Source organism: Bubalus bubalis, chromosome 4, assembly GCF_019923935.1.
Source record: "Bubalus bubalis isolate 160015118507 breed Murrah chromosome 4, NDDB_SH_1, whole genome shotgun sequence".
In the NCBI taxonomy this organism is placed as follows: Eukaryota; Metazoa; Chordata; class Mammalia; order Artiodactyla; family Bovidae; genus Bubalus; species Bubalus bubalis.
Window position 1 is genome coordinate 98,104,366 of NC_059160.1, and position 288,358 is coordinate 98,392,723.

At 41.0% G+C, this 288,358-nt stretch overlaps 1 protein-coding gene and 5 long non-coding RNA genes across 13 annotated transcripts; 4 read left to right on the forward strand and 2 right to left on the reverse strand.

Annotated features, from left to right (window-relative positions):
- Window positions 1–6,188: 6,188 nt before the first annotated feature.
- LOC102398527 lies at window positions 6,189–72,388 on the reverse strand. Of its 4 annotated transcripts, XR_006550649.1 has the most exons (6): window positions 71,707–72,388; window positions 68,769–68,818; window positions 38,596–38,751; window positions 12,601–12,971; window positions 11,027–11,189; window positions 6,189–6,245 (listed from the first exon to the last, which is right to left on the reverse strand). It is a non-coding gene; the product is annotated as an uncharacterized LOC102398527 (long non-coding RNA). The 4 variants fall into 4 exon arrangements; XR_006550650.1 differs by lacking the exon at window positions 38,596–38,751; XR_328286.3 differs by lacking the exons at window positions 6,189–6,245; window positions 11,027–11,189; window positions 12,601–12,971; window positions 38,596–38,751 and adding an exon at window positions 61,702–63,987 and having other exon boundaries at window positions 71,923–72,388.
- Window positions 72,389–72,549: 161 nt separating this feature from the next.
- On the forward strand, window positions 72,550–75,262 carry BTG1 (BTG anti-proliferation factor 1). The gene is made up of 2 exons (XM_006066820.3): window positions 72,550–73,007; window positions 73,954–75,262. The coding sequence occupies exons 1-2, from the start codon at window positions 72,860–72,862 to the stop codon at window positions 74,319–74,321; spliced, it is 516 nt and encodes a 171-aa protein (XP_006066882.1). The 5' UTR covers window positions 72,550–72,859; the 3' UTR covers window positions 74,322–75,262.
- A 27,397-nt stretch (window positions 75,263–102,659) lies between these two features.
- Window positions 102,660–138,366, forward strand: LOC102399387. Of its 5 annotated transcripts, none has more exons than XR_006550648.2 (4): window positions 102,660–103,382; window positions 104,186–104,291; window positions 123,259–134,463; window positions 136,365–138,366. It is a non-coding gene; the product is annotated as an uncharacterized LOC102399387 (long non-coding RNA). The 5 variants fall into 5 exon arrangements; XR_006550647.2 differs by lacking the exons at window positions 102,660–103,382; window positions 104,186–104,291 and adding exons at window positions 106,252–108,904; window positions 109,700–109,786; XR_006550646.2 differs by lacking the exons at window positions 102,660–103,382; window positions 104,186–104,291 and adding exons at window positions 106,252–108,689; window positions 108,800–109,786.
- A 3,834-nt stretch (window positions 138,367–142,200) lies between these two features.
- On the forward strand, window positions 142,201–160,843 carry LOC112584629. Its single transcript, XR_003108954.3, has 2 exons — window positions 142,201–146,335; window positions 160,500–160,843. It is a non-coding gene; the product is annotated as an uncharacterized LOC112584629 (long non-coding RNA).
- On the reverse strand, window positions 154,047–155,943 carry LOC112584628. The gene is made up of 3 exons (XR_006550651.2): window positions 155,857–155,943; window positions 155,206–155,353; window positions 154,047–154,170 (listed from the first exon to the last, which is right to left on the reverse strand). It is a non-coding gene; the product is annotated as an uncharacterized LOC112584628 (long non-coding RNA).
- A 15,798-nt stretch (window positions 160,844–176,641) lies between the features above and the next one.
- LOC112584630 lies at window positions 176,642–222,992 on the forward strand. Its single transcript, XR_006550652.2, has 2 exons — window positions 176,642–180,061; window positions 222,758–222,992. It is a non-coding gene; the product is annotated as an uncharacterized LOC112584630 (long non-coding RNA).
- The last annotated feature ends 65,366 nt before the right edge of the window (window positions 222,993–288,358 follow it).

Sequence of the window (288,358 nt, forward strand, 5' to 3'; positions counted from 1 at the left end):
GTGACAAATAGATTCAAGGGATTAGACTGATAGACACAGTGCCTGAAGAACTATGGACAGAGGTTCATGACATTGTACAGGAGGCAGTGATCAAGACCATCCTCATGGAAAAGAAATGCAAAAAGGCAAAATGGTTGTCTGATGAGGCCTTACAAATAGCTGTGAAAAGAAGAGAAGGAAAAAGTAAAGGAAAAAAGGAAAGATATACCCATCTGAATGCAGAGTTCCAAAAATAGGAAGGAGAGATAAGAAAGCCTTCCTCAGTGATTAGTGCAAAGAAATAGAGGAAAACAATTGAATGGGAAAGACTAGAGACCTCTTCAAGAAAATTAGAAATACCAAGGGAACATCTCATGCAAAGACGGACACAATAAAGGGCAGAAATGGTATGGACCTAACAGAAGCAGAAGATATTAAGAAGAGGTGGCAAGGATACACAGAAGAACTATACAAAAAAGATCTTCATGACCCAGATAATCATGATGGTGTGATCACTCACCTAGAGCCGGACATCCTGGAATGTGAAGTCAAGTGAGCCTTAGGAAGCATCACTATGAACAAAGCTAGTGGAGGTGATGGAATTCAGTTGAGCTATTTCAAATCCTAAAAGATGATGCTGTGAAAGTGCTGCACTCAATATGTTAGCAAATTTGGAAAACTCAGCAGTGGCCACAGGACTGGAAAAGGTCAGTTTTCATTCTAATCCCAAGGAAAGGCAATGCCAAAGAATGTTCAAACTACTGCACAGTTGCACTCATCTCACATGCTAGTAAAGTAATGCTCAAAATTCTCCAAGCCAGACTTCAACAGTACGTGAACCATGAACTTTCAGTGTGAACCATGTACTTTCAGTGTGAACCATGTTCACACTGGATTTAGAAAAGGCAGAGGAACCAGAGATCAAATTTCCAACATCTACTGGATCATCGAAAAAGCAAGAGAGTTCAAGAGAAACATCTGCTTTTGCTTTACTGACTACACCAAAGCCTTTGACTGTGTGGACCACAACTGACTGTGGTAAATTCTTAAAAAGATGGGATGCAGAAATCTGTATGCAGGTCAAGAAGCAACAATTAGAACTGGACATGGAACAACAGACTGGTTCCAAATCAGGAAAGGAGTATGTCAAGGCTTATATCATCACCCTGGTTATTTAACTTACATGAAGAGTACATCACGTGAAATGCCAGGCTGGATGACGCATAAGCTGGAATCAAGATTGCCAGGAGAAATATCAATAACCTCAGATATGCAGATGACCCCACCCTTATGGCAGAAAATGAAGAACTAAAGAGCCTCTTGATAAAAGTGAAAGAGGAGAGTGAGAAAGCTTGCTTAAAACTCAACTTTCAGAAAGCTAAGATCATGGCATCCAGTCCCATCACTTCATGGTAAATAGATGGGGAAACAATGAAAACAGTGACAGACTTTATTTTCTTGGGCTCCAAAATCACTGCAGATGGTGACTGCAGCCATGAAATTAAAAGACGCTTGCTCCTTGGAAGAATAGCTATGACCAACCTAGACAGCATATTAAAAAGCAGAGACATTACTTTACTAACAAAGGTCTGTCTAGTCAAAGCTATGGTTTTTCCAGTAGTCATGTATGGATGTGAGAGTTGGACTATAAAGAAATGGAGTGCCAAAGAATTGATGCTTTTGAAGTGTGGTGTTGGAGACTATTGAGAATCCCTTGGACGGCAAGGAGATCCAGCCAGTCCATGCTAAAGGAAATCAGTCCTGAATATTCATTGGAAGGACTGATGCTGAAGCGGAAACTCCAATACTTTGGCCACCTGATGTGAAGAACTAACTCATTGGAAAAGACCCTGATGCTGGGAAAGATTGAAGGCGGGAGGAGAATGGGATGACAGAGGATGAGATGGTTAGATGGCATCATTGATGTGATGGACATGAGTTTGAGTAGGCTCCAGGAGTTGGTGATGTACAGGGAAGCCTGGCTTGCTGTAGTTCTTGGGGTTGCAAAAAGTCAGACACGACTGAGCAACTGAAGTGAACTGATCCATGCTAGACATCAATTAATTTAGTTATTATTGTTGCTAATATTTTAAAACTATTATTCTAAGGAATTTAAAATTATTATTAAGATACTTAAATCATTATCATCAGTACAGCTTAATGATAGAGTACGGATTCTAGTTGCTTGAGTGGAAATCCTCGTTCTGCTGGACTAGCTATGTGACTTGAGCAGTTACTCATTCTTTCCTTATTATTCTTACCTGAGAAATGGGGATAATGGTGCCTACTTCATAATGTTGTGAGGGTTATAACAATATACATGTAGCCTCCATATGATAAGCACGGTCTGTGTGAGCTCGTACTACTAATACAAGTATTACTACCATTACTACTGTTACTCTTTACTATAATATTAATAGTAATGCTACTGCTGCTGCTGCTGCTAAGTCGCTTCAGTCGTGTCCGACTCTGTGCGACCCCATAGATGGCAGCCCACCAGGCTCCGCCATCCCTGGGATTCTCCAGGCAAGAACACTGGAGTGGGTTGTCATAATAGCTGCTTTCAAAACACAAACTTGATTCAGCTTGGTGCAGGCCGGATCTAATTCTTTTTCTTTTTTTGGTTGAACTGAGTCTTTGTTGCTATGTGCGGGCCATCTCTAGCTGCAGCAAGCTGTTGCTATTCACTAGTTGGGACTAGTTGCGATATGCAGGCTTCTCATTGCAGTAACTTCTCTTGTTGCAGAGCACAGGCTCTAGACACACGGGCTTCAACAGTTGCAGCACCTAGGCTCAGTAGTTGTGGTGCATGGGTTCAGTTGCTCCACAGCATATGGAATCTTCCCAGACCAGGGATTGAACTCATGTCCCCTGTACTAGCAGACAGATTCTCAACCACTGGACCACTAGGTCCAGGCCAAAGTTAATTCTTAAATGCTAATTAGTCTTTTTTTTTTGAATAAAGCAATTACTTATTTTTAATTGAAAGATAATTGCTTTACAATAGTGTGTTGGTTTCTGCCATACATCAACATGAATCAGCCATAGGTATACATATGTTTCCTCCATCTTGAAACTCCCTCCCATCTCTTATCCCATCCCACCCCTCTAGGTTGTCACAGAGCCCCAGTCTGAGTTCCTTGAGTCACACACCAAATCCCCACTGGGTATCTATTTTACATATAGCACTGTTTATGTTTCTATCTATTCTCTCCATTCATGCCCCCTCCTCCTTCCTCCCCACCGTGTGCACAAGTCTGTTCTCTATGTCCGCGTCTCCATTGCTGCCCTGCAAGTAGGTTCATTAGTACCATCTTTCTAAATTTTATATATATGCATTAATTATGATATTTGTTTTTCTCTTTCTTAATTACTTCACTCTATATAATTGGCTCTAGATTCATCCACCTTATTAGAACTGACTCAAATATGTTCCTTTTTATGGCTGAGTAATATGCCATTGTGTTTATGTACCCCAGCTTCTTTATCCATTCATCTGTCGGTGGACATCTAGGTTGCTTCCATGTTCTAGCTATTGTAAATAGTGTTTCAATGAACATTGGGGTACATGTGTCCTTTTCAATTATGTTTTCCTCAGGGTTTATACCCACTAGTGGGATTTGGGTCATGTGGTAGTTTTATTCCTAGTTTTTTGAGGAATATCAGTACTCTCTTCTATCAGTATGTATGTCATCCATCAATAAATTGGCTGCATCAATTTACATCCCCATCAACAGTGCAGGGGTTTCCCTTTTCTCCATGCTCTTTCCAGCATTTATTATTGGTAGATTTTTTGATGACGGCCATTTTGACCAGTGTGAGGTGATATCTCATTGCAGTTTTGATTTTCATTTCTCTAATAATGAATGACGTTGAGCATCTTTTCATTTGTTTATTAGCCTTCTGTATGTCTTCTTTGGAGAAATGTCTGTTTAGGTCTTCATACCACTTTTTGATTGGGTTATTTGTTTTTCTGGTATTGAATTGCATGAGCTGCTTGTATATTTTGGAAAGTAATCCTTTATCAGTTGTTTCATTTGCTATTATTTTCTCCCACTCTGAGGGTTTTAAATGTAATATATTCTTAAGCAAGCAATATTTGTTAAATTATGTTTCTTGACATTCAGTTTCTGGGCTTATGTGCAAGAGAGCTCTCAGAGTTACATCTGAGTGTAGCTCAAATTCCAAGAGCAGCAGAGGTGGGAGAAGATTTGAGCCAGCAAGTACATTTATCCCAAATTGGGACCTGAACACTCCCTGGATTGTAACTCATCTCTTAATCTGCCTGAGTTCTCCCAAGTTGGCCCTGTTGGGAGTTGCCTTCTGGCTCTGACATGCTTCCTGAGACTTGGCAAAGAGAGAGCCATCCTTGCCAGTCACTCTGACCATGTGCATTTCACAGCCTCTGTTTTTACTGAATCCCAGGGCAGGAATGGAACAAGAAGAGGCAGTTCCATCAGAGAGCGGACAGGAGAGGCACCCAGCTCAGCTAGGATAGTGTCCTGGGTTGGACCTCCAGTCCTCAAATTATCATCTCTTTAATCTTGAGTGAGTCCCCTAACCTCTCTGAGACTCAGTTTCCTAATCTGTAAACCTGTTTGATTTGATATGTACCTCATGGGATTATTACAAAAATTTCATGAGTTCGTTGAGCTATTTGAAAACCTGTTGCAAGATGTCTGGCCCTCAATAAACATCAGTTGAAGCTGAATCCTAAATCTAAGCCCTTTGATAACCAGCCTCCAGGAAACTTTTCTTTTGCTCTCTGAAAGCACCTCTAGAAGAGGAACCTGCTCCATTGCCCACAAACATGCTCTCATCTGCCAGGGTGGATTTGAATCCATACACACTTGCATTTTTCATCCTATTCAATCCCTTCTCCAAAGAGACCTACCCACTTCATACTCCTCCTCTGCTACCTACCAGCAATCTGCCTTCTAAATTTCCAGCTTCTTCTAGCCCTGCTGTGCACATGTATATTTTCAGCCAAGATCTCTGCCCTTCCTCATCCTGCCCCCATCCTCACAGGTCTTCTAATTATTCCTTTCATGCTTCTTCCCTATAGTATAACCTCATTCTACTGTAAACTCCATTATGTAGGTACCATGGGGAATGTCAAAGTCAAAGTCCCCACTGCTGCCTACTGCAGCTGTCTAAGTTCTTTTCACTCTTTTCAATCCCTGATCTCATAATTCCAGTCTTGGCACATGACTACATCTCTCTTTCTGCTGTGCAATATAGGATTATCTCTGTGTAATTTTCCACAAACACAATTCAGCTTTGTTCCAATAGAGAGAAAAACTTATTTTTTCTTACCCATAGAACTCCCTTGACACCGTAATAAAGTGCTTCTAACCATGAATGTTTCTGTTAAAAAGTTGGCAGTAAGAAATAGTTGGTTTATCATTAAATCTATGAGAAGTTAGTGTGCAGGTGAAAGATGATGCACAAACAGTTTCTTGCCATTCCTAGGACTCCTTCGCTAGGATTTAGAATAAGAATGGACTTTTTCCTAAGATGAAAGCCCATTCATCTTTTTTTCTTTTAGCTCAGGAAATAATGGCTTCCTTTAGCTAGATAAATAACTTTAAAGAGAAACAAGAAGGGATGTATATACCTTAGTGTCATTAAATGGCATGAGGGTGTCATTACTTAGGACAGAATTTAATGTTGAATAATGATTTAATCCACCTCTTAAACAGTGTTAGACAATTCTGAAGTTCCCCAAAACTGAAATTACAATCTCTGAGGGCCTGAGATGGTCCCTTCATGGAGTTACTAACAATAAGGCTTGGTTTGGCATGCAGCTCTTCAGGTGTGTCTTATTCTTTCATTTCAACTTTTCTTACGGAGTCATCTGTCTGATTCTCTTTTCTCACATGTGAAGACACCTATATTGTTTGTTAACACATACTGAAAGTGGTGTTTTGCGTCATGAGGAAATGAATCTAATACATAATGTTGACCCCACTGTAAATACTAGCTTGCGAAGGATTACCTTAGTTGCTGTTGTCCAGCCATTCAGTCGTGTCCAACTCTTTGCAACCCCACGAACTTCAACATGCCAAGCTTCCCTGTCCTTCACTGTCTCCTGGAGTTTGCTCAAACTCATGTCCCTTGGGTCAGTGATGCCATCTAGCCATCTCATCCTCTGTTGCCCCTTCTCCTCTTGCTTTCAATCTTTCCCAGCATCACGGTCCTTTCCAATGAGTTGGCTCTTCGCATCAGGTGGCCAAAGTATTGGAGCTTCAGCATCAGCATCAGTCCTATGAAAAGGATCATCTGTAGCACCATAAATGCAGAAAATTATGCCAAGCCTAGACTTGGCATCCAACATAACTGATCTCTCCATACTCCAGGATCACTGCTGATACTGTCCTTAAACATCAAGGGTCATGTCACTGTGTCATTTTAGAATCGTTTATGAGTATCAGCAGTGGAAAGTCCCAGCATCTCATCCACAGCCTTTCCTAAGCACTTGCTGACCTCCCTTTACCATTCCAGTTTCCTCTTCCTACCACCTCTGACTTGGAATGTGGTGTCCCAGCCCAACTAAAATATTCATGGTGCTGTAAACACACCAAGTCCTTTGGTTTCCATGCCTTTTCATCACATTCCAATCATGGAATGTACCCCCATGATTATACACCCACAACCAGCCACCACCTTTTGATCAGTACTTGACTATCCTTCAATTAAAGAAAAGCCTCTACCTTTAAAAGAAGTCATCTCTAAGTCATGGCAATGAGCAGCCCATGCACCTCGACTAGAAAGTAACCCCTGCTTGCTGCAACTAGAGAGAAGCCCATGAAGCAATGAAGACCCAGCACAGCCAAAAACAAACAAATAAATAAAACAAAAAAAAAAGAAAAAGGCACCTCTTCTCTAAACCCTGTTTTGAGTCTTCCGTCCTTGAATAGATTATGTCCTTCCCTTCCCTCTCTGCTTTGTGCTACTCTAATCCTTAAGAGCTGTGTCTGGACCTCAGCATGTTGCACACTGAACTGGTATCATTAGTTTGAGTCATAGGCTGTGCTTATTCATCACTGTCTCGCCAGTGAAAGACTAATGAGCACCGAGTAGTCAATCAAAAACTATTTGATAAATTAATGGTCTGCATTTTTGTCATCAAAGCTAACAAACTAGGAACGTTTTTAGAAAACTGGAACTGGAGATATGTGACATAAAAAACAGCAAATGAATGAGAGCAGATGCTCCAAGGGTAACCAATTTCTTATCTGTTAAAGGAGAGCCATGAATTGATTATTCATTTTCACTAAGAATTATATTTAGGTTTTTTGACTGTTAGATTCAAAATAATGTTAATATTTAGTTCAATTTCAAGAATACTATATGTTAAAGATATCTCAATAAAGTTGTTAAAAAACTTTTAAACTTCAGCAACAAAACTATAATCCATTGGAAGCTTATCAGTGTATTGAGAAGATCCCCTGGAGAAGGGAATGGCCACACTCTCCAGTATTCTTGCCTGGAAAACTCCATGGACAGAGGAACCTGGAGGGCTACAGTCCAAGGGGCCACAGAAAGATATGACTGAACACACACACACACACTTATCACAGCCTATATGGGACTGGACTATAAACTTGAATAAGAAGAACCAAAAGCTTAGAGTTGGCCAACAAAAAGAAAAAAGAAAAAGTTTGAAGCAAATTATTTCAAGGTAGATAGACCTGTTGTTTACTAGTTATTATTGACTTTTAATTAAGTGTGGAGCCATGTGCTTTCATATATTGGAGATATTGTGATATTATATCTAAGAGCTTACACTCTGGAGTCATCCTGCCTGGGTTCAAAATGTAACCCAGCCACTTTTCATAAATTTTAAATCTTAGCTAAGATAATCAACCATCCATGTCTCAATTTTCCTCATCAGCAAAATGGAGCTGATAATAGTACTTCATAGAGTTAGTGTGAGGATTAAATTAGGAAATCCACCTAAAGAATTCAGCAAGCAGTCAATTTTCAGTAGTTATCAGCTGTTATTATCATTTGCCTACTTAAAAGAAGCAAGAAGAGTTTACTTAAACAAAGGAAGAAGGAGAAGGGCTCAATGTGTTAGAATACAAGAGAGCGAGCACAGCTGAAACAGGGATTCTCAGAACCTGCTTCAAAGTTTAGTCCTTAAAGAAGGCTTGGGAGGAAAGGACTAGAATTCTTTTAGAATTCCAGAATGTATAGAACAGTCTTATGGACTCTGTGGGAGAGGTAGAGGGTGGGAAGATTTGGGAGAATGGCATTGAAACATGTAAAATATCATGTATGAAACGAGTTGCCAGTCCAGGTCCAATGCACGATACTGGATGCTTGGGGCTGGTGCACTGGGACGACCCAGAGGGATGGTATGGCGAGGGAGGAGGGAGGAGGGTTCAGGATGGGGAACACATGTATACCTGTGGCGGATTCATTTTGACATTTGGCAAAACTAATACAATTATGTATACCTGTGGCGGATTCATTTTGATATTTGGCAAAAGTAATACAATTATGTAAAGTTTAAAAATAAAATTAAATTAAAAAAAAAAAAAAAAAGAATTCCAGAATGACTTGGCTAATTGCCCTCATATGGTAGGAGAGGAACCACAGTGAACAGCTGTACGTTGAATGCAGAATGGTAGCCTAACCCTGCATTAGCTTCAGAGTTAGTCCTTCCTACTTGGATGCTTTCCTTTTGCTCTGCAGAAATGGGGAAAATGGGGGTGGTTTCCAGAGGTGGGGGGTGAAGGGGGGTAAAATGGGTGACGGAAACCAAAAGGTACAAACTTCAGTTATAAAATAAGTCCTGGGGATGTGCTGTACAGCCTGGTAACTGTAGTTGCTAATTCTGTATAGTATATTTGAAAGTTGGTAAGAGAGTGGATCTTAAAAGTTCTTATTACAAGAAGAAAAAAAAAAAGTAACTATGTGTGGTGATGGATGTTTATTAGACATATTGTGGGATCATTTGCAGTATATACAAATGTCAAATTATTATATTGTATACCTGAACCTAATATAATGTTATGTCAATTACATTTCAGTTTTAAAATTTGGAGGATAAGAATGAGAAAGGAAGTATATTTCTAACATTGTGTTAGTCACTCAGTCATGTCTGACTCTTTGCAACCCCATGGACTGTAGTCCACCAACCTCCTCTGTTCATGGAATTCTCCAGACAAGAATACTGGATTGGGTTGCCATATCCTTCTCCAGGATTTCTAATGTTTGCAACCACAAATTATTTGTTGCAGATATCATCTAAGTGGAATTTTCCCTAAATATGAGCAAATTTAGGAGTCCTAGACACATTTCCATTTCCAAAGTGGAAGGTCTTTTCTTTCTTTCTTTAAAAATAGCAGGTCCTTGAGGATTTACTATACTTTTCTCTCTTCTTTTGCATATGTTTGATGATTTTTAAAAGTCAGTGTCAAATGTAAATAGCACCACAACAGAATTTTTTTTATTACAAAAAGCCTTCTGCTTTTGAACTTTGCTTATAGTCAGATGGACTAGATGGAATTTGATTTTCCTTATGTAAATAAAATCTTCCCTTCTGTTTTTCTGCTTGGTCTTTTCATTCTGATGTTACATTGAAAGTTCCTTCTTGCACTTAGGTCAGTTTTCCTTTATCTAGTTGATGCTTGTCTCTCTCCCCCCCCCCCCTTTTTTTTTTTAATTTTCGTTGTTGTTGCTTCTACTCCTGAGAAAATGGGACCTCTAGGGTGCATTTTGGAACCCTCTCCCATCGGAGCTGACTCTGGAGAGCCCTCCCCACCATGGAAGACAAGTTCCAGAGGTCCTGAGGCTAGCGGTGTGGGACGGGTGACTTCTCACTCTATTCTCCAGGGCACCTTAAGAATAGTCTCAGGGCTTCCCTGGTGGCTCAGTTGATAAAGAATCCGCCTGCAATGTGGGAGACCTGGGTTTGATCCCTGGGTGGAGAAGGTCCTCTGGAGAAGGGAAAGGCTACCCTCTCCAGTATTCTGGCCTAGAGAATTTTATGGACTGTAGAGTCCATGGGGTTGCAAAGAGTCAGACATGATTGAGCAACTTTCACTCACTTAAGAATAGTCTCAAGGTCTCTCTCCATGCAGAACAAAGGTAAAAATTGAACCCCTACTAAAGAGTTGATGGCAGATCCAAAAATAAGGCCTAGTGGCAAACAGCAAACAGAGAGGTCATGGCATGGGCTTCCCCTTAGTTGCAGTGTTCTTCCTTTGGGCTCTAAGCCTCCTGTGCGAGCATGCTAAGTTGCTTTAGTTGGGTCTGACTCTGTGACCCTATGGACTGTAGCCTGCTAGGCTCCTCTGTCCATGGGATTTTCCAAGAAAGAATACTGGAGTGGGTTGCCATGCCATGCTCCAGGGGATCTTCCCAACCCAGGGATTGAACCCACATCTCTTATGTCTCCTGCATTGGCAGATGGGTTCTTTACCACTACTGCCACTTGGGAAGCCCTCAAAGCCTAATAGTTTGGTCTAAATGGTAAAGAACCTGCCTGCAATGCAGGTGACCTGGGTTCAATCGCTGAGTCAGAAAAATCCCCTGGAGAAAGGAATGGCAATCCATTCCAGTATTCTTGCCTAAAGAATTCCATGGACAGAGGAGCCTGGCAGGCTGCAGTCCATGGGGTAGCAAAGAGTCAAACAGGACTGAGTGACTAACACTTTGTGGAAACTTTAGCTGAGGCATGTGGAATCTAGTTCCCTGATCAGGGATCAAACCCAGGCTCCCTGCAAAGGGAGCTCAGATCGTAGTCACTGGACTGCCAGGGAAGTCCCATCACAATCTTACATGTCCAAAGTTATACTCCTGATTTTCCACCCTACAGAGCTATTTCTCCTCCAATTTTTCCATTTCAACAAATGGCAGCTCCTTCTTTCAAATGCTCAAGGCAAAAACATGCAGATATCCTTGGCTCCTCTCTTACTTTCTTACCACATCTAAATTCTCAGAAAATCCTGTTACTGTGCTAAATATATGTAGAATCTGAGCACTCCTCATTGGCTTCACCTCTCACACCTTGATCCAAGGGAAAATGACTTACCATTTAGTTTAGGTAATATCTGATGGTACATTGGAATATCTCAGAAATTTAACACCAAAGATGCTTGTTTTGCACTCCTGATCAATGGGCATGTCACTGGAGTGATTCTGGGATCCAGCCTCCTTCACTGTTGTGACTCTGACCTTCAATACTGGCATCAAAGCTGCAGAGGCAAAAGAGCATGGAGGTTCTGTGGGTCAGGCCTGGGAGTGGTGTACATCACTATTATTCACATTTCATTAGTCCTAGGGAGGGTCATCCTTAACTGCAAGGGAGGTTGGGAAAACTACAGAAGAGAAAACAATTTGGTAAATAGGTAGGCAATCTCTTTGATTTTCAATCTAGACTTATAATTAACAAACCTTTTGTAATTAGGTTTCCTGTTTTTACTTCTGTGTTTCTACAGGTTTTTCTCAATATATCAACCTAATGATCCTTTTAAACTTAACTCAGATTGTGTCCATCCTTTGTTCAAAGCCTTCCAATGGCTTTCCTCCTTTCCTGTTTATTCCAAAATGCTTATCAAGGTTTATATGATCTACCCTCTACCAACTTCCTTGATTCACTTCTTACCACTCTCCGTCCTCTTCACTGCCTTACAACCACACTGGCTGCCGTACTAACTCTCTAATATGCAGGCACTTTCACATTTCCTCTTCCCTTCGCCTAGAACACTTGTCCCCCTTAGATATTCTCAGGGTCCCTCTCTTACTGCCTTCAGATCTATGTTCAAACTCCAGTTTATTAAACAGCCCTTGTTGAATGACCTATCCAAGAAGATCCTCTTAACCATCCTTTCTCTCTACTCCCTTTTATATCTCACTTAACTCATTGTATATTTGCCTCTAGGCTTACTGTCTCTCTTCCAAGATTCAAATGTCTTGGGAATTCCCTGGTGGCCCGATGGTTGGACTCCAAGCTTTCACTGTGGAGGGCATGGGTTTGATCCCTGACGGGAACTGAGATTCTGCAAGCTTTGAAGGATGGCCAAAAATGAGTAAATAAATTAAATTCATGATTTTTTTTTAAAGCCACTAAGCTTAAAAAAAAAAAAAAAGTCTTCTCTTATGAGAGAAGAAACTTTGTTTCATCCCCAGCTCCTTGGTAGTAAGAATAAAGCATGGAGTAGGGGCTTAACAAATATTTTTCTAATTACTGAAAAGGTGAATGAATGAGTGAGCAGATGAACTGTTTAGCACATCACCTGGCAAAAGGTAATCAAAAAATGGTACCGTTGCTGTGATAAACAAGTTTTTCTCTTAGATTGGAAAGAATGTTGATTTTTTCCCCCTATTTTATTCATATTTTGTTTTCATGATTAAAAAAAACTGCAGATACAGTCTAAATTCTTCCTTAAGCCCTCATCATCTGTAACATGCTCTCTCTATTCTTTCAACTTTTCATCTTTATACACTTCTACTTCAATGCCTGATGTGTTCTATACCTACAGAATGAGGTGAGAGGGATCCAGATAAAGAAGAAGAGAGTAAATTTCCCGTTCAACATGCTGCTGCAAGTAAAAAATTTTTAAAAAAGTTAAATGATCACATTTTTAAACGTATATATTTATTTACTTTTGACTGTGCTGGGTCTTCCTTGCTCCGCATAGGCTAAGTTAAATGACCACATCTTTAAAAGTATACATTTATTTCCTTTTGACTGTGTTGGGTCTTCATTGCTCTAGTTGTGGAGAGCAGGGGCCCCTCTACAATGTGGAGCATGGGCCTCTCATTGTGACGGCTTCTCTTGTTGTAGACAGCAGGCTCTAGGGTCACAGGCTTCAGCTGTTGTGGCGCAGAGATTCGTCAGTCATCACTCCTAGGCCCCAGAGCATGCAGGCTTCTGTGGTTGCCGCTCCCAGGTTTAGAGGTTGTGGCACAGGCTTCGTTGCTTCACGGTTTGTCCACTGCACCAGCAGGGAAGTACTAAATGACCACATCTTATGCTAAAAAGGGATAATATAAAAATCGCAGCCAAATATCATTTCTGCTTCATTAAGAGAATTGAAAAATAATTTGTATCTATATTCAAGGCCTCATTTTCTCAAACTAAAGCAACAACCATCTCTATGACTGGAAATAAGGTGAAACAAATATGACTTTTTCTTTTACTTTATGAGAAAAAAAAAAAAAAAAACCTCCCAAAGCATTTCCAAAATTTCTCAGACTTTCATTAAGCAAAGTATTCCACCTGATATAGTTTGTAGATGAGGGGATAAAAATATCACATCCTGAGAATAGTCTAACCAGGGGTCAAAGGTAAATCGAGAATAGAATTTATAAACTGTAAAACAGATACTAAAATATGACTTTCAATTAGCTCAGAAATGAGCTCTAACACTCTTTAACTATATCTTCAGAAGTGACTCCTTTTGTTCTTCCAGTAATTGAGATGTCAAAGGGTAATTCGAGGCTACTCAGAAAGATTGTGTCTGATTTTGTTAAAAATTCTAAGCTAATTACTGGTACATAATGAAAATTACTAGATTGCCCTGAATTCTTGACAGGTAAAAACATTCTTAAGAAATTGTGGTAAATAAGACTTCTAATATTCATTTCATAACTTTCTTCAGAAACATTAAAATCTGTTCAGATTAGTGAAGCTTTATTCTTTTTGTGTGTGAGATGTCAGTGGGGGTGAAGGAGGCAGTTGAGAAACCTGCAAAGTCCACTGTTATATTAGTGAATATATGTTTTCCGGTAGGATAGGAATAACACTGATTTTCAAAACACTTTGAATATGCTACTTCCAGGGTCAAGTACTTTCAAAGGAAGAGACTATTTGTTTGGAAATGACAATAACCTTCTTAGATCCCTGTGGACCAGATGTTCAGTTGCTCCATCAACCGTTTTCCAGCAATGACAATAGGAACCACTCACCCACTCTCAGTGGTCCCTACCAACTCCTCCAACTAAATGATGGTCAAGTCTCGGCTAAGAAATGAGTCTAGGTCACAACCAGGTTGAATTTGCAGAGCACTGTGTTAAGAGACTTGGATTACTGTGATATTGAATGGTTTGCCTTGGAAACAACAGAGATCATTCTGTCGTTTTCGAGATTGCATCCAAGTACTGCATTTCGGACTCTTTTGTTGACCATGATGGCTACTCCATTTCTTCTGAGGGATTCCTGCCCGCAGTAGTAGATATAATGGTCATTTGAGTTACATTCACCCATTCCAGTCCATTTCAGTTCCCTGATTCCTAGTTGTTGACATTCACTCTTGCCATCTCGTTTGACCACTTCCAATTTGCCTTGATTCATGGACCTGACATTCCAGATTCCTATGCAATATTGCTCTTTACAGCATTGGACCTTGCTTCTATCACCAGTCACATCCACAGCTGGGTATTGTTTTTGCTTTGGCTCCATCCCTTCATTCTTTCTAGAGTTATTTCTCCACTAATCTCCAGTAGCATATTGGGCACCTACTGACCTGGGGAGTTCCTCTTTCAGTATCCTATCATTTTGTCTTTTCATACTGTTCATGGGGTTCTCAAGGCAACAATACTGAAGTGGTTTGCCATTCCCTTCTCCAGTGACATTCTGTCAGATCTCTCCACCATGACCTGCCCATCTCGGGTTGCCCCACGGGCATGGCTTAGTTTCATTGAGTTAGACAAGGCTGTGGTCCTAGTGTGATTAGATTGACTAGTTTCCTGTGAGTATGGTTTCAGTGTGTCTGCCCTCTGATGCCCTCTTGCAACATCTACCATCTTACTTGGGTTTGTCTTACCCTGGACGTGGGGTACCTCTTCACAGCTGATCCAGCAAAGTGCAGCCATTGCTCCTTACCTTGGATGAGGGGTATCTCCTTACCGCCACCCTTCCTGACCTTCAACATGGGATAGCTCGTCTAGGCCCTCCTGCGCCCGTGCAGCCACCGCTCCTTGGACGTGGGGTAGCCCCTCCTGGCCGCTGCCCCTGGCCTCAAGCGTGGAGACTGGGTAGCTCCTCCCTGCCGCAGCCCCTGACTTTGGACGTGCGGTAACTCCTCTTGGCAGCCGCCCTTCGGTCATGGGGTCCTCCCAGCTTCTGCCCCTGACCTCAGACATGGGGTAGCTCCTCTTGGCTGCGCTTAGTGTGCTTGGTTGCAGCCACCCGCGCTTAGTGCCCGGTCGCAGCTGCAAATCTGTATGCAGGTCAGGAAGCAACAGTTAGAACTGGACATGGAACAACAGACTGGAACAGACTGGTTCCAAATAGGAAAAGGAGTACGTCAAGGCTGTATATTGTCACCCTGCTTATTTAACTTATATGCAGAGTACATCATGAGAAACGCTGGGCTGGAAGAAACACAAGCTGGAATCAAGATTGCCGGGAGAAATATCAATAACCTCAGGTATGCAGATGACACCACCCTTATGGCAGAAAGTGAAGAGGAACTCAAAAGCCTCTTGATGAAAGTGAAAGTGGAGAGTGAAAAAGTTGGCTTAAAGCTCAACATTCAGAAAACAAAGATCATGGCATCTGGTCCCATCACTTCATGGGAAATAGATGGAGAAACAGTGGAAACAGTGGCAGACTTTATTTTTGGGGGCTCCAAAATCACTGCAGATGGTGACTGCAGCCATGAAATTAAAAGACACTTACTCCTTGGAAGGAAAGTTATGACCAACCTAGATAGCATTTTCAAAAGCAGAGACATTACTTTGCCAACAAAGGTCCGTCTAGTCAAGGCTATGGTTTTTCCTGTGGTCATGTATGGATGTGAGAGTTGGACTGTGAAGAAAGCTGAGCGCCGAAGAATTGATGCTTTTGAACTGTGGTACTGGAGAAGACTTTTGAGAATCCCTTGGACTGCAAGGAGATCCAACCAGTCCATTCTGAAGGACATCAGCCCTGGGTGTTCTTTGGAGGGAATGATGCTAAAGCTGAAACTCCAGTACTTTGGCCACCTCATGCGAAGAGTTGACTCATTGGAAAAGACTCTGATGCTGGGAGGGATTGGGGGCAGGAGGAGAAGGGGATGACAGAGGATGAGATGGCTGGATGGCATCACTGACTCGATGGATGTGAGTCTGAGTGAACTCCGGGAGTTGGTGATGGACAGGGAGGCCTGGCGTGCTGCGATTCATGGGGTCGCAAAGAGTCTGACACGACTGAGCTACTGAACTGAACTGTGTTAAGAGAGTCAAGGGGCACTTCCCCGATAGTCCAGTGGCTAAGACTCAGTGCTTCCAAGGCAGGGGCCCCATTTCAATCCTTGGTCAGGTAACCAGATCCCATATGATGCAACTAAGAGTTCACATGCTGCAATTAAAGATCCCTAATGCCACAACTAAGACTTGGCAAAGCCAAATAAATAATAATTAAAAAAAAAAAAGGAGTCAAGAGAGGGCAAGAACCGATATGGAAGGAGGTTAAAATCATAATCATCTAAAAGGAATTCTGAGCATGAAGTGAGTAAAAGGTCCATTCCAGAGAGTGATTGATAAGTTAGAAACAAAAGTCTAAAGCTGGAACTGTGGGCACAAGTGGGAGAGCAAACTTGGCTGGAAGGGCTGGTTGATTTAGAGCTCCTGGAGGCAGAGGAGATAAAGGGCAGCCCTTCACTTGCCTGGGCATGACCAAGAAATGAGAAGAGGGAGGAAGGGAAGGAGGAAACATGAGGGGAGTGGTCAGGAGCATGCAGTGAACACAAGAATTTGCTGGATGTTCTCCTCCAAGTGTGGCTTTATGAATCACTTGCCTGAGAATCCCCTGGGAAGCGTGTTTCAAACACATATTACCAGGCCCGACCCCAGACTTCCTGAATCCGAACAATGGAAGAGGAGCCTAGGAATTTAGACTTTTAACCATCTCCCCAGGTATTGTAGGCACACTTACATTTATATGCTAAATTCTTTACCTGCATTGTTTTGCTTAATCTTTCAAAAGTTTTTGTGAAACCAGTACTGTTATTATTCTCCCCTCCCTAAACAGGAAACTGACTCTGAGAAAGTGGCCCAAGGCAGAAAGTTTATTGGAAGGCAAAGCCAGAATGCAAACTCATTCATCCTGATTCCAGATTCTGTCATTTTTAATCAAGCTAAACCAGGGGTCCTCAAACTTTTTCTGTAAAACGGTCAGGTAATAAACATTTTAGGGGTAGTCGCCTAAATGGTCTCCATTGCAACGGCTCAACTCTGCTGAAGACAGCAGGTAAGGACATGGGTGTGGCTGAGCGTCCGATAAAACAACAAAATCAAGTGGTAGACTTGATGACACTCTGAACTCAGAATTGCTTTTCAAAGTGTTCAGAACAGCAGCGTCTTGGAAGCTTGTTAGAAATGTAGAATCTCAGTCTGCTCCAGACTTACTGAATCAGAATCTCCTTTTCACAAGGTCCCCAGGGATTTTTATGCACATTATAGCATGAGAGCCCTGCTGCAGGACATTTCTGAAGAGCTTCCCTCAAAGCTCTGCTCTTGGCATTTGATGTCCATCCTTCCTGGCATGTGAACTCAATTTCTGATAGTGAGTATGCCAGTCACCTCCCAAAAAATTTTAAATAAATAAAAATATTTAGTCAAGGGGCTTCCCTATAATGGCTCAGTGATAAAGAATCTACCGCCAATGCAGGAGACACTAGTTCAATCCCTGGTCCAAGAAGATCTCACATGGCCACAGAGCAACTAAGCCGTTGTACCACAACTGCTGAGCCTGTAGTCCTGAGCCCATGCTTCACAAGAGAAGTCACCTCAACGAGGAACCTGCGCACTGCAAGGAAGAGTAGCCCCTTCTTGCCACAACTAGAGAAAAGCCCGAGAAGCAACAAAGACCCAGCACAGCCAAAAATAGATACATACATAAAATTATTTTTTAAAAATCTTTTATCAGGAAAAAAAAACTTTCAACTAAACTCTATCAATTACTCTTCCTAGTCTCTTTTTGCCTTTATTCTTTCCAGGACATACAGAGGCAGTATTCATCTCCTGAAAATGAGGAAAGAGTGGGAATCAGGTTATTATTTAACTTTTTATTTGATATCTACTTAAAGTTTCAAGGCCAGTATAAGTGACGCCTCTCTGGCCCAGATTAATTAGTTTTTACATTTTGGCATAATTTGCTTCATTATAGTATCTCCGTCTAGGTAGAAAGAAGATGATGAAGAGAGAGATAATTTTTTCTTTCTCAAAACTGTTTGAGTAGATTGCAGAAATCATATCCCTTCACCCCTACATACTTTGGTATGGACTTCTTAAGAATAAGATAATTCTATTACATAGCTACACTTTAGCGATCAAAATCAGGGAATTTAATATTAATACACTACTATATATTATCTAATCCACAAAGCCTACTCACATTTTGTCATTTGTCCTATCCAGGGTCATACATTGTATTTAGTTTTCATGTCTCTTTAATCTGGAAGACCTCCTTAGTTTTTATTGTGTTTCTTGACCTTGATATTTTTTGAGGGTACATTTTAGTTTCTTGGCTTCCATAATAGCTCAGTTGGTAAAGAATCCACCTGCAATGCAGGAGACTTCAGTTCAATTCCTGGATTGGGAAGATCTGCTGGAAAAGGGATAGGCTACCCATTCCAGTATTTTGGGGCTTCCCTTGTGGCTCAGCTGGTAAAGAATCTGCCTGCAGTGTGGAAGAACTGGGTTCCATCCCTGGGTTGGATGCCCTGGAGAAGGGAAAGGCTACTCACTCCAGTATTCTGGCCTGGAGAAATCCATGGACTGTATAGTCCATGGGGTCACAAAGAGTTGGACACAACTGAGTGACTTTCACTTTCACTTTTAGTTATTTAGTGGAATGTCCTTCAGTGTGGGTTTGTCTGATGATTTCTTAGTTAAATTCAGGTTGTACATTTTGAGAGGAATATCACCCAAGCACCATTGTGTTTTTCTTGATGCGTCATGTCACTTCATCCTAATTTTGGTGATACTAGCTTTGGTCACTCAGCTAAGTTGGTGTCTGCCAGATTTATTTACTATAGAGTTACTATTTTTTCCTTTGTAATTAATAAATAATTTGAAAGTATATAAATATCCCATTCTTCATCAAATCTTTACCACTATTTACAGCATTTATTGATGATTTTCTAACTCTAATAATCTCAGGTCTGTCGCACCGCAGCAAAGATTTGAAACAGCGGGCCAGTGTTACAGCTCTGTTGCAGCTCAGAGTTTTATTCCACAAACAAAGGATAGTACACCCTCGAGGCGTGAGGGCTGGCTGACCCCAAAGGAGAAGCCCCAGTTCGGCTTGGCTTCCTCTTTTTATACGGTTTTGTCTCCTCTCCCCTAAGCCTGTCCTATGCAAATTGAGCTAGCTAGGAAAGGGGCATGTTTGTTCCACCTAAGGTTCTCACTCCAGTCCATGGATTTTCTTTTGTTCCATTTTCACAGGCTTTTTCCTTTCTTTGTCTTTTAGCCATTGCCATTTTGGACTCCTTTTTCCTGTTCTAACTACCTAAACTACCGTTCCTTCCATATGTACTAGCTGGCATTCTACTGTAAGGTAGAGCTGTTTCTTCTCTCCCATTTATCTATTCATCTATTAATGTATATCATTATAGACTCATGGATTCTCGGAGATAATATTTGCATCAGTCAAGTTGATCTCAATGCACACAGAAGTTTGAGAACCACTTTTGAATGAAGAAAATAATTTCCAGAGAGGTTAATTAGATTACCCAAGATCAGAGTATTAGTGGAAGACTAAAACTCTCTCTCCAAACCTAGTGTTTTATTCTTATTTTCCTCTTATTACTCCAAGTCTGAAGGGTGAACAACTACTGGATCATCTAAAGGTGAATCACTTGAAAAACCTGTTAAAATGTTGCTTCCAGGGATTCTGATCCAATACATCTTGCACAAGGCCTTCCAATTTGTACCAAAAAAAGAACTTAGTATTTTCTATCTATCCACTTCAGTGCTTTTTAGAAGGAAAATATAAACAATGATAATATGTCTTTGATTCTAAGATAACATACATTTTAAGAAGCATCATCAATTTAATAATGAATCAGTGCCACATTGAATGCAAACTTTAAATGTACACATTATATACATTAAGGTTTCAGAAAGATTAAAATATGAAAAATACTCATTTTAAGCTCGTAGAGGGCTTTCCTGGTGGCTCAGTTGTAAAAAAAAATTCACCTGCAATGTGGGAGACCTGGGTTCAATCCTGGGTTGGGAAGATCCCCTGGAGAAGAGAAAGGCTACCCACTCCAGTATTCTGGCCTGGAGGAAAATTCCATGAACTGTATAGTCCATGGATTCACAAAGAGTCAGATACAACTGAGTGACTTTCACTTTTTCACTTTAAGCTTGTGGTAATAAGCATATAAAAGATCTTTGAGAACTATACATAAAATAATTAGGTGACTATTCTGCTTCATAGCACTTATATTAGTGCAATTTTTTTTAATTACATTATGTCATAATGACTCCCCTCAGTGATAGACAGCCAGTTCTGTAAGGTCAGTCTCAGTATTTAGTTAGTACTTATTTTAGTCAATATGAGTCAGGTTGGTTTGTTACCACAATGGTCATGGGTGTAAAGCTGGATTTCTCAACCATTCACGATGCTGCTGTTGTTTAGTCACTAGGTTATGGCTGACTCTTTTGTGACCACATGAACTGTAATCTGCCAGGCTCCCCTGTCCATGGGGTTTCCCAGGCAAGAATACTGGAGTGGTTGCCATTTCCTTCTCCAGGGTATCTTCCCTACTCAAGGATCAAACTCATGTCTCCTGGATTGGCAAGCAGATTCTTTACCACTAAGCTACCTGGCAAGCTCTCTTGTGACGTTAGGAACTAGAAAATTCTTTGTTGTAGGGGACTGTCCTGTGCATTTTAGGATGTTGAGCAGCATTCCTGACTATGGCCAGGAATGTCTCCCATATTCCATACCACCACCCACACAAGTAGAGCAGATCAAAAATGTTTCCAGACAGAATGACCCTGGAGGGAAAAATTACCCTTGCTTTGAGAACCAATTGTATTGAGTTGAATTAGTGATCTCTCAAACCGTAATTTCACCAGGAAGTGACCTGTAAATGTGATCTTACTTGGAAAAAAGAGTCTTTACAGATGTAGGTAAGGATCACAAGATAAGATAATCCTGGATTTAAGTGGGTCCTAAATTCAGTGACTGTTGTCCTTCTAAGAGAGAGACAGGTGAGTCACAGGAACTTAGATCGAGCGATACTAATAACACAGGCAGAAACATGTAAACCACCACAAAGTAAGGAACGCCTTCAGCTGCTAGAAGCAGGAAGAGACAAGAAAGAATTCTCCTTTCATGGCTTTATTTTGGGCTTCTGGCCCCTAGAATTGTGAGAGAATAAGTTTTTGGTTTTAAGTCACTACGTGTCCGGTTATTTGTTATTGCAGCCCTAAGAAACTAACACACCAATTGTCTCAGGTGAAAAGAAACTTCAGTTTATATTGTATGTATATTTATTTAGATATAACTGTTATTTAATCACAGATGATAGGAATATAATTTGAACTGGCAGCAAAATGTATTCATGGGAAGAATACTGAGCTATTTGAAGTAATCAAAGGCTGATTGGTCAAACTTTGCAAAAGTTAGGGATTGATTAAAGCTTTAGAAAAAATCAGAAATAGGTGTTTATACACTGCCCACTCTTTTTCTTCATCCCCATCTATTGTTTTCTCTCTTCTCTCCTTCTCTGTGCACAATGGCATGCTCTACAGCAGAGGACGGTCCCCAACCTGTTTGGCACCAGAGACCAGTTTCATAGAAGACGATTTTTCCATAGACCCAGGTCGGGTGGAGTAGGGCAGGAGTAGGTGGGATGTGGTTTCAGGATGATTCTTATAAGAAGCCCACAACCTAGACCACTCACACGTGCAGTTCATAGTGAGGTTCACACTCCTATGAGAATCTAAGGTCACTGCCGATCTGACAGACAGCAAAGCTCAGGTGGTGATGCAAGTGATGGGGAGCAGCTGGAAATGCAGATGATGCTTTGCTCACTCACCTGCCACTCACCTCCTGCTATGCGGCTTGATTTCTAACAGACCATAGACCATGGCTGAGGGGTTGGCAACCTCTGCCTTATAGTACAGGAACCAAGCCATCTATGGCCCCCAAGGTTTATACCTGGAGGGTCCCACAGCCAATGAGAGTCTGACTTCTCTGCCCTCAACCCAGTCTTTTTGATTCTGGAATGAGAAAACATTTTGATCCTACCTTGCTTGCTCAGATGCTTATACTGAAAACAGTCAACTACTGCACAGGCAGGGCATGGTTGTGTAAAAACTTTGTATTCCTTATACACCCAAATGGATGAGATTAGAAGGCCAGTAGTTTCCAGAAGAAAAAAATAAAATAAAATTCTGGGCATCCAAGCCTACAAATATCTACCATAGTACATAAATCTATATGGTTAACTTAAAAGTATAATTTTCTTATTGACACAGTTTTTGGAAAGCATGGTGTCAACTTAATGTTTCTTCCTACTCTAAACTTAGTCATTTGACCAGTTGTTTAGATAGGCATGGTGGTAGCAAAAAAAAAAAAAAAAAAGTCTTGGAAAACGTAAATAGAAGTACCCAATGACTTTTACTGTCATCAGTCAGTCAGTCAGTTCAGTCAGCCAGTCAGTTCAGTCGCTCAGTCGTGTCCAACTCTTTGTGACCCCATGAATCGCAGCACGCCAGGCCTCCCTGTCCATCACCATCTCCGGGAGTTCACCCAGACTCACGTCCATCGAGTCAGTGACACCAGCCAGCCATCTCATCCTCTCTCATCCCCTTCTCATCCTGCCCCCAATCCCTCCCAGCATCACAGTCTTTTCCAATGAGTCAACTCTTCGCATGAGGTAGCCAAAGTACTGGAGTTTCAGCTTTAGCATCATTCCTTCCAAAGAAATCCCAGGGCTGATCTCCTTCAGAATGGACTGGTTGGATCTCCTTGCAGTCCAAGGGACTCTCAAGAGTCTTCTCCAACACCACAGTTCAAAAGCATCAATTCTTCAGCACTCAGCCTTCTTCACAGTCCAACTCTCACATCCATACATGACCACTGGAAAAACCATAGCCTTGACTAGACGGACCTTTGTTGGCAAAGTAATGTCTCTGCTTTTGAATATGCTATCTAGGTTGGTCATAACTTTCCTTCCAAGGAGTAAGCGTCTTTTAATTTCATGGCTGCAGTCACCATCTGCAGTGATTTTGGAGCCCCCCAAAAATAAAGTCTGACACTGTTTTCACTGTTTCCCCATCTATTTCCCATGAAGTGATGGGACCGGATGCCATGATCTTCATTTTCTGAATATTGAGCTTTAAGCCAACTTTTTCCCTCTCCACTTTCACTTTCATCAAGAGGCTTTTGAGTTCCTCTTCACTTTCTGCCATAAGGGTGGTGTCATCTGCATATCTGAGGTTATTGAGATTTCTCCCGGCAATCTTGATTCCAGCTTGTGTTTCTTCCAGTCCAGCGTTTCTCATGATGTACTCTGCATATAAGTTAAATAAGCAGGGTGACAATATACAGCCTTGACATACTCCTTTTCCTATTTGGAACCAGACTGTTGTTCCATGTCCAGTTCTAACTGTTGCTTCCTGATCTGCATACAAATTTCTCAAGAGGCAGATCAGGTGATCTGGTATTCCCATCTAAGTGGGAAAATAATTGAATCTTCAACAAAATCCTGGGTATGGAAATCCCACAACATTTAGGGGTAAATGCCTCAGCTTTGGGATCCAAATAAAGCCTGTAATGAATCATTCAAATGTCCTCTAAAAAGATCTATTTCCAACTTGATTAGAAATGATGAAGCATGCTGTCATCGTTTATTGAATGAGATAAAAAATAAAGTAGGGTAAATTTTTTAATTCTCCTCTATTTTCTTCTCTGTTTTTTATTAATCCATTACATCCATTAAAGGCTCTGAATGTCATGCCTCATCCATTTTAGTACATCAAATCCTTTCCCAACCTGTGCTGACAACACAGGTCTCTTGTCTCAGTGCCCTATTGGATTACAGAGATTACTGATACATATCCTGGGGTCTGTCTGTTTAGAGATTTAAAATGCACCATCCTAAAATAGAAGTGATGGCCTCAACACATGGATTTTAGCACCTCGTTTGGACAGTGGAAGTGAGACTATAATTGGTAAATCTTACAAGCACTTTTTGCCTAAAGGAATATTTTCCATGTAGTGGACTATGACTAAGAATCTTTTCCAAGCCATAGGAGCCAGTGGATACTCTGAGATTAAAGGAGCAAAGGGAAATGTTTTAAAAATATGCTATTTGCATGTTTTCACAATTGACTTCTCTATTGCATAAGTAGTCCTTTGGTCAATATTTAGTTGTTGTTTAGTCTCTAAGTCATATTCAACCCTTTTGCAACCTCATGAACTCCACTCCACCTCAGGCTCCACAGTCCACGGGATTTTCCAGGCAAGAATACTGGAGTGCGTTGCCATTTCCTTCTCCAGGGCATCTTCTGACACAGGGATTGAACCTGCATCTCCTGCATTGGCAGGTGGATTCTTTACCCCTGAGCCACCAGGGAGGCCCTGTTAATACAGTGATGGATTGAAGACACACTCCTGACTCACAGAGTGGTGAATGCTGTGAGGCCCAGGTCAGGTATACCCTTTCAGACCCAGGGACCCATTCTTTCAGTTGCTAAGAATGCTGGCTGCTGACTTTAAAGGGCCCTGCATTGCCCCAGGTTACATACTCTTCTGAATGCAGTCTGCAGCCTGGATTCATCCTGGATGGTGGGGCACAAAGCCTCCACTGCCAGATTGCTCAGTGGTAAAGAATCTGCCTGCAATGCTAGAGACCTGGGTTCGATCCCAGGGTCAGGAAGATCCCCTGGAGAAGGAAATGGCAGCCCATTCCAGGATTCTTGCCTGGGAAATCCCATGGACAGAAAAGCCCAGAGAGCTACAGTCCATGGAGTCATGGAGTTGGGGATGACTGAATGACTTAGCACGCAGGCACGCATGTCTTGCCTCTACTTGGGACAACTCTGACGGGCCATCCTGGCACTAGAGCTTCTCGGGTGGAGGATGGATAGAGGCCCCAATGGCACCTGCGTCACAGGTCAGAGTCTCCCCCTGCCCCATCCTGTTGCTCACGAACCCACAGGTGGTGTTCCCACAGCACTCCCCAGGTTACCACGGGGTATGTACATCACTGCCTCAGACTCCTTGAGTACCCCAACCAAAGACAGAGGATTATATTGAAAATATTGGACCCAGAAGCAGTGGATCTGAAACAGCTGAGAAAATTATTCTGGCAAGAAGGTACATTCAAAGAGAGCTCTACACTAACTCTCTAGCTACTTCCCAGCAACCAAATGAATGAACACTTGAAATTTTGCACAATCTCTGGTTCTCTCAAAGGAAAATAAATTGAAAAGGAAAGAGGAAAGGGAGATAAGCAGGAAAGGAGACAAGTTGTTGTTGTTCAGTCACTCAGTTGTATTGGACTCTGTGACCCCATGGACTGCAGCACGCCAGGCGTCCCTGTCCTTCACCATCTCCCGGAGCTTGCTCAAACTCATGTCCATTGAGTCACTGATGCCATCCAACCATCCTCTGTTGTCTCCTTCTCCTCCTGCCTTCAATCTTTCCCAGCATCAGGGTCTTTTCTAATGAGTCAGGTCTTCACGTCAGGTGGCCAAAGTATTGGAGTTTCAGCTTCAGCATCAGTCTTTCCAATGAATACTCAGGACTGAATACTCAGAATTTAATCTCCTTGCAGTCCAAGGGACTCTCAAGCTCAGATCATGAACTCCTTATTGCAAGGAGGCAAGGGGGAAGAAGAAAAATGTGAGCTGAATAAACAAAGTCTGCTTTGCAGTTTTACACTTTTAAGAATTCTTTTTAAGTAATTGCACTAGTTATTTTTAGAGTATAGTTACCAGTCATTGGATACCAATTATAGACTTACTACTTTACATGTGCTATTTCTAAACCTAAAAAAAAAAAAAAAATACTGCAAGGGAGATAATATTATCAGAGAACTTAAGTGATTTACCCAAGGCACAGAGCTAGACAAAAGACAAAACAAGAATTTAAAATAAGCTTTAGCACTAAATCCTGCTGTCTTTTCTTTAAGTAAGGTGCTGCCTCTCTTCTCAGTGAGGAACTCAGACCCACACCAGGAACAAAGTTTGGCTTTCTTTTGACAGATAACTACTGTAATACTTGGGACTCTTTTCCCAGCAAGGGACAGAGACTCAATTCAAACTAGCTTAGACGATAATTTATTATGAATGAGGATACTGAGATGTTTCATGGAATCTAAGAAAAGATATTACTTGATCTCAGAGAAAAACTGCAACCACGGACAACAAAACTTTAAGAATTCACTTTCTCTTTGCCACATGTGGAAAACATTATAGCCAACATCTTTGGAACTTTACAGCTCTGAGTAGAAAGACCAGCTTATTTTCTTTGTCCCAAGGGGAAAAAAATATCCCACTTCATTAGCCAACCCCAAACCAGTCACCTCTGACCTGGGATCAGAATTACAATGTAATATGTTTGTCTTTACTATACCCTGTGGATAGAAGCAGTAAGAAGAGAGTAAAGATTCTAGAAAAAGGGAAAGGGGGCAAGGAAGCTAATAAATATCACCATATAGATTCATTATATCTCCGAAACATATCACTGTACAATTTCTCAATTCAGTGAAAGAGGGGAGGCAGGTTTAGCTTGGAAAGCAGCTCTAAGATTATAACCTTATTGTGACACAGAGAGAGAGAGAGAGAGAGAGAGAGTGCGCGTGCGCGCACGTGCAACCCAAAGGAAAAGGATGGAAAAGATAAAGCAGGAAGTAAAGTCTGGTTCATTGGGGAAGCTAAAACTTGCCTCACTTAAGCCGGAAATTAATTTCTTCTTGATGACGATGACTGAAGGAGATTCAAAGAGTAGGTGATGAAAAAGCTTAAGATACATATTTCTGATGGTATTGTGCATGAAATTCTAAGAGAAATTAAGAAGCGAGCTTATGCCTCCCTTGGAAGTGAGTTAATAATCAGATATATACTTTATTAACATAGGCTTCAAACCATTTCCACTCCAGCCTGGCCCAAGGGGGTTCCCCAGAGGAGGAGGGTTTCTCTCCAGGCCCAGCTGCGGACTGAGTCGCACACCCACCTTCACAGTGCGCAAGAGAACAAAAGGGCCTTTCATTCCATCCTCCCTAGAAGGACTCGAGGTGGAAAATGGCTATTTGTTCCCTCTGCGACATATATGTCTGATAATATGCACGGGCATGCATACTGACTGCCTGCATTATGTATGAATCAGACCCCACTCCTGTTCAGCAACAGCTGGAGAGATTTTTCTCCTCCAGATACCCAGCTGCAGTATAGCCCCTCCCCCCCACACGTGCCTGCGCCACACACACCCTATACATGGGCACTGGGGACAATTGCCCTAATTTACCAGAACCTAAGGACCACTAGAGCCAGCGCATTGTGTTTTTGAGCTGCTTTCCTTTTATTAAAATGTGTTTTTCTTCCATAGTGACTGCTGCCATTTTATTAATGGAACAAAGACTCTGGCCAAACAAGCACCCTAGTAATCACCTCAATTCATTCTCACAACCAAAGGCTTCTAAAAAACAGTTTTTTTTTTTCAAGCTATTGGTTGGATGATCCCCCTGGGGAAATGCTTGCCACTTTTAAAGATGTTTTGAGCCAAGAGAAACTAGGATAAAGGCACTATTGGGTAGTTTTTCTTGTTGCTGTGTCTTTGTTTTCACAATCCATTATCACCAAGTTCCTGAACTCTTTTTACTGAAAACAAGATGTTGTTTAAAAAAAAAAAAGAATTATACCACTTACCCAGGCCTAAGTTGAAGCACCATCTAAATGATATTGTTTTTAGGATGAAAGCTGCAAAACCACTGTAAAAAACAGTGGTCTCCCAAAAATTCAAATTATCTGGCCATTTGCAAAATATTTTAATGAAATTAATATTAAAATATTTTGGGGTTAGAAGATCTGAGTAAATTGCTTGAATTTTGCAATTCCTGCTGGATGTGTGCCATCTTACAAAATAGTTTGTATGTCAAAGAAAGAAACATTATATGTTAGAAAATGTTATGGAGAGTGATGTAAGTTTGTTTCACTCTATTTAACAGAAGGGAATGTGTTTGTGGGCTTATAAACAACCTAATCTACGGGCTGAAAATATCCTGCCAAAACTGACCCCTGGCCATCTTCTCTCCCCAAGAAAGCCTCCTAGAGTAAGCTCCTTGTAAAATGTTTCCCAAATAGACCAGACTTTATACAGTGGCCTCCTGAAGATTCAAAGGAAAACATAATAATCCTTGATAAACTTGGCTGCCTAGTTGAAAAAGCTATATGAAGAGTCTAATCACCGTTTTCTTGCTGGAATGTCCTCTATAGCAGAGGTCAATCATCCATCCACTTTCTCCATCAGACAGCTCGAAAAAATAAGAACATAAAGGTAATCTCCTCTATCTCACCAGATTTCTGAGGTCAAAGCATTTATGCAGTGAGGTCTTTCAGTGCCATTAACCGTGAAAATAGCCAATATCAAAATAATTCTGAATTTCAAAACCAATTTGAGTTTTAATCTGAGTATTCAGGCTATTCACCCTTGATATTGATGCATCCAGCCATTGGTTCACCTTAAATTGGTCAAATTGATGAGGTCAGTGACATTCGATAAGAGACTGCAATGTACTGTCTCCATTGTTTGTATGACTGTTTTGCTTTTCTCATTCTTCCCTCAGTACAGAGCTTTGAGATGGTGGATTGGGAATATATTAGAAACTTTGGAGGCTTCTGGCTGTTTGGGCTCTGGGCCTTCCTCCCTTTCAGCAGCGGTGTGAAGGTTGTGGAGAAGGTGAGCCTCTTGGAGAGGGAAATGGGGACAGAGGGTTATTTAATGTTGGCGGCAACATGGAATAGCGCTCATCAACATGGTGTTGACCAGACCATCCTTGGAATTAAAAAAGACATGAGTTTTAATGTTTAACTTCACTCATAACAGATTTTTCTCTGAGCCTCATTTCTTTTCTTTTTTTTCCCCTGCTGCAATGGGTCTTCATTATAGCACATGGGTTCTTTGTTATCCAGTAGTTTCCCAGTGGCATGTGGGGTCTCAGTTCCCTGACCAAGGATCAAACCCAAGTCCTCAACGTTGGAAGGTGGGCTCTAAACCACTGGGCCACTGGGGAAGTCCTTGCACCGTGTTTCTAAAACAGAGATAATATCTTCCTTTTTAAGTATTAAATCTGATCTTGGAAGGGAAGTGCCTAGCATGGTGCTTGGCACGGAGTAAACGCTCAATAAATCAAAGTTACTCTCTCCACTGCTGTTCAGCTGTCTGCTGCCACCATCTAGAACTCCAGCCTATTTGTCTAGGGCCCTGTAAATCACCACTTTTATATATCGTCTATTTTAATTCTTACAGGAATCAAAAGAAACAATTATTATATCACCATATTAGAAATTAAGATGCTGAAACTTAAATAATTTGCCAAACTTGAGTCCAGACGTTTCTCTCCAGAGTCAGGATTCTTTGGTACTGTAAAAATTTTACATGATAGATTTCACCATTTCTCCTTGCCATTATAACCCTTTCCTTCCATGTTTTCTAATATTGGATGTATAATGCTTTTGAATACAAATGGATAAAAGGCTACAATTCATTGTATATATTGTAAAAAGGTCTCCCTGGATAACTATGCAAGGGACCAGTTAAATTCATTTACTAGTCTATTGAGGCCAACTTCTCTATTCTCAAGCTCAAAACACATTGTATTCTAAGCCCATGCTTTGAAGAAATCTAGTAATAAAGAGTTGTCTGTGGGAGGTCTGTTCCTTGTTTCCGAATTATCATTAAGTGGACATATGGTAAGTTGAATTCAGACCAACATTTCTGAACCTATTCAATTTCTTTAAGTGAATTAAAGGGTAACATCAGTTTGTAAGCATTTTCAGAACTATTCCACTGAAATTAGGTTTTACTGATCCCAGTTCTTCTCATGATATGAATTAAGAGTTGAGTATAAAAGAAAATGGATCTTTTCAAAAAGATAGCCAAATGAAACATGCCAGGTATAGGATTTGGGATTATGTATGTTGCTGCTAAATTAAATGCTTTCAATGCTGAGCTGTCATTAAAAATTACAGCTTTAGCATTGCTTTTCCAGCATTTGCAAATCATGAAGATGACTTATGGAAAACAATTTTCTTCAGTGGCTGGGCTCTCCAGCTGCCTGTAATTTGATTATAAATTTCAAATATACTTTGTGTGGCAGAGGGTATATGCTGAGAAAGGAGTGTTAGTGGGGAAGGAGGCAGGGACTATAGTCCTTCCTGAGTAACTGAGTAACAGAAGTGAGCATTAGATATTTACATTTAGCATTTCAAAGCCTATAGATCAAGGGCGAATTTTCACCATCTTGATAACATTAGTCTCAGTAAATACTATTCCCTTTGTGCCCCAGAGGAAAAGATCAAATTACCCCAAGAAACTTATACAGTTGAGAGATTTTAGTAATTTTCCCATCCTATTTTCTTTCTCTCCCTCTTTCTCTCTCTCTCTCATAGACAACATAAATTGCTCTTACGGAAAGTTATAATGTGATGAAATTAGATTACTCTTCAATAAGAAATGATTATTCAAACCTTTTGGAGACATGTCATTCTAGTGTACACAATAGTAGATCTCCTTTGTGTTTTTGGAGAATGAGAAAGGGCTTCTGAAAGAGACATGGAGTTCCAGCCTTTAATAGGCTTTGAAAAATACCAGACTTGAGGGTAGTAAGTTGACGCCATTAGGAAAATTCAATAATATTCTTATTTTCCTATTATCATAGAGGCATCTGCTGCTTGGGGGGAAATAATGAGATAAAGGTTTCTTTCCTACACATCAGTGCCATTCAGAGATCTCATGGAAACCTGTTTCTGCAGCAAAGAAAGTGTAATTCTGCAAGTCAAGAGCAGACCGTGTCCTATGTGACCAGACACACTGACTCCTGCTTGCCTAATATTTAAGGGGAAAGTTGACACTTGGCTTAAGGGGAAAGTGTCAACTTGGCTCTCTGACACAAATTCTGACCTGACAAAGCAATATAATCTTCTCAAATAAGGTCAAAATAGCTAGAAAAACTCAGCTATTTACTATTGAGCTGATTTTCAGAGCCAAAGAGCCTGTTTGTTTTAAAACAACATACTCCCATCAACCTTGCCTTAAAAAATCAATAAACTTGGAGAATGTCTGAGATTTTTTTTTTCCAAATTATGAACATTCTTTTGCTTTTATTCTCTAATTTGTATAGCACAATAAATATAAGTGTAAATGCATCTCTTTTCAAAATAGAGTCTCAACCCAACCAGAATTCACTGTTTTCAATTATGATTTCCAATGGATCTCTTTTCTGGGGATCAGGTTTTAGAAAGCAGAATAAATTAATGGCAGATACTAGTCAAATTTTTGTGTTCCTTCAGGACCCAGTTTCTGCAAACTCCTCTTGGTAAAAAAATTAAAGTTCACTACAGTAAAGGGAACATATCAGTAAAAATCCCTGCTCAGGGCATTTCATTAATATGTTTGGAATTGTAAGAGAGAGGGGATTTTCTCTTCAAACTCCAGCCTCACATACCTTGGAGCTGATGAATTCTGCACATCCCTGGGATTTGCAGGAGGTTACAGAACAAGATTACGCACCCTGGTGATATATTTACTGCAAGGACAACCCGGGCACAGCTGCAGCTTGAAACCAGAAATGTGTGGAAAGAGTCTAACCGTGAAATACTTAAGGCTATTATTTCTTCAGAGCATCATCCCGTACCCAGGAAATGAAGCCGATCAATTCTGCTTTTCTTTTTCATTGTTGTTGTTAGTTTAATGCAATTTAGTCTGAGAGGATGAAAACTGGTACCTGACTTTATTATTTACTTATGTAAAATCAGGGCCGAGGAAAAGTCGGGTTCAGTTGATAGAGATGATATGTAATTAACTGATTTGCAAAGAATGAGAAGAAGGCAAAGCTCTCCGTTTGTGGTGCAAGAATGGATGGTTTGCCTCTCCTTTCAGGATTAAATTGCAAATATCATTTAATGTTGAAAGGCTTTTTGGAAATAATATCACACTGAATTTCTCAAGTGGACTCCCCAGACTTTATTTCCCGGTTCCTAAATAATTATGCTGAGGGCTCCACAGATAGAGCAGCTAACAAAGACAGACAATGCCCTCATGGAATCCATAACCATGCAAGGAAAAGAGACTTGAGAAGGAGAAGAAGGACATAGATAATAATAGAGTTACAAGCCTTGATAAAGCTAGAAAGACTAAGTACTCCAAGAGAGTGCATTACAAGCCTTGCATATTCGTGTTAATTTGTCTGCTTTCTCTTATCAGTCTATAAGATTCTTGACCAAAACAATGTGTTATTTAAAATAATTGCTTAAAAACTTCTATTTGTTAACAATCTGTTCCTAGAGCCTTGCACTGTGCATGGCACACGGCAGACACTTAGTAAACTTGGTTAGTTGTGTTTGTTGAGGAAAAGGAAATGGCAACCCACTCCAGTACTCTTGCCTAGAAAATCCCATGGATGGAGGAGCCTGGTGGGCTACAGTCCATGGGGTCGCAAAGAGTTGGACACGACTGAGCAACTTCATGGATGGAGCATTACTCATGGAATCCTTACAGAAATCCCAGGAACTAAATTTCAGGGATTGAAAGTGAAAGTGTTAGTTGCTCAGTCGTGTCTGAGTCTTTGAGATCCATTGAGCCTGCCAGGCTCCTCTGTCCATAGAATTCTCCAGGCAAGAATACTGGAGTGGGCTGCCATGCCCTCCTCCAAGGGATCTTCCAGACCTAGGGAATGAGTCTGGGTCTCCTGCCTTGAAGGCAGATTCTTTATCATCTGAGCCACCAGGGAAGCCCTTTTCAGGTATTAATGATCTCATTTTGTTGTTGTTTAGTTCCTCAGTTGTGCGGGACTCTTTGTGAACCCATGGACTGTAGCCCATCAGGCTCCTCTGTCCATGGGATTTCCTAGGCAAGTATACTGGAGTGGGTTGCCATTTCCTTCTCCAGGGGATCTTCCTGACTCAAGGATCGAACCCATGTCACCTGCAGGCAGATTCTTTACCACTGAGCCACCCTAGGAAGCTGGCCTCATTTTACTGATAAGAAAACAAAGGAAAAATCAAATGATTTGCTCAAACCATCTCAGCTAATAAAACAGAATGAAAACAGGTCTTTGAATTCTGAAATCAGTGTTCTTTCACTACACAACACTGCCTCCAGAAAAAACTATATAAGATAAAGAATGGAAATAATACTAAGACTATATATATATATATATATATATATGTGTGTTTGCATGTTCATGAAAGGGGGAAGAAAAAGGGGAGGGAGAAACTTCAGAGTTATACATGAATTAAAATGAACTCAATTCATCTTCACATAAAAATACTATGGGAGAAAAGCCAAAAACTTTTCTGAGAATTTTGTATCTCCAGCAACCTATATTTAAACAGTTGTAATTCTTTTTAAAGAGCCCTTCTATTCAAACTTTTCAAAGAGAAGATTTGCCTTTTAGTGGGAAATCTCTTTTCCATCATAGAGTTAAAATAAAACTTCACAAGTTTGGTTATTTGTTGTTAATTTTAGCAGACTTTTTCCCCCCAAACTACTAAACTTAGTATATAAAAGAAAAAAAAAAAGTGCAGACTACAATATATTTGAGGCCAGACTGGAAATGCCCATAGGAGGTGTCTTAGTCAACTTGGGCTTGCCATGACCAAGTACCAGAGACTTGGTAGCTTAAAAAACAGAAATTTATTTCTCACAGTTCTAGAGACTGGTGAGTCCAAGCTCAAGGTGTCGGCTGGTGGGAGTTCTTTTCTTGGTTTGCAAAGCTGCCTCTCTTGCTGTGTCATTATGTTGCAGAGAGTTGTCTTTCTCTTCTTCATCTAAAGCCACTAATCTTATCATTCAGTTCAGTTCAGTCGTTCAGTCGTGTCCGACTCTTTGCAACCCCATGAATCGCAGCATGCCAGGCCTCCCTGTCCATCACCAACTCCCGGAGTTCACTCAGACTCACGTCCATCGAGTCAGTGATGCCATCCAGCCATCTCATCCTCTGTCATCCCCTTCTCCTCCTGCCCCCAATCCCTCCCAGCATCAGAGTCTTTTCCAATGAGTCAACTCTTCACATGAGGTGGCCAAAGTATTGGAGTTTCAGCTTTAGCATCATTCCTTCCAAAGAAATCCCAGGGCTGATCTCCTTCAGAATGGACTGGCTGGATCTCCTTGCAGTCCAAGGGACTCTCAAGAGTATTCTTATTTGAAACATCTTCTTCTTAATAATCTTATCATTAGGGCCTTACACTCGTGATCTACTCTAACTCCAATTACCTCCCAAAGGCCATCGTTCAGTTGCTCAGTCCTGTCTGACTCTTTGTGACCTCATGGACTGCAGCATGCCAGGCTTCCCCATCTTTCACCATCTCCTGGAGTTTGCTCAAACTCATGTCCACTGAGTCGATGATGCCATCCTCTGTCACCCCCTTCTCCTCCGCCCTCTTTGCATCTGGTGCCCAAAGTATTGGAGCTTCAGCTTCAGCATCAGTCCTTCCAATGAATAGTCAAGGTTGATTTCCTTTAGGATGGACTGGTTTGATCTCCTTGCTGTCCAAGGGACTCCTAAGAGTCTTCTCCAGCACCACAGTTCAAAGTCATCAGTTCTCCGGCGCTCAGCCTTTTTTACTGTCCAGCGCTCACATCCATATATGAGTCCTGGAAACACCATAGCTTTGACTAGACAGACCTTTGTAGTTGCCTCCCAGGACTGCTGTTGCCAGAGCCTCTATCCTCCCTGTAGGACACTGCTGACGCATGCTCTGCCTCAACACTTAAAGGCAGGTCGGGCTCAGTCTCTTGTGGGGGTCACTGCTCCTTTCCCTGGGTCCTGGTGTGCGCAAGGTTTTGTTTGTGCCCTCCAAGCATCTCTGATGGATATAAGGTTTGATTTTAAACGCAATTGCGCCCCTCCTACCATCTTGTTGTGGCTTCTCCTTTGCCCTTGGTCGTGGGGTCTTTTTTTTTGGTGGGTTCCAACATTCTCCTGTTGATGGTTGTTCAATAGCTAGTTGCAATTTGGGTGTTCTCACAGGAGAAGATTAGCACACATGCTCCTACTCTGTCATCTCCTATCCCAGTTTTGCCTACAAAGGTCCCCAAATCCACATTTCCAAATATTATCCCATTGGGACTTAGCTCTTCAAGATAGGAATTGGAAGTCGGCCACAGAGGAGGGCAGGGGAGGCAGAGGGGAGACAGAAACATTCAGTTCATAATAGGAGGTATAACTAAAAGAAATAAAACCAGTTCTATTTTACAAACACCCACACATACATACTAGACTTTGTCATACTCCACACCTTTGACAAGAAAAGTCAGGGATGAGATTATGCCTAATCTTGAGGAACTATATCTGAATAATTGAAATAAACAATCCACAATGGAAGACCAAAGAAAGCTAAACTGGAATGAATCATGTATTTAACATTATTTTTAAAGAAATCAGAAATATTCAGACATAAATAAGTCAGCGGGAAAGTCAAACACTGATATAACTGGCCCAGAAGAGCCTTTTGAATTTAACTTGAGTATCTTGGAGCTATAAGAACTGAAACATCTTTATTTTAAAAGGGTACAGTATTCATCAGAGAAGGCGATGGCACCCCACTCCAGTAGTCTTGCCTGGAAAATCCCATGGACGGAGGACCTGGTGGGCTGCAGTCCATGGGGGTCACTAAGAGTTGGACACGACTGAATGACTTCACTTTCACTTTCACTTTTGACTTTTCACTTTTATGCACTGGAGAAGGAAATGGCAACCCACTCCAGTGTTCTTGCCTGGAAAATCCCAGGGACGGGGGAGCCTGGTGGGCTGCCATCTATGGGGTCGCACAGAGTTGGACACGACTGAAGCGACTTAACAGCAGCAACACAGTATTCATAGAAATAGATAAGGTTTGAAATTTAAAACTACTCTCTCGACTATTAACAAAGTGGAAAAAAATGAGCATGTTTTACATTTTGCTGTCTTCTACCTAATTAGCAAAATCCAAACAAAAAGGGACTTCCCTGGTGGTCCAGTGGTTAAGAATCTGCCTGCCAATGCAGGGGACTCGGGTTCAACCCCTGAACTGGGAAGATTCATCATGCAGCAGGGCAACTAACCCCATGTGCCACAATTACTGAAGCCTGGGGCCCCTCGGGCTCATGCTCTGCAACAAGAGAAGCCCCGCAATGAGAAGCCCGTGCGCCACAACCAGAGGGTCATCCCATCCACCACAACCAGAGAAAGCCCGCACGTAGCAACAAAGACCCAGCACAGACCCAAACAGTAACAATAACCACAGGAAGCATATACTGTAACGCTGCTTTATTTTAGGCCTTCTAAACAAAGGTTGATGACCAATATAACCACCAGATAATCAAAAACTTGTCTTGGTTAATTGTGATACTAAGGATAAAACTTGCACATAATGTGTATTTATTTTGATTTGTGTCCTGCCTGCTTTCAACTAGACTTTGTGATAGTAAAAATAAATAAATAAATAAATCACTATATTTGTCAACACATATTGGATTGCACGATCCCGAAAACCCCAACCCCAATGCGTTAAGCATAAAAGGGAATTTATTGGCCCACATAGTTGAAGTCTTGAGGTAGAACCCACATCTAACACAAGAATTCAAAGAGGTCAACTGGCCTTGGTCTGCCTATCTTCATATCTCAGATCTGCTTTCCTTTGGGCTGGCCCCATTCTCAGGCATTCTACTGAGGAATAAGATGGGGGTCAGAAGCTCTGGTTTTTTCATCCCATCCTGTTGGCCATTCTACTGGAAAATCAACACCTCCTTTACAGCGATGCCCATAAAAACATTTGAATGCCCTCTGATGGGCCTGATTTGTGTCATGTCATGGCTTCATTCTTGATCCAATTACTGAGGCCAGGGCAATAGAGCACAGTGAATGGCCTGGCCTGGGTTATGTTTCCACCCTCGGCTCTAAAAAAACCAGAATGAATTCCCTCTAAGCCACAAGGACTGAGATTGGGATAAAGACAATAAGCAAGAAGCATTGAGATTCCATTATCACAAAAGAGGGAAATATTCTTAATGTAGTTGAACACTATGGATGTCTACCACAACCCAAGTACAATAAAACTGAATCATTGACAACACTAGAAAGCAGAAGTCATGTATAAATGAGGTGGTAGTCTTGAGAATAAGGGGAAGCAGGGGAGATGGTAATGTCATAGAAATATGGATTGAGAAAATCCGGAATGATCACATATAAAACTTTGCTCTGAGTTTCTTAGAAGCCAAGGCAGAGTGACATTCAATGGAAAGAAAACACCTCATCTAAACAAAGGAAGTTCCCAGCTTGCTGGATGATATAGATACTTTTCTGGCTCTGAATTCTCAAAAGAACTTGTCTCCAAGACCTTTAAATAAGACTGAGCAACATAATGAGGTCCTATTTTTTTTTTTAAAGCAAGTTTTTAAAAAGAGCTGGTACACATTCTGCTCAGTGAAAGCCAAGGACATAGCATTACACAGTGGCTCTGGAAAGTCAATTATTCAAAAGGCTGTAGTGACTCTGTCCAAGTATGTAACCTAATGAAGGACTCAAAGGTAGAAAACCGGCAATGAAATCCTAGCCCTGCACTTATTACCAGAGCCACCATAGCTTAGTCCCTCTCATTCCCTGAGCTTATGCTTTTTAAGTGTAAAGAAGTGGTAATAATACCAATACTTGCTTTGTGTGAGAATTAAATTAATATATAAAAGTACTTTTAACTCTCTAATGTATGTGCAAATAGGTAACATATTTTCATCAAACGATACTCTAGGATCATCTAGATAAAGGATAAAGTCAGATCAGATTATACATACTTTATAATTAATTGCATAAAATGTTCAACCAATGAGTCATTAAATAGTAAAAGGTTATTTTAAGTTTTCATTGCAGCTCTAATAAAAAACCTTTTTTTACTCCTCCATATTTATTATTATTTTATTATTTCCCATGTTTCAAATAAGTGCGATGTCATCCACCAAAAAAACACTTGTTTGAGGACATTATTACCAATGTGATCCCTACCACCTCCATTACTTCTACCAATTGCTACAATTTATTGAGCATTTACTATGGGTGAGGCAGGAAATGAAATGCTTCATATACATTTCAAACACAATCCCTGAACTAGGAGTGACAAGGGTGAATTTTATAATGCCCCTCAAGAGCAGTAAAACATTAGACTAATTACTTATCTCTGGTCCTGCTTTTCTCTAGGCTTGGATCAATATTGATTGTACATCTTAGAAGTTTCCTTCCAGACTTCAGTATTCTATTACTTTGTTAAGGTCAATTTCATGGTACAAATTCTCACATTCATGTCTTTTTTTTTTTTTTTTTGCTATAAAGTGAGGCATATGGGATCTTAGTTCCCCAGCTAGGGATCAAACCTGAGCCCTGTGTAATGAAAGTGCAGTGTCTTAAACACTGGACTGCAAGGGAAGACCCTGTGTTACATTATAAGTGCTTTTACCTCAATTATGAATGTATACTTTTCTTAGAATGTTCTCTTTGGTAGTATATCAAAAGCAGCACCATCATTTTTCTTCAACGAACCTGATGGGATATTCTTCCCGAAGAGTGAAGGGCATATTTACCACAATTTGTGGAATTTTGTGGAATGTTTTCCCTGAAAGAAAATAGCAAGGAGGCAATGAGTTTGCATTATTGCCTTAAATTTGAGTGGACATTCTATTTCAAGAAAAAAAACTTATTTTTTTGCCTTTATTTAAAAATTTGAGATATAATTGGCATAACATGATTTCTTAAACCCCCCTAGCAGTTCAGCGGCTTTCATCAGTTAAGATCACAGTTATCAGTAGTATACCAAAATGGTACCTATCAATGGTTTCTTAGTTTTGGTTACACATTATAGTCACTGAGGAATTTTTAAAAAATATGAATGCCTGAATCCCACCACAGAGATTCTGCTGATATTGGTCCAGGGGGCATATTGGATATCGGGATTATTTTTGCCAGCGCTTTTCCAGATGATTTGAATGTAGAGTCAAGACTGAAATTGACTGGCCCATCTGGTGTTATCTGTGAGGCAGGGCATCACATACTTAAAGAAGATGTGCCAATCTGGAAGAGGTGGGGGGATGCTCTGTTGGAAAAAAATCAGCAGGATCAACCAGTTGAGCCTCATCCAATACTTACATGCTATGCAAAACAGGCAGTATAGAAAACATTTGCTTTTTAAGAAGGATTTTTTACTTATGTGTGTTACTTGGGAAGCTCATTGACTGAGTGGAGAAGAAACGTGATGTCATTTTGTCAGTGGGAACCTGTGTCCTTTTTCTTTTTTTCAACTGGTTTTTAATTGTCAAAATCCAGAGGTTAAGAAGCTGCCTTCCAATACAAGGGACACTGGTCTGATCCCTGGTCAGGGAACTAAGGTTCCACGTGTCACAGGGCAGCTAAGCTTGAGCATAACTCGTGAGCCCTATGGGCTCTGGAGCCTCTGTGTTGTAACCAAGACCTGGTGCAGTCAAATAAACAGATAAATATGTATTTTTCAAAAGACTTAAAAAAAAAATGCCAGAGGGGGCACCTGGGTAGGGTGATTTTTGTTTACCACATTTTCCTGACCCTCTAACCCTTATTGGGCATCAAATTTCTTTTTCTAATTCCAAGGTTTTTTGGACATGGTATATAATAACTTTGTATCCTGCAAGCTCTATTTTAATTGACAGAACCAATAGACACAAGAAATCATAACCAAAATAAGAAACTAACTCAAGTAATCCCTTGGGGATTGCTTTGCTTTCTTAAATACAATCCAACACATGGTCCTGCTCAGGCATGTTTGGGAAATTACGCCCATTATGTCTTTTTGTTTGCTTTTAAAACCTGCTTCTTTCATTTCTTGCAAATTTTTCTGTCCAAAGCTAAATTGATTCTGCACAGCAAAGATAAACTCCAATCCAGAAACTGGAAAGAAAATGTTTATGTGGTTGAGGTGCACATTTATAGAATTCCTGATTGGGTGGTGAGACCCAGAAGATGAGCAGTCCAGCTTCTGGTGGATACAATAGCCCTTTTTCATTTCATTGACATGAGAAGTTTTCATCTCCACCATGAAGCTTGTCAGGTCTGGTCTACGGATGGCTGATATTTTTGATCTTTCTTATATCTGCTTGTGACTTCTTAGACGAAATTTTGAGGTTACATGTATAAATAATATGGAAGGAAGTGAATGCTTGAGGTTAATGTTCACAGGAAAAACCAGGGAGGGGACTTTTTGCTAAAGGTTTTTTTTGAAAAGCTGCTCTACTTTCTACAGACTGAGGTAGTAACCCCAAGATAAGGGGTTTTCACAAAATTTTTGTCTGTTTTTATAATGAACACAAAACTATATCCCATAATCTGAAGCTGAAATATTCAAATTAGTCACAGTGTTATACAAATTTTTTGTCTTTCCATTTTACAATATGATTAGAGAAAACTAAGATGTTTCAAAGAGCAAAAGCAAAATAAATAAATAAATGTCCTCCATTTAGGGGTTAAAAAAAAAAGGCCACTAATAATAAATCATATACTCACCGACTACTTGAAGATTTCAGAGTTTTTATTTTCTTGTATTGATTTTCCTATTGGTAAGAGTCCTTAATAATTTTCTCATGTCTCAGCCTTTATCACTATTAAATAATCTGTTAGATGTTTGTGTGTGTGTGTGTATGTGGTGTGTGGGACTAACATAGTGATGTAGGTTGATTGTACTTCAAAAAGCAAATACACAGATTTGTAGAAAAAGAGATCAGAGGACCTTCCCTGGTGGTCCAGTGCTTAAGTTGCTGAACTTCCTTTTCAGGAGACAAACGTTCAATCCCTGGTCGGGAACTAACATCCTGCATGCTACACAGTGTGGCCAGAAAACAGAAAAAAATTAAAATTTTTATAAAAATGTAAAAAAAAACCCAAGAGATCAGACTTATGGTTACCAGAGATGAGGGTGGGCGAGAAAAAGCTCGAAAAAGGCACACATCTCCAATTACAAAATAAATAAGGATGTAATGTACAACATGATTAATAGAATTAGTACCTCTGTGTATTATGTATGAAAGTCGTTAAGAGAGTAAATCCTGAGTTCTCATCACAAACAGAATGTTTTTTTTTTCTTTTGTATGTATCTATATGAGATGATGGATGTTCACTAAATTTTAGTGGTAATCATTTTGTACTGTATGTAAGTCAAATCATTACGTTGTACATCTTAAATTTATACACTGCTGTATGCCAATTACTTCTCAAAAAAACTGGAAGAAAAAAAAGTTTGGGCTGTAAATAATAGAAACCAATTTTTGGTTAGTTTAAGCAAAAAATTAAACTTCATTGTAGAGTAACTGGGATTATTTCATGGTACCTAAGAGCTAAGATACGTCAGTGTTTTAGGGTGCTTTTATAATGGTCTCAATGATCCCTGACTTCTGGTATTTACACTGTGTATTATCTCCTCCCCATGAGTGTAGACTGGAAATTGTGACTTCTAATGTCACTTCTAAGATCAAGTTATAAAATTCTGTAGCTTCCATCTTGTTCTTACTCTTTCCACTCTGATGAAGGCAGATGCTGTGATGTGAGCTGCCCTCTGAAAAGCTTATATAGCAAGGAGTTGACGATAGCCTCTACCCACAATTTAGAGGAGCTCAGATTCTTGATGTAACAGTCTGCGAGGAACTGAATCCTGCCAACAACCATGTGAAAGCTTGGAAAATATCCTTTCCGAGGTGAGAATTCAGAGGAAGCCACAGCCGTGGTCAGCACCCTGACTGTAACCTTGTGAGAGACCCTGAGATGGAGGGTCCAATTAAGCCGTGTCTAGATTCCTGACCCACCAAAATTGTGGGGTAATACATGCTGTTGTTTTAAGTCACTTCGTTTTGAGATAACGTGTTACATGACAATAGGTAATACAGTCAGCAACAGAATGCAGGAACACTGGGGGAATCTATATTTCTTTCTGCTCCCTGATTCTCTTTTCTTCTGGTTGTCTGTCTCACTGAGCTCTCGTTACCAAACCACTTTGCTTGCTCCTCAGTGCAAAATATACCAATAGTTCCCGCATTTACCTGCTCTCTGTTTCTGTCATATGGAAAAAAATCAATGTCTTTTTAGGCACATTTTCAAAACTATCATGGCAGGAATCAGACTGGCTGATCTAGGCTCAGAAGCCCATCTCTGAACCCATCATCTCTCTCAGGAGGGAAACATACAAGGAAGAGATTGTGATTGATCTTGCTTGGATCAAGTGTACTAATGCAGCTGTGTTTATAGTAGGTATGAAGACTGGAAAAGGTAGATTTGTAATTTGCTTCACAATTTTGCTCACTTTGGCTTATTGTTTAAATAATTTGAATTGTTAATATGTGTTCTATTTGAATGAATAATCTAATAGGCACCATTACTCTAAAAAGTAAATATAGGGGGGAAAAAAAGACCTTTAAAACATTTCCCACCTAGAAAATGCATCACATAAAACTTGGCATTTGTGCAAGGTACATGTCAAGAAGTAGAAAGTAATAGATACTGACATGCTTGATTATTCAGGAAGGATATGGTTTGACATTTATGCCAACTGAAGGTTCTTACTCCCATTGTATCACAGGCTCCTTTGGGCCTCCACTCTCTGCCTATTGTCCTACATGTGTAGAAAAACTGATAAAATTCCAGCAAAGTGGGGGTGGGGGGTGGGGGTGGATGTACGATGAGTTGTTAAACCAGGATGGTGAGCACTTACCAAGCTATAGTGTTTCTCCAGTTACAGTTGTATAATTGTGACACACGAAAAGATCCCTTCAGAACTGCCAGTACATAAAAGAGCAGAACACTGACTATGATCAAACAGTGTAGACAAAACAAAGTGGCTTTGCCGCTCTCTCAGTGGGATCCAAATGAAACAAATGATGTAAGGTTGTATTATATGTTTATTTATTTTTTCTTTTTTGGAGGGGACACCCAGATGGTTATATTTTGACCATCATACTTGCTTTGTGTATCAATACACCCATGGCGGATTTATGTTGATGTATGGCAAAACCAATACTATATTGTAAAGTAATTAGCCTCCAATTAAAATAAATAAATTTATATTTAAGAAAGTGTTTTATAAAAACTAGCTCTGAAATCAGAGAAAATAAGCATATTTTTTTCTGCACTTTTGGTGCACTAGGAGTATCAGTGAGAGGTTTCCAAAAAAAAAAAAGCATCCTGTTGGAAATGGATAACCTCCATTCCATTTCCAACCATCTTTTTGGATATGGAAATTATATAACCTCCATCCGAGGTTATATAATCATGCGTGCATGATGCTAAAGGGCAGTTAGTCTGTACATGGGCTGCCCTTGGAATCAGAGGTAGGAATGGTGGGGTGATGAGCACACAGCATCCATATACAACACAGCGGACATCTGGGGCACCTGGGCTGTAGAACCACTTGGGTGCAAGTCCTGCTTTTGCCAAGTACTAGACTTCAGGCACATAGTTTATATTCTGTGCCTTGGTTTCTTCATCTTTGAAGTCGGGAAAATTTTCAAAGTACCTACCTTTACACTCTTGTTGTTAAGATGAGATAAGATAATTGATACAGAGAGTCTGGCACAATGCCTAATAAACACCAAGCACTCAAATGTTAGCTAATGTTATTACTTACTTTTGATGATATCAGTTATTTAAACTCCCTCAACCCTAATGTCCTCATTTGTCAAATAGGGAACTGATTGTAGCAATGGCACATACAAAGTTATGTGTGTGACTCAGCATATGATATTATGTACACATTTCATATGTTTTCTTAATGCTCTGAAAGTGAGATGGGAAACTGAGCCGAGAGTTGCTTTGCAATGATCTAGGCTCACAGCTGCAGTCAACATGGTGGTCAATTAGTTCTCATGACAAAGGACCACAAACTAGACGGCTTGAAACAACAGAAATGTATTCTTGCTCAATTTTGGAGGCCAGGAGTCCAAAGTCAAGGTTAGGTTATAGCAGGGCCATGTTCCTTCTGGAGGCCTTTGGGGAGAATCCTTCCTTGATTCTTCCAGCTTCTGGTGGTTTCTGATGTTCTTTGGTCTCTGGCTGAGTAACTCCAGTCTCTGTCCCTGTCTCCACATAGCCATTTTCTCTGTATGTTGTAGTGATGGTGTAGTTGCTAAATCATGTCTGACTCTTGTGACCCTATGGATTGTCAATTGCCAGGCTCCTCTGTCCCTACAATTTCCCAGGCAAGAATACTGGAGTGGGTTGCTATTTCCTTCTGGGGATCTTCCCAACCCTGGGATTGAACCCACATCTCCTGCATTGCAGGCAGATTCTTTACCGCTGAGCCACCAGGGATGCCCTCTTCCCTGTGTCCTGTCTCCAACCTCCAATCTGTCCACTAGTCTCTTATAAAAACACTAGTCATTGGATTTAGACTCCACCCCAAATCGAGTATGGGCTTCCCTGGCGGCTCAGAGGTTAAAGCGTCTGCCTGCAATGTGGGAGACCTGGGTTCGATCCCTGGGTTGGGAAGATCCACTGGAGAAGGAAATGGCAACCCACTCCAGTATTCTTGCCTGGAGAATCCCATGGATGGAGGAGCCTGGTAGGCTACAGTCCACAGGGTCGCAAAGAGTCAGGCATGACATCGAGTATAGTTTCATCTGGAGATTCTAAACTGATTACATCTGTTAAGACTTTATTTTAAAATAAAGTCACATTCTGAGGTTCTGGGTGGAAATTAATTTGGGGGAGGGCACTATAGTATCTAGCTCACTCAGTTCAGTTCAGTTCAGTCGCTCAGTTGTGTCTGACTCTTTGCAACCGCATGAATTGCAGCACGCCAGGCCTCCCTGTCTATCACGAACTCCTGGGGTTCAATCATTTCCAGACACTTCTGACTCTTTGCCATTTATCTTACTTTTACTTCAACCCATTTACTGAACACACATTTGGGGAGTACCTACTGTGTGTCAGACCCAGGGACACAAAGGTAGTTCCTTAAAAGAGTTCGTGATATTTTGAGAAAGATGCACACTAAACAAGTCTATAGTGACAGAGAGAGAAAAGTGGTGTTTCATCTCCAAGTGGTTAGAGAGAGCTTCCTGAAGGAAGTGGAACCTGCAGCTGTCATAGTTCTTTGCTCATCTATACTCGAAGTACACATGCCAGATGAAGGTATGTGAGAGGAGAGAAGAAAAATGGACTTGATCAGACAGGCCGCACTTTCCCTCTGGATAATACAAAACTAGCCAACAACTAGTACCCAACCAACTTACGTCACATAGAATCGCATCCAAAATTCCAGGCAAATGAATATCAATGAATAGCAAATTAGAACGCTGCATGGTGACATTTAATTTAAAATAGAGCATTGATGTTGACTCTTTTAAGCATGAGAAATACATATTTATTTAAAAAGGGGAAAGTATACTGCAAAATGTATCTATTTCTGATTATTACTTCACTGGGACAGAATGTCACTGATTTCTGAGTTATTTAATTGATTACAGATTGCCATAATACACAGAAATATTTAAGCTCTCTTTATGGTTATGTTTCTTTTCTTTTTTTTATAAATATAATTTCATAAATATGATAGTTTAAAATACGCCCCTGCAGCTAAGTGGTAACTTAGATGTTAACTTGTCATTGCACCTCAATTTTGTGAGAATAACTTTGGAGGTGCAAGAACACTTATTTTCAGTGCTTGGGAGGTGACAAATGTGTTATCTCTAGACTTTGTGAAGCTCACCCCCACTTCCCTCACGCCACCTAGATTCTTAGTGAGTGTAGGTGTTATGTTTTTTATGATAGAGGATGTGTTCTCAGACAAAATCGCATGTGCAACGTGTGTCACAAGGATTCTATTATATTTCTACAATGACTACTTCATAGCTGCCTTAGGCTATGGCACTCCCAATCTAAGCTTTGGAGCCATACTGAAGATGCTCTTTGCTTTGGTATCTACTAAGAGGCAATGGCACCCCACTCCAGTACTCTTGCCTGGAAAATCCCATGGACGGAGGAGCCTGGAAGGCTGCAGTCCATGGAGTCGTTAAGAGTCCGGTACGACTGAGCGACTTTACTTTCACTTTTCACTTTCATGCATTGGAGAAGGAAATGGCAACCCACTCCAGTGTTCTTGCCTGGAGAATCCCAGGGACGGAGGAGCCTGGTGGGCTGCCGTCTATGGGGTAGCACAGAGTCAGACACGACTGAAGTGACTTAGCAGCAAGAGTAACTTTTTAATTAATTAATTTATTTGGCTTTGCTGGGTCTTCGTTGCTATGCACAGGCTTTCACTAGTTGCAGCACACGGGGCGTACTGGTCGTTGCGGTGCAAGGGCTTCTCATTGAGGCGGTTCCTCTCGCCGAGGAGCACAGGCTCTAGGCGCGTGGGCTTCAGTACCTGCAGCACGAGGGCTCAGTAGTTGTGGTATGTGGGCTCCAGGGTTTGCAGACTTTAGTAGTTGCAGCACATAGGCTCAGTAGTTACGGCTCACGGGCTCTAGAGTGAGGGCTCAGTAATTGTGGCTCATGGGCTTAGCTGCTACATGGCATGTGGCATCTTCCTGGACCAGGGATTGAACCCGTGTCCCTGCTTTGGCAGGTGGATTCTTATCCACTGCGTCACCAGGGAAGTTCTAAACAGTAATTTTTTAATCTGAGGTAGTTAAACAGAGAGGACAGACATTGAATGAAATTGTGAAGTATGTAAAATTTTTCATCATCTTCTTGCTTTCCTTTGCTCTACACTCAGTATCTGAATAGGCGAATAGAACACCAAGATTTTCAAAGACGGTTAATAAGCCTTGAATATACTTAAAGTTGCAATTAACCTTTTGTTTTAAGAATTAGAAAAATGGTAAGGAACCAATATGGCTGCCATGAAAAATAAATGCAACAACGGCATCTTATTGCTTCCAAGAGCAAGCAGAGTTTTTCACAAGTGTCCTTCAAGGACGATTTTTACCTATCCAACCTTTAGTCATAGCCATCTTTGCTGCTGCTGCTGCTGCTAAGTCGCTTCAGTCGTGTCCAACTCTGTGCGACCCCATAGACGGCGGCCCACCAGGCTTCCCCGTCCCTGGGATTCTCCAGGCAAGAACACTGGAGTGGGTTGCCATTTCCTTCTCCAATGCATGAAAGGGAAAAGTGAAAGTCAAGTCGCTCAGTCGTGTCCGACTCTTCACTACCCCATGGTCTACAGCCTACCAGGCTCCTCCGTCCATGGGATTTTCCAGGCAAGAGTACTGGAGTGGGGTGCCATTGCCTTCTCCAATAGCCATCTTTACTATTTCTTTAAAATATGATAGAAGATATGGACTTCTTATCAAAATAATGCATATATACAATTTTAAAATATTTTCAGTGGATTTTTAATAGATCCCCATCTCCCTGCCCCAGGGATTAAGCCCATTCTCCTACCACTTTTAGACTCAAACACTACAGGGGATTGGGGCTGGGGTGGCAGTAATATTAATACTTCTTCTCTCCCAGTTCAGACTAGCTTCTGAATATCTTCTTCCAAGTTGTCACTGCAGACAGACCCACTGATCCTTCTTATTTTAGAGGTCTGTCTGTCAATCCTATGGAAAAGCACTGTGTGGAAATAATAGCAGGAGGATTCCAAAAACAATAATAGGGCAGTTAAAAAGCTTAGCCCTTAAAAGGCCCTCACTCCTTGCTGAGAGGGTTATAGGAACGCTGCTCCCTGATTTTTTATCTTTCAAGATGGATCTCTTCTGATGAACTTTTTGGTTGAATTCTTTCTCCTTCATCCTAGGAAAAACTCAAGAGTGTTTTGAAAGTAATCCTGGGAGAAGATTTATCTCAAGTAGATACTTGGCATCCCTGAGCTCCTATGGGCTGGGTGACCACTACTTAATGGCTCTGGGGACTTTTTCAGAGCACAGATTCTTTGATTTTTTCCCTAAGGAACAGATAAGTGTCATGAAAGTGAAAGTCACTCAATCATGTCAGACTCTTTGCGACCCCATGGACTATACAGTCCATGGAATTCTCTACGCCAAAACACTGGAGTAGGTAGCCTTTCTCTTCTCCAGGGTATCTTCCCAACCCAGGGATCAAACCCAGGGATCAAATCCAGGTATCCCGCATTGAAGGCAGATTCGTTACCAGCTGAGCCACAAGGGAAGCCCAAGACTACTGGAGTGGGTAGCTTATCCCTTTGCCAGCGGATCTTCCTGACCCAGGAATCGAACTGTGGTCTCCTGCATTGCAGGCGGATTCTTTACCAACTGAACTATCAGGGAAGCCCATGAATTCCTTATAAAAGAAAGCCAATGGTTTTTAAGAACCTTGTAAGTCCCCTGGAGTAGGAAATGGAAACCCACTCTAGCATTCTTGCCTGGAAACTTCCATGGACAAAGGAGCCTGGTGGGCTGCAGATCATGAGGCTACAAAGAATAGAACATGACTGAGTGCGCACATGTGTGAGCACACACACACACACACACACACATGAGGGCACTGGAAAGAGAAATATCTTTAAGGAAAGAATTCATTCAGTCAAAACACAACTTAATGCTCATGTTGCAGCCTGGAAATAAAAAGAAAACTACCCTTAAGGAGCTCACAATCAAAAGTTTCATTGTTTTCCTATCTTTTTTAAAGAGCACCTTATTTTAAATAATATTTTATCATCTCATTGTTATTTATATATTTTCATTTTTTGGCCATGCTGCATGGCATGTGGGATCTTAGTTCCCTGGAATCGAACCTGCACCCACTACATCAAAGCACAGAATCTTAACCACTGAACCACCAGGGGAGTCCACGTTTTCTTTCCTGTTTTACATTCTTCACCCACTCAACTTCATTGTGTTTCGACCTGAGTATTTCTTCAGCTTTATTGGATTATTTTGAGCTCAAAAGAAGATGCTTCCCACTCTAAATTTCCTACCTTTTTAAGTAAAAATCACTGTTTAGATTCTTTTCCTTCATAACTCCCCTATCTCTGGTTGCCTGATTTAGGGATAAAAAAACACAGGACACACAGTTCAATTGGAATTTTAGATAAATAGCAAGCAATTTTTTAGTATGAATGAGCCCCAAATGTTGTATGGGACATACTTATACTAAAAAAAAAAAAAATGATGTTTATCCGATTCTGACTTACCTGGACACCTTGTATTTTACTTAGCAACCTTACCCTTACCCCAGCCCACCTCTACAGAATAAGTTGGCATTCAAGTTTAGTGACATCGACACACTTAGAGCATCTTCTTTATTCTGTAATCCTGATCACAAAGGAACATGGTGAACTCCCTAGAAAACCGAACACCCCCTGCCAGACTGCACTAACTCACTCCCCTCTGACACAGGCCCTCTCTGCTGAATGGGACACTTAAGCCACTGTAACCCCACATAATACTGTTAGCGACTGGAGGACATATTATTTCTTCCCTTTATCTCCCAGATGTGACTTTTAAACTTCATTTTTCTATAAAACAAATCCTGTGGGTCTAGTTCGCCTATCACCTATCCTCATTCGTCTTTTACATTTTGAAAGGAAACTAAATGAGGATAATGTTGGTCATTACCAAGCACAGATCTTCAGAGTCGCTGTGCGACAACGATGCAGGAAAGACTCAAGTCTGTAAGTAAATTCAAGCTACATTTTAATCTTCTCTAAAAAGACAAGAAGAAATTATTGGGCAGAACAACGGATTTGAATGTCATTTCTATTGTTTCACCTGCTCACTTACAATCTGGTAAAGATTTAGAAGGTTTCAAATACAGCCTGAGCTCCTCTCTGACAGAGCTGGCTGTTTTGAGCACAACAGATACCATAGTTATCGCACAGAGAGGTGAACACCAAGTATGTAATTTATTTAATGCAGCACTTTTACAGGTAGAGTACCATGCCAACAGATATGATTTTTTTATTTGAAACCTAACCGTAATTGAAATATGTGGTCACTAATATCTGCAATCAGCCGTTTCTACGGTAGTTTAATATGCAGCTGCTTTGAAATGTGCTTGCAGATTAGCAAAATGTCAGAGCCCACTTTCAAAGAAAGCTGTCTTCTGGGACATCATTTATTCTTGCTCATAACTTTAATACGATTACCTCCCACTGTAGCAAACCAATTTTTTATAACATTCTAAAGAGATGTTATGCACAGAAGAGCCTGGGATATTTCCAGTTAGGATGGCCATCTCTGAGACAGGTAATAGAGACTGAAAAATGCCACGACACCCATATCCTGGGTCCTTGTTAGATTAATTAAACAAGGAGGCCATTAGATGAGGTGGTTCTAACACCTTAAAAGCCTACATGAACAAACCAAAACCTAAGGCTATACATGCCTCATGATTAAGAAATAGAAACCTCAGGACAACCAATCACAAACAGCCAGCTAGGATTGTCCCAAATCATGCTTAAGCTGTAATCAAAGAACTTCCTTGCTTTGCTCTTTCCTTTTCTCTATGTCTTTCCCTGGCTCCTATAGTTGGAGTACTTCTAACCACTTTCGGTTTGTTGCTGCCTGGTTTTAATAGATTTTTGATCAAATAAACTCACCATTTGTAATATGCCTAAGTTATTCTTCTAACACCATACAGAAGTCGTTTATGGACCTGGCATTTGGATGCTCTGAGAAATGGGGTGTAGGTCCAGATAATTATTCCCCAAGAGTAGAGTCTAAAATAAGAGGGCTGTTTGTACCACTGGTATGTAAACCTCACTTCTTAGGGAAACGTACAAGGGCTCTATAGTTCTGAAATCTGCATGTGACTTTTTAGGGGTTAAGGAAAAGTTCAGAGAATTTGCAAACAGCTTAAAACTTGCAAATAAGGCTGTTCAAACCCATGAGTAAATCAGAATGCACAGGCTCTTAGGGCAGTCAAAGAGAGTTTTAAGGCCTGAGACTTGAGGCATTAAGGACCTTGCCTTGTAACCTGATTAAGAAATACCCCTGCCTGCCTATCTTATCTGTTTCTCAGGAAAAGTCACAATGCCTTTAGCTATTTCTGATTTAGGCCTGGCTGGGTGTGGATCTGTACTATTTTGATTATATATCTGCTGGTTCTGATGATCTCATTACTTTGTTAATTAAATTTTTAGCTTATTTTAATCTCTCTTTAACAGTTCACTTTTAACCATGGGGAAGAGGAAGTAGCTCCTCAGAGAATAGTGTCTGCCCCAAAGGTGGTTCTGCAGCCTTCCTTCCTGTGCTTCAAATTATAGCCTCCTGTCAGGTCTGCTAGAGAACCCCAAAGGCCCAGGTTAAACATCTTCATTCAGGGGATTTCCCTGGTGGTCCAGTGGTTAAGAAACCACACTTCCACTGCAGGGGATACAGGTGTGATCCCTGGTAGGGGAACTAAGATCCTGCATGCTGTGAAAAATAATTATCCAGAGACTTCCTGGTGGTCCACTGGGTTAAAAATCTAATTCCCATTGCAAGGGATGAGGGTTCAATCCCTTGTTGGGGAAACTAAGAACCCACAGGTCGCTGGGCACCTAAGGCTGGGTGCCACAGCTGGAGAGCCTGGGCGCTGCAATGCAAGATCCCACATGCCCCAACGAATACTTTGCTTAGTCCTGCTAAGACCCAACACAGCCAATAAATGAGTAAAATAAGTAAATATTTTTTAAAAATTCATCCAGGTAATTTAGGAAGACCACAAATTACACTTCTGGGGAGAAGTGCAAATAGCCCTAAAACTCTCAAAATTGCCAGAATGAAATGCCCCAGAGGCTGTACATGGACCAAAAGCAAGGCCTCCAGCAAGTATCATTGTCCCTACTGTTCTCTTGCTACTTATTCCACTCTCCCTCACCATTCGATTTTGTTTGGGAATTATGTGTTCATATCCTCTGCCCATTTCGTGGATGTACACTGCATGTGTTAAATTGGCTTTTCTGTGTGATTTATCATTTGTGATACAGTGCTAGCTCCCTGATTGATCTCTTCAGGCCAAAGACAGACTCCGAAAGGACTCTTTTCAGGTGCGCTTATCTACTAGCACCTATTCTTGCCACTTTATGTGATGCTAAGGCTATGGTTTTTTCAGTGCTCATGTATGGATGTGAGAGTTGGACTGTGAAGAAAGCTGAGCACCGAAGAATTGATGCTTTTGAACTGTGGTGTTGGAGAAGACTCTTGAGAGTCCCTTGGACTGCAAGGAGATCTAACCAGTCCATTCTGAAGGAGATCAGCCCTGGGATTTCTTTGGAAGGAATGATACTAAAGCTGAAACTCCAGTACTTTGGCCACCTCATGTGAAGAGTTGACTCATTGGAAAAGACTCTGAGAGCTGGGAGGGATTGGGGGCGGGAGGAGAAGGGGACGGCAGAGGATGAGATGGCTGGATGGCATCACTGACTCGATGGACGTGAGTCTGAGTGAGCTCCGGGAGTTGGTGATGGACAGGGAGGCCTGGCGTGCTGCGATTCATGGGGTGGCAAAGAGTCGGACACAACTGAGTGACTGAACTGAACTGAACTGAATGCAGAATATATTCCCCTGGACACTGGCTCTTTTAGATGAATAGGAAAAAAAATGTCAGCTCTTTGTTCATTCTGTCTAGGCCAACACATTAAGAATATCAACTGTGTTAAAGCTTAAAAAATATTTTTGCTTTGTTGTCATTAGTCCTTCCGTTTGTTCCTTGTGGGGTTTGGCGGCTAGAGGTTTTAAAGTTTCATGCAGTCAAATCTATGCTTCTCATTAGAGTGTATTTCCACATCAAGAGTTTCTTGCAGTTCCTGCTTTGAAAACCATTATGAATATAAATCTTAAAATATATAATTAATAAAAGACAGTTTAAATATTATAACTATATATTATATGTACGTGATTGTATATATACATAATTATATAGCTATAATAGCCCAAACCAGCACAGTGCTTCCTAGCGTTTAGCAGTATGACAATGGACTAACAGAGTCAGGAACTTGCTTGTCTGATCTCTAACCACATGCCGCCTATTGTGTGTTCTTGATGTTCTATAGGAAACTCTTAAGAACCTTCCTATTCTCTCCTTTTTTCTCAAAAAAGTCAGTCCTAAAGAAGTAGAATAGAGCAAAGTAGGTATGGGCTTCAGGGCAGGACTGTGGGGGCTGGGGAGCTGGAGTGCTCCAGAGGTACTGTCAGGGCACAGGTGGAAAGGGGACTTCCCAGTCTGTCCAGTGGTAAAGACTCTGCCCTTCCAATGCAGGGGTTGTGGCTTCAATCCCTGGTCTGGGAACTAAGATTAATATCATTAATCTTTTTAATATTCATCAATCTGATAGGTATTAAATGCAACTTGTTTTGTTTTGCATTTTCCTGACTACTAGTAAGATTGACTATCTTCTACTTTATTAACTATCCATTTTCCTTGTTATTTAATAAATATCTGTTCCTGTATTTTGGCTATTTTTCTCTTGTTGTTTTTTGTCAACCTGTAAGAGTTCATTGTGCAGAGATATTAATTTATCACACTTTAATTTTTACTATATATTTAATATTAATAATTTCTTGGGGTAAAACTCCCTGGTGGTCCTGTGGTTAGGGCTCCGTGCTCCCACCTCTGGGCACACTGGGTCAAGCCCTTGTTGGGAAACTAAGATCACGAGTGCCCTGTGGCATGGCCGAAAGATAAATTAACTTTTAAAAATCTCTTGTTTTTCGCATGTCACCAAAGATCTGCTGGAGAAGTGATAGGCTACCCACTCCAGTATTCTTGGGCTTCCCTTGTGGCTCTGTTGGTAAAGAATCCACCTACAATGTGGGAGACCTCGGTCCGATCCCTGGTTTGGGAAAATACCCTGAAGAAGGGAAAGTCTACCCACTCTAGTATTCTGGCCTGGAGAATTCCATGTACTGTATAGTCCATGGGGTCGCAAAGAGTTGGACACAACTGAGTGACTTTCACTTTCTTTATAGATGCTTATCTTCCAGCCTTAAGAAAAATGTCCCACCCATCCCTACTCTTGTGGATCTATCTGCACATTTTAAAACTTTTCTTCTACTGGATTTTATTTCAGTGATGTAGTTCAAGTGGATTTTATTTTGTATATAATATAGCAGTGTAACTTGCAACTGGAAACCCATTATTCAGGACTATATAAAATAAATCAATCTCCACCTTTCCGCAGTGTTTGATGTTAACCTTAGACTTTTTCCTATGCACATATAATCCTTTGATATGTGTATGTGTTTACATGTACACACATACATACACAAATACTACACGTTTACCATGATGTTTTTGTTTTATTCTTCTTCAGTTTGCCTTCTTTGCTTAAAATGCTGAGAAGGAACTCCAGTGTATGGCTCCACCTCATTCTTTTAAAAGGCATTCTTTTAAAAGCATGCTGTCTTAAGAATTGACAAACCTGACTCATTAAGCCATAGCCAATTAACTGTTCCCAGATGAAGAAGTCCCCACGGTAACATTTTCAGCTGCCCCAGCTTTCTAGGTCCTGATCTGAATTGCTGTTGTTTAGTCTCGAAGTTGTGTTCGACTCTTTTGAAACCCCATGGACTGTAGGCCACCAGGTTCCTCTGTCCATGGGATTTCCCAGGTGAGAATACTGGAGTGGGTTGCAATTTCCTTCTCCAGGGGATCGTCCCGACCCAGAAATCAAACCCACATCTCTTGCATTGCAGGCCGATTCTTTACCACTGAGCCACCAGGGATGCCTGCTCTGAATGGTGAGCCCAAATCTCTACAGGGTTCTTTACTTAATTCCCCAAGGAGGGAATCACAGTACCTGCCTCTACAAAAAAGGACAGCCTTCTACTGGGTCACCTTCCATCAGTCAGCTCCACAGTCTCTCAACATTCTGTGCTTGGTGGCTTTCTTAATGAGTTCCAGGTCTGACTCCTCCCTGCATGAAAAAGGAGAATTTAAAGTACCGCTGTTCTACTGCTGACCTTTTTTGGTGCTTTTTAATCTATGGGAGGTTTGGGGATAGATATAGTTAAAAATAACTGAAGACTCCTGCAATATTTATTGATCTCTCATCAATCTTTGATTCCATAGACAGGTACCACTTAGCCAAGCCATATGATTTTGATATTGATTCAAGGTTTTTAATCTTCCCTCAGAGCTTTTACTGCCACAGAATTGCAAGTAGGGTTCATTCATTCCTCAAATATGTATTGATGCCACCGTTTACCAAGCCCTGTGTTAAGTACTGTGTATATACTGGTGAGCAGAATCATCACAATGCTGGGTAGTTATGGATTGCTTTGAACAAATTCTAATCCCAAATGTGATTAAAAACGTACTTTGTCCTCAACTCTCCTTTGAAGCATCTATTTAAATATTTGATGCAGATTTAGCCTCCCTTATGTCTTCCTGCCACAAGAAACAAGAAGCTCAGCATCTTTTCCTATTGAAAAGAGAAGGTATTTAATGCTGTAGGCACCACCACGGCACCTTCCAAATGATTTTTGTCTGAATAGTTTAGCGTCTTTTTAACAGAACTAATATTGTTGATATTGTTGATATGGGTCAAAGATCATTTGGTGTTCTAAAAATATTTATTGAGTCCTTATTATATGTTAGACACACTATTCCAGGATCTAGACCCAGAGGCTATTTTTTTTTTTTCTGCCATGGACTCCTTTAGCTTAAATATATGAACTCCTTCTCAGAACAATATTTTTATAAATTCGTAAGTTAAAATACATTCTGCTGCAAAGAAAACCAATTGCCCTATACCTTGGTTAACAATGTTAACTCATTTATTTAAGCCCTGATATTGTCTTTAAATTAAAAAAACTATTAATTTTAATGGGAAATTTTATTGTGTATTACATCTTACATCTTAACCTAAGACATTCAAATAATTTTCAAAGATTTAAATATATATGGGATATTTATACAGATATATATCCTATATAACCAGACATGCAAATGTAATAAAACTTTGTATAAGCAGTAACAACTAATTTGAAAGTAAGCTAACAAATAATCCAATGAAGGCTTATTGTACTCATCCAAAGAAGGAGTGAAGACTGGATAATGGATGCTGTATGTACAGGGAAAGATGAGGGCGTTTGACATTAGAAATCTCATTATTCTTTGTATATTATTTTCTTCATAGACTTTTCAATCTTCTGGAGGTTCATTGTTACTGAGGTCAAATTTTGCTTAAAATAAGCTTAACATTTTATCTCTACAGCAAAAATAAAAAATTAAAACACATGCACACAACAAACCAAAGGGTTGTGAGAAATGAAGATGCTATGTCTTCATCTCTTGCTCGGTTGTCATCATTCCATTGCTAAGCTGTGTCCAACTCGGTGACCCCATGGACTGCAGCACGTCAGGCTCCTATGTCCTCTACTATCTCCTGGAGTTTGCTCAAGTTCATGTCCATTCACAGGCAAAGCAAACATGTTTGTGTTCATCAGAACAGGGCAATTTGTTCTGATATAAATTTGTTTCCCAAGATACTCTGACTACAGAAACCTCTTTTGAGTGAATTGATGAGTGTGTCTTTGCCTGCAATCATAATATTGACACAATTTCTCATACTGTGTATATTTCGTGTGTTTTGGGTAAAATTTTCTTTATATGGGGCATAAAATGAAGTTTGCCAAAAGACTTTTTTGTGAGTTATATTGCTGAAAAGTCATTAACTGAACATTCATTTGGTGAGATACATCTTTTATTAGCCATTGGCATATGGTTCTATAGACAAAACTTGAGGGTCCATGGATTCAGCTAGGGGTTAAAAAGAAAAACTGAACAAAACAGACACAAATACTTGCCTCTAAGGATCTCATATTCCTCACAATCTACACAGATGATGATTCTGTTCACAAGGTCAATTTGTTCAGCTCATAGGAGGTGCAATTTGTTCCTTTTTTATAGTCCCAAGTCCCAAGTCCCAACACAGTCCTCCTCAAAATCAAAGTCCCAAGGAAGTACAATTATTCTGTTAAAGGTTTGTTTACTTAGATGTTTACCATAGCCTCCAAAATCTTCCATCCTGATCATGTCTTTGATGCTACTTGATCTAGATTAAGGATAGGCAAAGTATTGCCCCAGGGCTAAACCCATTACCTCCTGTGTTTTGCAAACAAAGTTTCATGGGATCACAGCCAAGCTCATATAGTTGATGGCTGCCTGTACACTACACTAGCAAGAGTTGAATACATGTGACAAAGATCCTCTAGCCCACAAAGTCAAAATGTATATTCTGACTCTATTTTAAAAAGTTTGCCCATCTGACCTAAATTTCTAGAGTTGCAAGTGTTATTGAATATTTGAGCAGATCTAAAGAAGCTTCTTTAAAGATGGTTCTAAAGAAGCGTCTGCCTACAATGCAGGAGACCTGGGTTCAATTCCTGGGTTGGGAAGATTCCCTGGAGAAGGAAAGGGCAACCCACTCCAGTATTCTTGCCTGGAAAATTCCATGGACAGAGGAGCCTGGTAGGCTACAGTCCATGGGGTTGCAAAGAGTCAGACACAACTGAGCGACTTCACTGACTCACTAAGAAGCTTCTTAAGAGAAGCAGCCTTGGTTACAGATTTTCCTATAGCTCTCCTATAGGAAACAGATTTTCCTATAGCTTTCCTATAGTTCTATAAGAAATAAAACTTCTTAAGAATGAATTGTCACTTTCTAATTTTCTAATACCAGAATTCTCATTGCTCTGGTGCTTAATGGGTATAATAATACACTTAGAACTCTTGGGTGACTTCTTCCTTATTCTTTTGGATAAGATTAACATCTTATATGCACCGTAAATGCAATTTACAAGGTGCCTCCGGTTCTAGCCTCACATACTTTGGTCTGTTTCTTCTCACTCCCCTTGTTAGGACCACATGATCCTGCTTTGGGCAAACCTGTGTCCTCTTTGTAAATTTGTTTCCTTAGTCTAGAGAGCAATTTTCACGCGCCCCCCCCCCCTCCCCCCCCCCCCCCCCCCCCACCGCCCAAGGTCTTATGTGGGTTAATTCCTACTCATTTTCAGATTTCTGACTTTTTGTTGCTGTGGGAAAGATTTTTCTGATTGTTTTTTCTGTCCCATCTCTCTAAAAGTTAGACTTTCAGAGCACCTGTATGGCTCAGCAGTAATAAATCCACCTGCAATGCAAGAGGTACAGTTTTGATCCCTGGGTTGGGAAGATTCCCTGGAGAAGGAAATGGCAACCCACTCCAGTATTCTTGCCTGCAGAATCCCATGGACAGAGTTGCCTGTGGTGGTCACAAAAAGAGTTGGACAGGACTTAGTGCCTAAAAACAACAACAAATTTCTCTTTTACAGTAATTTTCAGAATCTGCTATAAAAATGTCACACACTATTTAATTTCTGTCTTCCTATCAGATTCCATAATGTGTGGGACCAGTCTGTTCTGTTTGTGGCCAGATCTTCAATGCTTAGCTAGTACCTTATTAGTTAATCAAATTTATGAAATGAACTTATGAACACCACAGAACACTCATATATCAGATATTTAACAGTGAACTTATTCTCAGCTCTTGCTAGGAGGGTCAAAGTAAGAATGTACCACCTAAATGTTTTCCTGAATTTCTTATAAAATTATGTAAAATTGTTCCATATTATAAATTGATAAATGTATCAGAATTTAATGCTAATATAGTTTGGAGGGAATAGTGTCTTTTTTTTAAGTTAGCAAAAGAACAATATAGTTTGTTGTGTTTATCTTTCTCCTGGACACCAAGAAGTTCAAAAGTAAATTTATTTCTTATTTACAAGAATGTTCTCCAAACCCAGATTCCTGGTAAAAATTCTTTCTTCTTTCTTTACATGTTGTGTTAGGCTTTTATTTACTTAAAAAATCTGTTAGATATTTGCTTCATGTCAAGTTGCCTCAATTTTGAGTAATTATAACTTGATCCTGTTTAAGACTCATAACTTTTCTCATTAGAGCAAGTCCAGATCTGAAAAACTGCTAAGAATGAAAGCTACAACTGGTGGTTCTGAGTGTCATGAATTAAATTATAAGACTGCCTTCAATGTGGGAAAGAAGGGTTGGGGAGGGATGGTGTCCTTGAAGTCACTTTCTTTTTTAAAGCAGCAAAATAAACTGGAGTCAGTTATCCACTCCTCATGGAATTCGAACAACTTAGTACTGATTAGTACACTGCGGAAGCAATTCAGCAAAAACTCAGAGCTTCTTGAGCCATAAATGTGGGACACAGCCTTGCCTCTGTGTATCTAGTTTGAAACTAGGACCTGCTGGGTCACTTCTTGCTTCCATGATAGGCTGGTTTTCAAATTACTTCTCTTGCCTCCTTAAATACAGCCAGGGGATGGGGGTGGATGGGAGAGGAGGTGACTTAAAAGAGCTCATCCCTTTAGGAGGTGGGGGAACTTAATCACAAGTCTGCACTTGCTTCAGATGATTAAACAATGAGTGTTTATGAAATCAAGAAAAATATTTCCCCCCCAGAGTTTTCTTTTCAAAGAGTTCTCTGTGCGTTCTGGCTAATTTAAAAAGAGCCCTATAGGGTGCTTATTTTTTTTACACATATATTGCCAGAGTAGTTCCTGTTTTGGTTTAAATGTGTTCCTTCTTTTTAGTCAGATGAAAGAGAACTTTCTTTAAAAAGAACTTGTCTGCTGATCCTGTTAGAATGAGCCTAAATAAAGCTTCTGTTAAGAGTTTAACTGTTGAGCTAAGTCCTCTCAGCTAAATTATCTGGCAATTTTCATTCTTAGTTGGGCTATGTAACTGGAGTGCCTTTATTATCCTCTTTCCTACCTGCAATGTCTGCCTCCCCTGAGGACTCCTCTGAAGTAAATATCTTGAGGAAAGGGCTTTTCTTTCAATTCATTTGGCTTATTCTGCGTGGAGTGTGATGTTGGGGTGTGGGTGTGGGGAATATGCCAGGCACCTTAAGTGAGTAAGTCATTAATTCTGCAGCAGGCAATGACCTAAGAGAGGAGTGGTTCAGTCTACCCATGAAAAAATGACATACTGAAGGCTTTAGAGGTGGTAGACAAATGTCTAAAGGGGAAGGGGCATGGAGAGAGGATGTAGAAGCCCCCAGAGTTGGCCCCCATCAGCCTCCCACCGGGGTCCCCCGTCCCTGGGATTCTCCAGGCAAGAACACTGGAGTGGGTTGCCATTTCCTTCTCCAACACATGAAAGTGAAAAGTGAAAGTGAAGTCACTCAGTCGTGTCTGACTCTTAGCGGCCCCATGGACTGCAGCCTACCAGGCTCCTCCATCCATGGATTTTCCAGGCAAGAGTACTGGAGTGGGGTGCCATTGTCTTCTCCGCCCATCAGCCTAGGAGGCAACTATAACAAGAAGCTTTCTTAACGTAGCATTTCATTCAAGAGGAAATTCTGGTATGATACAACTGGAAAAATAAATTAAATAAGCAAGCAAACAGAGAAACAACACACTGAATGTGGATGAAACTCAAAACTTTATGCTAAGTGGAAGAAGTGTGATACAAGTCTGAAACAGAGGGCAAGAGGACAGGGCATAACCATTAAAAGAAAGACACCCCTGTTAAGGATGCAACATAAACTGGTTAGAACCTGCTAGGTACAAGATGGCAGAAGATTCGACTTCCTGTGGACCTTGAGCCTCATTATATGCTCATTGTAATATACCAGCATGCTGAATGACACACCCACAGGCACCATGACAGTTCCAAGGCCAACCATGAAAAGCCAAAAAGTGGCCAAATTCTTTGAAATCACTGCTCCTTGTTCAAAATAGCTGGGATAATCCTGCCATTTGTTAGCCTATAAAATTACCCAGCCCATAAAAATTAACCACCCCGTATGTGGTGGCCACTCTTGCCTTCTGAAACTCCAATACTTTGGCCACCTGATACAAAGAACTGACTCATTGAAAAAGACCCTGATGCTGGGGAAGATTGAAGGCAAGAGGAGAAGGCGACAGAGGATGAGATGGCTGGATAGCATCACCAACTTGATGGACATGAGTTTGAGCAAGACTCAGAAGTTGGTGATGGACAGGGAAGCCTAACATGCTGCAGTCCGTGGGGTCGCAAAGAGTCAGACATGACTGAGTGAATGAACTGACTTGCCTTCTGAGGAGATTCCCAGGTGGTACTAGTGGTAAAGAACCCACCTGTCAATGCAGGAGACATGAGATGCGGTTTTGATCCCTGGGTCAGGAAGATGCCCTGGAGAAGGAAATGGCAACCCACTCCAGTATTCTTGTCTGCAGAATCCCATGGAGAGAGGAGCCTGGTGGGCTATAGTCCATGGGATCACAAAGAGTTGGACACGACTGAATGACTTGCCTTCTGAGATGGACCACATTCTGCCTATGGAATGTGTATCTCTCTAAATAAATCCCTATGGTTTGCTTTTGAATTCTTTCCCAAGGGAAGCCAAGGAACCTCACTTGGTGGCCTGTCCCAGGGCCTCACCTGAGACCTGGGACATGACCATCCTCTCTGTGTTCTATTCTCCTGCAACAAGGCCGTGGATTCTATGATTTCCATACATAAAATGTCCAGAATGAGCAAATCTATAGACAGAAAGTAGGTTATTGGTTTCCTGGGACTGGGAGGGCCAAGGTTAAGATTGAGATTTTGTTGAGGGAGATGAAAATGTTCTGAAACTGATTACGGTGATGGATGCACAAGTTGATACGTTATCTCAAAATTATTGAAAGGTACACTTGAAACGGATGAATTTTATTTTATGTAAAATATATCTCAATAAAGCTCTTTTTCCGAAAGGTGAGATCATCCATTCAAGGGGACTAAGGATAGAATTTTCAAGGATAAAGATAAAAGTGCTCATTTTAACTCTCACAGCTCCCACCATCTAAAGACTGTACAGAGAGGTTTGTTTCTACAGGGAGATCCATTCCTGAGTGTTGTATCTCTTACTACGGTTTCAATGTTTGAAATCTACTTATGCAATAAAGAGTAAGGTCAGACATTATAAACAACAGGGAGACGGACCATTTCTTGAGTTTGACGGTGGTCACCACAAACTTCAAATCAGTTTTCAGAAGATGAGAATGTTTCCTATATTTTGTTGAAAATGATGGAAAGACTTAAAGAGACCTCTATTAAAACACATGCAAATATAGAATGTTTTCAGCACATGCAGTAATGCTAATAATGGACCCTTTGCTTTCGCATGTGACTAAATCAAACTGTATTATAAATATTATCTAGGCTGAAGATTGGTTTTGCTTCATTTATAAGAATTTACTAGCCAAGTGGATGAGAACATAAGATAATAGGAAGTTTCTTACTTTATTCCCTTTAGAAAATATAATGCAATTTGACATGCTAATCATAGCCTCCCCATTCCTTTTTTTTCTTTAGAGGACTTCTCTATAGCTAGAACATAGTCTTTTTCAGAAATTTGTATCTAACTTGCTATGCCTTATAGATGAATACATCCTAAATTGCATTTTCCAATGGGATTTCAACCCTTGAATTCCTGCTAAAGTATATCCAAATGCGTGATGATGGTTTTCACAATCACGTTGGATATCTATATGTAGGGCTTCATATTTATTTATCACACTTACTTTTGCAACTTGGATGCTCCTTTGTTTTAGCTGGACATTTAGAAAGGGATGAGGCGACATTACTTAATGCATGTAAACCTTAATTTACTTTGAGATTTTATCTATTTATTTATTTTGGCCACACAGAGTGGCATGTAGGGTCTGCATGTGGGCCAGGCCAGGGGTCAAACCCATACTCCCTGCAGTGGAAGCCTGGAGTCTTAACCACCGGACCTCCAGGGAAGTCCCTACTTATTTTAAATTTAAGTTCCTTAAAAAGGACAAGTTGCTGCTTTTCCTAAAAGTGAAAATAAAGGCATGGACTATACCAACATTTGATGAGATGATTATCTTATCAACCTTCCTGAGTATTAGCTTCTCTTTTGAGAATAATATAAGGACATCACTGTACACTCTCACTTGCCTATTGTTTCAGAAGCTGAAAAAAATGCATTTTACCCAGACTGCAGAACCTCAGAAAAGCAAATAACCACTCACTTAGAACATATTTGACACTTAAAAGGCAGCTTTTACATATTAAATTAGTATGCTACTTTTTTTCTTTTAAGGGACAAGATTTCTATTTGACATAGTATATGCCTGGCTATGAAGTTTGTTTGCTGGTTTTATTTACTTATCTTTAGTGAGAAGAGAGATTTTATTTATTTACTTAGTTTTGGGCTGACCTGGGTCTCCACTGTTGCATGTGGGATTTCTCTAGTTGCAGTTATCGGAGGCTACTTTTTGTCCCAGTATGCAGGCTTCTCAATGCTATAGCTTCTTTTCTTGTGGGGCACAGATTCTAGGCATACGGGCTTCAGCAGCTGTGATTGCACAGGGGCTCAGTTGCTCCAAGGCATGCGGAAACTTCCCGGACCAGGGATCAAATCCATGTCCCTTGCATTGGCAGATGGATTCCTTTATTCACTGTGCCACCTGGGAAGTAAGTCCTATTTGCTGAATTTAAATTGTAGAAATGTTGCCATTACTTTTTAAAGCAGTTGTCCTGGAACATTAGCGCTAAACTGTTGAACCCCACCCCTCGAGTTTCTCTATTAGTAGGTCTAGAGCCCAAAGTTTGCATTTCTATCAGCTTCCTGGGGTGATGTTGAGATGGCTAGCCTGGGTTCACACTTTGAAACCTGGCTGCCCTATGGGTTTGGCAGGAAAGGGAGGTCTGTGTCTTCCATATTCAGAAAGTTATAACTACTATAGTTAGGCCAGGGCCATAACTTATAAGAACTTTGTATGATTCCTTAAGGCTTTCAATCTTCCAAAGTTGATTCTTATCATCTGTTTCCCCACACTGTTGTTAAACTGTAAAACTGAAGTAGACTGTTGGTGCTGGGAAGATGCAGATAAACATCCAATAAGCTTGAACAGTGGGGAATTGCCCCAGGAGACAGAGTAGATGGTGGCAGCTTTAAAAAGAAAAAAAAGTAAGTGAAATCATAGGGTCTGCTAAAAGGAAGGATGAGAAGCAGCAGCATGTTACACCCTCAGTCGTGTCTGACTCTTTGCAACTCTATTGACTGTAGCCCGCCAGGCTCCTCTGTCCATGGGATTCTCCAGGCAAGAATACTGGAGTGGGTTGCCATGCCCTCCTCCAGGGGATCTCCCCCACCCAGGGATGGAACCCCTGTCTCTAGCATCTCCTGCATTGCAGGAGGATTCTTTACCACTGAGCCACCAGGGAAGCTGGCGAGAAGAAGAGATAGACACAAAAGCAACCCTTCTTGCTGCTCTCCAGCTCTTTCACCAAAGCCCTCAAAGCTCACTGGACTCCACTTAATTGTTGGAGGACTGTGGGGCCGACCCACTTCCTCGTTCCTTCTGCCAATTTAAGTCAAAGGAGAAGCGAGATGCTAAAATAGTCTAAAATAGAAGGTATTTTTTTTTCTGCTTTCTCTTATCTGCCCCTAGGGATAGTTTTCATTCCAGTGAACTTATTTTATTTGGCAGATTAATGTTTTAATATGTCCTTTGATTCATTTTTCAGGGAGCCTTTTAAGAAATATAGCTGTATTTTCCAGGATATGTCAGCCATGAGAACTCTCCTAAGCGGCCTTGAGTTTTTTTTTTCCTTTCTACTATCTCTACTAACTTCCAAAATGTTTTATACCTTTATAAGATTTTATTTCTCATGATCCCTTTAGAAAAGGTGGTATCAGGAATTTGCCTCCAAGTTTTGTAGTGTAGACTTGAGGGTTTAAATCTGGTTGTTAAGACCTTGAGTAAATTACTTATTTTCTTTAGGACTGAAACCTCACATGTTAAATGCAGACAATTATACTTACCTGGTGGTGTTTCTGGGAGAATTAAATGGGATGCCTCTAAAATACTTAGTACACGGGAATTCTCTGCTGGTACACTGGTTAGGACTATATGGTCTTACTGCTGAGGGCCCAGGTTCATTCCCTGGTTGGAGAATTAAAATCCCACAAGTAGAGTGTCACGGCCAAAAATAAATAGATACATAAATAAATAAAAAGTAAAAATAAAATGGGCTTCCCAGGTGGCGCTAATGGTAAAGAACCCGCCTGCCAATGCAAAAGATGTAAGAGATGCAGGTTCGATCCCTGGATGGGGAAGATCCCCTGGAAAAGGGCATGGCAACCTACTTTAGTATTCTTGCCTATAAAATTCTATGGACAGAGGAGCTTGGCAGGCTTCAGTCCATAGGGTCACAAATAGTCAGACATGACTGAATTGATTTTGCAAATGCAAAAAATTAAATAAAATACCTAGTACAGTGTCTGGTTCACCTTCAATGATGTTAATTTGTATGATCTTTGTTTTGTTCAGTCGCTCATCATGTCAACTCTTTGAGACCTCATGAATCACAGCATGCCAGGCCTCCCTGTCCATCACCAACTCCCGGAGTTCACTGAAACTTACGTCCATCCAGTTGGTGAAGCCATCCAGCCATCTCATCCTCTGTCGTCCCCTTCTCCTCCTGCCCCCAATCCCTCCCAGCATCAGAGTCTTTTCCAATGAGTCAACTTTTCGTATGAGGTGGCCAAAGTACTGGAGTTTCAGCTTTAGCATCATTCCTTCCAAAGAACACCCAGGGCTGATCTCCTTCAGAATGGACTGGTTGGATCTCCCTGCAGTCCAAGGGACTCGCAAGAGTCTTCTCCAACACCACACTTCAAAAGCATCAATTCTTCGGCACTCAGCCTTCTTCACAGTTCAACTCTCACATCCATATGTGACCAGAGGAAAAACCATAGCCTTGACTAGACAGACCTTTGTTGGCAAAGTAATGGCTCTGCTTTTGAATATGCTATTTAGGTTGGTCATAACTTTCCTTCCAAGGAGTAAGCAGCTTTTAATTTCATGGCTGCAGTCACCATTTGCAGTGATTTTGGAGCCCCCCAAAATAGAGTCTGACACTGTTTCCACTGTTTCCTCATCTATTTCCCATGAAGTGATGGGACCAGATGCCATGATCTTCGTTTTCTGAATGTTGAGCTTTAAGCCAACTTTTTCACTCTCCACTTTCACTTTCATCAAGAGGCTTTTGAGTTCCTCTTCACTTTCTGCCATAAGGGTGGTGTCATCTGCATATCTGAGGTTATTGAGATTTCTCCCGGCAATCTTGATTCCAGCTTGTGCTTCTTCCAGCCCAGCATTTCTCATGATGTACTCTGCATGTAAGTTAAATAAGCAGGGTGACAATATATAGCCTTGACATACTTCTTTTCCTATTTGGAACCAGTCTGTTGTTCCATGTCCAGTTCTAACTGTTGCTTCCTGACCACATATAGGTTTCTCAAGAGGTAGGTCAGGTGGTCTGGGATTCCCATCTCTTGAATAATTTTCCACAGTTTATTGTGATCCACAGAGTCAAAGGCTTTGGCATAGTCAATAAAGCAGAAATAGATGTTTTTCTGGAACTCTCTTACTTTTTTGATGATCTAGCGAGTGTTGGCAACTTGATCTCTGGTTCCTCTGCCTTTTCTAAAACCAGCTTGAACATGTGGAAGTTCATGGTTCACGTACTGCTGAAGCCTGGCTTGGAGAATTTTTGAGCATTACTTTTACTACTTGGAGAATTTTTGAGCATTACTTTTACTAGCGTGTGAGATGAGTGCAATTGTGCGGTTGTTTGAGCATTCTTTGGCATTGCCTTTCTTTGGGATTGGAATGAAAACTGACCTTTTCCAGTCCTGTAGCCACTGCTGAGTTTTCCAAATTGTTACTGCTACTCAGAAGCAACTCTTTAATTCTTTTTCCCAATTGCTTTAACAAGAACAGTTTTGCCCCAAATCTATACTTGTCACTGTCGGATTTCTAGTTCTGTTATGTTTCTTGATCTAAACCTAGTACAAGGGTCTTAGTTTGTGCCCTTGAATTCATATCTAAGCAAAGCAAAGCAGGTTGGCAGGTGGGGAGGCTCCTAAAAGTGGTCTGCTTCCCATGGATAATCAAGAAAAGAATAAACAAAAGGCATTAAGTCTCTAGTTGAATCGATGAAAGCTAAATTATTTAAAGATTTAAATAAGAATTAGAGACAAAGATATAAGTCACTTCAAATGACCCCAATTTAATTCATCATCCTTGAAAAGTGAAAGTGAAGTTGCTCAGTCGTGTCCGACTCTTTGTGACTCCATGGACACCAGGCTCCTCTGTCTATGGGATTTTCCACGCAAGAGTACTGGAGTGGGTTGCCATTTCCTTCTCCAGGGAACTTCCAGACCCAGGGATCAAACCTAGGTCTCCCACATTGTAGACAGACGCTTTACTGTCTGAGCCACCAGGGAAGTCTTTTTGATGAGCATCGTCCTTAGGACTTTCCAAAAAATAAATCTGATCATTTCACTTCCCTGCCCAAAACACTCACTCTCCCCTCACTGCCAGGTAACTATGGCCCTATTTACTCACCAGTTTTTTCAGCAATATTTATCTTCCTCATAGTGGTTTAAGTCTTTAAAATACTTCCAGATCAGGTCCCCTCTTTTTCTTCCTTCCAGAGACCTAACTATGGGCCAACTTCACTGACCAGAGATCACTTAGCAGAGATCACTCACTTTGGGGACTGGCTTCCTTATCTCCTTCTGTCCCCATACACACCCCAAAATAAATACCCTGTCTCTATTTGCTATTAACAGTCTGTAAAGAACTCTCCTGCTTGAACCAGCTGTGAGTTTTCTAAAGCCAGCACCAAGGACACCTAGGACTCTGGAAGTAAATTCATGACAGAGGACACAATAGATAATACTTTAGTGAATGCCTTCAGCAACAAGGAGACTCATCCAGCTCAGCAAAAGGGAGTCTCTGGGCCTAAAGGTGCCTTTGGAGAGGGAGGGGCCAGATAAGGAGTAAAACCTTTGCTGAGAGGGGATTAAAGGAAGGGGACATGAAAGGGTGGTGGGGGAGGCCTACTGGACAACCTTGTGAACTGTAATACAGCCATTAAAAAAAAAAAATCTGGGACTTTCCTAGCAATAATGCAGGAAGCCAGGATCACAGGGATGAAGTGGAAGCCCGGAGCTTAGGAAGGACTCCTTGTGAACAACTTCAGGAGAGAAGGGTAATGTGAGAGACTGGCAGATGACAGCCCTGTGTAATCTGATATATAAAAATACTAAAATGTGTCTACATAACACGTGGAGAAATAAGATAAGAAACCTTAAATGGGAGCGATGTGGAGACTTCCACAGTGTTTCTTAAGCAGCATATCCAAGTGACTTTGGTCTCCATTTCATTTGCTTTGGAAATGCAGCCTATCCTAAAACAACATTTATCTAAAACACTATGAAGTAATCTAACACTCATGGGAGCCAGAAAGACAGTGCCACAGAGGTGAGTTACTTATCTTCTCAAATATTGACTGTCCGATTTTAAGCAAGACAACTTGCTCTGTGTGATCTTTCAGCTGACAAACTGCAAGTCACGTTGTTTTTTGCTATTGTTTGTTTTTTTGTGGGTTTTGTGTGTGTGTGTGTGTGTGTGTGTTTGCAAGTCATGGTTTTGATGGACTCATTTGTATTTAGATGTCTATTTAACATCAGTCAACAGCATTTACTATGTCTTGGCCTGTTTCTTAGGCATTCGCAATAGTGAATGACAGAAGATGCCTGCCCTGTGAGAATTTACAGACCAGAAAGGAAAAGGGATTAGTAAACACAGTAAATCTAGTATGTCTGATCAGTACCAGGGTGAGGGCAAGGGGAAGCAGAATACTGTAGATACTTACACAAGTCCAGAGAGTCAGGGAAGTCTTCTTGGACGATAAGCAGATATTAGCTAGGGAAAAAAAAAAAAAGGGAGGGGATATTCCAGGCAGTAGGAATAGCATATCCAATGAATAGCATAAAAGCCTAATTTAGTGCTCTCTTATTCATAGATTAATAGTTTTGATGAGTTCCCAAAGGCTGAAATGCAAAAGGTGACATTTAGTAACTTAAAATTTTTTCACTTAAAAAGACCATGCTTTATTTTCTGATATGGATACCTTTCTTACTTTGGGGGTGTTAAAACATCATCTTTGCCCCAAAATGATAGTGACAGCAGATGATAATGTAATTCTTTAAATAACGTCTTTGGCAAAATAAGATTTTCAAACTTGTGTTGATTCCTAAATTTTACTAGTCTATGAAATAGAGAAAGAAGTTCATTCTCTCACCCTATATAAATTTTTCTTTTTTTTATCTCTCCCTTTCTTGGTTAACACAATTACTCAAAAAGTCTACAGGGTGCTGTGATTTGTTAGTTCAGAGCAAACTGTTCAGGTAACAATTGAACTAAGGGATGGGAATATAATCCAGCCCTTTGAGGACTCTAGTTGCTTGATAGTTTCCTCTATAGAAAGTACCTTCTGAACTCTTAAGCACTCCAAAGATCTGACATTCGTCACTCGCAGATTTATTTTGAAACCCAGGTTTCTGGATTGTTTTGACATATTCCTTAAGGTGTTTTTTTTTTTTTTTTTAATAGTGCTTTGAAAATTTTATAGGTTTTAGAAATTAATTTGATAATTATATATATCACAGGCAATTTAATATACCTATATATCTATCTATCTAAGGACTTCCCTGGTGGCTCAGACAGTGAAGAATCTGTCTGCAATGTGGGAGACCCAGGTTCGATCCCTGGGTGGGGAAGAGCTCCTAGAGAAGGGAGTGGCAATCCACTCCAGTATTCTTGCCTAGAGAATTACATGGATAGAAGCTACAGGCTATGGGGTCGCAAAGAGTCAGATGCGACTGAGTGACATTTTCAGAAGGCAGGAGGAGAAAGAACAATTCTCACTCCTTGCCCCACTCTCCCTGTTTTCTATGTATGTGGCTTCCCTGGTGACTCAGATAGTAAAGAATCCACCTGCAAAGTGGGAGACCTGGGTTTGATCCCTGGGTTGGGAAGATCCCCTGGAGGAGCACATAGCAACCCACTCCAGTATTCTTGCCTGGGAAATCCCAAGGACCGAAGAGCCTGCCAGTCCATGGGGTCAAAAACAGTCAGACCCCACTGAGCGACTAAACAACAAAGTTATTCCACTTAGTCCTCTTAACAACCTTTACATTTTTTGGAGATTACGATGCAGAGAAGTTAAATAACTTGCCTAAGGACACAGAATGAAGAGTTGGGTTTCTAAGTAGTTGGGAGTACCCTATAGTTTAGCATATTAACAAGATGAGAAAGTGCCTTTACAAATTCAAGATGTCAAGAAATACCTCCTAGTTTCTTGGATGGGAACAGCTTCACCAAATTTCTGGGAAAATATTACTAAACATATATATGTCCAGATTTGAAAACCATTAGCTATTAACATTGTCCACTATCTAAAGCTTGCATTTAGGACCAATATTTACCTCCTTTTTTCCCTCCTGAGTACTCCCTAGATCACCCTAGTGTAAAAGAGTAATTTCTTAAATCCATTTCTCTCTTAAAGGAATGATTTAAAGTGGGAAACACACACATACAATAGAAAACAGTGGGAGGAAAACCCCTTCTAGAATATGTGAGTTCAACTTTCTGTTAACTCTATTCTACTGATTTTAAGAAGCATTTAGAAAGCGTCCAGCTGCTGTCTGGGAAGGCAGTTAATAGTGGCCATTTCATAGTGTATGCAAATGTTAAATCACTATGTAGTACACTTGAAACTAGCATAATATTGTACCTCAAATACATTTCAATGAAAGAAAAAAAAAAAGCAGTGGAGCTGGGAGACAGGAATGAATTTGGATCCTAACATTTTGTTAATTTCATTTTTTCTATTTTGTAGATGAGTCAGTTTAAGCTCAAAATTTTTGAAGAAGAAAAATTCACCTGATTTCTAATCTAATGCTCGAATGACTGATGGTGTACGGGAAATGAACAGAGCAGATGAGTAAGGGTGGTGGGGGGTTAGAAGGATATCAGAAAATCTAAATCTAGGGCTATGGTAATTTTAAGGATTTACTTGTTTTCCTATCTCCATTTTGAGTAATGCAAGAGGTTTCACATCCCTAGGGAAGTAATTACCATGACATTTACTTTTAAGCACAGTTCTATCTGCAGAATCCTAGAAAGAAACGAATGTATCTATTTACCATTATTTTTGATGCACTGATGCATTTATTCAAAGAAAACACTTTCATGTCAACGCTTTTAAATAATTCAGTCTTACTTATCTTTTAAAGTATTTATTTCACATGTAACTACCTATAATTATTGTGTATAAATGAAAAAATAACCTAAAAGCTCAGTTTAACATATTTCATTCAAACAACAAATATTTTTCTCCTATTGCTCTATGGTGAATTGTACTTTTCCCTTCATTTCTATACCCTTTGGCTCAGCAGTGTTTTGCAATATTGATGACCAGCTAAGCTCAGGATATTTATTTCCATCTGGTAGAGTTCAACTTCTGCCTCTTGTTTGCTTTCTCCATCTGCCCAGCTCACCATCTTTTTTTTTTTTTTTCTTTTCCCCTCCTCTTTAATGGAGTTCGGGTTAACCCTCTCGCAGGCCTAATCGTTTTAGCAGGCTCATGCCTTCGTATTCCCGCGGCTCCCCCGACCCCCCAGTTTGGCAAGTAGGACTTCAAGTAACCTTAAATGTCTGCCCTAGTACTCTCACAACCTTCAAATTTTATCTTTATTTTCTTGTTTTATAAAGAACAGCAAAAGGCGAAGGCTGAGACAGTTACTTACTTTAGAAAAAGAAACAACCTTCGGTTTTGTGCGTAAACGGTGTAAAATGCATTATATAGATTTTTTTCTGTTTATAGATTAAACGTTACGGTTACCATACTTATCTTCAGTAACAGGCTTTCTTATCAGTTTTAAGATGGGTTCAGTAAGGACTCCATTCTTCTCTCCTTTTGACTCTTGATGTCACTGAACAGCAACCATAAAAGGCTTACTAACCCTCGAGAGCCGGTTCGCTCCACTTTTCTCCACACTCCCTGTATCCTCAGCACTGGTACCCGCACCCCGCTGCTCATCCTGCCCGTGGAGCCAGCCACGTAGACTAGGCGTCGGGGACAGGATGTAAACACCGAGTACAGTCAGCGGGCCACTGCCATGCAGACGTATCCGTGCCGCTGGCGCGGGTGTACACAGCCTAAGCCGGGCTGCTTTTATCTGCACAGCATTAAGCCTCCTCGCAGGCTAGCCCGGGCAGAGTACTCTTGCAGAGGATGCGCTGGCGCGGTGCCTGGAGTTGCTGGAGCGGGAAGGAGGAGCTAGGGCTGGGGGGGCGGGGCTTTCACACGCGCACCCCTAGTTTCCTCCTTCCCCCGCCACTTGCTCCCCCTTCTCCTGCTGCCACTCCGGGGTTTATTTGTTTACAAGCGGATTACGTCAGCTCCTCCCTCTCTTCCCAGTCTATGGACCCGCCCCCTGGCTCCTTTTTCCCGCCCCCTCCGACTCCGAATCTGCTTGCGTCACAATGGTGCGATCTCTGGATTGGCTAGACTCGGCCGTCACGCTCCAGCTACGCCACTTCCTTTCCGTGGCTCTATAAAAAGTGCTGCACCACCCCTTTCTCTCTTAGCCCGTCGGAGCTGGAAATGCAACTGCTGGGAGCTTCGGAGGCTGCGGAGCTGGAGGCGGAGGCGGCTGGGGAGGTCTGAGCGATGTGACCAGGCCGCCGTCGCTCGTCTCTTCCACTTTCCTGCCGCCTCCTGTGTCGAAAATAACTTTTTACTATAAAGAAAGGAGAAAAAAAAGTAGCCGTACGCCGCTCACGCCCTCTCTCCCTCTCAGCCCTCTGACTTGTGAGGGAGCCCGGGGTGGCCGCTCCTCCGTCGGGGCCGCGCCGCCGAGCCCCGGCCGCCCCGGGCCGCCCCCGCCCGCCGCCCCCATGCATCCCTTCTACAGTCGGGCCGCCACCATGATAGGCGAGATCGCCGCCGCCGTGTCCTTCATCTCTAAGTTCCTCCGCACCAAGGGGCTCACGAGCGAGCGACAACTGCAGACCTTCAGCCAGAGCCTGCAGGAGCTGCTGGCAGGTGAGCGGGCCGTGGTGGCAGGAGGGCGAGGGACGCCGCGGGGGGAGGGACGCGGCCGCACTTGCCGGGGCCGGGCCGTCGGGGCCGCGGGAGTGTCCGTAGCGCCCCGGGCGACCGCGCTCGAGTCCGGCCGCGGGATGGTGACTGGCGCGCAGAGCGGCCGCTAACGGCGGGTCCCGGGGAGGGTTTGGGGATTAGGTCGAGGGCGCTCCCTGTCCCCCCACGGTTGGCCAACGGAGGGGAGAAGAAAACTGACGCACAACAAAGAAACTAAAGCCGACCGAGGCGGGAGCTGCGGTCCTCGGACGTTCCGCGGATTTCGGGGGACAAAGGACCCACGGGGCTGGGGTGGGTTCGACGCTCCCTCCCCCGACTCCGATACAACAGTTGCGGGCTCGGCTGTCGGGCCCGGGGGTAAAACGGCGCGGCTGCCCCGAAGCCCGCTCGGGACGGACGTGCGGTCTCCCCGCGCCTCCTAACCCTGCCCATTAATCATCGGATTTGTCACTGGCACAATTACAGCCCTGCCCAGAGCGTGGTTTAGGGTGGCTTGTTTTCCTTCCCTTCGGGGTTAACACTCCGGCGGCGCTTCTCCTCCAAAGTCATAAACCCCATTGTGTGCGGCCAGGGTTGGGTGGAGAAAGTAAACAGGTTCCCGCCTGGCCGCCGGTGCCGTCCGGCTGGCGCAGGCTGCGCGCCTGATTCCCGTTTTGGCGGCTCAGCCGGTTGGTTCCCGGAGATTGTTTTGTCCCGTGCAACTGTTATTTCTAAAACCCTGCCCTGCTCGTTTTCCATCCACGCACATCCGCGAATGCGATGCTGGGCTTTTAAAAAAAAAAGTTGATATTCGGCATTTTCACTCAAAGGAGCCAACGGAAGGAGGAGACTAAGGCGGGAGCCGGCAGTAACGGCGTCTAAGCATTGTTTTCTCTCTTTTCTTCTGTAGAACATTATAAACATCACTGGTTCCCAGAGAAGCCCTGCAAGGGATCAGGTTACCGTTGTATTCGCATCAACCATAAAATGGATCCTCTGATTGGACAGGCAGCGCAGCGGATTGGACTGAGCAGTCAGGAGCTGTTCAGGCTTCTCCCAAGTGAACTCACGCTCTGGGTTGACCCGTACGAAGTGTCCTACAGAATTGGCGAGGATGGCTCCATCTGTGTGCTGTACGAAGCCTCGCCAGCAGGAGGTAGCACCCAAAACAGCACCAACGTGCAAATGGTAGACAGCAGAATCAGCTGTAAGGAGGAACTTCTCTTGGGCAGAACAAGCCCTTCGAAAAACTACAATATGATGACTGTATCAGGTTAAGATATAGTCTATGGATGGATCATCTTATAATGGATGGATAAATTTGATTTTTGCTTTGGGTGGGCTCCCCTTGGGGATGGATTATGGAATTTAAACCATGTCACAGCTGTGAAGATCTGGCACAAGATAGAGTGGTAAAAAAAAATTTTTTTAAGTGACAGTGCCATAGTTTGGACAGTACCTTTCAATGATTTTAATAGCCTGTGAGTCCAAGTAAATGATCATCTTATTTGCTAGGAGTGAAGTCCTAGGATGGTTTCAGTTTCTCCCAGACATGATACCTAAATTTTTACGTCAGTCCCTTTAATGCAAATTTGTATTTCTTTGCAGTAGAACTTGCAGAGAAAATTTGCACTATTACACTTAAAAGTTGTTATCCTTTTTGGCAGCTCAATAGGAAAGCTCAACATTTTAAACATGGTAATACTGGAAATTTTATGACAAGACTTTTACCTAGCACTTAAATATGTATAAATGTATATAAGACAAACGAGTAAGCATGACCTGGGGAAATGGTCAGACCTTGTATTGTGTTTTTGGCCTTGAAAGTAGCAAGTGACCAGAATCTGCCTTGGCAACAGGCTTTAAAAAAAAAAAAAAGACCCTTAAAGACACTGTCTCAACTGTGGTGTTAGCACCAGCCAGCTCTCTGTACATTTGCTAGCTTGTAGTTTTCTAAGACTGAGTAAACTTCTTATTTTTAGAAAGTGGAGGTCTGGTTTGTAACTCTCCTTGTACTTAATTGGGTAAAAGTCTTTTCCACAAACCACCATCTATTTTGTGAACTTTGTTAGTCATCTTTTATTTGGTAAATTATGAACTGGTGTAAATTTGTACAGTTCATGTATATTGATTGTGGCAAAGTTGTACAGATTTCTATATTTTGGATGAGAAATTTTTCTTCTCTCTATAATAAATTGTTTCTTATCTTGGCATTTTAATCAATCTCTTGTCATGATTATAGAGGTTCAGCTAAAAGAAATACATTTCTCAAAAGACTCAGGTTCTGTAAGCCATGTGAATGTCAGTTGCACACTGGTCAAGCTGAAAAACATTTGTTAAGGAGTAAAGATGATTTTTGTATACAAATTTAGGTGTTAGAGGGGTAACATACTTTTTCTAAGAAAAGTTCTAAAGTTGAAACATTGGACACAGTCCCAAGCTAATGGCATGAAATGAGGATGAGACAAAGGTAACATCAACCAAAAAGAGTTACTCAAAGGATTACATTTCACTGCTTCCCTGTTGAAGTGAAGAGAGAAACGTTCCATTCTGGCCCACCTTTGAAAAAGTTATTTTGCCCCATGGATTCCTTGTTCATTTAGAAAATCCTGGGGCAGGTGACCCATAGTCTTAAAAGACCAGACTAATCACTGCAGAGATTGGTTGCTTTTTTGCCTTTCGTCAGCTGCAAGATTTACATAAAAAATCACTTAAGCTGGAATTCAACAAAAGGTATGTTTGAATTTTTATTCTCAAGTTGAAATGCTGAGTTCTTGATGCATCATTTTCAGACTTCAGATAAATACAAAGAACCTAAATGAAACAAATGAACACTTCTTGCTGGAGTGTAGATTGCCCCACTAACCCGTATGATAAAGCTCTTTCATAATTCTTTGGCTGTAGGAAGAATAACATGGTTTTTCAGTACAAGTTGAAAATGAAAAATTTCTTGAGTTGTTCTCTACGCACGTATGTAACTGTCTTTTGGGTGGTATTCATGTAAACATGTTCAAACTGGAAATAACACAGTCTAGGTTATTTGGAAATCAGTAGTCCGAAGTAAGTTTGGAGTTTCATTTCTCCCTGTACATTCTGATTTTTGTAGAGACAAAGGAATACCCGGCTAAACAAGCAGGTATTTAGAATACAAAGGATGTTTGTGTACTTTTACCAGCAGGCTGTCCTTGAGAGTTTGAATTAAAACCATAACACATGGACTACCCTTGCCACTTATTAATGGTGTTATTTTTCAGTCTGTTTTTCGGAATCCTATCCACACCCCCTCTAGTTTTTCAAACAAATTTACAATAAAATAGCTGGTAGTATGGTTTTTACACAGATCTTAACCCAGTGCTGACTGCTACTGTTTACCAACTACATTTCATCTGGTAACTCATTTGAAGTTGTGTGTGCCTGTGTTCAGAAGCTAGTAACTGGTAAAGCTTTGCATACTGGGATCTGGGGCGAAGGATAACTTTCGAGCAGTTTAGGGGGATATATTTTAGTACCTAAAACTTCTGTCAAGGCTTTTCTCAGATGGGGGGTCATTCTTGAAGATACTGACATCAGACTTTTTAGTACTTTAAAGAAATTTGATGCAAGGAGAACTTAAAACAATTCAGGTGATGCCTGGCATATAAGGAACTGGTAAAATTTCCTCTTTAAAAGGCTTGCAAAGACCTAGCATCCAGCTGTTTCCTGTGACTTGAACCTTGACATTCCCTGGACAATGGTCTCCAGTTTAGTAACTATTGAATACATCTTTTTCATTGCTTCTGAGATTGTTCTACCAAGCCATTTTGATAAAGGTTTGAGTCTCTTGTATGCACACGTGTGTGTCAGGCCTATACACATAGACATTTGTAACAGTGTGTTGTGTACTTTTTAAAAAAACTTTGTGATAGAATTTAAAGGGCATTTTACACTGCTTGAGTTAAGAGTTTCTTAGGGATCCTTTCTTAAAAGGATCTGCTTTTTTTCTCTTTAACTGCGTTCAATATTGTTAGTTGCCACTGGCCCCAAGATTCATATTTATTAGCACTAAGTTTAGAAATAATTACTTTGAATTTTAACACGTAGTATTTAAATCGCTTTCTTTTCTTCAAATGTAAATACTGTCTTGCTCTATAATGCAAGAATGAAGAAGGCTTAAAGTTGATTGTATGGACAGAGTTAGCCTGTTTCCTGCAGGATAATGGGGCTGTTTGCTTTACCCCTGCAATCGGGAGTAACAGTCACATGTTAATCACTCTTAATTTCCAATATTTTTGTAATGATAGACTGGGTAGGCCACTAGAAAATTGCTTTCTGGTACAATTGCACAAATGATTTCTCTCACATTGTAGGCAGACACTTTACCCTCTGAACCACCAGGGAAGTCCTTAAGTCACTATAACTCAAATTGCAAGTAATGTTGTTTTGTATAGGTGTTACACATCACAGGATTGGCCTTCAAATTAAAAAGAAGCAGTATGCCTGACTCTTCTTGAGTTTCATGACCAAAGGTTTCAAACTCCCTTTAATCTTAGAAACAAATATATCTACTATTGACATTTTCTTTGGCGATTTTTAACATATCTGATACTGTCCTTCCTCTTTGTAGAAGAGAAATAAGATAACTGCAACAGTCTTCTTCAGTATATTGAAGTTTAAAGATACTGCCTCTCCCCTTTGCATTCTTATTTCAGGCTATATGATAAGAGGCTATTGATAAACTTTGTGGGGAGATTTTGTCCATAGTTAATATATATATACATATATATATATATACTTCAAAAAGTGTATTTTGGATTGTCTGAAATGCTGAATTTTGTACTTATCTGAAGGTATGCAAATAATTGAGTCTCGTCTCTCAGTCTCTGCAATCAAACTTTTGCATATGACTGCTGCCAAAAGTATAGCAATGGTTTATTTTTCATGTTTGGAAACGTAAGTTTGAAAAAAATCTTTTGTGGTGAAATGGTTAGTAGTTTGTGCTACTAACCAAATCCAAACCAAGCTGCTTCACGGAGTCCTTAGGTCATTCACATGAATACAAAGGGGCCAGAGGAATTCATAGGTTGAATTACTTTTTGTTATTTCTATAAATCTTTGTTTTCTTCTGAAAGTGAAGGAAAGTCATTAAGCAAGATGTTAAGTTTGGTAATTTTGAGATGCTCCTGAGCAAGTAAGCCTTAGATTGTATTAATAGTGAGGGTTGACACCATTTCCTCAACAGGCAATTTGTGGAGTATAGTTGCCAGTTATTTTGACTGCTATCGACTTGATGTACCAGTTTTTTTTGGCATTGATCAGTGTGTCAAACAGGAGTGGAAAAATGGTAAGGCTTCTGTCACAGGATACTCAGTTTTCTTTTTTTTTTTTCCCTTAATGCTTTGTCATCTCATAGTTGAAGAATCTTACAGGGAACATTTGGAAGTTCAACTTTTGACTTTTATATGAGTCTTAATGTTAATTTGTCATTTTAGTGTGGACAATGCAGTGATCTTTTAGGAATTCTGTAATTATAGATTATTAATATTGAGAGAAGAACTGATTCACGTCCAGGGTTGGATAAAAAGGGAAAGAATGGAGAAAATGAAAAGTAGGAAACTTAGCTGAAATGGAGGAATTGAAAAGTTTAATAGTAAAAATGAATTTGCTGTGGTCATAGGTGTTCATCAAGAGAGGTTTGTGCACCTTGGTCTTTGGCAGAGACTGGGAAATACTAGTGTAGGGATTCTGTAATTCATGAATTGAGGACAAAGTCTACATTGAGTTTGTGAACAAGCAGGTCAAAGTGGTAGTGAGGTTTATGGCCCATATTAGGTGGAGACTGAGCTTGGGGTAAGAGTGATGAGAAGCATAAATAAAGCACATTCCTACAGGCATTTTTAAAGAAGTTCAAATATAGCGCTCAATGCCTTTGTCTCAGTGTTTTATAAAGGGAGAAGATTTAAGCTGTCTACTAGACTTTGATGATGATAGCCTCGTTCCTGGTACCTTTAAGTTGTGAAGGCGTTTGTGACTGCATTCCTGATGATAGAAGGATAATTGAGTGTAGGCCAGACACTATCATCATAACAGGGGCCACACAACGGAGAAAAACTGTCATTAACTGCATTCCTGTGTTTGGAGAATATTACATCAAACACTAATTATTTCAAACTGTACATTGATAAAGACATGTTTGCTCATGGGTATGCTTTAGTAATTAGATAGGTCATCCCCAAAGTTATGTCATTCTTTTAAAATATTGTTGCTTGTGTTTTCATGTGTGTATGCAAAAGCACATGCTACATTTTATAAATGCATGTATATTGGGGATATACTAAAATTTTATTGATGGGGTGCATGAACAAAATATTGAAACTTTCTCTAGATTATCACTAAAGTAGATGAGTGTTTTTTCTTTCGAGAGTAAGTTGATTATTATGTTCTTTAAGTGATGATATTGTCTTAAAAGAAAAAGCTGTTGTAGCAATCCAGAGAAAGTTGTTTAATTTTCGTTAATCTGCTTGAGTACTTAGTTGTAAAATTAAGACATCTTTTAACACCCAACAGGTACCCCAAATTAAGTGCTAATACCAATTCAAAGTCCATGTGCTCCTATATATTAAATTATGTATTGATATGTTTTAGAATTCACATTTTATGTTCTTAGAAATTTTCTTTTTAAATGTTAGGGTTCTTGTAACATTTCATTTATTTGCATGGTTATAAAAGAACGGGCTTCATGTAGTAGTAGGTCAGTGCTTATTTAGTTTTTGCAGTTATGATTTAGCCAGAAATCTTGTTTCTTTTCCCTCTTGTTCTGAGCAATCCCTAAATTTTTAGGAAAGAAAAATGACTAACCAATTGGACTTTATTTGAGAAGATTCTATATATGGGCATAAACCTAAAATGGTCATATGTAACAGTTATGCTATAAGTTAGACTGAGTGCATTTTTCAGTCTTGATTTATGGCAGTTTGTCCAGTCAAGTCAATAGACTAAATGGAGTTGTATTTTCTGTAAGTTGCACTTGTAAGCCTTCAGGTTACCAATGTACATTTTTATTTGACCACCCAACAACTGGGTGAGATTGATAGGTAGGTAGATCAGTATTTTTAATCTTTGTTTTATGGATAGAAAACTTGAGGTTTAGGGAGTTAAATTTGCACCAAAGGTAAATAGCTAGTAAATGGTTAATTCATAATTTGAACTCATGCCTCACTGAACCCAGAATCCAAGTTGTTAACTCTTAGTATATTATGATATAGATTGATTTACCTTGTTTTGACATTGTTAGAACATGCATGCCTTAACTTCTCATGGCTAACTAGTCATCTTTGGTCATTTTCAGCCTTGAAATCATAATCTTTTTACCCTCTATGCTCAGGAAGCATAAAACTGTCTTAAACTAGGCTTCTTTCTTTGGGAGGCAGTTAGAATTTAGTATAAAGAATACTTGTCTTGGACTTCCCTGGTGGCTTAGATGGTAAAGAATCCACCTACAGTCTGGGAGACCTGGGTTCAATCCCTGGGTTGGGAAGAGGAGGGCATAGCAACCCACTCCAGTATTCTTGCCTGGAGAATCCCCATGGACCAGAGGAGCCTGGGGTTGCAGAGAGTCAGACACAATTGACCAACCAAGCACAGCACGCCGTCTTGGACTTCAGAGAATGAATAGGAATCCAGGGTGTACGGTTCACACCTTGTGGTTTGGGACAAATTGCTTAGTCTCTCTGGGCCTATTCACTTCATCTGTGAAACTGGAGATAAAAACCAGTCTGTTGTTAAGGTCAAACACCTAGGAAAACTCCAAGCACCGAATAGCTGGATTCCTAGAAGTGGGATGGACACTCTATATCATGGGAGCAGATGAACTATGGTGGGATGGATGCTCTATATCATGGAAGCAGATGAAGTATGGAAGATGGTTTTCTTGCTTTCTTGAAAATTAGATGGTGCCACCTGACAGTGCTTGGAGTTTCTTGAAAGTCTTGCTTTTCCAATAGCTGTGAGAAATATGCTTGTGTTTTTGAAATAATATAGGAAGGAAAATGAGCTGTCCCCCTGCTCCCCTCCGTCTTTTAAAGGTGAAGATACAGATAACCTAGGACTTGCATATTTATTTTACAGACTTTCCCTTAACATTGCAGTTTTCAGAGCTATATTCTCAGTAAAGTTGGGGGGGAAGACATTTTTCAGATCTTTTATTTATATTGAAGACACTTTAAGTTGGGACAGGGAGTGAAATTATCAATTACCTCTATCTGTGTATAGTGTATAGCAGTGGAACCTACACGGCGCACATTTGCATCCATTATCTTGTTTAATCCTTACAGCTCTTTGCTATATAAAGTAAGTTGACTTTTCTCAGGGTTTGCAGTCCTTTGAGCCATATGTATTTGGCTGTGTTTTTGCAAGAGATTTTCAAACAGCTCAGTGGTTCTCAATCTCCTTAATCTAGAGTGGTTTGAGTACCTCCTTTACTGCAAAGAAAAGCCGTCTTTTTAAATAAGTTATCAGTTTGGGTTTGAGTTTCTCCTTGTGATGTAACCTGATGCAACATTTGCTTGAATCACTAACAATATAATTGATATTTTTCTAGTCAGCCATTGGTGACTCAATGACCATGAGTTCTTTCTGGTTTAAACTCAAGTCCCTTTTTCTGTGAAGGTGTCTTCACTGAGCTAGATAGTGTAACACTGCATAGCTCTATAAAGGAGGCACACTGAGCCAGCAGAGCTTCTTGCTATTGTGCAATAGTATGTATTGGAAACTATTGGAAATATATATATATATATATATAGGAAACAAAAGGCTTCAAGAGACTTAGAGGCAAAATGCCTTAAACCCTTTCAGAAGTCTTGCATCTTAAAGTCCCTGTGTGGTTCAGACCTTGCTCGGAGTTGTGTGTAGCTTTGTAAATTAGTTATTGTGTCCCCGTCATGTTTAAGGTTGCGAGGTAAGAGTATGAGCTGGAAACTAACTGAAACAAGGTTTGGGTGGCTAGTGTTATCAGCGAGTCATGAGTTATCCCATGAGACAGCAGTTACGGTTGTGGAGTTAGAGATGGGGTACTTGTGTAATATTGAAATAATAGATGTCTGCTGTCTTCTACTTCCCAGATTCTTGTATTTCCTCATTTCCCTGACCTTTTAAGTCTGCTGGGATCCTTTCTAGTGGTTAACGAATGATCAGTGTTTTGTCTTGTATCTGTTACATTTAATGAACAAATACTGAGCCCTTCTATGTGCTAAGTACTGTGCTATAAGTACTGAGGATACAAAAATAGTCACTGTCTCTGCTCTCAAGGGGCTTGGAGTCTAGTGGCAGAGAGAGAGTTACCTAACAAACGTAAAAATTGGACCTGAGAGATACTCAGGGAAGGAACATGGTGGAGTGGTGTCCTGAGAGACCTGACTACTGTAGAAAGCCTTCCCAGAGAAAGGGCTACTTGAGCTGAGACTGAAGGATGAGTAGGGGTTTTCAGTGAAGAAGGCAGGGAAGAGTTAAGTGTGTGGTTGCGTTCCCAGGTGGTTCAGTTCAGTTCAGTCGTTCAGTTGTGTCCAGCTCTTTGCGACCTCGTGGACTGCAGCACGCCGGGCCTCCCTATACATCACCAACTCCCGGAGTTTACTCAGATTCATATTCATTGAGTTGGTGATACCATCCAACCATCTCATCCTTTGTCATCCCCTTCTCCTCCCACCTTCAATCTTTCCCAGCATCAGGGGCTTTTCAAATGAGTCAGTTCTTCGCATTAGGGGGCCAAAGTATTGGAGTTTCAGCTTCAGCATCAGTCCTTCCAATGAATATTCAGGATTGATTTCCTTTAGGATGGACTGGTTAGATTTCCTTGCAGTCTAAGTGACTCGCAAGAGTTTTCTCCCAACCACAGTTCAAAAGCATCAATTCTTCAGTGCTCAGCTTTCTTTATAGTCCAACTCTCACATCCATACATGACCACTGGAAAAACCATAGCTTTGACTAGACGGACTTTTATTGGCAAAGTAATGTCTCTGCTTTTTAATATGTTGTCTAATCATAACTTTGCTTCCAAGGAGTAAGTGTCTTTCAATTTTGTGGCTGCAGTCACCATCTGCAATGATTTTGGAGCCCCCCAAAATAAAGTTTGTCACTGTTTCCATTGTTTCCCCATCTATTTGCCATGAAGTGATGGGACCAGATGCCATAATCTTCATTTTCTGAATGTTGAGCTTTAAGCCAACTTGTTCATTCTTTCACTTTCATCAAGAGGCTCTTTAGTTCTTCTTTGCTTTCTGCCATAAGGGTGGTATCATCTGTGTATCTGAGGTTATTGATATTTCTCCTGGCAATCTTGATTCCAGCTTGTGCTTCTTCCAGCCCAGCATTTCTCATGATGTACTCTGCATAGAAGTTAAATAAGCAGGGTGACAATATACAGCCTTGATGTGCTCCTTTCCCGATTTGGAACCAGTCTGTTGTTCCATGTCCAGTTCTAACTATTGCTCTTGACCTGTATACAGATTTCTCAAGAGGCAGGACAGGTGGTCTGGTATTCCCAACTCTTTCAGAATTTTCCACAGTTTATTGTGATCAACACAGTCAAAGGCTTTGGCTTAATCAATAAAGCAGAAATAGATGTTTTTCTGGAACTTGCTTTTTTGATGATCCAACGGATGTTGGCAATTTGATCTCTGGTTCCTGTGCCTTTTCTAAATCCAGCTTGAACATCTGGAAGTTCACGGTTCACGTACTTTACCAGGTGGTACTAGTGGTAAAGAACCCGCCTCCCAATGTGGGACACCCAAGAGATACAGGTTCAATCCCTGGATCACGAAGATTCCCTGGAGGAGGAAATAGCAACCCCCGCCAGTATTCTTGCTGGGAGAATCCCATGGACAGAGGAGCCTGGTGGGCTACACAGTCCGTAGGGTCTCACAGAGTCAGACACGACTGAAAGCAACTTGGCACAGGTATACGGAGGAAGACCAGTGTGTCTGGAGAGGAGAGGAAATGAGGAATGAGGCCATATCATGTGGGGTTTCTAGGTAGAGGAGTAACCATGTAATTTGATCAATAAGTTTATCAACCAGACTGTGACTCTTTAGAATACAACAGGGTGCTGTTAATAATTAAACCCAGACTATGAGCATCGGCCAGAACATGCTCACTTTTATGAGCCATGTTGATAGCATCTCTTTGAATAAGGGCTGGGCAACCAATAGTGCCTCTATTTCCTGGTGAACAGGTCAGAGAACTAGAACGCCTTATCCAGTCCAAAAGGAACTCAAATAGAATTCAAAGGAGTGTTTTTCAGAACAGCTAGATTTATGATTTGCTTTAGTACGGACATAAGTGACTTTCATGTTATAAACATTTAGCATGGAAAGTTGGGTTTTCACGTGAGGTATTCCGTGGTATATGATTCAAACATTTCTCGAGTATTTTCCACATTTTTTTGTCGTTGTTGTTATTACAGCACTTGTCATTTGCAATGAGTGTTTATTTAAATGAATTTTTTTTTTAAGTTTCATTCTGGGTTAACATTTTGAGTATAAGTGAACCACTTAAATTTTTTTCTTTTAAATTGCTGTAAAAACTTTATATACAGTTAAATGCGTCAAGTCCAGTGACTTTTGCACACCCATGTGATCCACACTCAGATCCAGAGATGTAACATCTCTTACCCCAGAATACTCCCTTTTGAGGCACTTGGAATTTGATTAAGAAATAAGGTTGTGGAGCCAGGCCTCAAATTAGAAATGAGTTGTTTTCTCTCTCCTTTTATAGTGTTATTTTTGCTTCCTAAACATGCGGTAGTGGTTTCTTTAAACATGAAGGAAATTGTCCCCAGAAGAAACCGTTGCCTTTCAACTAGTTATGATTTAGTGGTTACTAATATGGTTCATCCCTGCCCAATTGGCTATGGCTTTTTAGTCTTTTAAAGTGAGTAGTAACATTTGAGTCATATCTCTATCAGTGGCTCAGAAACTTACTAAGGGTTGCTAGTGTTTATTATTACACTGAAATTTTAGAATCTTGAGCAACAGAAAAAGATTGTGATAATGCCAAATTTACATAATATTCTCCCCTGGTCCCCACCTTTTTTGTTTAGCCCAATGATGTCAGTCTGTAGTAGACTGCAGATAAGGAGAGGAGACAAGCCGATGTTAAACCTGTATGTAGAGCTGAATCCTAGCCTTGAGTACTTCCATCTCAATGTTCTCAGCGCCAGTTGCCAAGGAGCAGTTAGAATATCAACCTGAGTTATAGCACAATTAGTTGTGAAATTGATTGAACTCAAGAGCTGTATGTCACTGTCTTTAAAGATTCTTAAATGTGGAGATGGAAAGACTTGTTCTGAAGAGACTGTTAATGAGTTTGGGATCTATGGAGGGATGGGGAAAGGGGGTAATTCATCAGTGATTGAAAAGGGAGTTTTTACTCCCTCTTTTCCCGTAGCTTTAATGTTCTAATTTGTAGCCTGATCTGGAACCAGACCTTTTTTCTCTTCAACTGTACTGGGTCTTCGTTGCATCCCGTGGGCTCTGTAGTTTGCGGTACACAGGCTCTCTAGTTGGGGCACGTGGGTTCTTAGTTCCCTGACCAGGGATTGAACCCACATCCCCTGCATTGCAAGGCAGATTCTTAACCATTGGACTACAAGGGAAGTCCCTGGAAGCAGATCTTGAATTAACTATTTTTATTTTTCCTGAGGAAGATAATGTGTTTTCTTGGCAAGCCCTCTGCTGCCAAAGTAGTGCTCTGTTGTGATGGTGATGGTGGTTAGTGGCTTAGACATTTCTTTCTCAGGGCAGTACCACCTAATATTTCAGTATTAGTTGGACTTTCCCCCCAGCCTGTACTGTATTTTAAACAGAGTGAGTTTAGATGTGTGGAAGGTTAAAGCCATATTTGGTTAAGATGAGGCTTGTCAATAACACTTCCAGTTGGAGAGGCTGCTACTCTGATCACATATTACTAGCAGCTTCATTCCTCATTTTCAAAAACTTTTGTGCATTAAGCACAGGAAAATTGAATACAGCATTTCCATTGTATGTACATTGAGGAATTTTCCTTCCTTCTTACTGCAGTCCTCTTACTGGCAAGCCTTCTGGTAGCACCAGACAGCTTTAGACTTCCTGCTCTGCTTCTCTGCTTCCATAAAAATCAGACCTGAAGCTTCGGGCACTTCCTGTAGACTTCCTGAGTGCCAGGACTGGGCACCTATGTGTGTCCCTTCACTGACTCCTCATCACGGGCCTGTAAGATAGACAAATTGTTACTGTCGTCATCTCTGAGTCTGGTGGTGTAGCAGTGTTATAAAACTCGCCCAGGTTCACAGAGCTGTGGGACAATTTGAGGCTGGAATCCAGGTTTGTTGGAGGTCAAGCACCCTGGAGAAGGAATTGGCAACCCACTGTAATATTCTTGCCTGGAAAATTCCATGGACAGAGGAGCCTGGTGGGCTGCAGTTCATGGGGTTGCGAAGAGTTGGACACAACTGAGAATGCATGCACCGGCTCCTAACTGATGTCACATCCCAGTGTCTTGCTGTCTGAGCCCATGGTATTGTAATGGTTTGTATTCATGTCTGATTTTCCCATTAGATGGAAAATCTAAAGGTCAGGAAACTCAGCCAGAGCTTTAGAAGAGGCTACAATTGGTTAATGTGCTGATTCATAAGTATTTATTGAGCACCTACTCTGTGCTCAGCCTTGTTCTAGGCACTTGGAATTACAGCAGCGAACCAAAGCAAAATCGTACCCTTAGAACCGCAGGGAAGGAGGCCAGTAAAATGTATGGTATCTCAGACTGCTGGTGCTTAGGAACAGGGCTGCTGTGTTGGTATGCGGATATTGCTCTGTGGGGGCCCAGCAGAAAAGGGTGTGATCTAGGGAAGGGGTGCTTGGGGAGAGAGGGGGCAAATTGCTATTTTAAGTAATGTAGTCAGGAAAGGCCTTACTGATAAGGTGACATTTGAGCAGAAACTTGAAGGAGACCAGAGAAACACCCTAGGAGATATCTGGGAAAAGAACATTCCATTTAAATAATTGAATGAATTCCCAAATCCCTCTAGGCTCATTTCTCCCCAAATACATAATTGTAATTTGGCATTCTTGGACTCCGCTCTAAAGTCAACTCACCTGGTTTATGGCAGTGTTTTCCTGATCACTTGTTACTGAGTTTTCTGGTTGGTGTATGCCCCAGGAATCAGCACAACTTTGATTACTGGAAAACTCAGCTGGATTTTTTTTTTCCCCTTCTCTCCATCTTAGAATTGCAAATCATAATAAACAGGCTGATAAGAAGACTTGAACTTTTTACAAAAAGGGTCTGGTTTCTTTAAACTCTGTATCTACAATAAATATGAAATGGGAACTGATGCTCGGTATGATTCAGCAAGGTGCTCAATATTTTGTTAGGATGTTTAGCTAGGCAAGCTAACACACAAGCCCTGAAAACACAAAGGTTTTTCTTGCTGAAATTTGGTTAACTGGAAAATTCAGTTATCCAAAATGCCTAGTTGTTACAGAATGTGAGATTACAGAGACTTGTTATCATTTAGAGCCCCAGGTCTTTCATATACGAGATGTGATAAAAGCAAGGCTAACATTACCTTCATCATACAATCACTTAAAAATCATGGAATACTTACTCTTTAAGATACTGGAGCAGAATCTGGTCTATTCTTGAGTTACGGAAAGTCCCTGGTGTTAAGATATGAAAATGGACGTTTCTTTGGTTCCACTTGCCTTACCAAAGATGAATGAAATGTACTTTCTCAAATATGTTCCCCATGAATTTTACCCCATCCTTGATCCCAGCCCAAGAAGTAATATATTCTTTCAGTTTGAAACTTGCTGTATCCATCCAGTCTAGGTCGTCTTCCTTTTGCTGTATAAAAATTGGAGTGCTTTAGGCATTGTTTTGAGTCCAGATAAATACAAGATAATTCTGGCCATTTGACTAAATATGGTGGGGTGGAATTGTGGGGAAAGGGGAAGAGAAGGAATTTAAAAAGGGAAGTACACTTTGAAAAGCAATGGCGATCTTATGTAGGATTTCATGCAGAACTTTAGAAACTTTTTATCCAAAGCATTGTGTTAAGTGCTAAGTCATTTCAGTTGTGTCCAACTCTTTGCGACCCTATAGACTGTTGCCCGCCAGCCTCTCCCTTGTCCATGGGGTTCTCCAGGCAAGAATACTGGAGTGGGTTGCTGTGCCTTCCTTCGAGGGATCTTTCCTACCCAGGGGTCAAAACCCATGTCTCTTAAGTCTCCTACATAGGCAGGTTCTTTACAGGTTCTTTACCATTAGTACCACCTGGGAAGCCCTGTCCAAAGCAAATATTTACCAAAAGTGCCATGACACCTTTTTGGGGGTCAAATAAGTAGACTCCCCCAGACTTGTTGTTCTTGCAAATGCTAACTTGTCTTGTACTATCTAATTATCTGAGTTCTGTGTATTGGCCTGATGATGACAGGCACACAACCAAAGTTCCCTAATATTGCATTTGGGGACAGAAGTAAAATAGCCATGTTATCTGAAACGTGGTATGTATACAGGCAGTGATTAGAGCCTGTGAATCTGGTAATAATAATTGTTGCAATAATCTATGACTTCTCTCCTGAAAGATTTCCCAGATTCATCTGTGCGGATTAACATTCATTCTCTTATCAAGATGCTGGCTCTGAGTCTCTGGCTATGAAAGGTGTGTCTTTGCCCTTCTGTTTCCATGAGAAAAACCCTGCCTTCATTTCTTAATGAGCGTTCCCTTGTTTTTCTTCCTTCCACCTACTCACGCTGAACTTGTCAATTTAGACAGGAAGACACACTACTGTGTAGAATAAAATAAAAACATTTAAAACTGTGGTTGAACAAACTTATTTTTAACCTTTTGGTATAACACTATGTGTTAGGCAGTAACTAAAGTTCTGATAAAGCTAACTGAGATGGAGTTCTTTAGTTGAGTCTTTCATAGTTAAAAGGCTTTAGGGTGTTGTTAGAGTAAAACTATATTTCAGTATCTTGAGTATAACTCTCTGACCTAGTGTATTTTTTTGTGAAAACTCTCATTTCACTAGAAATTTATTTTGGGGGAATAAAACCCAGCATGGTTGTGTGAGTGGGTGTGTTACATATGTTTGCTGGAGGTTTGAGGTGGGTAGAGAGTAAGCATTGGAAAGAGAGGGTAAAATTCAAGAAATAGTACAAAAGGAACATTTCTGCATCTTTTGGGTGTCACATGTGTATGACTATGTATGGTCTTAAATCAATGCAGGGAAAGAAATGTGCTGATAAGCTTCAATTTTTTTTTTAATAGGGTTTATACTGATGCCTGGCTACTGATTTTGATAAAAGCAAGTAGCAGAGAAAGAAAAATATTTCTTTTACCCCAGTCTATCGTCACACCAGGAAAGTATGCCCCAGGGTCAATACCACTTAAAACCTTATCCTGTTTGATTGAGACTGGAGCGCCTGACAAAGTGTATGAACCAGGAGGATAGAACTCTCATGAGCTTTTCAAACCACCAACCTTTAGGAAGTGCCTACTATAGCAGGGACTCTCCTTCTTAGAATTGAGTTTTCCATGTTGGAAACAACTTGGCAAACTCAAAAGGTCCTAGTCAGTGTTGGTGGTGAAAGACCAAAAGCTATAGCGTTAAAGAGGACAGACTAGCAAGTGGAACCTCCCATTACAGAAAGAAGAGGTGAAGTTAGAGCTGCCCTTTTATCCTTAGACCTGGATGAAATGTCCATCTATGAACTCAACTCCCAAGATAGTAACGTGGGAATCTGATTATAAGATGGGCTGCTCCAATTTCAAGGACAGAAGGCTGCTGTGCCCATGCAAGCCTCTGATTCTGTGGGCTTGGGTTTTTGTTTGTTTGTTTGTTTGTTTTTGGCATTAGTTTGGCCACTAACCTCAAGTTTTGCTATTAGGATTTTCAAATTTAAAATGCCAATGATAGGTCTCAACCCTCTTCTGCTTTTCTAGGCCCTGGCAAAGAGCAGTCACAGACCACATGTTCCCATGATCATTTCAGGGTTATGTGTAATTTTGGATACACTCCCTTCTCTTCTGGGAGAAACATATTAGAACATAGGAGGGAAGAGTAATGGTGTTGTAAGTAGCCTATCTCTGTATGTAAAATACCTAACCCTCCATACACCACGGTACCTACTATAACCTTGATGCCACCCAGGGTCACCTGGGAGCTCAAGAGCTGGATCGATCAGACCTCCATTCTTCTGGTGTGATAAAGTCCAGTGTCATTCTCAAAAGTTTTCTCACATTCCTAGGCAGCACATCCTCTCCTCTGAACTCTCCCCTAGAACCCTACCTCTGCTGGATGAGGTCAACTGGGTTAGCATTGTAGTAGCCTGCATGGACTGTGCCACCGAGCCCTGGAGCTTGGCCTTATCTGCATTTTGGGATCTTCTCTCATAGAAGTAGAAGCATCTCTTTGTGCATCCGGCTTTAGCAAAGGAACAAGAAGATGGAGGAGACTGACATTGCAGCAGCCAAGACACTGTGAATTCTTAGGATTTTTTTTTTTTTTAATGCTTTGGTCACTTCTGGATCCCAAGCCCTGCTGCTAGTGCCAAAGGACAAGGCACATTTCATCCTCACCGGGTTCTTGGCCTGGACAATGGAGTTGAGAATACATCCAACCATTTAACTCTGAAATTCAACCTCTGAAAGTAGATTTGGGGCTTTCTTCTATCCAGGTTTGGCAAAAAAACATTTTTGGCAATCAAACCTGACCTGATGTGAAGAAGCAGCCTTCTTCTTTCTGTGTCTGTCCACACATGATGCTGCAGGAATGTTCACACAGTTGAGTTCCAGTCCCCAGGAAAGGCATTCATACCATGTGATACATGATCCGTATAGACTCTCCAACATCTGAAAAGTGCTGAATTGCAGAAACTCAAGTGGCCCTTAGGTGTGGAATAGAGTTCTCCAACTCAGAAGGTATTGTTGTTGTTGTTTATCACTCGGTCGTGTCCAACTCTTTGCGATCCCTTGGACTGCAGCCCACCAGGCTCCTCTGTCCATGCAATTTCCCAGGCAAGAATTCTGGAGTGCGTTGCTATTTCTTTCTCTAGGGGATCTTCCTGACCCAGGGATCGAACCTATGTCTTCTGCACTGGTAGGTGGATTCTTTACCTCTGAGCCCACCAGGGAAGCCCTCAGAGGGTATTAGGGGATAGCTAATAGCTGTGAATGGAGAAGGAAATGGCAACCCATTCCAGTACTCTTGCCTGGAGAATCCCATGGAGGGAGGAGCCTGGTAGGCTAAAGTCCATGGGGTCGTGAAGAGTCGGACACGACTGAGCGACTTCACTTTCACTTTTCACCTTCATGCATTGGAGAAGGAAATGGCAACCCACTCCAGTGTTCTTGCCTGGAGAATCCCAGGGACGGGGGAGCCTGGTGGGCTGCCGTCTATGGCATCACACAGAGTCGGACACGACTGAAGCGACTTAGCAGCAGTAGCAGTAGCAATAGCTGTGAGGGGGTTAGAGGATGATCATTTAGTGTTGGCCACTTTTCCCATCACACTGTGCTCTTGAATGACAGTGGGAGGCTATGTCTAGGTCAAAGAATAGCTACAAAATTTTGTTTTAGGAAGTACCTGCAAGCTTGCAGTTTATACACTGGCTTATTTTTGAATAAATTTTTAAAATATTATTGAATTTTTAAATTTTATTTTATATTATTTAATAATAATATTAATATATATTATCATTAGTATTATATAATATTAATAAATTATTAATATTTATTAAATATATAATATTAAATAATATTAATGATGAAATAATATTAATGATAAAATTTAAAATTTTATTTTAAATTTTTAAATATTGAATTTTTATTTTCGATTTATTTTTAATTGGGTATAATTGCTTTACAATGTTGTGTTAGTTTCTGCCATTGAACAACATTAGTCAGCTATAAGTGTGTGTGTGTATATATATATATATATATAAGTATAACCTATAAGCCTCTTGAGCCTCTATCCCGCCCCTCTAGGTCATCACAGAGCACCGAGCTGAGCTCCCTATATTATGCAGCAGCTCCCCACTAGCTATCCCATTAGCTGGCTATTTTACACGTGGTAGTGTATATACGTCAGTGCTCCTCAGTGTTGAATTTGCTTGTGATTTTCTTGGGGGTGGCTTCTCAGCGCTCTCTAACTCCATTTTTTTTCATGAGGAAAAATAGCATTTTCTCTTTTGCCTCCATTTCTCTCTCTCTAGCACTTAAATGCCCTTTCTTCCTGATCACAGGGAACCAGAGAGCTGATTACTGGTGATGCTGCAGAGCCTTTCTCCGACAGTGGTGATTAGTGGCCAAAAGGTGCTAAATGTGAAACTAATTCAGAAAAGCTCTCAGCACAGTTTCTCCGGAGGCAGGTGCTAAGGACTTCTCAACAGGGACAAATTAGTGGGGGAAACGGAAAAATGAACATTGCATGATGTAAACCTTTGGCTATAAATATAAGCTGATTGCGGGAGAGAGTGGCGTTTTGTTTGATGTTTTCTCTGTGGTATAGTCTGTTGCCTGAGATAGCTAAAATTCTTTTCCTTGCACATAAACTTAGGAGCTTGAGTATGAGGAAGAATAAAGGGAGCTAAGGTAGAAGAGCTTGATTGATTGAAATAAAAAATTAAGCACTTTTTGTCCCACGGTGATAAGATAATCAAAATATCCTTCCATTGTGAGAAATGTTGGTGTTTAGTGAAAAACGAAAGGAAAAACAGGCAGAGAGTCGTGGATTAATTTTGCCTGTTGAAACCTGTTTCCCAAACTTCCTGAATGGAGACTGTTTTCTGAACATGCATTCTACCAAATATTTCAAGGTGTTAAAAGTATTTTTGTTTTTGTTGTGTTTTGTTACGATTTTGGAATCTCAGATTCTAAGATCTGAATTTCTATGTTTTCTTCATCAAAAGCAAAACAAAAAATGTAAATGAGCAAGATAAATCATAGTAAGTGGAAAGGAGATGTAAACAGCAATGAGAACTTAAAATTTTAATAATGTTTTACGTTTACTTTGTAAACTCAGCCACAAGTCTTTTCATGCCGACAGCTGTTTTAGAGGCCAAAGAAATAAATTTGTCTTGAGCACAGTTGCTATGACTTTTCCATAGAATCCATATTTTTTCTCTTTAATTGTCATGGCTTTCTGAGTTCTGAATGGCATACAGCTCCCCCACTTCCCTAGATTATATTGTCTCAAGACAAATAGAGAATTTGTTGCAAATTAAAGCACTCACAATTGGTGTTAAGGAAAAGGAGAAAATCACCAGAGCTCACTCCTTTTCCTGTAACAGAAGAGCACAGGTAACCATGTTTTTGTTGGCCTTCTCTAAGGGTGCGCACAGACCATGGAATCAACTTGAAAATAAATCAGCATTACCCACTCCCCCAGCCCCCACCCAAAGTGATCAGGGCTGCATTTATATTCGGTCCTCAGGTATGGTACCACACCAGATGAAGTCTGATCTTCCCCTCAAACACAGTAGAATTTAATCTCTTGTTTCTTAAATGTCTTAAAATTTCTGAGTCTCTGTTTCTTAATTTTCTTTTTCATTCAATGACTGTTTTAATTTGTATTTTTGATAAAAGGTAAAATCTACCTCGCAGTGTCCACCTCCTCCTTCTATACTGAAAACACATCCGTGATAACTTTCCAAAGAATAAGGAGAAAATGGCTCATTCTTGAGTGATATATTCAGTAGAAAAGTTAGGATCTGCAATGTTTCTAATATATATGAAAGGATCTGCACAATCTCTTGAGAGAGGACTTTGAGGTTGTTAAACAAACTTTGAGGTTTGTTTCAAGCTGTTGTTGGGTCCACTTTAACCAGTCCAGGCCTACTCATTGTATCTAAACCAATTTTCCTTTCCTTTAATTTTTTTTTTTAATTAAAAAAATTATTTATTTATTTGGCTGTGCTGGGTCTTCATGGCAGCACCCGGGATCTTTAGTTGTGGCATGTGGGATCTATTTCCCTGATCAGGGATTGAACCCGGGCCCCTTGCGTTGGGAGCTCAGAGTCTTAAGCCACCAGGGAAGTCCTTCCTTTCTCTGTAAACGTGTTCAATATGCGATTTTATGAGCATCAGCCAACATGCAAGATTCGGCTCAGTTGAATTCAAAAGTCATGACAACATGGTTTATAATCTAATGCAGAACAGGGATGTGACAGAATCTCACAGTAAGAGTATTTTGTGTCATGATAAAGGTATGGAGTGAAGTGTCTACTTTAGGGAAGGTTTCATAAGGAAAGTGCCATTTAAAGAAACCTGATGGGTCAAGGGAAGCTGATAGTGAAAAGGGAATGATGTCAAGACTGAAGGCTTGAATTCAGTGAACAGAGTATTCCAGTGTAACTAGAGCTCAAGGTATGTGTTTAAGACCTTGTCCTAAAAAAAAAAAAAAAATCACAGTCTGGTGAGGGAGAAATGTAAATAAACGAATGAATGCAAGTACATTTTGCACTCTGAGTTATGCACAAAGACCTTTGGAACATCGAAGAAGAAACCCTAACTGTGATGGAGACTGGGGGTCGGTTGGAAAGCTTCACTGAGATTTGAAACTTGAAGGAGTAGTACTTTGCCCACAGAAATATTAATAAGGGGAAAGTGCATACAAGTTCCCCTTGTCCTTTGAACTTATAACAGACACACAACTTTTCTGGGACTTTCTAAGGAAATTTTATTCCCAGATTCTGCTAGGCAGTAGTTCTCCCTTCTCTGAATTGAAGTGCAAGGATGCCAAGTTCTGCTTTTTCTTTTCTTACTGATTTGTCTCAGCTTTTCTCTCTCACTGTTATTTTTGGTATTTGTCTCTTTTCTTTCCTCAGCAAAGGTCCTTTTGCTTCTCAGCCTGGGCCCTGTAGGCAGCACCCATGCTGTTTTACCTTCCAGAGGAAACTCTCAGGTCATCTTCCCCAACATCCCTTCAGTTTCATGAAGCAAGAAACCTAGTTATTACAAAAGCATGGTGGGACCCTTGCTCTCGGTGGTAGAGTGGTATAAGGGACGTTCTTAGGATTGCACCCGGAGATGGTGTTTGAAGTTGAGGCTCTGAAGTCAGATTGCTCAATTCTGGCACTTCCTATATCTTTAATCTCAAACTAGTTGCTCAACCCATCAGTGCCTCAATTTCCTTTTCTGTAAAATGGAAACAATAGAGTACCTACCTTACAGGGTTATTGTGAAAAATATATGAGATAATCCATGGAGAGCATTTAGAACTGTGGTTAGGATGTAGTCACATTTTAAGAAATACTGGCTATTTTTTTCATTTTTCGATGAGCCTTGTAGCACTTTCTTGCTTTGTATGCTGCATAATGCCAACCTTTGATAAGACTGTAGATGTTTTCCGTGTCACCTTGACTGGGCCCATGGGATGCTCAGATATATGGTTAAACATTGTTTTTGGTTGTATCCATGAGGGTGACTCTGGAAGAGATTAGCATTTGAATAGGTGCCCACAAAGACACGACTGAGCCACTGAACGATAACAACAGTGTGGACTGAATAAAGCAGATGGCCCTCTCCAGTGTGGGTGGGCATCATCCTATCTATTGAGGACCTGAATGAACAGAAAGGTTGAGCAAGGTTGTTCTGCTGACTGAGCTGAGGATCACAAGCTTCTGCCCTTGAGGATGATCCAACCTTTGAACTACATCCTAGGCTTTCTTGAATCTCCATAATTGTACAAGCTGATTCCTCACAGCAAATCTCTTTATATATATATTCCTATTGGTTCTTCTCTCTGGAGAACCCTGACTGGTCCATAGCATCTCTAATCAAAGTGTGGTCTGCAGCAAACAGCATCAGCATCATCTTGCTAGTTCATTAGGAATACCCTTTCTCAGGTCCCACCTTGCAGTTTTAACAAGATCCCTGAGTGAGTCCCATCCACATTAGAGCAGACAGTTCCTTGTTCCCCATGAGAACTTCATGGTTGTATCAATGCTCCAACTATGGAATAGCCACAGCCTCATACCCCAAATTGAGGATCAGCCAATTAAAGACAATTTCAGCAAAGACACAGAATTAACAAAGATCTAGCCCTATTTCAGATAGTACAGTTTCTGGGGAAAAAACTACATGGTTTTTAAGGCCTAACAACTCCAAAAGGATGAGAACAGGAGGAATAGATCCATACTTTGAATATAGTTGCATACCACAGAGGAATAGAGGGCCTGGAGGGGAAGAGAAATCTAGTGACCAGGAGCAGTGTTCTTTACCCTGCTCTTAAAGCGGCAACCTATGGGACTTCTCTGGTAGTCCAGTGGTTAAGAATCTGCCTCCCCAGCCTGGATTTGGGAGGAGAGTTGGGGGAGAACAGATACATGTATATGTATGGCTGAGACCCTTCACTACTTACCTGAAACTATCACAACATTGTTAATTGGCTATACCCCAATAAAAAATAAAAAGTTTAAAAAAAAAAAAAAAGGGATCTGCCTCCCAATGCAGGAGATGCTGGTTCCATTTCTGGTTGGGGAGCTAAGATCTGACATGCCTTGAGGCTACTTGAGCCTGCACACTACAACTACCTAGCCGAGCAATGAGACATCACAAGTGAGGCTAGGAAGACCCTGTGTGCCACAGCTAAGACCCAACACAGACAAATTAATAAATGAATACATAATCTTTTTTTTTTTTTAAGGGGTAACCTAGAAAAGAATCAAGGGGTGTGGGGAGAGGATTACCTAAGAGTCAAGCATCTACTGAGGAAAGTTGACCAGAGATAAGAACTAACAAAAGGCCTATGAGCCAAGAGCTCTTTCACTAACCTGGTTTCCTGTCAGTTAACTTTTTGCCAGGAAAGGGGAGAATGACAAGAACTTAGGAGGTATTTTTCTTAATGGGATTGACTGGGATGGGAATCAAGACATTGGTTGGAGAGGAACCTATGTCTACCTTCCCTTCCCTCCTCAGTTTTCCGAATGACTGAAAAGAAACCACATTACATTCTCTCAAATGTTCAGATTTCCAGCCGGAGTCCTCAAGGACTATTCAAGAGGACCAGGAATCATTGAACGGATATGATGGTAATCTTCAAAGCTATTGGGCAATATCAGGACCAGATGAAACTGTCCAATAAAAGTTGAATAAGTAGGAAAAAGTGGAATTTCCTTACAAAACATAAAAAAAAATGAAAAAAGAGTGCAACATGTAAAAGAAAGGTGACACATAATACATGTTAAAATAGTACTTACTTCAGGAAATTAAAAACAATAGACTAAATTTCCTCCATCTTCTCAGAGGAATTTTAGTGCTGGTGAATGAATAGGCGAGCTGGAACACTGAAGAAGGAAACTGAAGGGAAGAATATGATCAGTTTTGAAATGAAAATGGCTTTAGAAGCAGAGAGGAGCAGAATCAACATTGAAAGAAGATCAGAGTTATGGAGGGCAGGCATGAGAAAAACCACACAGAAGGCAGTGGAAAAACAGAGGGCAATGAAAGAAATTAACTTGGAGCTCATAGAACTGGAGACCCAACACAGGGTCTATGAAAATCTAGAATGAGCTGTTTTTAAAGCTTAAAAACATACTTCTCTATGTATAACATGTGAAAATATAAAGCAATGGATGGAAATAACTCCTAATTTGAAAGAGTGACTACCTCGAGGGATTGGGGAATGGAATCTGAACCGTACACAGGGTGATGTGCCGGGGTCCAGCCCCGGCTGATCCAGGGTATTCGAAGGAGAGACGGCATAGGCGACCTATTTATTTATAAATATTTATCAAAGATATAAAGAGTAATAGAATGAGGATAGCTCAGTAGGAAAATTCAGTGGAGAAAAGAGGCTGAGTAGCTTGGTTTACGCGGGAGACCAATAAAACTTCAAGACAAGAAGTTTGCACCACTTACGTAGGGCGCAGGCATCCTTCCATTCTCCCGAAGGAGAGGAGACACTGAGGCCTTCCCAGTCGGATCTTAGAAGCCCAGGCATAATTAGCAAGCATGGCGGGTTCCGCGCTCCAGATGGAGACTCAGCCAGAATTTGAGAGAGAGAGCGGCATGGGGAGACCAAGTTTTGGTGAACAAGACCCGCACTTTATTTTCCAAAGTAGTTTTTATACCTTAAGTTGTGCATAGAGGATAATGGGGGAAGGGGTGGAGTCATGCAAGGACAGCAGTTCCTGGTCCTAATCGAAGCCAGGCTTTCAAACTTATCATATGCAAAAGTTCAGGTGAATTACATCATCTTCTGGCCAGGAGGCCTGTTAAATTTTTAGAAACTTATTTTTCTCTAAAGGTGATTATTCTAAAGTCAGGCACCAGCCTCCAAAAAAGCATTGGACAAAGCCGCATTCCTATAGGGCAAAGGTGAGGTGGGCTCAATCAAGAAAAGAATTAACTCAAGGGTCCAAGGTTACAAACATTGAGGCTACTACTTACGTTTCTATACACCCATTATATCAATCAATACACTGCCAAGGACACAGTAGGTAAGGAGTATGGAGACTTAGCAGCAAACATTGGCCCAATAAGTGAAAAACCCTTCACCAATACAATTTCTAATCAATCTTTTAACTACTCAAAGGAATCTGTGTTTAGACAGTTTAGAACATCTGCCTCTCACAGTTGGGAGGCTCTGAACAATCACATGTGGCCGGAAAAACCTATTCAAGCAGGCTAGAGGATTTCCAAAGGAGTTTGTAGGTTGAAACACTGTCACACCCAGGAATTATTAACTGGAGCTGTAAGCTAACTCTTTTTTCAGAGAGAGGTAGTGGGGGACAGACCCCGTAAAGTCAGAGGTGTAGGTGAAAGCACAAAGCAGAAAGTAGGCAGACTCTGGTTTTGGGGGTAGATGCTCGAGAATTTCCAGGGGGACTCCTGAGGCTCGATCCCGCCTTTGCGTATGCCGAGCCTCCTTCCTCATGACCTTTGTCATGGGTGGAGTGCCTCACGCTGGCTCCCGGCAGTGATAGAATTCTAGTTGAGCTATTCCAGATCCTGAAAGATGGTGCTGTGGAAAGTGCTGCACTCAATATGCAATAAGCACTCAATATGCAATATGCCGGCTCCCGGCAGTGATGGCACTGGTTTGTCTTATTTACCTTTCAGGTAAGGTAGTGGGATGGTGGGTATTCACTGTATTATTATTTATAGCTCTTTGTTTTATGCTCATGAAGATGTGGTAGACCAGACCTCCTCATACTTTATAGATTAGGAGTTAAGTTCTAGTAAATTATTTCTGGAACTCAGCATTTTCAAAATTCATATTCAAAAATTTCTTTATTCAGAATTTCTTCTATTTTTATCTTAATATTTTTCTATTATAAAATGTTTATAAAGTCTATGCTGCTGCTGCTGCTGCTAAGTCACTTCAGTTGTGTCCGACTCTGTGTGACCCCATAGACGGCAGCCCACCAGGCTCCCCCATCCCTGGGATTCTCCAGGCAAGAACACTGGAGTGGGTTGCCATTTCCTTCTCCAGTGCATGAGAGTGAAAAGTGAAAGTGAAGCCGCTCAGTCGTGTCCGACTCTTAGCAACCCCATGGACTGCAGCCCACCAGGCTCCTCCGTCCATGGGATTTTCCAGGCAAGAGTACTGGAGTTGGGTGCCATTGCCTTCTCCATAAAGTCTATAACCAGGTTTAAAGAAAACCTTCTGAAATTGTAGTTACATTAATTTTATATTCTTTTTGGAAGGCTAACATTTTAATGACATTAAGTCTTTCCATCTAGGACATGAAAAATACTGCAATATCTGATCATATTTGGTTTCTAAAGTCTGGATGAGAAAACCAAATAATCTGTTCTTAAAAGTTGAGAGACCGAAGAATTTGTTAAAGTTTTCTGAATATATTCAGCTCCTAAATTGTATAGTGAGAGCTGAGGTTAGTAAAGAGAACTATCTGAACTTTTACTTGTTATTTTGCTAGTTAAATTCTGCAGTAAAATGAACTTTCTAATGGTAAATTGTTCATGAGTTTCTAATTTGTCCTTTGGTAAAGAAGAGAAGGAAAGTGTTATTTTTGTTTTACATTTTCTCTTTTGTATTATTCATATCTCCATGTCTTTGCTTTTTTTTTCTTTTTTTTTTCTTTTTTTTTTTGGCTTTACTGGGTCTTCATTGCTGCATGCAAGCTTTCTCTAGTTGCAGCCAGCAGGGGCTTCTTCTCCAGTTGTGGTGTGCAGGCTTGGTGGCCACACAGAATGTGGGATCCTCCTGGACCAAGGATCAAACCCACATACCCTGCATTGGCAAGTGGATTCTTAACCACTGGACCACCAGGGATGTCCAGTTTGCTTATTTCTATTTGCTTGATTCATCAAATTCTTATGCAAAATTCCCCACTCTGGCTTTGGCTTCTATGATGGTTAAACCTGATTTTGTCAGAGTTTTGCTTTATATATTTTGCTGCTGTAGTTTTTGGTCTACAGGAATTCATTCATTATACTTGTAAACATCATAATATGCCTCTTTTCCCTGATTAATGGTCTTGAAGTCTTCTTATCTGATCTTGATTCTGCCATTTCTGCTTGCTGTTTGCCTACATTTGCCTGGTATAATTTTCCACAAGCTTTTGTTTTCAAGCTTTTTTCATCAATCTGTTTCAGGAGTGTTTCTTGAATACCACATAGGGCTGGTATATTTGTTAGGGTAGTTTGGGTTGCAAATAAGGTGCACTGGTTTCAAAAGATAGAGGAGGATATATTTGGTCCTATATAGTTGCAAGATAGGTTTCATTTCAGGCATGGCTTGTTTCGGTTTTGCTGCTTGATTTCTGAGTTCTTTCAGCTCTGTGTTCCTTTGTGTATTGGACTGTTTGTCTCATGGGAGCAAAATGGCCAGAGAGGTCCCAGGTCCCCCATGTTTTTATACCTCACAGTTCAGAGAAGGAGAAAACTCTTCTGAAAACCTTGACAACTCTTTAATCATGTATCAAACCCTTTTGGGAAAAAAAAAAAAAACACTAGGACCAGTGGTGTGCCATGCCCAATTGAGTCTGGGCCTGTATTACTCATCCTTGAACCAATCACTTTGGTGAAGAGATTGGTATTATGTTAAGTGGTAGTTTGGGTGAAATAAGCTTCAAACCTATGGGACTCCCCTGGTGGCTCAATGGTTAAGACTCTGAGCTTCCACTGCAGGGGGCATGGGTTTGATCCCTGGTTGTCTGCCACATGGCATGGCCAGAAAAAAAATCTCAACCCTAAAACTGAAATTTGAGACTAATTCTCAGCCAAACTAATGTGCCATTATTCAAGAGAACAGAGTAAGTAAGTATTGTATAGAAAGAAGTTAGTACCATTCTCACTAACAAATAGCAAAATTATTGTATATCTTCAGAAGTCAAAAGGGTCAACTGATAAAACATCCCAGAAATAAATTAAAAATAATAAATAAGATTGTTGCAATATTAACATTCACAAGGAAAAAATAATAGTTTTCCTATTAGAAAGAATAACCAGTTAGAAAATATAATTGAAGAAACTATTTAATTTATAAAAAGTATAAAAATATATTGGAATATATTTATTTAGAAATATGCAGTATTTATATCAAACCATATGAGTTTTTAGATTTAAGATGTTTCTAGCTAGAGAAACTTAGTTTTGTAAAGTTGTCTGTCCTCTTTAAAATACTCTTTTTTGGGTGTGTGTTTGATGGCAAGAGGTTTAGCAGCTGAGATAAAAGATGTAAAAGTGCATTGGATAAAATAGATTGTTATACTATCCAGAAAATTTCTAAAAACAAAACCAAAACATGTTTTGGGCCTGGGTGGAAGAAGAAAGCCTTTTGTCACCAGATACATAAACATAGTATAAATAGCTGCTAGAGTAATTAAAAACAATGGTGTGCTGGTGTAAAGGCAAATAAAGAAAATAGCTAGACACGAAAGAAAAATCCAGAGAAAGACTAAAGTAATGTAAAGACAGCTTAGAACATTAACACATTAAGTATGTATGTATATGTGTGTGTCAGTCAGTTCAGTTCAGTTCAGTCGTTAAGTCGTGTCCGACTCATTGCGACCCCATGAATCGCAACACGCCAGGCCTCCCTGTCCATCACAAACTCCTGGAGTTCACTCAGACTCACGTCCATCGAGTCAGTGATGCCATCCAGCCATCTCATCCTCTGGCGTCCCCTTCTCCTCCTGCCCCCAATCCCTCCCAGCATCAGGGTCTTTTCCAATGAGTCAACTCTTCGCATGAGGTGACCAAAGTACTGGAGTTTCAACTTCAGCATCATCCTTCCAAAGAAATCCCAGGGCTGATCTCCTTCAGAATGGATTGGTTAGATCTCCTTGCAGTCCAAGGGACTCTCAAGAGTCTTCTCCGACACCACAGTTCAAAAGCATCAATTCTTCGGCGCTCAGCCTTCTTCATAGTCCAATTCTCACATCCATACATGACCACAGGAAAAACCATAGCCTTGACTAGACAGACCTTTGTTGGCAAAGTAATGTCTCTGCTTTTGAATATGCTATCTAGGTTGGTCATAACTCTCCTTCCAAGGAGTAAGCGTCTTTTAATTTCATGGCTGCAGTCACCATCTGCAGTGATTTTGGAGCCCCAAAAAATAAAGTCTGACACTGTTTCCACTGTTTCCCCATCTATTTCCCATGAAGTGATGGGACAGGATGCCATGATCTTTGTTTTCTGAATGTTGAGCTTTAAGCCAACTTTTTCACTCTCCACTTTCACTTTCATCAAGAGGCTTTTGAGTTCCTCTTCACTTTCTGCCATAAGGGTGGTGTCATCTGCATATCTGAGGTGTATATAAATCCAAAAGTTATGAATTATTCAATATGTAATTAGATGATAATTAATTATTTGGGAAAAAATACAGAGCCAGATCCTTATCTCACAGCTCATACTAAAATCAGTACCAAATGTAATTAAACTGTAAATTAGAGTAGGCCTTTCTATGAATGATGGGAAAACCAATCAAGAAATATGACTATATAGGTTTTAATTTTTGTAGGTGAAAACAAATATATTATCAAACAATCCTTTCCCTCTAGCTAAGAAAACTATGAAATCTGAACAAAATTTTAAGAGGAAAAAACCATTTAAATCACCAGTGAGCTAATAAGTCAAAGAAAAAAAGGGGGGGGGGAGAAAGAAAGAAAAAGGAAACCCAGAGAACTGAGAAGAGCCCGTGGAGTAGGAAATGGCAACCCACTCCAGTATTCTTGCCTAGAAAATCCCATGGACAGAGGAGCCTGGTGGGCTACAGTCCATGGGGCCACAAAGAGTTGGACACGACTGAGAAACGGAACCTGCACACTCCCAGAGAACTGAGTTTTGCATTTGGGACTGCTTTACCCTACGGGCATCTACCAATTTTGGATATTAAGCAGGAGGCTGATAAGGTGAACTGAAACTTTAAAGTCTAGTGAACTAAACTTTAAGACCTAGCGGAGGAAAAGAAGTTCAATGCTACCAAGCAGGGAAACCTAAACTCATAGGTTTTAGGTTGGGACTCCAAACTAAAGAGCTACATTCCATGAATAAGGGTGGTCCTAAATAGATCTTCCCCAGAAGGGACTGATTTTGTTATCTTATGATCAAATTAGCATTATTTAGGATTGTCAGTGTCCCTAGCCCCCTGTCAGAAACAAATAGAGTCTTCTCTGAAGGAAGGTAACGTTTCATGTTCAGTTCAGTTCAGTCACTCAGTTGTGTTCAACCGTTTGCAACCCCATGGACAGCAGCATGCCAGGCTTCGCTGTACATCACCAACTCCCGGAGCTTACTCAAACTCATGTCCATCTAGTTGGTGACACCATTCAACCATCCCATCCTCTGTCATCCCCTTCTCCTCCCGCCTTCAATCTTTCCCAGCATCAGGGTCTTTTCCAATGAGTTAGCTCTTTGAATCAAGTGGCCAAAGTATTGGAGTTTCAGCTTCAGCATCAGTCCTTCCAATGACTATTTCAGGACTGATTTATTTTAGGATTGCCTGGTTGGATCTCCTTTCAGTCCAAGGGACTCTCAAGAGTCTTCTCCAAAACCACAGTTCAAAAGAGTCAATTCTTCGACACTTAGCTTTCTTTATAGTTCAACTCTCACATCCATACATGACTACTGGAAAAACCATAGCTTTGACTAGACAGACCTTTGTTGGCAACATTATCTCTGACTAGTTTTTATATAGAAATTACTTCTTTTTCAGATACAACACATCTGACACTCAGTCAAAAATAACCAGACATACCAGGAATCAAGATAGTGTAATGGAAAATCAAAAGAAACAGCAGTTGGTGTAAGGAGCCCACCAGGTATCTTAAAATTGGAGTTTTCATGCAATGGATTTTAAATTAAATATAATGAATATATCTGAGATAATAAAACATGAGATTGGTAATTTCAACAGATAACAGTAAATTACAAAAACATACACAATGGAAATTCCAGAACAGGAAAAATGGAAATCAAGACTTCAATGAATAGGTTTAACATGAAGCTAGACAAACAGAAGAGAGAATTAGTGAGCTGAAGATAAACGTGAAAAAATATAAAAAATAAAAGATGAAAAGATGAACACAGAGAGACAACAATGTAAGAAGCATAGGGGAACTAGGGAAAAGTTTTAACCTATTTATTAAGATTGCCAAAAGGAGAAGAGAGAGACAATAAGGGAAGAACAATATTTAAAGAGACAATGAATGATAAGTTTCTTAAATCTCTGAACCCCAAGCCAGATGTAAGTCATACAAGCTATGACTGTAATACCAGTGATGAAAATAATAGCATGAGGAATAATAATGGCATCTAACATTGATTGGCAGCATTTTCTGCATCGGGAATTACTTACTGTAGGATCTTTGAATTCCATTAGCATATTTAGTCCTCACTTTGAGACAGATACTATTGTTATGCATATCAGAAAACATTTTATAAGCCAGTGAAAACACTAAACCAGCGGTAACAGTAGGTTATGTTATTTTCTTTATATGCACAGCAGACCTCATCTGCCTCTTATTTTCCTTACATGCTCATCTTTTCTCTAGTTTTGTGCCATAGGCTAAAGAGAGGAAGAGAGACAAAAACACAGAAGGAGAGGGAGAGGGAAAGAGGCAAAGACAAGGAGAGAGAGAAGAGGGAAATGGGGAAAAGGAAGATCTTTGTGAAGTTTTTATCCCTAACTGCAGTTTGAGTTTTGTTTTTCTTTTTAAAAGTCATTTAGAGAGAGAGAAAAAACAAAAAGGCATTGCTATCATAGAAGAGTATTATTCTGTCTTGCTGATTTTGCCTAGGTAGAGATTAGTAGGTGCTGAATTAGAGATTCTGGAAGACACATGGGGTTTAAAGCAGATGGAGAGTTTGTCTTCTGTCCTTGCCTATAAAGCTAGACTCAAAGTAAGTGCTATAATGCAATATTCTTCTCACCACTCACTGCATTTGCACAAAATCAGGGTCTTAAGTACCAACTCAAGACAGTCACTAACTTTCCACATAGAACTTTTACCTGGTTATGGGAAAAATTAGAAATGGACTTTTGAGGCTCTCAAAGTACTTTTAGGAAGATAGTAATGGACAACCCCTTAAGATTGTAATTAATTCTGCAGAAAAATTGTGATGGAATTGTCCATTTAGAAATTTAAATTTTGGACTTAGATTAAAAATTTTTAAGGAAAAAAAAAAACAAGCTTGCATAAGCAGGGATTCATGTAAAGTTCTTTTTAATCCCTAACAACTGTGGGTTTAAGAGTTTTACAAAACAAGAGGAACAAAATGATGTATAATTTTCTCATCTGCACCAGTCTCTTTTTGCCCAGTCCTTCCCAAATTTCAGCTGCTTGGCATGTCAGCCACATCCTGCGGTGCACATCACTTTAGAACAATCTAAATGGGGAAACCACAGAGCTCCACTTCTTTAAAATTATGCACCAACAAACTGAGAATAATCAGAGGAAACACAAAACAGATAGATTTTCATCTAAAGTGGAATTTAAGACTGGTCACAAGTAATAGATTCTCTTTCGAGGATAATCTGAGGACAAAAGGTTATTTGACTTCCAACAAAACAGCGGGTCACTGTTTTAACATCAGTGTCAAGCTAGAACCATGAAGCGGAGAAGGCAATGGCACCCCACTCCAGTACTCTTGCCTGGAAAATCCCGTGGATGGAGGAGCCTGGTAGGCTGCAGTCCGTGGGGTCTCTGAGGGTCGGACACGACTGAGCGACTTCACTTTCACTTTTCACTTTCATACATTGGAGAAGGAAATGGCAACCCACTCCAGTGTTCTTGCCTGGAGAATTCCAGGGACGGGGAAGCCTGGTGGGCTGCCGTCTATGGGGTTGCACAGAGTCGGACACGACTGAAGCGACTTAGCAGCAGCAGAACCATGAAGACCTTTTCTCGTAGAACCGATCTGTTTTTTTGTTTTGCTACCACTGTCCCACCCCTTCTGTTTCAGTACCTGCCACCCTCTGTTGCAAATCCCTGTTTATGTATGCCTGTCTCCACTATTGGATTATGAGTTCCTTGAAAGCAGGAATCTCTTCTTCTTCACGCTTTTATTTGTTTTTGGCCATGTTGGGCCTTTCTCTAGTTGTGTTGAGCAGTGGCTGCTCCATAGTTGCGGGGTGTAGGCTCCTCATTGTGTGGCTTCTCTTGTTGTGGAGCGCGGGCTTTAGAACGTGGGTCCAGTAGTTGGGTCACACAGGCTTAGTTGCCCCACAGCAGGTGGGATCTTAATTCTCTGACCAGGGATCAAACCCTTGTCCCTTGCATTGCGAGGTGAATTCCTAACCTCTGGGCCACCAGGGACATCCCTAGTATACTATTTTTTTTCTTTTTCTTATTTTGGCAAAGATTTCAACTACTCTCCTTTCTGGCTCATTTTCTTTCTTTCCCACAGATTCTTAGGGTAAGAAAAGATGAGGAAAACAGTCATTGTACTGAGGATATCAAAGGTCAGGAAAGTTTAGTTTTTTCTTTTTTTTTGAAAAGTAGTTCGGAATACTGGCTGCTAGGGGCTTCATTTCTCTGAGTTGTTTCCATAGCAGCCTAAAGTCGCAACCTGGTCTCTTAAGTGTGCTGTAATTCTACTACAGTTTATGACAGTGAAAGGAGACACAGTGGGAGAAGGTAGATCACATTGGATTTTCTGAGAAAATTTCAAGCCACAGGTTGGTTATTGGGTGATATCTCCTTTTTAAAATCATCTGGATTCTAGGGTTTCCATGGGTGGCTCAGTGAGTAAAGAATCCACCTGTAATGCAGGAGATGCAGGAGATGCGGGTTTGATACCTGGGTCGGGAAGATCCCCTAGAGAAGGAAATGGCAACCCACTCCAGTATTCTTGCCTGGAGACTCTCATGGACAGAGGAGCCTGGCGGGCTACAGTCCACGGGGTTGCACAAGAGTCGGACATGATTGAAGCGCCTCAGCATGCACACGCACTCATGCACGCACGAATTCTATGTATAGGCAACAATTGCCCTAGAAAATTTCCATGCTTTGGGAAAGCTTACATAATTGCTTATGCAGATTGCAAAACCATCCCTTGATGTGAACTTAACCCAAAGAAGGAAAAATCCTACTTGAAATTTCAGGCTTTCCCTCCTGCAGAGACGGAAGCAGGGATGGGGGATATTTGTAAGGGTGGAAGAGGGAGGGTTTTGTGTAATGAGTGGAAAAAGCATTGAAGAGTTTATAAACAGTCACAGTGCATTGAGGCCACTGCATCTGAGATTTTCCGGTGGGGGTTAGGGGGGACACAAAACCATAAACTCAATCATTTGTCCTCATTTCAGCAGAGAAGGAGATTGCCCATTTTGTGTCTTGTTCTTTTATGTTTTGAAGATTGATGTCAAAATGAAAGCACTGAGCTACTCCTGGTCTTTTCTTTCCTAATTTGTCAAATGAAAATCCACTTCTGAGGTGGTGGGATTTTGCGCGTGCTACAGATGAGTTTTATTCAGAACCTTTGCGAGTTGTGACTTCAGAAAATTCTTTCTCTTTTTAATTTTAAGAGAGCAATGGAAATCTCATGGAGAAGCTTGTTATCGGAAATCAGTTTAGGAGTCTCTGATATGGGAGAGGGTGGGTGGTTTGTAATATCAAATCCAAGGTGGGAGGGATTTTTCAAAATTATTGAAAGCAGGGTACGTGTAGAAGATATTAAACTCTTACTATTAATAGGGGGTTTCAAGGCCAGGTCCTTTGTTTTCCCAGACAGTCTTGTAGCTTGGAAAGGAGAGCATCTCTAAATCCTGGGCTCCTCCTCGTGTATACGTGTGTGTGTTTGCTAAACAAAAAGACAACGTTCTTTCCCCAGATCTCCTGGATTTTGCAGGTTCGGGGCGGCTTGCCCTGTGTAAGACAATAAATATGCAAGATAGCAACAAGGCAGTTACTCTAAGGCCTTGGCCTTTGTTGGGATTAACTGTTACACCAAGAGGCAAAACAGGGCAACAGGGTTTTTTTCACCACTGGCCTTGGCTGTTCCTGGGTGCCAGATGGCATTATATCCGTGAAAAAAAAAAAAAAAATGCTGCAAGTTATAATGTTGACCAGGCACTGTTACTTCCACTTGATCACACTGTTTGGGACACGCTTTGATGTACAAAACACTCCTAAGATAATGAAATGCGTTGGCAGCTGGCTAATGGCTGGGAAAGTGCAAACCCTGCATTGAACTCTTCCTCCAGACTATTCAATGGCAAGGTAACGGCAGGCCGGGGCTGGACAGGGAGTAAAGAGGCTCGTTGCCAGGCAGGCCCGGGACTCCTGGGCAAGTGGCTGTGGAGTGGCTGGTATTTTTCTCCCTTCAATAGATGTGGTCTGTGCCGGCAGCAAATGAGAAATAAATCCATCAAGGCCAAGCTCAGGCTGATTTTGAAGCAGCTGCTGGAATTTGCATAAGAGCCTGGTGCACACAGGTAAACAAAGTTGGACCAAAGTGGAGGTGACCTGAGAATGGTAGTTTTTGTTTCTCTACAAAGTTGGGCCTCATCTTTATGCCAAAAAAAAAAAATGTCTTTTGAATTAAATTTGACTTTGCTGCCGCTAATCTTTTCACTGGCCTGATTCACTGGGAAAGTAGAGCATGCATAATTGGACAGGGAGGCGTTTGCTCACCCCTCTCTCCCCTGATGCTACAGGCCAGCTCCATGGAGGTACACCTCGGGTGGGTAGCAGCCCTGTTGGGAAATCCTCCTGTACCCTTGGTCCCACAACCCCACCCTACCCTCCACTCATTTGCTGGCCACCAAAATTTCTTCTACCACCCAGACTTCCCCCAGCTAAACAGAAACCCTATTTCAAATGCCTCCTGATTCTCTAGTCTGTGCTCTTATCTATGTTGTTAGAACATAAACTCAGGGCAGAAACTCTCCTTTTAGACCAAAGGTCAGGAAATGACAGGCCAGCCCTGGAACCAGCTCCAGCTGGCCACCTGTTTTTTGTACAGCTCAGAGAGCTAAAAAGAGTTTTTATATTTTTAAAGGATTGGGAAAAGTCAGAGGAATAGTATTTGGTGGCACAAGATCATTCTATGAAATTCAAATGTTCATGTCGAGAAGTAAAGTTTGATTGGCACCCTGCCACCCCGCTCACTCACTGTATGTATGGGCTGTGGCCGCTTCTCACCACACAGCTGCAAGGCTGAGCAGTTGCTTCAGAGACACTAGAATGGACCACCAAGCCTAACCTATTTACTATCTGACCCTTTACAGAAAAAGTTGGATTCCTGCCTTAAGCCTTCTGCAGAGCCACAGAGGGGGTGCTTAATACACCTTTCCGATCCTTTCTGAAGTCTGCGAGTAAGTTTAGCTGGGTGAAAAGTTCTCCAGAATCCCAGTGTTTGCATCACCTTTATCTGCAAAGGTTGTTAGTGTCACCATTTGAGACACTTTCCTTCCTTTCTAGCTTCAGATGGAACCAGTTTTTGAAGCTCTTGCTAAAGCTTCCTTTCTGTACTCTTGTTTCTCCACTGTCAAACTGTGTGGCCTTTAAACAAATACTTCAGGTCTGAAATGTCCCCAGGGTGTCTGTTCAGCTGCAGTGGAAATCTGTGGGGGAAAGTTGGTGTGGGGGGAATCTGACGATAAAGCTGCTTCTTGTGGCATTTATGCTTTGCAGACGCCTTCTGCCAATCTATAAGCTCAAGGCTGGAAGCTTATCTGAGCCAACGGAAATGGATCTGCCCATCCCATCACTAGTGTCTGTTTCTGCTCGGAGCTCTGCCTGTCTTAGTTTCAAAAGTGTCTTCTTCAAAAAAGTCACTGACCATGTTTTTGTTTCCTCCTCATCCTGTTTGTCAGAGGGTTCTGGGCATGTGGTCTGTAACTTCCTACCTACTCCACTTTATCTTACAACGCTGGGACCTTCTTCTTGAACCCTGGCTTCGCAAGATTGTGGGCCACAGCTGTTCTACGTATAATACATAGACTCTTTCTTCATGAAAAGATATAGCAGTTGGCTCTATATGGTAGATTATGGATGACTATTTCTTGTGCTTTTCTGTGTTTCTTAAAGGGGAACATGCATTTCTTTTATATCAAAGAGAAAAAAAAAGGTTTTAAAAGGAAAAAATGGGAAAAGGTTTTTAAAATACTATTTGGTAACAGTTGCCACTTACTGATGAGTGTCTCAATTCCTTCCTTCCTTCCACCTCTTCTTGAAGTGTGCTCAGATGTGTACAAATAGTATTTAAACCCATGAAACTAAATGGATCAACTTTGTATATTATGATTTCATAAAAAAATTATGTGTGAGAGAGACATAATATCTGAGACTGTTGTATTTGTGTTATAAACCAAACAAACCTGGACTTCTAGTTTCCAAGGACAATAAGTAAAAAGCTGAAAAAAACTGAAAAAGAGACCTGTAATGATTCTCATAGAATTAGCAGCAGTAAGTATCTCTGTGCATAGGTTTACAGGGGATGGGTACTTTTAGTTTATGCTAAACTTGTTGAATTGTTTTAAACTTTTAGTTGTGATAAAGTTTGGAATGGTAAACAATATTTGAAAATAATTTTAAAGCTCCAATCCTACATTTTTTCCACAGAGCCTTGGAGTGTCTATTGTCCCCACCTACATCTGCTATTAATCAGTCCCTCACTCCTAGCCTCCCACCCTGACTCTTAGACCCCTCAATCACCCTCCATGGAACATTTGAAAACTGCTAGTGTTATAGCTCATCTGGGATGGGAAAGGGAATCAGACTTCCTTTATGGCTTCAGATTTTTGAGTTATGCATAGAAAACTCTCTTGACTCCAAGGTTATATTACGTATATATACTCAGCTATGTTTTTCTTTGTTATTTGTGCTATTGTACAATTTCTGACCCATCTGGAATTTAATAAGTGTATAAATTGTGAAGTAGGAATCTGATGTAGGATGTTTCGATCCCACCATTTTATAATCAACACAAATTAAAGCTGACAGTTACAAGTGGACACGGTAAAATCAGTTACTAACTAGTTGCTTCCAGAAGAATAAATCTTCTTGACAAATTTATATCTGCAGTATTTGACTTGGGGAAAATTGGACTTGATAGAAACAATGGTCATAGAGAAAAGCTAAGAGTGGCAGAAGTTTTAATTAGTAAGATCTGGTAAAGATAAAGCAATGTTGTGTAAACCATTTAGAAGATTCACATAACATACATTTTTGGTCTCAGTTAAAATCATTTTTGATAAGAAAAATGGAAATGATGATAGATAATTAGAGAAATGTTTTAAGTATGTTGTATAGCAAATTCATCAAGGAAAATTAAAATTGATTCCAGAAAATTTTCCAAGGGAAATTCATTCAGTGTTGGTAAAATCATTATTTAATAAAAAAATAATTTTATTTATTTATATATTTGCTTTTGGTTTTGCTGGGCCTTGTTGCATCGAAGGCTTTTCTCTATTTGTGGCGAGCAGGGGCTAGTCTCCACTGCAGTCCGCAGGCTTCACATTGTAGTGCCTTCTCTTGCCGTGGAGCACGGGCTCTAGGGCATGCAGACTTTAGTGGCTGAGGCACGTGGGCTCAATAGTTCCGGGCTCTAGAGCACAGGCTCAGTAGTTGTGGTACACAGGCTTAGCTGCTCCGTGACATGTGGGATCTTCACACACCAGGGTTAAACCTGTGTCCCTTTCACTGGCAGGCGAATTCTTCACCACTGAGCCACCAGGGAAGCCCTAAAATCATTATTTAAAAAAAATATATTTCTATTGATAAAACCAGAGTGAAAAGGCTCTTGTGGTCATATCAATGGCATTAAGATGCTCCTTTTTGTGGAGATCATCCTTTATTTTTCTAAATGAGTTTCTTACTTTTCTGACACCATTTATGTAGGCACTGATCAGTTTTTAGAACTGCTTTGAAATGAAACTTTGGCATTCACTGAATTCCCATACCTGGGTCTAGATCTGAACTGTTTAATTTCATCAGTCTGCTTGCCTAATCTGCACTGTTGTAATTAGTGTAGATTTAAAGTACTGTTGATAACTAGTGAGTAAGCTTCTCACTTGGAAGGAAAGTTATGACCAACCTAGATAGCATATTCAAAAGCAGAGACATTACTTTGCCAACAAAGGTCCGTCTAGTCAAGGCTATGGTTGTTCCTGTGGTCATGTATGGATGTGAGAGTTGGACTGTGAAGAAAGCTGAGCACTGAATAATTGATGCTTTTGAACTGTGGTGCTGGAGAAGACTCTTGAGAGTCCCTTGGACTGCAAGGAGATCCAACTAGTCCATTCTGAAGGAGATCAGCCCTGGGATTTCTTTGGAAGGAATGATGCTAAAGCTGAAACTCCAGTACTTTGGCCACCTCATGCGAAGAGTTGACTCATTGGAAAAGACTCTGATGCTGGGAGGGATTGGGGGCAGGAGGAGAAGGGGACGCCAGAGGATGAGATGGCTGGATGGCATCACTGACTCAATGGATGTGAGTCTGAGTGAACTCCAGGAGTTGGTGATGGACAGGGAGGCCTGGCGTGCTGCGATTCATGGGGTTGCAAAGAGTTGGACATGACTGAGCGGCTGAACTGAACTGAAGCTTCTTCTGCACCTCTAATAGAATTATTTTTCAACATGTTCTTAGCTGCTGTCTCACTTTTATTCTTCTAAGGAACTTTAGCATCAGTTAATTAAATAGACCAGATTTTTTATTTTTTAATGTATTTGTCTGGCTCTGTCTAGTCTTAGTTGCAGCACTTGGGATCTTCATGTATCATGCAGGATCTTTTGTTGTGGTGCATTGACTCTTTAGACGTGTCATGTGGGATCCACAGTTGTGGTATGTGGGCTTAGTTGCTCTGTAACATGGGAGATCTTAGTTCCCTCACCAGGAATTGAACCTGTATCTCCTGCATTGCGAGGTGAATTCTTAACCACTGTACCACCAGGGAAGGTTCTAAATAAGCCAGATTTTTAATAACTCGTTGACAAGCTGCATGTTATTGTTTAGGCAGTAAGTTGCATCCGACTCTTTTGTGACACTATGGACTGGGGCCCACCAGTCTCCTCCTCCTAGAGTGCGTTGTTGTTTCCTTCTCCAGGGGATCTTCCTGACCCAGGGATTGAACCTGCATCTTCTGCTTGGCAGGTGGATTCTTCACCTCTGAGCCACTAGGGAATCCCTTGACAAGCTGCATGATATAGAAATTTTAGCTTTAATGTCCTACTTGGATTAATTTTATATGTATTTCGATCTATTTAATCTTTGGGCTTCCCAAGTGGAGCAATGGTAAAGAATCCCCTTACCAATGCAGGAGACTCAGGTTTGACCCCTAGGTCAGGAAGATCCTTTGGAGCAGCAAATGACAACCCACCCTAGTATTCTTGCCTGGAAAATTCCACAGACAGAGGAGTCTGACAGGGCACAATCTATGGGGCTGCAAAGAGTCAGACAGAACTGAGCAGACACATCTAATCTTTATATATCTTTACATCTGCATATCTATATATCTATATAGATATAAATGTGTGTATATATGTTTGGTTTTTAGCTCTTAAATTAATCAAATATATTTATTCTATTTTTAGTTTCAGACATTGTCTTTTTTATATATATTATTTATTTATTGGAGTATAGCTGATTTACAGTGTGTTAATTTCAAGTGCACAGCAAAGTGATTCAGTTATCCATATACATATATTGTTTTTTTTATTCTTTTCCCTTATAGGTTATTACAAAGTATTGGGTATAGTTTCCCAGGCTTGTTTTCACATTATGAGCCTTTAATGATCCTTTGTTGTTCATTTCATTTGAAGATAATTTTGGGTACTATATTATATTTTGTCCAGTATCTGTTTATTTCCAAAAATGATAAGGCCTGAGAGCCCTAGGATCTTCAATATGAGATAATTTTGGCATCTACTTGGAAATAAAAGTGGCAAAGGTTTTTTTTTTTTTCCCTGAAATTCAGTGTGTCCTCTGAGTGTTGATGAAGGGCTAAGATGTTTAAGTGTCCTTGCTAGTGGGATTTCCCTGTCTTCTTTCTCTTTTCCAAAGAATAAGAATCTATTATTTATCCTGTCCTTTGCTGTGTCCTCTAAATTCTTGGATGAAATTCACAAGGAGCTTTTGAAGTCTACCTCCCCTTTGATGAGAGCTGGTGACTTGAATTTGCATTCTAATGTCTCTCCTAAGAGGAGAGCCTTAACCTTCACAGTGCTATACTTTACAGATGTGATACTAGATAACGGACTCTTCTTTGAACTGTTGTTTCACTTATATATCACTTGTTTATGGTTTATTAGGGGGTTCATCATGTGATCTTTGGGTTTCTGTGGGTTTTTTTTTTTCGTTTGTTTTTTTGCAAAACCCCTTTTATATACAAGTCGTATTGCATGAAGGCAGAAATGAGTTCTAATTCTTAGTTCTATTCAGTATATGAAATACACTCCCTGGCATATAGTAGGTACCCAGAAAATATTGTTGGTTGACTGACCTGTGTTCTTTTATTTCCAAATACAACTTTTGAAAAGAGCCAGCTTATCACAATTAGCTATTTGTCTGCCCCAGATGTCATTATGGCATATCTGAAACGAATCTGACACCCCCAAGCCTTTGACTCTTCTTATTCCCAAATTCTGAGCGTGTTCTCCTCACAGTGTTGAAGCTCATCCCTTTTCAGTCGTTGTGATCCCCCTCTTCCCCACCTGCCTTCACATCCACTGCTGCTGCTGCTAAGTCACTTCAGTCGTGTCCGATTCTGTGTGACCCCATGGACGGCAGCCTACCAGGCTCCCCTGTCCCTGGGATTCTCCAGGCAAGAACACTGGAGTGGGTTGCCATTTCCTTCTCCAGTGCATGAAAGTGAAAAGTGAAAGTGAAGCCGCTCAGTCGTGTCTGACTCTCAGCGACCCTATGGACTGCAGCCTACCAGGCTCCTCCATCCATGGGATTTTCCAGGCAAGAGTACTGGAGTGGGGTGCCATTGCCTAACGTGTCAATTCTACTTTACGATATCTCTACACCTGTTCCGTTCTTATGAGTCCCACTGCCCTAGTTCAAGACATTGCTTTGTTTCTTTTGCCTGCTCATATTTCCCCCTAATCATTATCCCTTCCTTCTCTCCTCCCTCTCATCTCACCAAAATCCACTTTAATATTGCTTCTAGAACAACCACCCTTAAACAAGTATGACCCCATCCCTATACGCCTGTGATTTCTTGTTGCCTCTAGAATGCAGTTCAAACCCTCCAACCTGCTTTGCATATTCTTCTACAACGTGAAGGACCCCAATTATTATTTCCAGTTTTATTCTGTCTCCTGCCATGCACATTTTTCTCTAGCCTGGGTAGGGTACTGTTGGGGCTTCCCTGGTGGCCCAATGGTAAAGAATCCACCTACCATGCAGGAAAAGAGGTTTGATCCCTGGGTCAGGAATATCCCCTGGAGTAGAAAATTGCAAACCAGTCCAGTATTCTTGCCTGGGAAATCCCATGGACAGAGGAGCCTGGCAGGCTACAGTCCATGGGATTGCAAAAGACTCGGACACGATTTGGTGGCTAAAGAACAACAGCGTACTGCCATTCCGGGGACAAACCCGACATCTCTATTGCTGATTTTTGTTCATCTCTGTGAGCTCTTTTCAGTTAATTGCCTCCAAGGCCTCTCCCACTGTAGACATGGCCAGCTGTGTCCTCCCTGGCTGGTCTGCCAGCTGCCCTTGGTTGTTTAACTGTCATTCATTCTCCAGATCTCACTCCAAAATCACTTCACAGGACAGCCTTCCATGATCTCTTCTCAGAGAGCCTTCCCTGATTCCCGTTCTTAATCTAGGTCAGATGAAATAGATCTAGGTCAGATCATAGCTCTAGTATTAAAAACTATGCACTATTATATGCATATTCATGGGATTATTTGATTAGGAACTGGCTCCCTCACGTTACTTTAAACTCTGGATAAAGAGATCTGGACCACTCTGCTCACCACTGAATCACCCCTTATACCCTGCATAGGAGTACACACTAAATTCTTAGTGAATGAATCTGACACTGTCTACACAAGTCTTGGCCTGCTATTTACCCCATCTCAGAAACAATCTGAGAGCCCTCATTTCGAATTCATCTCTCATCTCTTTATAAAAAAAATTTTTTTTTTGATGGCACAGCATGTGGGATCTTAGTTCCTCAACCAGAGATGGAACCCTCGCCCTCTGCAGTGGAGGGTAGGAGTCTTAACCACTGGACTGCCAGGGAAGTCCCAGAATTCATCTCTTTCTCTCTCATCCCACCACACGTAACCTATTCTCCAGTAGGTGGTAGTTTCTAGAGAATAGTTATCTGTCTTATCTCCACCATAGACCCTGCTAGGAAGACAGAAGAATGATCAAGTTTGTGTTTAAGGAAGAACACTAACACAAGGTTTTGTTCAAGGGAATGAGCCATAAAGGTTGCAAATGTTGAAATATTGGTTCCATATGAAATGTTCTGAGTATTATATCACACTTCTAATGACATCAAGTTAGGGTCAGAAGCCTGTCTGATCCAGTGTCTTCCACTTATACCTCAATCTTAGGAGTCAATTCACAGATGTGTGAGGATATTGATTAGAGTGACTGGAATGGAATATGTGATGAATTCAGTGGGGATCCATTCCTGCTAGTAGAAACCTATGCCCTGGTGCTGGTGGGTTAAGAATATCTTCTAACATTTTTATTTGGTCTTCGTTTGCATACCTCACTTGATAATCTTGTTAACAAATTCTAGTGCGTAATGATAATCAGGAAATGGTAGGAAATGATGCTTAACTAATCTGTGTTTATCCTATCAACTTCACCCTAGCTGAGGACCTAAACATTCATGGAAAAATTTGGCCTTTGTCTATTTAAGTCTGTTTTCACAAAAAAAGGGTGGTCCTTGAGTTTAACCAAAATGAAAGTGAAAGTTGCACAGTCATGTCCAACTCTTTGTGACCGCATGAACTATACACAGTCCATTGAATTCTCTAGGCCAGAATACTGAAGCGGATAGCCTTTCCTTTCTCCAGGGGATTTTCCCAGGGATCAAACCCAGGTCTCCCTCATTGCAGATGGATTCTTTACCAGCTGAGCCACAAGGGAAGCCCCGTGCTGCAGGTTTATTTCTCTTATTTCTACTCACAGCAAAATGAATTGTCCTTCAGTCTGCTTTCGCCAACTATGTCATTTTGGACTATAGGATAATGTATTTTAAAAAGCCATCAAGAAATGCTCAGAAAATTATGTAACACAATTGGCTTTGGATTGCCACAGAGAGTTTGGAGACTTTCCTGGGGTCTATGCATTAGTTTGAAGTCACAGTAAAGAAAATGGGAAGGGATGGGAAAAGTTATTCTCTAACCTGCAGCTGCCACGGAGGTAGATAGCAATGGTGTGTTGCAAAGTTGCATTCTATTTTTTTTTCTTTTTGAACTTTTAATTTTGTATTGGGATATAGCCGGTTAACAATGTTGTGATAGTTTAAGTCCCTGAAGGGACTCAGCCATACATATACATGTATCCAAAAACAGACACATCACTTTGTCAACAAAGATCCATCTAATCAGAGCTATGGTTTTTCCAGTAGTCATGTATGGATGTGAGAGTTGGACCATAAAGAAGGCTGAGCACTGAAGAATTGATGCTTTTGAACTATGGTGCTAGAGAAGACTGGAGTCCTGTGGCTAGCAAGATCAAACCAGTCAATCCTAAAGGAAATCAACCCTGAATATTCATTGGAAGGACTGATACTGAAGCTGAAGCTCCAATACTTTGATCACCTGATGCGAAGAGCCAACTCATTCGAAAAGACTCTGAGGCTGGGAAAGATTGAGGACAAGAGGGCAACAGAGAATGAGATGGTGGATGGCATCATTGACTCAATGGACATGAGTCAGAGCAAACTCCAGAAGATAATGAAGGACAAGGAAGTCTGGTGTGCTATAGTCCATGGGGTTGCAAAGAGTCTGACATGACATAGTGACTGAACAAAAAGCAATTCTCCCCCAAACCCTCCTCCCATCAGGCTGCCACATAACAATGAGCAGAGTTCCATGTGCTATACAGTAGGTTCTTACTTATATTCATTTTAAATATAGCAGTGTGTACATGACCATCCCAAACTCCCTAACTATTCCTTCCCCCTGGTGACCATAGTTCATTCTCTTTCTGTTTTATAAGTTCGTCTATATCATCTCTTTTTGGATTTCACATGTAAGGGGTGTAATAGGATATTTCTCCTTCTCTGACTTTCTTCACTCAGTATGGCATTCTGTCTTTTTCTTATCTTAACCATTAGAAAGGTAGGGTGTCTCTGTGTGTGTGTGTGTGTGTAGGTTTTAATAACAGAAAATGTACTAATTTATCTTTCTTGCTCTTGTGAGAAAAATTCCTAAGAGATATATTTCTGAAAGTCAGGAAAGGTATTTCCAATCTCCATGGGTGTCGGGGATGCAAATTCCTCAATTTTGATCATAGCACCTAGTGTGTTTCTTAATTGTTTCTTTGATAAAGGGAGGGCTTTCCCGGAAGACAAGGGCCAGGAGAGCGAGAAGACAGATTTCAGTGCTCTAAAAAAAAAAAGCTGAGATCACTGGGATTTCAGGTAACCTGCTCAAGGTGGGGTGGTGGGGTGGTCAGATTCTACAGGACAGAAAAAAGGACAATGAGATCGTTGTCAGGTTCTGAGACTTTTGTCACCTCCAGGTTTGCTGTGGTGGTCCTTTTCCATCCCCATTTGGACTACCAGAAAAATGCTTAAAATGAAAATTATTCATGGGCAATATGTTAATATCTCCCATCAGGAAGCTTCCATGAGGCTCTTATCCTTCTCCATCAGAGGGCAGACAGAATGAAAACCACAATCACAGAAAACTAACCATACTGATCACATGGACCACAGCCTTGTCTAACTCTGTGAAACTATGAGCCATGCTGTGTAGGGCCACCCAAGATGGATGGGTCATGGTGGAGAGTTCTGACAAAACGTGGTCCCCTGGAGAAGGGAATGGCAAACCACTTCAGTATTCTTGCCTTGAGAACCCTGTGAATAGTATGAAAAGGCAAAAAGGTAGGACACTGAAAGATGAACTCCCCAGGTCAGTAGGTGCCCAATATGCTTCTGGAGAAGAGTGGAGAAATAACTGCAGAAAGAATGAAGAGATGGAGCCAAAGCAAAAACAACACTCAGTTGTGGATGTGATGGGTGATGGAAGTAAAGTCCAATGCTGTAAAGAGCAATATTACATAGGAACCTGGGATGTTAGGTCTATGAATCAAGGAAAATTAGAAGTGGTCAAACAGGAGATGGCAAGACTGAACATTGACATTTTAGGAATCAGTGAACTAAAATGGACTGGAATGGATGAATTTAACTTAGATGACCATTGTATCTACTTCTGTGGGCAAGAATCCCTTAGAAGAAACGGAGTAGCCATCATGGTCAACAAAAGAGTCCAAAATGCAGTACTTGGATGAAATCACAAAAAACAGAATGATCTCTGTTAATTTCTAAGGCAAACCATTCAATATCATGGTAATCCAAGTTTATGCCCCAACCAGTAATGCTGAAGAAGCTGAAGTTGAATGGTTCTCTGAAGACCTACAAAACCTTCTAGAACCAACACCCAAAAAAGATGTCCTTTTCATTATAGGGGACTGGAATGCAAAAGTAGGAAGTCAAGAGCTACCTGGAGTAACAGGCAAGTTTGGCCTTGGAGTACGGAATGAAGCAGGGCAAAGACTAACAGAGTTTTGCCAAGAGAGTGCACTGGTCATAGCAAACACCCTCTTCCAACAACACAAGAGACGGCTCTACACATGGACATCACCAGATGGTCAATACCGAAATCAGATTGATTATATTCTTTGCAGCCAAAGATGGAGAGACTCTATACATTCAGTAAAAACAAGACTGGGAGCTGACGTGGCTCAGATCATGAACTCCTTATTGCCAAATTCAAACAAATTGAAGAAACTAGGGAAAACCATTAGACCATTCAGGTATGACCTAAATCAAATTCCTTATGATTATACAGTGGAAGTGACAAATAGATTCAAGGGATTAGATCTGAGAGACAGAGTGTCTGAAGAACTATGGATGGAGGTTCATGACATTTAAATGAGGCAGTGATCAAGACCATCCCCAAGAAAAATGCAAAAAGGCAAAATGGTTGTCTGACAAGGACTTACAAATAGTTGAGAAAAGAAGAGAAGCTAAAGGCAAATGAGAAAAGGAAAGATATAAGCATCTGGATGCAGAGTTCCAAAGAATAGCAAGGAAAGATAAGAAAGCCTTCCTCAGTGATCAATGCAAAGAAATAGAGGAAAACAATAGAATGGGAAAGACTAGAGAACTCTTCAAGAAAATTAGAGATACCAAGGGAACATTTCATGCAAGGATGAGACCAATAAAGGACAGAAATGGTATGGACCTAACAGAAGCAGAAGATATTAAGAAGAGGTGGCAAGAATACACAGAAGAACTGTACAAAAAATATCTTCACGACCCAGATAACCATGATGGTGTGATCACTCACCTAGAGCCAGACATCCTGAAATATGAAATCAAGTGGGCCTTACAAACAAAACTAGTGGAAGTGATGGAATTGAGCTATTTCAAATCCTAAAAGATGATGCTGTAAAAGTGCTACACTCAATATGCCAGCAAATCTGGAAAACTCAGTCATGGCCACAGGACTGGAAAAAGTCAGTTGTCATTCCAATCCCAAGGAAAGGCAATGCCAAAGAATGCTCAAACTATCACACAATTGCACTCATCTCACACACTAGCAAAGTAATGCTCAATATTCTCCAACCCAGGCTTCAACAGTACGTGAACCGTGAACTTCCATATGTTCAAACTGGTTTTAGAAAAGGCAGAGGAACCAGAGATCAAATTGCCAACATCCGTTGGATCATCAAAAAAGCAAGAGAGTTCCAGAAAAACATCTATTTCTGCTTTATTGATTATGCCAAAGCCTTTGACTGTGTGGATCACAACACACTGTGGAAAATTCTGAAAGAGATGGGGATACCAGACCACCTGACCTGTCTCCTGAGAAGTCTGTATGCAGGTCAAGAAGTAACAGTTAGAACTGGACATGGAATAACAGACTGGTTCCAAATAGGAAAAGGACTACATCGAGGCTGTATATTGTCACCCTGCTTATTTAACTTATATGCAGAGTACATCATGAGAAATGCTGGGCTGGAAGAAGCACAAGCTGGAATCAAGATTGCAGGGAGAAATCTCAATAACCTCAGATAGGCAGATGACACCACCCTTATGGCAGAAAGTGAAGAAGAACTAAAGAGCCTCTTGATGAAAGTGAAAGAGGAGAGTGACAAAGATGGCTTAAAAGTCAACATTCAGGAAACTAAGATCATGGCATCTGGTCCTATGACTTCATGGCAAAAAGATGGGGAAACAATGGAAACAGTGAGAGACTTTATTTTGGGGGGGGGTCCAAAATCAATGCAGATGGTTACTTCAGCTATGAAATTAAAAACATTTGCTCCTTGGAAGAAAAGTTATGACCAATCTAGACAGCATATTAAAAAGCAGAGACATTACTTTACCAACAAAGTCTATCTCTTCAAAGCTTTGGTGTTTCCAGTGGTCAGGTATGGATGTGAGATTTGGACTCTAAAGTAAGCGGAATGCTGAAGAATTGATGCTTTTGAACTGTGGTGTTGGAGAAGACTCTTGAGAGTCACTTGGACTGCAGGGAGATCAAACCAGTCAATCCTAAAGGAAATAACTCCTTAATATTCATTGGAAGGACTGATGCTAAAGCTGAAACTCCAATACTTTGGCCACCTGATGTGAAGAACTGACTCATTGGAAAAGACCCTGACTTTGAGAAAGATTGAGGGTAGGAGGAGAAGGGGACGATAGAGGATGAGATGGTTGGATGGCATCACTGACGTGATGGACATGAGTTTGAGTAGGCTCCAGGAGTTGGTGATGGACAGGGAAGCCTGGTGTGCTGTAGTCCATGGAGTCACAAAGAAACACGACTGAGCAACTAAACTGAACTGACTAAACTGTTAAATATGATGAATTAATTAATTCAACCAATTTTTTTTGAATGCCTATTCTGTACCAGGGGTTCTTCCAGAGCCTGGTATTGAACACAGTGACAATCTGTGCCTTTGCTCAGCTAGCATTCTAGTGGCAAAACACAGTGAAGTAAATAAATAAAATCTGTAAATTTTTAGATGCTGTTAAGTGCTACATGGGTGGTGAGGGGCGGGGGAGGAAGGAGAATGGACATGTTGAAGAGGAGTGTGGCAGTTTTAAATATGATCATCAAGAACTGTTTCATGGTGTTGGTGACATTTAAGTAAAGATCTGAAGGAAGGCTTACCTGTGTGGTTATTTGGGGGAAGGGTGTTTCGGGAGGAAGAATGCAAGGTTCAAAGATGAATTCTAAGTTAGAAAACCTATTTATTGACTCATGGTATCTGAAAACTCAAGAGTTCAGGCATGGCTTGATAAAGAGTTTGGGAAAGCATTCTGTTTCTGTTCTCTAGGTGCTGGTTTCATTCCTACATAGATTGGTCTTTTATAGTGGTAAGAGAGTTGTGTCTCCTGTTCTTCCATCCTTGTACTTCAACTCTATGGGAAGAGTAAAGGACTCTGTGCCAGCCTCACCAGCAGAAATCTTATATTGCCTCTTGCTCTGCTTGGCGCATTGCTGATTTCTGAATCGGTTTTTGTGATCAGAGTAAATGCTGTGTGCTGATTGTTTTATACTTGTTTTACTTGTCCCACTGGAATGGCAGGGACTGCAAAAGTAAACATGTGTCTTTTTTATTTTTTTAAAGGAGAGTGTCTGGGGTGTTCCCCTAGGGAAAATTGGGGAACGAAGAGGACGTTGAGTGGATTTAGAAGAGCAAAAGCAGAAGGAGTCCATTATACCTTGTCCTGAAGCTTTAATGAATTTTTTTTTTTTTTAATTTTTGGCTGAACCCCTTGGTGGGGGAATCAAACCCACACTGCTTGCATTGGGAGGTGGAGTTGTAACCACTGGATTCCTGGGGAAGTCTCCTTAAATGAAATCGTTAATAGAGCTGTATCTATCACAAACTTGCTGGGGAAAGTAACTTCGTCTCTATTATATCTCATTTCTCTTTCTCAAAAATTAAAAGATTAGACCCATGAACTTTGTCATATCTAATTTATACTAAGTGTATTTCTTAAAGTCTTAAATTATATTATTATAGTATGATATTACAAATATAATGTGTTGAAGAAAAAGTAAAAATAGAGAATTTAGTCGTCATTATGGCTGTTGATATTTGCCATAAGGGCCAACATGAATTTCTTTTTTTTGGCCATGTGGCACATGGGATCTTAGTTCCCCAACCAGGGATCAAACTCACGACCCTTACAGTGAAAGCTCAGAGTCTTAACCACTGGACCAACAGAGAAATCCCATGAATTTTTGAGGATAGGATTAAAATGCACATTTCTTGAAAGTTGGTGTGATCAGTCCCAGATGACTTTGTACTCTGATTTACTGTTCCTCTACTTGATAAGCCATTGAAAGAAAGAGACAAAGAAAGGGGATTATATCAGAATTCTCTGCTGGGTGAATTTCCAGCCTGGAGTTGGGGAACTCTGTTGAAAGAGCAGCTCCAGGAGCATATTTAACACAGCTGTCTATATTTGAAACTGAGAATGGAGAGTCTATGCACTCATTTGTATTGGCCTTTGTGGCATTATAATAATGTGAGCATAAGATCCCTGAAAGAGAGGAAAGCCCTGTGACTCATTTCCTGAACTTTCAGGATTGCACAGCCCTTCCTTAGTGCTCGACTGGAGGGAGAACGGGCCAAAGAAGTGGCCTGTCCCCCATGCGGCATCTTGAGACCTAGACTCTCCTAACAGTTGGTATTTCCAACAAGAGGTCTTCATAGCTGTTTTGCCTATGAGGAGTATCAGAGCTCAGCATTTTATATTAAATTTGTGAATGTGTGTGTCTGACATATGGCATTGCATCATAGAGACCAGTATCTCCTTCAAGCTTTCTGCGCGATCTGGGCAACACCTAAAATATGTCCGTGTACAATTTCCATGTGTTACACACCATGCACTTAGGTAACCTGAGACCTGCCTCTGGGAATATTTTCTTGAAAATTTCCATGCACTTGAGCACAGTGCACAAAGACGATATCAGACGGAGCATATCCTTCTTCCTGTATGACAGATTCAGGGATTTATGGCCTTCTTGGCTTCCTGAGCCAAATGAAGATAAATTCCTATCTTGTTTCAGGAGGTCTTTAGGGTTCCATGAAGACCATTTTCTTTATTGCAGCCAGGCTTTGTTTCAACTTGGAAGGACAATACTTCAGAAGGAACTGGGGTCCTGCAAACTCACTCCCCACCCATCCAAAATACTCTTCTTATTGTGGTTTTTCTGTGATTGACTCATCAGAATGATATTTGTCTGTGACATATTTTCCTAAAATAAAATATATGTAATAATTTATTACAGTACAGCATGAATACATATTGCTGACCCAGCAAACTAGACTATGTGTGTTTGATCAATGGTTGCTAGTCTGTGCTTACTGAGTGCGTCTGCAATGTGTGTCGTTTCTTTTATCGTGGTCTCCCTTTCTGTCATTTCTTTTTTTGCGTGTGTTATTTTCATGGCTTACAGGAAAAGGAATAGCAATAGGCAGGCTGGAAAGAAAAATTGCAATAGATGTGAAAAATGTAAGTTTTATCACGAGATGAGAAGAGAAACCAGACTGCAGAGAAAATATTTGCAAGAGGCATGTCTGATAAAGACTGCTATTTAGCATATACAAAGAACCCCTACAACTCAACAATAAGAAAAGAAAAAAACCTGGTTAAACAGTGGGAAAAAGACCCAGATAGATACCTCAGCAAAGAAGATATACAAATGGTAAATAAGCATATGGAAGGATGCTCAACACCATATTTACCAGGGAACTGAAAGTCGAAACAACAATGACATGTCGCTACATACCTATTAGAATGGCCGAAATCTTGAACACTGACATCAAATGCTGGTGAGGATGGGAACAACAAGAACTCTCATTCATCGCTGATGGGAATACAAAGTGGTTTAGCCATTTGGAAGACAGTTTGGCAATTTCTTACAAAAGTAAACATACTCTTACCAAATGATCCAGCAATGGCACTCCTTGGTAACTACCTAAATGAGCTGAAAAATCATGTCCATACAAAAGTCTCAACAAGAATGTTTGTAGAAGCTTTATTCATAATTACCAAAATTTGGAAACAACCAAGATATCCTTCAGTAGGTGAATTGATAAATAACCTCTAGTATGCCTAGACACTATGGAATACTTATTCAGTGCTAAAAAAAATGAGCTATCAAGTCCTAAAATAGACTTGGAGGAAACATAAATGCATATTACTAAGTGAAAGAAGCCAAACTAAAAAGGCTACATACTGTGTATGATTCCAACTATATGACGTTTTGGAAAAGGCAAAATCATTGACAAGATAAAAAAGATCAGAGAGGAGGGAGGGGTGTGTGGTCTTGAGCACCAAGGATTTGGGGGCAGTAAAACTATTTTGTGTGACACTAAAATGGTGGATGTGTGTTGTTATACATTTGTTCAGACCCATAGAATGTCCACCACCAAGAACGAATGCTACTGTAAACTTTGAGTACAGTAGGTGGGCTTTGAGTGATAATGATGTATCAGCGTAGGTTCGTGGATTGGAACAGTCGTGGGAGATGACAGTGGAGGAAGCTGTGCCTGTCTTTGTTAGGACAGGGAGTACATGGGAAATCTCTATACTTTGCACTCAATTTGCAGAGACCCTAAAATTGCTCTAAAAATGAAGTCTATTAAAAATGCAAGTGGTGGTCCAGTGGTTAGGAATCCACCTGCTAATGCTGGAGACACAGGTTCAATCCCTGGTCTAGGAAGGTCCCACATGCCGCAGGGCAACTGAGTCCATGTGCCATGACTACCAAGCCCACACTCTAGAGCCCGGGAGCCACAACTGCTGAGCCTGTGTGTTACAACTACTGAAACCTGCACACCCAGAGCCTGCGGCCCGCAGCAAAAGAAGCCACCACAACGAGGAGCTGGCCATCTGCACGTAGAGGAAGCCTGTGTGCGGCAGCGAAGACCCAGCACAGCCAACAATAAAGAAGAATTAAAAAATTTTAAAGACATGCCATTTGTATGGATTTTTGAGGTGACTTCTTGTGGAAATTCTTTGATATGATAAAGGGTGTCGGGAAAGGAAAGGAGAAGAAGGAAAGAGCAAAGCAGCTATGGTGACAAGGCCTGAGTGCAGCAGCCACGAGGAGACTGACGGTGCTTCTCGCTAAGGATTGTGCAGTGTCCTCCTGTTGAGGGCCATTCAGATAGCAGGTTAAGCTTTCCCAGCCTCACCCTATTCTTGAGTCTCTTCTTCCAACAAGACCAAGGAAGGAGACTGGAGATGTATGCTTCTCCCTCTGAGTTTCCAAAAGGCTTTTTAGGGAGATAGTTCCCCTCCCTTATCAGAGCTGGGCTGTATCGAGTCCTGCCTTATCTGGGAGGACAGCTCAATTGCAACTGAATCTGTTTTCTCAGCACAGCTGCTGTAGCCGGAAGGGCCCACTGGCCTGCTCTTCCCTCACTGCCTCTTCCTAGCTGAATAAGGAGGAGGGTGTACTGAGTGACTTCAGCTAATAATTATGGTGACGTCCAGCATATAATGATTGCAGGTGTTGTGCCAGGCGAACACTAAGTGTTTTGTATGGATTGTCTCAATCTCAGAAGAATAACGGCCAGTAGCACTTAGTAAATGTCAGGCACTGTTCAGACATATTATCCTGATTTACTTCTATGAGAACCCTAAAGAGGAGGCTCCGTTATCTTTCCTGTTTGACAGATGAGGAAACTAAAGCTTAGAGAACCTATGTCTCTTGCCCAGTGTCACACAGCCACCGAGTGATCAAATTCGAGGGCTCTAGAACAGTCTGTTAATTTATAATTGTGCAGAGTTGTTCCACTACAGTTTTATTCTCTCTAAAATATTTTCTAAAAATAAAGAATCCCTGATATGACCATGGGCACATGTGTTTTTCCCCTGCTTTTGGTGTTCCACATGATCATGGCTAGTGAGAGCTAGTGTAACAAACTACCACACACGCTTAATTAATCAGCCCAGGTGATTGTGTCCCACTCTGATTGTGAAAGTCCAGAAGAGAAGCAAAACCAAAATTCGATACACAACCAGGATCCCTACGAGTATGCCAAACGCCCTTTAGATCTATTTCTGCTTATTCTTCCGTGTTTATTCCTCCCAGGTGTTAGGGTGTCTTCTTTAGCCTCATTCTTTTGTGCTTTATCCTGTAGTCACTTCTCTTTTCATTTTCCATCTGAGCTAGTTTGAACTTGCCGGCCTCTAATTTTAGGCCTTTTGCCCTCTCATCCAAATCACTTCTGCCAGAAACGCACTACTGCCGGAATGCTCCTTCTAAAGAACTGGAACTTCTGGATAATAATCTTCACGGTTGGACCCAGGTTTTCCTTCCCAGCCAGACCTTCTACCGCTCCCCAACTTGTCCCCTAAGACCAGCCACACACTGCTGTCCCCCCAAGTCACCCTTCCTAACTGTGCCTCTGCTCAGATTTCCCCTCTGCCCAAAGCCTTTGGGTCCCACCGGGAGCTCCTTTCCATCCTCAGTGCTGAAGTCAAGCTATACTATTCCAATTTCTCCAGCCTCTTTTCTTTGAAATCATGGAACCTTGGGCACGCTTTAATCTTAGTGCAATAGGTACACATTTCAGCTGACAGTTTTTTTTTTTTTTTCTATTGACCAATTTAATTGACATTTTGAACTCTCTGCCTCTTGTTGGATACATGGTAAAGTGATGTACTTCTCCCATCTCTTCTCTGGGCTTATGTCTAAAGGCTCAGGTAAACCAGAGCACTTAGGTTGGGGAGTGTGGTCTTGGCCATCACCTCTTCCTTCTGGCCTCCACTTGATGCCCGATGTCCTTTGGCTATCAGCCCAGACAGGTGGCTATGGTATCACTCTCCCTCCCATCTTTGAAGGCCTCTCAGGTTTAGCAAATGCCTTGTTTTGGTGCCCTTTTTCTTGGGCATTCAGACATGTATGTTCCTAGGCTGTGCCGAGCAATGGAAAGTTTAGGGTGCCAAGGCCTGCATCTTTCTGGATCACTCTCAGAAACATAAGCCCATTCTGTTAACTCAGTGAGGCTTTCCTAGCTACAGCTTGCATTTCTTCGGTGGGGTCTGAATGCTCCTCCTGGGCTCTCTGAGACACTGAAGCACAAACTGGTGCGTTCCGGGAGCTCTCAGTTATGTGTGGGAGCCCTGTCATTGGGTCTTTCCCCGTCCATGGCCCTTTTCGCAGTCCTGGCTGCATGTAAGTTCTCCTGTGTTTTTTCTGACTCTTCTTCCTCCCCACACTCTGAGGAAATGTTATTCAACAGTCGCTGAGTTGGGTGGAGGGTGTGGGGAGGGTGTGGGAAGTCTCGCTCTAACCCCATCCTGTCTCTATGTCCTCAGGCCTAGCCTTTTGAAACTCAAAAACTTTTACCCTGTTTTTTGCTATCACGGCCTTTGGCAATGAATCCCATAATGCTAAAGTGGGGCAAAACCTGGGGGTTCTAGAGATATATCTTTATCTCACTGTCATGGTTCCATCTTATTTGGACAATAGTATTCATTACATTAAAGGAAAACTTCTACCTTTCCTTTATGATAGCTTCTAAGTCAGGACAAAACCCCAGAGAAAAGATGAAGGAAGTACCTGGATTTGCCTGAGCTGCAGCAGCAGCAGCAGTATCTATCAACAGGCAGAAGGAAGATGTAAAAAAAATTTTTGTCCTTAATTTTACTTTATTTTCTTCCAGTTATATAGAGATAGATCTGCCATACAACACTGTGTAAGTTTAAGGTGTATAGCATAATGACTCAACATATGTATACATTGCAAAATGATAGGATATACTCTCTTAATAACTTTCAGATATTCAAAGTGTAAATTAAATTGAGCAATAGAAAAAAAAATACATCAGTTGAAATGTATACCTGGTACACTAAGACCAAGGTATGTCTGGGGTCCCCTGAAGGCATAGGGAAAGAGAGAGAGTAGGAACTCAGTGTCTGGTGAATGAATTAAGCAATTAAATGATTAATGCTAACAGATTTTGTTTCTCCAGTGCCGACCATATGCCAGGTACAACTAACCTTCTCAACAATCTTACAACATTTCCCTTATTTATACTTAAGGAAAGCAATATAGCTCAGAAAGGCAACATATTTCATCCTGGATTGAACAGCTAATGAGCAGTAAATACAGAATTCTGACCCAAATCTATTTGATCCCCAATCCTGAATTCTTTCCGCTGGGCACACTATGTAATCAAATTTATTTAACCTTTGAGGCGCTTACAGGTACAAAATCCCATATGAAATATATATATATATATGCATGTATATACAGATGCATATATCATATATATGTATATATGGTGAAGTCTCTTGCTTTCTAAGAAATTAAATGCACTTTCCAACCACTGGAAAGGATTGTTTAAAAATATTCTCTTGCTCTGCTATTCTTAGAAATTTTTTGTGTTATTATTTTCTGGGAAGCTTATTGATCCTGCTAATATTGATTGCCTCACTTATCAATAACAGTAGGATGCAATGTCACGAGTTTACACTAGGAACCTTAACATTTGCAACTCTGGTATATTTCCATCAAATGATGTATTTATCATTTACACCATTTAGACATTGGTGAGGATGAAGAAAAAAATGTTTGTGTGAGTTACATGGGGATAAATGTTTTCCTTTTGCACTGCCTGGCAAGATGGTGGCAGTATTTTTTACAAATAAGATATGTAATTGTATGTCTATTCCAAGCAGCTTGTTTATATTTTCCCTCAGGGTTTGACTTTCTTAGATGTCTAAAACACTCTGAGGGGAGGGAGGGAATGCCATAAATTTTTACAAACAGACATTGTCCTTGTTTCCCAGGCAAATTCAATGCACCTTCTGTTGGGTAATTGGAATCCAAGAAGTAACATGGAGTGTTTTAACAAAATGTGAATGAGCTGTATTTATAATGAAACGACAGAGATTTGGAAACCCAAACTATTTATGTGAGAGAAAGTGATTAAAAAGACACAGTGAGAGATCAGAGTGTACTGACTCAGTTGTAGAATTTGGCATTTAACACAGTAAACATAGGTGAATGTGAGTAAGTATTTCCAGAAGATGGGTCCCACAGCCTTTCTATTTCTGGGGTAGCATCCCACTGCATTTTGCTGGTGTTGCATTCTCTTTTGGGGGTGGTGGTGGTTATAAACTGTACTGTTAAAAATGGGCTGTAAATAAAAAGTGTATCTCAGAATGGTTCTTTTTCTCTTTCTATTTTGGGTTAAATTGATCAGAAAGAGATCTTGGGGGAGCTGTGAATAAGCTTCATGTTACTTTTTTGCTGCAGTAATGGCCCCTTTTGCAAAGAGCCATGTGTCCATGTGTCTGTAATTGTGTCTTTAGAACATCTGAGCTGCTACTGCCTTATAAATGCAGTCCCTTCATATTTGAGACCACTGTCCCAAGCAGTGCCAAGAACTGAAGGCAAAGGCCAGATGCCACGTTGCTAGGAGAACCAGGTGACAGGGTTGGGCTGTGCAGTGTGGTGGGAGGAAGAGAGAAATGCAGCTGGTGATGTCAAAAGATCGGTGAGATTTCCATTTCCTTTGCTGTTCATTTTAGAAACAATTGTTTGATGACTGTTTACTCATAGGAAGATATAAATAAGACTGCTGCCCTCCCTCTCTTCTTCCAAGTCATTCATTCCAATTTTCAGTTTTACTGATTGGTTGTCATATCTCTCAAAATTCTCAGGTTACTGTTTCTTCCATGTGAGAAGAGTGGTTTTCAACCTTTGGGGAGTCACGTACCTCGGAGAATCCGGTGAATGGTAGGACCTTGCTCCTAATTCACACATAGTCAGAATATTAAGGGTTCTGAGATCCTCAGAAGTTCATCTATGGACCCCTGGTTAAAACCACCATCCCCTGTGACCTCCTCTCCCCATTTATCTGTAGTACCACACCCTGGCTTCTTGTCCTTTTTTATTTTATAAATATTTATTTACTTATTTATGGCTGCATCAGGTCTCAGAGCAGCAGGCAGGGTCTTTGGTTGTGGTGCACCAGCTCTCTAGCTGAGGTGCCCAGGCTTAGCTGCTCTGCGGCATGTGGTATCTTAGTTCTCCATTTAGGGATTGAACCTGGATCCCCTGCATTGGGAGGCAGATTCTTAACCGCTGGACTACAGGGAAATCCCTTCTTGTCCTTTTATAGCATCTTTCATTTGCAGCGTGGCGAATTGCTCTATTTCTAGTGTTGGCTGAACAAAGGTGTGCTATTTTCTTTTGTATCATAGGAGAGCAGGTGGTGTAAGTTTCTCCAGTTCTGCACTCCTTTAGTATGAATCTTTTCCCCATGTTTTTCTGGAAGTGGTGTCTAATGCATTCTTCTTTCTACCTGGTGGTGATGAGACATATGTACAACAGTAGAAAATGATTATTGAGTTGAAATGTTAAGACATCTTGTATATGACTGTCTGTGATGATACATATGCACAACAGTAGAAAATGATTATTGAGTTGAAATGTTAAGACATCTTGTATATGACTATCTATACTTCCGAACATGGACTCTCTTGAATTCAAAGTATTTACATATATTTACAAAGTGACATGCGCATCTGATGGAGTCTTTGACAGTAGAGCTAAATATAGTTAACTGGTTCCCACGGGAATCCAATCTCTGATTAGACAATAGGTCTTGAACTGCTAGAGAAAAGCTAAATGTGTTTCTGAAACTACAATATATCTGAAAAATAATGTAGATTTTCAGGATTGTGTGTCCATCCACTCCAATTTGAACAGTGCTGATTTATGAGGCTAAAATCTTATTATAAGAAATTGTTTTTTAGTTGCTAATTATAAATGAAAAAGAATTATAGTGTTAGGCAGAATATTGCCTCTCCTCCCCACCCTCCACCCAAGAAGACATCCATACCCTAATCTCCCAAACCTGTAAATATGGTCAAAGGGACTTTGCAAATGTGATTAAGTTTAAAGACTTTGAAGTAGGGAGATTTCCAGTTGGGCCCAGTCTAATTACCTGAATTCCTTATACTTGGAGAATCTTTCCAGGCTATGATTAGAGAAAGAGATGCGGTAGCAGAAGCAGGGTTACAAAGATGCTGCATCACTGGCTCTGAAGATGGACGAAAGAGGCTACAAGCCAAAGAATGTGGATGCCCTCTCAAAGCTGAAAAGGCAAGAAAATGGATTCTTTCCTAAAGCCCTCAGAAAGGAGCCCAACCTGGTTGACATCCTGACTTTAGCCCAGTGAGACCTGTGCCAAACTTCTGACCTTCCAAACTAGAAGATGATGAATTTGTGTTGTTTTAATCCACTAAGTTTATGGTAATTTGTTGCAGCAGCAAGGGAAAGCCAATACAGTTCTGTTGTTACAATTGTAAAATAGTGGGAAAATATGCAATTAATGTAAATATGCAAACGTTTAAAAACTTCTATGTGATTCATGAACCCTTGGGTCTCAGAGTGAGAAGCACTGCTGTGTTTGACTTTTTAAGAAGTCAGTAAGAGGATCCATAGATTTTCTTCATGTGTGCTTTTGTTGGGTGGTTTGTAAATTCTTTAATTTATTGCTTTAAATCTGGTAAGTCCATTTTGGGAAACAGACCTCTTTTCCCATGTGCTGAGCCACCTTCCCTTGTATTGTTCGAACTTCTCTCTCAGCACTCGGTTACCAAATAGTAACCCATGAATGATGTATCGTTGTATCTAGTGATGTTTTAGTAATAAGTAATACATTTTTTAGTAATAGGTAATAAGATCTTAGTAATGCATTCTATATTCATCAGAAGCTCTGCATTCCTTTTTTTTTTTGCATGATTCACATTTACTCTGTTTAGGATGAAATAGCAGTTTGGTTTATCTGCAGTGATTTTTTTTTTTAAATCTAATACAAATTTAACTAGTTGTTAGTAATATCGTGAAATGTAATTGTGTTATCTCTAGGAATAACTCATTTGTACAAGAGGGAAAATATGCACCTCTTTCAGATAATATTGTTGTCTCATCTCTGTCAAAATTTATTGATAAATTGATTTTAAGAAAGAGGAGAAAGGGAAAGAAGGAGAGAAGGAGAGAGAGAGACAGAGAGACTAAGAAAGGATCTTGACAGGCCATCTCTTTCTTCAAGCAGAAATGTATTTAAGAGACACTGAACAGATAAATATCTATCCTAGGGAAGGAAATGGAATTTTGTCCCCCCTAAGGGAGCCCTAAATATATTTCAGCTAGTTCATTTGCATGAGTCATTTACATTGATTTCCATGAACCATTCCTGGGTCTCTGTTCTCCATATAACCCTTGACTTAACAAAATCTCTCTCTCTGTCTCCCCCCTGTTCCCCCTTCCCTCTCTCTTCCCCCTATTTATCATTCATTCCATTCATATTGAATGTCTACTCTGAGAATGACTCTGTGAAGGCATTATGGGAATCTCTGAGAAATAAATTCAGAGTCTCACCCACAATTTACAGTATTCTGGGGGAGAGCATGGGCCTAAGGAAGGTGAAATGACAAGAGGTGTTTATAAAGTGTCATGCAAGGCAGTGTCAGTGGAGGGTAATAATAGCTGAAAGCGTGGGTCATGGGATGGCAGAAGCAGCGTCTGAGTACCCCACTAATGTCAGGCTCCAAGTGTATGTTTTCTCTCTTCATCCTCAACAAACTTTTGAAAGAGATTATCCCCATTTATGTAATTCTGGAGCATTGAACTCAGTATTCCAACTGACTCAGGTTCACTTGAGTTGAAAATTCAACTTCATCTCATTGGGACGCACTGTCGTTGATGTGCCAACATAGACGTGTTCCTTGTGGATCTCAAGTCTTCCCGGAGGACGTGACTCATTTATCAAGCATCTGCTACTCGCCAGGTACTTGCTAGATCTATTCTCTCATTTGAAGAATGAGAAAAGTGGGCCCTAGACAGGTTCAGTAGCTTGCCCAAAGGCACATCCTAGGTGAGTGAGAAAGCCAGGATGTGGACCCAAGTGGGCTGATTCCCAGCACAACGCTGTCTGCTGTGCACTGGGCTGGGTTTTATAACCTATCGCTGGGCAGGACGGGAGATCTTTTCACTCCTTTCAGCATGACATGGAAAGAAAACACATTCAACAAGTTGTTTCATGAAGTATGATAAGTACTTTGATAGGGGAAGTAGAAATGCTGTGGGGACACAGGAGGAAAGAATTTCTAACCTGAACAAGAAAAAAATAAATTCTTCCCCAAGGAAATCATAGTTAAGCTGAACCCTGAGGGAAGAGTGGAAGATAACCAGATGAGGGGAATGGGAGCACGTCCACAGAATCATAGCCCCCAGCCTTCAATCAGCAATTGCTTCAGAAATAAGTGAGCTGCATGTACCAGCCTCTTCAAGTAGGTCGCCACTAGGTTCAGGCCCCAGTTGCATTTAGATCTTGACTCAGATGTCACGTCTCCTTAAGGTCTTTCCTAACCACCCTACTTAAAATGTTACCACAGCCGCCAACCTTCCCAGTCTCTTTCCATGGCATCTGTTTTCCTCTATGGCCTCCATATAACTTACCACATCTTATTTATTCATTGCTTTTGATTGTCTATTTCTTCCCATTGGGATACATGCTTTATGCAGGCAGATTTTTTTTTTTCACTGTGTTTTGTTCACGGGTGAGTCTTAAGAACTTAGAACAGTGCTTATAGCATGGTGGGCTCTCCATAAATACTTATTGAATGCATGTTGAGATATTCATTTGTTCCTGATTTCATGACCACTGTGTCCTGTGAATCAGAGAAGCTCACTCAGGAGCTCGTGCTGAAATCCTCCTGATGCCCTTAGTGCCCCATGCTCTATTCTAGATAGCCTGGGAGCCGCCAGGCAGTGTGGTGGGCGGGCACCTTTCAGCAGGGTACTCCTTGCTCCACAAAGTCTACATACAGATCACTCACAGAATTTTCTCTAACTTTGTGTGGAGCCGAGAATCTTAGTGTTCATTTCCACCCATCACCTGAGCACTTGCCTTTCCATTTCCTTCCTCTGCAGAAACATGTTTCTATATCTCTTCCCGTGCTTAGTCCCCTGAAGCTCACCCCTGGGGAACATTTCTGTGCCATGATGTTTCAGTTCAGTTCAGTCGCTCAGTCGTGTCCGACTCTTTGCGACCCCATGAATCACAGCACGCCAGGCCTCCCTGTCCATCACCAACTCCCAGAGTTCACCCAAAGTCTTGTCCATCGAGTCGGTGATGCCATACAGCCATCACATCCTCTGTCGTCCCCTTCTCCTCCTGTCCCCAATCCCTCCCAGCATCACGGTCTTTTCTAACAAGTCAACTCTTCGCATGAGGTGGCCAAAGTATTGGAGTTTCAGCTTTAGCATCAGTCCTTCCAATGAACACCCAGGACTGATCTCCTTTAGAATGGACTGGTTGGATCTCCTTGCTCTCCAAGGGACTCTCAAGAGTCTTCTCCAACATCACAGTTCAAAAGCATCAATTCTTCGGTGCTCAGTTTTCTTCACAGTCCAACTCTCACATCCATACATGACCACAGGAGTTTATTATACCAAAATTTAACTTTTCCCTTTCTTATTTTCACTTATCTGGTAAGACCTTTGACTTTTGGTAACTAAAAATGTTTACATTTAAAAGAGTGTACTATCAACAATATTTGGCATAGCAGAGTTACCAGATAGATCCTGTTTTGTCTAAGTTTACAGCTTCTTTTATTCTCTCAGATAGGCTAGCTTACTTTACAAACATGGGTGACAGTTTCTTGTTTCTTGCCCTTTTCTGTCCAGGTGGAGGAATTCAAGCAGAGAGCCCAAAGCCTGTGTGCAAAGAGCTCATGATTGCAAAGGAATCCAAGGATCTTAGAGATGAGAGTTACTCATTTTATGAGAGAGAGAAAAAAACAGAGAGAGAGACATAGAAAGTATCCAGATGTAACAAGTACTGTGTCGTCCTTGTCTGACCAGAAAAGTGCAGAAGGAAACTATTCCTCCTTTACCATTGCTGCATGGAAGTTTCACAGAGGTTTGGAATTCTGTTGCTCTGGTGATATACTAACTAATGAGAAAAGATTGTGCTTACAGTTACTGTGTGACCTTTGGGGATAGTTTGTAGAATCACTGGTTAACTAGGTCAACTCTGTCCATATGGTATCATTATGGTCATTCTGCCTGGAGAGGAATAGCAAACTAGAAATCAAAGCTAGAAAGAAAAGGATGAGGTAGCGTGTAGTCTCTGACTGCCTGAGGTGACCTGAGCTGCTGCACAGTGGCAGCCATACCTACAATAGGCAGGGAAGGCCAAGGTCAGAGTAGCAAACTGCTCCCTGCTACATCCCTACTAACCTCGTTCCAGATCTTGGATATAAAACAAGCTTGGTTTTCAATTTTCCCAGCTGCAGAGGCATCAACTTAAGGCTCCTTTTAGGTGGTCTGCCTCTTGTTTCTCCAATATTAATTCAGAAGATCATTTATAAGTCTTTTGATCAACCCATTAGATGTTTTCCTTGGTATCTGAACAATTACCACGAATTCCTGAAGGCCAAATACATAATTCTGAACAAAATATTGAAGACAGTTTCAGGTTTCATAACTTGAATTTGGGGATAATTGTTTCCATGTATTTCCTGCTGATGAATCAACCTATAGTCATTTAATAGGTTGATTTAAAACAATTTTTTTTTCTTTTCACAGTTTTGTTTTTCTATTACATACGTGTTTCTCTTTATCCCACATGGAATATTCTGTTCTCCAAGTGAATTCATGAATGGGAAAGAAGAGAGGACAAAGCAATGAAGTACTGAGCATGGAGTGAGTTGGGGCAAATCCTAAGGCTGTTCACACATGAAGGAACAACAGGGGTTGAGTGTGTGCCTGGTGGGAGCACGTGGTGGCTGAGTCATGTGGGGACTAGGGTTCCACACTGGGATCAGAAGCTCTTGGCAGATTAGCAAGAGTTTATCTGTGAGTGTTTTCTGAAGTCACTGGGGTGCCTAAACCATGCCCTCTAATCACACAACAATATCACATCCCATGACTCAACTTTTAAGACTCTTTTTGATTCATGATCATTATTGCCCCATAAAGATAATTTCCTGAACCGTTTATAGTTTAGAAAAAAACTTGCAAGAAGGTTGAATAGTACAAGGTAGCGTCTATAGTTACTTCATTCAGCATCCCCGTACGGAATACCTGATATGTATTGGCCCTTTTTTTTTCCCTAGGAACTAGAGATAGTAATAGGCCCCTTATCCATGAAGCTTACATCCTAGTGGTGGGTGGGGAGTGGTGCAGATGGACATTCAACAGATAAGCCAATAAACAAATATGGTGATTTCTGATGGTGATGTTTACCAAGGAAATAGACCTGGGAGTTATGATTGCAAGTGATGAGAATGAGGTGGAGGTGGGGGAATTCCAGGCATTGACAGAGGGAACCGAATATGCAAAAACATAGCAGCAGACAACAGTGACTTCCATCCTTGATTCATCAGCCTCAAAGGGTTTCTGGGAACAGTGGGAGAAGTTCTGACACCACCGAGGGCCCTCCTGTCAGCTGCTTCACATCAAGGGAAGTCCAAGCACCCCAGGCAGCCTGGCCTCAGCGAAGTACAAAGAAGACCAGGGAAAGAGGTCAATGGAAATTCACCCATATCCGCTTCTTCATTTTACTATTTCACCTCTCCTTTTAGCTCTAGCCACTTCAGAAAAAAAAAAAAAAATCTCTTCTTTAGGGCAGCTGCATACACAGTCCCCAGGGAAATGCTGAATAAAAGTGTTTGAGGAACTTGTGTAAATAATTGTGTGAAGTGATACCGTAATTACACTGGGTTTAGATAAAATGCTTCATTAGGGGATGGTGCAGAGAAGGCAATGGCACCCCACTCCAGTACTCTTGCCTGGAAAATCCCATGGGTGGAGGAGCCTGGTAGGCTGCAGTCCACGGGGTCGCGAAGAGATGGACACGACTGAGTGACTTCACTTTCACTTCTCACTTTCATGCATTGGAGAAGGAAATGGCAACCCACTCCAGTGTTCTTGCCTGGAGAATCCCAGGGATGGCGGAGCCTGGCGGGCTGCCGTCTATGGGGTCGCACAGAGGTGGACACAACTGAAGCGACTTAGCAGCAGCAACAGCAGGGGATGGTGAGCTAGAGAGTCCATTAAGCCAATGATCTCAATGGGGGTGATCCTTCCTCACCCACAGGGGACATCTGGCAAAAACTGAAGATAATTTTAACTCATAACTTGAGATATCAGGTATCTAGTGAGTAGAGGCCAGAGATGTTGCTGAACATGGAACAGTGCACTGGACACTCCCCACAACAAAGGATTACCTGATCCTGCAGCAAGTGCTGAATTGGGGTTGTTCTAGTTCTTCTTACTACCATGAATTTAATCCTCCACACCAGTCTTCCAGTGTTTCAGGGTACAGAGGAGGTTAGGCACTTCTGAAAATTGCTAATCTTCTAGATCCATCATGTGTGCATGCTTAGTCGCTTCAGTCATGTCTGCTTCTTTGCGATCCTATGGACCATAGCCTGCCAGGCTTCTCTGTCCATGGGATTCTCCAGGCAAGAATACTGGAGTGGGTTGCTGTGCCCTCCTCCAGGGGATCTTCCCGACCCAGGGATGGAATCCACATCTCTTACGTCTCCTGAATTGGCAGGCGGGTTGTTTACCACTAATGCCACCTAAGAAGCCATCGCTGGGGTTCCAATCCCAGCTCTGCATCTGACTGAATGTGTAACTAAATGCGTATATGAGACCTTGGCAAGTCACTTAATTTCTGCCTTTCTGTTTCTTTTAGTTGTAAGATGGAGATAATGCAAGTCATAAAGTGACTTTGAGGAAAAAGTTAAGTGATGTATTTGATTATTAACGAAGTCTGGCATACAGTGATTGCTCAATACACGTTAAATATTTTGTGTGTGTGTGTATGTGTATGTGTGTGTGTGTGTGTATGTGTGTGTGTGTGTGTGTGTGTGTGTGTGTGTGTTGCAGTTGCCTGGTTTCTGGGAATGTGATTGGTAAATATCAGGAGAGTAGTGTGGGGATCACTTACTCAGTATATACCATCCCCCAATTCAATTCCATCCCTTCACTGATTAGCTGCTTCATGCTAGGCATTCTGCCTGGGATTTAGGGATGGATGACAAAATATGAAGTAGATAGACATTGTGAAAGTTTTCTCCTTGGGTGCAGCTACATGACGACCCCGGAGAAAATCAGTAGACATATTTGTCTTTCCCTTGAAAAGAGAACTGATGTTTTCAAGCCTCGCTAAAACATCTTGTCTATTTGAAGTGTGTGTGTGTCATTGTACCACTAGCTGCTGCAGCTAACCCTGAAGCATTATTCACACTGAACTTAAATTATCTTTGATATCTGCCAGCAGATTTATTAGACAGTTTCTGGGGACAAATCCCTAAGTGAGTGTATTAGTCAGGGTCCTCCAGAGAAAAAAGAGCCAACAGGATGTGCATACATGTAGAAAGAGATTTATTTCAAGGAACTGACTCCCATGGTTATGGAGGTTAGCCAGTCTAAAGTCTGCAGAGTAAGCTGGCAGGCTGGAGATTGAGGAAAAGCCACTGTTGCAGATGAGGTCCAAAGGCTACCTGTTGTCAGAAATTCTTCTTCTTTGGGGAGGGTCAGTCTTTTGTTCTAGTTGGGCCTTCACCTGATTAGATGAGGCCCACCAACACTATAAGGGTCTGTCTGTTTCACTTAAAACCCATCATTGAAAATGGCCATCTCATTCAAAGACACCTTTACAGAAAAATCCAAAATAATTTTTGACTGCATATTTGGTCATCACGGCCCAGCCAAACTGACACAAAAAATTAACTCTCACAGTCAAGAAGGCAATGTGGTCCAATACTGGTCCAGGAAGTGTTTGAAACCACCTAGGTTTCAAAAGCACTGCTACCTCTAAAGTGTCTCTGTCAGATGTATGCTTGGAGGAATAGGCCAAGTGGCAACACTGGATTTTCAATTGCACATGTTATCTGGCAGAAGAAACCTCATCACAAAAAGTGCCAGCTCCCTTTTTCTAGAACACTGGAGAACCTCTGCTTTTCTCATTGGCGGATCAAGGTCCCACCTTTTATTAATGTCATTCTATACGGTATTTTTTCTGTGATTTTGTCATAGCTGGAAAGGAACAAATCTTCTTTGTGTTTGGATAGTTTTCTTAGATTCTGCCATCTTTTCGAAGCTTATTGATATGGACAAGTTGAAACCTCATTGTCATATTTGTATCTCTTCCTCTCTTAGAATAGTGATTTAAGAGGCTCAACCCTTAACAGGAAATTTCTCCAAGGAAATTGAGCAGAGATATGAAAAATAAATTGTCGTTTGTTTATAATCAAATTCATTCCCCTTTAATAAAATTTGCATTAGAAGCTGCCAAATCTAGTCTCAGCTTTCTGTTTCTCCTGCAACCTGGATACAAAAGTGTTTCATTCAACCACCCCTCCTAAGTGACTGACTCCTTGCCAGGAACTCCCAGCATGCACTGCCATCTGTTCACCTCTCAGCTGCTTGAATCCACTCCCCTTTCTAAATTAATTCTAAAATCTTTTCTTCCAAATGCCCATCCTTTGCCTAGTTTTTTAGGCAGTATCAGGCTCCATCCACTGCTCTCTAGGAGGAAACAACAGCAACACAAGAAACCAAACTTGTCTCAGTGTATGTATAGCTCAAATAAGTTGCTTAAAAACAGTGCTGCAATCCCTAACAGAATATCTGAGTCTAATGAGGTTCTTTGATATGAGGTTTGAATTGAAGGACCCTTTAGAGCCAAATCCTGTTTTTCTCGTCATTAACTGCTGCTGGATCATCCAGGCATAAAAGTCCTTTGGGGAGAAACGCTCCCAGATCAATAGTTATTCTTATAGATACTAACACAACATTGTAGAGCAACTATACTCCAATAAAATTAATCAAAAAATCAAGTTATTCCTTATTTTTAAATAGTTAAAATAGTTCTTCTTTATCTTTCTTCCTACTTGGCTCTTGGGTAGAATTAGCCACTTAACTGTTATGTTGGAAGTTTCTTATGAACACCTCTTTGGAAATCAGGAAAGACTGGATTCAAGGATGGAGAAGGAAATGACAACCCACTCCAGTATTCTTTCCTGGAGAATCCCAGAGACAGAGGAGCCTGGTGGACTGCCGTCTATGGGGTCACATAGAATCAGACATGACTGAAGCGACTTAGCAGCAGCAGCAGGATTCAAGGAGGAGGAGAAGATGGAGGGATAACCTATTTCTTCTCAAATATTTCTCTATCCTTTGAAGATGCCATGTGAATAAAGGAGTGAGAGGAAAGATGTGTGGTTGCAGGAGGTGACCTTGAGAAAATCCAAGTGTATTTATTTTCTAGAACTGCCATAACAAAGTAGTTGGTTTAAACAACAGATCTGGAGACTAGAGTCCATGGTGAAGGTGCCAACAGGTTGACTTCTTCTAAGGGCAGTGGGGCTTCTCCGGTGGCTCAGTAAAGAATCTGCCTGCCAATGCAGGAGATGCTGGTTTGATTCTCGGGTTGGGAAGATCCCCTGGAGAAGGAAATGACAACTCACTCCAGTATTCTTGCCTGATAAAACCCATGGACAGAGGAGCCTGGCAGGCCACAGTCCATGGAGTTGCAGCGTTGGACATGACTTAGCAACTCAACAACAACAACAACAAAGGCTGTGTGAGAGAATCTGCTCCCTTCCTGCCTCCTGGTTTCTGAGGATTTGCTGGTCATATATAGTCTTCCTGGGCTTAGGCATGCTTCATCCTGAATTCTGCCTTCATAGTCACATAGCTGTCTCCCTGTGTGCCTATTTGTCTCTGTATCCACATTTCTCCTCTTTCATGAGGGCACAGTCATGTTGGAGTAGGGCCCCACCTCATGACCTCACCTTAACGTGATCATCTGCAGACTCTTGTTTCCAAATAAGGTTACATTCACAGGTATTGGAGGTTAGGACCTCAACATCTTTGGGAGGAAACCATTCAGCTCATAACACTTGGATTGACTGGAGATGGAAAAATCCATTTTATTCTCCTGCACCGAACTTGGATGCAGAAGTTTCGGGGCTGTGCATGAACGTTGCCTGTTGCTCAGCATCACAACTCACCAGTGCAAAGGCTGCTCTTTTCCACCTGTCTTGTATTTGTATTCTCCTATATAAAATTGCTTATTGCTTTGTTACTATCAGTGTAACTTTCTCCAAGGGAATGACTGTGCATGGTTTTGGAAAAGATGAATGAAATGAAATTTTCCATTTCAAGTATGAGAAATTGATCCAAACCATACAGTACTTCAGCAAGTAAGGATTGCTTTTAGAGTCTTGCTAGCTGTTCTTTCACTCACAATTCCCCATCTCCATCCCATGCAGGCATTCACATAATTCTAAAGCACACACATGCATCTGCATGCAGACAGACAGACAGACACAAACACACAAAGTATGATTTCCCAAAAGAGGACCTTGCTTTGGCCTGAAACAAGGCTACCCAAACAAGGTATTGGTTTTAATTCCTCTGATATAAAAGATTTCTTTTATCTTCTTTTTTTTGTTGTTGTCTGTTTGGTTTTGTGTGTACGTGTGCACGTGTGTTTTATTAGCCTCCACTGGTAGATGATCGTCTCTTAGATGCCCAACCAGCTGTCTGCCGGCAGGAGAGGAAAAAGATAAACCTCTACTGGTTTCCCCCAGAGAAAACCTGCTTTATCTCACGGAGCCGAGCTGCCAGGTGGGGTTGAGTAAACTCTGGGGTTACGATACAGTTGAGGCACAAAGTTCACCACCAACGTAAACCAGCCAGCCCAGTTCTGCTTTTTAATGTGTTCTAAACTGACAGAGCTGAGCCATGTAAACAAGGGTGAAGCAATAGCATCAGGAAAAAAAGGGGCCGAGATCTATTGGTGACTAATGGGTGAATGGCTACTTTAGCATCCTTATGCTTGGAATACCATTTTGTTAACTTGCCCACAAAACTTACTTGGAAATTAAGGCTGAGAGAGGAGAAGGTATGTGCAAATTTTAAGAGAGAAATTGTCTGTTGCCTGCTGGGCTTACAGAGTTAGAAGGACTTTATTATTAGAGCAACCGCTTCAACTGTCTTGCCTTCTTAGGCGAGGAAACGGACACTCGGGTAAATGAAATGCATGGGGCTGTATGCTTTAACGCAGAGTTTTGGGACCTTGGGTCGATGTCTCTAACTTTGTAAATGGAGATACTAATAGGTGAACACTGCAGGTGATGGTTGTTATGGGGCTCTAATGAGAGAGCATGGTCTGCAGTCCTAATGTGTCACCTTGTGAGTTACCTTTCCTCCTTAGACCAGGATTACTCAGCTAATTAGTCCCAGAAGAGGGACTTGACATCATTTCTTAGCTGGATGTTTTACCTTTGCCCGTGTTACCTCAGCTAAGAAGCACATGATTTTGGAAATCCCCAAAAGAATGAGCTCTACGGTTAAATGAAAAGAGCTCTTTCCAAATAGTTGTTTCCAGCGGCTCCACCAGCAACTTTCGCCAGAGCTGTTAATAATTAACCAAGGGGAGTGACTGGATGGAAACTTATCCAGGCCCCTCCAATGTGTTCCTTGCCAGAAACGGTGTGAGAGGCAGCCAAAAGAAGGATAAGAGGAGAAAGCCAGGGGCCTGTGAAAACACATATGCGTGATCGAACATCCTGGCTCTTGGACAGATGGAGCCGTGAGACACAGAAGCACTTTCTCCATTTGTGTGTTTACAGGTTCAGGGCCTCATTTAGGATCCATATTCAGAAGAGTGGACCAAGGCTCTCGGCTTTCTCAGTGGTGTTTACTTACTCGATAGATAAAATTGATTAGTGACTTTCTGCAGCCTTATCTGAATCCCAGTCACTGTTTTGATGCTGTGACCTTAGTAAGGGATCACGTACAGTGGGTTTTGGAAAGAGAATGGGGATGAATGGAGGGGGAGGAAGAGAAGGGGTGTGTTGGAGCATCAAGCACTGCTGTCCATGGTCTGGTGCTTGGCGATGCTGCATCAAGACCGGAGGTCAAAGAATGCTTAAGTTAGATTCAAAAATAGAAGAAGAACCGAGGGTCCCTATCTTCTCTCTAAAACACCAGTGAAGAAATTGTTTGTTAAGTGCCAGTGGTGGGCTGCCAGGTGAAGCCTGTGTCCCCAGCTCTGTTCACTTTCACCATTTAGTTCCACTGAGCAGTTGCTAACGTGGCTATGTCACTGGAAGCTGTCCTTTTCTCAGGAATGATCAGAATCTTGTCCAACAATGTTGTCAAAGTAAGGCCAGATCATTTTCCCACCCAGTTTCAGAATGAGAGGTCAACATGCTCCAGGTGATGTGAATTGATAGCCACCCCATATCAAACACTCAGAGGCTGTCATGGCCACCACCATGCAACAATCCCTCAATGGCTCCTTGTTGAACAAATAAGTGACAGAAGAGGCTAATGATGAAGGCCGTTGCCCTTGATTTAGATGACTCACACCAACCTTGACTTGTTGGGCAACTATAGTTTTATTGATGGTAACTTGCTGAATTCCACCTTTTAGATCCAGACACTAAAGAAAACAAAGCACCATCACTAAAAAAGCAAATGAGATGAATGATTTCATTTGAATTTTTCAAATGTTCAGCTCTCAAGTTAACAGAGGTTTAAGTGGGACTCCTCTCTTGTCGAAAATAAAGATATTAATATCTCTTCACTGTAGGGTTGCTATGAGGATTAATAAGTCAATACATGCTTAGGACACTGCCTGTCAACAGTGAGGGCTCAGTAAGTATTAGGTTTTATATTACCATGTTTGAGCTTGCTTTTGAAATAGTTTTTCTTTTCTGTTTATAATTTTTCACATGCACACCTTATATAGTTTTGCATAAATACATCTGTTATTTCACACATATATTTATCTGTTACTTAGAGAAGCCTTGTTTCTTTCTTTTTTTATTGAAATACAGTTGATTCACAAAGTTGTGTTCATTTCAGGTCTACAACAAAATGATTCAGTTATATATAACTGAATCATTATATAATTTTTCAAATTGTTTTCCTTACAGGCTATTACAAAATATTGAGTATAGTTACTTTTGTTTTATTCCTGATGTTTAGCCTCATCTTCCCTCTCTTTTCTCCTCTGCATCCCCTCTGCACCCCTCTCTGGCATGGAACTATTGTTAGTGACCTGATGCATGCTTCCACGTTTTCCCCCTCGCTCATATGATCACATATATACATATTACACTTACACATGTTTATGGGGGTGATCTATTTATTTGTTTTATGACCACTGAATAATGCACATTTTCTTTCTCTTGCTAGTTTTTAATATTTCTTTGGCTGCTTTGAGTCTTAGTTGTGGCACACGGGATCTTTGATCTTTGTTGTGGCATGTGGGATCTAGATCCCCGACCAGAGATTGAAACCAGCCCCCTGCATTGAGAGTGCAGATTCTTAGCCACTGGACCACCCTGTTATTATTATTTTTCTCATTTATGATGTATGTATAGAAATCCCTCCAAAGTGACTATTCTGTTGTAACTCTTTTTTTTGGAGTGGATATGTAATAACTCATGGTATGGATGAGCTGTAATCTATTTAGATGTTCTCACTGCTGAACATTTACTGGGATCCCTGTCCCCCTCTCCTTTTCTTGCTATGAATAGTATGTGTCCTCTTACATTCGCCCCTGTGCTCGGATGATCTTGGAGGTGTCAAGAGGAGATTGCAATGTTGAATGGCACATATAGGTATGTGTTTAATTTTTTATATATGCTGCTAAATGGCTTGTCAAAAAGTTTTAACAGCTAAATTCCTCACAGTAATGTATAAGCAGCAATTTTTCCATATAGCCATCACCATTAGAGCTTATTGATCATTTCATTTTTTTTTTTTGCCAGTCTGATGGGTATAAATATACATTGTTGTTATTTTAATTTGCATTTCCCTGACTGATTTAATGTGACCATGTTTTTGTTTTCCATGTGGGTTTATTCCTCTGTGAATTTCTTATTTCTTTATTCATTTTCCTATGAGTTTGTCTACTTTTGTCAATTTGTAAAAACAAAACAAAAACTGTTGTCATCTGTGGTACAAATATTTCTGAACCTATCCTTTGTCGATTTATCTGGTAAGGGAAACTTTCTTTTGTCAAAAAAAGATTTTAAATCCTTATATGATCAAATTTGTTGGTTGTTATGTAGCTAAGCTGTGTCTGACTCTTTTATGACCCCATGGGGTGTCAATGGGATTTTCCAGGCAAGAATACTGAAGTGGGTTGCTATTTCCTTCCCCAAGGGACCCTCCTGATCTTTTCTTTATAGCTTCTGTATTAGATCAGGAAATGCTTCAGTCAAGAAAGTTGGCTTTCACTGGTGGTTTGTACATATAAGCACATATAATGTGTGGATTTTCTTGAAAGTATTTTTTTGTACAATTGTCTTTAATTGGGTCATTTATTTTTGGAGCTGATATAAGACTGGGTTCAATTGTTTTTAAATGCAGTTGAATAGCTGTGCCATAACCAGTTATATGCATATATGAATGTATGTGCACATATATATATTCATATGCAAATGGTCCTGACTTACAAGAGTTTGATTTTATGATGGTGCAAAAGTGATATGCATTCAATAGAATCTGTACTTCGAATTTTGATCTTTTCCTGGGTTAGTGATATGTGGTCTGATATTTTCTCAAGATGCTGGGCAGCGACAGCAGCTCCCAGTCAGCTCTGTGAACACAGCTGTGAACAATCGATACACTTACAGCCATTCTGGACCCACACAACCGTTCTGTTTTTCACTTTCAGTACAGTATTCAATAAATCACATGAGATATCCAGCACCTTATTACAAAACAGGCTTTGTGTTAGATGATTTTGCCAACTGAAGGCTAATGTTTAAGTGTTCTGAGCACGTTTAAGGTTGGTTAGGCTAAACTGTGATGTTTGGTAGATTAAGTGGATTAAATGCATCTTTGACTTTTATGGCATTTTCAGTTTATGGTAGGTTTATCAGGATGTAATCCAATCATAAATTAAGGAAAATCATTATGTATGTGTGTATATATACCATATGTATGTCTGTACATATATATATCTTTATGTCCATATATGTATAAGTATGTATGGTGTGTGTGTGTGTGTGCATCTCCATATAGGTATATGAATAGATATACATCCATGTGTGTGTGGGTGTGTGTGGGTGTGTGTGCTCAGTGGTATCCTCTGTCCATGGGATTTTCCAGGCAAGAATACTGGAGTGGGGTATTACTCCAGGGAATGTTCCCAACACAGGGATGGAACCCATATCTCTTGCATCTCCTGCATTGGCAGATGGATTCTTTACCACCATACCTCCTGAGAAGCCCATATATCCATATATAATTATAATTATCTCAAAATATATGTGTGTATATATATACACATATTGGTATGTATACGTATACAAAATTTTTTGATTCTCTGTATAGTTTCACTGAATTCTACTACTACCTGTAGGCCTCGTAAAACATTTGATTAAGGATTTGAAGAGAAATCTGAATTAGTTTGAAAAGGAAGAAAGCTATGTTTAAGCCCCCAGAACCCCAACATTTCCTTTTAAATCTTTTGACCCTGTGACACTATAATTCATCCTCTCTTCTCAAAATGAGCCACTATCTTTTTTCATGGATGTCGTTCTTGTACTACTTACCTCTGTTAGCCATCGCATGAGTTTGCTCATGTCGGGTTAGACTCAAAAGAGTCGACACAACTCCTGTCCTCACCTTCTTTCTGTAGAAAGCAGCCACAGAAGCCATAGACTCTCAGATTGGTTGTTAGAGAAGAAATAGTTGATGTATCGTTTTCCTCCTTAACATCTTTCATCACATAGCCTATTTTGGTGTTTTGGTACCTGAAACCCCATTTTGCTTATAGCTACATTAAAATGTGAATATTCATTTTGGAGATTTGCTGGTGACAGTTATGGCAGTAAAATCAAAGAGCTACATCCGAGCATTTCAGAAAAGCACAATTAGATGTACTTAGAAATATTTCCTAATAATCTAGGTTTATCTCAACATGAATTCTATATAAAGTCACAGGGGAAAGAAAAGACATAGCAATTTAATTATTTAGCCTAAAGTGTAACACGCTATAACAGTTCTCCTTTATCCAAGGACAACGTGTCTCGTACTTGAAAGTGACTAAAGGGCAATGATTCTTTATGAGTTTTTCCCTTCGGTGACCTTTATAAAAAGTCTAAGGTAAAGTTGTAAGTCAGGCCATGCCTCCTTCCCCTCACTTCTCTCAAAGAAGTATTAGAGAAGTGTCACTTCTACAAATCAAGTCTGGACTCAATGCCAAAGCAATTTTAAGGAACAGAATTTTGTATGCAGATTGCCTAACCCAAGACAACTTTATAGTTCCTAGAACATGCTTTTTCAGTGTTGTTCCTTGTTAAATTTTATTACATAAAGCAGTCCTTTTCCTCTTTCTCTTTTGTACTTAAATGAGAAAATAGATTTGCTTCTTCTCATCCCAGAAATGTACAGAATCATAGGGTGTTAGAATTGTCAGGGACATTATAAGCCAGGCCACCTTAGAAATTGTCTACTTTAAACTCTTGCTGGATGATTCTTTTCTCTCTTTTTTTTTTTAAAGCCCCCAGTTGATTCAAGGGAAGGCAAGATTCTGTGAATGCCTGGACTCTGTTTCATGTCCTACTTCTGTCTTCCTCTGATCTTTGTTTAAATGGCTCTGCCAGGAGGACTTTCCAGGGGGTGGGGTTGTGTGCTCAAACACATGTGAGAATCCACGTGTGCCCTGCGTTTTCTGGAGAGGTGATTTTTGGCAGGGGATTTTTGCTCCATGGAGGGAGAGTGTATGAGCATTTTTTTTTTTTCCCTACTCAGCACAACGGTAGTTCCCTACTGACTGGTATCTGTTTTGAAGTCACATGGCAAAGGGGATTTCTGTCAATGTTTATTCATTGCACATTCAAATATGACACTCTGATGACCATTCACAGAATCACGTCAGTGTTAGTATACAATTTTTCTGCCAGCAATGGGAAGTTTATTCCCAGAGCTAAAGTTGCTTTATTTGAAAATACAGGAGGTTTCATGCACAATAGGCATATTTTAGAACTTATTTTTTAAATATTAAATTTATTTAGTTATTTTATTTTTAAATTGTATGAGATGACTGCTTGGCTGAGCCTATCTGAAATGTTTCTTAATCGGTACCACATTGATTAGTGAATACCTTCATGGTACAAGAAGATGATGGATAAAATGACTTTATCTATCACTGCTACTGCTGCTAAGTCACTTCAGTTGTGTCCAACTCTGTGCGACCCCATAGACGGCAGCCCACCAAGCTCCCCCGTCCCTGGGATTCTCCAGGCAAGAACACTGGAGTGGGTTGCCATTTCCTTCTCCAATGCATGAAAGTGAAAAGTGAGAGTGAAGTCGCTCAGTCATGTCTGACTCTTAGCGACCCCATGGACTGCAGCCCAGGACTGCCTATGTTTTCCAGGCAAGAGTACTGGAGAGGGGTGCCATTGCCTTCTCCATTATCTATCACTACCCTAACATAAATTGAAACATTTTTACTCCTGTTTGGGGCCCCACCCTGGGGAAAGAGAAAACATCTCTGCTCTATTATATGGGATAAGTGCATGTGACTTGATTTGGCCAATGAACTGAGACTGACAGCCGCTTTCTATCAGAGGTTTTCAGAGCTAGTGTGAGGTCCGTCACTCTTGCTTTTCACTCTGCTCCATAACTGCCTGTGTTCCAGGTAGAGGCTGCTCTGTCATCCAGATCCCCCTGTAAACAAAAAGTAGACCAAAGCCACAGGTGACATGGGACATGAGCAAGAAATCAAGCTATATTACTGTGAGCCCCTGAGATCTGAAGTCCATTTGTTACTGCAACGTAATCTTGCTCATCCTGACTCATGCAGACTGCATACCAGAAAGAGTGAACAGAACCTAAGTTCAAATCCTGGTTCTGCCTTTAAATAGTGATGTGAACTTGGGCATTTCTAAAACACCAGTGACCTTCACAACTTGAACTTCAGTTTCCCAGGAATGGATACAATGACCATCACCTTGTGGATCTCACAGAAGATTGATATGAGGCTAAAATGACACTGTTTATATTCTCATACACTGGAAAGTGTATAAATGCAAGGCACTGGGACAACTGGATTTTCCATCTTTTAGTGGGTAGCATGTACTAATCTTTGCTTCTTTCTTTCTTTAGGGCTGAATTGGGTCTTCAATGCTGTGTGCAGGCTTTCTCTAGTTTGAGCTGGGACGACTCTTCATTGTGATTCGAGGGCTCCTCATTGCTATGGCTTTTCTTGTTCTGAAGCAAGGGCTCTATGGCACTCGGGCTTCAGTAGTTGTGGTGCATGAGCTTAGCTACTCCAAAGCATGTGAGATCTTCCCTGACCAGGGATCAAATCCGTGTCTCCTGTGCTAGCAGACAGATTCTTAACCACTGGACCACCAGCGAAGTCCATTATCTTAGCTTTTTTTCAACTTTGAAATAAGTAAACATTCTAAAATGTATCATCCGCCAAGGCTTTATAAACCATTAAGTGCAGACACTTCCCTATACCTGTCTGTGAAAGGCAGTCCTGACTGTAGAAGACCATTCTTTTTAAGCATCCAGCTTTGAAAACATTACTTGAAGTAATGTTGAGCCATGTGGATACTTGCCTGGCCAAGATGATCAGCCTGAATATAAGGCCAAACTGCTTCACTTTTGGAGAAAACATTATTAATGATAAGAACACTATTATATTTATTTTACTAGGCAGAATTAGTGGAAAGAACATTAGCTTTAGAAATATAGACCTGGCACTTGGTAGTCATTCAGTAAATATTTATTGACTAAATGACCAAATCAGCTCAAATCTCACCAACAGTTTCTGGCTATGTGATTTTGTGCAAGACATTTAACCTCTCTGAGTTTCCAGTTGTTCACTGGCAACATACAAAATAATAATCTCCTCATAGGGCTTTTTTTTTTAAGGATTAATGAAGTGGTTGATGTATGAGATCTCTCAAAGTGCTCAGTAAAAATTTAATAAGCATGGAAGTTTAGTTGATTAGCTATGCTATGTCCTAGAGTGCGTAGCCAGCTTGTAGAAAAAAGAGTTGGCTTTTGATATTGTTTGCAATGTTCCATTAACGAAGTCTTGAGATTCCTTTTGAAAAAATCAATTCCATTTTGATAAGACCATGCTTTCTTTGCCACAGAAGCAATACCATATGTGTGCACCTGAGGAAAGCATTTAAAATGCTTTTGACATGCAAAGGCTTCCAGGGCTCTGCTTTGGAAAAGCTCTCCTAACAAAAGGGACCACACTGCCTCCCATTGCCTGGTTTCTGGATTGGTTTTCCATCTCTTCTTCATGGCACTGCCTTTATCTCTCAGTGCCTCGTATCTGCCTGTTTAATACACTTGCCAGTCCCTGAAAGGCCCTTCTGTAGATGTCCTTAGGAACTTCCATCAGCAAGAATAAGGTGGGTGGCAAACTTTTAAAGGATCTGCATCAACAAAAAGGGAGGAGAGAAGGAACCGATGACACACATTGTGATTTTCTAGGTATTTAGCATTCATTTAATCCTGGTAGCAGCTCTGTGCAGTCAGTGGCTTTATTTATTTATTTCAATGGTGATTTTAAAACAAGGACATCAAAGTACAAAGAGGTTCAGGAATCTGCCCAAAGTCATACAATCAGTAAGTGGTATGGCTCGAAAGTGAAAGTGAAAGTGAAGTCGCTCAGTCGTGTCCGACTCTTTGCGACGCCATGGACTGTAGCCTACCAGGCTCCTCTGTCCATGGGATTTTCCAGGCAACGATACTGAAGTGGATTGCCATTTCCTTCTCCAGGGGATCTTCCTGACCCAGGGATTGAACCTGGGTCTCCCGCATTGTAGACAGATGCTTTACTGTCTGAGCCACCAGGGAAGTCGAAATTGAACACAAGCCTGTTTAGTTCCAAAATCACGTTCTTTCCTCGCCATTACCTTGCCTCACTCTTTACTGACATCTCCCTACCTCTATGCATGGTGCAACGAAGATGTTCAGACAGCAGTGTGTTGTGGAGAAAGCTGTCTGAGCTGGAGAACCTGGCTTCTCACGCTGATAAAGTCATTTACTACCTTTGAACCCTTGAGCAGTTTACTTATCAACTCTGTGTCTCAAGTGCTTCATTGCTCAAGAGAGAAAAGTCATCCCTTTCTGGCAATGTCAGCAAGAAAACTAGACACAGTGTAAGTAGACTGAGTGCCTGGCATAGAGGACCTTCAGCCAGTGACAGCTACTGATGCCATTATTGTTGCCCTCAAACGCATCCCTGAATAGGATGAGTCACTCTACAAAGCCTTATTGGGTGAGTGTTCAGTGGGTGGTATAGATACAATGCAGATTTGAAAGGAGGTGCAAGAGAGATTATTTCTTGCTTGAAGAACTATGTAAGAGTGAAGCCTAGGCAGTCACAGGAGTGCAGATGCCACAATGGTAGAAATTGTGCCTGCCTTTCTTTTCCTTAGCATTATTTCTCTAGGGCTGAGGACAACAGATTGAAGCACTAAGTGGATACTCCTTTAAAATGCACTGAATGATTGAATGAAAGTTGATCCTTGATAATGCATTTTGAAGGGGCAGTCAAGTGAAAGTCACTCAGTTGTGTCCGACTCTTTGAGACCCCATGGACTATACAGTCCATGGAATTCTACAGGCCAGAATACTGGAGTGGGTAGCCTTTCCCTTCTCCAGGGGATTTTCCCAACCCAGGAATCAAATCAGAGTCTCCTGCATTGCAGGCGGATTCTTTACCAAGTGAGCTTCCAGGGAAGCCCGAAAGAGACTGGAGGGAAAAGCAAAAGGTGATTTTAAAAGGTAGGTGGGTCAGAAAACCTACAACATTTATCGAAGACAAAAAGGAAGGTGATACAGCTGGAGGAGAGGTGGTTGGGTGGGTAAATCAAGAGATCACAAAAAATGGGAGTTTCAAATATAACATGATAGTCAGTAGAATGGAATCCTGCAGAGAGGTTGAAGAAAGGCTAATTTAGTCATCGGGCAATGAAGAGACCGATCATTGTCCTTATTTTAGGATAATTAGAGTACTAACTCATCTGAGTGTTGTGAAGATTAAATGAAGTATTATTTGTAAGGAGCTTGGCCTAGTGCCTGGCCCATATCAGGCACTCAGTACATTAGTTATTATTCATATCAAATTGTTGTTTTTAACTTTGTGATGTTTCGGCTGGTGATGCTAACAGAGGCCACTGTGGAGGTAGAGGCAACAGGCCAGGGGGAGTATGGATGCCAATATTTATGGAGAACCTGTAAGTATAAAGCATGAACCAGGCTTGCTGGGTACACAAAGAAAAAACCTTCGTCCTACTGATTCTCGAAACACCGAAACATCCCTCAAGGACTTTACTGCCAGGTGTAGAGTTAATGTCTGTATAACAGGTATATCGTCACAAGCCAGTTTTGTAAGTTGATCTTTGGGACCCCTTCCTGTGACTTCTCCCAAAAAAGGTTAGTTTCTCTCCTGCATCCAAATGCCATCCTGGGGGGAAAAAAGAAGAGGAGTTGGGAGATCCAATCTGGCCTTTATTCAAATGTTCCTGACTTATCTAAGGCAACTATTTCAACTCTATGATCAATCTGAGATAACAAGATTGGACTAAAATTTACTTTGATTTTTTTCCACTGCTTGCAGCAGCATCGAGTCTCATGAGGAAGAACAGAAAAGTTGTAGACTAAATAAAGAACAGTTTTAGAACAAATGTTCTCTGCACAGCTGAGTGTTGTGTTAGCAGTTTTATGACCCACTATGTGAGTACTTAGATAACTATAATGCAAGGTAGAAAGTGATAACCATAGAGTACATAAGTGCTATGGGAATTCAGAGGAAGTATTTCAGCGAATTCAGGAAAGGCTTTGTGGAGGAGATAGAATTGGAGTTGTTTTTCACTCCAAAATTTGATCTTGAAAACTTTAAAACAGGCAGAAAAAGGGAAAGAATTATAAAATGAATAGCTGTATACCCTTCAGTGAGATTCAACATTCAGTCTTGCTTTGATGTTTGCTGTCTCTCTATATACATACATATAATATACATATTATGTATTTTTCAGAAGCATTTGAGAGTAAGTTGCAGATAACATTCCTGAAGAATCAGTGTGCATCTCTTAAAAACAAAGACCTTCTCTGGTATAACCACAACATCACTGAAGAAAGTGAGGAGTCATGATGGAGCTGGATTTTGGAGGAAAGATAGAGTTGGGTTTCTGATGACCAGTGGTAGGTCTTCTTGGGTAGGAAATGCTGCGCAAGTCCAAGCCTGGATGTAGTGACCTTGGACCAGTGTATTTCAATCCCTTCATCTGATGAGAAACTGCTCCTAGACCAGAAAGCCCAAGTGATTTGCCACAAAGGTAGTTTGGAAAGAGCTGGAGCCAGCAGCTGCATTTCCTGATTCCTTTTACCTCGCTCCCCACCACACTCCTCTTGCTGGCTAAATTTAGAACACAACACTCTTGGTTCTTACACAGGCCCACTTTGAAATCAGGCTCAGTTTAAAAAGTTTTTTGGATGGCACCTTTCTGTGTGGGTTTCCAAGATGTTGCCAAGCTGAATCTTGCCAGTTCTCCTGGAAGATCAAGGTTGAAACAGGTGGAGAAACAGAAATAGGGATGACTAACTGCACAATAAGCCATGGAAAAAGCCAGGAGGGATGTCTCAAGTTCCTGAAAAACAAACAAACAAACAAACACCGCTGAAACCTGCGCCAGCCTCGAGTTCTGTTCTAACCCGCCGCACCCCTCTACCCCTCCCTCTACCCCCACTTCCCACAGCCAAAGAGGATTCAGCAGATATAGGGGGGCGAGGGCACTGCTGAGCTGTGAGTTAGGACTCCTGAGTGCTGTCGTGCCTTTGCTTTTGATTATTGGCGTGACTTTACACAGTGGTTCTCGATCAGGGCTGACTTTGTCCTCCAGGGAATATTTGGCCATGTCTGGAAATGGTTGGGGACACTCCTAAACATCCCAGAGTGCACAGGACAGCCCCCCAACAACAAAGGGCTACTCAGTCCAAAATGTCAGTGTCGCTGATGGGGTAGAGGAAGAGGCTCAAGAGGGAGGAGCTACATGCATATTCACAGCTGATTTATTTCATTGAGAGCAGAAACTAACACAACCTCATGAAGCAGTTATATTCCAATAAAATAAAGTCAGTAAAGAAAAGATACCATTTTGGACAAATTACTGATTTTCTTCAGTTCTCAATATTCTCGCTTCGAAATGGGAACAAGTGGTTTTCCATCGTAAGACTGCTGAAGAATCCCCTGAGATGCTTGTTTAAAAAGGCAGGTTTCTGTCCCCATCTTCAGGGATTCCTAGTCAGCCCACATGGTGCACCTTGAGAAAAGCTGTTCTGAATAGTTCCTAAGGTCCTTCTCTGCCCTCCCCTTTTCCAATTCTAAGAATGTAGATGAGCAACAAACGTATGTCAGAGTTCCTGCCTGAGCACAGGATGAATATGGTAACAGGAAGTGCTAATCTTCCTTCAGACCTCCTCACGCACGCGTGTTCCTCCGTGCTCATGGGCCACACAGAGTGGTCGAGCATGTGCGTGGTGAGGTTTGAGGCCTGCCCATCTCTCCAGCTCGTTGCACACTCCAGACATGGAGCTGCCTCTCACTTCCTCTCAGGCGCTGTGCTTCCTCCTGCCTTTGGCTGCTTCCCATTTGTTGGGCTCTGTCTGCCTCTTCCTCCTCCTACTTCCAAAACATGCACTTTGGCTAAAGCTTACTCATCCTCAGGTTACAAGTTACCCATCACTTCCTCGGGGAAGCCCCTATTGCTTCCCAACAACCTTACTCATTACACGTCATTGCAATTGCTTACGTTTAACCAGATCTGTCAGGGGACTTCCCTGGTGGTCCAGTGGCTAAGACTCTGCTCCCAATGCAGAGGGCCTGGGTTCGATCCCTGGTCGGGGAACTAGATCCCACTTGCTGCAACTAAAAATCATGCATGCCACAATGAAGGTTGATGATGCCAAGGACCATAATTAAGACCCAGCACAGCCAAATAAAATAAATAAATAAATAAACAGATCTGTCAGTCCTGCTAGACTATAAGCTCTGCCAGGGTGCAGACACTGTCCTTCTGATGTTTATTAATTGCCAGCCCCTACATGGTGCCTGAAATTTTAGAAGGGCTCAATAAATACTTGTTGAATGATGAAATGATTGATTGAATGAATGACTAACAGCAGATAAGTAAGGGTGAGTGGGTTAGTGATTACAAAAAGGGGAAGATGCAACATACAGGATCCCGCTTGCACAGAAACTGGGTTTGGCCTGGGTTGGGGGGACGTTGAGTGCAGCCATGTAAAATACTGATTCTCACTGAAACTTCTCTCTTTCCAGTGTGACAACACCTGACTCTTTTTTTTTTTAATTTTAATTTTTTGGCCACATAGCATGTGGGATCTTTGTTCTCTGACCAGGGATTCAATCAATATCCCCCCCCCCCCCCACCCCCGACCCCCTGCTTTGGAAGTGCAGAGTCTTAATCGCTGGATTGCCAGGGAAGTCTACACCTGAATTATTTGAATAAAAGTGATATCTTGGACTTCCCTGGTGGTCCAGCGGTTAAGAGTCCTCCTGCCAATGCAGGAGACACAGGTTCGATCCCTGGTGGGGGAAGATCCCACGTGCTTCCAGGCAACTAATCTCGAGGGCCACAACTACTGAGCCGGTGCATCCCAGAGCCTGTGCTCTACAACAAGAGAAGCCACCGCAATGAGAAGCCTGCACATCACAATGAGAGAGCAGCCCCTGCTCACTGCAACTAGAGAAAGCCTGCACATGGCAACAAAGACCCAGTGCAGCCAAAAGTAACACAAGCAAATAAAATTCAACGTCTTTGTAAACAGTGAGATCTTCCCTTGTTAGGAGTCCATGGTGACTTTCTGTTAAGTGTGTGGTAGGGTCTGAAGACCTCAGCATGACATACAAGTCCATGGAAGTCTGACTCCCATGTTGCTTCTTCCCCCACCACCTCCTCCATCCATCCCAGACATACTCTGCTTTAATCATATCAGATGTTTCATCCTCTCTGAAATATACATGAAGCTCCCATCCTGCCACCTGGCCAACTCCTACTTGTATTTTAAAACTCAGGTTAAAATGTCACCTCCTCTGTAAAGACTGTTTTTGTTCAGTCCCACTGGGTTGGACACTCAGCATTTTGAGCTTCAATAATGCTGTGTCTTTATGTAGCACTTAGAGCATAATTATTTTTTTTTCAAATTTTAACTTTTTATTTTGTGTTGGGGTATAGCCAATTAACAATGTTGTGGTAGCTTCAGATGAACAGTGAAGGGACTCAGCAATACATATGCATGAATCCATTCTTCCCCTAAACTCCACTCCCATCCAGGCTGGCATATATCATTGAGTAGAGTTCCATGTGCTCTACAGTAGGTCTTTGTTGGTTATCCATTTTGAGTATAGAAATGTGTCTATGAGCTTCCCAAGTAGAACATAATTATTTGTTTACCTGTGTGCCGCTCTCACTAACAGATGAGCAGCTCTGAGTGGGGGCTCTGTGCAACTCACTCATCTTTTACTTCCTACTATAGTGCCTAGTCACCCCACTCCAGTACTCTTGCCTGGAAACTCCCATGGACGGAGGAGCCTGGTAGGCTGCAGTTCATGGGGTCACGAAGAGTCGGACACGACTGAGTGACTTCACTTTCACTTTTCACTTTCATGCACTGGAGAAGGAAATGGCAACCCACTCCAGCGTTCTTGCTTGGGGAATCCCAGGGACGGCGGAGCCTGGTGGGCTGCCGTCCATGGGGTTGCACAGAGTCAGACACGACTGAAGCGACTTAGCAGCAGCAGCAACAGCATAGTGCCTAGTCAAAAGGGAAGCACTATGAATCCTTGTGGAGTGAATGAATGAATTAATGAATGAACAGAAAGAAAGCTAGAATATGACAGTGGATGCAGTTTCTAGTTTTGCTCTTTGTTTCAAAATATTTCCTTTTCTTGAATGAAAATACCTAAAGGAATGGAGGTTACATAGCGGGGGAAATAGCTTCTTTTAAAAATCCAGTTTTCCACTTTTACATTTTTTCTTAGGATCAATTAGAATTCAAAGTGCTATATAATATGGACAGCCTGCTTAATACTTCAAGGCTATTTAGAGCTTAGTAGCACAAAATTTTTATTCAGAATGCGCATACCTTTGATTTCTGACAAATACAAAATAGCTTTTCCTAATTACCTTAAAATTAATACTTTGCATATATTTTAAAATATGAGCTTTTCTTTTGAAAGTTTCCTTTCTGGGACACATAAACATAACATTTTTCCTAGGTTGAGGGTGGGAGGAGTTTGATTTACATCTATCTTTTCTTCCAATTTTAAGTGTTTTTTAAATTATTATTTTTTAATTCTTTTCAGTTATTCATCCCTGAGCTCTGGGAAAATCTCATTTCCCCTTCACCATCCGGGATATTATTGTGAAAATTTATTAGTTTTGACAGCTCTCCGAGATAGTGTCACTGGCCCATGATACTAGATTGACAGGAAAAAAAATTCACATATCTCAGTGGACTGTTTTTTGTTTTGACTGCACTGCACAGAATGCAGGATTTCAGTTCACTGATCAGAGATCAAACCCACGCCCCCTGTATTGGAAGGGCAGAATCTTAACCACTGTACTGCCAGGGAAGTCCATATTGGACTGACTTCTTAAGAACCTATTGAAACGATTCCCTAAACACCCAATGCTGGGTCCGGTTTTGCTCAGACCACAGGTCTGCCTCATACCCCTGTTGACTGGCCCCACTTCTCCCCACCCCAAAGAAGGTGGGAAGGTTTTGAAAAGTAGCTGCTCAAGCATCGGGGCAGGCACTTAAGGAATAAATAACACTTGGAGGAACATCGTGTGTAGCTCAGGATCTCCAGCTGGGTGAAGGGGCCTGAGATTATTTGAAGGAGAGAGATTCTTACTCTTTTCAGATCAGTGTAGAGTTTTAGCAAAATTACACACAAAAAAAGGAGTGGGAGGTGGCAGATTTCAGTTATATGTGGTTTAGACTTTCAGACCTGACATATTCCACTTCAACCCGGCTAAAAGATTCCCAGTGTCATCTCCGGGACTGTCAAGAACAATTTGTGTGTGTGTGTGTGTGTGTGTGCATGTGGCTGTGTGCTTGTGGGTTCATGCATTTCCACCCTGCAGGGACAATTGTGTTTTAGCTTCCAGGTATAAAGTTCTGTTTTCCTCTGTCAGGTGACCATGGGTTTTGTCGTATTCAGCAGGCCTTTTGTCTAATGCATTGACATCTTAATGAAAAACAAAAGGTATATTCATCAAAACAGACAAGATTACTCGAATCATAAATGGAGAGCATTGGGGAGGCTAGCAACAATAATAATAATAAATTGCAGCTATTGTCCACAGAAACTTGCTTTTCTAAGGTGCTTTTGATAATTACCTGTCAGTGTTCCTGTTTCAACTCCCGCTCCTTGAATTGATGGAGTCTATTTATATCACATGAAATTCTTGTATTTGCTTCTTGAAGTGAATTCCATTCGCAGGCATGAGGAGGGTGGGGGTTATTTCATTTTTTTCCAGCAAGGGGACCTGCCATTGTTGAATCTGACACATGTAAGCTTTGCTTTCTGGATGGAGGGAAGCAAAACAAAGCAGAAAATGAACACCAGCCTTAATAAGGAAGTGAAAGGTGGGAGCTGTAGCTCGGATGGTTTGGGGGGCCGTCTGTGTTTGTGTCTCCAGCAGAGTGGTGCCTGGTCCTTTCCATGAGGTTGTCTGACTCAGGTAATGTCTCCCTCATTATCTCTGTCAGGTGATGGAGCGAAGCTTCAGAGAAATGCCAGCGCAAGGGAAGATGGATAAGAATGGCGGCAGTGAAGATCTATGTGAAGAATGTAGGAACTCCAGGGATTACAGTTTGTCTTTATTTAAAAACTGTCTTAGTGTGAATGACTGAATTCAATAAAACTATGAGCATCTAAGCAAACTCTGGGAGATGGTGAAGGGCAGAGGAACCTGGCATGCTGGCAGTCCATGGAGTCACAAAGAATCGAGCACGACAGTGATTAAACAACAAGCATCTAAAGAGAAGGGATGTCTCATTGATTCAGTTCTTTCTGGTTTAATTCATGGAAATAAAAGTGGAGGAACTGGTTACACAGGACAGTGTGGCAGGGGACCTCTACATTTTCATCAGAGGAGAAGAAAGCCCCAAATCAGGAGACATGTGTCTCGACATCAATTTTGCTACTGTGTGACTTGGGACAACTGGTTTTTCTTCTCTCAGGCTCAGATTCCCTATTTGTTAAATGAGAAAGTTGGGTCAGATCCTATCCAGCTCTAAAATCCATTAAAAAAAATCTTAGTATCCTTAAATCTTCACACAGTGTCTGATATGACCCCGGGGATCAACCTGTGTTTATTAAGTGACTAAAAAAACAAATGTGTGTTTCTCTTAGGCATAATTGCCTATGCAAGTCTCTTGCTCAGTTAGTCGGATGGCTGGATTTCAGAATTACAAGGGTTATCAGTAAGGATAACCCACATTTAATAGCTGCACATTTCCCGGATTTCTTGCTATGTGTGGAAACAGATTCTAAGATGGACTCTGGGGACCCCCTACCTCCTAGGGTCCAAGTCCTGTGTCATTCCTTCCTCTGGAAGAGGCTGGATATATTGATTTGCCTTTAACAAGTAGGACACAGCAGAAGTGATGGGTGCTCACTTCTGAAGTTAGGTTACAGAAAAACCCCTGACTTCTGTTTTGTTTTCGCTCTCTCTGAGAATCTCTGCTCTGGGGGGAAATCAGCTGCCATATGGCGAGCTATCCCTTGGAGAGGCCCACGTGGCAGAGAACCAGTGTCGCCAGATAACCCCCAGCAGACCCAGGACTCCAAGAGTCACATGTGTGAAATTGGAAGTGGATCCCTCCCTAACTGAGCCTAAAACGGCTGCAGCCCTGGGAAATGTCTCAGCCGCAGCCTTGCCAGAGACTCTGAGCCATGCCCAGACTTCTGACTCACAGAAACTGAGATCATAAATGCTCTGTTATTTTAATAATGTTATTTTAAATGGATAAGTTTTGAAGTAGTTTGTTACACAGCAATTGGTGACTAATACACTATGCTGCAAAAAGAATCTCAGATATTTTAAAGTGCATTAATCCAAATAAGGGATATAACAAATACACCAGTAACTATTATGTACAATTGTAATATTCAGTCAGTTCAGTTCAGTCGCTCAGTCGTGTCCGACTCTTTGTGACCCCATGAATCACAGCACGCCAGGCCTCCCTGTCCATCACCAACTCCCGGATTTCACCCAAACTCACGTCCATCGAGTCGGTGATGCCATCCAGCCATCTCATCCTTCTCCTCCTGCCCCCAATCCCTCCCAGTATCAGAGTCTTTTCCAATGAGTCAACTCTTCGCATGAGGTGGCCAAAGTACTGGAGTTTCAGCATCAGTCCTGCCAATGAACACCCAGGGCTGATCTCCTTTAGAATGGACTGGTTGGATCTCCTTGCAGTCCAAGGGACTCTCAAGAGTCTTCTCCAGCACCACAATTCAAAAGCATCAATTCTTCGGCACTCAGCTTTCTTCACAGTCCAACTCTCACATCCATACATGACCACTGGAAAAACCATAGCCTTGACTAGACAGACCTTTGTTGGCAAGTAATGTCTCTTCTTTTTAATATGCTGTCTAGGTTGGTCATAACTTTTCCTCCAAGGAGCAAGCAGCTTTTAATTTCATGAAGTCACCAACTGCAGTGATTTTGGAACCAGGAAAATAAAGTCTCTCATTGTTTCCACTGTTTCGCCATCTATTTCCCATGAAGTGATGGGACCAGATGCCATGATCTTCGTTTTCTGAATGTAGAGCTTTAAGCCAACTTTTTCACTCTCTTATTTCACTTTCATCAAGAGGCTTTTTAATTCCTCTTCACTTTCTGCCATAAGGGTGGTGTCATCTGCATATCTGAGGTTATTGATATTTCTCCCGGCAATCTTAATTCCAGCTTGTGCTTCTTCCAGCCCAGCATTTCTCATGATGTACTCTGCATATAAGTTAAATAAGCAGGGAGACAATATACAACCTTGACGTACTCCTTTTCCTATTTGGAACCAGTCTGTTGTTCCATGTCCAGTTCTAACTGTTGCTTCCTGACCTGCATATAGGTTTCTCAAGAGGCAGGTCAGGTGGTCTGGTATTCCCATTTCTTTCAGAATTTTCCACAGTTTATTGTGATCCACACAGTCAAAGGCTTTGGCATAGTCAATAAAGCAGAAATAGATGTTTTTCTGGAACTCTCTTGCTTTTTCAATGATCCAGCAGATGTTGACAATTTGATCTCTGGTTCCTCTGCCTTTTCTAAAACCAGCTTGAACATCTGGAAGTTCACGGTTCATGTATTGCTGAAGCCTGGCTTGGAGAATTTTGAGTGCTACTTTTCTAGCGTGTGAGATGAGTGCAATTGTGGAGTAGTTTGAGCATTCTTTGGCATTGCCTTTCTTTGGGATTGGAATGAAAACTGACCTTTTCCAGTCCTGTGGCCACTGCTGAGTTTTCCAAATTTGCTGGCATATTGAGTGCAGCACTTTCACAGCATCATCTTTCAGGATTTGGAATAGCTCCACTGGAATTCCATCACCTCCACTAGCTGTGTTTGTAGTGATGCTTTCTAAGGCCCACTTGACTTCACATTCCATGATGTCTGGCTCTAGGTCAGTGATCACACCATCGTGATTAACTGGGTCGTGAAGCTCTTTTTTGTACAGTTCTTCTGCGTATTCTTGCCACCTCTTCTTAATATCTTCTGCTTCTGTTATGTCCATACCATTTCTGTCCTTTATTGAGCCCATCTTTGCATGAATTGTTCCCTGGTATCTCTGATTTTCTTGAAGAGATCCCTAGTCTTTCCCATTCTGTTGTTTTCCTCTATTTCTTTGCATTGATCGCTGAGGAAGGCTTTCTTATCTCTCCTTGCTATTCTTTGGATTTCTGCATTCAGATGTTTATATCTTTCCTTTTCTCCTTTGCTTTTCACTTCTCTTCTTTTCACAGCTATTTGTAAGGCCTCCTCAGACAGCCATTTTGCTTTTTTGCATTTCTTTTCCATGGGGATGGTCTTGATCCCTGTCTCCTGTGCAATGTCACGAACCTCCATCCATAGTTCATCAGGCACTCTGTCTATCAGATCTACTCCCTTAAATCTATTTCTCACTTCCACTGTATAATCATAAGGGATTTTATTTAGGTCATACTTGAATGGTCTAGCAGTTTTCCCTACTTTCTTCAATTTAAGTCTGAATTTGGCAATAAGGAGTTCATGATCTGAGCCACAGTCAGCTCCCAGTCTTGTTTTTGCTGACTGTATAGAGCTTCTCCATCTTTGGCTGCAAAGAATATAATCAATCTGATTTCGGTGTTGACCATCTGGTGATGTCCATGTGTAGAGTCTTCTCTTGTGTTGTTGGAAGAGAGTGTTTGTTATGACCAGTGTGTTCCCTTGGCAGAACTCTATTAGCCTTTGCCCTGCTTCATTCCATACTCCAAGGCCAAATTTGCCTGTTACTCCAGGTGTTTCTTGACTTCCTACTTTTGCATTCCAGTCCCCTATAATGAAAAGGACATCTTTTTTGGGTGTTAGTTCTAAAAGGTCTTGTAGGTCTTCATAGAACTGTTCAAATTAAGCTTCTTCAGTATTACTGGTTGGGGCATAGACTTGGATTACTGTGATATTGAATGGTTTGCCTTGGAAATGAACAGAGATCATTCTGTCATTTTTGAGATTGCATCCAAGTACTGCATTTTGGACTCTTGTTGACCATGATGGCTACTCCATTTCTTCTAAGGGATTCCTGCCCACAGTAGTAGATATAATGGTCATCTGAGTTACATTCACCCATTCCAGTCCATTTTAGTTTGCTGATTCCTAGAATGTCGACATTTACTCTTGCTGTCTCCTGTTTGACCACTTCCAGTTTGCCTTGATTCATGGACCTGACATTCCAGGTTCCTATGCAATATTGCTCTTTACAGCATCGGACCTTGCTTCTATCACCAGTCACATCCACAGCTGGGTATTCTTTTTGCTTTGGCTCCATCCCTTCGTTCTTTCTGGAGTTATTTCTCCACTGATCTCCAGTAGCATATTGGGCACCTACTGACCTGGGGAGTTCCTCTTTCAGTATCCTATCATTTTGCCTTTTCATACTGTTCATGGGGTTCTCAAGGCAAGAATACTGAAGTGGTTTGCCATTTCCTTCTCCAGTGGACCACATTCTGTCAGACCTCTCCCCCATGACCCTCCCGTCTTGGGTGGCCCCACACGGCATGGCTTAGTTTCATTGAGTTAGACCAGGCTGTGGTCTGTGTGATCAGATTGGCTAGTTTTCTGTGATTATGGTTTCAGTGTGTCTGCCCTCTGATGCCCTCTTGCAACACCTATCGTCTTACTTGGGTTTCTCTTACCTTGGACTTGGGGTATCTCTTCACGGCTGCCCCAGCAAAGTGCAGTCGCTGCTCCTTACCTTGGACAAGGGGTATCTCCTCACAGCCGCCCCTCCTGACCTTCAAAGTGGAGTAGCTCCTCTCCGCCCTCCTGCGCCCGCACAGCCACGCTCCTTGATCCAAATCCGTCTGCACTCCCGGAGGAGGTGGATGGGCGCAGGGGTGGTACCACAGCGCCGATTCTTCGTGGAGTTCAGTCGCAGGAAGGAAGTCCACTCTGGGTTGCTTCCTCGGTCGCTATAACTGTCAACTAAGAAAAGATGTACAATTTGAGAGTTGTGAGTTAAGTTTTATTTGGTGCAAATTGAGGACTGCAGCCCGGGAGGCAGCATCCTAGAGAGCTCTTGCTGCTGACATTCATTCATTTTTTAAATAATCATTTCTTTTTTTACTTGTGCCAGTGATGTGGACACATTCTCTAGTATTCAGTTCAACAGCACAAATGTAAAGTCAGCCTGCAAAGGAAGAGTAGGCTGCAGCTTCCCATTTTCCTGCTTGTTGTGGGCTGCCTGCTAGAAGGTTTCAAGGCTCCCATTCCACACCACAATCTGGGGTCTCGAGAGTTCAACTCAGATGCAGAGTCTCATTTTCAAAGGCATTACATTTGCATAATTTTACATCTGGGGATATCAGTAGCTCAGGTAAATCAAATAAGTTTGTGCCTCTGCACAAATAAAAACTAGCTCCCTTTCCCCAGGCCCCCATCATCCTCTTACAACCATTCCTTCGGTTCTGGCTCTTTCTCAAACCTCCCCACATTGCATCTCATGCTCAGAAATGACTTGGGCTCTGTAGCCATTTCACTCTGCCCTGCCCCCTGTGCCTCCCTTAAAAACACAAAGCTTATTGTGGTGGTGGAAAAGGGCAGGAGCCTCAGTCTTAGGAGACAGGATTCAAATTCTATTTCTGTACCATCAGAAGCCTAGTGATCAATGTCTCCTGCCTGGCCAGTTGCAGTAGCTTCTTAATTTGTCCCCTGGTACTATCTCCCACCTTCAATGTTTCTTTCTATTCAATGGACAGACTAATAACTCGAAACAATTTGCCTTTTTTATTTAAAAAAATAGTTAGATACAATGTATAAATGTAGATAAGAAAACATAGAGAAAAATTCAAATTTGCATGCAATCAGCAGTCTCTCTACTCCATTAGCTTCCTAAGAAGCAACCATATTCACCAACTTACTGTTTATTTTGCAGAGATAGTCTGTGCATATACACATATGTACAAGATATATAGGCATATATTTTTGATGATTTTTTCTTTTACACATGAATTTTTTTATATGTAAATTTTTTCATGACAGACATCAGAAACTCTACATTAACTTTAGGAAAATGTCCAGGATTTTTAACATGGTCTTCAAGTCCCTGCATGATCTGGCCCTTCCTGATTGTGCAGCCTTGTCTCATGCCATTATATTTTTCATTTAGAGGACTGTAAATCAAGTAAAATCTGGGCTATGTCTGTCTCATTACTGCTTGCAGTTGCAGGTTCTAGCATGTACTTGAGCCTTATTAACTGTTCAGTAAATATTTGTTGCAAAAGTGAATGAATAATACAATTTATTATAAATAACTTGATCATTCACAATGATTTTGAAATTGAAGTTAGTAATATTCCCATAAATTGAAATATATATATATATATATATATATATATATATATATTTATCTTTGATCCAACTCAGGCAAAATATTCTGAGTCCCCGGGATATTTTACTAGCTGTAATCTGATTCCTATCACTGAATCTCTGTAGAGAGGATGTGTAGGTGATAGTAAAGAGTTCCATTCTAGTGTAGACAGGAATCCTGGATTAGAAACTTGGGTCTTTCATATGCTAGTTTCTGGTCTTGGACAAGTTATTGAACTTTCTTAAGTCTTAGTTTACCTTTAATATGAAGATTATTATGGTATCTGCCTCACAGAGTTATTGTGAAGATTCAGTGACAAATCTAGATAGCATATTAAAAAGCAGAGACATTACTTTGCTGACAAAGTTATGAATAGTCAAAGCTATGGTTTTTCCAGTAGTCATGGATGGATGTGAGAGCTGGACCATAAAGAAGGCTGATCAGCAGAGATTTGATGCTTCTGAACTGTGGTGCTAGAGAAGACTCTTGAGAGTCCCTTGGACAGCAAGAAGATCAAGCCAGGCAATCCTAAAGGAAATCAAGTCTGAATCTTCATTGAAAGCATTGATGCTGAAGCTGAAACTCCGATACTTTTGCCACCTGGTGTGAAGAACTGACTCATTGGAAAAGACCCTGATTTGGGGAAAGATTGAGGGCAAGAGGAGAAGGGGGTGACAGAGGATGAGATGGTTGGATGATATCACCGACTCAGTGGACATGAGTGGACATGAGTGGACTGAGAGATAGTGAAAGACAGAGAAGCCTGGTGTCCTGCAGTCCATGGGGTTGTTAAAAGTTGGACACGACTGAGTGACTGAACAAGAGGTAATGCACCTATCTCAAAGAATAAGTACGTACATACAGTATTTTCCATCATGTAGTACTTATAAAAATATTACATGATAACTGTAGCTACTTGCAGTTATTGTTATTACTTAGAGTTGAATCTTAACTTCTAGGGCCTCAAAATGAGATTACTTTGAACTCTATGCCAGGGCTTTGAGATGCTTTATTATGAATGATTTAACATACATAGGATTGGCCAAATGCTGGATATTTTATTATTTCTGCTTGATTCAGATTCTTGTTTAACCCCGTGATTTTGAACAGCCATTGTTGTTCAAAAAAGAAAATGGATTTGAAGGAGTATTCATATTGATTTATTGTTGGTTGTCTGCAGAAATGTAAATAGCCCTGAATGTGTCACTCACTGGGACAGGATAGTGCTTTTCATAATGGACAAAATAGCCTTGTTTCACTGTAATAACCTGCGTGTGGTGAAACCAGTCATGGGATTCCTTCAATACAGCAGAATGCCTGCTATTGTCATCTGCGTTATCAATGAGCAGGCGTCTCTGCTGTAGCTATTACACAGCACTGCAGTTTCCCTGACTTGGGAACTGCACTGAGGGATTTAAATGTGAAATGCACACCTCTGTCTCTTTCATACAGACATGCATCCGCTAAACACAGGCAGCAGATGCCGAGGGGTTAACACAACTTATCTACTGTGTGTGTGTAGAAGTTGTAAGGGTTAGAAATAGATCGCCCATCCTCATTGTCTTATGGACATACATGTGTACTTTTCTTTTATAGAAGTATGCTCAGAATAAGCATTTGGGACTTTTTAAGTTGTTTGCATTAGATGAGGTAGGTTTACATAAAAATTTTTTTTTTTTAAATAATCGCTATTTACACAGGAAACTCTCTGACTTTAAAACTCAGTGGGGAAAAAAAACCCAAACTTGTTTCCTTTGCTTATCACCCTGTTCCTACCTAAGCATTTTCCCAGAGTTGGAAAGAATCCTTCCATTTTACCCATTTGGAAATAAATGGGCACATCAGTCTCTTGCCTAAGGGTCACTGCGGGTGATGCGATTGGATACAGTTTCCTGATCCTAGATGGATGCCCAGAAAGTGAGGACCACCAATTAATTGAGTGATCATCTCTAACCTTCTTTGACAAGCCCTGGCAAAGTGTTTTTTTGTGTGTGTGAAATTTATTGCTTTTATTTTTGGCTGCGTGGCATGTGGGTGCTTAGCTCTCCACCAAGAATCAAACCTGCCCTCCTTGCAGTATAAGTGCAGAGTCTAAGCCACTGGACTGCCAGGGAAGTCCCCCTAGCATAATGCACTATATATATATATATGAAATATATATATTTCAGTGCCCTTAATCACCACAGCAGCATTAAACAGCAGTTTCAAACCAGAGCCACACTTTGAATGAGGACTTATTACTCAGATGAGTTCAGTGAGAATGCCAAGCTGAAGACACAGAGCCTGCCTAACATTATCAGAGTAGTTGCAACTGCACTTTATACAATGAAAGAATCAAGTATGGGAAATATCCATGTGATGATTTTTTTTTAAATTGAAAATGGATTAGCAGCATCATCCTCATCTCTAGAAAAATGTGAGATGCGCACGTGAAGTAATAATCACATTTATCATATGCTTGACACTGTTCTAAACCCTTCCCTGCTGACTCAGACGGTGAAGAATCTGTCCGGAATGCAGGAGACCCAAGTTTGAACCCTGGGTTGGGAAGATCCCCTGGAGAAGGGAAAGGTTATGCACTTCAGAATTCTTGCCTGGAGAATTCCATGGACAGAGGAGCCTGGAGGGCTACAATCCATGCGATCGCTAAGAGTCAGACATGCCTGAGTGACTAACACTGTTCCAGACCTGTTTGAGCATTAACTCATCAAACTTCTTTCCTCACTGGGACAATGAGACATGTACTGTTACTGTTCATGTGTTCGGTTGAGTGGCCGAGGCAGGAAGAGGTCTATGGCAGGTGTATAGAGGTAAAATCACACATCTATCACTTTCATATGACGCACAGGTCTGACCTGGAGGCCACCAAGGGAGTTGGTTAATTTCTCTATTGTGTATTTATAAACATTGTAATGGTAGGAAATAAACTGCTCATTCCCAATATCTTATACTACACTAAGAGTAGATTGTAGAGATGTTCATGAAAACGATAGTAACAACCATGAATTGATTATTTCCTGGGTTAAGCCAGGTACTCTTCTAAGGGCTTTATTATATATATTATTTAATTCCTACAACAGCCCAAGGAGAGAGTTCTTATGTTCGTTTCAGAGCAACAAAAGTTAAGGACTTTGTTCTAAATCTTGGGAACAGGAGAGTACGGGTTTGACCTCCCAAGCTTATATGAAAACCATTGATCAGTAGCGTCTCTGCCTGGACAAACTCTTCAGCTTGGTGGTGAGGAGAATGGTGTAGGCCTCTGGCTGTGCTGGCTGCAAAGACACTGGGCTACTGGGCTTATCTCTTGGGTTTCTTCTCCCTCTACCAAACCTCAGGATCATTCCAGCCCCTTGTTCTTACGTCTCATTGCCGCAGTCACCCGCTTTCCTTCCTGATGTTCCATGTCTCTAAGCGCATGCTCTGGCTAGTTAGCATGTGGCCCATTTAAGAATCTACTTCATAACTACATATACGGTGGTCTCTCCTGCATCCAGATTCGCTTTCTACAGTTTGAGTTACCTGTGGTCAACTGCAGTTTAAACATGCATGTGTGCAGGCTCAGTCGCGTCAGCTATGTCGACTCTTTGTGACCCCATGGACTGTAGCCTGCCAGGCTCCTCTGTCCATGGGGTTCTCCAGGCAAGAGTACTGGAGTGTGTTGCCATGCCCTCCTCCAGGGAGTCTTCCTTACCCAGAGATTGAACCTGCGTCTTCTGTATCTCCTGCATTGCAAGCAGATAGATTCTTTACCCACTGAGCTACCTGGAAAACTCCATAGTTTAAACACATTAACTGAAAGTTTCCAGAAATAAACCATGAATTTTAAATTGCGTGCCATCATTCTCAGTGGCATGATGCAACCTCATATCTTGGCTTGTTCCATCCTGCCCAGGATGAGAATCATGCCTTTGTCCAGCCCATCCCACAGCTTAGTCACTTAGTAGGCATCTTGGTTATCAGATCTACTGTTGTGTTCAAGTCACTTTTATTTCACTTAATAACAGCCCCAAAGCACAAGACCAGTGATGTCATTCAGATATGCCAAAGAAAAGTGGGTAAAGTGCTTCCATTAAGTAAAAGGGTGAAAGTTCTCCACTTAATAAGGGAAGAAAAAAATATCCTATGCCAAGGTTGCTAAGATCTATCTTCTATCTGTGAAATCATGACAAAGAAAAAGAAATTTGTGTTGGTTTTGTTGTAACATCTTAAACTGCAAAAGCCGTGGCCACAGTGTGATAAGTGCTTAGTTAAGATGGAAAAAGGCATTATATTAGTCCAATAAGATATTCTGAGAAAGAGACCACATTTACATAAATTTTATCGCAGTATATTGTTATAATTGTTCCATTTATTATTGTTGTTAACCTCTCACTGTGCTTGATTTGTAAATTAAACTTTGAGTATGTAAAGGAAAAAACATAAAACATAATATAGAGACGATTCAATACCATCCATGGTTTTATGCATTCACTGTGGGTCTTGGGAATGGATGCCCTGTGGTAAAGGGGAGACCGTGGTAGTGGGAGCAAATGAGTTAATATGTTTCCGAGACTCACATATATTTGGCATAGACTCTAACCAATATAATCACAGCTTATTATCCTTTGCAGGCAACAATCATTCTTTTATTTGTTCAATAAACACCGAGTGACTGAGATGGTCTGGGCACTGTGTGAGACCTACATTAGTATTTGTGACAGGAGCATTTTGGAAATGCAATGCCCCATTCATTGGGGTGACTTTAATGGTGGAAGCCTTAGGCACCTTGGCAGCCAAGTTTTTTGGCTCCTCTCAAGTCACATTAACTCAATGGCCACGGACTCTGCTTATCTGAAAGGCTGGTCTCACTGGCACCATGTTCGAAAAAAAAGTGATGGATTTGATTCCATGGAGAAGAAAAGAAGAAAATGGCTCATTTGAGGTTAGCTGAACTCTTTCAGATGTAGAAGGTGCCATTTCTCTCACCTGGGAATATAAAATATGTGAAATGGAACTTAGCTGACGTGAAATTCAGCTTCAGAAGAGAAGCGTAGTTTCCATGATAGAACAGTGTCTTTGTAGTTTTTTTGTTATTGTTGCGAGTTCATTTAAATAACTGGGTTTTCCTCTCCCCATTTCCAGGCCAGTTGAGAGGCCCTTTCTTTGGACCGGCTTTGCCGTTGCTGCGCTGTCTCCCCCCGCGCCCCGCTTTTGAACTTGAGCTTTTTATGTCATCCAGGATGACTGTCATCTGTCAGCACTTGGTGGAGAGCTCTCCCTGACTCTACAACAGTCAGTTTGCCGTAATAGGAACAAGTTGTGAGACTCAGAGCTACCTCAGACAGGATTTTTGGGTCTAATGAAGCCTCTCTGTCAGGCCCGATTTGGATCCAGTTAATGAGGGTCTGATTGAATCTGCCATCCTCACAGAACGTTGTGAGGTCTTTTGGGGCCAATAAATGATTCCCCTTATTCTTCTGCACAGACACTAGGGAGAGGCTGAGTTGTCAGGGGAAGCCTTTGTGTCTCACAAGTGATCAGGAGTCATGTGTTTGGTGGATGACTTGCTAGGTCATCTTAGATAGGCCGTTTAATCTTGTTGTGTTTTCGTTTCTCCCATCTGTGAAAGCATGATAACGCACAGTGGGCTTCTCAAGAAAGAGCTCTTAGGAAGGATATAGAAGGTGTGTTACTCGAGAGGCTGTTGCAAAAACTCTGGGAAATTTCAGATCTGAAGGAAGGGAGGGGGCACTCCTGCTAATTCCTTCCAGAAGGTCGTTAGGAAGTCTTTGATAAGGGCTTTGACGAGGGCTTGCTTGTTCATGCTGTTGTTTTGTGGTGAGGATACCATTTGAGAGGCTGAACTAAACCTTTCCACAATGAGAAAAGGCAGATTCCTATGTGCTCAGCCTCAGATTATAAACCACCACTAACACCTGGGCAGCTTCGTTGCTTTGGAGGGACTTTTCCAAGCTTAGGAGCAAACTCAGCAGAAACCCTGATTTTCTGTCACCATCTTGTTTACCTGCTCTCCGCTTCCTCCCTCCTCCCGCCTCTGAAACTACTAGCAGAGAGGCCCCTGTGGCTCCCTTCTGTGTGAATTTTCCATTGGCGGTGACCCAACTCTCAGAATCATTCTATTTTCCCCAAAGGGGATCACCAGACGCTTCAGCCTGTGATCAATGAGCAGTGTGCTATTTGGCTTTGCCTGGGCTTGCCCACGTGTCTGCGCAAAAAAATGTAAACAGAGCTGCTGCAGCTCTGCCCTGGGGTGAGAGGAAGGACTTCAAGTCAAGAAACAAAGGGAGACAGATAGGAAACATTGTTCCTTTCCCTGAGTAGCTGGTACTTGCAGGAGGATGGGTTTTCCCTGTAAGAGTTCTGGGGCATTGGGCGGCAGTGTTCTAGCAATGAGGGGTCCCTAGGGTAGACAGTCATCTCCCAGGAGCTGTGATAATTTGTCCATCAGTGTTACTCCACACTTAAAAAATTCTCAGCCATTTCATGTCTTGCAGTCTTACAGGAAAAAATACAGAGTTATGTGGTTAAACTCTAAAGCAATAGTTGTATTCACTGTGTATTGTTTATATCAGCCAAAAACTGGAATGGACCTAAATGTCTTATAAGAATAATTTGGTTAAACACATCACGATATCTATCTGTATATTTCCCTGCAGATATTTCTGTTTCTATCATATAAAATGAGGATGTAAAAGAGTGGGTTTTTAATTTTAAATTTCTGATGAGCTTGGCGAGCTTGATAAAAGTGATCAACCACCTCCTCAGACAACAATGTCTGTATGCTCAATATTTTCAGGGGATTTCAGCATAAACTTCTCTATCTCGAAGGTTAAGAGCACTCAATATGAAGAATTTAGTAGAAGTAATATTCATATATGGAGTAGTGGAACAAGCAGCTTATAAAAGTCTAAAATGTCATTAAAAAAAAAAAAAAACTCACCTACATATGTCTTAGGAGAAACAAGTATTTCTCAGTGCTCTTAGGATCCCTTGCTGGGCCTGAAAATTCAACTGACAAAGACTAACAGAAGAAAAGCAAACACATTATTTAACACACTTATTAATACATTTATTAAAAATAAACACATTTATTTAACATAAGCTTAACGTGTTACGGCAACCTTCATAAGGAAATGAACACCCAAGCAAAAAACAAACTTGAATGTTTTATCCTAGCTTCAATAAAGAGGACAAGATAAGTTAAAAAGTATGAGGTACCTGCACTGAACTGGGGAACCTTAGCAAAACCAGTTTGCTAGGATTCTTCATGGTGTTCCCTTGCCTCCAGAGATGGGGATGCTTCCTTCCTTTGGGTGTTGGGGGAGCCCTTTCATTGGAGGGTTTTATGGCCTCTTTGGAGAAGAAAGGTGAAGGAGGAAGAGGTCAGGGTGACCTTCCAGTTTCTGTTGTTTGTTTGCAAACTCCTTCAGCTTAAAACATTCCAGAAGCCAAGGTATCATCACAAAGGCTTTGACAGGCTAAACACAAAGATGCTTAACCACAGCTTCTCTGGAGGATGATAATACAGTCTCTGTGTGCTTATTTGTAGCTTCTGCCTTTCTAGAATTATCCACAAAATTGCTTTCATAAGAAGAAATATGTGGCATGAAAGTGAAAGTGAAATTCGCTCAGTCGTGTCTGACTCTTTGCAACCCCATGAATTGCAGCACACCAGGCCTCCCTGTCCATCACCAACTCCCGGAGTTCACTCAGACTCACGTCCATCGAGTCAGTGATGCCATCCAGCCATCTCATCCTCTGTCATTCCCTTCTCCTCCTGTCCCCAATACCTCCCAGCATCACAGTCTCTTCCAATGAGTCAACTCTTCGCATGAGGTGGCCAAAGTAATGGAGTTTCAGCTTTAGCATCATTCCTTCCAAAGAAATCCCAGGGCTGATCTCCTTCAGAATGGACTGGTTGGATCTCCTTGCAGTCCAAGGGACTCTCAAGAGTCTTCTCCAACACCATAGTTTAAAAGCATCAATTCTTCGGTGCTCAGCCTTCTTCACAGTCCAACTCTCACATCCATACATGACCACTGGAAAAACCATAGCCTTGACTAGACAGACCTTTGTTGGCAAAGTAATGTCTCTGCTTTTCAATATGCTATCTAGGTTGGCCATAACTTTTCTTCCAAGGAGTAAGCGTCTTTTAATTTCATGGCTGCAGTCACCATCTGCAGTGATTTTGGAGCCCCAAAAAAGAAAGTCTGACACTGTTTCCACTGTTTCCCCATCTATTTCCCATGAAGTGATGGGACCGGATGCTATGATCTTTGTTTTCTGAATGTTGAGCTTTAAGCCAACTTTTTCACTCTCTACTTTCACTTTCATCAAGAGGCTTTTTAGTTCCTATAAGTTTGTTTAAATTTTCTTTAAGAAGCTGTAATCTTTTTTGGCAAGTGTGTTAAAAACCTGGGGACATTTTTAGCACTGCTCTTTATTCAGCAAACGATGAAATGCTTGAAGGAAGGTACATTAGGATGAAGGGACACAATTTCCAAGTGACATTTAATTAGGGCCAAATAAGAAGATACCACACTGGCAAATTTATTTTCAGTACGAAATCCATAGATATAACAAATTTAAATCAGAACCAATTAACCAGAGTGCACAAGAAAAGTCAGTTTATAAGTAACTTTTAACTTGTCACCAACAGCATTTCCACTCCCAGAGTGGCCTTTGGGGACCTGTTCTGGGTCTGTGCTTAGTCACTGAGTCATGTCTGACTCTGCGACCCTATAGACTGTAGCTCACCAGGCTCCTCTGTCCATGGGATTCTTCAGGCAAGAATGCTGGAGTGAGTTTCCATTCCCTTCTCCAGGGGATCTTCCCAACCCAGGGATCGAACCCTGGTCTCCCTCATTGCAGGCAGATTCTTTATTGTCTTAGCTACCAGGGAAGCCCCCAAATGAAGGATCTGCCCTCCCTGAGGACCTAGGACACCTCAATATCTTGAGAGATTATGGGTCTAACATTCTTGTCTTGCATCTTAGAAGGCAGCTGAGAGAACTTGTTTCACTACTTCTGACCTTGCTGTCACAACTCGAAGGTTAAGTTCACATATCCCCTCTTCACAGGCAAGAGTCTTTAATGAAAGAGAAATTAGTTTGGGAACTGCAGTGGTATCTACTTGGCATCCATGCCCCTTTTCATGGGTGATAGGGTGCCTTCATCTTCCTTCGGAGAAGGGCGTTTTCCCAGCCTCAGTGGCCGCAGATTCTGTGAGGCTGGAGGGCGGGTATCACCCTCCTCTCCAAGACAAACATGTGACCCAGGCCTGAGTGATTAGTGCATTCTCTCTCTCTCAGGCCGATGGCTTCAGGGATGCCCAAATAATCCATCCCATCAATGAGATTACAAAGGAATAGCTCTTGATGGAGATTTCTACACCGTGGTTTCTTTATGGAAACCTGGAATCCTTGAACGATCCTGCAGAAGAGTGAATGCCAAAGAGCAGAGCAGATGGAAGAAGGCAGGGAGGGGTCGGGGTAGGAAATCAAGTCCTAGGGCTTCAGTAGATCAGTGTGTGCTTGAACCAAAGTGGCCACTGTGTGTGGGAATTCTTTGTTTTGTTTTTTCTTTGTTTAAGTCAGCTTGTATTAGAGCTATTTCACTTGCAGCCTATTGGATCCTCATTCATATACTACTGTGATAATAATAATACCTGTTGACTGTGTGTGTGCTCAGTTGTGTCCGACTCTTTGCGACTCAATGGACTGTAGCCCACCAGTCTCTTCTGTCCATGGAATTTTCCAGGGAAGAATACTGGAGTGGGTTGCCATTTCCTACTCCAGGAGATCTTCCCAACCCAGGGATCGAACCCATGTCTCTTGCATTGGCCAGCAGATTCTTTACCATTATGCCATCTGGGAAGCAATAATTCCTGTTGAGAACTCCCCAAAGAGCAGATCTTGTGTAAATCCTTTATATAGATTCTCCTATTTAATTCTTATGATAGATTTTTGTCTTTTTAAGAAAAGAAACTGAGGCTCAAAAAGGTTACATAACTAGCACAAGATCCCTCAGCAAGTAGTAGAGGGACTCAAACCCAGATATGTCTAAAGCCTGGCATTCCTAACGAGCATACTCTGAACTTTGCAGGGATACTGGATGAAAGTTAGGCCTGCCAGCTAGTGGGCTGTTCATTTTTACAGAGGGAGGTACCGAGGAGAACAAATGAGTATTTAATCAGCACGGCCAGTTTTAGGGGGTTAAACTTTCTTCACCTTCAGTGGAGTGGTCAGTGCCCCCTTGTTATCACTTCGTTTTGTTTTCTGACTACCGAACAATGTTTAACGGAAAGCTCTTAACTGTCTTCCGGTTTTAGTCAAAGAGTCTGGCAGAAACGAGCTGACCTGCAGGTACATCTACAACAAGGGCTTTGGGGCTCCTTGGGCCACAGACAAACAGACCTGGAGACAAAGTCCTTTAAGAGTCAAGGAGGAGCTACGGGCCACTTTGGCGCTACGTTGTTATAAACCAGAGTGGGCTTTCTTTTCAACGATGACATGAAAACAAGGAGATGAATCAGTTCTGCGCTGCCCCATTCCCCAGGTAGCGTTTTCTTACACTTTTACAGAACGGAAGAGTTTTCTCTTGAAGTTTGAAGAAAACAAGGGAAACATGTGCCTGGGAAGCGCCGAGTATGGTTTTGACTCTGGCTGTGAGGTTCACGCTGTACTCATAACATCCTGTTCTTCTCTGCTGGCTGTGATGTGGTAGATAGCAGTCCCTCCCTGGGCTGTTAACAGCTGAGCTCATTTTTCATAAAGATGCTGCTCTGTGAGACTGAGGAAGTGGGCCATGGCCACCTCCTCCTTCGTTACTCTTACGGTTAAGGATGGGTTTTCCCAGTGGCCCTTGCCATCTTCTCTAAAATTAGGTCTTTAATGCCTCTGGGATATGTGGCAAACTTAAAATTTTACTGGAAGCCCACAGAGTATTAGTGAGTGGGAAATGTGCCTCAAAAAAGTCATTTGTTTAGCATAGGAGAAGTCTGCTCTGTCAAAACCTGCAGCTACGGAGTCAAAGAGGAAGAGTGGCTGCTGGGGGAAGGTGTGATGCCACCTGATACTGAGAAAAAGCAGAGTAAGAGCGATCATCCTAGGGACTGGGATTTCTGCCTTTGGATCCATCCCTTCGGTAGGGGACTGGAGCGCATAGAGCTGACTTTCTTACACAATATACTTATCAGTTTCCAAATGACCTTGGGCCTAAAAATCACATCTATTACAAAGACACAAATGGAATAAGGAATAGAATCTCACTTCTGTGGTCAGGGAGCTGACCCAAAATTAATTCATTGTATTTGGAGATTCTGAAGGCATAACTAGAATAGGAATGACTTCTGCTAGTCAGTTACAAAGGAAATTGTTCCCCTTCTGTCTTCAGTGAGTTGCAGAGTCACTGGTTTGCCATCCAGGAGATGGACAACATAGTGGGTGTGTTTTTTGAATGGCTTTTATTAGAGAGCAAGATGGTATCCATTCTTGCGATTGTGCTTCTCATGGGGCAGTTCCAAAATTTGCCTCATCACTGGAATAAGGAAGATGCTTTAAAAGGACAGAGAGATCCTTTGTCAAACTGAGACCTACTGAATAGCACCAGGTAAGAACAAAGCCATTCATAATTTCATCTGGGTGATTCTTTTAATCAGCTAGGGAGAAACCACTCTAGTCTTCCCTCCTTGGGATAGATAAATTAATCAGATTAGTAACTTGCCATTTGAGATCTGTAGGCATCACGTATTGGACAGGCCAGCTTTCAGTTAGGGGTGGAAGGCAGGGTATGAAAAGTGAAGATTAGAGGGACGTGGCAGAAGCAAAATTGGACTGATGTTAGCAGCATGGTAGAATCATATATGAAGGCCCCAGATGGACATAGAGGATTCTTGAGATGGTTGGCTGTCTGGCTACCCACTCCAGTATCCTGGCCTGGAGAATTCCATGGACTGTATAGTCCACAGGGTCACAAAGAGTCGGACAAGACTGAGCGACTTTAACTTTCACTTTAGCAACTAAACAATAAAACAAAGGACACCACATGCCCATTTACTCATTCAGTCATTTAATTCAGCATCTTTTATTGAGTAGAATCCATGCTTGTTGGGTATGGGGGCAGGGGTTGGGGAACTTAATAAATAAAACACAGTCTCTTCTTCCTTCTAAATGGCCCCAGTTCTAAGGGCATGTAAGAAATTAAGAGGAAATAATCAGCTGTCCCTGGGCAGGAGAAAAGGGTATGCCAGAGAAATCTTAGAGAAGGAAGTGCCTGACCAAGGTGTTTAAGAATGAAAGGGAGATTCACCTGGAAAATAGACCCAGTCTTCTCAGGCAAAGGCAATAGCTTGAACAAAGGCAAAATGGCCTGTGGGTCTATGGACGTCTATGAATCAATAACGTGCCATTATAGTGCGAAATGGAAAGTGGTGGGATATCTGGTGATTTGGCAGCATCCAAATCATGCGGGGTCTTCAGTGTCCACACTTCTGTTCTAAGGAAAGACCTTAGCACAACTCCAACACGTGACCATATAAACACACAACAGAAGAGAACAGAGGCTGTTCAAAGACACAGGTGAGTATTCATGAACTCTTGCTTTTATTATGTATATACCTTGGAATCAGGGTTGTTTAAGATTCTACTTCTCAGAGAAGCTAGATAGATTAGTATAGCAACTCACAACTTATAGAAAATTAGTATATTTTTTCCTTAGCTGCAGGATATGTTTTTTAAAAAAATGAAAACCACTTCTTGCTTCGATTTTAAAATACCTTAATTTGAGAGACTGTTAGTCATGAAGGTGTTTCCATAGCAAACATGTGTGGGACATCCTAGCTTTGTTGGCAGTGGTTCAGGGGAACTTATCTTATTAAATTGGGACAAGGCCTGGCTTGATGGAGGATAAGGTCATGGCACTTTTCCCATAGCATGAGGCCTCCATTTAAGGGCAAGATAAAGGAAAGGCAAAGAGCAAGAAGAGAAAGTGCTGGAATGAAAACAAGTAACAAAAGGAAGATAAAAATGGAAATCCCAGTTCAATGTGAATAATAGGCATGCAAATGGTGCTGCTAAAATAGGAAGGAACATTACTTTTCAAAAAGGCAAAGCAAAGGAAAATTGTAGTAGCAGAAGCATTTTGCATGGTAAAATTGTACACTGTGTATGCCTCTCAGAAGCAAAGCCACCTACTCTAATTTTTCCCAGCACGATGCTGTGAATCTGGTGAGTCATTTTTTAAAGGTTTACTACAAAGCTCCAAAAATCTGCATATATATATTTTTTAAGCATTTGGATTAAATCTTTTTTTCCAGCAGCTGACCACTAATGCTCCTATTTTATAGCCAAATTTTTCAGGTGGGCTACAAAATAACATACTTTTCAAAAATTAGTAAGCTTATGGAATGATCTCGACGATTTATTGTTAATTAAAAAAATCATGGTGCAAGAAGTGTTTATGGTATGCTGCTCTGAGAATAAGGTAGTCTGAATATAAATTTGCTTATATTAAAAAAAAGACTCAGGAAGAAGATACTTTGAGGGAGTGAGAGAGGAAATGAGGTCGGAGGGGACAGGGTTAAAAGTTAAATGTGTGAATATATTTTTGTTTCTGATTTAAATTTAAAAAACACAAGCATTTTACATGACTGTAAAGCAAAGCTAATCTCAAGACAAAGCAATCTTTAAAAATTGAAAGCAAAATGGCACAAATGAACACGAGTCTCAAATTAATACCATAAACTCAGAGAGAAAGTATTTCTTGTGGCTAACTCATCTGTAGAAATACCCTAAGGGAGGGGGGGTGGGGGAGGGGGGGTGGGGGGGTGGGGAATGTCAAAAAAATTTTAAATTGCGTTTTCTAATTTTATTGTTGATGATAGTATTGTTACTGTTTTAGGTTCTCTCTCTCCTTTTCTCCCTCCCTCTGTCACTGTTGTGTATAGTGTGTTAGTCGCTCAGTTGTGTCTGACTCTTTGTGACCCCATGGACTGCAGCCAACCAGGCTCCTCTGTCCATGGAATTTTCCAGCAAGGATACTGGTTTGCCCTTTCCTTCTTCAAGGGATCTTCTCGACCCAGGGATTGAACCCCAGTCTCCTGCACTGCAGACAGATTCTTTACCAACTGGGCTACCAGGGAATACTATGTGTATACTATGGAATGAAAAAATGAGAAATTATGTTGGTGTTGGGAATTAGATTTTTGGCACGGAAGAAGGTCGTTCAAATATAAGATCAAAGAGGTTAAGTAAAAACCCTGTGGGCTTGAATTTGTATTGTAATTGTCAGTCGAAGTTGTGATGTATTTTAATACAAGAAAATGTAGATTCTCTATCTCTACTATCTTTTTTAGATGTGTAAGAGGTACTCACCTAGCTGCTGGTATAGGGGAGGACTTTGGGGGTCTGACTGCTCCTTATTTAGACTTTCTCTGAAGAGTCCTTTCTCTAGTTTTACCCTCTCATCCCTATCTTCAGAGATACTTGGAACCTTCAGTTCCTAAAGCATTCTGGGTTTCTTCTGCACAAATTGTTTTATTTCCTATTAGCATTCCTCTCTTCAGACATAAAAATTAGCTTTATCTAATCTATCAAATACGTTACCACTTATTCAACTGTTTTCCTTTTCTCTCTTTGTTTTGCATACCTCATTTGCTATCATTTCCTCCTCAGTTCTTTGCTATTAGTATTATTGATTTAGAGTGTCAATGTGTGCATGTGTGTACTTAATTTCCTTTAAAGTTTTTAGAAGCATTTCAAAGGAAATAAAATGAATATGGGTATTTAATTCACTATGTTTAATCAGTAGATTTACCTTTATTTATTTACTTATTTTTATTTTACTTTTCTGGCCACACCACGTGGCTGGTGGGATCCTAGTTCCCCAAGCAGGGACTGAAACTTGGCCCTTGGCAGTGAAAGCATAGAGTCCTAACCATTGGACTGCCAGTAAGTTTCCTAAATTCTTAAGAGATAGCTTTAAACATAATTAGTTTTGGATAACAAATAGAGCTCATCAGCATTATATGCTCCCAGAAAACAAAATAAGAATGTTAATACTGTTTCATTTCCTTGTGTTACATCACTTCCCAATTTGGGATCATTTGAAATTTTAGTACAATTTTTTTTTCTATTAAGCATAACAATTTAAATTTAACAATACACTTTTAATTGTTTCTTGTGTTCTTTTTATCATGCTTTCTTATATCCCACATCTTTCCTTATCTCAGCTTCTTAGTTTCGTTGGTATATAAGATTGAATAACTTGTTCACATTTTAGTAGAAATTGGCTCAGATTATAGAGCTCATCCCAGTGACTGCGGAGGCAGAAGAAGACATCCTGCCAGGAGGACATGTGAACATCACTGGCTGCTTGTGACAATGAACTGCCCCAGCTCTCTGGTCTCAGAGCCCAGTCTTGTATTTTAGCCTGTGGGCAATCACTGCTCTGTCTTGCTCCATGTATCCAGGAGGTGGGGGGCTGGCTGACAAGCCTAGTTCCTTTGAATGCACTGCCCCAATTAATCACTGTGGCAATTGCTCCCTGACCTCCTTCTGCCTGAAGTTCCCTGTAATCACTCTCATTCCATACTGCTTCTCTCCTGTGTGCTATTCTCTGGTCTTGTTTCTCCTAGAATTCAAACCTCTCTGCTCCGTATCTCTTACGATGATCTTCCTCTTTGGTGTTGACATTACTCTTTCTTGTTCTCCAGTGCTGTTATGAATATATTTCTTTGATCATATCACAGACAGAGTGAGAGAGAGTGTATGTTCATTCCACTATTTTGTTCCTATTTCTGGATTACATACATAACATGTAACAATGCTGCTAACATATATAACGTATGCAACAATGTTCCTGCTAACCAGCTCCTCTACTCTTGCTGTGCTGTTTGAAAAAGAAATTTTAATTTTTAAATTTGTTCTTCCTTTCCTTTCGTCTTGTCTTTTTTTTTTTTTTTTTCCCTTAGCTGTTTCTCCTTATTTTTGTTGAGTATAATTCAACATGATGGTAAAAGTCTGTCTTTTCAGCCAGCCACACATAAAAACCAACAATAAAATCTTAACTCTGTTACTTATTTACTATGTGTACTCTGCCAAATGGCAAAGAAAGAATTTCCAGTATAGATTCCCCTACTGGTACTGAGAGCATCTATAAAATCACAGTTTTGTGAAAGAAAGCCAAAAACGTACAATGGAGGTAGTGTTGTCCAAAACGGTTTTCTTTAAATGTACTTATCTTAAAAGGACTCTGTATGTTCCTTCAGTGAAATGGATACTTTCTCTTCCCACATGTTCAATTGGCAATCACCTTATTTTCTGGAACTGCATTGTCAACTTTTCTTGTTTGCTACCGGAATCATGCAAAGAATATTAATATTTTATCAGAGAGTTACTGTTTTCTATAAAAACTATTTTAAAGTTTTTATTAAGCTAAAAAATATATATTTCTGTGCTTTTTAAGGTAAATTGTTCTCATTAAGAGAATTTGTTCTCATTTATTCGTTCCAGTTATTGCTTTTGCCCTGCAATTCTATCTCTGAAATTATAATGTAAAACATTAGAATAGAAGTTAATTTATATTATTTCATCTAAGGCATTTTTGGCATGAGTGTTAAGGTTAGTGATAATGTTATTATATTGTATGTGATAAATGGATACCAGGAAGTGTGGTTTACCTAAATTAATGCAATTCTCATAGAGCAAAGGAATGATATTCTCCTTTCAAATTCTCCAAACATACTTGAAGTTCCAGTATTATTCATGTAAATTCAAGAAAACTGATCAGTACACAAACAACAGTAGTTCGTAAAAAAAAAAAAATCTGTAGATATTTAATGCTTTTAACATCTTGAAATCTGTATTTTGAGAGTACAGGTTTGCCAGCATCTTGAGATATATTTAACTTCTGAGTGTCACTTATATCATTTCTCTCTCTTTTTATTGGAATGTAATTGTTTTACAATGCTGTGTTAGTTTCTGCTGCACAACAACTATGAAACAGCTGTAAGTATGCATATATCCCCTCCCTCTTGAGCCTCCCTTCCACCCACCCCATCCCACACATCTGGGTCATCACAGAGTACCGAGCCTTTTTTTCCTAATACGTGTGATTCGTGGGTACCTTTAGATTCTTACCTGAAGCCTCCTTTGCTTTCTGCTTTATTCTTATGCCAGTTCTCTCTGTTCCTGGGACATATGTTGAATCTTATTTAGATTTTGGAGCAAATAATAAAAGTGAGAATTAAAAAGAACAGGCTATTCTGATGCTACAAGGAACTAACGAGGTAATTTGTCCCACTCTTCATTGTTTCCATGAGAAAACTTAAGCCTAGAACAAAAAATGCTTGGTTAAATTTTCATGACAGGCTCACACTAATGAGAAAGGGTGTACACCCTTGGTGGGTAGATTAGGTTTTCTGGTATCTCTTACTCCTGTCCCCGCTTTTTGAGCAGATGATTCAAGTTAAGATGATGCCAAATTTCAGGAGATTTAAAAATGTCTTTAGCTCTAGAATGTGGATAATACATACTAAACTCCTACCTTGATTTTGAAGAAATCTACACTTAAATTTTGTGGTTTTGCATTGTCTTTTTTTCTTAATCATCTAAGCTTATGCTATTTGAATATGTAAAATAAATTAAGTTGCTAAGGCAAATTCTGAATAACCACAGTATGGAAAGTACATGAATGTCACCTTGGGAAAAAATTTTGCTTGTCAAAGGCTGAGTATAATAATATAATATTTTGAGTCTTTGAAAAAGTTCCCGCCTGTTCCACATGAGCTTTTATGTGGAACTAACTAAACCATTTTCTGTATAAAATCAAACAAACCACACGTAGACAGCAAAGAATCTGGGGTAATTGACTGGACTTTGTCTGAAAGCTTCATTTAGGGATTGAATTAACAAAGAATACATTTTTTTTTTCTGTTTGTTGTGTAATTCTAGTAGTGGAAAGCTAGATTACTATTTAGTTGATAGCTTTTGCCTTAAGCATATTCTTTTATTTCTCTGTGTGTGTGTGTGTGTGTATGTGTGTGTGTGTGTGTAAGAGAAAGAGAGAGAGAGAGGGGGATTTTAAAAGCAAACTCTGACCTGTTGGGTAATTAACACCCTTACAAAAAAATAAAGGGTTTATTGTAACTTGGTTTGGAGGAAAGAACCCTGAATGAGGAAACCCAAGTTTCACTTCCAGCTCTTACACACATATTTGTGTGATGTTGAGTAAGTCACTTGCTTTTTCTGGATCTTGGTTTCCTCATCTGTGAAACTATAAAGGGGGATAGGATTTACTTTCAAAACCTTTCCCCAACTTTAAAGTTTCATAATTCTCTGAAATAAAGTATTTGTACTTCACTGATCCTCACAAAATAAATAGATAACATTTAATAGCCATAAATATCAGAATGATTTTTTACATCACTTTCTTCTTGGAAAGAAATACAGTACATGAGAAAATAGGCTTTCTTACTGGACAAGCTTAGACTTAAGAATAATTTTATCTTCACCAACCCAGCAAGCTCTATCTTTTGGGGAGTTATTAGTAGCTTTTTGGTTATTATAGACAGAATTTCAACTATACCTTTTTTGAAAAAATTTGCTCATTATATAATATTTTTTTTAATTAATTATTTTCTTCAAGAGGAATATGATAGTTTGCTCAGTTCAGTTCAGTCGCTCAGTCGTGTCCGACTCTTTGCGACCCCATGAACTGCAGCACGCCAGGCCTCCTGTCTATCACCAACTTCCAGAGCTTACTCAAACTCATGTCCACTGAGTCAGTGATGCCATCCAACCATCTCATCCTCTGTCATCCCCTTCTCCTGCCTTCAATCTTTCCCAGCATCAGGGTCTTTTCAAATGAGTCAGCTCTTCACATCAGGTGGCCAAAATATTGATAGTTTGTACTCATCTATATATTTCTGTGATTATTTGATTACCTGTTTTCATACTAGACTATATGGCCCAGCAGGGCAGATATCATTTTTGTATAGTTAACAATTCAATCGTAGAGTTCCGTGTAGTGCCTGGCATCTAGTATGTGTTCAACGAAGGAAGAAGTATGGTTGTATAGGTCTGACTGAGATGGTTATCCTTGAATCCTCCAAGAACATTTCTGAAAGAAAGTACGAGACTCACCTTCCTTTCTGAGTTCTCTGGAATGTATTGTTCATTCTGGAAGCATTTTCTTAGGGTTTTTCTCTTTTGGGAGGCGAATAAAGATGGCGTTGATCTGGCCTGATAAATTTCCCACAGCCACTAGGTGTTAGACAGTCTGCTGCTGCTACTGCTGCTAAGTCGCTTCAGTCGTGTCCGACTCGGTGCGACCCCATAGACGGCAGCCCACCAGGCTCCCGCGTCCCTGGGATTCTCCAGGCAAGAACACTGGAGTGGGTTGCCATTTCCTCCTCCAATGCATGAAAGTGAAAAGTGAAAGGGAAGTAGTTCAGTCGTGTCCGACTCTTAGCGACCCCATGGACTGCAGCCCACCAGGCTCCTTCATCCATGGGATTTTCCAGACAAGAGTACTGGAGTGGGGTGCCATTGCCTTCTCCGTTAAACAGTTTAGATCTTATCTATTTTTCCTGGGTCATCTGTGTAGAAAGGCTGCTTGTAAACCAGAAGTAAACAGCCAATTGATGATGCCTCCTCCTCTACCTCCCCACAAACTTTTATGACTTTTCATATAGATCCTTAATCTCAGTTTGCTAAAGCACTTGACCGCGAATTCTGACTCATCATCCTCCACAAGAATGAGGGGATCAACACCAGCAAGCCAGAGAGATCTCACCAGAGCCAGGATAAAGGTAACAGATGCAGAACACACCCATCAATGACGCTGTGGCAAGAAGAGTCAGTGTGGTCAGAGCTTCACGTTGGTTATGATACCCAAGCAATGTCACAGCTCAATGAGATCAGGGATTTTGATCATTATTATAATATTCCTTCATAAACCATAACTGATAGGTGGAGCTGGGTCCTATATGGAAATTGATGAGTGATGTTGGTTGAGGAATTTTGCAAGGATAATGTTTAAGCAGGTTTGAAAGAAAAATCCTCTCAATCTTCTTTCCTTTCTTCTTTCTTTATATCTCTCCTCCCTCTCTTCTCCCCTCCCTCCTGTTTTCTCTTCCTTCCTTCCTCCTTCCCTCCCTCCCTTTCATTTCATAAACAGGCTGTATTCTACAGTGAAAGATCTTGGATTTTAGGGTGAAGCAGTTATTATTTAGCATCTTGACAATTCCATTTTCTATCAAGCCACTTTAACCTTTCTCGGGCTCTTTCCTCAAGTATTAAAAGGCAGATCATAAATGCTTACTTACATCATAGGGTTGTAGGGAAGCTTAAGTATTATAGCAACATCAGCTACTATTTATTAAACATCAAATATGTGCATTATCTAATTTAATACTCACAATAACTTTGCAAGTATAATGTCTGGTACACGGTAGGTGACATATAAGTAACAAGGTAACGGAAATATTGGGTGCTCTCTATACCATGTTTTTTTCCGAATAAGTGCTTCCTTAATTGTCAGGTGTCATTTTTCATGCATTAAGCTGCACAGTTACTGCCACCAAAGTGAAACTGATCATTCATTCCTTCAAAATATGTTCTTTGAGTATCTGCTACATACCAGGTATTGTGTGTGTTACTTGGGAGAAAACAGAAAACAAGGAGCAAGACAGGATTCCTAACTTCAAAGGGCTTACAGTTGAGGAGAGGTTATAGACAAATAAAGAGACCGTTATGACCAAATGTGTTAAGTCCATTGATAGCAGGAAATACAAAATGGATGTTTTAGAAGGAGGGATCCCGTGATTCCAATTTGGTGGGTTTCAGTGAGAGTTCCTGGGAGGATATCACATCTACGCTGAGACTAGGGAGATAAGTAAAATACAGATTAGAGGCTGCAATGTGTTCTAAAGAACTCCGTATTCCAAGGCACTAAGAGAGGCAAGGTCCAGGAGTTAGTGATGGACAGGGAAGCCTGGTGTGCTACAGCCCAAAGAATCGGCAAGACTGAGTGACTGAACTGAACTGAAGAAGAGATTCACTGTGACGAATCTGAGAAATTGAAAGCAGTTCATTCTGGAATTTGAGGGGATCCATGGTGAGAGTAGGAAGTCAAGAAATACCTGGAGTAACAGGCAAATTTGGCCTTGGAATATGGAATGAAGCAGGGCAAAGACTAATAGAGTTTTGCCAAGAAAATGCACTGGTCATAACAAACACCCTCTTCCAACAACACAAGAGAAGACTCTATACATGGATATCACCAGATGGTCAACACCGAAATCAGATTGATTATATTCTTTGCAGCCAAAGATGGAGAAGCTCTATACAGTCAGCAAAAACAAGACCAGGAGCTAACTGTAGCTCAGACCATGAACTCCTTATTGCCAAATTCAGACTTAAATTGAAGAAAGTAGGGAAAACCACTAGACCATTCAGGTATGACCTAAATCAAATCCCTTATGATTATACAGTGGAAGTGAGAAATAGATTTAAGGGCCTAGATCTGATAGATAAGAGTGCCTGATGAACTATGGAATGAGGTTCGTGACATTGTACAGGAGACAGGGATCAAGACCATCCCCATGGAAAAGAAATGCAAAAAAGCAAAATGGCTGTCTGGGGAGGCATTACAAATAACTGTGAAAAGAAGAGAAGCGAAAAGCAAAGGAGAAAAGGAAAGATATAAACATCTGAATGCAGAGTTCCAAAGAATAGCAAGAAGAGATAAGAAAGCCTTCTTCAGCGATCAATGCAAAGAAATAGAGGAAAACAACAGAATGGGAAAGACTAGAGATCTCTTCAAGAAAATGAGAGATACCAAAGGAACATTTCATGCAAAGATGGGCTCGATAAAGGACAGAAATGCTGTGGACCTAACAGAAGCAGAAGATATTAAGAAGAGATGGCAAGAATACACAGAAGAACTGTACAAAAAAGAGCTTCATGACCCAGATAATCATGATGGTGTGATCACTCACCTAGAGCCAGACATCATGGAATGTGAAGTCAAGTGGGCCTTAGAAAGCATCACTACGAACAAAGCTAATGGAGGTGATGGAATTCCAGTTGAGCTATTTCAAATCCTGAAAGATGATGCTGTGAAAGTGCTGCACTCAATATGCCAGCAAATTTGGAAAACTCAGCAGCGGCCACAGGACAGGAAAAGGTCAGTTTTCATTCCAATCCCAAAGAAAGGCAATGCCAAAGAATGCTCAAACTACTGCACTATTGCACTCATCTCACACGCTAGTAAAGTAATGCTTAAAATTCTCCAAGCCAGGCTTCAGCAATATGTGAACCGTGAACTTCCTGATGTTCAAGCAGGTTTTAGAAAAGGCAGAGGAACCAGAGATTGCCAACATCCGCTGGATCATGGAAAAAGCAAGAGAGTTGCAGAAAAACATCTATTTCTGCTTTATTGACTATGCCAAAGCCTTTGACTGTGTGGATCACAATAAACTGTGGGAAATTCTGAAAGAGATGGGAATACCAGACCACCTGATCTGCCTCTTGAGAAATTTGTATGCAGGTCAGGAAGCAAGAGTTAGAACTGGACATGGAACAACAGACTGGTTCCAAATAGGAAAAGGAGTTCGTCAAGGCTGTATATTGTCACCCTGTTTATTTAACTTCTATGCAGAGTACATCATGAGAAACGCTGGGCTGGAAGAAGCACAAGCTGGAATTAAGGTTGCCGGGAGAAATATCAATAACCTCAGATAGGCAGATGACACCACCCTTATGGCAGAAAGTGAAGAGGAACTAAAAAGCCTCTTGATGAAGGTGAAAGAGGAGAGTGAAAAAGTTGGCTTAAAGCTCAACATTCAGAAAATGAAGATCATGGCATCTGGTCCCATCACTTCATGGGAAATAGATGGGGAAACAGTGGAAACAGTGTCAGACTTTATTTTTCTGGGTTCCAAAATCACTGCAGATGGTGACTGCAGCCATGAAATTGAAAGACGCTTACTCCTTGGAAGGAAAGTTATGACCAACCTAGATAGCATATTCAAAAGCAGAGACATTACTTTGCCAACAAAGGTTCGTCTAGTCAAGGCTATGGTTTTTCCAGTGGTCATGTATGGATGTGAGAGTTGGACTGTGAAGAAAGCTGAGCACCAAAGAATTGATGCTTTTGAACTGTGGTGTTGGAGAAGACTCTTGAGAGTCCGTTGGACTGCAAGGAGATCCCACCAGTCCATTCTGAAGGAGATCAGCCCTGGGATTTCTTTGGAAGGAATGATGCTAAAGCTGAAACTCCAGTACTTTGGCCACCTCATGCGAAGAGTTGACTCATTGGAAAAGACTCTGATGCTGGGAGGGATTGGGGGCAGGAAGAGAAGGGGACAACAGAGGATGAGATGGCTGGATGGCATCACTGACTCGATGGACGTGAGTCTGAGTGAACTCTGGGAGTTGGTGATGGACAGGGAGGCCTGGCGTGCTGCGATTCATGGGGTCGCAAAGAGTCGAACAGGACTGAGCGACTGATCTGATTTAATCTGATCTGTGGTGAAAGTTGCAACTGGGGATAAGCAGAACTGCTGGTCCTGGAAATGTTGGGTACCCTCCTAGCAGACGTTGTCTAATTCCCAGCTACCTTTTAGCTGTTTCCGCATTCTCAGTTCCTTCTTCCTCACGGGATGCTGATCTGAGTGGGCTTACAGTTATGGTGCTAACTCCTGATTCACATGTGACCTTTAAGCTGTGTTCTTGGTCCTGAAAAGGGAAGGCTTATCTTGCTAGTAACATGGCAGGACATTCTCGGTCAGTTGGCTGTCTGTAAATATCAGCCCTCCTCTTATCTAAGGGGGGGGTTGGGCTCCAGGGCGAGGAGGCGCTTATCAAGGGGCTCTTCTAGCCAGCACCTGGCAGTCTGGGGCCCTTTTAACAGGCCAAGGAATCTGAGGCCAAGGCTGGTGAGGGTCAAGTTTCACTGAACTTGGCCTTGACTCTAAGTGCCTTCTGGGAATCCTGAGCAATCAGGATCCAGGGACATGATCACTTAATTGCTAGACTCTGGGATGTGACCATCTAATTACCATTTCACTTTTCCTGGGACTAGAGAGATAAGTGACACATAGATCAATAAGCTGGGAGGACTGATTCATTTATTGACTCCCAGATAGTTGATCTTTGAGCTTGTGTTACAGAAAGTTCTCTTCCAGGAACTAGGCTGCCAGGGTGTGGAGAAAAATCTGAGGTGTGGTCGGGATCCAGAGATAGGAAAACAGATGGCCAGTTCTCAGCATTGCCTTTCTTTTGTGCGTGAGTTAAATGTTCACTAACTCAGTGTAAATGTGAATCTATATGTCACATCCAGACCCAGACATTTTGAAGATGGGAGACACTGCTCGTCATGAGTGTCCCGGGACAGCAGGAATCAACTGGGACTGCTTCAGGCAGACTCAGACGTGCATGCGTTCATGCTCAGTTGCTTCATTGTGTCTGACTCTCTGACCCGATGGATTATAGCCCGTCGAGCTCCTCTGTCCATGGGATTCTCCAGGCAAGACTACTGGAGTGAGTTGCCATGCCCTCCTCCAGGGGATCTTCCCGACCCAGGGACAGACATAGGGGTGCCGTAACCATGAGCTCCCTGTTGGTCTAACACTGCTCCCCAGTTCATGGGGTGTGTACTTAAGGGGGAAGAACCTGTGGCCAAGGCATTTTTGGGTCTTTTTATGACATTATGTGTTTATGCTCCCCAAAGCAATTTTTGGAACAGTCCCCATTTTATGTAATCCTCATGTTTCTGTAAGGCCACTCAATTACCCATTTGAGTACAAGACAGTCGGTTTCTATTCAAAGTAAAGGAATGGGATGGTAAAACAGAAAATCTGAAGGGAGAGATCATCCCAGAAGGGAAAGCTTGAGCTATATATTCTGACTTTTTATAATCGTTTATTAATTAGAATGTGGAGGTGGAGACATCATTCTCTTTAAAGGGTTGGCTTTTAAATTCTGTCTCATCCGTGATTAACTTGGATGATACCTGACTAAGTGGGTAGGGATAATTATTTGTGTTATTATTGTTTATCCAGAGAGGTAACAAGGAAGAAAATATGTCACGTGCAACTAACAGATGAGAGACTAAGGAGGCGCTTTCTCGATTTATGAACTGTTTTCTCCTGAACAAGTTTCTTGGTAAAATAACTCAAATGACAGTGTGCAGAGAAGCCAATACCCATCTCAGCAGCAGTATTTTTCTCCACCTCAAGTCAAACAGATTGTGGGAGAATTTGGTGACCGAGTGCTACTTTCATTTTTATTCTTTCACCCATTCTAACAATGTTAATAATAATTCTAACAATATTAAAGAGTAGGACTTAAGGCACTGACTCCCAAAACAGATGTTTTCACCTTGGAACTTTTGCCAGTGAAGAGGTATTTGGCAACGTCAGGCATATTTTGTCTTGTCTCAACTGCGGTGGCGTGTGATTGGCATCTACTGATTAGAGGCCAGTGATGCTGCCAAACATTCCACAAAGCCTAGGACAGGCCCCAAACCAATTATCTGGCTCCAAATATCAGCAGTGTTCAAGTTGAGAAACTGCTCTGCAACATCCCCATCATTCATTCATTTACTCATTCAGTAATTATTTATGGAGCATCTACGATGTGTAGGTACTGCACTGTTAAGGATATAGCAGTGGATAAAAATTCACACTCTGGTTTGTTGCATTCTAATAGGAGAAAAAGATAATACGCAAGATAAATAAAAAGTTGTAAGTATTAGTGAGGAAACAAAAAATAAGCTGGGAAAAGGTAGGAAATGGTGAGATGAAAGCGCTCACATGACTCACTGAGGTAGGGATGTTTGTCACCATTTATGATAAGGGCACTGCCTCTTAGAGAGGTGAGACATGTCGTCAGGGGTGAGTAACAATGCTCCCAGGAGATGTAGCTGAGCTTTGATGGTGAATGTGTCCGATGCTTTAAGAGTCTAAATGGTTATTTCCACTTGTTCTCTGAGGTATATTATTCCCAGGGCTTTCCTTGCTTCTTTTGAGGAAATTGCCCTTTTTAATTCTCCCCTTTTAAATTACAGATAACAATCTCCTGCCCCACCCAAATTCTTCATTTCTAGCATCTGTATTTCTGTTGGTTCCCTGATTACATCCTTTCCCTAGACTCCTTACCCTTGTGACTTAAACAGGTTCCAAGCTCTCTGCCATTTAAAAACTAAAGTGAAAAAGTCCCCGCTTTCATTCTACAAATTCTTCCATCGGTAGCTGTAGCCCCTCCCTCTCCTTTTTCATAACTTAAATGTCTTTTAAAGATGCTCATTTATGCTGTCTCTTTCCCTTTACATTCCCCCAATTTACTTGTAAAATGACCTCTGTACTCTTTACTCCACACACACTGTTTTTGTCCAGGTTCAGCAGTGACCCCATAGTCTCCGTTTTAATAGACTTTCCCCTGTTTCTGTGCCTCTCTCACATGGCCTCCTCCCTGCACTCGGTGCTCATGACCCTTTCCCCCCTGTGTCTGACATCCTTCTTCTCTCTTGACTTCCATTTTTTTAGCTCTGCAAATTCCTCCTTACTCTTTGGCTTTTCCTTCTAGGTTGCCCTCATGGGTTCCTCTTTTTCACCCCTTCTCAAATTGGCGTGCTTTTGTCTCTCTAGCTTTACTTTCAACTATGGCTTCTATTGATTTGTTGCTTAGAGTAATTGCAAAGGTATATAACATGTTCTGGAATCTGCTGAGATGCGAACGTGGCTTAATGTGATAAGCAGATGATGTGCAAGAGTGAGGAACACCTCTGATGGTGGCCAACCCACCAAGAGTCTACACTCTTGAACTAAACTGAATGAGCATCACAGCAGGGATCCCCCTGCAGCCCCGCAAGTGATGATGAGGCCTCCCTAGCTGATCTCTCTATTCCCAGCTTTAGCTCCATTCTTTCCTCTCACCGTATTCAGTTTTTGAAAGGGCAAACCTGATCAGGATCTAGTTACTACCCCCTTGTATCAGTCTGTTCAGTCTGCTATAATAAAATACCACGGACTGGGTGGCTTATAAACAGCAGACTTTTATTTCTCACAGTCTGGAGGCTGGGGAATCCTAGATAAAGGTGCCGGCATGGTTGAATGAGGGCCTTCTTCCCAGCTCATCGATGTCTGTCTTCTCACTGTGTCCTTACATGATGAAAAGGGCAAATGACTTATGTCTTTTGTCTTGATTTATGTCATCTAACTGGAAGCTGTACCTCTTCATACTTTTCATTTATTTTGTCCACTCCCTAGCCTCCCCGACCCCTGGCAAGCCTAGTTTGTGTATATGAGTTTTTCTGTTACTGAAAGAGTGTGTGGTGGGGTTCAGCTGCTCTCGGCTCAAAAGTCAATAAACGGGCCAGGTTTGTGGAAAGGAACATTCGCTTTATTTCAGTTGCTGGCAACTGGCGGGAAGGTATGGGGGAGGGTGGCAGACATCTGTCCAAAAGTCGACTGCCTCGCCCTCCTCCCCCCATGACCCAACAAGCAGGGGATGCGAGCTTTTATAGACAGTGTGTGTGTGTGTGTGTGTGCGGGGGGCACTACATGCAGAAACAGCACAGGCATCTCTATCAGTCATCTTCAGATTGGCCATTGGTGGTCTGAGCAGTGTCATCTTGAATAGTTAACCTTCAGTTCCATTTATTCCCATTTCTCTGAGGCTAATTCTCGGAATTGTTGCAGCTCACGTCCTGGGTACAGTCTGATCATCATGTAGTTAACTTCTCCATCAGGGCGTTTTCATATCTATAAGACAGATCATAGAGTATGGCTTAGAATATTATCCATAGCCCTTGAGAAAGGATGAACGGTCCTTGAGGATGCTTAATGACTACCTTATTACTGTTTAGTCGTCTGTGATTGTTTTCCTTTGTTTCAGCATTTCTCACTTCTCTGATTAAATTTGTTCTTTGACTAAAGTTTTCCACAAACAAAAGGCAGGCAGCGGACATGGTGGTGTGGGGCTGGGGGGAGCAAGCCCCTGCTCCGTTCTTGCTCTGTTTCATTTGTTTTATTTGTTCTTTCAGCTTTTAGATTCTCTGTATCAGTGAAGTCACACAGTATGTCTTTTTCTATTTGACTTATTTTACTTAGAATATGTCCCCTAGGTCCATCATGTTGCCCCAAACAAGATTTCATTCATTTTTACGACTCAGTAATATTTCACTGGACATATATACCACATCTCCTATATGGGCACAAATGATCTAATCACTCCCAAAGTCCCCACCTCCAAATATCATCATATTGGGGTTTAGGTTTCAATATATAAATTAGGGGGCCATAAACACTCTGTCTACAGGCCCCCTTCAATTTTCACAACACAGCTCATTTACACTCATGGTTTCATGCTCCTGCACAACTCTCCCATCTGCTTGGAACAAGCCTTCCCTCCCCACGCCTACTCCAGGCATGGACCATGGAGGTCTTCAGTCAGTTCAGTTCAGTCACTCAGTCGTGTCAGACTCTTTGCGATCCCATGAATCGCAGCACGCCAGGCCTCCCTGTCCATCACCAACTCCCAGAGTTCACTCAGACTCACGTCCATCGAGTCAGTGATGCCATCCAGCCATCTCATCCTCTGGCGTCCCCTTCTCCTCCTGCCCCCAATCCCTCCCAGCATCAGAGTCTTTTCCAATGAGTCAACTCTTCGCATGAGGTGGCCAAAGTACTGGAGTTTCAGCTTTAGCATCATTCCTTCCAAGGAAATCCCAGGGCTGATCTCCTTCAGAATGGACTGGTTGGATCTCCTTGCAGTCCAAGGGACTCTCAAGGGTCTTCTCCAACACCACAGTTCAAAAGCATCAATTCTTCGGCGCTCAGCCTTCTTCACAGTCCAACTCTCACATCCATACATGACTCCTGGAAAAACCATAGCCTTGACTAGACAGACCTTTGTTGGCAAAGTAATGTCTCTGCTTTTGAATATGCTATCTAGGTTGGGCATAACTTTTCTTCCAAGGAGTAAGCGTCTTTTAATTTCATGGCAGCAGTCACCATCTGCAGTGATTCTGGAGCCCTCAAAAATAAAGTCTGACATTGTTTCCACTGTTTCCCCATCTATTTCCCATGAAGTGATGGGACCAGATGCCATTGATCTTAGTTTTCTGAACGTTCAGTTTTAAGCCAACTTTTTCACTCTCCTCTTTCACTTTCATCAAGAGGCTTTTTTAGTTCCTCTTCACTTTCTGCCATAAGGGTGGTGTCATCTGCATATCTGAGGTTATTGATATTTCTCCCGGCAATCTTGATTCCAGCTTGTGCTTCTTCCAGCCCAGCATTTCTCATGATGTACTCTGCATAGAAGTTAAATAAGCAGGGTGACAATATACAGCCTTGATGTACTCCTTTTCCTATTTGGAACCAGTCTGTTGTTCCATATCCAGTTCTAACTGTTGCTTCCTGACCTGCATACAGGTTTCTGAAGAGGCAGGTCAGGTGGTCTGGTATTCCCATCTCTTTCAGAATTTTCCACAGTTTATTGTGATCCACACAGTCAAAGGCTTTGGCATAGTCAATAAAGCAGAAATAGTTTTTTGGAACTCTCTTCCATCAAAGCTCACCTTGTATGTTACTTTTGTACCCCTTGTCAGCTTTCCAGGCAAAGTACCATCTCACATATGCCGCATTGTGCACCCCTTTCTGATGAGATTTTGCTTTCCTCTAGGGTATGGAGAGGAGGATTCAAGAGCGAAGTTTTTGTCCTCAAGCAAACAAAGTTTCTGTCCACAGCAACTTACCTCTGGTTTCTCATTGTGAAGTTTCTGCACCCTCTTAAGTATCAAAGTATCGAATTTCTGTCACTAATATGCTGTGTGACCCTGTATATTTCACTTAGCCTCTCTGAATTTTCATTTTATCAACTTAAATTCTGTCAAATAATACTCCTGTTATATACCTCAAGGACATATATCAAATTCTCTGAGTTCTCCAGAGGAAAAGATGTCATAAGTCAAAGATGACATAAGTTGTCATTCATTAAAATAATAATTTTTATCAAACACTTCATTCAGACCCCAACAAAGTGAAACTATTTCCAGCAAAAAATGTCCTCCTCCTTATATATCTTTAAAGCTTGAAACCACTTATAGCTGGGCTTTGCCATGTAAGATTTTTCTTGTTCACAAGATTATCAATCATTTTTCTCTTCGAGTTCTCTTTAAATTTTTGAAAAACGAAAGATTCAACTTTTGCTATTTTACCCTCAAAAGGAGAGTTTCATGTCAGAGAAGTGAGCAGATAGAAGTTTAAGATTATATGTCCTTGATCTTGATCTGAAGCTTTCTTATATTATCAGCAGCACTTACTGTCACAACCTGGGGAGAAGTGAAGACACAAGAAAGGGAGAATTGGAAGAAAAGAAATGTCGAGATGAATGCCAAGTACCTTTATTCACTTTATTACTGTTAGTTTTAGAATTAAAATCATCTTTTAAAAATCTCATGTTGGTGAGATGGCTAAATGTGTGTGAAATGAATAATAGTAAGGGAAAATACTTCCCTGGTGGCTCAGATGGTAAAGCATCTGCCTGCAATGTGGGAGACCCGGGTTCGATTCCTGGGTTGGGAAGATCCCCTGGAGAAGGAAATGGCAATCCACCCCAGCACTTTTGCCTGGAAAATCCCATGGACGGAAGAGCCTGATGGGCTACAGTCCATGGGGTCACAAAGAGTCAGACACGACTGAGCGACTTCACTTCAAGGGAAAATAATGGAAGAAGAGTTTTAATCAGGGCATCGTTCAGTCATAACACTTCTGTGTCCCATTGACATTTCCCTGGAATATCTCCATGCGTGGAAAACTGATACTTAGATAATAGGGGTGGGATAGTTATGAAGAGAGAGAAACAGAATGCATTGATTATGTCTCCTGTGCTATGTGTTTATATAATTTATTTCATTTAACCTTTCCTATGTAGTATATTTACCTACTTTTGAGTTAAACCAATTGGAACTCACTATACAGTTAGTAGTACATAGAGTCAAAATGGAAACCTCAGATTTTCTGACTCAAACACCATACCACACTGATTCTACTGATTATAAAAGTAGAAATAAATGTCCTGACCTCAATATTTATGGCTGAATATTATTCAGTCATAAAAAGGGATGAAATAGGGTCAGGACATTTAAACATTAAAATTGCTTTTAAAAAGCAATTTAAAAAATTGGAAAGTAATTGCTTTACAACTTGTGTCAGCTTCTGCTGTGAGTGAAGGGCCTCAGCTATAGGCGCTGGTTTATCCCCACCCTCGTGGACCTCCCTTCCACCTCTCCCCCAGCCCCACCCATCTAGGTCATCACAGAGCCCCGGGCTGACCCTCATGTGCTTTATAGCAGGTTCCCACTAGTTATCTGTTTTACCCTCGGTAGTGTGTATATGTCAATGCTACCCTCTCAATTTCTTCTACCCTCCCTTCTGCCCCTGTGTCCACATGCCCATTCTCTACAGCTGCATCTCTATTCCTGAGCTAGACCTAGGTTCATCAGTACCATTTTCTAGGAAGATGTGGTACATATATACAACGGAATACTACTCAGCCATAAAAAGGGAAAAATTGGGTCATTTGTAGTGATATGTCTGGACCCAGATCCTGTCATACAAAATGAAGTCAGAAAGAGAAAAACAAATATTGCATATTAATGCCTCAAGTGGTTTACAATCCAGAAAAGACAATCAAATGTCTCTCTAAAAAGCAAAATTGGCAGACCACATATTTATCATATTTTAAGTACTATAAAAATAATTTCATCTGCAATGATGATGAAGGTTCAGCCTCACTGTCAAGAAAACCCATTTTGAGATGTTGTTTTTTCCTCTACAGTAATGCAGAAACATAGAAATACTATTTTTGCTAAATTTTTCCAGCAAATAATGTTAACATGTCACATGAACTTTGGAGTTATCCAGATTTAACTTCACTTGCTATGCAAATTTGGTAAAGTAATCTCTATCAGACTCAGTTTCCACCTGTTAAATTGGGAAGATGGTATTAATAGAGTTGGTGCTAGTGGTAAAGAACCTGCCCGTCAATGCAGGAGAGGTAAGAGACACAGGTTCTATCCCTGAGTCGGGAAGATCCCCTGGAGAAGGGAATGGCACCCCACTCCAATACTCTTGCCTAGGAAATCCCATGGACAGAGGAGCCTGGCGGGCTATAGTCCATGTGGTTGCAAAGAGTCGGACACAAACTGATCAACTGAGCACAGAGCACATAAAAATTAAAGAGTTGCCTGATTTATGCTTAGTTTTCAAAAGTGATGGTTGTGAGAATTTGCAGCAGCCTTTAATGTTGGCATGTGTTTTGATGCATTTTAATGTATTTTTAAGACCTTTGGTGGTAGGTGGAGGGAATGTGGTTCTAGATGAAGCCTCTGGACTCCTGACCAGTGATTACAGTCAGTCTACTATTTGCACCAGAGTGCTAAGGAATTGGGTATGCAGAGGAGAGGTGCTGGAGTCAGGGAGATATCCAAAAGATGGAATCAAGAGTTTCACTAAAAAATACTTTTCAAAATTGAGTCAAGGAACTGGCAGCGATCTCAGGGAAGAAAGCAGGAAAGGGGCCGGAGTGGAAGATAAACATGAACATTTGTTTTTCCTAAACTGATCATCGCAGTTCTTGGGCCAATTATCACACAATTTTCCTCTCTTTTGAAGGACTAACCTTACAAAATACAAAATTACAAAATGATGTCACCCCATATTTTCCTCTCCCTTATTTCATTCTTTAATATCAGACATTGAAAGGAGAAGTTATTTCATGTAAACCTGAAGAGAGTCATAATGCATCCAAACCACTTAAATGAAGGGAAAAGAAATAATCAGGCCCCCATTATGCAAAATGGTGCTCAGTTAATTTATTGCACTGCACTGAATAATAAGCTGTTAGACTCCACATTACGTTTTTCACGTTAGATCAAATAGCCTACTGCTGCTGGAGCTTACTTCATATTGCATAAAATTTGGATATATTACAATGGAGTAGATATTAGTCCATTATAAGAGACAGACTTAAGTACTTCATTGATAGGATCTCTCCATTTGGAAAATGGCACGGGAGAAGAAGAGATGCAAACAAGGAAATGGAACGAAGGGGATTTATGTGCGTTGCCTATCAACCCGCTCTGCTGTGGGTGACTCCTGTTTGCCTCACATGGGGCTGGTGCCTTGGAGAAAAGCAGCATTTCTAGTGGGAAAAAAACCCAAAGAGAGTTTATGTTCCTTTTCAGGGAAGTGTTGACATTTTAATTATTTTCTGTTTTCTTTGGAGCTAAACTTGAGAATTGGAAGCAAGTTAGAAAAATAAAAATTGGCTTTATTAGAAATCAGATGAATTGACATGCAGCCATGACCTGGAGGAAGTCCAGATTCAGCCCTTGACAAACTCAAGTCTCCAGCAGGACTCGGAGAGCCAAAAAATCCAGCCATTGAAAAATGAACCAGAAGAATTCCTGCTTGGGGTGTGTCATCTGTGACAGCAGACTGCCTTTTTCTGAGCAGTTTCATCTTTTCTGCCCTGTGGGCCCCTGTTCTTCACTTTCATATACTTTTTCCTTTAAACTTTGGTCTCTCAGGGATTTGTGAGGATAAGTAGAACAGGGGTGCAAAGAGAATGATCTTGAAGAGTTGGAATGAGTTGTGAAAACTGGTGGGTGGGTTTAGCATTAGTAGTTTTTAAGATAATCAGATAACTTTTGGTATTTCATCAAACAAAAGTGCCTGTCTTGGTGTAGGTGGAGCTGGAGTAAATGATTTAGGGAGATGTGGTTTATTTGCACCCTCTTCTTACAAGGGAATCAAACCAGTCGATCCTAAAAGAAATCAGTCCTGAGTATTGACTGGAAGGATTGATGCTAAAGCTGAGGGTCCAATACTTTGGGTACCTGATGCAATGAACTGACTCATTAAAGACCCCAATGCTGGGAAAGACTGAAGGCCGGAGGAGAAAGGGATGACAGAGGATGAGTTGGTTGGATGGCATCATCGACTCAGTGGACATGAGTTTGAGCAAGTTCTGAAGTTGGTGATGGACAGGGAAACCTATCGTACTGCAGTCCATGGGGTCTCAAAGAGTCAGACACACTGAGCGACTGAACTGAAGTTGCATCTGCCTGCAATGCAAGAAATCAGGGTTTGATCCCTGGGTCAGAAAGATCCCCTGGAGAATGGAATGGCTAGCCACTCCAGTATTCTTACCTGGAGAATCACATGGACAGAAGAGCCTGGTGGGCTATGGTCCATGAGTCATGGACGTCCTCAGCCAAGCACATACACCAAATGTCTGAAGTGCAAAGAGTCAGACATGACTGAGTGATTAACACTCATGCCTGTGGTTGCCGAGAACTGAATAAATATTTAACAGGACAGGTGTGCCTACATGGGCTCCAGGCTCAGCAAAAAAGGTGTGCCTACATGGGCTCCAGGCTCAGCAAAACAGGTGTGCCTACATGGGCTCCAGGCTCAGCAAAACCAAAACTCTAACTCGGGACGAGATTGAAGCTGAAACAAACAAAACGAAACCAACAACTCCAACCAGCATGTTCATGGCTCCCCAAAGGGTAGCACATGAGGATATAAACTCTTGTCCCCTCCTAAGCCTTCCTGGAGAAGGCAATGGTGACCCACTTCAGTACTCTTGCCTGGAAAATCCCATGGACGGAGGAGCCTGGTGGGCTGCAGTCCCTGGGGTTGCTAACAGTCGGACAGGACTGAGCAACTTCACTTTCACTTTTCACTTTTGTGCATTGGAGAAGGAAATGGCAACCTACTCCAGTGTTCTTGCCTGGAGAATCCCAGGGACGGGGAACCTGGTGGGCTGCTGTCTATGGGGTTGCACAGAGTCAGACACAACTGAAGCGACTTAGTAGTAGTAGTAAGCCTTCCTAGTCTTACTACACTTCAGAGACAGTGTGGAAACTCTGCTAAGCTTAGATCAGTCAATTCAGTAATAAGTGATAAATCTGAGCCCCTAAAAAATAATTTCTCAATTATCTACAGCATGCCAAGTGTTTAAATCCATATTTTAAATTTTTCAAAAATCCTGTAAGGAGATGTTATTCCTGCTCTAGATAATATTATTTCTGTTTTACAAATGAAAACTAAGGTTGGGCAGGTTAAGTAAATTTATAAGTTATATAAACCTGTATTATAAAACATTTCAAATACATGCAAAAAAAAAAAAAAAAATGGAGAGAGAGATAAAATAGTAAAATGAACCTCTGGGCTTATTTTACTTGACCCACTCCGGACTGACACTTATCCCACCCCATTATTTTGAAACAAATCCCAAGCAAATATAGGTCATTTCTTCTATATATCTTCCAATAAGAGTCTTGAAGAGATATGGATTCTTTAAAATAAAATAACCATAATACTTTTATCACATCTAAAACATTAACAATAATACAACATATAGTAATATCAACAATTATGCAGTTAGCACTCACCTATCCCCAACTGTCTTACAATATTTTTTTTTTTTTTAAGTTCATTTGAATCCAGATCCAAAAAAGTTTCATGCACTGTGCTTGCTTGTGAGTCTCTTAGGTTTCGTTAAAATCTGTGAGTTGCTCGTTTAACTCTATTATTTTTTTTCCTTAGGATTTTGGCTGAAAAAATGAGAGTGCTTTTTCCTGAAATTTTCTAATATTCTGAATTTTTTTCCCTGAAATTTCCTAACAATCTGAATTTTCTTGATTCTGATCCTTGAGGTTTTCTCAAATATATTTACTGCCTTGTATTTTGTACTTCTTATACATTTATAGGTAAAGACAGAGATTTTCTTAGATTCTGGTTCCATATTTTTAGCAAGACCAAGTCATTAATTGTGGTATATATTTTCATCTGTAGAAATGTATTTGTGTGTGTGTAATCTTATCAATTATTGGGGCTTGTTGCTTGGATCCATTATTTCATTAGCTGCTGTAAAGTTGTGGTGTCCTAATTTTACGATTTAAAAAGAATAGACTATTTTTTAGAGTAGTTTTTGATTCATGGTAAACCTGAGTGAAAAGTACACGTATATTCTTTCTTCCCCCACTCCCCTTCCCCCCCGCTCCATCCTCTTTCACTTTCAACATCCAACACCAAAGTGGTACGCGTGGTGAGGAGTGAACCTGCGCTGACACCTCATTGTCACTCAGAGTCCGTAGTTAACATGACAGCACTCTTTGTGTGGTATGTTCTGTAGGTTTTGATAAATATATAATGGCATGTATCCATCAGTGATTTTATTTTATTAATCAGAGTCCTTTTACACTGAGAAACTTCCCTCTCATTACCTGTTTGGTTTTATGAAGTAAAGTTCATATATATATATAAAACAGACTGGTTCCAAATAGGAAAAGGAGTACATCAAGGCTGTATATTGTCACCCTGCTTATTCAACTTATATGCAGAGTACATCATGAGAAATGCTGGGCTGGAAGAAGCACAAGCTGGAATCAAGATTGCCGGGAGAAATATCAATAACCTCAGATATGCAGATGACACCACCCTTATGGCAGAAAGTGAAGAGGAACTAAAAAGCCTCTTGATGAAAGTGAAAGAGGAGAGTGAAAAAGTTGGCTTAAAGCTCAACATTGAGAAAACGAAGATCATGGCATCTGGTCCCATCACTTCATGGGAAATAGATGGGGAAACAGTGGACACGGTGTCAGACTTTAATTTTTTGGGCTCCAAAATCACTGCAGATGGTGACTGCAGCCATGAAATTAAAAGACGCTTACTCCTTGGAAGGAAAGTTATGACCAACCTAGATAGCATTTTCAAAAGCAGAGACATTACTTTGCCAACAAAGGTCTGTCTAGTCAAGGCTATGGTTTTTCCAGTAGTCATGTATGGATGTGAGAGTTGGACTGTGAAGAAGGCTGAGCGCCGAAGAATTGATGCTTTTGAACTGTGGTGTTGGAGAAGACTCTTGAGAGTCCCTTGGACTGCAAGGAGATCCAACCAGTCCATTCTGAAGGAGATCAGCCCTGGGATTTCTTTGGAAGGAATGATGCTAAAGCTGAAACTCCAGTACTTTGGCCACCTCATGTGAAGAGTTGACTCATTGGAAAAGACTGTGATGCTGGGAGGGATGGGGGGCAGGAGGAGAAGGGGACGACAGAGGATGAGATGGCTGGATGGCATCACTGACTCGATGGACTTGAGTTTGAGTGAACTCCGGGAGTTGGTGATGGACAGGGAGGCCTGGCGTGCTGCGATTCATGGGGTCGCAAAGAGTCGAACACGACTGAGCAACTGAACTGAACTGATATATACATATAAGTATGAACAGGACAAATGCTTTGTTCTTTGCTTTTAGCTACCAGTTTGTAGAATAATGAGCTGCTTCTCCTTGGTACTCTCGGAAGTGAGCAAAGCTGTTGCTTTTGCTTCTACTGCTACTATCACTGTCACTAGGAGATGATGCATTTAAAATAGTTGATGTTTCAGTACTTTATTCTATATGTGAATATGCATATACGTGACAACTTGCTGGTAAACTTCTAGGTTACCAGTGTCTATAAATCTACACTATTTTGGTGTTTTGATTTGGAGAAAATAATTCTTGTGGTGATTTTACATTTTATCTTACAATCCTTTTCCACTTACTGATTCTTAAAAAGATTCCTCTGAGTCTCTGAGGATGGTAGAAAACCTTCCTCTGTTGCTAGAAAAGCAAAAGCAGCTGTGTTTATCGACAAAAGAGCAGGAAAGAAAGAAGGAAGGAAGGAGGAGGAAAGGAAGAAGAAATAAAAACCAGAGCAAGCAAATAAGTATTAAAATATAAGCCACTTTAGGGGCTTCCCCGATGGTACCGTGGATGGGAATCCGCCTGCCAGTGCAGGGGACATGGGTTTGTTCCTGATCCGGGAAGATTCCACGTGCTGCAGAGCAACTAAGCCCATGTACCACCACTATTGAAGCCTGGGAGCTCCAGGGCCAATGAGCTGCATCTACTAAGCTCACACACCTAGAGCGCATGCTCTGCGCCAAGAGAAAGTCCACACACAGCAGTGAAAACCCAGTGCAATCTAAAATAAATACACTGTAAAAGATATAAGCTGATTAATTAATAGGCTACTGCATAGTCTAGGGAAATTGTTGCAGTTAACTTATTTACATAGGGTCACGTGACATTACAGTGACGTGGTTAAGCTCGAAGCCTTGATATTCAGACACTTGGGCCAAATCTCTAGTTTTGGTTCTTCCTACTTGTGTCGACTCGCCCACTGTTACTTCTCTGTGGCTCGGTTTCCCTGCCAGTGAAATAGGAATAAAATAGCACAGACATGCAAGGATAAAGTAAACGCTAGTTGGTTTTGTTGTCATAGTGATGCTGATGATGATGTGTAAATATGTGAATATTTACAAAGTAGGGTCTCTTTCTTGATGCAGAAGAGAAGAATAGTAGAAACCAATACTTGTTGAATAACTACTAGAGGCAGGTACCAAACTAGCATCTGTCTTATATTATGCAATTTATTATCAACTTTAATGTTTTTAAAATCTATCACCATTACTCATTATTTATCCCAGCACATATCTGGCATAGAGAGAAGATACAATATACCTTTTCTCTCAATTGAGCAATTAGATGTATTTGACCCATATTGGGTTTTGCAAACATCTGTGAAGAACTTTTACAAAACAAGGGAGGATATGATATTAGCAAAGAACAGAACTTGAAAAATCTGTTATAAAACCTTAACGGTGAGTCCCAGTAAAGATGCTGAAGCACTAAAGTGAGCAGTGAGAGCCTATGAACCACACAATTCTAGTGTTGTCCAAGGCAAATCGATATCAGTATTCACCAGAGTTTTATCCTGCACAGGAAAAGAAAGAAAGCAAAGAGGAACAATTTTGGAATCACTCCTCCAACCACGGAAATGATTTTAATTACCAGTTCATCTGTTGGCAGACTCCTCTGGCAGATGTACCTGCAACTTGGAAAGATAACAAATGAACCAGTTCCTTGCTCCGGAGTTGACACTGATAGGGCTTGCTGAATTTGTTCTCAGAAAAGAATCCCAGGCAACAATACATCTGGCACTCTGTTCGAGGAATTTGTCATGTCATTGACATGTTCAGCCTCCATTGTCCACACCACCCTGACAGCAGGTCCTTTATATTTCAAAGAAATTGCAGTCTGAATTAATATAATTAGAATGTAACTGCTATTCACTGCACAAACTCCTCATTTCCAGGCGTAGAGATCTGATAGCATGTCTGTGTTCAGAATCTTTCCAGTGATGGCTGGAGGGGAGCAAGCAGATGATAAAATGATAGAATATACCCTCTTTCACCAGCCTCTTTAAGTACCAGCTAATAGAAATACAAGAGGAGGAGAAAACTGTTCTGTCTCTGCCATATCTAAGTAGAAGTGCTTCTCAAGTTTACCAGCCTGTATAACACTTTTGTAAAATCAGTAGTATAGAGTGTCTGATGTGAGAGAAAAAAATGAAACAGGAAAGACAGTTTTATGAAGTAGAATGGATAATTTATGGATAGAATTAAAGAATTAAAAGGTGGTGAGATGCTACAGTCGTTCTTTACTACTTCATTTTCAACAATCAGTGGCATCAGCCAAGCAATCACCACCAAGTAGACAACTAGATTCTTGAATTTCATTCTTTGTTATCCTTGTTTCCACAAATGCTTGCCTATCAATGTAGTAAAAACTGAATACCAGCATCTTTTTGGGGGGGAGGGTATAAGATTGATTTACATTCTCTCAAGTATGTTAACTTTCTGACCTCAAAGAACTCATTTGAAGGGAGCAAAGACTGACACATCGATGTGATGCTCACAGCCTCTCCTCTGAGGAGCGTAAAGTTTATCCTTGTGTATGCTAGGGACTGAACGTTTGTGCTCCTCTAAAATTCACATGTTAAAGTCCTAGCCCCCAGTGTTCTGATAGTTAGAGGTGAGGAGGTGAGGCCCTTGGGAAGTGATAGGTCCAGAAGCAGTCATGAGGTTGGGGCCCCCGTGATAGGATTAGTGACTTTATAAGAAGAGGAAGAGATGCCAGAGTTCTCTCGACCCCTGCTGCTTCACTGTCCTCCCTGGCTCTGTCTCTTTCTCTCCCTCCCCCTCTCTCTCTCCCTCTCTGCCATGTAAGGACATAGCGAGAAGGCAGCTATCTGCAAGCCAGGAAGAGAGTCCAGGAACCACATGGGCTGGTGGCTTGATCTTGAACTGCCCAGCCTCCAGAACTGTGAGAAATAAATGACTGTTGCTTAAGCCACCCATGCTTATGGTAGGTCCAGCTGACTGACAGTGCACAGGAGTCATTTGTTAATGAGTGTTAAGAACAGATAATGGTTTTCATGTTCTTGTTTTTCTTAGAGCTATCTCTTGATCTTCACTGGGGAAATTCTGTATCAGAAATTGCAGGGACTTCCCTGGGAGTCCAAGGTTAGGTTAAGACTCTGCACTCCCACCTCAGTGGGCGTGGTTCCATTCCTGGTTGGGGAACTAAAAAAAAAAAAGAATCGCAATATTAGAAATATGGAGAATGGGTAAGGTAGTTCAAAAATAAGGCCAAGGTTTGTTATGAGAGAAGGTTTCAACAGAAGAATACCAATTTCCCTTTTAATTTTAAACCAAATGTATGCTATAAACAAAAAACATTATGTTAAAGATCCATGTAGCCTGGTGGATGGATCCAGGGGAACGACTTGTTCTGGATTGAATCTGGATCCCTTCAGATTCACTGAATCAAAATTTTCAGCTGTGAACTCAGATGGCACAAGTTGAAGACCACTCCAAGTGCTTCTGATGGATGCCAAACCTGAAATCCACAGATCCATCTTCTCTTTCACTGATACAAATACTCAAATTTACTACCAAGGTGGATCTTCCTATAGATGATACGTGTGATTCTACAAATGGATACGTTTAATTTCTATGTGTGTGTGTGTTAGTCGCTCAGTCATATCTGACTCTTTGCGACCCCATGGACTGTAGCCCACCAGGCTTCTCTGTCCGTGGAATTCTCCAGCAAGAATACTGGAGTGAATTGCCATTCCCTTTTCCAGAGAATCTTCCCAACCCAGGGATTGAACACTGGCCTCCTGAATTGCAGGCAGATTCTTTACCATTTGAGCTACAGGGAAAAATGAAATCTATTTAGGATGTTTGGGGCTGGTTATTTTTAGAGGGACTTCTCAGAACACCTGTCTGTGTACACTCCTCTTCCCCTTTGCCATAGTTGCCTTGGTTTATGTTCTCAGTCTGTGTGTTCTGTCTTGGTTTAGGAAAAGAAATCTGGCACCTCAGAGTTTCAGGCAATTTACTTTGCAAAGAATGCAATAGGGATTTATAATTTCACATGAAAATGCTTTAATAGAGTAAATAAACACCCCTCCCTCCAATGCGTTTGTCTTATTTCTCTAGATGTTTAATAATCGGATTGTATGTTATAAATACATGCTTAGATATCCAAATATATGCACAGATGGAAAATATCAAGCTTGCAAGAAAGCCCAGCCTCTGAACACGAGCATTCAATGGAACTCGTCTCTCCTTTCTCTATGGAATACGAACGTCAGACTTCAGTTCAGGGGGCTTAGGGGATTCTTGTCACTAGTCTCCTGATTTCTACCAGCTGTTGACTCTGGCATCGTCTTGTTGATTTTTAGTGGTCTTAAGAGAACTCTCAAGGGGGTGGGTAGGAAGTGGATTGGGAGTGGGTGGTTCCTATTCCTTGTTTGACTGTGGATGTGGATTGTGGGATAGACTTGTCAGGTGGAAAAAGCTTGATTTATCTAAGAGAGGTAATAGTGACTCCCAGGACCTAGCCTGCCACATCACATCCCAAAGGACTTTATTCTGAGGTTTACAAAGACACTTGGTAATTATGAATTTGATAAGAACAAACTGATGGGGTGATCAGCTAAGTGTAATATATGTATTATACAACAATTATTTTCCAAAAGGGAATTTTTTTTAACTGTAAAAGAAGTACATATCCATGAAAGATTTTGGGGAAAAATAGAGGAAAATAAAAAGAGTAAAAAGGGGGGAAGTTTAGTTTAAGATGCCGATTTTAGAAAAAATTATATGGGGATTAGAATCCACCCTTATTGGTTGTGTACCCTCCTTAAGTTAATACTATTATTATCAAGAAATAGATTTGTTATGTCTGTTTTCCTAATTTATAAGCTGAAATTCCCTAATTTTTGCCTTAAGCCTAAAAGCATTCTTCCTAGTATGTACGAATTCTGAAAAAAAAATATATCCTTGGAAACAATGTTCACAGGAAAGTAAGAAGTCTTTGTGGTGATGTTTCATTTTATTATCGTATTTTTCTCTTTCCTGAAAAATCAATGAAGAATGGCAGTTTTATATGTAAAACAGTAGTTAGCCTTTATATGGATGACATTTTCCTAAAAGCCTAGAAGTATTTCACATTTATAGAGAAGCATTCTGTTCCCAAGTTGGATCTGATTAAAATTCAAATCTATATTAACATCTCGTTACGTCTTGAAAAAAGTGCACGCCATGCTTAATGGAAAATGCCTGGTGTCTGCCAGCTCTGTTTTTGTGGGTTCCTTAACAAGGCTGTCTGGGGACCCAGGAGGGCGGGTCACAGCTACGTCCTTGTTAAAACAGTCCGCCGGCGTGAATGCTGGCCCTTAGTTTTTCCTTCCCTTCCCCTCTCCCATCCCTACATTGTTTGAGCTGCCAACCCCTCATTTTTCTCTGAGGCAAGGGAAAGGGAAGGGCAAAAATGAGTTTGAAAGAATAACATTTCTTTCTATGGACTTAAATAGAACGCTCAACACAAAACATCCTGCCTGTGTTTTCTTTTAATTGATGACACTCTGACTATAATAATGGGCGGACTAAAACCTGAGGCTTGCTGTTGGCATAGGTATTGTTTTTGTGGCATTCTACCTGATCAAGGAGCAGTTGCTTGCTACTTAAAATGACAGGCTGGCCCCTGCCCCCAGGCCTTCCTTGTCTCCTTCTCTGCGGTTTCTTCTCTCCATTGTACTTATTCCAGCCTTCTAACATATGTTTATTTTATTTTTGTTTATTCTCTGACTCCTCTGGCCATAACGGAAACCCATGATAGCAAGAATCTGTGTATTTTGCTCATTGTTGGATTCTTTGTTCTAAAAACATTACACAAAGTAGGCACTTAATAAATATTTGCAGTATGAATGAATATACTCATTTCTTCCTTGGTGTCCTTTCCCATACAACTATGGGATAAAAATATGTTACAAAAATCCTGTAAGTATAATGTGTTTACATCTAGTAGGTGTACTTGAAATTATAGATTTCTTTGGAGTTTACGTATCTTAGTTGGTAAAGAAAAGATACAAGAGTTAGATAAAAGAGAAACATCTTCTTGTTACTCTCTGCCCTCTTATTTTGCTTTATTTTTCTGCCAAGCCTGACTTCCTTACATGATATCCCTACATGATATATATTTCTTTACATGTTTATTGCCTGAGTGACTGAACAACAAAAATAACCCCTTACTAGAATGTAAAGGGTAGGGACTTGTATATTTCATTCACTGTTATGGCCCCATTGTTGAGAATGGTGTCTGGCACAGAGAAAACTCTCAACATATATTTGGTGAGTACTTAAGTGTTTCGATGAGCATGGAGGCTGTCCAGGCCCGGCCCTGATGCTGTAGGGACTCTACAGAGTGATTGAACACTAAGACATTGGCTGTTGTTGTTGTTCAGTTGCTAAATCATGTCCAATCCTTTGTGACGCCATGGACTGCAGCATGCCAGGCTTCCCTGTCCATCCTCATCTCCTGGTGTTTGCTCAAACTCATGTCCTTTGAGTCGATGATGCCATCCAACCGTCTCATTCTCTATCACCCTCTTCTCCTCCTGCCCTCAATCTCTCCCAGTATCAGGGTCTTTTCCAGTAAGTCGGCTCTTTGCATCAGGTGGCCTGAGTATTGGAGCTTCAGAATCAGTCCTTCAATGAATATTCAGGGTTGATTTCCTTTAGGGTTGACTGGTTTGATCTCCTAGCAGTCCAAGAGACTCTCAAGAGTTTTCTCCAGCATCATAGTTGGAAAGCATTTAATTCTTTGGTGCTCAGCCTTCTTCATGGTCCAACCCTCACATCTGTACATGGCCATTGGAAAAATCATAGCTTTGACTATATGGTCCTTTATTTTTATTTAATTATTTATTTATGTTTGTCTGTGCTGGGTCTTTGTTGCTATGTGTGGGCTTTTTCTAGTTGTAGCTATCAGGATGCTTTTCCTTGTGTTCCTTGGACTTCTCATTGTGGTGGCCTCTCTTGTTGCCAAGCACAGGCTCTAGGTGCATGGGCTTTAGTACTTGGCTTTAGCACATGGGCTTAGTCACTCCACAGCATGTGAAATCTTCCAAGACCAGGGATTGAACCCATGTCCCCTGCATTTGCAGGTGTATTCTGATCCACTGTACCACCAGGGAATTCCAAGACCTTGTTACTGTTTGAGGTGGATTGTGGGTAGGGAGATGAAAAAAGGGAAAAAGATGATCAAGATGACACTAATATTTCAAGTTTTCCATCCATAGTGAAAAAGACATACCACTCATTGTGCAATGTGGTATATAGTATGAGCCTAGGGACTGTGATTTGGATCCTGAAACAGCCACCTATTTTCAGAATAAGCTGAAATAAGTTCTTCATTTATTAATACCACAGTTTCATTGTTTGTAAAATTAAAACAATGTTACATAATTCATGGCTATGGTGGGAAGGTAGAAAAGGTTGACACCTAAGAGTTGCCTAGTAAATGTATGTTATCATCGTCATCATTCGGGGGTTGGCAGACAACAGCAAGTGAGCCAAACCCAGCCTGTGACTGGCTTTTGTGAATACAGTTTTCTTGGAATACTGCCATGCCCATTCATTTTCTTTTGTCCATGGCTGCCTCCACTCACTATAACAGCAGAATCGAGGAGTTAGGGAGTCTGTGCAGGCTTCAAAGCCTACAATTTTACTCTCTGGCCCTTTACATAAAAGTTGGTGAACTTTTATCTAAAAGATGGTCTGTCAGCAATATAACAAAGCCCACAATCCAGCAAAGTGTGGTCCAGGGGCCAGTGTGATTCACAAACCATCTGTTACTGATCTGTGAGAAGCAAAGTGCAGAAGCTAAAAGCAGCTTTTGCACAGTAGCAGTATCATAACCAATGAGGTTTATTCTAAGCATGGTTATTGCTAATTGAAAACTTTCCACAGAAACGAACAGTCTTTAGAAACATCTAAAACAATCTGATGTGCGGTTGACATCCAAGTGCACGATTTTGGTATATATAAAAGCCTTGGTTTATGACAGATTGGGGGAAAAAAAAAATCCTTGGCCTTTCCCACTGGGAGAGAGTTTGGTGTTTTGTAGGGGGATTTTGTTGTATTGATAACTTTGTAAGACACATTCATGCGGTTTTACATGAGAACATCTGGGGGCCCATCAGGTGGGAGTGAAGAACGGGTTCTGGGATTGCAACTGACCTGGAAAGGTTGATGAGTGAGCCCATTAATAACGTCATGCAAATGGGTTTCATATGCAGATGCATGGGCAGCCACAGTTCACTTACCTGCTAATATAGTTGTAATGTGTTGCTTCATATCTGAGACAAGGAGACCACCTCAGGATATTATGTGTGACTCATGCACATATACAAATGAATTCCTTTTGAGGTAAATGAATTTTAAGTTGACAATTCATCTTCTCTGAATAGTGGTAGGCCAACAACTTTCCTGGAAATCTAACAAAACAACAGTTCTGTGACCAGCCCTATGCTTTGTTGCCTGTGCACTTAAAAAAAGCAGACTGACTTTTCCTTTTTCTGTTTTAGAATCGGTTCCAAATGGTAAAGTCTGCCAGAAAAAACAGACACACTCTCAGGAACAACAATGCCCATTATGTGTGGGGTGGAAGCTGCCAGACTTTGATTTCTGGCCAGACATTAACCCCTTTGGTGTCTTAGCGGGGAAGTGACAAGTCTGCATCCAGACGCTTCCAGGATTTTACAGTCACTAGGTGTGAGACCAGGCGATTTGTAATGACTTGTGCAAAAAAGGACTATTGCGGGAAGGAAGTACAAGTTCAAGGCTGCATCTCCATGTTTCTTGAATTGTGCCATGACTCATTCTAGCAAGCGGACACCGAGTTGACTCCTGTGCGTTTCCCTTTGCAGATCTGCTGCTGGTAAGAGGCATGGTGCTCTTACCACCTGCTCCACCTGTGTTTTCAGATGGATGTCACAAGGGCCAATTCGGCACTTTCAGAGAAAAATATGTGGATTCCTTGAGGTCACCATTTACAGTAAAGCTGCTAGAAAAGAGAATTCCTGCAAACTCTTTTGTGAGCCTCTCTTTCCCTAGTCACATACCCCACAGGTCAACATCCCATTTTGAGAGCTCAAACAAGCAGAGAACAATGCAATTTATAGTAGGTGGATGATGGTTTGTATGTACGTTCTGTGTATATATGTGTGTGTTTCATTTGTTCCTTTACTCTTTAATAAATAGTTATTGATAGTCTACTATGGGATGACTGGGGATACTAAGTTAATTGCACTCATAATAATAGCTACCATTTATCTAGAGCTTATTGCATGTCGGTATTATGTTAAACATCTTATATACATGTACTTTAATTCACTTAATTCTTTAGCAACAACTTTATGAAACAGCCCCATCTGACATTATAGTAAAATGAGTTCAGAAAAGTCAAGGACACGTGGCTGATTGATAACAGACTAGGATTCACATCCAGACCTACCTGATGTAAAACCATTTCCCCATTCATTTGCCTAAGTTGCCTTCCTGAAAATGAATACAAATATAAAAAGGCATTTTACTCGATTTCTTGGAATTCACATTCCAGTTGGAGAGAAAGGCATGTGATACAGAATGGAAAAGGGTATCTTACAGCAATGTGCACAGCTATATACGTGATTAACAGTCTGCTGAAGAAGGAGGGAGAGGGTTAGAGTGAGGTCCCAGAGAGAAAGTAGTATTTGAGTTACTCCTCTATGGAGTGGGATATGAGAGAGAGAGAAAGATCCGGTAGGGTGTGCTTTGTTGTGTAGGAAGCATGCTCAGTTGCTCAGTCATGTCCAACTCTTTGCGACCCCAGGGACTGCAGCCCACGTGGCTCCTCTGTCATGGAATTTTCCAGGCAAGAATACTGGAGTGGGTTGCCATTTTCTACTCCAGGGAATCTTCCCTACCCAGGGATTGAACCTGCGTCTCCTGAATTGACAGGTGGATTCTTTACCACTGAGCCACGTGGGAAGCCCTGTGTAGAAAGAGACCTGGACTTATCAGAGGCAAAGAGACTTGACTTACATAGAGTGAGTCTATGCACGAAACAGCAGCAGCAGCAGTGGGAGATTCTTCAAGGTTGCTTCTCTATTTATGAGGCCCAGATCTCCGTCCCCTTTGTTCTCATGGCATTGCCACGTCTTAGTAAAAGAGGATGTAGGGAGAAAGTGAGTTCAGCTGGGGTAAATTAGAAGTGATGACTTATGGAGACTACAGGAAAAGGAGTAAAGGTAATCTGTCTCTGCTTACTGCAGTGGTGGGACCCTTATGGGATGACTGTCACACGAATGAAGATATCAGCCAGCCCTGGATATGAAAATGCAGCCTTTGGCTGTGTTTTAGAATCAAGTGAAGGAAAAAGGAACTGATATACTTTGTTCTTTTCAATTGTATGTTTGACCCTGAAGGGCATGGTTGCCTGACTCTTTCACCAGAGACACGGGATGGATAAAGAACAGAAATAGCATCCACAGATAACCGTATGTGAAGATGACTGTGTTAAAGGCAAGGGTATAGCCGGACACTGGGAAATAAAGTAATCACCTATTCAGTCCCAGCCAAGGGAGCAATCCAGCTCAAAGAAAAGGAGGACAATAGTGTTTCAGCCAGGATGCCTCTGAGCCTTAGGCTCTTCTGTTTAGGACATATAAAAACAATCAACATGGATGGAGCCCACATGGTTGGCAATCACAATATCACAGTTCTTTGGGGTTTCACTCTGAGAAGCTGAGACTTTGCAGTTTGCAAGGGTTAAGATTTCAGACTAGAATGATCACTGGACTATTCCGTTTTTTTTGTTGTTGTTGTTTTTTGATATTTTAAAAGGGATACTGGGCTGTCCCATATTCATTGCCAAGCCCTCCCTGCCTCCAAATCTTCCTATAAAATGCTTCTTCTCTAGTCTCTAACTATGCTCTGTGACTGAATATGATTATGGGATATTTACATGCATTCTTGTCTATTGTATCAAAAGATTGTGAAACAAAATGCCCATCATTAAAGCCCCAAAGTGATTGGATTGGCATGGGGACCAGGAATGGGGCTGGCATGGGAGAGAGGATCTGACTCTGAGATTTCATGAAATCCAAAACAATAGGACAGCTGCTTTTCCATAAACAGATTATTATTATTATTTCTACCTAGACAGCTTGATAGCAGCCATTATCTTCTTTCTGGGTGTCTTATCAAGTTCTGGCCGCATGCAGCATGGGCGATAAGGAAGGAGAAATGTCACCCATGGGATTGCCAAGGATTATTTCCATGCACTGCTGTTCAGCAACGGCCAAACCCTTAGAACTGAAAGTAGTCCTATTGTTCATGCTGGGCAGTTGCTATTCTGACAACACCGAGAGAGCAGAAAGAAGATGTAGCTGCCATTGTGTGAAGGATTGAAATTTCAATACTCTCAGCTCAAGTTCAAGCAGTCTTGATTTTGAAAAGCGAAATCATCATGGAATATCTTTGAAGAGGGAGAAGACAAGGAAAGGAAAGAAGAATAAAATGAACTCAGGGCTTTTCAGGACTATGAGGGAGTATTGAAAAGAAAAGACGCAGAGAGAGAGAAGTACAATATTTTTAATCACCAGAACTTAAAATGCCAGGCATATAAGCCTCAAAGGGATTGAATATCATCATACAACCATTACCTGTGATCCAATTATCTAACATAAAGACCCCATCTTACATACTACACCATTTTACATATTACTCACTGGAAAATAGTTAATTTACTGGAGTTCTGTTTAATTGTCTCTGTTTCACACTAAGTTCTTGAATGAAATTAATCTGTTGATATTGAAAAATTTTCCTTTGCATCTCAATGATGTGTGCGTCGGATTTAAATATTTGAGGGAAAAAATACAATATTCTTGTATTTTTGTGATAATATCTCAGTTTCCCAAACTTATATCTTCTTTGAGAAAAAGACTGCATTAGAAAAAGACAAAAGCAATAACTAATGTGTATGATTAACCTGTACTATGCTCATACAGAATTTCCTCCCGAAATGTTCAGAGTACTTCAGTCATTTTCATACACAGTTTTAGGGTCATGCTGATATTATAATGTAAGCCACTTGGAAGTGAGCCAAATAAAAATTTTCCAACATCTTAAATCACTATTCTGAAATTGGAATTTCAAATGAATAAAGTGCTTTGCTCTTAAACCAACAACTTCAGAAATTAGATCTCGGTTGTGGAATCATTAAAAATGAGGAGTGGGAAAAGGTTGGGAAGGTAAAGAGCAAAGAGAGGGCGCAGAGGAAGGAAGGAAGATGTGGGACAAGGGGAAGGGGCCTGTCTCCCTTGGGACTAGTGAACTCCAGAAGGGCAAAACCTGCTCTCCAACAAATTCTTACAACACTTCAGACAGACTAAGTCTCAGGAGGTATTTGTTAAATAAATTAGTGAGCGGTGTGCAAAAATATGGTGTCAGTGTTAATGTATCCAAAGGAACAGGCTTCTAACTAGACACTTTAGTTTTTTTAGCCATTAAGCATTTATTAGGAAGCCTAGAGCATCTCCAGCTTGAACACATGTAGGAAGTATCTGGGGATCTTGTTAAAATCCGGATTCCAATTCAGGAAGCCTGGGAGAGGGTCTGAGATTCTGCATTTCTATCAAACTCTCATATGCTGATGCTGTTGGCTCATGGAAGCACTCTGAGTGGAAGTGTACTGGAATAATACTAAAGGAAGATGAGCCGGGAGTCAGGAACTTGGAGCTCTAGTTTCTGATGTCAACTATCTGTGTTTTTAAGCAAATTGATTCATTAGTTTCTATATAATAAGTGGGTTGCATCTACATAATTTCTAAGGTTCTTACAGACTTAATATTTTAAAACAAAAGGAAGAAAGAGGGGAAGGAAGAAAGAAAAGAAGGAAGGAAGAAGGGAAGGAAGGAAAGAATAGTTTAGAGAATGGCCAGTCTGTCTCTAGAAATCCCAGGGGGGCTGAATTATTTCCCTCCAGAGTTGCACAGGTAATCTGGCATAGCTGAATTATGATTCAGCTGACTCCTAATTTCTAATAGAGTAATTTTCCATTATCATTTCTGTTGTTTTGTATTTACCCTTGGTTTATTCAAATGTATTTAGATTCTTTTTCCTCAATTTTTAATTTTTTTGCAGAACAAAGTTATGTTCCACTTTATCTTAGAATTATTTTAAATAGATAAATTAATATTTTTAGTTGGAGTCTCAATATCAAACTCTCAAAAATTAATAGAATGAGTAGACAGAAGACTAGAAGGATATAGTAGACCTGAAAAGCACTATGAATCAACTCAACATAGTTAAGATTTGTACAATTTTCACACAACATCAGGATACAAATTCTACCCAAGTTCCCATAGGTTATAAACCAGGAGACACTGGAATATATCCAGGGACATAAAACAAAGTACAAAAATTGCATGATCTAAAGGTATTGAAGGCATACAGAGTCTGTTCTCTTATCACTGTGGAATTATGTGAGAAATCAATATCAAAAGGTATTTGAAAATAAGTGTCATTTTTTTCAGGAGCAGTGTGACATTTACCAAGAGAGATCTTTTATCATTATTAGTAACTTTTGTGGAATGCCTACAATCTGCCTGATGAGATACAAAGTGTTGGGAATACAAAGATGAGTAAATTATATTTTATGATCAAATCCCTTGCCTGATGAACTGAGAGATTTCTATCCTGCAAAGTGAAGACCAACTGATCAATGCAAATGTCTAATATGTGTGTTAACATGCTAGGCCCCCATCCTCTTTGATATACTAAAAACATATCACTGACTACAGTAGAATGCTTGCAAAGATGGCCAATTCAACTCTCCCCATGCATTCTGTTTGTTGTGTGATTTTCCAGCTGAATGTATCCAAAAGTGGAATTTCTTTCTCTGCTTCCTGATTTGGGGTTGGCTTTTGTGACTTGCTTTGGCTAAGAGAATACAGTAGAAGGAACAAAGTTCTATTTCTACCTCTTGGCCTCAACAGGCTGTGTGCGAGTGTGTGCTAAGTGGCTTCGATCAGGTCTGACTCTCTGCAACCCTATGGACTGTAGCCCACCAGGCTCCTCTGTCCATGGGATTCTCCAGGCAAGAGTACTGGAGTGGGTTGCCATTCCTTTTTCCAGAGGATCTTCCCAACCCAGGGATTGAACCCACATCTCCTGTGTCTTTTGCATTGGCAGGCAAGTTCTTTACCACTAGTACCACTTGGGAAACCTTCAAGATGACATGCCCACTTTTATTTCCTCTCTCAGACTGCTGCTGCCACCATAAAGAACAAGCCTGGGATAGCCTGCTGGATGATGAAGCATCACTGGGAGTGATGAGCTGTCCCAACTACATTAGCCGAGGCCAATCTAGGCTAGCCCACGGCAAGTCATCCCATAGACTTGTGTGAAAGCACTAGCAAGAGCAGCAGAGTTTCCCACTCAACCCGTCGCTGACCACAGATGTACCGTGAACTCAGCTGAGACTGGGAGAACTATCCAGTTCAGCCATAAACTTCTCAGCAATAATACATGCCCCTGGTGACTCAGTGGTAAAGAATCTGCCTGCCAATGCAGGAGGTGTGGGTTCAAGCCCTGGGTCAGGAATATCCCCTGAAGAAGGAAATGGAAACCCACTCCAGTATTCTTGTCTGGGAGATCCCATGGACAGAGAAGCCTGGCAGGCGACAGTCCATGGGGTTGCAAAGAGTCGATCATGACTTAGAGACTAAGCAACAACAACATCAAAGCTGCTTAGTTTTAGAAAAGTTTTTCTGCAGTTATTACAAGATGCATTAACTCTGATGCACAGATCAGAGGATGTGGTGAGATGCTTACAGTCTGGATTTATTTTAATGGTTGTTCTGATAGGAATTGTAGGTAAACTGGGGTGAGATTTGAGAGAGGTAGGAGTCCAGGATGATGACTACAAGATATTTAACCTAAGTAACTGATAGATAATCAGAATTCCTTTTTTTTTTTTTTTGGATGAGGAAGTAAATCGGGAATTGTTTTTTGTATAAGCATTAAACTCTAATCAGGGATTTATTGTTAATGCTGTAACAAATTTCTCAACAATGTCATGAATTAACACAAAAAAATTCCTTTCTCACTGAAAAAAAAAGACTACTTAGTTTTGGGGTGCTCTGTTATTCAGCATAGGTATATGTTGTAATGGCCTTCTGGACACTGAGCTTTGATTCAGATAAATGGTTCTAGTTTAGGTTCTCCCTGGAAGATATTAGGTAAGATATTAAGGGAGAGGTATGCATCTCACTATATCTTCCACATTTTTGAGCTGACTCTCACTTACAAAAGGGAGGAGCTTAGCTTGAATTATGTTTCATTTTACTGATAAAAGAAAGATGTGCACAACCATGACAGGAAATGCTGTTGAGAGACTGAAGCACGAGGTAACACACATACATATTCCTTTTCTAAAGGAAGCATAAGGGACAGAGCCAAGACCAGGCATCAGAAAAAGGATGTTCAAATCCTGATTTTGCTGAGTGTGTATGGTAGCTTGAGCTTCTGTCTTCTTTGTGGTAACCAGTCAAACTACAGTGTTTCTTCAAATGTAGTCATGTGTTACTCAACTTATTTTACTCTGTTTTCATATAATGTGCTGTGCTGTGCTTAGTCACTCAGTCATGTCGGACTCTTTGTGACTCCATGGACTATAGCCCACCAGGTTCCTCTGTCCGTGGGGATTCTCCAGGCAAGCATACTGGAGTGGGTTGCCATGCCCTTCTTCAGGGGATCTTCCCTACTATCTGAGCTACCAGGGAAGCCCAAGGATACTGAAGTGAGTAGCCTATCCCTTTTCTAGGGGAAATTTCTGACCCAGGAATTGAACTGGGGTGTCTTGCATTGCAGGCAGATTCTTTATTAGCTGAGCTGCTCAGGAAGCCCATTTTCATATAATGCTAAGTTACTTCAGTCGTGTCCGACTCTGTGCGACCCCGTAGTTGGCAGCCCACCAGGCTCCCCCATCCCTGGGATTCTCCAGGCAAGAACACTGGAGTGGGTTGCCATTTCCTTCTCCAATGCATGAACGTGAAAAGCGAAAGTGAAGTCATATAATAGTGTCTAGTAATTATCGAGTAGTCATAATTCTAACTAGCATAGGTACATTTTGGCTTCCCTGGTGGCTCAGCGGTAAAGAATTCCCTTGCCAATGCAGGAGATGTAGGTTCGATACCTGGGTTGGGAAGATCCCCTGGCAAAGGGCATGGCAACCCACTCCAGTATTCTTGCCTGGAGAATCTCATGGACAGAGGAGCCTGACGGTCTAGAGTCCCGGGGTCACAAAGAGTCAGACTTGACTAAGCAACAACAATATGTACATTTTATAGTTTTCAAATTGCCTTTATGGAAATTATCTCACTTTGATCCTTCAGTGATGCCTTGAAATACTTATTGGTAGACGAAGAACCTCTGCTGTCTTCTAAATGGTGGTGTTTCTGAGAAATGTCTGAGCTCATGACAGACTTGCTAAGACAAGTCTGTCTTACCTCACTTTGTTTTTTTATTATTTTTTTAAAGAATTAAACCTGGCGAGCATATCAGATCTTTGACTTTTATTATCAAGTCCATACCTCACTTCCGTTTACAAGTTTTTTTCATAATGACCCTTGTCTATGAGGTGTATTCTTTTTCACCCCAGACATTTTTAAAGTGAGCAAGGAAGGTAATGGTTACTCTGAAATTGCATCTTGGTGCCTGGAATTTATATTCTTAAACCATCAGAAAGTGAATGAAGTTGCTCAGTTGTGTCTGACTCTTTGTGACCCCGTGGACTCTAGCCTACCAGGCTCCACTGTCCATGGGATTTTTCAGGCAAGGGCAATGGAGTGGGTTGCCATTTCCTTCTCCAGGGCATCTTCCCAACCCAGGGATTGAACCCAGGTCTACATGCATTGCGGGCAGATGCTTTACCATCTGAGCTACTAGGGAAGCCATCAGATTGTCTATTTAATGATGTTGGTAGATTAAACAAATAATTAAATTTTTATCATCTGTGCTTGAGCCATGAATTTTTATTTTGATTATGTAGTTGAGTTGGCTGATAATGTAGATTCTGGGCTCAGCAGTTTCTATCTGAAATATGTGTAATGGCCTAAGTATCTGGTGAATACCGCCTGGTCCCTGACCAATGATTTAAGTTTTACCTGTGGTTATGAGTCTTACAAGACAGAGCTATTTCCTCTCTTCTACTTAATTTTAAGTGTGATCCTTATTTTTATCATCTCTTGTAACTGTTCCAGTACCACATTTTGATAGAATGAAGGAGAGTGGTTATTGTGACATTATAATAGCCTCCATTTATTGGGAGATTTCTATGTGAGAGCCAACACGCTATGCTCTTTACTTACATAGTTCTCACAACAGCCCATTGAGATAGATATATTGCTATTCCCATTTTACGGACAAGGGAACTGAAGTGCAGGGAGATTAAGTAAATTGCCCAAAGTCACACGGTGACTAGTGATAGAGCTGGATTTTTAGCTCAGACCATTTAAGTAGGAAATTCCTATTTCATAAACTACTATATTTCTTGTATATATATACACTATATTTCTTGTACTATAAGATTTTCTTTAGATCAGAGACTAAGAAAAATGATGTATATCAATCTAGCCATCAATCTATCAATCTATATCAATCATCTGGATTGATGTGTATCAATCATCTGGATTGATGTATATCAATCCAGTATCATCAAAAATTGCATGTGTTCACAAGCCATCTAGGTACTATGAACTCCCTTGAAGAAATCGTGTAGTAATCAGCCTGTGTGTGGTAGGATGTTTCCCTGTGGTAGACATGCAGAAGACATATAAGAAATAGAAATTTTCCCTCTAACAGACCTGAAGATTTATAGAAGTAGATAATTATTTTGGAGAGTTGGGAAGATAGAGTTGGTTCTATAGCATCTGAGGGTCACAGTGGGGAGGCAATGGATAGTCGTCCTTGAAGTGACTTCATTGCCAGATATTTTCAACGGATTTTGGTCTGCCAGTCCTTGGGCTTCCCAGGAGGCACTAGTGGTAAAGAACCCACCTGCCAATGCAGGAGATGTAAGAGTCATGGGTTCAGTCCCTGGGGTGGGAAGATCCCCTGGAGGAGGGCATGGCAACCCACTCCAGTATTCTTCCCTGGAGAATCACGTGGACAGAGCAGCCTGGTGGGCTATACAGTCCATGGGGTCACAAAGAGTCAGACACAACTGAAGCAACTTAGCATGCCTGCATGCCAGTCCATCAGAAGTGGGCAGGCTTGTCTCTAATCCCAATGCCTCACATTGAGAAAGCACTGGGCCACTCCAGAATTTCTTCTCACAGTCCTATTGATCAGGTTTAGTGGTTTCCATTTCTTTCCGTGTCAACCCAGGTGTAGAAGTCACACTCTTTACAGGTTTCCACCAGGAAGCCAATCCATACCAGTAATGGCTTCAATTGTATACTGCAAAAATTCATGTGCTAAAGTCCTGACCCCTGTACCTCAGAACGTGGCCTTGTCTGGAAGTAGAGCTGTTGCAAATGCAGTTATTATAAAAGAAGATGAAGTCATAAAGGAATGGGGTGAGCTTCTAATCAAGTATAACTGGTGTCCTTCTACACAGGAGAAATTTGGAGCAGATGCAGACACAGGGAGAACTCTTTGTGAAGATGAAGGCAGAGATCAGGGTGAGGTTTCTACACACCAAGGAACTCCAGTGGTCACCAGCAGACCACCAGAAGCTGAGGAAGAGGCATGAGAGCAATCTTCTCTGCACAGCCAGAAGGAACCAACCTTGCTGATACCTTGGTGTTAGACCTCTGGCCTCCAGAACCGTGACAATAAATTTCTGTTCTGTATCTAGTCAGTTGTGGTACTTTGCTATGGCAGCTCTGGTAAAGCAATATACCACCAAACATGTCCTGAGTTGGGCAGATTTTACTGAAGATATTTGGATGGAGCAATGTCGTGGGGAGGGATCACATCACACAGCCCACAGCATTCCCCCTAATTATATCACCTCCTCTCTCCCTCCACCTTCTTTCCTTCTCATCTCTTCCATTCTGGGTTAATCTCTAAATACTCAGCTACAAGTTTGTCTCACTCTATTTTTCAGAGTAGCTTTTTTCTTCCTTCGAAGTTATGGCAACAACCCACGTCTAGCTCCTAGGGCTCAGCTTCTAGCCCAACCATTAATCAAAATACACATCAAACACAAGCAGTCCATTCACTTAGAGAAATTCCTGGGCCAAATATTACAGTAAGAACATTTTCTAGATGGCGTGGCTTCAAATCTTGGCTCTGCTACTTGGATGTGTGAACTTGAACAAGTTACTTCATCTCTCTAAAATAAGAATAATAATAATAATAATTCACTGGGTCTGTCTTAAGTTTGGTGACCTCTCAAACAGACTCCGAGGCAGGTATTTGTGAAAGATGATGCAGTGAAGAAGGCTCCCAGGAGTAACATGAAAGGGAGTGCGAGGCGCAGGAAGGGGTCGAGTGAGAAGTTGATATGTGAATCAGGTACACTTGGGGCCTCAGACTTTCCATGGGGAGGCATGGAACTAAATGGCCCTTCAGAGTGGTCTCATATTATAGCAAGGGGACTAAGACTTTGTCCCCTCTCATGGCAACTAGTCATTAAGAGTGGGTTACCCCCAGTCAAGGGGTGGTTGGTGAGGTAGTCCCCTTTTTTACTTTTGGCTGTGCTTGGTCTTTGTGGCTGTGCAGGCTTTCTATAGTTGCAGTGAAAGGGGGCTGCTCTTCATTGTGGCGCACCTGCTTCTCATCGTGGTGACTTCTCTTGTTGCCGGGCAACAAGGCTTCAGTAGTTTCAGCACGTGGGCTCAGTAGCTGGGGTTTCCGGGCTCTAGAACACTGGACTCAGTAGTTGTGGTGCATGGGCTTAGTTGCTCCTTGGCATGTAAGAAGTTCCCTGACCAGGGATCGAACCCATGTCCCTTTCATTGGCGGGTGGATTCTTAACCACTGAACCACCACTGAAGTCCTGACAGCAATTTTTTGAGAGTAACCTGGCTCTGAGTGGTCAGTCATCAGGGCTGCCGTGGTACCTGGGAAATGAGTGTCTCAGTTGCCTGACTGTCTGCAGGCATTTTTTAGGTGACACATCATAGCATTAACTACAGGGTGATTGTGAGTATGAAATAAATTCACATAGAAAACGCTTGGAACATTACCTGGTGTGAGGTAAGTGCTGAGTAAATGAAAGACATCGTATACTGAGGGTTCACATTAGCATTTTTTTAGCTTTATGTAATTACATACGGTTCACAGAATGATTTTGCATGGATTTTGCTTCTCTATAAGAAGTGCTTATAGATGTGAGTGAAGCAGACGCTCCATCTAAAATGCTTTCTATTAGGAAACAAGCTCAGAGCAGTTACGTGACTTGTCTGGTGCCACTGCTAGCTGGAACCTGGTCCTTCCCTGTTTTCAGTTTCTTCCTCCCTATCTGCAACCACAGCTAATTTTTGAAGCCACAAGCACCCATGTGTAGGCTCAGTCTCATCAACCCCAATCTGAGGGCAGACTGAAGGATTTACAATTCCCTAGTCTAACACCCGGATTCAGCAGCAATGATCTTGTGGTTGACTTTGTCCTACCTTGAGCCACGATGACGTTGCAAAGGTGGTCAATGGGATGAACACATCTCACCAGGGAGGCTAACCAGCTTACTGTAAGAGCCCTTGTGCAACAGCCTTTACCTTAGTAGATTCTCTGTATAATTGCTTATGTCTGGCCTCCCAGTTCAAAGACTTATTTTGTGTTGACTGATGGCAGAGAAAACTTTCAGGGCAAGAGTACACTAAATAAATGCAGAAAATACTGATATTTAAGCAAGAATATTGTTTTTTTAAAAATGTTACCCAAAGTACTCGAATCCCCACTGCAACACATTTTCCCCCCATAGGCAAACAAATCAAACATTTGCTTGGTGAGCATAACATCAGAGCAAAGAGAGTTGGTTGATCTTAAGAATACCTTAGCTAAGATAACTAGGGCATCTTTTTGTCTTCTGTAGGAGTATGGGTCTTAATATTTTTATCTGGTGACCAGAGCTCCCCACCCCTAGTTGGAGTTGTATGTTCACTGCTAGTCTTTGTCTCCAGGAGCCTCATTTTTCTGTGTTCCATGGTTGACCAACTCCCCTTTTAAGATCATCACATTAATAACTCTAATGAGTTTACAGGAAAGGCTGACTGTAGCCAGATGGCGATTCTGACTCCTTGGAGAGATTTTGTACATTTCTGTGTTTATTTCATAGCTTAACATTCAGAGGGCAGCTCTATACCCTTTACTTAGAGGGGCAGCAGAGTTCTAGAACTCAGGCTTTGAAATTGGGTTGCCTGGGCTGTGCCTCAGTTTGCCTTTTGCTAATAGTGGGACCCGGGACCAGTTGCTCTCATTGGATGTGCCTCCGTTTCCCTATCTGCTCAGCAGAGATTATAATAATACAGATTTCACAGGGTTGTTTGAGGATTTAATGAATAAATCTATATAAAGGACTTAGAACAGCTGGCAAAAAATAATTGCTAATTAAATCTTAATTAATGATGGTGGCGTAGTTTGTAAAGAATCTGCCTGCCAATGCAGGAGATGCAGCAGATGCGGGTTCAGTCCTTGGGTTGGGAAGATCCCTTGGAGAGGAAAATGTCAACCCACTCCAGTATGCTTGCTGGGGAAATCCCATGGACAGAGGAGCCTGGTGGGCTATGGTCCAGGGGATCTCAAAATAGCTGGACATGACTGAGTACATAGGCATGCATGGAGAGGGCATTCTGGTTTTCTGGTCTCTTTATCTTATAAACTATTAATCAAAGTGAACATTTATCAAGTGCTTATATAATCCATCTGCACCCCCCTCCAGTATATAATCCATGCACTGTTATAAGACTTTAACTTGAATGTCATTGTAATCCTTCCAAAATTCAGTCAGATGGAAAACATTTTGAGTCTATTTTATAGATGAGGAAATGGAGATTGAGAAGTGAAAAACCACAAAAAAAGAGGTGGAGCAGGTGAGCTGCAGGAAATCAAGATTTTTATCTCTATGTATCAGCTACATACTCCTGTAAATAAACTTCAATATTGTCCCCTGTGCAGGAGTCCTTTCCTCGGTCATCAGATCAGATCAGATCAGATCAGTCGCTCAGTTGTGTCCGACTCTTTGCGACCCCATGAATCACAGCACGCCAGGCCTCCCTGTCCATCACCAACTCCCGGAGTTCACTGAGACTCACGTCCATTGAGTCCATGATGCCATCCAGCCGTCTCATCCTCTGCTGTCCCCTTCTCCTCCTGCCCCCAATCCCTCCCAGCATCAGAGTCTTTTCCAATGAGTCAACTCTTTGCATGAGGTGGCCAAAGTACTGGAGTTGGTCATATGGTGACTCAAACTAGTGGTGTACTGTGCTTCTTCCAGTGTCACAAGGAAAAAACTAGAACTTTCATGTCACCAGGAAGCTGGAGTTGCCTACTGCTCCATGCCCCTGTTTCTCCGGTTTGTACTGAGCAGTACTATGTGTGTGGCCCCTGTGATTTCAGGCTACCCAACCAGCCAGCGTTTCTTCAACCCTGTGTCACAGTCCTCCGGTAGCAATCGCTATGGAAGTCTTCACCTGCTTCCCACTGCAGTTCCTCAAGATACTATGCTCTACCTGCCCACCTGGACATTCTTCCAACATAGGCAGTCAGGGGCCCCTGTCTGAGCCTTGGTGCCTACCTCTTCTGCCCTCCAAGTGGGAGAATGATCACAGCTCTTGGTCTCCTTTGCATTGCCTGATGGGTATCCTTAACCAGAGAAATCCCATATTGGTCTTGGAGTGTAATTATAAGAGGTATAATTGGAATTGAACCCATGTCTCCTGATTCTACAATCTTCATCATAGGTGAAGCTGAAAGATGATGGCTAGGGCTAGTTGTTGAGGTGTAGACTTCATGGATGGAGGTAAGGTCTGGCATCTAAGGCTTGAGGTTCCAGCAAGATGCTTCTGCCCAATGTAGTAAAGGATACTGGGAACCAAAAGATTAAGCCTCCTTACAACAGAAGAAGCCCAAACTCCAGTGGTGGCATGTAAGACTGCAGGGTCAGAGAAACAAGAAGTAGGGATTCTGACTGAATTACTTAGGAAGAATTCAGAGGTAGCTGAAAACAGGCCAAAGGGCAAGGAGGTCAAGATAGGTGACAGGGAGATCCAGATGACTCTTTCAATGATCATTGTTCTTTGTAACTCACATTTTTCAGATTGGTGGTGCATGGGGTGGGGAGGTTGGAGCAACTTTAAAGGGCCTGTGGTCAGTGGGGTAGGCTCATATTCTTTGTCCTTTACCTTCTTGCATCTCCTCATCATAAGTCTTAGGAACACATATGGTTTTGATTAGAGAAAAGGCTCTTCTAGAGCTTCTCATTTTATTAAATTATTGCTGAGTCCTATCACTGAAGAGAGAAGATAGGATTTCCTTTCTGTGATTGACGAAAGCATGTTATGAGGCTCTGGGCCAGCCGTGATATCATTCTTGGGCAGCTTTGGATAGTTGGGGCATTCTGTATTGCTATTTTAGTTTCTTCATTGCATTGCCCTTAAAAGCTTCGAATTGTTTCATGTCCACGTATTTTTTTCTATGCTGTCCCTACTGGAGGTTGTACCCTCCATGCCTTTAAGACACAGCTGGAGTGTTCTCTGACTTCGTGCTTTCTTGTGTTGTGTTCATGCCTCTATTATAATAATAATATCTGATATTTATTGAATGTTAATTAGCACATTTTTTCTTTTTCTTTTTCCTTCGGTGTGCTCAGTCGTGTCCAACTCTTTGGGGCCCTATGGACTGTAGCCTGCCAGACTCCTCTGTCCATGGAATTCTCCAGGCAAGAATATTGGAATGGGTTGCGATTTCCTACTCCAGGGGATCTTGCTGACCCAGGGATCGAACCCTCGACTCCTGCATCTTCTGCACTGACTGGCGGATTCTTTACCACTGCCCCACCTGGGAAACCCACACTTGCACATTCAGTTCAGTTCAGTTCAGTTGCTCAGTCATGTCCGACTCTTTGTGACCCCATGAATCGCAGCACGCCAGGCCTCTCTGTCCATCACCAACTCCCAAAGTTCACTCAGACTCATGTCCATTGAGTCAGTGATGCCATCCAGCCATCTCATCCTCTGTCGTCCCCTTCTCCTCCTGCCCCCTATCCCTCCCAGCATCAGAGTCTTTTCCAATGAGTCAACTCTGCACGTGAGTGGCCAAAGTACTGGAGTTTCAGCTTTAGCATCATTCCTTCCAAAGTAATCCTAGGGCTGATCTCCTTCAGAATGGACTGGTTGGATCTCCTTGCAGTCCAAGGGACTCTCAAGAGTCTTCTCCAACACCACAGTTCAAAAGCATCAATTCTTTGGTGCTCAGCTTTCTTCACAGTCCAACTCTCACATCCATACATGACCACTGGAAAAACCATAGCTTTGACTAGATGGACCTTTGTTGGCAAAGTAATGTCTCTGCTTTTCAATATGCTATCACTTACACATTAGGCACAAGTAATTCACGAGCTAAGTATTATTGTTATCTTCATATAACAGAAAAATGAAAATTGAGACTTTAGGTGAGTTAATAATTCTCCCAAGGTAATGTGTGTAAACAAAATTCAAGCCCAGATGTCTGACTTCAGAATACAAGTTTTAACCACCATGTGAGCTGTCTGCGGCCCATGTACCCATTCATTCATCCGTCTTGCAAATATTCATTGAGAGCTTCCTGTATGCAAAACATCTCTTGGATCTGAAAATACAGCCATTTACAACACAGATAAAATTATAAAATCTCTACCTTCATGGAATTTGCATGCTATTGGAGGAGACTGACAATAAACAAATGTAATGTAATTCCAGGAAGTTATGAGAGCAGTGGAAAAAAAAACACAGAAGAAGAAAATAGAGGACATCAGGGAATTGCTATTTTAAGTGGCAGAGTGATGGAAACCTGCTCTGCAGAGGGGATCTATGAACAGAGACCTGGCTAAATGACATTATTTTCTGCACCACAAAAAATGTGATCTCTTTTTTAAAGGCAGGGCTTGGTTTATTTATGTTTCCCCAACATGCTTCTAGATTTACAGTCCCCAAAAGATGTTTGTATGATGAAAAGAGGAATATGATTATGAACATGAAATGAGGGGCTAGAAAGTCATGTCTGAAGTAGCAAGTGATTAATGAGAGCATTTTCCTAGAGGTTTAATTGGCAGAGGCTGCAGTGAGCAAAGTTTCCTCTTAACTCCTTGTATTTCCAGGCCTGGTGACCTCCTGGCCAAGAGATACACGCTCTCCCTCTCCACAGTGTTTTCCGTGGCTTGTGTTTTCATTGGCTAAATATATTTCAATCCACAATCCACAGCAGGGAGCCTTGGTCTGCTTTCTTTTCTTACAGGAACTTTATAAACAGGAATGATTGTATCTGACTACTGAATATTCGTGTAACTACCTCCAGCACCAAAGATCTTGAAAGCTGAAATGATCAAAAGGGGACTGAGTTCTGAAACTGTACTTTGCTTGTCAAGCTGGCACATTTGAGATTTAAGTCAGGGATACCTTGGTGATTTTATCACCTCACACCAACTCCTAAGAAGAATCTGCTTTTATTTATGAACACCAAATAAAGGAGACACAGAGGCACTTGCATTTTCTTGGTAATTGGAAGGGAAGGGAAGGCTTGGATATACATTCAACTTTTCATTTATATTCTTTGTCTTCTGGATGCTCAGACACTGCAAACAAATAACCAACTCTCTATCCAAACCCATAGAAAAGTTAAAGGGCAACTCTGCAAATGTAGACAGTTTCAGAAAAGTAAACCAAACTTGGACGGGCCTAGTGAAATCACACTAGGAGAAAAATAAGAGAACGATTTGCAATTTTTATTTAATTGAACTGTTTTGCATTTCAGCGTCAGTGTATAAGCTTCATGCCGAGCCTCTGTAGGTTAAAACAGGGTCACAAATGAGCTGGGAAGAGTCCAAGGGCAGAAGGCAAGGGCGAAGGTAGGAAGGAGAGCGACATGTGACATGTTAAACACTTGGATTGAATTCTCGTGTTGAACTTTGATGTGGTAGCCCTCATGTCAGATGTTGCCGATATTTAGCAAGCACACTTCTAAATATCCTGATCGGTCTTGAAGAACACTCTTTTCCCTTCCTTTTTCTCTTTTCCAACATCGCTGCTTTACTGCCCCACATACTGAAACACGCCCAGATGTCGGACTGAAGCTATTCTCAGGCTGTAAAATTAACCAACGTGCCATTGATTAAAACCATCACTTGGAGTCTGTCCTGAAGTTGACCTCAGGGAGTTCAAAATAAGTATGTGATTCTCTTTATAGACTGACATGTGAATTATGAATTTGCCTTTTAATGAAAGACACTTAATATTTTATTTCTTAGTCTGGCAAGATAGAATGCCTTCAGGATGAGAAGTGTCACTCCCCACTCCTGAAGCCACGACAGACATTCTTTTTTTTTTTTTTTTAAACTTTACATAATTGTATTAGTTTTGCAAAATATCAAAATGAATCCGCCACAGGTATACATGTGCTCCCCATCCTGAACCCTCCTCCCTCCTCCCTCCCCATTCCATCCCTCTGGGTCGTCCCAGTGCACCAGCCCCAAGCATCCAGGATTGTGCATCGAACCTGGACTGGCAACTCGTTTCATACATGATATTTTACAAGTTTCAATGCCATTCTCCCAAATCTTCCCACCCTCTCCCTCTCTCACAGAGTCCATAAGACTGTTCTATACATCAGTGTCTCTTTTGCTGTCTCGTACACAGGGTTATTGTTACCATCTTTCTAAATTCCATATATATGCGTTAGTATACTGTATTGGTGTTTTTCTTTCTGGCTTACTTCACTCTGTATAATAGTCTCCAGTTTCATCCACCTCATTAGAACTGATTCAAATGTATTCTTTTTAATGGCTGAGTAATACTCCATTGTGTATATGTACCACAGCTTTCTTATCCATTCATCTGCTGATGGACATCTAGGTTGCTTCCATGTCCTGGCTATTAGAAACAGTGCTGCGATGAACATTGGGGTACACGTGTCTCTTTCCCTTCTGGTTTCCTCAGTGTGTATGCCCAGCAGTGGGATTGCTGGGTCATAAGGCAGTTCTATTTCCAGTTTTTTAAGGAATCTCCACACTGTTCTCCATAGTGGCTGTACTAGTTTGCATTCCCACCAACAGTGTAAGAGGGTTCCCTTTTCTCCACACCCTCTCCAGCATTTATTACTTGTAGACTTTTGGATCGCAGCCACGACAGAAATTCTTAATCAATCTCTTCACTCCTTTTCCTGGGTCCTGGTCTTAGGCTCAGATTAATTTACAAAACACTGCTTCAGGCAGCAGCTATCAATTGGCTGGAGTAGGATTGTAATGGAAATCTTTTTACCATCTTCGCATTACATGGCGTTCTGTTTTACCTTACTGCTGTGCATATGCTGCAGCAGAGTTTCTCACATGTGTATGCTTTACCTGAAAACTCATATATTTTAAATTAATAAAAGCATTAATTAAGATAATGAGTGAAGTGAGACTGCATAGTTATTGTTGCTTGGGTGAACCAGTCTTAAAATGCACCATTTAATTTACACCAGAGACCCATGTATTAGAATGCTGCTGCTACTGCTAAGTCGCTTCAGTCATGTCTGACTCTGTTCGACCCATAGACGGCAGCCCACCAGGCTCCCCCGTCCCTGGGATTCTCCAGGCAAGAACACTGGAATGGGTTGCCATTTCCTTCTCCAATGTATGAAAGTGAAAAGTTAAAGTGAAATCGCGCAGTCGTGTCTGACTCTTAGTGACCCCATGGACTGCAGCCTACCAGGCTCCTCCGTCCATGGGATTTTCCAGGCAAGAGTACTGGAGTGGGGTGCCATTGCCTTCTCCATGTATTAGAATAGATATCAGCAAAACCTCTTTAATGTTGAGAGCTACCATTATATGGATTTTAGAAAATGATAGCAAACCAGCTTTGGAATTTGGTAAGGGAAATGGATAACTCTGAGATACAAAAATGGTTAAAAAAAAAAAGCATGTGGGAAGGGGTGGTGCAGAGAGAGGCATGCATGCATGCATGGTAAATTGCTTCGCTCATGTCCAACTCTATGCAACCCTATGGACTGTAGCTCACCAGGCTCCTCTGTCCATGGGATTCTCCAGGCAAGAGTACTGGAGTGGGTTGCCACGCGCTCCTCCAGAGACTCTTCCTGACCCAGGGATCGAACCCATGTCTCTTATATCTCCTGCATTGGCAGGTAGGGTCTTTACCACTAGCATCGCTGCAGAGACAGGCATAAGTGAGTAAATGAGACAGTTCTTGCCCTTCCCTGAGAGCTGCCCTTCTCTCTCTTTCACACACACACACGCACACGCAACAGTTTTATTTAGTATTTATGATCATGAAATATGCCTTATTTTATTTTTGCCAAATGGGAAACTTGAGAGTGATTTTGGAATCAAAATCCTTTTGTACCAATCTTGGTGTGCCACTGGTGCTTGCCTGTAGAAGTTGGGAAATTAGTTTACCAAGCAAGAAAGATAAAGTTTACCAAGCAAGAAAGTCTTGCTTTCTTCAGGAAAATGGCTGGCATGGTAATATTTATCTCTCAGGGTTTTTATGAGGATTAAATGAGTGAACTTTTCTGATGACACTTTAAAATTGTCACGTACTGAGAAATATGAGCAATCTTTGATAAATGGTAAGTGGAGGACTTATAAAATGTGAAACACCCAGTTGGTATCTATTGTTATCCATCAATACGATGATGATCACTTATTTTCAATTTTGAATTGAAGTTTTAAAATGCAGAGCTTTCTATGTACTGTCAATATCACTTATATGCAATGTTACTTAACTTGGGTAATACTTTAGACTATTTCTGCTGCTGCTGCTGCTGCTGCTGCTGCTGCTGCTGCGAAGTCGCTTCAGTCGTGTCCAACTCTGTGCGACCCCATAGACGGCAGCCCACCAGGCTCCCTCGTCCCTGGGATTCTCCAGGCAAGAACACTGGAGTGGGTTGCCATTTCCTTCTCCAATGCATGAAAGTACAAAGTGAAAGTGAAGTTGCTCCGTCGTGTCTGACCTTAGCAACCCCATGGACTGCAGCCTACCAGGCTCCTCCATCCATGGGATTTTCCAGGCAAGAGTACTGCAGTAGGGAGCCATTGCCTTCTCTGAGAATATTTTTATTTCCTTTTAATTTCCTGGTTTTTGATAGCTTTATATACAAATCAATGTAGATTCAACAGCGGCTTTTGTTAGAATTCTACCCACAAGTGTGAGATGTATCATGGTCACCACTGGTTGGCCATGTAGGGCAGTTGTAGGGGATACTCAGTGTATTTCAGGAAACTAAGCACAGTCCTGTCTTCATGCTTGTCTAAAATTAAATTTGGATTCTAGCTCACTGAACTCCAGTGCTTTTGTGGTTTCAGATCAGATCAGATCAGTTGCTCAGTCGTGTCCAACTCTTTTCGACCCCATGAATCGCAGCACTCCAGGCCTCCCTGTCCATCACCAACTCCCGGAGTTCATTGAGACTCACGTCCATTGAGTCAGTGATGCCATCCAGCCATCTCATCCTCTGTCGTCCTCTTCTCTTCCTGCCCCCAATCCCTCCCAGCATCAGAGTCTTTTCCAATGAGTCAACTCTTCACATGAGGTGGCCAAAGTACTGGAGTTTCAGCTTTAGTATCATTCCTTCCAAAGAAATCGCAGGGCTGATCTCCTTTAGAATGGACTGGTTGGATCTCCTTGCAGTCCAAGGGACTCTCAAGAGTCTTCTCCAACACCACAGTTCAAAAGCATATTTGGCAAAACTAATACAATTATGTACAGTTAAAAAAAAAAAAAAAAAGCATCAATTCTTCAGCGCTCAGCCTTCTTCACAGTCCAACTCGCACATCCATACATGACCACAAGAAAAACCATAGCCTTGACTAGGCGAACCTTTGTTGGCAAAGTAATGTCTCTGCTTTTGAATATGCTATCTAGGTTGGTCATAACTTTCCTTCCAAGGAGTAAGTGTCTTTTAATTTCATGGCTGCAGTCACCATCTGCAGTGATTTTGGAGCCCAAAAAAATAAAGTCTGACACTGTTTCCACTGTTTCCCCATCTATTTCCCATGAAGTGATGGGACCAGATGCCATGATCTTCATTTTCTGAATGTTGAGCTTTAAGCCAACTTTTTCACTCTCCACTTTCACTTTGATCAAGAGGCTTTTGAGTTCCTCTTCACTTTCTGCCATAAGGGTGGTGTCATCTGCATATCTGAGATTATTGAGATTTCTCCCGGCAATCTTGATTCCAGCTTGTGTTTCTTCCAGTCCAGCGTTTCTCATATGGTACTCCACATGTAAGTTAAATAAACAGGGTGACAATATACAGCCTTGACGAACTCCTTTTCCTATTTGGAACCAGTCTGTTGTTCCATGTCCAGTTCTAACTCTTGCTTCCTGACCAGCATACAAATTTCTCAAGAGGCAGATCAGGTGGTCTGGTATTCTCATCTCTTTCAGAATTTTCCACAGTTTATTGTGATCCACACAGTCAAAGGCTTTGGCATAGTCAATAAAGCAGAAATAGATGCTTTTCTTGAACTCTCTTGCTTTTTCCATGATCCAGCGGATGTTGGCAATTTGCTCTCTGGTTCCTCTGTCTTTTCTAAAACCAGCTTGAACATCAGGAAGTTCACGGTTCACATATTGCTGAAGCCTGGCTTGGAGAATTTTAAGCATTACTTTACTAGTGTGTGAGATGAGTGCAATTATGCAGTAGTTTGAGCATTCTTTGGCATTGCCTTTCTTTGGGATTGGAATGAAAACTGACTTTTTCCTGTCCTGTGGCCGCTGCTGAGTTTTCCAAATTTGCTGGCATATTGAGTGCAGCACTTTCACAGCATCATCTTTCAGGATTTGGAATAGCTCCACTGGAATTCCATCACCTCCACTAGCTTTGTTTGTAGTGATGCTTTCTAAGGCCTACTTGACTTCACATTCCAGGATGTCTGGCTCTAGGTCAGTGATCACACCATTGTGATTATCTGGGTCGTGAACATCTTTTTTGTACAGTTCTTCTGTGAATTCTTGCCATCTCTTCTTAATATCTTCTGCTTCTGTTAAGTCCACACCATTTCTGTCCTTTATCGAGCCTATCTTTGTATGAAATGTTCCTTTGGTATCTCTGATTTTCTTGAAGCGATCCCTAGTCTTTCCCATTCTGTTGTTTTCCTCTATTTCTTTGCATTGATCGCTGAAGAAGGCTTTATTATCTCTTCTTGCTATTCTTTGGAACTCTGCATTCAGATGCCTATATCTTTCCTTCTCTCCTTTGCTTTTCGCTTCTCTTCTTTTCACAGCTATTTGTAATGCCTCCCCAGACAGCCATTTTGCTTTTTTGCATTTCTTTTCCATGGGGATGGTCTTGATCCCTGTCTCCTGTACAATGTCATGAACCCATTCCATAGTTCATCAGGCACTCTATCTATCAGATCTAGGCCCTTAAATCTATTTCTCACGTCCACTGTAAAATCACAAGGGATTTGATTTAGGTCATACCTGAATGGCCTAGTGGTTTTCCCTACTTTGTTCAATTTAAGTCTGAATTTGGCAATAAGGAGTTCATGACCTGAGCCACAGTCAGCTCCTGGTCTTGTTTTTGCTGACTGTATAGAGCTTCTCCATCTTTGGCTGCAAAGAATATAATCAATCTGATTTTGGTTTTGACCATCTGGTGATGTCCATGTGTAGAGTCTTCTCTTGTGTTGTTGGAAGAGGGTGTTTGTTATGACCAGTTCATTTTCTTGGCAAAACTCTATTTGTCTTTGCCCTGCTTCATTCCGTATTCCAAGGCCAAATTTGCCTGTTACCCCAGGTGTTTCTTGACTTCCTACTTTTGCATTCCAGTCCCCTATAATGAAAAGGACATCTTTTTTGGGTGTTAGTTCTAAAAGGTCTTGTAGGTCTTCATAGAGCCGTTCAACTTCAGCTTCTTCAGCATTACTGGTTGAGGCATAGACTTGTATTACTGTGATTTTGAATGGTTTGCCTTGGAAACGAACAGAGATCATTCTGTCATTTTTGAGATTGCATCCAAGTACTGCATTTCAGGCTCTTATGTTGACCATGATGGCCACTCCATTTCTTCTGAGGGATTCCTGCCCACAGTGGTAGATATAATGGTTATCTGAGTTAAATTCACCCATTCCAGTCCATTTCAGTTCGCTGATTCCTAGAATGTCGACATTCACTCTTGCCATCTCTTGTTTGACCACTTCCAATTTGCCTTGATTCATGGACCTGACTTTCCAGGTTCCTATGCAATATTGCTCTTTACAGCATCGGATCTTGCTTCTATCACCAGTCACATCCACAGCTGGGTATTCTTTTTGCTTTGGCTCCATCCCTTCATTCTTTCTGGAGTTATTTCTCCACTGATCTCCAGTAGCATACTGGGCACCTCCTGACCTGGGGAGTTCCCCTTTCAGTATCCTATCATTTTGCCTTTTCATACTGTTCATGGGGTTCTCAAGGCAAGAATACTGAAGTGGTTTGCCATTCCCTTCTCCAGTGGACCACATTCTGTCAGATCTCTCCACCATGACCTGCCTGTCTTGGGTTGCCCCACGGGCATGGCTTAGTTTCATTGAGTTAGACAAGGCTGTGGTCCTAGTGTGATTAGATTGACTAGTTTTCTGTGAGTATGGTTTCAGTGTGTTTGCCCTCTGATGCCCTCTTGCAACAGCTACCGTCTTACTTGGGTTTCTCTTACCTTGGGCGTGGGGTATCTCTTCACAGCTGCTCCAGCAAAGCGTTACCTTGTACGAGGGATATCTCCTCACCGCCACCCTTCCTGACCTTCAACATGGGATAGCTCCTCTAGGCCCTCCTGCGCCCGCGCAGCTTTTGTGGTTTAGCAATAGCCAAATAAACTGCAATCAGTTTATTTAATGTTTAGTCTATGTGAGTGGGCTACATTGACTAAACACTCAAGATCTTCCCACAGAAAACTGAGTCCCTTACTGTGCTCTATCTTCTTTATTTTATTTTTTCTTTAGAACATTTGTTAACACAACCAGCTTTCACTGTGCTAATGAAAGCAAAGTTTAGGTGCAGATTACTTTAAGGTGAATGAGATCAGGTGTGAAACGTTGCTTTAAACTACAAAGCAAGAGAACTGAGAGTTTTCCCAGGCTTTTAAAAGAATTCTCACCAAAATATTCTTTCCCTGAGAACTAAACAGGATTGCTCCCTTGAATCTCCACCTGGTTCTTCATTTTTTTTGCTGATAGTTTTTTTTTTTTTTTTTTTCTCACTCTACTTAAATGATGGTAACATTTGTTTCTGGTGGTTTGTCTGCTCACATCCTGTTTGCACTGCTTAACCACCCTGGACAATGATCCATCAGACTTTACCTTGGTGCTTCCCAGAAATGACTCCCAAATTTCTTGGGGTTGCATTCCACCCTGTTCCAGTATCAGAGAGTATCCAGTATCCAGTGGTCAGAGAGCAATACAGTGTTCATGTGGCCTGTGCTCGTAGCAGAAGATAAGGAAGCACCTCTAGTTTATGTCCTCCCCTGTCCTCCCCTTCTGGAAGGAAACTTTTTTTATCAGCAGGAATAGCTTGTGTGAGAGAAGTTACAGGTTGCCATCAGGTCTGTGTTTAGAGTTTTAGTGTCCCCCCCCTTTTTTTTTTTTTAAAGAAAATCTTGGGTCATTTTCTCTTTTATACTATTTTTGTTATTATTATTTAAAATTTATTTATTTTTGGCTTCACTGTGTGGCATGCAGGATCTTAGTTCCCCAGCCAGGGGTGGAACCAATGCTTTCTGCTGAGGAAGTGCAGGGTCTGAACCATTGAACTGCCAGGCAAGTCCCTTGCTGCTGCTTCTGCTGCTGCCACTGCTCCTAAGTCACTTCAGTCGTGTCCAACTCTGTGCGACCCCATAGACAGCAGCCCGCCAGGCTCCGCCATCCCTGGGATTCTCCAGGCAAGAACACTGGAGTGGGTTGCCATTTCCTTCTCCAATGCATGAAAGTGAAAAGTGAAAGTGAAGTCGCTCAGTCATGTTTGACTCTTAGCGACCCCATGGACTTCAGCCTACCAGGCTCCTCCGTCCATGGGATTTTCCAGGCAAGAGTACTGGAGAGGGGTGCCATTGCCTTCTCCAGCAAGTCCCTTGGTGTCACTTTTAAAGGGGCTCAATGTCCTGGCTGACTTCAACCCGGAGGTTCACCTGCTCCTCGAGGGTTGGTGCAGTGCGTGTTTCACTGTGCCCCACTCAGATAACAGAAGCCCTAGTGTAGAGCTTGTTTTGGGATTGTGCGCTTTTCATTTTTAAGACACAGGGGACAATCAGAACGTGAAGTGTTGGAACTGTGTGCATGTCCACTTCCGTCTTCCATCACCATCTTCTGAGTTCCCTGCTCCCAAGTGCATCATGGGAATGGACAACATCATTTCCCATGATGACAAATGGCACCCTTGAGTTCAACTGTTCCTTCTCAAGCTGAGAGTGTGATTTACATCTTCTTCGATAAATAGGCAACTGATTTGGACCAGTATCTATGAGATACAGAGGATGAGATAATTGGATGGCATCTCTGACTCAATGGACATGAATTTGAGCCAATTCCAGGAGATAGTGAAGGACAGGGAAGCCTGGCATGCTGCAGCTCAAGGGGTTGTAAAGAGTTGGACATGGCTTAGTGACTGAACAATGACAAATAAATGGTTACTATTTATAAAGTGTACATAGATAAGAAACTATTTCCTCCTAGCACCAAAGCCATCAGCTGATAAGCACAATAACAATAATTATTTGATGTGAAAATTTGTGTCTATGTGACAAACTCAAGTATAAATAGTAGAGAGGTAAAGTTCAACAATCTGAACAGTTGGTAAATTTTACATAGCATCACACTGCCCAGTCGTGAAAACACACACGCGGGCCCACAGGTCACCTTGCTGATCCTCAGATGGGTCAAACAGACTTCTGCATCAGAGCCTCTTGCCTGCGCTTTCCTCTATCTTCAATACTTTCCACCCAGCTACTTTTCTGCATAACTCTGCTCCTTCTCCCCCCAAGTTTCTGTTCAAATATTATATCAATAGATCACCTACTTTTAAGCACCCTATGTAAAACGGCATCTTCCTATCACCCCCAGTCATTCTCTGTTCCTCTTACTCGGTTTATTTCTCTTCTTGGCACAGATTGCCACCTGACATATTTTTATTTTGGCTTATTGACTTTAAGTCTTTCTTTTGTTCTTTGCTGAATTCTAAGAGACTAGAACAATGCCTTGCACAGCAGAGGCACTAAGTATTATTCATGGAATGAGTGAATATAGGCAGTCTGGAGGCTTTATCTTTCAACCTCACAAGGCAAGACTTATTTTTGGTACTGCTTCAGGTCTGGGATGTTCTTTTTAAGAAATTAATAGAAGTCATGGAAACAATTTATTAAGTACCTGTCATTTTCTGGTCACTTTTTGTATCACATTGTTTTGTCTCTCTTTCTTTTTTCCTTTGTCTCTGGGATTCAGGCCCCCAGGGCCTTTGTTCCTTAGCTTGCAAGGCCTGTTTTGCCCATCGGCATTTCCCAGTCCTTTTCCAAAATGGCTGTAGGTCTGTTTCATACCTACCTACATACATTACATGCATGTATATTTCCAGATGGACATGACTAGAGATTTCATAGCTTTCATTTTAAAACTTTGGTCAGTTATGCATCAGATAGTACCTATATTATTTTATCTTTACGGGAATTCTATGATAATAATTTTATCCCCAATTAAAAAATGAGTAAGAGGTAGCTCAGAGAGGTCTAATAATCTGGCCAGGGCCACCCAACAAGTAAGAAGGGAAACCATGACATCAAACTATATCCTCGTGCCAAAGCCAAGACTGATGCCATTTTATTAGAGGAGCTCTCAGAAAAAGAGCAAGCAGAGCAAGATGTTGTACTGCTTACTGAGCAAAGCTCAGCCTCATGAACAGTAGCTAAGTGCTAGTTTAGCTAAATAGCTAGCAAAGACCTGGCTTGGAATCCTAGCTCTGCCCCTGAAAAGAGTAAGGCATCAAGCCATCTCTCTTTGTCTCTCTAGCTCTGGTTTTAAAATAAATTTAAGTGAGGTATAATTAATATACAATAAACTATACCCATTTTAAGCATGCAGTTTTAATGAGTTTTGACAAATTTATGTACTTTGTAACCACTGGCACAATTAAGATATAAAACATTTTATAAAAGATATAAAATATTTCCATCACTCCAAAAAGCTCCTTTGTGCCCCTTCACAGTCAAATTCTCACTCCCTACCTCTCTCCCCTCAAGGAATCAGGCAACTACTTCTATGCTTTGGGTCTTTAGAGATGAGTTTGTGTTTTCTAGAACTTCAGATAAATAGAATCAGGCACACATGCCTTTGTACTGCTGCTGCTACTCGGCAAGACATGTTTAGATTCATCCATGCTGTTGTGTGTGCCAGAAGTTCATTTTTTAAATCGCTGAATATGCTCTGTTGTATGAAATTTATTTATTCATTCTCCTGCTGATGGACATTTAATTGTTTCCAGTTTAGGTTGTTATGAATAAAGCTGCTGTAACTCTTTCTGTGCAAGGCTTTGTGTAAACATAAGTTTTTATTTCTCTCGGGTAGAGATTTAGGACTGGACTTACTAGGTTGTCCTTGTAAACATGGGAAGTTCATGTTGAATTTTAGAAAAAACTGCCAAACTCTTTTCAAACATACTTGTACCACTGAGATATTTCCTAGCACTGCGCTGCTCATTTGTAAAATAAAGATGTTTGATTGCTGCTGCTGCTGCTGCTGCTAAGTCGCTTCAGTCGTGTCCGACTCTATGCGACCCCAGAGACGGCAACCCACCAGGCTTCCCCGTCCCTGGGATTCTCCAGGCAAGAACACTGGAGTGGGTTGCCATTTTCTTCTCCAATGCATGAAAGTGAAAAGTGAAAGTGAAGTCGCTCAGTCGTGTCTGACTCTTCACGACCCCATGGACGGCAGCCCATTAGGCTTCTCCGTCCATGGGGTTTTCCAGGCAAGAGTACTGGAGTGGGGTGCCATTGCCTTCTCCAGATGTTTGATTAGATGATCTCTAAATTCCCTTCTGTTTTGTGATTCTAGGACCTGCGGTGCTAGAATTTTTGCCTTTTCCTGTCTCAAGGTAGTATCATTTGTTATTCCTTCTTTTTCTTAATGTATCTTTTTTTGCTTGTTTGGCAGCACTGTGTGGCTTCCAGGGTCTTAGTTTCTCAACTAGGGATTGAACCTGTGTCCTCAGCAGTGAAAGCACGGAGTCCAGGGAAAGCACTGGACCACCAGGGAATTCTCTTCTTTCACATATCTTAATTTCTATAGATTTGTCTTGTTCCTGTTAGTGTTGTTGATGCTGATAATAAGAGAAAGTCATCATTTTTTTGATAAATTTATGTGTCAAGCATACTGCTAAGTGTTTTACCTAATTTTTTCTATCTAATCCTCACACTAAGCATTTTCAGTAGATACCATGTTTTATAATCTATCTTTGTGTTGAAGCAACTAAAGATCAGAGAAGTTAAGTAATTTCCCCAAATCAACAGCATCATTAAGTAGCAGAGTTGGGAAGCAAAATTAGGTCTGTCTTGATCACTTCTAAATTACTAATTTCTTAGCTTTTGCTCCAATGTCCTGGCTGATACTTCATCTTTTATATGACCCCAAGATCTGCCTGGCCCAATTCTGGACCTACTTCACCTTCTTAGTGTTGTTTACCAGTTTTTCTTCTACACCCTGGTGTGACATTAGTGTTCAATGATCCAGCAACTTTCCAGAAGGCAACAACAAAAAAAGCAGTTTAGAGTGAGGCAAGCTTAAGATCATCTTATTTATGTCAGCTCCATTAAGTTTTCATTAACAGTCAGAATGGGGTTTCTTAAATCAGCATAATGCTAGTAAGCATTACTTTGAAAAAAGAAATGCTTAACTAATAAGATATCCTGTCTACATTTTGCCTGAATCTAGAAAGCCCAGTCACTTCAAAGCATCATAGAGGTCATTGCTATTTTGCACTGGACAATTAGCATCCTCCTTCTCATCAAGTGGTGAAATTACCATGTTAGCTCTTTGCAGATCAGGACGTATTAATGGCTCTTCATGCTTTTCTATGCAGTCATCATTAGGCATAACACGGACTCAATACTGAATATTATCATTTAGATTAGTGAAGAATTGTGTGAATATACTAAGCATTTCCCTCTCAATTGTTTTTCCGTATATATAGGGCAAAAGCCAAAACTGTATCACTCTCATTCCTTATATGACCATACAACTCTTAAGCTTTGCTATGTGGCTTGTGAGTAAACCATTTCTGGCTTTCACATTATTTATAGTGCTTATCAAGCAATACCATTTAAAAAAATCAAAAACATTTATTGACTTTAAAGAGTCCTGATGGGACTTCTGAAATTGCTTTTCCTGAAGTGACCTCTGCTCTACTCCCAACCTAGAGACTTGAGGAGTTGACTCAAATCCCCACTCCCTCATAAGTCTGTTCTGACTATTTTATTTTCACTCCTCTCAGTTTTTGAATTTCTAAATCATTTATAGTCACCTCTGGACATTTTAAATTTTAATTATGTGTTGTATTTTATCACTTGTGTTTCACTTGTAAAGAGACATCTTGGAATCCAAGACAGAGTATGAACACTGAATTCAGACAAATATGGGCTTTTCCATTTAAAAATGATGTGACTCGCCAAACTCCAAGTCTTCTATGGGACTCAACTGCCTCATCTTGAGAAGCAGATAGCACTGCTTACAAATTATGGTAATAATAGCTGTCTCATGAGGTCCATGCAAACCTTAAATGACTTAATACGTGGAAACGGGCATGTGGAAAAAGACAAACAAATGGGAGCTCCTCACCCTTTCCCCCGGTGGAGATTTTAAATTCCCTGAAGTGGAACCAGGTCTTGTGCCTCTGAAGGTATTGCGTCCACGTATTCATTTAATACAAACTTATTTAGCACCTGCTTTGCACTAAGCAAAGAACTCAGGACTGTGAATAGTCATGAACAAACCAAACTTCCCTTTCCTTGTGAACTTACGATCCAGTAGATTGTATTCCCTCATAGCTCAGTTGGTAAAGAATCTGCCTGCAGTGCAGGAGACCTGGGTTCAATTCTTGGGTTGGGAAGATCCCCCGGAGAAGGAAATGGCAACCCACTCCAGTATTCTTGCCTGGAGAATCCCATGGATAGAGGAGTCTGGAGGGCTACAGTCCATGGGGTCGCAAAACTCTGACACGATTTAGTGACTAAATCACATCAGATTGTAGACATACACAATGTCTTGCCTGACTTATGATGGTTCAATTTAAGAGTTTGTTGTTTTGAGTTTTTAAAATTTATTTTTTATTTTTTACTTTATGTGAAAGCAAAATTCATTCATTAGAAATGGTACTTCAAATTTCGATCTTTTCCCAGCCTAGTAATATTTGGTATGAGGCTCTCTTGTAGCACTGGGCAGGAACAGGCTGCAGCTCCCAGTCAGCCCCATGATCATGAGGATGAACAGCCGATACACTGACAACCATCCTGGATCCAGATACCAAGTCTGTTTTTCACTTTCAGTACAATATCCAATAAATTACATGAGCTATTCAACACTTTATTCTAAAATAGACTTTGTGTCAGATGATTCTGCCCAACTGAAGGCTCATGAAAGTGCTATGAGCACATAGATTAAGCTCTGATATTCAGAAGGTGAAGTGCATTAAATATGATATCGATATATGGTATTTCCAACTTAGGGTGGCTTTAGCAGGATATAACCTCCAACTCTTGCTGGAGTAGAGAAAAAAACATATTTATGATGGTGCTTCTTCTCACTCACTTCATGTTTGTATTTCCTTTTTTTTTTTTTTTTTAAGCTGTTGTGGAGATTATATTTAGGCAAAAGAGCGGGTGTCTTGTCCATTCACGTTCGATCTTTTCTAGACAGAGTCTTCTCAGATTGTGGGGTGTCAAAGGGATCAGTTGTACCCCAGCAAGTAGATCATATTCAGAGGTCAAAGTCCCCCATTTTCTGGAGGGTTTCTGAAAGGGGAAGGTTATAAGTCTAAAAGGGGAGGGTTACAAATCTGATGCCCTCCCAGCGCCACCCATACCCTTCCTGGGGTTGGGATGGCAAATGTTAAAGTGTTTACCATGGGTTAGGCACTGCATTAGGTACCAAGAGGACTTCCCCGAAAGCTCAGTTGGTAAAGAATTCACGTGCAATGCAGGAGACCCTGGTTTGATTCCTAGGTTGGGAAGATCCCCTGGAGAAGGGATAGGTTACCCACTCCAGTATTCTTGGGCTTCCCTTGTGGCTCAGCCGGTAAAGAATCCACCTACAATGCAGGAGATCTGGGTTCGATCCCTGGGTTGGGAAGATTCCTGGGGAAGGGAAAGGCTAACCACTCCAGTATTCTGGCCTGGAGAATTCCATGGACTATGAGTTGGACACAACTGAGCGACTTTCACTTTAGGTACCAAGAATAATTTTGCATTGAAGAAATGTATGATTTAGTTAGGAAATCGACTCACATGCACTTAATTGAAAAGATAAATTGTAACACAGAGCAAGACCATTTCAAGTAAGAGGAGGCCCAGAGCAACTAAGATTACTAGATAAAATACAAAATTCTTTCCTAAAAGCATTGAAGATGTAATATGGGATGGCAAGGAATTATTTAAGAGTTGTGGTTTAGAGAGGTGAGCAGATCACTGCTTCAGCTCTGAGGACGTTTGCTGATCTAGTTTAAATTAAGCTGTCAAACACAGCTGTGGGTCTGAAGGGCTCAGTATGAAGGGGAACCAAAGTGAAAGTTCAGAACCTCCCAAAACACATCAAGTTCATCATCAGATCTGGTCACCGTCACAGGCGATATTGGGCAGATGGGTCAGTAGAAGCTGAGTGAAGTCTGAGACTTAAATTCAACCTAAGTGGAACACCTGGGTGCTGGTTGTAGGCAGAGAAGAAAATCTCAGTGTAAAGCCATGGACTAGACCAAGTGCTCAGCCCAGAGCCAGTGGATTCAGAATGGAGAGTGGGAGGCAAAACTTGGACTTGTAGTTGGGGTTTGGGTTTGAGCAGCTGGATCTTTTAGAGCCAATGAGCCAGGCTGAACATCTCCAGGCATTCCTCATTTGACTGTGCTTTGTTTCATTGCACTTTAAAGATACTGCATTTTTTTTTCATAAGTGGACGGTTTGTGGCAACCCTGCATCAGGCAAGCTATCAGCACCATTTTTTTTCAACAGCGTTTGCTCACTTTGTGTCTCTGTTACATTTTGGTAATTCTCACAATATTTCAAGCTTTTTATTTTTAAGTCTTCAAGATTCCTCCATGTTTTAGCAGGTCTCAGAATTTCATTTCTTTCTAATGCTGAATTTTATATATCTATATCTATCTCTCTCTATATATATATGGATGACACTTTTATTGCATTGCTTTCATCTTTTGGCTGTGTATAATGCTACTATGAAGGGTACAAATAGAATATACAAATATCTGTTTGAGTGTCTACTTCAGATTCTTTGAAGCATATATTCAGGAGTGGAATTGTTGGATCATATGGTAATTCTGAGGCTTCCTCGGTGGCTCACAGGTAAAGAATCTGCCTGCAATGAGGGAGACTTGGGTTCGATCCCTGGGTCAGGAAGATCCTCTGGAGAAGGGCATAGCAACCCATTCCAGCATTCTTGCCTGAAGAATCCCATGAGTAGAGGAGTCTGGCAGCCTACAGCTTTCTTTATAGTCCAACTCTTACATCCATACATGACTCCTGGAAAAACCATGCCTTGACTAGATGGACCTTTGTTGGCAAAGTAATGTCTCTTTTTTTTAGTATGCTGTCTAGGTTGGTCATAATTTTCCTTCCAAGGAGTAAGTGTCTTTTAATTTCATAGGAACTGCCATATACCTAGAAATATTTTTAAATATTTATGCCTAGTGGGATCCAGGCCTCCAGATTTGTTTCTTTATCTTCCAAGTCATTTTAATGTGCTCTCAAGATAGAGAACCACCATCAGAGCCAACAGTGAGGTTTCAGCTTCCTCTTCTCCAATCAAGCTTTTCCATCATTATTGTATTTGGGATGGTGCTTTGTGATCAGTGATCTTGAACGTTTCTACTATGGCTCACTGAAGGCTCAAATGATGGTTAGCATTTTTTTAGCAGTAAAATATTTTAAGATTAAGGTGTGCACATTAATTATAATAAAAATACATAAAAGTATGTATTTTAAAGACATAATGCTTTGTATACTTAATAGACTGCTGCTGCTAAGTCTCTTCAGTCATGTGCAACTCTGTGCAACCCCATAGACGGCAGCCCACCAGGCTCTGCCATCCCTGGGATTCTCCAGGCAAGAACACTGGAGTGGGTTGCCATTTCCTTCTCCAATGCATGAAAGTGAAAAGTGAAAGTGAAGTCGCTCAGTGGTGTCCGACTCTTCATGACCCCATGGACTACAGCCTACCAGGCTCCTCCATCCATGGGATTTTCCAGGCAAGAGTACTGGAGTGGGGTGCCATTGCCTTCTCTCTACAGTGCAGTATATACATAACTTTTATGTGCACTGGGAAATCAAAACATTCATGTGACTTGCTCTATTGTGATAGTCACAGTATTGTGGTTTTCTGGAACTGAACCTGCAATATCTCTGAGGCATGCCTGTAATATAAAACAATAGTGAAGGAAAAGACTTTTCACCATGTGAGGCTTGTATTGTCACCAATGTTTGATGAAATGTTAACATTTGGTCCCCATTTTATTCCCTTCCCCCAATTCCAGCTATATTAAAGAGTTAAATGTAAAATGTCCACTTATTATCACAAAAAAGAAAAACTTCAAAGAAATATGTTATCATGTAATTCTGGAATAGTGAAGACTTTCTACATTTAAAAGCAATGGTAAATATCAAGAAGAAAATATTAAGAGAAGTAATTCTACTAAAAGGAACAAAAAAACTTATGTTTAAAAGCAAAACAAAATATTGGTAATAGATTTGCAGTAAATATAACCAAGGGTTAATATTTTAAAACAAAAAGAATATACTAAATCTGAATTAAAATGCTAAGATCCCAATAGGTAGTTAACATGAAGAGATATTACTAAAAAATAATCATAACTAGGTAAACTAAAGGATATGTTAACATTGATATTTGTTGTTGTTATGTCCGACTCTTTGCAACCCCATGAACTGCAGCATACCAGACTTTCCTGTCCTTCACTATCTCCCAGAGTTTGCTCAAACTCATGCCCATGAGTCAGAGATGCCATCCAACCATTTTATCCTCTGTCACCCCCTTCTCCTCTTGCCCTCAATCTTTCCCAGTATCAGGGTCTTTTTCGATGAGTTAATTTTTCCATCAGTATTGGAGCTTCTGCATCAGTCCCTCCAATGAATATTCAGGGTTGATTTCCTTTAGGATTGACTGGCTTGATCTCCTTGCAGTCCAAGGGAATCTTAAGAGTCTTCTCCAGCACCACCATTTGAAAGCATCAATTCTTCAGTGCTCAGCCTTCTTTATGGTCCGACTCTCACATCTGTACATGACTACTGGAAAAACCATGTGTGTGCTTAGTAACTCATTTGTGTCCGACTCTTTGCAACCCCATGGATTATAGCCCACCAGACTCCTGTGTCCATGGAATTCTCCAGGCAAGACTATTGGTGTGGGTTGCTATTCCCATCTCCAGAGGATCTTCCCCGCCCAGGGATTGACCTGGGTCTCCTGCATTGCAGGCAGATTCCTTACCATCTGACCCACCAGGAAAAACCATAGCTTTGACCATAATGGACCTTTGTCAGCAAAGTAATATCTCTGTTTTTTAATATGCTGTCTAGATTTGTCATAAGTATTATCTAATATCTAATATATTATAATATTTATTGAATATTTATTATATGCTAGATGCCATGTTATGTACTTTGCACATATTATTTTATTTAATCCCCACAAACCTTTAAACTAGGTTCTATTAAGACCCTAGGTTTATAGATGAGTAAGTAGCAGGAGAGGTTAGGTGGCTTTGTGGCTGAGTTTTCTCTCTCAATTCTTTTTGTATTTATCATATTTGTGTGTGTGCTCAGTTGCTATGTCATGTCCAACTCTTTGAGACCCTGTGGACTGTAGCCTGCCAAGCTCCTCTGTTCATGAGATTTCCCAGATAAGAATACTGGAGTGGTTGCCATTTCGTTTTCCAGATCTTCCTGACCCAGGGATTGAACCTGAGTCTCCTACTTGGCAGGTGGATTCTTTACCACTGAGTCACCAGGGAAGCTCTTATTGGAATTAGCCTATTGTTATTCTCATTATCTTTATCAAGGTAAGAATCAATAAGTATTTATTGTTTATTATGCAAGCATGCTGGAGAAGGAAATGGCAGCCCACTCCAGTGTTCTTGCCTGGAGAATCCCAGGGATGGGAGAGCCTGGTGGGCTGCCGTCTATGGGGTTGCACAGAGTCGGACACGACTGAAGTGACTTAGCATAGCATAGCATGCATGCATGCATGCTAAGTCGCTTCAGTCGTGTCAACTCTTTGCGACGTTATGGACTGTAACGCCAGGCTCCGCTGTCCATGGGATTCTCCAGGCAAGAATACTGGAGTGGGTTGCGTGTCCTCCTCCAGGGGATCTTCCTGACCCAGGGATTGAACCAGCATCTCTTGAATCGCCTTCATTGGCAGGCAGGTTCCTGGTAGGCTACAGTTCATGGGATTGCAAGAGTTGGAGACAACTTAGCTCTGTCTTTCTTTACCACTAGCAAAACCTGGAAAGCCCTGTTGTTTATTCTAATCTATAGAAATAGTGTCAGATTCATTTCACTTTACAGTATTACCTTTAGCAGATTCTAGCACATTAGAGTTATCTAATCTAGGGATACTATGAACCAATAAAATAGGTACTTTAAATCATTGAATTAGAATACAATACTATATAAAAGTCAAGCTTTTCTATGTAACTTATGGGATCTGATTTTAAAAAGCTATGTGATTTTAGGATTACAATCTTAAATTTCTTTTGGCACCTTAGGCAAAAAACTTGGGAAAATTTTTTAGAGAGGTAGTGACAAGAGAAAATTCTTTTTTTGGTCTGTATAGGGTATTTTTGTTTGTTTAATTGTTTTGTTTTGCTTTGCTTTTGGTCTATTCTTGCCAATTTTAAAGCCTCCCCCTTTAAAAAATTACCTTTCTTTTTAACTCCTAAAGGCCAAGAGTTTAATTTTCAATTAACTTTATAGAAGTCCATATGCATTGCATAGATTTGGTAAATATACTTGACAGATGATAATTTCAGAAGATATTGTTTATTGAAGCTGACAAAAAAAAAGACTTGCAAACCAATTGATTCCAACATCTGTCATGTTTGGACAGAGTGTTTAAACCAGTTTGAATGTAAATTGAGTTTTGGCTGGCAAACAGGTTCATATTTCAGAAATGGTTTACCTCAAGAACATTTTGAGGATAAATGTTTTTTACCTTTTCCAAACGTTTATGCTAATTCAAGCATGGGCAAGTTTAAAGGCAGAGGAGAAAGCTCTGGGCAAGGGAGGGATTAAAGACAGTGGTGAGAAGACTGTACCACTATTATCCCAGCATGAAGACATGCATATTTGATTTCTCTTTTCCCTTCTTAACTCTTATCAAATCAGTCAACCAGTCTTGTAAATTCGCTGCCTACAGTGTCTCTCCAATGGTTCCTTTCTTCCCTCATTTGCAATGCTAGTATCCCAATTTAGTCCCCGACCCCCTCACTCCTAGGCTATTATAATAACTTACTATTTCATTTCCTTGATTCTGGTTTCTCCTACCTTCATTCTGTCTCACTCAGGCCGCCAGACACGTTTTCTTAAAGGACAGCCTTCCCCATCTCACTCTCCCACACAGAATTTTTATTGCTTTCTCTAAGTTTGAGCTCCTTAGCTGATACTGCAAATTTCTACATCTAATTGGGACACCACACATTTGGTCTAATTTGCCTGCTTTTCAGGTGTTTCCAGCAGTCTGGGATGGTGAGACGTTCCCACTTCCTGCCTCTTACTACTCTCCAAGCATATTTTACACAATCCTGGCTGCATGGTTTTTGTTCAGGTAATTATCCATTTTCTCAAATTTGGTTTTCCATTTTAATAATATATTTTAGGAAGGTATAGAGGTTGTATAAAGTTTGTCTAGATTCCTGGGCCTAGGTGTTGCGTTTTCCTCCTTTTTAAATAGATTCTATTTTTCAGGAAAGTTTTATGTTTATAGCAAAATTGAGTGGAAAGTGCACAGAGTTCCCATATAGCCCTTCCTCCCACACAGGCACAACCTTTCCTACTATAAACACCCCAAATCAGAGCTGTGCGCTTGTCACAGCTGATAAGCCTCCATCAAAATTATCCAAAACCATCGTTTACATCAGGGTTCATTGGATCTAGCTTCCATTTTAATATCACACAGAATAATTTCACTGCCCTAAGATTCCTCTGTGCTTTTTTTTTTTTTAAATAACTTTGACTCCTAGCCTCTTCTTTAAAATAAGTTATTTATATATTTATTGACTGTGCTGGATCTTTGTTGCTGGGCGCAGGCTTCTCATTGCACTGAAAACTACGTTACTTAGCTGTGTTAGAGAATACACAAGGCAAAGAAACTGCTTTAAACATGAAACTTGAAAAAATGACAATGCCGGGGGAAAACATCTTTGCATTATTCCCCTCTTATGAGCACATGTACAAATCTGATTTGTAATATGAGCAGCAGACTTTTTGAATGAGGAAAAAAATTAATATGTGCAAATGTGTGATATATGATACAAAAAAGAATGGAAAAGCCACATGCTTATTCTAATAAATTAAAGAACCAACATAAAATAAGAGGTGTTTTTGATAATCTCAGTCCAGAAGAGACAAGAGTAATTCTCAAATATGGTTTCATTTAGCCTTTCTACATTCATATGCATTGTATCTCAATTTTTATAAAGTACACATAAAGAGTAGAGCCAAAAATTGGCAATTAAATATCCAACATTTACTTATTTGTTTGTCTGGGTTGCTTTATAATTGTCCGTTGTTTTGATGCCTGATAAAAAGCCTCTAAGTTTAGCGAAACTTGGCAAATACACTTACAAGATTGGGAGTTAGACTGGATTTGAATGTAGGCTTGGGAAATTGATATTCTCGAGCCTCATCTTCAAATGATGGAAATATTTAGAGATTTTGCTGGATTCATTAGTAAATAGAGGTAGAATAACTAGCACAGAACTCAACATTCAGTAGTGGATGGGGATAAATCTTATCACGAGGACAATGTGGTGGAAATAATCTAGATTGGGGATCTAGATGAAGTTTATCTGGTCCTGACTGGAGGATTGACTTTTGAGGGATATTTGTGTCATCTTTCCCGCCTTGAATTTCCTCATCTCTAAAATGAGAAAATTGGACCAGATCAGCTGGTTAAACATTTTTATAGTAACCCAACCCTTTGTGTAAATGAAGTCTTAAACAAAAAGTCAGTGTTTGGAAAATGATAAAAGCAGAGCTGGTAGAGTTAAATCTAGCAAGTGGAGCAGGAGCCAACCCCTCGACCTCTGCTCTCACCACCTCCCAGGACTGCCCAAGCACCTCCTATGATGTCTTGGACTCAGCAGAGTCTGGGAATAGATGATTGTTGAGATTCTCTGGACAGGTCTTTCTGCTCTGTGGATGTTTCTACAGTGTAATGGCTTGATGATTTTTTTATTAAACTGATAGTTTATTGTGTCTCTCTCAGAAAGAGCCCAGACAGTATTCTTTATGACAAGAATGATAGAATGATGCAGTCTATTTGAACAATTAAATATGCTTAGTGACCATTGCTCAAAACTCATTAAAAGAAAGAACCAGTATGCCATAAGAGCTTGACTTGCTGACTCAGACAGTAAAGAATCTGCCTGCAATGTGGGAGACCTGGTCTGTGGGAGACCTGGGTTGGGAAGATCTCCTGGAGAAAGAAATGGCTAACCACTCCAGTATTCTTGCCTAGAGAACTGCATGGACAGAGGAGCCTGGTGGGCTACAGTCTGTGAGGTCACAAAGAGTCGGGCACAACTAACACTTTCACTTCATTTTCATGTCTCCAATCAGTCCCATACAACCAGAGCTATCGTAACTGGCAAAGGAGACAGTGTATATGCTTTTAACCTGTCTCTTGATTTCCACCAGAAAGATGTCATCAACTCCATACAGGTCAAAGCAGAAATCCCAGAGTGAATAAGGTCAATTATTAAAGTTTTTGTGGAATATCCTCAATTCTAATCATATTTAATTAACTGGATACTAGAGAGTGGAAAAAGTTGGCTTAAAACTCAGCATTCAGAAAACTAAGATCATGGCATCTGGCCCCATCACTTTGTGGCAAATAGATGGGGAAACAATGGAAATAGTGAGAGACTTTATTTTCTTGGGCTCCAAAATCACTGCAGATGGTCACTGCAGCCATGAAATTAAAAGACACTTGCTCTTTGGAAGAAAAGCTATGACAAACCTAGGCAGCATATTAAAAAGCAGAGACATTACTTTGCCAACAAAGGTCTGTCTAGTCAAGGCTATGGTTTTTCCAGTAGTCATGTATGGATGTGAGATTTGGACTCTAAAGTAAACGGAATGCTGAAGAATTGATGCTTTTGAACTGTGGTGTTGGAGAAGACTCTTGAGAGTCTCTTGGATTGCAAGGAGATCCAACCAGTCTATCCTAAAGGAAATCAGTCCTGAATATTCGTTGGAAGGACTGATGTTGAAGCTGAAACTCCAATACTTTGGCCACCTGATGCAAAGAACCGACTCATTGGAAAAGACCTTGATGCTGGGAAAGATTGAAGGCAGGAGGAAAAGGGGATGACAGAGGATGAGATGGTTGGATGGCATTACCAACACAATGGACATGAGTTTGAGCAAGCCCCGGGAGTTGGAGATGGACAGGGAAGCCTGGGGTGCTGCAGTCCATGGGGTTGCAAAGAGTCAGACATGACCAAGTGACTGAACTGAACTCTACTCTCACTTTATCTTCAAATTACCCTTTATAGGAGGGACCATTATGGTCATTTTACAGATGTAGAAAATGTAACTTCATCTTTAAAGAGATCTGAAATCACATTGGCTATTAAGTGGCAAGGCCAATATGCAAGCCCACTTTTCTTGATACCATGTTCAGTCCTCTTTTTATAAGTCATAAAAGCCAGGGAAGATACAGACAGAACAATGTACATGCTTTCCTTTACCAAGAGTGTGTTTTTCCTATTCTGCTTGAGAGTTCTAAATATTTCAGAGACCCTCTCTGAATCATCTGATGACACAGAGTTCATAAGGATTCAGGGCGATCTGAATTTTTCAAAGGCACGATGGGTAAATAGTCTTTGTGTTTCAAATTATAGTGCAAACATTTCCGTCCTGATATTAATATTTATGGATTTTTTTGAGTTTCAATGAATAGTTCTCATGATAATTCCCAAATCTTCAGAAAAACCTTGCTTTCATAAGTAACAAATTGTGTTATTATCCACATCTGTTCTCATTTTATATAGGCTTAAAAAGTCCCTGTTTATTATGGGAGCCAAAAGAAATCACTCTTCACCAGTGTCTATCGAATTCTGGCTCGTTTTCTCACTTAATTCTTTATTTGCCAATGAAATGCTTATCCAAGATAAATAAGGGACCTACTAAAACTGCAGCGATTAACATGCAATGAGTCTCAGATTCCATTCACTTATGGAAATGGAATAAAATCCAACACTTTAGTTATGCTGTTGTGATGTCAGTGGCCCAATTAGGCTGTTAGAACTGCAGGAGTTACTACTTTAATATCACATTAGCACATCATTAACTTGAACCATACCAAAGCAGTATGAAAATGAACAATTTTCATTTTTTAAAAGAGACAATATGAACTTTTCCTGCTGCTTAAATTTGTTCCACGTGTCTATTGGGATGGGGGTGGTAACACAGGATATGTGGAGTACAGTTACATTTTAAACTAATAACAAGTTGTCCTTGAAAAGGGTGTGTATATTTAGAAATTAAATCTGGGGTATATTTTTAAAATGAAAAATTAGATGAATCCTTATATATTAAATTTTTTTGTATACCTTTGTCTGTATAATTTTGTATACCTTTGTTAGCTGCCTAAAAATCTTTTCTGGATCAAGATGGGTTAGAAATAAGCAAGTAAGCAAACAAATACATGAAACACTATCTTTTCCATTTCCAGATTATACCTACTGACTGAAGCTCTAAATAAATATTTTGAATGGATGATTTTAAAATGCTATTATCTATGTGACCTAATTATTATTATTTTTTAATTTGATACACATATCCCATTTTATTTTTATTATAATTTCAAATTGTAGAGTACTTTACAATTTCTATGTGATGCAGTGGTAAAGAATCCATATACCAATGTAAGAGACTCAGGTTCAATCCCTGGGTTGGGAAGATACCCTGGAGGAGGAAATGGCAACACACTCCAGTATTCTTGCCTGGAAAATTCCATGGACAGAGGATCCTGGTGGGCTACAGTCCACGGGTTTGGAAAGAGTCAGACAGAACTGAGCACACATGCACTTACAATTTCTAAAACACTTAAATAGATAATAGGATTATTTCATCTTCATGTAACCTTGTAATATGGTCAGAGCAAATATCCACCTCTTCATCGCACAGATGAGGAAATTGGATTTTGACACTTTAATGCTAAATGACATCCTAGGTCAACACAAATCCATTTCCATTGTTTGTTTCTGGATGACTTTGGAAAAATTACTACTCTATGCCTCAGTTTTGACATCTGTAAAATGGGAACAAGCAGATAAGTATTGCAAGATTGTTGTGGGGAATAAATGAGATAGTCCATAAAAATCTTAGTATAGCACCTGAAACATGACAAATATCTATAACTATTAACTGCTGTTATTATCATAGTTTTTGAAAGAAGACTGCTAAAGATAATTGTACTACAGAATGAAATTATAATACAGTATGAAACTGTTCTCACACTGTTGCTACGATACTTGTATAACATTACTTGTATAATGTTAATTGTCCACATATTTTCTTCAGATTGATTTGCTCATAATTGCTTTTGGTACCTTTACTCCTGGGGTTCATTTTCTTTCTTGCTGATGTGTATCCTTCTGTACTTTCATGAGGGCCTGCAAGAAGTAAAGATGTTTATAGTTTGTACATCTGAGAAAAGTAACAATTTTTGTCTTCATTCCTAAATGACGATTTAGCTGAAGGGAGACTCTGGTTGTTGCCAGTGAGAAAGCTGGTGTCCCTCTGACTGTCATCCCTCAGTTGGCCATCTGTCCATTTTCTCTGGTAACTTTTAGGACCAGGTGAAGAATCTGGTTATCCTTCCCGCTCTGCACTTGCACTATTATGCACTGATGGAAGAACTTACCTTTATTGATTATATTTGATGTTAAGCTATCACTTTGAATTAGATGCTCGTGGATATATTATTGAAGTTTGCATCACTTAAAATAAAATATCCTTTTCCACCATTTCCTGTACTAGTTTCTCCTGGAATACCTATTAAAGCATATGTTAGAACCTCTCATTCCATACTTCCTGTCTCTAAATTTTCAATAGTATTTTCTCATCACTTAAATTTTCAGTTAAATATTTCACTTGTATTCTGGGTGATTTTCTCAGATCTATTTGTATTCTCTCTTTAGTTGTGCTTAGTTTAATTTTTTATTTAAAGAATTTCTGTTTAGATGTTTAAAATCTGCTTTTTACTTTTTAAAATAATCATTTACTCTTTTTTGCCTTATTTTCTCTTCCTTTATCCCTTGAATAATTAAACATACTATTTCTAAGACTGCATTCTGTTTGCTCTATCCTGAAATCCCTTGGGTATAATTTCTCTTGCAGTTTCTCCTGATATTCTTCCATTTTGGCATGGTAGGCTATGGTCTGTGTGTAGGTATGGCATGACAGTGCTATGTGGGCATCCCGTGCATGAATGACATTGTAAGGACAATGTCATACATGCCTTTCTGGAACCCTGGAGAAGATAACAGTTTCATGCTGATGTTTACTCCAATTCTGGGCTTGAAATGTCCAAACTCTTTGGGCCATGTAGGAGTTCAAGTCCCACGGGCAGTACAGATTCAAGCTGCAGAGTCTGGCAGCATAATCTGCTTTTTATCCATGGCCTTGATGTGGACCTTGGTTCTGCTTGCTCTGGTGTGGTGATTCAATGCTGGCAAACTGTCTCACACAAAATGCATACCAAACAAATGCTTACTGAATGAAAAGCTGCAGAACCAGCCTTCATAAACGCAACTTTTACAAGGCTAGAAACTCCTCTGAACTTACTGGCTCTAGTTGTTTCTTATGATTGTTTACATTCTACGTGTCCTTAAAGAATTGTGTTTGTTTTTATGAAAGTTGCTTGGTAGTGCAGTTTTGCGTGCTAAGTTGCTTCAGTTGTGTCCGACTCTTCATGACCCCATGGACTGTAGCCCACCAGGCTCTTCTGTCCATGGGATTCTCTGAGCAAGAATACTGGAGTGGGTTGCTGTGTCCTCCTCCAGGGGATCTTCTAGACCTGGGGATCGAATCTGTGTCTCTTATGTCTCCTGCATTGGCAGGTGGGTTCTTTACCACTAGCGCCACCTGGGAAATTTTATCCTTCATTAAATTATCATTTTTTTCTTTTTTTTCCATTGGAAGATACTTGCTTTACAATATTGCACTACTTGCTGCCATACGTCAACATGAATTAGCCACAGGGATACATATCTCCCCTCCCTCTTGAACCTCCCTCCCATCTCCCACCCCATCCCACCCCTCTAGGTTTAACAGAGCACTGGGCTGAGCACCCTGTGTCACACGCAAATCCCCACTGGCTATCATTTTACATAGAGTAATGTATATGTTTCCATTCTACTCTGTGAATTTGTGCTACTCTCTCCCTCTCATACTGTGTCCGCGAGTTTGTTCTCTATGTCTTTGGTCTCCATTGCTCCCCTGCAAATAGGTGCATCAGTACCATCTTTCTAGATTCCATATACATTCATCAAATTCTCTTTAAATTTAAAAAATTGAAGCTGAAACTGGACATTCTAGAAATTAGGGTCTGAAGACCCCTCTATCAGCTCTTCTTACCCATCCTACCCCTTTAGTAACGATTTGCAAGTTTCCAGAAAGACGATGTTTGCTGTTCTTAAACTATGTGGTTATATAGTTCAAATATGTAGCTTTTTTTTTTTTTTTTCGGATTACTAAAAATCAGGCCCAACCTTAAGTTAGAAAATAAATAGTCTTGAAAAATAGCCTGAATATCTTGACCACTTTTTGATAATGGTTTCTGGAAACTTATGAAGGACCAGAATAAAGAAGTTGGCTTTGCAAAGGAAACTTCCACACAGAAACTTATTTTAATTGAGAGCAACTAAAAAGAGAAACGGAGAAGGCAATGGCACCCCACTCCAGTACTCTTGCCTGGAAAAATCCCATGGACGGAGGAACTTGGTGGGCTGAGTCCATGGGGTTGCTACGAGTCGGACACGACTGAGCGACTTCACTTTCACTTTTCACTTTCATGCATTGGAGAAGGAAATGGCACCCACTCCAGTGTTTTTGCCTGGAGAATCCCAGGGATGGGGGAGCCTGGTGGGCAGCTATCTATGGGGTTGCACAGAGTCAGACACGACTGAAGCGACTTAGCAAAAAGAGAAATTTTCATGAATTGAGGTATGGAGAAGTCATTTTGACTTATACAAGAGTTAAGATGAATTTCATGCTAACTAAAACAACCTATTTTCTTGCCTATCAAACAGATACTGCACATCTGCTTTAATTACTAAAGGAAACAACACATCGACCTGAAGTAAAGAATGTCCATGTTAAAACGAAGGATTAAATGTTCCCCTTCCCGGGACACCAATGCTTGATCCTTCCCTTCCAGGCACGAAGGTCATATTGACCCACTGTGGACGTGTCGGGTTTTTTTTTTTTTTGGGAAATCTTGAAGATATGCATCCCTGACTTGTTTAAAGTTTGTTCTGACAATATATAAAACTGTGCTGAAAACGAGGCTTCTTGGGAGCAGTTTCTCAGAGTAACCTGGGAAGTTGACTGCCGGGCTATATAGTCTTCAGTTTGGCTCAAATAAAACTCTTTTTTATTCTTATTATTGACTGATTACTGATTATTTTCATTGACACAATATTAATGCCGTTCTAACGTAATTATGGTTGCTGGTACAAGATAGAGGGAAAAAGTCACTGAAAGGAAAAAGAAGCCAGCAAAACTACAGGGAATTTAATTCATCTATTAATGTAGCTGTCCCAGTGCTCTCTTTAGGTTTGTAGCACTTGCGTTCTGATATAAAAGTGCATGAAACTATTAAGGAAATTAGCGTTGAATCCCACTCTTAGGGGTATAAAATTATAACAGCCATTGTCCCTAAAAAGCATAACAACATTTCCATCAGCTGTGTTATTATTGAACAAGTGGAATTAGTAATGTGCTATTAACCATTTTCACCAAGTTCTGGTAGATATTGGTCATTAACCCCATCAAACAGCTAAGGGGTAGAGAGAAAAAAATGGAATTTGGCAATATAAGAACCAGATTCCTGTCTTTTTGCTGGTTAGAAGCTGTAAGAGCTTGGGTGTTGAAATTCTTTATTTCTTTGCTTCCTTTCCCCCAAAATGAGGATAATGAGACCTCCTCCATGGAGTTATGGCAAGGATTAAATAACATAATCCCTGTAAAGACGCTTCACAAACTTGAAGCAGCGGCTATCAAAGTGAGGTCCTTGGTTCTGCCATGTGGACCTCACCTGGGGACTTATAAGAAATGCAAATTCTTGATTTGTTCTAATTCCTGGTCCTAGTTCCTTCCCAAGCTCTTTCCCAAAGTCCTGCTTCTTAGGACACCCTTATGGCCCTATACAATTCCCTTTTTCACTCAAGCTAGGCTCAGTGCTTTTGAATTAGCTGCAGGGAATCATCTCACTGAGTGAAGGAAAACATCCACAGGCAACTCAGCTCCTCTCCCATAGGACTGTTGGATCTATGACCTTTTTCTCTGGCTGCCCAAGATCCTTTTATAGTCCATCAACTTCCTTTCTTTTCTTTATCCTTTCCTCTGCAGTAAACTTGGTTGTTTGGGTGCTGGATTAGATATGTGCTTATTTTTTCATGCTTCTCTCTCCATCTCTACACATCTGCACACCCCTCTCCCGCACCCACACCTCCACCTTCATGCACTTTTTTTTTTAACATTTTGTAAATTTCCAGGTCTTGACAAAGTTCCAGTCATTATTCTCAAACATCCTTACCACAGGTTGAAATTCTCTGAATTTCATTGCTCTAAAATAGTAAATTACTTGCTCATGCAGTTAAAAGAAAATGTAAAATTGTTTGCCAAATCCCTATTGTGTAGACCTTAAACATTCCAGTTTTATCTGCTTTCCTGTCCCACCAGATACCAAGACTGACACGCTCCATATCTCATCCCATAACTTCTCAAGGATGAGTGAACGATGTTCAAAAATAAAATTATGGAAATTCAGAGTTGGGAGATATCCAACTTTTTCCCCTTGCAGGGGTCCCTGTTACAACCTTCCAGCTTTTTTTGGCCATCTAACCTCTTATATACTCTCAGTCATGGAGAGTTGTGTGGCTTTCATGATGAGTGCTTCCTTCCATTAAAATAAAACCTACCTCTTTGTCACATCTAAACTCGGCCCCCATAGAACCCTTTAGAGCAAATATATTCCCTGTGCTCTACAACAGCATCATCTCTCAATTTTTCTTTCTTAGGATAAACAATATCGACCACCTTTTTAAAAAATTTTAGATTTTTTTTTTATTGAGGCAACATTTGTTTATATCATTATATATGCCTCATGTGTACAACATTATATTTCTATTCCTGTATACCCTATGGTATTCCCACCACTAGAAGTAATCTCGATGCAAAAAGACCTTCTCTAAGACACATTAGAGTAAAATCATCAAAAGTCCTTTTAAGTGTTTTTTGTTAAGTGGGTTTATGGGGTCATATTCCTTAACATTTTCTTGCGACTATGATGATATTTCACAGGGCCTTTTTAAAATGTGGCCCTTGAAAATTGAACATAATAATTGGAATGTGATCTGAAAGTCCATCTCTCTGAAGTATATAAGGACTATATTTTGCAAAGACTTTTATCATCTTGTTGGCTCCTAAGATCTTTCTCATTTTATGTTGTCAAGTTAAGACTTCTGAATTCTAAAGTAGGAGTTAAAAACAAGAAATGTAGGACTTACGTATCTACCATCACAACAGTAGAATATAATTGAGAAAATTGGTCACCTTACACTTTCTCTATACCCATTAGCTTAGCTTCACCTTACCCTCATCTCCTCCCTATTTTTATAGGCTAAGTTGACCCTCTTGTTTAATCAAAACTCACCTCTCCACCCATGTAATTCACTCTTTTCTTTCTCTCTGGGAGCTTGCTTTAATTCTTTTTTTTTTTTTTCTCTTTTTCTGGCTTTGCCACTTTTACTTCTAAACTGTTTCAAATCTCTTCCATTATAAATGAAACAATCTGTCTTATAGCAACTACCTTATCTCTTTCCTTTCTTTTATTACCAATGTCTTTAAAAAAGTGCATGCTACACTTACTCACTTATCATTTATTTTTAAAAATATACTTTAATTTGTCTTCCCTCTCAACCGCTCTATGGAAATTGTTCCTATTAAGTCTAACAATTGGTCTGATTGTGAAATTTGAAGGTCATTTTAAAGTCCTTATCTTATATGTGATATTGGATACATAAATCACTCTTCCTTTTTGTAACTCTGTTTCCATGGCTTTCATGGCCCAAGATCCTTAAAGATTTCCCCTTGTCTCTCTAACCGTTTATCTATGGATTTCTGTTCCTCTTAATGGCTCTTAAAACCTGGAGTACCCACAGTAACACTAGACTGTTGATAAAATCTTTGGCTCTTCTCAACTGGGTCTGGGCTCCAGTTTTCTCCTCTTTGTCTTTTTCTCCTTCTTTGCCCATCACAATCACCCTCCACGTTGCTTCCTGAATGATCATGTGAAATCCAAGTCTGAACTTGCTGCTTCCTGGCTGAATTTCTGCTTCAGCTGTTCAGGCTTAAGTGACGAAATCCTGTTCCTTTACGTGACATAGTGTCCCCATGGTTCACTCTACTTCTCCTGTATCATCTCTCATTTCCTGCACTGCATTTTAGTTCCTAAATTTTTCTGCATACACCATATTGGTTTTCAATGCATGTCTCTGTCAGATTGTGTCCTTTGGCTGGAAAAAAGCCCTGCTTAGCTTGAGAGCCTATTGCACTGGAACACCTTCCTTTATCCCTTCACTCGCCATTGGATGGGCTTCCCTGGTGGCTCAGCTGGTAAAGAATCTGCCTACAATGTGGGAGACCTGGGTCCAATTTCTGGGTTGGGAAAATTCCCTGGAGAAAGGAACGTATTGCAGTATTCTGGCCTGGAGCATTCCATAGACTATATAGTCCATGGGGTTGCAAACAGCTGGATACGACTGTGCAACTTTCACTTTCCCCATTGGATGAATTAGGTGTTACTTCTCTGTGCTTGTGTGAATACACCTATCACTGCACTTTTTATGATTCTCTCTCTTCAGTTATTGGAGGAGGAAATGGCAACCCATTCTAGTATTCTTGCCTGGAAAATTCCATGGAGAGAGGAACCTCTAGGCTCCATGGCTATAGCCCATGGATCCCATGGGCTATTGTCCATGGGGTTACAAAGAGTTGGACTCAACTGAGTGACTAAGCATACACATTCCTCAATTAAACTGAGTATTATGAGGAACTGGGATAAAATATTTTTCATTTTTTTGTATCTATATCTCCTAACAAAGGGCTTAGATGAATGATTAACCACTATAGGGTGATTTGCTACTTACATCATTCTACATTCATCTCTTATTATAGCTAGTTTTGATTTAGTCCAACATTCCAGGCTGTCCTGCTTTTTTAGTTCTCCAGTTGACCATCAATGCTATTCATTATCTTTCCATTCTTTGTGGTACTGGCAAATTAGGCATGCGTGCCATCTTAGTCTCGATCCAAATCATTAATGGCAAATGTTGAATAAGATGAATCCTAGGCTAGAATTCTAGAGCTAATGAGTAATATCCAGCACCTAATGTCTCATTCTTTTTTTTTTTTAACAAATTGCAAAAATTAAGTATCTTTGCAAATAGCTCAATTTCAGATGGAACTTATGCATTTGATTCTACCTACTGTCTTATATCTCCTCTTTTGCCAATGTCTTACCTAATGTCTTCATTAAAAGACAGTGTAAAACTAATCTTTAATGAAATCTTGTGCTACTACGTGAGGCTCATTCTTTCACCACTGAATACTCACCAAAGAATTAAGTGGACTGAATACATTTTATTTGTTAATGGAGGAATAAAATATAAGAGCACCACCACTTTCCATTGGTTACACCAGAGCGCCTGTATTAATAATTGTAACACACTATTTCTCTTTATCATTGCTCCAAGGAAAAATATTTCATTATTTGTCAAGCAAATATATAATCACATCTCCTAGAAACTCATAAAACATCATTTAAATTTGGATTCTAGAAATCTTTAAATTGATAATATATGCACATGTACACACCTTACAAGTGCCAGACTCTTTTCTAGGTGTCATATAAATATATTATACAAATATATATATTCCTTAGAACAACTTTATGAAGGAGGTATTCTTCTTTATCTGTTTTACAGCTAAGACAGATAAAGAATAATACTTTAATAACTTGTTAATAACTTGTGTAAGGTTGTACAGTTAGTAAGGGACATGGGCTTCCCTGGTGGCTCAGATGGTAAAGAGTCTGCCTGCAATACAGGAGTCCTTGGTTCAATCTCTGGGTTGGGAAGACCCCCTGGAGAAGGAAACGGCTACTCACTCCAGTATTCTTGCCTACAGAATTCCATGGACGAAGAAGCCTGGCAGGTTACAGTCCATGGGGTTGCAAAGAGTCAGACACAACTGACTGACTTTCACTTTCACTTCCAATGTTTATCAGGCTTGGTAGAACATTCTCAAGTGTGTAGTTAGCACAAATTCTAACCATCACTGTCGTACCTAACATACAGCCATATCCTTCTCAGAAATGATCATCATCTCCCTTCATACAACACACCCAATCCTCTTTGGCGTGCATATCTGTTGGTAGGTAGGCAGAGGTCCTGGGCTTAGAGTACCAGTGATGGAAACTATGGTGGGTGGAGAAGAAAAAACATTCCCGTAACCTAATTTGTTTTGTTTTTTTGGTGAATGTGTATATTTATTTTACCTTATTTGGGATATCAAAGAATATGTTATTCCATAATTCATGCACATAGAAAGAGAAGAAACAAAATTATAAAACTAAGGATCACTGAACAAGAGGTTTTCAGATCACAATGTAATTTGTTTCTGATAGGCTTCAGAGGGAATTGGGGATGGAAAAAGGCTCGTCATTGTCTTCTTTATTATTATAGTCATAACTATTATCTTCATTGTGGTAGGAAATGTTCTTTCCCTTTCCCAGTATTTCTCTCTTGGCCCACAAAAAGGAACTTGGCCCTCCTGACTATATTAGGAAGAAAACATGGGAGTTCCCCACCCCCAGCTTCACTCCTCCTTGCCTGGGGAGGAGTGAATCATCTGCCTGTAGAATGGCTGGACCCAGTGGGGAGTCCCCTGGGGCCAGCCCGTCCTTAATTTGAGATCTTGTCTACTCTGTATCCTAATCTTGTTGTCATGCAATAGGTGAATGAATTCAATTAGTCATGGCTTCTCCATCCTGCCACTGGGTGGGTAACACTATTTTAGGGTTAGAGGGATACAGAATCCTTTCGTTCATGGGCCTAAACCGAATTTCTATATTCACAATTAAAGGTAGTACTGTGACCCAACTGACTCATTTTTCATAATGAACATGTATTTCGTAGCCTGCTGTGAGCCATACAGTATCCAAGCTGCTGAGGATTCCACAGGAAACCCAAATGTGACCCTGCTCCTAAGGAACTTGCAGTCTAGCCAGAGGAGACAAAAAAAAAAACACATAACATGTCTAATAATGATGAAGGATAGGAAGAAAGAGCAGGTGAAAGGGAACAGAGCATGCATGGTGTTGGTGGGATGGTGCTAGTTCCTATGGGTGTCAAGGAAAGTTTCTCTGCTCATGTGACACGTGAGCAGAGATTGAGAAAAGGAGCTGTGTGGCCACCTGGGCTAAGAGTTTTCCATGTAAAAGGGAAGAAAGAACAAATTAAAAGGCTTCTGTTCCTTTTTTTTTTTTTTTTTTGAGTGATAACAGGGAGGTTATTGCGGCTGAAGCAGAGTGAATGAAAGTGGAGAATGTAGGAGATGAGTTCAAAGAGCATGCATGAAAACAAATCCACTGAGGACTTCTCTGGTAGCTCAGTGGTTAAGAATCTGCCTGCCAATGCAGGGGACGTGGGTTCAGTCCTTGGTCCAGGAAGATTCCATATCCTGCAGGGCAGCTAAGCTTGTGTTCTGCAACCACTAAAGCCCAGGTGCCCTCTCAGAGCACATGATCTGCAGCAAGAGAAACCACTGCAATGGAGAAGCCGTCGCATGACAACAAGCGGGTAGCTCTCCTCCCAGTCACCGCAGCTAGAGAAAGCCTTTGTGTGGCAAGACCCAGCACAGCCATAAATTAATACATAAATAAAATAGTTTTTAAAAAGTTCACTGAGGTGCTTCAAAGACAAGGTAAGGGATTTGACTTTTATTTTTCAAGAGATGAGAAATCAGAGGATTTTGAGCAGCAGAATAACATGTGAATTATAACTTATTTATTGAAAATGTGGTTCTGAATTTCGAGAGGAATGTAGACACCACACAGAAATTGTGGATGTAGGGAGGATGCTTAAAAGGCTCCTGTAATAGTTCTGCTGAGAGATGAAGGTGGCTTCATTCAGGGAGGCAGAAATGGAAGTGATAAGAATTGATGTATTGTGGATGGATTTTCAAGTTAAAGGCAACAAGATTTCTTGTAGATTGGGTAGAGAGTTTGATATTATCTATGTCATTATTAATTTTTTTTGCTAACTAGTTCTTGTAAAATGTATTTTGAAATTTAAACATACACATAGATTGAGTAGTAAAATGAATCCCCATATACCTTCACTCAGATTCCTACTTATCAATATTTGGACACATATGCTTTAATTACCTTCTTTTGAATCATTTTTGTATTTTCTGAATTGTTCTAAAGCAATCTAGACATATCATTTCACCCACATATTGTTCTGTAAATATCTCTCAATATTATGAACGTGTTCTTACATAGTGCTATCATCATACTCTAATAAAAATTAATAAGATTAATTCTTTGGTATCAACTAATACTGATCACACGGACCACAGCCTTGTCTAACTCAATGAAACTAAGCCACGCCATGTGGGGCCACCCAAGACGGGTGGGCCATGGTGGAGAGGGCTGACAGAATGTGGTCCACTGGAGAAGGGAATGGCAAACCACTTCAGTATTCTTCCCTTGTGAACCCCATGAACAGTATGAAAAGGCAAAATGATAGGATACTGAAAGGGGAACTCCCCGGGTCAGTAGGTGCCCAATATGCTACTGGAGATCAGTGGAGAAATAACTCCAGAAAGAATGAAGGGATGGAACCAAAGCAAAAAGAATACCCAGCTGAGGATGTGACTGGTAATAGAAGCAAGGTTCAATGCTGTAAAGAGCAATATTGCATAGGAACCTGGGATGTCAGGTCTATGAATCAAGGCAAATTGGAAGTGGTCAAATGGGAGATGGCAAGAGTGAATGTTGACATTCTAGGAATCAGCGAACTAAAATGGACTGGAATGGTGAATTTAACTCAGATGACCATTATATCTACTACTGTGGGCAGGAATCCCTTAGAAGACATGGAGTAGCCATCATGGTCAACAAGAGTCCAAAATGCAGTACTTGAATGCAATCTCAAAAATGACAGAATGATCTCTATTCATTTCCAAGGCAAACCATTCAATATCACAGTAATCCAAGTCTATGCCCCAACCAGTAATGCTGAAGAAGCTGAAGTTGAATGGTTCTATGAAGACCTACAAGACCGTTTAGAACTAACACCCAAAAAAGATGTATTTTTCATTATAGGGGACTGGAATGCAAAAGTAGGAAGTCAAGAAACACTTGGAGTAACAGACAAATTTGGCCTTGGAGTACGGAATGAAGCAGGGCAAAGGCTAATAGAGTTTTGCCAAGAGAATGCACTGGTCATAACAAACACTCTCTTCCAACAACACAAGAGAAGACTCTACACATGGACATCACCAGATGGTCAAAACCAAAATCAGATTGATTATATTCTTTGCAGCCAAAGATGGAGAAGCTCTATACAGTCAGCAAAAACAAGACCGGGAGCTGACTGTGGCTCAGGTCATGAACTCCTTATTGCCAAATTCAGACTTAAATTGAAGGAAGTAGGGAAAACCACTAGACCATTCAAGTATGACCTAAATCAAATCCCTTATGATTATACAGTGGAAGCGAGAAGTAGATTTAAGGGACTAGATCTGATAGACAGAGTGCCTGAAGAAGTATGAACGGAGGTTCGTGGCATTGTACAGGAGACAGGGATCAAGACCATCCCCATGGAAAAGAAACGCAAAAAAAGCAAAATGGCTGTCTGGGGAGGCCTTACAAATAGCTGTGAAAAGAAGAGAAGTGAAAAGCAAAGGAGAAAAGGAAAAATATAAACATCTGAATGCAGAGTTCCAAAGAATAGCAAGGAGAGATAAGAAAGCCTTCCTCAGCTATCAATGCAAAGAAATAGAGAAAACAACAGAATGGGAAAGACTAGAGATCTCTTCAAGAAAATGAGAGATACCAAGGGGACATTTCATGCAAAGATGGGCTCGATAAAGGACAGAAATGGTATGGACCTAACAGAAGCAGAAGATACTAAGAAGAGGTGGCAAGAATACACAGAAGAACTGTACAAAAAAGAGCTTCACGACCCAGACAATCACGATGGTGTGATCAGTCACCTAGAGCCAGACATCCTGGAAAGTGAAGTCAAGTGGGCCTTAGAAAGCATCACTACGAACAAAGCTAGTGGAGGTGATGGAATTCCAGTTGAGCTATTTCAAATCCTGAAAGATGATGCTGTGAAAGTGATGCACTCAATATGCCAGCAAATTTGGAAAACTCAGCAGTGGCCACAGGACTGGAAAAGGTCAGTTTTCATTCCAATCCCAAAGAAAGGCAATGCCAAAGAATGCTCAAACTACTGCACAATTGCATTCATCTCACACGCTAGTAAAGTAATGCTTAAAATTCTCCAAGCCAGGCTTCAGCAATACATGAACCGTGAACTTCCAGATGTTCAAGCTAGTTTTAGAAAAGGTGGAGGAACCAGAGATCCTGGTTGCCAGAGAACCAGATTGCCAACATCTGTTGGATCATCAAAAAAGCAAGAGAGTTCCAGAAAAACATCTATTTCTGCTTTATTGACTATGCCAAAGCCTTTGACTGTGTGGATCACAATAAACTGTGGAAAATTCTGAAAGAAATGGGAATACCAGACCACCTGACCTGCCTCTTGAGAAACCTATATGCTGGTCAGGAAGCAACAGTTAGAACTGAACATGGAACAACAGACTGGTTCCAAATAGGAAAAGGAGTACGTCAAGGCTGTATATTGTCACCCTGCTTATTTAACTTCTATGCAGAGTACATCATGAGAAAAGCTGGGCTGGAAGAAGCACAAGCTGGAATCAAGATTTCCGGGAGAAATATCAATAACCTCAGATATGCAGATGACACCACCCTTATGGCAGAAAGTGAAGAGGAACTAAAAAGCCTCTTGAAAGTGAAAGAGGAGAGTGAAAAAGTTGGCTTAAAGCTCAACATTCAGAAAACGAAGGTCATGGCATCTGGTCCCATCACTTCATGTGAAATAGATGGGGAAACAGTGGAAACAGTGTCAGACTTTATTTTCTGGGCTCCAAAATCACTGCAGATGGTGATTGCCGCCATGAAATTAAAAGATACTTACTCCTTGGAAGGAAATTTATGACCAACCTAGATAGCATATTTAAAAGCAGAGACATTACTTTGCCAACAAAGGTCTGTCTAGTCAAGGCTATGGTTTTTTCTGTGGTCATGTATGGCTGTGAGAGTTGGACTGTGAAGAAGGCTGAGCACTGAAGAATTGATGCTTTTGAACTGTGATGTTGAGAAGACTCTTGAGAGACCCTTGGACTCCAAGGAGATTCAACCAGTCCATTCTAAAGGAGATCAGTCCTTCGAAGGACTGATGCTGAAGCTGAGATTCCAATACTTTGGTCACCTGGTGCAAAGGACTGACTCACTGGAAAAGACCCTGAAGCTGGGAAAGATTGAAGTCAGGAGGAGAAGGGGACGACAGAGGATGAGATGGTTGGATGGCATCTCTGAGTCGATGGACATGAGTTTGAGAAAGCTCTGGGAGTTGGTGATGGACAGGGAAGCCTGGCGTGCTGCAGTCCATGGGGTTGCAAAGAGTCAGACACGACTGTGTAACTGAACCGAACTGAACTAACCAATCTGTTGAATAACCTCCTGTCTTCTGTTTTCAGAAGACCTTCCGTTTTCTGTTTTCATTACCACTTCCTCAGTTCAAGCCCCTTTACCTCGTTTCCTCTCACCCACACAACTGCAACTGACTTTCCACTGCTTTGCCTGCTGCTTCTCTCTCTCCGTCCTAACTGCTGTAGACACTGCTGTTAGAACTGGCTTTGCCAAACCCCAAACTGATTGTGCTGTTTCCCTGCTTAGAGCACTGATTACAGAATAGGATTTACATTCCTCTGTCTGTTCCTCAGGCCCTTCAGCATCTCTGCCCTCTTTCTACCCCAGTCTGGCCTTCTGCTCTCCAAGTCACTGTGTATTTTACCTGTAATAAACAACTGTGCTCCTTAAATACATCTTACTTTTCTCCTGACTCTGCATCTTTGTTGAAATTACCAATCCCAGCCTTCAGGGTTTCTCCTCCCTTCTTTGTGCTTAATTGATCCTCCGAGGCCAGATTCAGGTTACTTCCTTCTGGGAAGCTTTTCTCAACCCCTACTCCAGTCAAAATTAATCACTCTTTAGACATGCATTTTCCATGTAGACCACACATTGTATCATAATGATTTATATTCACTCCTACTGAACTGTAACCTCCTTGGAAAAAAAAAGACCGTGTTTTGGTTACTCTTGGCCTAGCGGATTGCCCTTTCCATGTCTGGCCTTCATTACTATTATATAAAATCATCCTCTTTTACTTATAAGGTACACAGTTTTCTAGAAGCAAACCTCAGTAAATTTTAGACTATCCTTGTCATGACATATAGTCTGACATTGTGCTGAAAATCACCATACATGGCTAATTATAAGATGAATTAGAAAAATTAGACCCTAGCATGCCCCAGCAGGTAGCTAGTTTATCATTTGGGAGATTCATAGCCTTGGCTTACTTGGAGACATGAGGGATTTTTTCCTTTTCTTTTTTGGCTACACCTATTTTTGAAAATGTTTTCCTTCATAACTTGAGGGAAGCATGTCATACTTAAGAATAAATTATCTGACTCAAGCAAAAATACCAGATTAGGCTAAAGATATTTTCAGCATTCAGAAATAGGACACACTGAGACCCTGGGAACTGTAACACTAAACTGAAGTAGAGATATATTAAATAGGCTAAAGAATAATATCTCATGATTGAGTGCATAGCTAGTATCTGGTCCTCTGAAATATTTATATGGAATTAAGATTTTCATTATAGTTTAACTGAACTAATGAACTGCATATTGAATTAGGGATAGGTAAGTAAATCATCATGGCCCCAGTTTTGACCTGCTTCATTCAGTTCCTGAGAGATTTCCCTTGTGTCATTAAGAGAAAATAAAAATTGAACATTATATAGATGGGGAATGAGATTAATAATGAAATGATTATCTATTTCAGTCATGTGATATCATGCTATAAATGACTTTTTAAAACCATACTTTGTTGTAACTCATGATGTGAAATATATAATACATATAAATAAGCACGGACACTGATATCAGATTCAGGTTTGTGCTTTAAAATCATATGAATTTCAACAGATGAAGATTCTAACCCTTTTCTATATTTATGCTATGAAGAAATACTTATAGAATTTTCATGTACACTTCCATCTTTCCTTCCCACCCAGCCCCTACATTCACTAGTCACATGAGACATAAGACATTAAACAATGTGGAAGACATATTTATTTCCTTTGAAGGAACATGTATACATATTCAGAGCATATATCTTCAATCACTAAAAATTACTTTGAATAAATAAATACCTAAAGGTATGGAAAGATATCAACAGAGGCATTCTACTCAAAAGTCAGAACTACTTGGATTTCATGAAAATAATGTGATTTGTTTTCATTAATAGTAGCACCCATAGGGGTTTCCCAGGTGGTGCTAGTGGTAAAGAACTCTTTAATAATGTTTTATTAAAGGGTATTTTATTAAAAACTCTTTATTAAAGAAATTTCTTTAATATTAAGAATAAAGAGTTTTTCTTGGAAGAAATGCTCAATTTTTTTTGTTCTTGAAATAATAGCTATGTAAATTAAACTATTTTTTAAATTAATTTATTAATTTTAACTGGAGGATAATTTCTTTACAATATTGTGGTGGTTTTTGCCATACATTGTCATAATCCCCCATGGAACCTCCCTTCCACCTCTCTCCCCACCCCATCCCTCTGGGTTGTCTCAGGGCACTGGCTTTGAGTGCCCTTCTTCATACATTGAACTTGCTCTGGTCATCTGTCTTGCATATGGTAATATACATGTTTCAATGCTATTCTCTCAAATCATCCCACCCTCATCTTCTCCCACATAGTTAAACAAACAAACAAAAAACCTCGAATAGCCAAAGCGATCTTGAGAAAGAAGAATGGAACTGGAGGAATCAACCTACCTGACCTCAGGCTCTACTACAAAGCCACAGTTATCAAGACAGTATGGTACTGGCACAAAGACAGAAATATAGATCAATGGAACAAAATAGAAAGCCCAGAGATAAATCCACGCACATATGGACACTTTATCTTCGACAAAGGAGGCAAGAATATACAATGGATTAAAGACAATCTCTTTAACAAGTGGTGCTGGGAACTCTGGTCAACCACTTGTAAAAGAATGAAACTAGAACACTTTCTAACACCATACACAAAAATAAACTCAAAATGGATTAAAGATCTAAACGTAAGACCAGAAACTATAAAACTCCTAGAGGAGAACATAGGCAAAACACTCTCTGACATACATCACAGCAGGATCCTCTATGACCCACCTCCCAGAATATTGGAAATAAGAGCAAAAATAAACAAATGGGACCTAATTAACCTTAAAAGCTTCTGCACATCAAAGGAAACTATTAGCAAGGTGAAAAGACAGCCTTCAGAATGGGAGAAGATAATAGCAAATGAAGCAACTGACAAACAACTAATCTCAAGAATATACAAGCAACTCCTACAGCTCAACTCCAGAAAAATAAATGACCCAATCAAAAAATGGGCCAAAGAACTAAATACACATTTCTCCAAAGAAGACATACAGATGGCTAACAAACACATGAAAAGATGCTCAACATCACTCATTATCAGAGAAATGCAAATCAAAACCACTATGAGGTACCATTTCACGCCAGTCAGAATGGCTGCGATCCAAAAGTCTACAAGTAATAAATGCTGGAGAGGGTGTGGAGAAAAGGGAACCCTCTTACACTGTTGGTGGGAATGCAAACTAGTACAGCCACTATGGAGAACAGTGTGGAGATTCCTTAAAAAACTGGAAATAGACCTGCCTTATGATCCAGCAATCCCACTGCTGGGCATACACACTGAGAAAACCAGAAGGGAAAGAGACACGAGTACCCCAATGTTCATCGCAGCACTGTTTATAATAGCCAGGACATGGAAGCAACCTAGATGTCCATCAGCAGATGAATGGATAAGAAAGCTGTGGTACATATACACAATGGAGTATTATTCAGCCATTAAAAAGAATACATTTGAATCAGTTCTAATGAGGTGGATGAAACTGGAGCCTATTATACAGAGTGAAGTAAGCCAGAAAGAAAAACACCAATACAGTATACTAACGCATATATATGGAATTTAGAAAGATGGTAACAATAACCCTGTGTACGAGACAGCAAAAGAGACACTGATGTATAGAACAGTCTTATGGACTCTGTGGGAGAGGGAGAGGGTGGGAAGATTTGGGAGAATGGCATTGAAACATGTAAAATATCATGTATGAAACGAGTTGCCAGTCCAGGTTCGATGCACGATACTGGATGCTTGGGGCTGGTGCACTGGGACGACCCAGAGGGATGGAATGGGGAGGGAGGAGGGAGGAGGGCTCAGGATGGGGAACACATGTATACCTGTGGCGGATTCATTTTGATATTTGGCAAATCTAATACAGTTATGTAAAGTTTAAAAATAAAATAAAATTAAAAAAAAAATAAAAAAATAAAAAAATAAAACATTCCCTCACACTATAAAAAAAAAAAAAAAAAAAAGTCTATTCTTTATGTCTGTGTCTCTTTTGCTGTCTTGCTTATAGGGTCATCTTTACTGTCTTTCTAAATTCCATATATATTTGCTGATATACTGTATTGCTGTTTCTCTTTCTAATTTTTGTAGAAAGAATACCCATGAATGGAAAGTGGTAAAGAGCTGCCAGTGCAGGAGACATAAGAGAAGCAGGTTTGAACCCTGGGTCGGGAATATCTCCTAGAGGAGGGCATGGCAGCCCACTCCAGTATTCTTGCCTGGAGAATCCTGTGGACAGAGGAGCCTAGAGGGCTACAGTCCACGGGGTAGCAAAGAGTTGAACACAACCTAGGGAATGAACACCACCACCAACAAATAAATTGTGGAGTATCTCAGATAACATAATCAGTCTATATTGTATAAAAAGGAATTACATTGTAATCCATTACTTTGTGTTCTCTATAAAGCAATGCTCTACCTGTGGTGGATTCATTTTGATATTTGGCAAAACTAATACAATTATGTAAAGTTTAAAAATAAAATAAAATTAAAAAAAATTTTTTCTCTTGTTCATGTATGCTGCTAAGTCACTTCAGTCGTGTCCGGCTCTGTGCGACCCCATAGACGGCAGTCCACCAGGCTCCCCCGTCCCTGGGATTCTCCAGGCAAGAACACTGGAGTGGGTTGCCATTTCCTTCTCTAATACATGAAAGTGAAAAGTGAAAGTGAAGTCGCTCAGTCGTGTCCGACCCTCAGCGACCCCATGGACTACAGCCCACCAGGCTCCTCCATCCATGGGATTTTCCAGGCAAGAGTACTGGAGTGGGGTGCCATTGCCTTCTCCATATGTGATAAAATTTTCTTCATTGTTTACTGGGAATAACAAACATATATTAAAAGCAATATATTAAAAATAAGGAGTTTTTTTTTGGAAGAAATGCTCAATTTTTTTAGTTCCAAAATAGTAGCTATGTAAATTAAACTAATTTTTAAGGAAAGAATACACATTAAAGGAAAGTAAAGAAAAGGCAAGGTATTTTGCTTTAAAAATTAAGTTTAGTTCAGTTCAATTTAGTCACTCAGTCGTGTCCGACTCTTTGCGACTCATTGGACTGCAGCACGCCAGGCCTCCCTGTCCATCACCAACTCCCGGAGCCTACCCAAACTCATGTCCATTGAGGCAGTGATGCCATCCAACCATCTCATCCTCTGTCATCCCCTCCGCCTCATGCTTTCAATCTTTCCCAGCAGCAGGGTCTTTTCCAATGAGTCAGCTCTTTGCATCAGGTGGCCAAAGTATTGGAGTTTCGGCTTCAACATCAGTCCTTTCAGTGAACATCCAGGACTGATCTCCTTTAGGATGGACTGGTTGGATCTCCTTGCATCCAAGGGAATCTTAAGAGTCTTCTCCAACACCACAGTTCAAAAGCATCAATTCTTTGGTGCTTAGCTTTCTTTATAGTCCAACTCTCACATCCATACATGACTCCTGGAAAAACCATAGCCTTGACTAGATGAACCTTTGTTGGCAAAGTAATGTCTCTGCTTTTTAATATGCTGTCTAGGTTGGTCATAACTTTCCTTCCAAGAAGGAAGTGTCTTTTAATTTCATGGCTGTAGTCACCATCTGCAGTGATTTTGGAGCCCAGAAAAATAAAGTCTGACACTGTTTCCACTGTTTCCCCATCTATTTCTCATGAAGTGATGGGACCAGATGCCATGATCTTAGTTTTCTGAATGTTGAGCTTTAAGCCAACTTTTTCCACTCTCCTCTTTCACTTTCATTGAGTTACATTATATAAAAATGAGAAGCCAGGAGGTATTATTTCTAGAAATATTGTTAGACAAGGACAAGTTAAAGGAAATGGAAATTTTGTCCTGAAAAAGAGAGGACTAGAGAGACAAAATTTTTGATTATTTAAAATCTTCCCTGGAAAAGGACAAACAGGGTTGTGTTGGATGACAGTCTGGTTCCTGAATGTTGCAGTTACTTAAGTCTGCCTCTTTCTGCTAACATCAGGATTGGCTGCACAAAAAGACACCAAGTCTGGGGGAAGAAGCTGGAGGAACCAGGCAGGTGGCCGAGGACTGTGAAATTACATCAAAAGCGTTAATGATGGCCTTGCTCTCTATTCCAGTGTTTCTACAGAATCTTACCACCAGCAGTGATGAAAACAATATTAACAGGACGTGTGTGTGTGCGTGTGTGTGTGTGTGCACGCACGTGTGTGTGCTGAGTCGCTTCAGTCATGTTGGACTCTTTGTGATCCCATGGACTGTAGCCCGCCAGGCTCCTTTGTCCATGGAATTCTCTAGGCAAGAATACTGAAGTGGGTAGCCATTCCTTCTTTGATCCCTGACCCAGGAATCAAATCCTGGTCTCCTGCATTGCAGGCAGATTCTTTACCATCTGAGCCACCAGGGAAGCCCTAAATAGTAGGATAGTAATCCCTTTATTCTTCTAAGTACTTTATGCATTTAAAAATAAATGTACTATGGCAATTAAGCAACAGCCATTCTTAGATTATTTTTACTTAGCCACTTAAAAATATCTTACCTACAAACACAAATATATTTTCATATGAAAAGAGAGACAATTCTAAGATACTGTTGTAACGGGAATGATTCAGTCTTCAAAACAAAGGTATGATTTCAGAGAATAAATGGGGTTCTATTGAGACAGGTATACACTGAGTTTCACAAATAAGCTGAGATTTTAACAGGCTTCATTATCTTGTTCAACTGAAACTAAAAATCTGAGCAGTTCTTTAAATCTCTTGCCATAATTTTCTCTCCATTTCGTTTTGCCTATTAGAATTGTTATTTTGCCATGCTATTTCCTCTTTCATCAATGTTTTAGTTTTGTGATACAAGAAACTAAAACATTCTTGCCTGAATTTTGTTTGACAACACAAGAAGTACCAAAGCTGTATGTATGTATAGAACCTGGAAGTTATACACACACACACACACACACATATATATATATATATATATAACCTTTCAGAGCAAAAGTTCAACAGTGGCAATGATAATAAAATAATTCACAATACTAATCTCATAGATATTTGCTGTAAATAGAATGAAAATGTTAGTTGTGTCTGACTCTTTGCAACCCCATAGACTATAGCCCACCAAGCTCCTTTGTCTGTGGAATTCTCCAGGCAAAAATACTGGAGTGAGTAGCTATTCCCTTCTCCAGGGAATCTTCCCAACCCAAGGGTAGAACCCAGGTCTCTCACATTGCAGGCAGTTTTTTAACTATCTGAGCCATAGGAAAGCTGTATAAATAGAATTATATAGGAAAACATTTTAATACATATAATGCATAGATTTCCTATGGCTTTGAGAAACGCTGGACTGGAAGAAACACAAGCTGGAATCAAGGTTGCTGGGAGAAATATCAATAACCTCAGATATGCAGAAGATACCACCCTTATGGCAGAAAGTGAAGAGGAACTAAAAAGCCTCTTGATGAAAGTGAAAGTGCAGAGTGAAAAAGGTGGCTTAAAGCTCAACATTCAGAAAACGATGATCATGGCATCTGGTCCCATCACTTCATGGGAAATAGATGGGGAAACAGTGGAAACAGTGTCAGACTTTATTTTTCTGGGCTCCAAAATCACTGCAGATGGTGACTGCAGCCATGAAATTAAAAGACGCTTACTCCTTGGAAGGAAAGTTATGACCAACCTAAACAGCATATTCAAAAGCAGAGACATTACTTTGCCAACAAAGGTTCATCTAGTTAAGGCTATGGTTTTTCCTGTGGTCATGTATGGCTGTGAGAGTTGGACTGTGAAGAAGGCTGAGTGCCAAAGAATTGATGCTTTTGAACTGTGGTGTTGGAGAAGACTCTTGAGAGTCCCTTGGACTGCAAGGAGATCCCACCAGTCCATTCTGAAGGAGATCAGCCCTGGGATTTCTTTGGAAGGAATGATGCTAAAGCTAAAACTCCAGTACTTTGGCCACCTCATGCAAAGAGTTGACTCATTGGAAAAGACTGTGATGCTGGGAGGGATTGGGGGCAAGAGGAGAAGGGGATGACAGAGGATGAGATGGCTGGATGGCATCACTGACTCAATGGACGTGAGTCTGAGTGAACTCTGGGAGTTGGTGATGGACAGGGAGGCCTGGCGTGCTGCGATTCATGGGGTCGCAAAGAGTAGGACACGACTGAGCGACTGATCTGATCTGATCTGATCTTGCTTATTGCAACCAAAAGTCCAGGTGCTACAGCCTTTCTTTTGATCTAGAAGTCATTCTTGACTCCTTCCTTTCTGTTTCCCTTCCACACATTCTATTCCATCACCATGTCTTATAGATTCTACTCATAAATATATTCTGAATCCACTCACCTCCCTAGATCTCTACTGTTAGCCCCTTGGTCCAAGCCACCATCATTGAACTTTTGTCCTGGCAACTATTCCTGCTCCTGGCAATCCATCCATCCTCCACCGAACCAGAGAGTTTGATGTTTTGTTAACGTAAATTATATGATATGGGATTTTCCAGGCAAGAGTGCTGGAGTGGATTGCCATTTCCTTCGCCAGGGGATCTTCCCAACACAGGAATCGAACCCGGGTCTCCCTCATTGCAGGCAGACGCTTTACCATCTGAGCCACCAGGGAAGGTCTCAAAACTCTGCAGTGTCTTTTAATTGAACTTACAAGAAATCCCAGACTCCAAGGTTTTACATTATCTGGCTCCTGCCTACCTCTTCATATATATATATATATATATATACATATATACTTTTTTTTTTTTTCCTGCTGACTACAGGCCAAATTCTTATAGGCTAGCATTTGTAACTATCATTTTGAGGGTAAAGGAAGCTATAGTTTCTCTTGGAACCTGAATATCGGTTCTCAGACTAACATTATGGCACATTGTTCTGACCAGTTGTCACCAGATGGATCAAAGAGTCTTTTCTTTTGAAATCTGAAAGTTTTGAATTCTTTGATCAATTCCTGTGAGCTTCTGATATATCTTGAGATATCTCACCTGAGATATTGAGAGATATCCTTACTCAACTGACTCTGCTTTCAGAGAAGTCACTATTTTGTCAATTTTGAAATTTAGGACAAGCCCTAATTCTAAGTCTCTGCCTTGTGTTCATGGAACACCTCAAGCTAAATTTATATTTTCATGACTTTGCTTCCTTTTCTGGACTCTGTCTCGTCTCCAAATTGTTAGTGGTTTTTGCTGTTCTCATTTGAGTAGCCGCATGATTATGGGAACCTACAAACTGGGAAGAGAACTAGTTATTAAGATGGGGCATATAGAGTTCGGAACAACTTATTAGCTGCTGGGTGTGGTTCCCGGTGAACCTAGCAAGTTCAGACTCTTCGTGCTTCTCCCCAAATTGACCCTGGGGAAGAGGCTTAGTGAGCAGTTCTGTAAAGAGCCCAGGATTTGGTGCCAGGTGTTTTCCTTGTAAAACAGCTGAACAACTTTATTCAGCACAATCAGAGTCTTGGGTTGCCTCCCACAAGGAAAAGCTGGTGAAGCACTTTGGTTAGAACTGCAGGAAACTTTCCTTGGGATCTGAAATGGTTTTGGGAGAATAAGGAAAGTCCCTGTTAACTGGGTTTTGAAGAATTATTTTTGTGTGTGTGGTAAAATACACATAACACAAAATTTACTAGCTGAATCATTTTAAAATGTACAATTCAGGGCCTGAAGTGTAGCCACGATATATGTGACTATCACCATTATCGAGTTCCAGGGCATTCTCATCCCTCTAAAAGAAACTCCACACTCATTAGAAGTCACTCCCCTTTCCCCCCTGGAAAATGTGAATCTACTTTCTGTGTCTTTGGATGTGACTATTCTGGATATTTCAAACAAGTGGAATCAATCCAATTTTGTGTCTGGCTTCTTTCGCTTGGCATGTTTTCAAGTTTCATCTGTGTTGTAGCATAAATCAATGCTTCATTCCTTTTTGGGGTTGAAAAATATTCCGCTGTATGGATACACCACATTTTATTTACCCATTCTTCTGTTGATGGGTATTTGGGTTGTCCCAACTTTAGGCTATTATCAGTGGTGCTACGCTGGTATTTGTGCTAAGCTCTTGTTTGCCTATTTGTTATCAATTCTTTGGACTATACATAAGAATGGTATTGCTGGATCATATGGTAATTCTATGTTTAACTTATTGAAAAAGCACAAAACCATCTTCTGTAGTGGGTGAATGACTTTACAATCCCATCAGTAATGTATGAAGATGAGAATTGGAGAATTTTAAATGTTTTTTTTTTTTGGTGGGTGGGAAGGAATAAATTAAGAGTTTGGGATTAAAATGTATACCTTACTATATATAAAATAGATAACCAACAAGAACCTACTGTACAGCACAGAGAACTATACTCAATATCCCATAATAACCTATGATGGAAGACAATGAAACAAGACTATATATATATATATATATATATATATATATAAAACTGAATCACTTTGTTGTATGCCTGTTGTGAAACAACTATATTTCCATAAAAATTTTGAAAAAAAGAGGGTTTTGTAAAGGTGTCTATGCCTAAAAGTGAATCATTAAATGACATTTGGATGGCTGGGAAGAAAGCTGGTCCATATTTTTAAAATGAGATTAATTTATCTCCTCTTTCTTGATGAAATTCTCCCTCCTGTAGGCAGGGGAAAGGATCATGATGGCTAATTTTGAGTTGGTTCTCTTCCCTTGTGGCTCAGCTGGTAAAGAATCTGCCTCCAATGCCAGAGACCTGGGTTCAATCCCTGGATTGGGAAGATCCCCTGAAGAAGGGAAAGACTACCCACTCCAGTATTCTGGCCTGGAGAATTCCATGGGCTGTATAGTCCGTGGGGTCACAAAGAGTCAGACACGACTGTGCAACTTTCACTTTCACCAGGAAGTTCTGAAAGCCTTTGTCAGGGCACCCTTATATAGGAAGAGTATATGTGTAGCATTTTGAAATAGTCACAGCTTAGCTGTGTGGAAATGTAACTTTACCTTTTCTACTAATGAGCTCGACTTAGCTTTGGTGCCCCCATTTTTGCTGATGTTAAAAATTTCCTAATTTTGCCACTGAAGAATAATATGATCTCTCTGGTTTAAATAGTAAACAGGTAATTAAAACTTGCTCATTCCATTTGGGATTTAAACTAATGAATTCAGAGGTCAAGCCACCCTCTAGAGTTGTTCTGGGCCTGGCTGTCCCCACTGCTTCCTTCCATCCCAGGAAGGTACATGCATCATGACACTGGGAAGGTGTGGTTTGTCTCCACATTCTTCTCAGGTCCCCACTACCTCTGTTTGGTCTTTTGACATGAAACTTGCTATTACTATGTCTGCCCAAACTGTATAGCCAAGGCTTTGGGAATGTACCAGAATTTTCTGGTGATATCCACAGCCTTGCCCATGCCTTGTGGTAACAAGATGTAGACTCCTTAAACCTTTTCTTCTTCGACCTTAAGTCTCCTCTCATCCCCTGGACCACTCAGAATTCGTATACTCTCAGGCCTGTAGCTAGTGGATCTCATAGAATTCGCCCCTTGTGCCACGGTATTTGTCATAAAGTGGGCTCATTGATCTGATGTCATGCTGTGAGGGATCCCATTTGGGTGGCTTGAATTTTGTAAGCCTGCAGATAATAGTGCGGTCTGAGACCCTGTGGATGAAAAATCAAACTCACACCTGGAATATGTGCTGTAGAGTCAAAATGAATTTATATTCCTTCTAGAATAGCAAAGACCAACGGAGGCAAATTCTACCACTAAGCAGATTGTTGATATTCTTGACAGATGTTCTTGTGTAAGTGGACAAGAATTAGTCAGTGCCACTGACAGATTAGAATTTAGTAGGTAGAAACCCACGGCTGTGGGTCCATGTATAGCCTTTCTCTGCCACCATGGTTCTCCATTTACAAACCCATCGTGCCAGCCCTGGGAAAGCAGATGACACAAGCTGTTTGACATCAGCTGGCCAAGTCATTCTCTCTATTTGATTGTCTAGTGCCTCTTCCTTAGGTGATATTCTTGACGGTGGCAATGTGTAAAGCAAATGCAAAGACCTTCTCTCTTTAAGCCCCAAAGTCTGTTCATATATGCCTATTCCAGACCTTCTTGTCTCTGATCTTTTAATATCTTTTTCTTCCAGGCCTCTGACCAAACTGGCTATTTGTTGAATCCATGTGCATTTAATATTAGGCTATTTCTCTTCCCACATAAAGATCAGGTATGTTACCTAAATATCTGCCTATGGTGGAAATTCTACCTCACAGACCTTATCTTCCAGACCATCACTGGATGGAGATACAGTGTGGCCCAAGTCCATTTTCAGCAGTTCCCACATACCGACCCACATTCAAGGTCAAGAGATAGGCCATCTGTGAACCAAGCTTGCCATTGGAAGAGGGCTAATGAGATCCTGATGGTTGACATGGCTCTACCTCTTTGTGTTTCTGGCTATGTCTTGGCTTTGATCCTAGTATTTCACTTCCAGAAATGATTCATTTCTGGTGGGTTTGCCTGATTTGGCGTGTTGGGCAGAACCCAGTTCCTAATGGGAAATTTTGACTCATAGTTGTTTTGAGCTTTATGGTCATGCACTTAGTCTTTACCAGGGCCAAGTAGCACACTTTAGCAAGTTTTGGAAAGGGCGCTTCCCCAATGGCTCAGCGGTAATGGCTACCTGCCACTGTAGGAGATGTAAGAGACTTGGGTTCGATCCCTAGGTTGGGAAAAGCCCCTGGAGGAGGAAATGGCAACCCACTCCAATACTCTTGGCTGGAAAATTCCATGGACAGAAAAGACTGGCAGGCTGCCGTGCAAGGGGTCGCAAGGAGTTGGATATGACTGATGCTAAAGCTGAAACTCCAGTACTTTGGCCACCTCATGTGAAGAGTTGACTCATTGAAACAGACTCTGATGCTGGGAGGGATTGGGGGCAGGAGGAGACAGAGGATGAGATGGCTGGATGGCATCACTGACTCGATGGATGTGAATCTCAGTGAACTCTGGGAGTTGGTGATGGACAGGGAGGCCTGGCGTGCTGCGATTCATGGGGTTACAAAGAGTTGGACATGACTGAGTGACTGATCTGATCTGATCTGAGCAACTATATGCAACACAACCCATGCTACCCATTGCGTTGCCTTGTTTCAGAATTCTGAAGGTGATTCTCCTATTTCACTTGCTTTAACCCTCCACCTCTGCACCTTTTGTTAACTTTGATACATCTAATAACTTAAGGTCTACTGAGTCAAATGGCCCAAATGGCAAGACCACACATATCACAGCCATTTCCTATACTGGCCCTCAGGCAAAGCTGGCATCTTTCATGTCACCTGGTTCATGGGTCAGAGGGCTATTTAGATAGTGAAAGTCTTCAAAGACAAGACATGAACCTGGTTGAGGATGGGTCTATTGAGTTGAGGGCAATTTCCAACAAGATTGACAGCCATGGGTTCTCAGCAGGTAGCACTCTCAGCATCTCTAAAATTCCTTCCATCCCAAAGGGATTCTGATAACACAGAAGAGAGTTCACTCTGGCTTAAAAAGCAGTGAGGGATGGCTGACTTATCAACAGCTCCGGTGGCAGTCAGAGACAGTGGGTAATATCAGAAACGTGATGAGAAAGTAATTCCCAAATTGCTATTCTGTATTCATCTGTTGTACTTCATGAATCAAAGTGAAATAAACACATTCAGGATGGGGAACACATGTATACCTGTGGCGGATTCATTTTGATATTTGGCAAAACTAATACAGTTATGTAAAGTTTAAAAATAAAATAAAATTAAAAAAAAAAAGCTAAAAAACAAACAAAAAAACAGGAGAGAGAGAGAGAATTTGCCTCCAGCATCCTCTCAATAAGCTGACTAATTCTTAAGGATGTATTTTAGGTAAAAGGAAAATGCTCGAGATGAAGACAGGAAGAAATGAGAAACAAATATGGTTAACATGTGGGTAAATCTATGTGAACATTGCTATATAAAATAACAATAATAATGTCTTATGGGTTTTATTTAAAAATCCCTGGAAGTATTGTAAATATCTGAACTATATAAAATACTTAAAATAAAATTTGACACCTAGAAAAGCCAAAGTAAAGAGTAACATGGATACAAATTTGGACAAAAAGCCATGCTTCAGATACACATATTATTTCTTCTTTAAAAAAATTGTAAGAACACACAAATAAAAATTGCCAAATGGCATGAAAATAAACAGCTTTAAATACACACCACTGCATAGACTTTCATATCCCAACATGTGGTTTCCGTGGTAGTTACTTAATAACAGATGCTTTAAAAATAAATAAATAAATAAGACACCATGGTTAAATTGCATTTTTCTTTTTTCTCTCTTAAGAGATAATTCTCAACCACATGTCTAGTATACACTGATTGAAAACCATTTGGAAATTACTCCATCTGTCAATGAAATGCAAACACCTCTGGAGTGAAACCAAGCAGCTGTTTAAATGCTCAAAGCTTCACTAGACAAAGAAATCCTCTTCCTTAACACTGACTCTGTTTATACTATTCCAAAACAACGATTCATTTAGGGAAAAATCCAGTATTTCCAGGTGTGTAAACACAACCATTATTTATAAGCAGATTTATAAGGAGATCAAGACTAACCACTTCCCATTTGAGGAATTGCTAAGCACTAGAGTAAGTAGAGTTAGACTCCTGTGTGTGTGTGTGTTTGGTGAATTCAGAAGTATTTGTATTTGTGGGCTACACTTAACATTCACAATAGCTCTGGCAACCTTTATCGCACAAAATCCACAAACAGGCTTGGAATAAATAGAAGTCTTACAAGCAGTAGTATAATTTATCATTTTAAACAGTCTATTTATACCATACAGGAATTTGCAGATATTTTCCATTTGAACGAAGACATACCTTTGTCATGTTTTCTTAATCATTTGCTCATTAACTAAGGAAATTGAGAAGCGAGTAGACTCTGGACTCTAATAGTGTGGGTTTGAATACTAGCTCCATCAATGGCTGCCTATGCAGCACTGGGCAAGTTATTTCTCCTCCCTAAGCCTCGGTTTTCACAACTGTCAAAATAGCAAAAATAATATACCTCACATTTACATGAGGTGATGGATGTTCACTAAACACTGTGGTGATCATTTAATGATATGTAAGACAAATCATTATGCTGTACATCTTATACTTAACCAGTGAGGTGTGTCAATTACATCTCAATAAAACCAGAAGATAGATAGGTAGGTAGGTAGGTAGGTAGGTAGATAGATAATCAAACCAGCCACTTCCCAGTAGCTATCAGTTGGGTCCTGGCAGGAAACAGATGACATATTCCAACTGAGTATGGAGAACAGTTTAATAAAAGACAATTTATAAAGTTGTAAGCAGGTTTAGGGGGGAAAGAGTGATAAAGAAGTACCCTGGAGTTAATAAATATAGGACCATAGTTACCACTTCTAAGCCCAAATGAGCAGGGGGGAGAGCATGGCTTCAGAAACCTGGCATGGGGAGCTATTCAGAGAAGACTTCCTGACAGAGACTGTCATCTTTGGTGTTGAGACATAGCTAATGCTGCTCCAGGAAGGAGTTGGGGAAATAACCCATCCTCACTATCTTCCTGCCCTTTTAACCCTCCTCCCAGGGCTTCCAGCTGGCCAGACCTTACTTGAGAAGCCTGTGATCAAGACAGCCTGCTCATGAAGTCCATGCAGGTCAGTATTCTAGAGCCCAGAACCTTGAAGAATAGATTTGGAAGAACAAACAGAAAGCAGCCAGTATCAGAATTACTGGGGTTTTCCCAGATAAGGAAACTGTTAAAACTGACTTTGAATATGTTGCAAGCCCAGACCACCTCTGTTCAACTCTAGCAGAACTCTGCACCTACCAGGCATGCATGTGAATTATTTCCTGAGAAAAATCCTGGCTTGCCTGCAAGTCATTTTCCTATGGAGACAGAGTAGACTTTTACTGTGCATAAGTACAATTAGGCTTTGTGAACTTAAAATCCTTAAGTCCCCAAACTAGAAAAACCATTTGATCCAAATCTAAGGATTTCTTGTCTAAGTGAGATGAGCCAGAATGTAAACCCACAATGAGTGAATCAATAAGTACCCCCATTGACCACAAATTGGGGTCACATGGTTGACAATTGCTGAGATGAGTTTTATTGTAGATACTGTATTTTGTGTCCTTCAGTTCCATGGAGCCTTGTAATGCCCCGAAGCCCCAGCCTTGGGAAGGACCCTGAGTCAGAATCACACAGCTAAGATGGCTGCTGGCTTCCTGACTCTCAGAAGCTGTATCAGATCAGATCAGAAGCTGTATGAGGTGATAGAATTTGTTGTCATTCTGCAATGAACAACTCCTACAATAACATACAAAACTTTTCATAATGGCAAAGACACTGGGGCTTCCCTAGTGGCTCAGATGATAAAAAAATCTGCCTGCCATGCGGGAGACTCGGGTTCAATCCCTGGGTTGGGAAGATCCCATGGAGAAGGTTCAGTTCAGTTGCTCAGTCGTGTCCGACTCTTTGCGACCCCATGAATCACAGCACGCCAGGCCTCCCTGTTCATCACCAACTCCCGGAGTTCACTCAGATTCATGTCCATCGAGTTGGTGATGCCATCCAGCCATCTCATCCTCTGTCATCCCCTTCTCCTCCTGCCCCCAATCCCTCCCAGCATCAGAGTCTGTTCCAATGAGTCAACTCTTCACATGAGGTGGCCAAAGTACTGGAGTTTCAGCTTTAGCATCATTCCTTCCAAAGAAATCCCAGGGCTGATCTCCTTTAGAATGGACTGATTGGATCTCCTTGCAGTCCAAGGGACTCTCAAGAGTCTTCTCCAACACCACAGTTCAGGCTACCAATTCCAGTATTCTTGCCTGGAGAATCCTATAGACAGAGGAGCCTGGCGGCTACAGTCCATGGTGTTAAAAAGAATTGGACATGGCTGAGTGAATAACTCTTTCAAAAACATTCATTGTAAACTGACCAAAGGGTGGTCTTAAACACCACCCTTTGAAATCTGGGGGAAAGGAAGCATGCTTGGCTGGGAAAAGCAGACTAAGCTGTAACAGACACCTCCAGTAAGGCAGGCTGACTGTATCTTCAGGTAACATATAGTGACAAAAAAAGAAGACAGTCATTTTCTGAGCATTTACCCTGTATGCTATTTATTTTTTGCCAAAATTCTGTGGCTCTGTGATACACATTGCTATCTTTATTTTCACAGGGGAAGACATTTAGGATCAAAAGTTAGAAACATGTGCTTAAGAATCACAGAGACAAGAGTTTAAAAGAGCATGGATTAGAACCCAAGCCAGTCTGACTCCAAAGTTCACTTTCTCTCTGTACTTCTGTGTGAGAGAGGCAAGAAATGGAAGAGTGAACAAGAGAGGTCATATTGGGAGATGAAGCAAGAAAACAAAACCATCAGGGGAAAATTCTTGTCTTTTGCAAGGAGGGTGGGGGAAATTGCCTGTGGTGAAAACAAAACCAAACCCAGCAAAAACATATGGCTGATTAAAAGAAGGAAGCTCACTAGGGAACGGAAGATATTTTGGGTGATAATAGAGCTTAGCATGGAAGAAGCCCCATCTGTAGTCATCTCTTCAAGGCCAGATCTAAATATGCAGAATATGGGTGGCTCTGACCTCCAGCAGATTGATTCTCCTGTCCCGCCCCTAAGGGTACATCAGTACAACTGATGTACAACTGAAAAGTACAACTCAGAGTAAATGCAAACACACGAGCACAGCGCAGACAGCACTCCCCGGCTGCAAGCAGATGGGGAGGAGAGCAGGTCTTGGGAAGTCCTCCAGCAGGCAAGCGAAAGAAGGTAGAGAAGAATTTTGCCAAGAATGTGCCACATGGTGTCATCATTTTCTATTTTCGAGTGTGTGTTGACACTGTTCGGCTGACAGAAAACCCACGCTGGGTACAATTTAACAGAACATGTTCTAGTTTTACTGGGGATGGGGGGTGGTGAAAGAGGATGTTATGGGACCTTCAGTCTGAGAGGAAATGGTTAAGCTACCTGATGTTGTGGGTAAAGAGGTTAAACGGGAAAGTCTCAGAGTTAATTCTACTAGAGTACTGGTGGGGTATTACACAGCAAGGGTGATGCTCCATGCTTCGACCCAAAGGCGAACCTGTTTTAGATCCCAGTAGAAGTGGAGCATCAGGTACCCACTGAACAGAGAGGCACGTCAGCTTCTCTACCACTTTAGAGGAACAGAAAGCAGAGGGAGAAAATACACGCCAGTCGTCTTAGAGAGACACAGGGCATGTTCTCGCAAAAGCCAGCCACTGAACTGTGGTTTGTAAACTCAGGCACTAAGCGATTGTGCTTTATTTGTTTGGCCTTAGTGACACTGTCTTTGCCTGGGTTCCCACGAGAAAGCAGTCTGAGACTCATCTTTCATGAAGGTAGTTTACTAGAGAATGTCATTTCAGGGAGTCATGAGTAAAGGCTGGGAAGAATGCAATGGGGGAGAAGGGACTGCCAAAATAAGGATGCATCTTGGGGCAGGTCAAAGCTGTGGGCGGCAGAGGCTTGGTCTTGCTGTCACTGTCTGAAGATCATGTAGATGCACCTCTGAATTGTCAGGAGGATGGGGCAGAAGAGCAGGCATTTACCCACTGTGTCCAATCCTGCACTAACTCAAAGTTTACCCTGTAGGATGCTGATCTTCCAGCCCTACGCATGCATGGGTACCAGGTGGAGCTCCACAGGCATCAGAGGTCAAGTGTCAGACAAGTCCAAGCCCAGAAGGCAAGATGTAGCTGAAGCAACGTGCTAATAGGTTTTATCTTCCCAAAGGTGACTGTAGCCACTGTGATGGAGTAAAAGCTTTGAGGTATAGCTCAAGAAATACTTAATACAAATACCTTAAAAATTTGCAGAACTTCCCTGGTGGCACAGTGGATAAGAATCTGCCTGCCAATGCAGGGGACACAGGTTTGGTCTCTGCTCCGGGAAGATTCCACATGCTGTGGAGTAACTAAGCCCGCAAACTGGAACTACTGAACTCCAGTGTGCCTAGAGCCTGTGCTCTGCAAGAAGACACCGCAACGAGAAACCTGCGCGCTGCAGCTGAGTCGCCCCTGCTCGCCACAACTAGAGAAAGCCTGCGTGCCGCAACGAAGACCCAGTGCAACCCACCCCCCCCCAAAAAAAAAGAAAAGAAATTGCTTAAGATAAAAATTTGAAAACAATTTGGAGGCTCTAATTCAATAAAACATCATCTTGCTTATGCAGGGCATGGATGCAGGGCACATAAAATATTGAGTAGCGTATGAAACATGACATTTTTTAATTGAACTATTTCTTTGATTGTCACCATAGTTTTACTATTTCTCCGCTAGAGCAAAAGCAAAAATTACTCTGAATTACTCAAATTATTTGTCATCTGTTATATGTGCATGCATGCGTGCTCCAGTCGTGTCCGACTCTTCGCGACCCCATGGACCATCGGTCACCAGGCCCCTCTGTCCATGGGATTCTCAAGGCAAGAATCC

Coding starts and splice junctions, on each gene's coding strand:
- BTG1 (XM_006066820.3), top strand. CDS start 72,860: ATGCATCCCTTCTACAGTCGGGCCGCCACCATGATAGGCGAGATCGCC. Junction 73,008..73,953: donor CCTGCAGGAGCTGCTGGCAG/GTGAGCGGGCCG, acceptor TTTCTTCTGTAG/AACATTATAAACATCACTGG.